Genomic DNA, 209,361 nt, shown 5'->3' on the forward strand with positions numbered 1-209,361 from the left:
TTGGATAGGCTTAATGACCAAGCAGGTGAGGCGTAGTTTAGGGTGGAGCGGATGATTTGTTTAGACGGCATTCTTTTTCATCTTGTCCAAAGTTGATACTCATCAATATCCTACAGGCGTTTGGTTTGAGTGTAGATGTTTGTGATGTTGGAATTGAATGTCATGTGTGTGTTGTATGTGATGTGCAGAATAGCTTGAGTTTTATCTAGTGATAGAGAGAGAGAGAGAGAGAGAGAGAGAGAGAGAGAGAGAGAGAGAGAGAGAGAGAGAGAGAGAGAGAGTGGCCATTTAAGGTGACTGGAGGATGCAGGCTGGATTTGTGCGTGTTTTTGGTCAGAATGGGTGACTGAAGACATCTGTGGAGTTCCAGGTGAGTCATTGTTTTCATTGTGTCATGTTGTGATGCATGTCTTATAGCTTCCGTGGTGTCAAAAGTGCTATGATATGAGTGTAAAGTTGTGTGCATACGAGACGGAGTATGGGAGATCATGTAGAAAACGATGAACAAAGAACTGTATCCTGGGGAACTCCACTGCAGAGCTGGAGTGTTATGAGGTGAAGCCTTTGTGAGTGACCCTGGCTTGGCAGCCAGCTATGAAGCAGGCCCTCAAGTTCTTGTCATTGTGGAGAGTGGCGTCAGGTATATCCATTGTGTAAAGATGTGTCAAATGGTCAATCGAAGTTTATTGTCACTAATACTGTGCGGGAAGGGGGCCGTGGCTGGTCGACACCAGACAGGATCTGAAAGGCCTGTGTGTGTGTGTGTGTGTAGTGTGGCAGTGGAGTGATTGAGTCTGAAGACACGTAGTGAGGGAGAGAGAGTGGGGTGATTTATCCAATTCTGTTGATGATCAGTTTTTCGATGAGTTTGGGTACTGATAACAGAAGAGATAGGAGGAGATAGAAGGAGAGGGAGTTGGGTATCTTAGAGGGTTTTAGAATACATGTGATATATCTTTTTTGATCTGTCGACTACAGAACAAAATATACTGATAAGAGTAAATGCGAATAAACATGATTAACCTAACAGAGAATATAAATAAATTTGATTATCTGAACGAAAATGTTTTTGTATGTATATAAAATAGATTGGAATGCATAAAAAATATTTGTTTCCTTGACATTTGATATTGAGACAGACAGAGACGGTAAAAGAGAGCTGGGGGTCGAGGATCACCACTCACTGTGATGACTTGTAGACGGGGGAGGAATGACAGGGTTGGGGAGGAGGTTGGGGAGTGAGGGGAGGCAGGGCACACGGGAGGAGGAAGAGGAGGAGGAGGAGAAGGAGGAAGGGGAGGAGGAGGAATGAGGAGGAAGTGGGAGGAGGCAGGGCAATGGGGTGGCGTGGGGGGGGGGGGTTGAAAGAGGGAGCAAGACATGACTCAGGCCAGGAAGGTATATATACACACACACACACACACACACACACACACACACACACACACACTTGGCGTATGCCTGCCATTTCAATGCAAAGGTGCATCTTATGTCATAATGTATCGCATTTAGTATCGTTTATGTCATAAAGTATCGCATTTAGTATCGTCTTTATCATAATGTATCGTATTTAGCATCAGGGAAAAACATCCTAGTTTTGGCAACACGTACGGAGTCGTTGGGTGCATTTTAAGTCCATAAACATTTATCGTTATCATTATTATCATAATTATCATTATTATCATTATTATTATTATTATTATTATTATTATTATTATTATTATCATTACTATTATCATCATTATCATTATTATTACTACTATTATCATTATTATTATTATTATTATTATCATTATTATTATTATTATCATTATTATTATTATTATTATTATTGTCATTATTGTCATGATCATCATTATTTATCATTATCATTATTACTGTCATTATTATCATTATCATTAATTCACATATAAAGAAATGTACAGTTCGCACCCGTGCAAATTATATATATATATATATATATATATATATATATATATATATATATATATATATATATATATATATATATATATATACATATATATATATATATATATATATATATATATATATATATATATATATATATATATATATATATATATATACTCCCTGTGTGTCGTAGAAGGCGACTAAAAGGGAAGGGGGCGGGGGGCTGGAAATCCTCCCCTCTCGGTTTTTTTTTTTTAATTCTCCAAAAGAAGGAACAGAGAGGGGAGCCAAGTGAGGATATTTCCTCAAAGGTCCAGTCCTCTGTTCTTAACGCTACCTCGCTAACGTGGGAAATGGCGAATAGTATGTAAGAAAGAAAAGAAAGATATATATATATATATCTTTTCTTTCTTTTAAACTATTCGCCATTTCCCGCGTTAGCGAGGTAGCGTTAAGAACAGAGGACTGGGCCTTTTTTGGAATATCCTCACCTGGCCCCCTCTGTTCCTTCTTTTGGAAAATTAAAAAAAAAGACGAGAGGGGAGGATTTCCAGCCCCCCGCTCCCTCCCCTTTTAGTCGCCTTCTACGACCCGCAGGGAATACGTGGGAAGTATTCTTAATCCCCTATCCCCAGGGATATATATATATATATATATATATATATATATATATATATATATATATATATATATATGTGTGTGTGTGTGTGTGTGTGTGTGTGTGTGTGTGTGTGTGTGTGTTTATACACAATCGTGTGAGCGGATGGGGTCAGCCCCTCCAGCGAAGACACACTTGGTAGGGAAACTCAGAACTCATCACTTAGAACTCAGAACTCAGAACACAAAACTCAAATCTCAAAACTTATAACTCATAACTCAGAACTCATAACTCATAAATCAAAACTCATAATTCAAAACTCAAAACCCATAACTCATAACTCATAGCTCATAGCTCAAAACTCAAAACTCATATAACTCATAACCCAAAACTCATGATTCAAAACTCAGAACTCATTACTCAAAACTCATAACTCAAAACTCAAAACTCATATAACTTAGAACTCATAACTCATAACTCAAAACTCATAACTCAAAACTCAAAACTCATATAACTTAGAACTCATAACTCATAACTCAAAACTCATAACTCAAAACTCAAAACTCATATAACTTAGAACTCATAACTCATAACTCAAAACTCATGATTCAAAACTCAGAACTCATCACTCAAAACTCATAACTCAAAACTCAAAACTCATAACTTAGAACTCATAACTCATAATTCGAAACTCAACTTAAAACTCAAAACTCATAACTTAGAACTCATAACTCATAACTCAAAACTCATAACTCATCATTCAAAACTCAGAACTCATAACTCAAAACACTGTCTTTCTTCCTCATCCTGAGGTTGACCTGCAGGAGGGAGTGGAGTGAGTGGGCGGGCGGGGCACCAGCGACTCGTAGTGCCTGGTCGTCACCAGCCTCCTCCTCCCCCGGTCATCACCTCACGAAACCCTCTCGAGTGGTCTGAACCCAGTTAAAATTACCCAGGAGTAGCAGCACCAGCAGCATTGTTGGCTCAATCCGGCTGGGCTAATCTTGAGTTCCCGCTCCAGCAGCAGGCAGCCCCAAACCCTCTCACCCAACGACAACCTCCTCTTCCTCTTCTTGTTCTTCTTCTTCTTCTTCTTCGTCAGACAGTCGTGGCCACACGGCCCTTCCTCCCTCACTCCATTTCCCTCTCGAGGCATTTTGATGCCTCTGTTGAGACAGAGATGAGGCGGGAGGGGAGCTCCCTGCTTTGACAACAGCCCAAATTGTCGTATGTGAGTGTAGATGTGTGGGTGTGTGGGCATGAGAGGGTGGGTGTGTGTGTCTGTGAGAGAGGAGGTGGCGGAGGGTGAGGGAGAGGGAGAGAGATGGGCAGACACACACACACACACACACACATACACACACGCAACCATGTCCCCGGGGCATGTCGGTGGCCGGGCTACAGGTGCCACGGGCTGGTGCCACGCTGGCCCGCAGCAGGAGGAGCAGTCTCAGTTGGTGTGTGGTGTGTGGTGGTGTCTGGACCTCGCTCTGCCCTCCAACCACACTAGGTGAGACCCGGAAATTGACCCCCTCCTCATGATTCCCTCCACTTCGCCACGAACCTCACCGAGGAAAATCCCGGATATTATCACTCATTCGCCTCGGGTTTTGGTGGCGTCGAGTGTACGGATGACGGATTTGAGTGCCAAAGTGGGAAGAGAAAGAGACAGAGAGAGAGGAGGAAGAGAAAATAATTTGCATGAGCAAGAAGTGTGAAGTTTATATAAGACGTGAGTTGTGATGCGGTGGTGTAGGGTGATAATGTGAAGACATTGTGGTCACAGTTGGGTGTAAGTCTCCCAAGGACACCGAAGTCATGAAGGCATCTGGATGGCGAGGCGCAGGTGTGTGTGTGTGTGTGTGTGTGTGTGTGTGTGTGTGTAGGTGTCGTGGCTATCAGCTTACGTGTGAAAGAGAAGGGCAGAGGTTGGCAGTAGCTAGGGAGGGAGAGAGAGAGAGAGAGTGGGGGGAGGGAGAGAGGTAGTGAGAGCCAGTGGCGCCTGCCTTGTTTAGCACGGCATCTTGGACCTGGCTACGACCTTCAGCGGCCAGCGACAACCCCCTGGATAAGCCACGGAAAGACCATGCACGAGGCAGTGATGAGGGTGGTAGTGACCCAGTGTCGTCTGTCCAGCCTCTCTCCTCCCTCACACACACACACACACCCACACGTGTGTGTGTGTGTATAGGGGCGCTGCCTCCGCCAGTGCCTCAGCTGTCACTGTCATGCGCTGCAGTGCAGTGGCAGTGACCATCCATCACCTCGCCCTCGGATAACTGCCGATCCCTCCCTCAACCCACAGACATCCTGGTACTCAAATCACGCCATCCTAATACCCTCTTCCTTCTGCCCGACGCCAGTTGATCATAACCCAGGTGGAGGTGGATGGTATGACCCTCGTCCCCACAGCCCACCTCCCTCCCTCACCATTCTCCTCCACGTTGGTCCCGCCTCGACCACCAGACATCTTAATGTAGTCACCCCACCACCCGACTGAGCGCCACGGTGAGGCTGGAGGCCTGTCGTCCGACACACTTTTAGATCTCACTGAACCACGCGTCTGTGACGACCACCAGTGCCCTGCATTGTAGTGCACCTGCTGTGTGTAGTGGCCATTGCCACCGGTACTATACCTCCCGCTTAGGGGCGACCGCCTCGCTTAATATAGCCACTGCTTCTGTGGACCAACACACGTTGCCTGGTGTCATTGCTGCTTGCACAAGATGCAAACACGAAATACTCCTGTCGTGCATATGGATTTGCACCTCCTTCACCTATCGCCTTCGCTGCTCAAGGGTGTAGTGATCCTACAGACACTGAAAAGGGTAGATGTAGGACGATCAAGCCTCATATTTCTCCGTAGCTTCTGGCCTATATATTCCTATGAGTCTACGGGGATATGAAACACCATAAGTTCCCAAGTGCACTTTCGTGTGATAATCACATCATCATCATCAGGAGAGATACAAGAAAAAGATATAGCTGTCAATTGATATACAACGAAGAGAAGTAGCTAGGACGCCATTTGGTAAACAAGTATCTTACCTGATGATGATGTGATTGTTACACGAAAGTGCATTTGGGAACTTATGGTGTTTCATATCCCCATGGACTCATAGGAATATACTTTGTCACGTGCTCAATTGTGATCCTTTCCTATATATATATATATATATATATATATATATATATATATATATATATATATATATATATATATATATATACCAATGTCTAACGAGACAAATACAGCTGTAACTTGGCCGGTAATGTTTACCACATCTTCCATCGTATCATTGGTCGATGGCTTCCCCAGGCCACCACTAACAGCTGTATTGGTCATTGACTCCTGGCCAAGGGACCCCCCCCCCCCACATGGCCCTATGACAGCCACAACGATCTGACTGGCAGTTTAGGTGGTGATGGATCAAGGTCTAAAGGCACTTCTTGGGGCCGGACCCACCCACCCCCTGGATCACTATAGTTTCGATTATCTTTTCCTTTTGGCTTTATTCTGGGAGTGGTAACACACCCATCAGGAGCTGGGAGATGTGGGAGCCTTGTGTGAGTGTGAGGCTGGGATTGATCAAGTGTGCTTAGATGTGCCTACGTATCCAACTTTATTTGTTTCACATGCAAATGCGTTGCTTTGCCTTTGTTTACATTGCTTCTAGTTATAATGACAAGGTGTGTGTATTGATGATAGAGTCATGTGTTTGGCTGTATCTCTGTGTATCTATTTGTCAGAAGAGGTCAAAGACATTCTTGACCTGACGGCTGACCGAAGTAAATGATAATGATACAGTTAGATTAATTAATAACAATAGTAATGATGATAATGTTCATGATTATGATAATGATACTAATGATTATGACAATATGATAAATATTATGATGATGTTGATGATTATGATAATAATAACAGTGATGAATATCATGATAATGATAATAATGATATTGATAATGATAAGAATAAATTGCTTATTGAATGTATTTGCAGCCAGAGGCTAAAAACGTAAAAAGCAAAATAGGACACATTATGTATAACAAGGTTATAAGACAGGAGGAGGGTGACTGAACAGATTTCGTACAACTGCTTATCCTTACGTATACCATTAAGATGGTATACCTTCCCCCTCACACACATCACCTCTCCTGTTCCTTACGTATACCATCAAGATGGTATACTTCCACACACACACACACACACCACCTCTCCTCCTCCCTACCCACACCATCAAGATGGAATACCCCCCCCCACACACACACACACACACACACACACACACACACCACTTCTCCTCCTCCCTACGTATACCATCAACATGGTCTACCCTCCTCCCAACACACACACACACACACACACACACACACCACCACCTCTCCTCCTCCCGACGGAGCTGCCGGCGACCTCCTCACCTCATTCCTCCTACCAAACCTGACTACACACAGTCCCTTCGACTCAGACGAGGTAGAACTCCTGCCAGACGACATCCTCAGTCACTTAGCTTCGAGGTGTCAAAACTGCAGAGCGAGGGTCGCTTTCCTGTGCTTGCTCGACGTATTGTCTATCATCGTCGACATAATTCCGCTGGTAAAGTTTAGAAAGAACATGGAAGATTTGGCGTACATCTTTCCCGATAGTGCTGGATGCCTCTGTAGGGCTAGGCTAAGTTAGTAAGTGTCAGATGACGTGGATAGGCATAATAAGGCTAGAGAGAGAGAGGCTCTAGGATTCACTATTGGATAGGGTTAGACTGGGAGATGGTGTGGGCGCTGAAATCAACGTGGATCTTGCTATATGTCTTTGGCCACGGCAATAGAATCCGTCTCTACAACAGAATAGTACAATCAAGGCGCACAATATAAGCGATTGCTTTGATGGAGATGCTCTGCTGTTTGAATTCCTATGCCTTCAGGGTATTGGAATCCCTTAAGAATACGTGGATGACACATAGACCATATCCAGGGCTTTATGTCATCAGCTAAAAGCATTCAGAGCTAAAGTGACGATCGTTTATGTTGATTCCTTAATCCTGGGTGACAAGGAGATCATAAATACGGTATTGGTCGCTATGTGACTAATGTATTCTCCTCACAGACACCAAAGGAACCCCACTTCCCTCACCACGGATATGACACTCACAGAGACTATGTTAACACACCAGTGTTCACATGTATAGCAGCTCCTCACCAGCTACAATGCTAGTGATGTCAGAGAGAGAGAGAGAGAGAGAGAGAGAGAGAGAGAGAGAGAGAGAGAGAGAGAGAGAGAGAGAGAGAGAGAGTCGCTGGCGTGGTCAAAGGAGAGACTCATCCACTTTGGGATCTGGGGAAAAGCCTAACCTCCCATTTTCCTCCAGATGGCGGGAATCAAGTGAATTTGATATCAAGGTGTGATAAGCGTGTCGCTCAGTATTCAAAATGTCGACAGAAGATTCACAGACATTTCAAAGAATATGCTCTTAAGACTCGTTTAAATGCTGGATATAACCATCCAGGCTTGTGGCATGTAGAAAGGTGATTGTAAATCCTGAATAAAAGACACTGGTCTTTCATTTACATTGCTTGCAGGGGTGATCGTAGCAAAGTCCTCTTGGTGCATGAAGTCACAGACTAGGTTTATAGACTCGCATGATTGAGAGATGCGAAGAATATGATATTCCTAAAGGCTGTAGCCAAGGCGCCTTGGGCTCTGTATTCCCCCGTATGCTACAGAACATAGAGGCCAAATAGGGAAACTTAACGGATGTGAATTACGTCCAAGAACTGACCCCTCAAAAGAGTAGAAAGGATTAAGGAGAAATGGCTGTGAGTCTTGTCCCTACAAAGGCGTAGAATATATCGGTCTTCGACTTGTATATTGTCCTTAGGTCGTGGCCCAGTGGTCGGTCGGGAGGATAAGAAGTTCCTTCTTATAATCCAGTGTTGCAGTAATGTGATAAGATCGCCCTCATGCATACACCAACCCTCATTTTCTCCTCCTCATTTCTCATCCTCTCCCCCACGCCCTCACACCACCTCTTCTGCTCTCCTTATTTCTCAAGCCTTATTCCTCCTCCTCCTCCTCCTCCTCCTCCTCCTCCCACATTTATTCATCTGCATTCCGACACATCTGAGCGTGTAGGGATTTATTTTGGCAGCTGATTCAATAGCAGAACATCGTCCACTCATCCATCGCTCGCTTGGGGTAAGGGGGCGGCGTTCTCCTACATACACGCTCACACACGCTGGCTTGCTTAGAAGTCTGGTTATGTACCCCTTCCAGCCAGAACCTTTCTCAGAACACCCACCTCTCCCCTCCACGCATCCACTCTCTCTCTCTCTCTCTCTCTCTCTCTCTCTCTCTCTCTCTCTCTCTCTCTCTCTCTCTCTCCTCTCTCTGTTTCCACTCCGTCTTCCCCTCAGGAACCAGCCCATAACTTTGCTCCCTCTCCTTCCCCTTCCCTCCTTTATCCAAGTCTTCAGTTATTCCTTTACCCCATTTATCTTTAACCTGTACGATCCTCTCAGAGTCCTGTGACCGAATTCCTACAAAACAGGTTCGATTCCTCTTCGTGCTCAATGCTGCATCGCTTGACCACACCGCCAGCGCGCACTGCCCCTTATTGATTTCCCCCTCCGTCTCTTGATCTATCTATATTCTATGTCGCTGTCTATTACTGTGGGTGTGATGTGTGAGGACCTTTGGTGTGTACTGCACCTCGCGCGCTACACACATCACGACATCCCTGCGCCCTACGTCAGTCACAGGGTGGCGTAGGCACTTCGCAAGAGACACTGAACTGGTCCTCGGCTACAGACGACCCTTCCCTCACTGTCAACCTTACCTTCCTCCCTTCCTCATTTACAGTGTAAATATGAACCCATTCCCCTTCCCGCTACTGCTTACGTAAGCCACTCCTCATCTATAGATACCTCGTGCAGTAGCTATGACTAAAAGATACTATTTTTCCCCCTTTTATCCTGGCTGATGTCCAATCATGCAAGCAACACCATCTAGTATGCGTCCGTCCATCGAACTCTCCTTCCGCGTCGCAAACAAATGTTTAAGACACAATTTACTATTAATTTCCAATGAAACTAACACCATTACAGCTTCTGTCTTCAATCTCAAGCCTCATCTTAAGCCTCATCTCAAGCCTCATCTTAAGCCTCATCTCAAGCCTCATCTTAAGCCTCCTCTTTAGGGATATTTTAGCGAGAATTTTATACGTTGCAATTACAAAAGATTTTTTTTTCCTATCTTTTGGGATATTTTAGCTGGATTTTATATGTTGCATTTACAAAAGATCCTTTTTTATTCTAGCTTTTGAGATATTTTAGCGGGAATTTTTGTTGCATTTACAAAAGATCCATTTTTCATCTTTTGAGATATCTCTTATTTTTCTTTTTTCATCGGTCGAGTTCATAAAGTTATCTCTATTTTTTCAGGACATGTTAGCAGCGTGAACGCAACATCTGGGAGGCAGTCAGAGAGTAATACGAAGGTATGTGTCCTCATGTATATACAAATTTATATATATATATATATATATATATATATATATATATATATATATATATATATATATATATATTGTGTGTGTGTGTGTGTGTGTGTTATGTATGTACGAACATGGTGCATATGAACGCGCACTTCCGTATAACATACAAACCTCCAACAGCCATATTTCGTCTGTTTCCTTGTGCTCTGGCGATTAAGTATAACAATAATAATAATGATAAAAAAAAAATTTATATATGCGTGTTGATATGTATATGTATGTATTGTGCATATATGTGTTATATATATATATATATATATATATATATATATATATGGCTTCTCGTAACCCTTCTACCTGCACCTAGGGAGCCGTAACAGGTGTTACAGTACAATAACAGTTACCAGTCTCCAGTGTTTTACCTAAGACTACCTCGTAGTATTCTGGACTTGGAACCCCACCACAAGGCCTGAGGGTCTGTTAATCCAGAGGGTCTTGGGGGGTCATCTACTGGTGCCCCAGAGTAGGGTCAGTCCCTGAATAACCCTTAAGAACCTATTCGTCTAATTATATTCAGGGACCCCGTGTGTGTTCGGTGAGGGCGTCACACAAGAGCTCCCAGAGTTCCCGATCCAAACTGACAAGCGACTCGTAACTCAAGTCTTCTTAAATCAGACTAAAGTGTTTATCTTGATCAATAACAAGGATTCCTCGAATCGCCTCGTTAATTAGGTAATTATCCTAATTGCACCAGTTAATTAAGATGATGTATCTCTCTCTTCTCTCTCTCTCTCTCTCTCTCTCTCTCTCTCTCTCTCTCTCTCTCTCTCTCTCTGATAACCTTGGAAGGTTAACAAGGATAACAACATGTTCTCAAGGGTTGTTATCGTGTTCCGACCTGCTTCTGTCTCGGGTTCGTATCTTTTTCGTAAATTTATTGTAAATTGATATCAAAAGAGGGTTTACAACTGTCTCTGTGGCTTGATCTTATTCGTAAATCTGTTGTAAATTGATGGTAAAAGAGGGATTACAACTGTGTCTGTGGTTCGTATCTTTTTCGTAAATGTGTTGTAAATTGATGTTAAGAGAGGGATTAGAACTGTGCTGAAGCCAGCATCATTAACCTTATCATCGAGTTAAGCGTAGATAAAGCGCATCGAGTTAAGCGTAGGTAAGCGTAGATCTAGTGAGATGGATGAAGATAAAAGGCCCATAAGTGGAGTTTTGTGGTGTTAGCTGATAGCGTTCTCGACCATCGCGATGCAATCATGGCAATCCGCCTCCCCACCGCCTAGGGTCGAGCGAGGCATAGGATCGAATCCTGATTACGGCAGTCGGTCCACAGTCAATCCAGCTGTTCATCCTTCCCGCAGGGTTGATCGATGAAATATGGCTTAAGATTGGAATATCGTGTGGCACTCGTTCGACTCTTATATGTTATCTGTCCTTAATAACACGATCACAGGCGTGAAATCTAGAATCAAGTTCTGGCGAATTAGAATTAGAATTAGAATTTTAGGGGGGAAAAAATGACGGACATTTGCATACGATCATTGTGCTTTTAAGTCTTACTTCAGCAGTCTGGTAACTGATGTAAACACAGGGAAGGAAAGGAGAACCCCACATAGTTATCATAACATCGGGAGAAAGATAACTTATCAATTTATTGCGTATATATAACAACTTGAATATATCAAAAGCATACTGAATACTATAATTTATCTAGATACTGAATGATTTTAACGTTATTTAACGAAGTTACATCCTCGCTCAATGACCATACACGGTGTTATATTTTCGTTAAACATAAGCCATTAAACCACAGTGGCTTTTTTAACGTCTCGTTAATCAAACCATATCTTAAGTGAAGCTGAACGAGGGTGATTAAGACTCGCTCAAGAGAGGGGGAAAAAATGGGAAAACCAAATTACTAATAGCACGACGGAATGAACCATATGAGGAAAAAGCTAAAGGAACGGTCATCCAACCTTTCCAAATAGTATGGCTCCCATGTAAACTCGATATAAGGTTTCTAAAACGCTCATTCAATTTGACGATTTTGCTATAGATACACTGTGCGACACCCACAATGATCTGGTGACAATCAAGACTGACTATGTAACACTGATATTGGGAAACAGTGTTGTGTTTGTCGTTACTGACCATGAATCACCTGTGGGCCCTCTGGGTTCGAGTCTCGGACAGGGATTAGTCGGCGAAGTCGGCCCAGCTGTTCATCTTCAACTTCCAGTTTGAGAGGAGCGGAGTAAGGGAGTTGTGCTGGAAATCTTTCCCTCCTATATTACTTTCCAAAAGCAGGATCAGAGGAAATAGCCAAAGGAGGATCGTATATCCTCTAAGGCTCAGTCATGTGTTCTGTACGCTACCTCGCTCACGCGGGAAATAGCGTCTAAGCTACGTCTCTTCCTTGTATATCAACTGTTATGTTTCTCTCTTGTGTCTCCCCTGATGATGTGATTATTACACGAAAGTGCACTTGGGAACTTATCGTGTTTCCTTTTCCCCGTGGACTTATATATATATATATATATATATATATATATATATATATATATATATATATATATATATATATATATATATATATATATATATATAGTGAATCTGGGATATCCGTGCTTGGAGAACAAAGCTGCCATCCTCACATCAGTCACCATAAGACAAGAGAAACAATAAGATCAACGAAGCTGGCTGGTAATGTAATCAATGCGAAGACAATAGACTCATTCTGGGTGAGGTGAAGCGATCATATCCAGTCAGACGTTTACACTGAACAAGACTGGAATCGATAGAGGGTTTCGGATCCTCCAGGAACCAAGAGGTCCGTCCTGGTCCAAGTATTCGTTCTGTCTTGTATGATAATTCTTTTAGGGGAGCAGTTATGCCCCAATGATAGCTATTTCCGAATCGTTGTTTCCTGTGGGACGGGGTAGCGCCGGGAATGGATGAAGGTAAACTAGTATAAATTTGGACATGTGTATATATGTGTATGTCTTTGTATGTATATGTTGATATATATCTTTCAAACTATTCGCCATTTCCCGCATTAGCAAGGTAGCGTTAAGAACAGAGGACTGGGCCTCTGAGGGAATATATGAGGGAATATGAGGGAATATATATATATATATATATATATATATATATATATATATATATATATATATATATATATATATATATATATATATGTATATATATGTATGTATATGTGCGTGTATGGGCGTTCAAGTATATATATATGTGTGTATATGAGTGGATGGGCCATTCTTCGTCTGTTTCCTGGCGCTACCTCGCTGACGCGGGGGACGGCGATCAAGCATAACAATAAAGAAATACATACATACTCCATTATCAACCGGAGTCCAAGGCAGGTGGGTTGGCTGTGTGCCGCCTGTCACGTCTAGGGTTCGAACCCTGGTGCCTACTTCGTGACTCACCGTCGTTCCGCTGGTAAATGAGACTATTATAAACACACACACACACACACACACACACACACACACACACGAAGCTGAAGTGAGGACAAAAGTCGTCTCTCACTGCACGACTGGACAGCAAGTGACTCCACCAGACACCTCGGGTGCAGAACGTATTGTTTACATGTGAAAGATTGACAACAGGAGGCCTAGCTTTGCCTCCTCCCACGGCTGGGGTCTGTCTGGTGATTACGAGAGAGAGAGAGAGAGAGAGAGAGAGAGAGAGAGAGAGAGAGAGAGAGAGAGAGAGAGAGAGAGAGAGAGTTTGTACATGAGAAAGACAGACAACAGAGAGACCTAAGTTTGGCCGCCACACAACTGGGAGTCTGTACGGTTAAAAAAAAACAAAAAAACAAGAAAAAAAACAAGTATTTAAACTTGACAAGAAAATGTATTTGCTAACGAGGAATTGTTTTTGTGTGTGTTTATACGAGTTATTTAGACAAGCAAAGGTCGCTTGGTCATCTGTGATTTCCTACCTTAGTCTCCAATAAATTGGTTATCAACCCAGAGGTCTGATAAGTCATTTAGGAAACCCATTGGCCAGAGGGGATTGTTTGAAAAGGTTTAATTGCTTGTGTAGATGGTTGTGGTTGTTAGGCGGAAAGGTTTCAAATACCAATGTAGTTTAGATCATGTGTTTAAATATTTGCATGACTTTATCATTAACTTTGCATGCCAGCGTGGCTAATATTCAACCATGACTTTCTCTATCTTCAATTTTAACATTAATCCAACTGAAAATGTTTTAACTAAACATCTCTGTTTAAAATGGATCTTCTCAGCTTTTCATGAATATCGAACAATACCCGTTGAATATCTGGGTGAATATTTGGGTGGGGTCTTAAGGGATCTGCTGTCGCAAGAGTTTGGGCTGGCCCAAGGCTGCTGGGGCTGGGGGCTGGGGGCTGGGGTGGGGACTAGGGGCTGGGGGCTGGGGGCTGGGGTGGGGGCTGGGGGCTGGGGTGGGGGCTGGGGGCTGGGGGCTGGGGTGGGGGCTGGGGCTGGGGTGGGGGCTAGGGGCTGGGGGCTGGGGTGGAGGGTGGGGGCTGGGGTGGGGGCTGGGGGCTGGGGTGGGGGCTAGGGGCTGGGGGCTGGGGGCTGGGGTGGGGGCTGGGGCTGGGGTGGGGGCTAGGGGCTGGGGGCTGGGGGCTGGGGTGGGGGCTGGGGGCTGGGGTGGGGGCTGGGGCTGGGGTGGGGGCTAGGGGCTGGGGGCTGGGGGCTGGGGTGGGGGCTGGGGGCTGGGGTGGGGGCTGGGGGCTGGGGTGGGGGCTGGGGCTGGGGTGGGGGCTGGGGGCTGGGGTGAGGGGTGGGGGCTGGGGTGAGGGGGAGGGTGGGGTGGGGACTGGGGGCTGGGGTGGGGGCTGGGGCTGGGGTGGGGGCTGGGGGCTGGGGTGGGGGCTGGGGGCTGGGGTGAGGGCTGGGGGCTGGGGTGAGGGGGAGGGTGGGGTGGGGGGGTGAGTGTGGGGGGGGAAGGGGGGGGTCACTGGTCGAACCAGGTATTGGAAGCGGAGGGTCGACCAAGGCCCCCCCCCCCCCCAACCTTTCAAACTTACCCACTGTACATCCCATGGTGTTCCTCATGACTTGCAGGTAAGGTGATGAACACCCTTTTATCCCTAGGATGTTCAGTGTTCACTCTCGTGTTCACCTTTTATCCCTAGGATGTTCAGTGTTCACTCTCGTGTTCACCTTTTATCCCTAGGATGTTCAGTGTTCACTCTCGTGTTCACCTTTTATCCCTAGGATGTTCAGTGTTCACTCTCGTGTTCACCTTTTATCCCTAGGATGTTCAGTGTTCACTCTCGTGTTCACCTTTTATCCCTAGGATGTTCAGTGTTCACTCTCGTGTTCACCTTTTATCCCTAGGATGTTCAGTGTTCACTCTCGTGTTCATATCGCGTCTTTTAGATTTCAAAGGCGGTGTTCCACAGTCTTCCATTTCTATCGAGGATGTACGAGGCTATTCCCAAATATATATATATATATATATATATATATATATATATATATATATATATATATATATATATATATATCTTTCTTTTCTTTCAAACTATCCGCCATTCCCCGCGTTAGCGAGGTAGCGTTAAGAACAGAGAACTGGGCCTTTGAGGGAATATCCTCACCTGGCCCCCTTCTCTGTTCCTTCTTTTGGAAAATTAAAAAAAAAAAAAAGAAAAAAAAATAACGAGAGGGGAGGATTTCCAGCCCCCCGCTCCCATATATATATATATATATATATATATATATATATATATATATGACAGCTAGAGACTCAGTCTGAACGAATGTGGCCTCTGCTGTCTTTTCCCAGCGCTACCTCGCTAACGCGGGAGACAGCGACAGAATATAATAAGATTATAATAATATATATATATATATATATATATATATATATATATATATATATATATATATATATATATAGAGAGAGAGAGAGAGAGAGAGAGAGAGAGAGAGAGAGAGAGAGGAATCTATTTTGCTTTTGGAGATCATGAAAGTTAAGAAATGATGAAGGTACACGTACCACTCATGGTACGAGAGAGAACTGTCCAGATGGTACACGGTACGTGGTACGTCGTACGTGGTAGGTGGTACGTGGTGCACGGTATGTGGTACGTGGTAGGTGGTAGGTGGTACACGTTACGTGGTACGTGGTAGGTGGAACGTGGTGCACGGTATGTGGTAGGTGGTAGGTGGTACGTGGTACACGTTACGTGGTACGTGGTAGGTGGTACGTGGTACGTGGTAGGTGGTACGTGGTGCACGGTACGTGGTACACGGTACATGGTACGTGGTACATGGTACATGGTACGTGGTACACGGTACGTGGTACATGGCACATGGTACGTGATACGTGGTACACGGTACATGCTACGTGGTGCACGGTACAAGGTACGTGGTACATGGTACATGGTACGTGGTTCATGGTACGTGGGACGTGGTACACGGTACGTGGTATATGGTACATGGTACGTGATACGTGGTACACGGTACATGGTACGTGGTACACGTGGTACGTGCTGGCAGTGTTAACAGTTTACAAAATAAAGATGAATGTTACAGTGTTAAGGAATGTTGAAAAGTACACAGGACCAAAACAGTAAGATTTGAAAGCGCTGGCATCTCATTTCTGTGGCACACTGGCCAGCGAGAGAGAGAGAGAGAGAGAGAGAGAGAGAGAGAGAGAGAGAGAGAGAGAGAGAGAGAGAGGGAATGTTTGGCGGCCCATTTCTGGATGACACAGTCAAGCTGAACGAAGATGAGCAACAGACAAGGTCTCTCTCTCTCTCTCTCTCTCTCTCTCTCTCTCTCTCTCTCTCTCTCTCTCTCTCTCTCTCTCTCTCTATGTATCTATTCATCTATATATCTGTCTATCTATCTATCTATCTATCTATCAATCTAACTGTTAATCTCTTCACCTATCTCATCTATCTATCTATCTATCTATCTATTCATTTATCTATCTATCTATCTATTCATCAATCTATCTATCAATCTGTCTATTCATCTATGTATCTCATCTTTCTCTCTATCCATCTGTCCATCCGTCTATCTATCTATCTAACTACCTATTCATTCATCTATCTATCTACCTATCTATCTATCTACCTATATTCATCAACCTTGATATATAGAATTGATTCTGTAGACCTGATGGTTTCCCCAAGCTGCTTGGCTGGAGGCCAGAGGTGTTGAGATTTCCCCTTCGTGCCTAGCCCAGCCCAGCCCGCCTTACTCTGCAACTTTACCTAGCGCCCCTAGAGAGCAGATGAGGCTGGCAAGGACCATCCCAGACAATGCGGCCGCTGGTGAGCGGCACGCGCAGGGTGGGGGGTTACACTTACCCTCCTCCTGCACTGAGCACCCTCTCAGTTACGTAAATGGGATATAGTGGTCACTTTAGCGTTCATACAGTGAGCACACATCACTAGTCCGACCATGAGTTTATGTAGAGGCTTCAGGATACATAATACGGTGCTAATGCATATGTGTGTGTGTGTGTGTGTGTGTGTGTGTGTGTGTGTGTATGTGTGTGTGTGTGGCTGTTCCCCTGGAATGTGTGGTATGCGAAGGAGGAGGCGCGAACGTGGAGCCAAACCTCACATAATGTGGAAGGTTGCCAATACCTGTGAATAACCCAGACAGGTGGTTCATTCGTCTGTCTTACAGTTCGAAGCAGTCGTTCGCTTGGGGTTGTCTGTTTCGAACCGGTCGTCCGCTGGGAGTTCGTTTACTCGAACCAATCGTTCACTGGGGGTCGTCTTTTTCGAACCAGTCTTCCGCTGGGGTCGTCTATTCGATCCAGTCGTTCACTGGAGTCGTCTGTTCGAACCAGTCGTCCGTTGGGGTCGTGCGATAGAACCAATTGTCCTCTGGGTCGTTTCTTCGAACCAGTTGTTAGCTGGGGTCGTCTGTTTCGAATCCATCTTCCGCTGGGGTCGTTTCTTCGTGTACCAGTCGTCCACTGGGGGTCGTCTGTTTCGAACAAGTCGTCCACTGGGGGTCGGTTCTTCGAACCAGTCGTCCACAGGGGGTCGGTTCTTCGAACCAGTCGTCCACTGGGGGTCGTCTGTTTCGAACCAATGTGGCCCCTGTATGGTTCACGGTTACTGGCCAGAGCCACCATCATCAAGGCCATGTAACACTTTCTTGGCCCTGTTTCAGTGAAGCGTTTCTCGTACGTGTTAGTGTTGCATCCACGTCTTGTTTCCCACCTCTAAAAACACATCCAAATCCTATAGAAAACGGGGGAGGGGGTCACTGTTTCTCAAAAGATATATCTTAAAACTTGCTCATTATCATAAACAGTAGAGTGTCTTAAACTTGGATGATCAAATTACATTAACTTCTTCCATCATGCAAACTATAAATGCAATCTCACTTCTGCCTCACTGCTTTTCATGCACATTGTCTCGGAGTGTCATGCAAGTCTGAGATCCCTCCATCACCACGTCTCCCTTTGCCACGCCTCGCGAACCGTCTCATTCCTCAGCCTTCGAGATGCTGTGGTAGGGAGCTGGGATGGGTGACATGTGCCGCCGGGAATCGATGAATTCGAGGTGTGTGACATTAACCCCATTACTATCCTCAGTGCCTGTGTTGGAGGACTTGGTACTAGAGGACGTGATGGGTCCATGACGAAGGCATCTCCTGGAGGAGAAAATTGGTATCCTAGGTTCCTACTCTTTGAGAGAAGGAGTTGAAGGATGGTGAGGAAGAAGGCTCCTCCCCCATACACCGCTATAGATAGAGACAGGACAATACAGCAGAAGGCTCCCCCCCCCCCACCCACCATTATGGATAGAGACAGGACAGTACAGCAGAAGGCTCCTCCCCCACCCACCACTGTAAATGGAGACAGGACAGTACAGCAGAAGGCTCTTCCCCCACCCACCACTATAGATGGAGACAGGACAGTACAGCAGAAGGCTCCTCCCCCACCCACCACTATAGATGGAGGCAGGACAGTACAGCAGAAGGCTCCTCCCCCACCCTCCACTATAGATGGAGACAGGACAGTGTACAGAAGAAAGACCATACTCACCTGGAAATCTAATTATAGAGGATGAAAGGAAACCTTAATCACTTCCAGCTGGCAGCCACTCTAAGGATAAAGAACTTAAACCCTTTCTCTTTGAGCGCAAACTAAGTTGGAATCCATATACACCAAACTGTTTAGCGTATTTATGGAAAAATGTCAGTTTTAGATATGTTGATAGCCTTTGTTTCCACAGAATCTGATGGTAGTTTACTCCCTAATTGTTACAAGTCTATGACTTCAATATACGTTCGACCTTTGATTACATACCATTATTTCTGGGCACTGAGTCCCCATCTAACGTATAAGAATCATCGTGTGTTATATAACCAAAACCAATTTAGCATTTTTCAAAATATCTGTTTGGTCTACTACGAATCTATAATTTTCTAATGAAAATGTAATTCGATCCCAAAATCTTTTTTTTCTCATCTGGTATAATTGTGAATGATGGGTAGTATTGCTGCTCTGTTTTGCATTTCTTCTAATTCTCTCTGTCTGATGTAGTGTGGTGGGAAGAATGTAAGAGCTTTTCTGTAGTATGGACTGGCAAAGGTGTTATATAGAGTATGCATTATGCCTTCTTTACAATGCATATCTATAGTAATGAAAGCTAACAGAGCGTCTAGCTTATCATATACAGATTAACAAAGCTTTACTCATTTATGTGCTTTAACTTATACAGCTAAAGATAGCTTTGCATATTCTAACTCATTAGTATTTCTTTCTCCAACTTATCTATAATCATCACTCCAAGGTCTTTTTTCTTTATTTTTCTGTTAATTGTGGCTCATCAATTGATTATATTTGCATGCGATATCATTAGAATGTATTACTTTGGGTGCTAATCAAAATTGAGGGTCATGTGCCATATCTGCGAACGCTGCATGAATATGTCCAAATGTCTTTGAATCATGAGAAGTTGTCCTTTGTTATTCTACCTTTCGTGATGTTGGCACACACCAAATCTCCGTACGAAGTTCCTGTCTCCAAATCATTAACATGATAAAAGGTATGGTGGGAGTCCAAGAATTGATCCCTGTGGCACCTCACTTATCACGCGCGGTGTGTTTAACCCCGATGCTTCCAAGCTCAATGATAATCGTCGTGTTCTATCTGGGAGCCAGTGCGCAATCCACGTACATAAGCCATTTTCAATGCCGTGGCATTTGATATTCCCCTTATATTTGATGCTTCAGTCGAAAGGTCTTTGGACGACGAAGTAAACGGCATTCGAGGGTGTTTTTTGAATCATAAACAACTCATATAAGACTATACAATCAATACAGAGGCCTGAACTATCTCCTTCAATGGTGGAGTAAACAATTATCATGATCCAAAAAGGTTAAAACGAACCATCAACTCAATAAATGGTTAGGAAGAACTGGAAAGCCTTTTCAGGTGTATGTGGGTAGACGACCGGATACCCTTCGGTCAATAGAGCAATGGTGCGACTGCGATCGGATACCCTTCGGTCAATAGAGCAATGGTGCGACTGCGATTGGAATCGGTTTAAGAGGAGAAGAAATATCAGCAATAAGGGAAATGGTAACAGTGTTAAAACCCATGTTATTTACGCAATGGCCGGGTTCCAAGCTGACACAGTGACCTGTTTAAGTCTCTTGTGATCATATCTGACTTTCGTTCAGTATGCTTCCTGAGGACTTATACATTACCGAAGGCACTGCTACAACGTAGAAATGGCTGAAGAATACATTACAGAAGGGTATTTACTGCAACAAAGAAACGACTGAAGATTTATACACCTATACGGAAGAGGATTTTGGTGTGGTCACACGGCATTGCAGAACCGATTCTGATTCTATAAAGAATCACCTCTTGCTTCTCTTATCTTATCTAGCTATTCAATGAAGGATTTTGATATGATGTGTTGATGATAAGTGTGTGTGCGTGTGTGGCTCATTGGATCACACTTTTCATTAATGTTAAACCTTATCTAGCCAGAACACATAAATTTGATATGATATTCTGAACACTTGAATAGGAAGGCGGTTCTATATATCACTATACAACAGGATGTAAATCATAAAGCTACTTCCACTTCTATATCAGTTTCTATGTCTACTATATTGAGAGTAAGGTTTGTTGAGGATGGCTGTATAGTGGGGGAGTGGATGTGGAGTTCGATTACTGGATGTAATTTGACGTTTGACGGCCATAATGACCCTGGCGGTTGATAGGCCCTTAAGCCCAAAGAACCAAACAGCCCAATTAAGGACTTCCATAAGAGTTCTAACTGCCTTGGGTTGACGAAGATGATCATCCATGTTGCCGTGGTATATGGTCGACGTGCGGGGGGACTGGCTTTCAAAGTGATGCACGGAGGAGCTTTGGGTATACGTCTCCTGAGGGAGATGTCATTGCTAGTGTCTCCGTCCGGCAGCAGAAGGGGGACCGTCTGGGGCCTCTGCATAGCGCCTTGGTGGCTGCTACAGGGAGGCGCTACCACAAGAACGGATTTAGGGAGTCTTAGGGGCCCGATGGTCAATATGTCAGTGTATGTGCTGTTCAGGATAGATGTTTATGACCTTAAAGCTACCAGATCTACGTTTTTTTTCTCCCCTTAAAACAAACCTTTAAGTCTTTTCACTCATACCACAGTAATCTATAAGTTCCTGACCTCCTCCAATATTTGACAAAGGTTGTCTTGTCAGAACCCACTGGTCTGTTGCTGTTTGAATTCCGTTGTATATTTTCGGTTATCATCTCTACCTGTCGCTCTTGGATAGATGTAATAGGATCTGCCTTCGGAATTCTCTTTGCAGGCAATTACGTGTGTTACTTTGAAAACTGGATTACTTTAACGTAATCGCCTACGTCCACATATCTACTGCCGCTATGTGGGCGATGTAAAAAGGATCTAGAACACCTTCCGTCCCTTCATAAGGCCATGGACGAGAATTCGATCCTAAAGTTCCTATACGAGCTTGGCATTGAGGATAGAATCCCTCTTCTCTGATGCTCATCTTAAGAGCGAAGACGACGATCCCATCTCCACGTCATCTATAGAAAGCCTACCTGGTCGTATGCTGGTGCCTGAATGCGATTAGGGCATGTTTAAATGCTATTAGATAATGTATAAGATCCTGAATTATATGTATTTGATGGGCAAGTATGAGGACCACGTAGCACAACTGGGGGAAGGCTGTGGAGAGGCGTCCTCAAGCCTGTGGGCTTAGCAACAACAACCCTCATCCCCTTTATAGCCATTGCTGTTGATGTCAACACCGCGCCATACACTACGACAACACTACGAAGAAAACCCAGTGGTGGGCGTTGCCTCAGTGTAGCCAGGGAGAGACTTCGCAAAGGTAAAACTCCCCCCTTTTTTTTTTTTTGCTTTATGAACCCGTAAGTATAACTTATGTTGCCAGGCGTCCAAATGCAGTTTTTCCTTTTCGACTGGTGGTAGGGGAGTGTTGCTCATTACCGTATCTTTGGACCCCTCTGCATGTGTGAGCCAGACGGGTTTTTGTAGCGGTGGGGACCGAAGGGAACTCGTGAGCAAAGACTGTATTCGCCAGGCTCGCTCTCCCTTGCCCTAATGGACAGACCATCAGCATCTTATCGACTGTTGTGGACGCCCCAGAGCTCCTCTCTCATGCGAAGTGTCTGACATCCTCCCAGCGATGAAGGAAGAAGGGGTGAGGTGCAGATTACAGACTCGTCTAGGGTAAGAAAGTCCCACAGGTGCACTTCCAATGTGGCGAAGGTTTTCCCCTCAATGCTGTCGATTTGCGAGGGTCTGGAGAGCCACGCCCTCGAATTACAGTCGCTTGTTTCGTGTCGCGTCGCGTCGTGTTGTGTTGTGTCGTGTTGTGTTGTGTTGCGTTGTGTTTTTGTGTTGTGTTCAGTCGTGCCATAGTAGTCGAGCGCCATGTATGGAGTGAGAGAGCGTGTGTATCGCCTTGGGTTCATCTTGAGCTCCTGACGAAGGTGCTCAAGGTTTTTCAGGCTGTTCCTCCTGGGCTCCTGACGAAGGTGTTTCAGGTTCTTCAGGCTGTTCCTTATCACTTGTCGTTGAGCCTGGCAGTCGACAGGGGTCCAGACAACCAATCATTTCTCTGCCTCAAATGGACGAACGATCACTCTGGGTAAAAATGGTGAAGCGAGAGCCCTGAGGTGGTTCAGAGTGCCTGGGGGTCGAACTGGGCGTCGAGAGAGGAGCTTCGAACTGCTGCTTCGAAACTCGTAGTGTGAGAGGTGCCAGCTATTAAGAAATAGGTATTCTCTGTAGGGGATGAGGGTTGCCAAGCATGATAGAGTGGGACTTGCCTCTCGTACGGTCACCCAGATTCGTCTCTGGTCCCATGGGATTCGTTGGTCTGGGATATACTCATCCCAGGAGATATAATCAGGATCTGGTCAGCCATTGGTGTCACAATGGGGTCCTGGAGGTCTTTTGTGATCCCCCAAATGAAGATCGCAACCTTCAAGTTGGGGTTGGGTTGTGGGCGACTGGTGTTGCTTAGAAATGGTGGGGTGGAGAACCACAGCCCCTCTGTCTTCGACGCTAAGAATACCTCGCTGGGGTTAGAAGGTCTTAATGGGTGGCGTGTATATGAGGTTTTGTATATTCCTTTTTACTTCATGATATGTCCTCAGGAAAGAACAAATATGTCTGCCATTTACATAAGAGAATATTATGGCTGAGGGATTTATATTTGGGAGTGTTTTTCGCCGTGAGATAAGAAGACCCGTTTCAAGAGGCGTTTTGTAAGCTCGATGAAGAAACCCTTTGATGTGGTGGTTTTTCTGGCTAGGCTGTCGTAGTCCACTGCTCGACACTGTCGCCAGCAGTAGCTAATAAGGAAGGTGGTGTGTATGTTGCTAGGTTCTCAAGGGGATCTTAATATCTTAATGCCCTCGACGGATGCGATAGACTCATTGAAGACGCATCGACTCGTCCCTCTCGCTGATCACTCCGTGAATGACACGTCTGAATATTGGTTTATCTTGTTCCTTGTGATGTGGCTGAAGTGTGAATCAGATGGTAAATATTCACGGAAAAGATTCAATATGATTCCCGTACTAAATAACGCCAATATACAGGGAGGGATTTGGGGTATGTCTCCTTCTTCGCCATCACTCGACTTCATGTTCGCTACGGAGAATACGACAATACTAACCTCCCCCCTCACCGACACACACACACACACACACACACACACACACACACACCACACACAGCATCAGCTTCCCTTACATCCTCTTCTACACCACCTCCTTCCTCCAACGCCCTTACGATGACCTGGTCCACAGCGAGATCAACACCCCGTCACTTCGATAGCGACTGCCTCGCCCTCACTTCGACGACCCACACTTCGACGCCACTGGCCTGTGTCGCTAACACGTATCTTCACTACACTCGAGGTTGTGGTGCCGACCGTAGGGAAGATAAGAAGTAAACAGACTTTAGAAAAGAAATGGAAAACGGATGTAAACACTATGACTCTCTCGCCTTGCGGAGGGAGGGAAAGGGGGACAATATGTCTCTCTCGCCTTGTGGAGGGGGCCAATATGTCTCTCTCTCTCTCTCTCTCTCTCTCTCTCTCTCTCTCTCTCTCTCTCTCTCTCTCTCTCTCTCTCTCTCTCTCGCCTTGCGGAGGGCGACAATATATCTCTCTCTCTCTCTTGCCTTGCGGAGGGGGACAAAATGTCTCTCCCCCTACGGAGGGGGACATCTATTTGTACATATAAATATAAGCAAGAACCCTGCCTTACCCACCACCTTAATGCAGTGGGGCAGTGCTGCCACATCTCACGCTTTACCTTCTGCCGCTTTCTAACATCTCCTCCTGTATTACTACACTGAGGAAAGAGGGGGGTGGGGGTGTGGTCTGTTCATCAATCAAAGACTGAATTTCGTTTCAAACAACCTCAGAAAAAGGAGAAAGAAATACTTTAGCGCTACCGGACTCTGCCCGCTTGCTTGTGGTTGGGCCTCGAACATGATTGAAGTATTCAATGGGTGGAAAGCATTGATAAAGGTAACATGAATAAAATTCTTAGAATGGCGCCACCGGATAGGTCAAGAAATGATGGATTTAGATTAGAAAAAAGAAATAGATTCAGGTCGTCTGTGTCACTGTAGGTGAGGCTGTGGCACTGCAGTGCACTTACAGTGAAGTAACTGACCTTGTTTACGTCTGCCACACACTTATTAGGATCCACCACAGTGCACCACATGGCTTCAGGATCCACCACAGTGCACCACATGGCTTCAGGATCCACCACAGTGCACCACATGGCTTCAGGATCGACCACAGTGCACCACATGGCTTCAGGATCCACCACAGTGCACCACATGCCCTCTGGATCCACCACAGTGCACCACATGGCTTCAGGATCCACCACAGTGCACTACATGCCTTCTGGATCCACCACAGTGCACCACATGGCTTCTGGATCCACCACAGTGCACCACATGGCTTCAGGATGCACCACAGTGCACCACATGGCTTCAGGATCCACCACAGTGCACCACATGGCTTAAGGATCCACCACAGTGCACCACATGGCTTCAGGATCCACCACAGTGCACCACATGGCTTCAGGATGCACCACAGTGCACCACATGGCTTCAGGATGCACCACAGTGCACCACATGGCTTCAGGATCCACCGCACTGCACTACATGCCTTCAGGCGCCATCAGAGTGCACCACAAGACTTCGGGATCCACCACAGTGCACCACAAGGCTTCATGATCAGCCACGGTGCACCACATGGCTTCAGGATCCACCACAGCGCACCACATGCCTTCAGGATCCACCGCACTGCACTACATGCCTTCAGGATCCACCACAGTGCACCACATGACTTCAGGATCCACCACTGTGCACCACATGGCTTCATGATCCACCACAGTGCACCACATGCCTTCAGGATCCACCACAGTGCACCACAAGACTTCAGGATCCGCCACAGTGCACCACATGGCTTCAGGCTCCACTGCAGTGCACCACATGCCTTCAGGATCCACCATAGTGCACCACAAGGCTTCAGGATCCACCACATTGAACCATATGCCTTCTGGATCCACCACAGTGCAACACATGGCTTCAGGATCCATCACAGTGCACCACATGGCTTCAGGATCCACCACAGTGCACCACATGGCTTCAGGATCCACTACAGTGCACCACATGGCTTCAGGATCCACCACAGTGCACCACAAGGCTTCGGGATCCACCACAGTGCACCACATGGCTTCAGGATCCACCACAGTGCACCACATGCCTTCAGGATCCACCACAGTGCACCACATGGCTTCAGGATCCACCATAGTGCACCAAATGGCTTCAGGATCCACCACAGTGCACCACATGCCTTCAGGATCCACCACGGTGCACCACATGGCGTCATGATCCACCACAGTGCACCACATGCCTTCAGGATCCACCACAGTGCACCACAAGACTTCAGGATCCGCCACAGTGCACCACATGGCTTCAGGCTCCACTGCAGTGCACCACATGCCTTCAGGATCCACCATAGTGCACCACATGGCTTCAGGATCCACCACATTGAACCATATGCCTTCTGGATCCACCACAGTGCACCACATGGCTTCATGATCCACCACAGTGCACCACATGGCTTCAGGATCCACTACAGTGCGCCACATGGCTTCAGGATCCACCACAGTGCACCACATGGCTTCTGGATCCACCACAGTGCACCACATGGCTTCAGGATCCACCACAGTGCACCACATGGCTTCAGGATCCACTACAGTGCACCACATGGCTTCAGGATCCGCCACAGTGCACCACAAGGCTTCGGGATCCACCACAGTGCACCACATGGCTTCAGGATCCACCACAGTGCACCACATGGCTTCAGGATCCACCACAGTGCACCACATGCCTTCAGGATCCACCACAGTGCACCACATGGCTTCATGATCCACCACAGTGCACCACATGCCTTCAGGATCCACCACAGTGCACCACAAGACTTCAGGATCCGCCACAGTGCACCACATGGCTTCAGGCTCCACTGCAGTGCACCACATGCCTTCAGGATCCACCATAGTGCACCACAAGGCTTCAGGATCCACCACATTGAACCATATGCCTTCTGGATCCACCACAGTGCACCACATGGCTTCAGGATCCACCACAGTGCACCACATGGCTTCAGGATCCACTACAGTGCACCACATGGCTTCAGGATCCACCACAGTGCACCACAAGGCTTCGGGATCCACCACAGTGCACCACATGGCTTCAGGATGCACCACAGTGCACCACATGGCTTCAGGATCCACCACGGTGCACCACATGGCTTCAGGATCCGCCACAGTGCACCACATGGCTTCAGGATCCACCACAGTGCACCACATGCCTTCAGGATCCACCACGGTGCACCACATGGCTTCAGGATCCACCACAGTGCACCACATGGCTTCAGGATCCACTACAGTGCACCACATGGCTTCAGGATCCACCACAGTGCACCACAAGGCTTCAGGATCCACCACGGTGCACCACATGGCTTCAGGATCCACCACAGTGCACCACATGCCTTCAGGATCCACCACAGTGCACCACATGGCTTCAGGATCCACCACAGTGCACCACAAGGCTTGAGGATCCACCACAGTGCACCACAAGACTTCAGGATCCACCACAGCGCACCACATGCCTTCAGGATCCACCACGGTGCACCACATGGCTTCAGGATCCACCACCAGTCCACTGCAGACCTTACCACAGAGCAGCGCGAGACCGTCTCGCTCCGAGATAAACGAGACGTTGCAGAGTCGGGAGGTTGTCCCACCTCGTCTGGACACAAACGTCTCTCTCACTGCCAGCTCGACAGAGGCGATGCTTCAGTCATACCAAAGCTAGGGAGAAAAGGAGAAGAGGGGTCACCACTCTCCAGCCCCGTGTGTGTGTGTGTGTGTGTGTGTGTGTGAGAGAGAGAGAGAGAGCTGTTGCTCCCTTGCTGAAGTTTGAGACTATTTCAGGAGAGATGTCATACAAGCCGTGGCCTTCAGGCAAGGTCGCTTCACACTACCCGACCAGCATCAACCAGGCCACTGAGCTGGTCGGAGGGAGGGAGGGGGACGCGCGCGCGCATCATGCAAGATGGTCGTTGTACCATGAGAGATATATATATATATATATATATATATATATATATATATATATATATATATATATATATATATATAGAGAGAGAGAGAGAGAGAGAGAGAGAGAGAGAGAGAGAGAGAGAGAGAGAGAGATTGTCATACTACGAGAGATAGAGAGAGATAGAGAGAGAGAGACATGGTTATTATACCATGAGAGATAGAGAGAGAGAGAGAGATGGAGATAGAGAGACATGGTTATTATATCACGAGAGATAGATAGATAGATAGATCGATAGATAGATAGAGAGAGAGAGAGAGAGAGAGAGAGAGAGAGAGAGAGAGAGAGAGAGAGAGAGAGAGAGAGAGAGAGAGAGATGGTCATTATACCACGAGAGGTAGAGAGATAAATAGAGAGACATGGTACAGCTGCTCCTGGCAGTGTATGGATGGGCTGTGCAGCTGTACAGCGGTTCCTAGTGGTGTACGGAGGGTCCGTGCAGCTGTACATCGGTTCCTAGTGGTGTATGGAGGGGCCGTGCAGCTGTACAGCTGCTCCTGGGGGTGTATGGAAGGGTCATGCAGCTGCTCCTGGCAGTGTATGGATGACCTGTGCAGCTGTACAGCGGTTCCTAGTAGTGTGCGGAGGGTCCGTGCATCTGTACAGCTGCTCCTGGGGTGTATGGAAGGGTCATGCAGCTGCTTCTGGCAGTGTATGGAGGTTCCGTGCAGCTGTACAGCGGCTCCTAGTGGTGTATGGAGGGGCCGTGCAGGTGTACAGCGGTTCCTAGTGGTGTACGGAGGGGCCGTGCAGCTGTACAGCTGCTCCTGGGGGTGTATGGAAGGGTCATGCAGCTGCTCCTGGCAGTGTATGGAGGTTCCGTGCAGCTGTACAGCTGCTCCTGGGGGTGTATGGAAGGGTCATGCAGCTGCTCCTGGCAGTGTATGGAGGTTCCGTGCAGCGGTGGTGCAGCAGACTGCTGTCCTGACCTGGGAACAAAGGCAGATCGATCAAACAGATGTGCCAAGGATTTGGCAGCCCGAGGGTAGCGTTGGTAACACTGTCTCACCGGTATACACATCGCCAAAGAAATTAACACATATGCAAATCACCTTCGTCAAATGTCAGTAACAATATATACATATGACCAGCTTGGCCATCATGTGTCATTATACATATGTCACCAACCATGTGTCCTTCATCGCCCACATATGTATATAAAGTCATATATCTATATATGTGTGTATTTATATGATAGTATATACACACATGTCATTTTCTATAATATGGTGTTTTAAGTATAAAATACTGTCTCTGTCGGGTATATATATATATATATATATATATATATATATATATATATATATATATATATATATATATATATATATATATATAGTGGGTCAAAACATCTTTCTTATTTAAGTCAACAATCGTCTATGTCACAGTGCCTCTCTCCTGCACTGTGCCATAGCAAAGACACAGACACAGACTGGCCCACTAAACCCCTCCCCCCCCCACACAACCCAACACCCCCCCCTTACCTCTCTCTTTCTCTCACACCCTCCCTCCCTTCCCACCCCCAGAGAATCCGGGGTTAAAGATGATATTCCAATGGAGGCCATGGCTGGTGTCTCCTCCCCCTGGCCAGAGCGCATGCGCCGGCCCGTCCCTGTATGAATGAAGCCGTGTGTGTGTGTGTGTGTGTGTGTGTGTGTGTGTGTGTGTGTGTGTATTGGCATTGTGTAACGTGTGTGTGTGTGTGTGTGTGTGTGTGTGTGTATTGGCCTTGTGTTTCGTGTGTGTGTGTGTGTGTGTGTATTGGCATTGTGTAACGTGTGTGTGTGTGTGTGTGTGTGTATGCATGTTGGCCTTGTATTTCGTGTGTGTGTGTGTGTGTGTGTGTGTATGCATGTTGGCCTTGTATTTCGTGTGTGTGTGTGTGTGTGTGTGTGTGTGTGTGTGTGTGTGTGTGTGTGTGTATGCATGTTGGCCTTGTATTTCGTGTGTGTGTGTGTGTGTGTGTGTGTGTGTGTGTGTGTGTGTGTGTGTGTATGCATGTTGGCCTTGTGTTTCGTGTGTGTTCGTTTGTGTGTCTCTGTCTTCTATGTTTTATGTATCCTTGTGTGTTTGTGTTTGTTTGTGTGTGTGTGTGTGTTTCCGTTATCTCTGTGCGTACGTAGAGACAGTATGCAGCATTGTCAGTAGTAGTAATAGTAGTAATGTAATAATAATGATAATGATAATGATAAGTAATATCAAAAACAACAACAACAACAATAATGATGATAATAATAATAATGATAATAATAATAATAATAATAATAATAATAATAACAATAATAATAATAATAATAATAATAATAATAATAGTAATGATGATAATGATAATAACAATAATAATAGTAATGTTAATAATGATAATAATAATAATGATAATAATTATAATAGCAGTGATAGCATTATATATCTTTTATATATATATATATATATCCGTTTATCGTACTGAGAGGTAGCGTCAGGAACATTTGAAAAATGGCCTCATTTGTACACATCTACTGACTGGCTATCAAGTGTACTGCACCATGATTAGAGGCCCCTGAACCTCCCCCCACCTCACACACTCCCTCATCCACAGTCGAGCCATACACATCTTTATATGGCTTCCTTCGACCGTCGGAAATACTATACCTTTAAACGTACACATCTTTGTCTTAACAAAGGCATTTATGCTCACATCCAAACCACCTTGTCTCGTCTCTCCTCATTACCTTACATTTTTTTTTTCAGCATTAACTCTTAGAGCCTCCTATTCACACACACATACTCTCTCCCAAATTCGCACACCAGCTTCTGGAAATGTTCTTCTTGGGTTTTGCCACCAGAGCCGCGTCATCTGCAAACAGAAGCAGACTTAACAACTTGGTTCAGCGAACCCTAGTACACTGTAGACCCACCTCTCTCCTTAAGATTCCCACAGTCATTTCCCTTTACCACCTGTCCATGAACATATCAAACAGCCATGGCGACATTGCACTGTATATGTGTATTGACTAGGAAAATGAAATTTAAAGATCCAGACGGGTTAGTGTTGATTACTTCTAATAGGTATGCAAACATGAACGGATTTGGTGCTCAAGGAGGACATATACATGATGTGTGACCTGACCTGACCCATGGAAGGTCACCTCCCTCTCCGAACAGATCGTCAGAGAAAGGAAACACGTCAGGTCATGAGTTGAAAACTATTGACAAATCTCACTGGGGATAAATGAATTCAGTTTTTAACAAAAGCAAAATTTCTATGTAAATTCAAACCACTGACAATGTATCTCATAACACTCGACTCTGATATGTTTATTCAAACGATGTATTCGCATGCCAATATTGCAAAACTAAGATCCCAGAGTCAGTGTGGGTGTAGTCTCGTACATTTAACAACTGAAGCATTGATTTAGATTAACTCTGTCCATCACTAATATTATATTCATGCAGTTCTATTTTAATCTCAAGGTCCTTGTCTCCTCGTCCAGTTCGTATATTCTTACAATCATTACATGTTCTTTGATATACACACAACACCGTAAAGTCGACTTCTTGATAAGTAGGTTTAGAATCGTACTTATCTCTGTTTAGATCCCTGAAAGTAACTTTGTTTTGAAATGTCATAAGATGGTGGAGGTGAATATTTACACTCCGGCAACGCCAGGAGTTTCTTAATGTCACAAGAATCACTTAAACTTTATCTTTTCGAATGTCTTATTCTGCTTAGCTGAAGGATCTGGTCGTGAGAGTTTTGGAAGGTTTAAACTTGAACTCCTTTTCCTGAGTTCTTTATTTTCATGTTCGTCAATATTGCAGGGATAACTTGACTGCTCTGCTCAAGGGTATCTATCTCATTTTCGCTTCATCGTCGTTTCCAGCGTTTGCAAGGTAGCGCCAGTAATAGGTGAAATGAGGTGGTATTCGCTCACATCCATTCACTAACTGTCATGTGTAATGCTCTGAAAACCACAGCTTTCTATTCACATCCAGGCCCCACAGACCTATCCATGGTTTACCCCGGACGTTTCACATGCCCTGGTTCCGTCTCTCTCTCTCTCTCTCTCTCTCTCTCTCTCTCTCTCTCTCTCTCTCTCTCTCTCTCTCTCTCTCTCTCTCTCTCTCTATCTATCTATCTATCTATCTTTTTGTATATATATATATATATATATATATATATATATATATATATATATATATATATATATTTTTTTTTTTTATACTTTGTCGCTGTCTCCCGCGTTTGCGAGGTAAGCGCAAGGAAACAGACGAAAGAAATGGCCCAACCCCCCCCCCCCCATACACATGTATATACACACGTCCACACACGCAAATATACATACCTACACAGCTTTCCATGGTTTACCCCAGACGCTTCACATGCCTTGATTCAATCCACTGACAGCACGTCAACCCCGGTATACCACATCGCTCCAATTCACTCTATTCCTTGCCCTCCTTTCACCCTCCTGCATGTTCAGGCCCCGATCACACAAAATCTTTTTCACTCCATCTTTCCACCTCCAATTTGGTCTCCCTCTTCTTCTTGCTCCCTCCACCTCCGACACATATATCCTCTTGGTCAATCTTTCCTCACTCATCCTCTCCATGTGCCCAAACCACTTCAAAACACCCTCTTCTGCTCTCTCAACCACGCTCTTTTTATTTCCACACATCTCTCTTACCCTTACGTTACTCACTCGATCAAACCACCTCACACCACACATTGTCCTCAAACATCTCATTTCCAGCACATCCATCCTCCTGCGCACAACTCTATCCATAGCCCACGCCTCGCAACCATATAACATTGTTGGAACTACTATTCCTTCAAACATACCCATTTTTGCTTTCCGAGATAATGTTCTCGACTTCCACACATTCTTCAAGGCCCCCAGGATTTTCGCCCCCTCCCCCACCCTATGATCCACTTCCGCTTCCATGGTTCCATCCGCTGCCAGATCCACTCCCAGATATCTAAAACACTTCACTTCCTCCAGTTTTTCTCCATTCAAACTCACCTCCCAATTGACTTGACCCTCAACCCTACTGTACCTAATAACCTTGCTCTTATTCACATTTACTCTTAACTTTCTTCTTCCACACACTTTACCAAACTCAGTCACCAGCTTCTGCAGTTTCTCACATGAATCAGCCACTAGCGCTGTATCATCAGCGAACAACAACTGACTCACTTCCCAAGCTCTCTCATCCCCAACAGACTTCATACTTGCCCCTCTTTCCAAAACTCTTGCATTTACCTCCCTAACAACCCCATCCATAAACAAATTAAACAACCATGGAGACATCACACACCCCTGCCGCAAACCTACATTCACTGAGAACCAATCACTTTCCTCTCTTCCTACACGTACACATGCCTTACAACCTCGATAAAAGCTTTTCACTGCTTCTAACAACTTTCCTCCCACACCATATATTCTTAATACCTTCCACAGAGCATCTCTATCAACTCTATCATATGCCTTCTCCAGATCCATAAATGCTACATACAAATCCATTTGCTTTTCTAAGTATTTCTCACATACATTCTTCAAAGCAAACACCTGATCCACACATCCTCTACCACTTCTGAAACCACACTGCTCTTCCCCAATCTGATGCTCTGTACATGCCTTCACCCTCTCAATCAATACTCTCCCATATAATTTACCAGGAATACTCAACAAACTTATACCTCTGTAATTTGAGCACTCACTCTTATCCCCTTTGCCTTTGTACAGTGGCACTATGCACGCATTCCGCCAATCCTCAGGCACCTCACCATGAGTCATACATACATTAAATAACCTTACCAACCAGTCAATAATACAGTCACCCCCTTTTTTAATAAATTCCACTGCAATACCATCCAAACCTGCTGCCTTGCCGGCTTTCATCTTCCGCAAAGCTTTCACTACCTCTTCTCTGTTTACCAAATCATTTTCCCTAACCCTCTCACTTTGCACACCACCTCGACCAAAACACCCTATATCTGCCACTCTATCATCAAACACATTCAACAAACCTTCAAAATACTCACTCCATCTCCTTCTCACATCACCACTACTTGTTATCACCTCCCCATTTGCGCCCTTCACTGAAGTTCCCATTTGCTCCCTTGTCTTACGCACTTTATTTACCTCCTTCCAGAACATCTTTTTATTCTCCCTAAAATTTAATGATACTCTCTCACCCCAACTCTCATTTGCCCTTTTTTTCACCTCTTGCACCTTTCTCTTGACCTCCTGTCTCTTTCTTTTATACTTCTCCTACTCAATTGCATTTTTTCCCTGCAAAAATCGTCCAAATGCCTCTCTCTTCTCTTTCAATAATACTCTTACTTCTTCATCCCACCACTCACTACCCTTTCTAATCAACCCACCTCCCACTCTTCTCATGCCACAAGCATCTTTTGCGCAATCCATCACTGATTCCCTAAATACATCCCATTCCTCCCCCACTCCCCTTGCTTCCATTGTTCTCACCTTTTTCCATTCTGTACTCAGTCTCTCCTGGTACTTCCTCACACAGGTCTCCTTCTCAAGCTCACTTACTCTCACCACCCTCTTCACCCCAACATTCACTCTTCTTTTCTGAAAACCCATACAAATCTTCACCTTAGCCTCCACAAGATAATGATCAGACATCCCTCCAGTTGCACCTCTCAGCACATTAACATCCAAAAGTCTCTCTTTCGCACGCCTGTCAATTAACACGTAATCCAATAACGCTCTCTGGCCATCTCTCCTACTTACATAAGTATACTTATGTATATCTCGCTTTTTAAACCAGGTATTCCCAATCATCAGTCCTTTTTCAGCACATAAATCTACAAGCTCTTCACCATTTCCATTTACAACACTGAACACCCCATGTATACCAATTATTCCCTCAACTGCCACATTACTCACCTTTGCATTCAAATCACCCATCACTATAACCCGGTCTCGTGCATCAAAACCACTAACACACTCATTCAGCTGCTCCCAAAACACTTGCCTCTCTTGATCTTTCTTCTCATGCCCAGGTGCATATGCACCAATAATCACCCACCTCTCTCCATCAACTTTCAGTTTTACCCATATTAATCGAGAATTTACTTTCTTACACTCTATCACATACTCCCACAACTCCTGTTTCAGGAGTATTGCTACTCCTTCCCTTGCTCTTGTCCTCTCACTAACCCCTGACTTTACTCCCCAGACATTCCCAAACCACTCTTCCCCTTTACCCTTGAGCTTCGTTTCACTCAGAGCCAAAACATCCAGGTTCCTTTCCTCAAACATACTACCTATCTCTCCTTTTTTCGCATCTTGGTTACATCCACACACATTTAGGCACCCCACTCTGAGCCTTCGAGGAGGATGAGCACTCCCCGCGTGACTCCTTCTGTTTCCCATTTATATATATATATATATATATATATATATATATATATATATATATATATATATATATATATATATATATATATATATGTATATATATATATATATATATATATATATATATATATATATATATATATATATATATATATATATATATATATATATATGTATATATATAGGCATTTGGACGATTTTTGCAGGGAAAAAATGCAATTGAGTGGGAGAAGTATAAAAGAAAGAGACAGGAGGTCAAGAGAAAGGTGCAAGAGGTGAAAAAAAGGGCAAATGAGAGTTGGGGTGAGAGACTATCAGTAAATTTTAGGGAGAATAAAAAGATGTTCTGGAAGGAGGTAAATAGGGTGCGTAAGACAAGGGAGCAAATGGGAACTTCAGTGAAGGGCGTAAATGGGGAGGTGATAACAAGTAGTGGTGATGTGAGAAGGAGATGGAATGAGTATTTTGAAGGTTTGTTGAATGTGTCTGATGACAGAGTGGCAGATATAGGGTGTTTGGGTCGAGGTGGTGTGCAAAGTGAGAGGGTTAGGGAAAATGATTTGGTAAACAGAGAAGAGGTAGTAAAAGCTTTGCGGAAGATGAAAGCCGGCAAGGCAGCAGGTTTGGATGGTATTGCAGTGGAATTTATTAAAAAAGGGGGTGACTGTATTGTTGACTGGTTGGTAAGGTTATTTAATGTATGTATGACTCATGGTGAGGTGCCTGAGGATTGGCGGAATGCTTGCATAGTGCCATTGTACAAAGGCAAAGGGGATAAGAGTGAGTGCTCAAATTACAGAGGTATAAGTTTGTTGAGTATTCCTGGTAAATTATATGGGAGGGTATTGATTGAGAGGGTGAAGGCATGTACAGAGCATCAGATTGGGGAAGAGCAGTGTGGTTTCAGAAGTGGGAGAGGATGTGTGGATCAGGTGTTTGCTTTGAAGAATGTATGTGAGAAATACTTAGAAAAGCAAATGGATTTGTATGTAGCATTTATGGATCTGGAGAAGGCATATGATAGAGTTGATAGAGATGCTCTGTGGAAGGTATTAAGAATATATGGTGTGGGAGGCAAGTTGTTAGAAGCAGTGAAAAGTTTTTATCGAGGATGTAAGGCATGTGTACGTGTAGGAAGAGAGGAAAGTGATTGGTTCTCAGTGAATGTAGGTTTGCGGCAGGGGTGTGTGATGTCTCCATGGTTGTTTAATTTGTTTATGGATGGGGTTGTTAGGGAGGTAAATGCAAGAGTTTTGGAAAGAGGGGCAAGTATGAAGTCTGTTGGGGATGAGAGAGCTTGGGAAGTGAGTCAGTTGTTGTTCGCTGATGATACAGCGCTGGTGGCGGATTCATGTGAGAAACTGCAGAAGCTGGTGACGGAGTTTGGTAAAGTGTGTGGAAGAAGAAAGTTAAGAGTAAATGTCAATAAGAGCAAGGTTATTAGGTACAGTAGGGTTGAGGGTCAAGTCAATTGGGAGGTGAGTTTGAATGGTGAGAGGCTGGAGGAAGTGAAGTGTTTTAGATATCTGGGAGTGGATCTGTCAGCGGATGGAACCATGGAAGCGGAAGTGGTTCATAGGGTGGGGGAGGGGGCGAAAATTTTGGGAGCCTTGAAAAATGTGTGGAAGTCGAGAACATTATCCCGGAAAGCAAAAATGGGTATGTTTGAAGGAATAGTAGTTCCAACAATGTTGTATGGTTGCGAGGCGTGGGCTATGGATAGAGTTGTGCGTAGGAGGATGGATGTGCTGGAAATGAGATGTTTGAGGACAATGTGTGGTGTGAGGTGGTTTGATCGAGTAAGTAACGTAAGGGTAAGAGAGATGTGTGGAAATAAAAAGAGCGTGGTTGAGAGAGCAGAAGAGGGTGTTTTGAAATGGTTTGGGCACATGGAGAGAATGAGTGAGGAAAGATTGACCAAGAGGATATATGTGTCGGAGGTGGAGGGAACGAGGAGAAGAGGGAGACCAAATTGGAGGTGGAAAGATGGAGTGAAAAGGATTTTGTGTGATCGGGGCCTGAACATGCAGGAGGGTGAAAGGAGGGCAAGGAATAGAGTGAATTGGAGCGATGTGGTATACAGGGGTTGACGTGCTGTCAGTGGATTGAATCAAGGCATGTGAAGCGTCTGGGGTAAACCATGGAAAGCTGTGTAGGTATGTATATTTGCGTGTGTGGACGTGTGTATGTACATGTGTATGGGGGGGGTTGGGCCATTTCTTTCGTCTGTTTCCTTGCGCTACCTCGCAAACGCGGGAGACAGCGACAAAGTATAAAAAAAAAAAAAAAAAAAAAAAAAAAAAAAAAAAAAAATATATATATATATATATATATATATATTTCCCATTTTAGAAAGTTAATACAAGGAGGGGAGGATTTCTGGCCCCCCGCTCCCGTCCCCTCTAGTCGCTTTCTACGACACGCGAGGAATACGTGGGAATTATTCTTTCACCCCTATCCCCAGGGATAATATACATATATATATACATATACACATACACACACATACACATACATACGCACATATACACACACACACACACACACACACATATATATACATATGAGAAATGTAAGAAACAATTTAGAAAACTGAAACTTCTAGCTTGAAATGAATGAAAAAAATGAATGTCACATAATGGTTCAACCTCTGGCTATGGAAAAAGGGAAATGTATAATTTATTTACACAAACGTCAATAGCAGTTCTCATCAATTTAACCACTGTATCAATAAGCTTCAATGTCTAAGCTACATTTTTCTCCAATTTCACTATTTTCCTTCACATTTTCAATTGTGTCTGAAGGTTCTACTTCAAGAGTGATTGTTTTTCCAGTAAGGGTCTTCACATCTTGGTTACATCCACATCGGAGGTGGAGGGAACAAGGAGAAGAGGGAGACCAAATTGGAGGTGGAAAGATGGAGTGAAAAAGATTTTGTGTGATCGGGGCCTGAACATGCAGGAGGGTGAAAGGAGGGCAAGGAATAGAGTGAATTGGAGCGATGTGGTATACCGGGGTTGACGTGCTGTCAGTGGATTGAATCAAGGCATGTGAAGCGTCTGGGGTAAACCATGGAAAGCTGTGTAGGTATGTATATTTGCGTGTGTGGACGTATGTATATACATGTGTATGGAGGGGGGGGGGGGTTGGGCCATTTCTTTCGTCTGTTTCCTTGCGCTACCTCGCAAACGCGGGAGACAGCGACAAAGTATAATAAAATATAAATAATATATATATATATATATATATATATATATATATATATATATATATATATATATATGTATATATATATGTATATATATATATATATATATATATATATATATATATATATATATATATATATATATATATATGTATATATATATGTATATATATATATATATATATATATATATATATATATATATATATATATATATATATATATATATATATATTTATATATATTTTTTTTATACAATTTGCCATTTCCCGCGTTAGCAAGGTAGCGTTAAGAAGAGAGGACTGGGCCTCTGAGGGAATATCCTCACCTGGCCCCCTTGTCTGTTCCTTCTTTTGGAAAATTAAAAAAAAAAAGAGAGGGGAGGATTTCCAGCCCCCCGCTCCTTCCCCTTTTAGTCGCCTTCTACGACACGAAGGGAATACGTGGGAAGTATTCTTTCTCCCCTATCCCCAGGGATATATATATATATATATATATATATATATATATATATATATATATATATATATATATATATATATATATATATATATATGGTTGTTTAATTTGTTTATGGATGGGGTTGTTAGGGAGGTAAATGCAAGAGTCTTGGAAAAGGGGCAAGTATGAAGTCTGTAGGGGATGAGAGAGCTTGGGAAGTGAGTCAGTTGTTGTTCGCTGATGATACAGCGCTGGTGGCGGATTCATGTGAGAAACTGCAGAAGCTGGTGACGGAGTTTGGTAAAGTGTGTGGAAGAAGAAAGTTAAGAGTAAATGTGAATAAGAGCAAGGTTATTAGGTACAGTAGGGTTGAGGGTCAAGTCAATTGGGAGGTGAGTTTGAATGGAGAAAAACTGGAGGAAGTGAAGTGTTTTAGATATCTGGGAGTGGATCTATCAGCGGATGGAACCATGGAAGCGGAAGTGGATCATAGGGTGGGGGAGGGGGCGAAAATTTTGGGAGCCTTGAAAAATGTGTGGAAGTCGAGAACATTATCCCGGAAAGCAAAAATGGGTATGTTTGAAGGAATAGTGGTTCCAACAATGTTGTATGGTTGCGAGGCGTGGGCTATGGATAGAGTTGTGCGCAGGAGGATGGATGTGCTGGAAATGAGATGTTTGAGGACAATGTGTGGTGTGAGGTGGTTTGATCGAGTAAGTAACGTAAGGGTAAGAGAGATGTGTGGAAATAAAAAGAGCGTGGTTGAGAGAGCAGAAGAGGGTGTTTTGAAATGGGTTGGGCACATGGAGAGAATGAGTGAGGAAAGATTGACCAAGAGGATATATGTGTCGGAGGTGGAGGGAACGAGGAGAAGAGGGAGACCAAATTGGAGGTGGAAAGATGGAGTGAAAAGGATTTTGTGTGATCGGGGCCTGAACATGCAGGAGGGTGAAAGAAGGGCAAGGAATAGAGTGAATTGGAGGGATGTGGTATACAGGGGTTGACGTGCTGTCAGTGGATTGAATCAAGGCATGTGAAGCGTCCGGGGTAAACCATGGAAAGCTGTGTAGGTATGTATATTTGCGTGTGTGGACGTGTGTATGTACATGTGTATGGGGGGGGGGTTGGGCCATTTCTTTCGTCTGTTTCCTTGCGCTACCTCGCAAACGCGGGAGACAGCGACAAAGTATAAAAAAAAAAAAAAAAAAATATATATATATATATATATATATATATATATATATATATATATATATATATATATATATACATATATACACACACACACACACACAATAGATTGACCAGCTCCAAGGGAGGATGAACAGCTGGGTTGACTGAGGACCGACTGCCACCGCGACCAGGATTCGAACCTATGTGGATTCGACCCTTGGTGGCCCATGAATATGTCAAGGTCAGAGCCACGCAAACTAGACAACTTACCATCAACATTAAATGATCACATTTCATAATATGAATTGGACTGACGTCATCGAAATAATTCAATCTGGGCAAGAAAGTGTTCCGATTTTGACCACAAGGTCGCATATGTAGGGTGTTATCATCATCATATGAGCCAATTAGCTGTAATTGGTCAGGAATTTTTATCTTATTTTTTTTTTTCTTGGCTAATTCTGTCTTGATGGGTCAAAATCCACGTTCGTCGCCCAGACCTATGACGCTTGACACTATCTTCTACACTAGTCCTCCACCCCCAGTACGCCCGACGTCCCCCAGCCACCATCCCAGTACGCCCGACGTCCCCCAGCCACCACCCCAGTACGCCCGACGCCCCCAGCCACCACCCCAGTACGCCCGACGCCCCCCAGCCACCACCCCAGTACGCCCGACGCCCCTCAGCCTCCACCCCAGTACGCCCGACGCCCCCCAGCCACCACCCCAGTACACCCGACGCCCCTCAACCATCACCCCAGTACGCCCGACGCCCCTCAACCGCCACCCCAGTACGCCCGACACCCCTCAGCCATCACCCCAGTACGCCCGACGCCCCTCAGCCATCACCCCAGTACGCCCGACGCCCCTCAGCCATCACCCCAGTACGCCCGACGCCCCTCAACCACCACCCCAGTACACCCGACGCCCCCCAGCCACCACCCCAGTACGCCCGACGCCCTTCAGCCACCACCCCAGTACGCCCGACGCCCCTCAGCCACCACCCCAGTACACCCGACGCCCCTCAGCCTCCACCCCAGTACACCCGACGCCCCTCAGCCATCACCCCAGTACGCCCGACGCCCCTCAGCCACCACCCCAATACGCCCGACGCCCTTCAGCCACCACCCCAGTACGCCCGACGCCCCTCAGCCACCACCCCAGTACACCCGACGCCCCTCAGCCACCACCCCAGTACGCCCGACACCCCTCAGCCACCACCCCAGTACGCCCGACGCCCCTCAGCCACCACCCCAGTACACCCGACGCCCCTCAGCCACCACCCCAGTACGCCCGACGCCCCTCAGCCACCACCCCAGTACACCCGACGCCCTTCAGCCACCACCCCAGTACGCCCGACGCCCCTCAGCCACCACCCCAGTACGCCCGACGCCCCTCAGCCACCACCCCAGTACACCCGACGCCCCTCAGCCATCACCCCAGTACGCCTGACGCCCCTCAGCATCTACCCCAGTACACGCGACGCCCCTCAACCACCACCCCAGTACACCCGACGCCCTTCAGGCACACCTGTGTGAGCCGTGTGAGCCATGAATAAAGGAGGCGACGACCTTGGAGAGGGACACAGAAAGAGACTGGCACAAAAACGCGAACGCAAGAGGTCAAGGTCAACCTCCACCTCAGTCATGTACCTGATGCCGTTTTCTATGCTCGATGACTTGTGAATAGCCAAAAGGGGTGTGTTTTTACCTGTTTGATGATGGAGTGGATGGGTCTCTCTCTCTCTCTCTCTCTCTCTCTCTCTCTCTGTGACCTGCTCCCAGCCTCCACCCACCTCCGTCCTGTGCGTTGTTTGACACTTGAGCCGTTAGCTGGCCAAAACGACCTCTCCCGCCTCCCTGCTCAGTCATCCACTAACTTAGCGGAATTTCAGACGCGCTTTCGGGTATTCTGATTCGCAGAAGTGATACGTACTTGAGTTCGTTCCCGGTCGACCCCAGTCTCGGTGCATCCTGGGGTCTCGTGTGTTGTTGGGTGCTCGGCAGAGAGGGAAAGGACTAGAGATGGTGAACGTCTCGAGTCAAGATGTCCATCATTGACTTGAGTCAAGATGTCCATCAATGACTTGAGTCAAGACGTCCATCAATGACTTGAGTCAAGACGTCCATCATTGACTTGAGTCAAGATGTCCATCATTGACTTGAGTCAAGATGTCCACCAGTGACTTGAGTCAAGACGTCCATCAGTGACTTGAGTCAAGATGTCCATCTGTGACTTGAGTCAAGATGTCCATCAGTGACTTGAGTCAAGATGTCCATCAGTGACTTGAGTCAAGACGGTCATCAGTGACTTAAGTCAAGATGTCCATCATTGACTTGAGTCAAGACGTCGACCAGTGACTAAGTCAATGAGATAAGGTCCTCTGGTAGGGTCAGGGATGTCACTTGGACGATTGTCAGCTTGGACGACATAGTGACGAGCCTAGTATCGACCTGTGAGAGGTGAGAGGTGAGAGGTGAGAGGTGAGAGTGTCAAGTGTCCAGCCAAGACGAGCGATGGCTGCCGCCAGGTGTAACGTGTAGGGTCGGGTGTGGTAACCATGCGAAGTGTTACACGGGAGAAGGGCCAGCCAAGCTAATTCAGGGTCAGGAGCCAAGAGCAGTGGATGTTGTCTGTGACACAGACCCAGTATAGGGAGGCTGTGGCTGCATTTTGCCACAGTATGACCCAGCAGTCCCAGTATGGGGAGGGTGTGGCTGTCTGTACCACAGTATGACCCAGCAGACCCAGTATGGTGAGGATGTGGCTGTCTGTGCCACAGTATGACCCAGGAGACCCAGTATGGGGAGGGTGTGGCTGTCTGTGCCACAGCATGGGGAGGGTGTGGCTGTCTGTGCCACAGTATGAGGAGGGTGTGGCTGTCTGTGGAAGAGTATGACCCAGCAGACCCAGTATGGTGAGGGTGTGGCTGTCTGTGCCACAGTATGACCCAGCAGACCCAGTATGGTGAGGATGTGGCTGTCTGTGCCACAGTATGACCCAGGAGACCCAGTATGGTGAGGGTGTGGCTGTCTGTGCCACAGCCAGGGGCGTGACCCAGCGGGACGGGGGGCGTGTGACGGGGCGAGTGGTATCATGATAACGCGGGGCGGGGCGGGGCGGGGGCGGGGGGGGCAGACAATGGCTGTCGCGGGGCTGTACGGCTAACAACTGACTTCCTGGACGTCCCCCCACACATCCTCGCCCCACACGATCGTGGGGCGAAGAGAGAGAGAGAGAGAGAGTGAGGCTCCTCCATCCCTCTCTCTAACCTCCTCCCTCCCTCTCTCTCTCTCTCTCTCTCTCTCTCTCTCTCTCTCTCTCTCTCTCTCTCTCTCTCTCTCTCGTCCCCACCTCCGCCTCTCACAACCTTGCCCCGAGTCTTCCCCCTTGACGCGTCCTGTGGGTAGTAGAACTGTGATGAGAGACGACACTCGCTTTGTTATAGAGCCAGTGGTGTTGATCGTGGCGCGTCGTGGACCGGGGCGCCCTACAGGGGATTGGAAGCTATTAAGAGAGTATGGCGCTGCTCGGCGAGGGTTGGCTTGGTGGGGGATCTTGGGGCTTGACGGAGTGTAATTTCTTCTCTCCTTTCCTCTGAGAGAGTGACTGAACCTGTACACGTTTCTTAGGTTCACTTTCCCTTATCGACTTTCTTTTGTTTATCTTATATACATTTCTTAGGTCTATTTAACTTATTGTAGGGTTATTTCCCTTATCGACATTCTTTTGTTTATCCTATATACAATTCTAAGACTTATTTCACTTATCATCTTTCATTTGTTTATTCTGTACACATTTCTTACGACTGTTTCACTTATCGTATTATTATTTCTCTATTCGACTTTCATCTGTTTATTTTATGCACATTTCTTAGGCCTATTTCACTTATCGTAAGGTTATTTCCCTTATCGTCTTTTTGTTTATCCTGTACACGCTTTTCAGATCTGCTTTCCCTTAACGATCTCTTTTGTTTACGGTTATTTCCCTTATCGTCTTTCTTTTGTTAATCCTGTACACGCTTTTCAGATCTGGTTTCTCTTAACGACTCTCTTTTGTTTAAATGGAATATCATTTACCTTATGATGGCAGTGTGTGGTATGGTATTTCACAGTTCGTTTGGTGTTGAATCCGTTCTTGCTCCACGATCGTGTGATCAGGTCCCATTCTCTACCAGAGACGAGCTTCTGTCAAATCCCATTTGGTCCACACTTGCCACCCTCTCTTCCATAGCTGTCGAAGCCTAACACCTGTTATGTCTTTTGTATTCGTCTTCTACGTAATATATACGTCACTGCTTATGATCCTTACTGGAGGAGGATCCTTCGTCTGTTGTGAAGGATCTAAAACTCCATTGGTGACAGTGCATTCCTACCTTAAGGTGATGTTCTTGGATTGGAATGGCTCCTGTGATATAGTACGATGGGTTCAAGATGCTACATGAATCTCCTATCTGTGAACTCCTGCGCACCTGGCTGTAGCAGGTCATACCGGATGACTTTCCTCATGTCCCCTTGTACTAAGTGTGCAGTTTATTCCTGAAGGTGTTACGTTTAACCTGACGGAGGCCATTTGGGAGTGGCTGTCAAGGACGTCTTCTTTTAAATGTCTCTCTTTTTTTTTTTTTTTAAATCTGAGATTAACGCAGTTTTAGAATATTTCTCCTGACACTTCAAAGGATGGATTCAGATGGGCTGTTCTGTCATTAGGTATCTGGACGTATTAGTTTGGGCTCTACTATGTGACCCCCTGGCTTCGTCAGATGTCAGGGAACACACTGAGAAGGTAGCGAAGGGCCTCTCTTTCTTACTCATTCGACTTGTATCAGAGAACTGTTGAGAGATGAGAGATAATTGATCTCATCTTCTTCTCTCATTCAAAGGACAACAGTGGGAGATAACGAGTGTATATGGAAGTGTTCTGTTGTGTGTTTATCAGCCAGTCAGTCTAGGGTTTCCTCTGTGTCTTTGCATCGACGGGTCGTTCCCGTTTTCTTCAGGTGTGAACTGAAGAACGGGTGTTCTTGTGTTCCTGTACTCAGACGATGTTCCTCATCCATCCAGCTGCTACTGAATTAACAAGATATTCGAAGTTACTTCAGTGTTCCTTCGTAATTATCAAGTTCCTTAGCAGAAAGAATATAGTATGTTACTTCCAAACTTCCCTCTGTTTTGGCCAGACTTTTCTTTCTCCCCTTCTAACAACTCAATCCAAATATTGGCAATTGTTAGAGAGTTGTATTCATCTAAATCACAAGGTCTTATGAGTGAGTTGTTAGTTTCTTAGTGGTGTGAGCCACTGGTTGTGAACACAGTGTTGTAGTTGTTAGTTTCTTAGTGGTGTGAGCCACTGGTTGTGAAGACAGTGTTGTTAGATATCAGTGGTAAGATTGTAGACAAACAACTTGTTCCAGCGAGATGGATTGTGGGACGATGAGGAAGGAGAGGGAGTGTCCCACATTAGTGGGACGATGAGTGAGGAGAGGGAGTGTCCCACATTAGTGGGACGATGAGTGAGGAGAGGGAGTGTCCCACATTAGTGGGACGATGAGGGAGGAGAGGGAGTGTCCCACATTAGTGGGACGATGAGGGAGGAGAGGGAGTGTCCCACATTAGTGGGACGATGAGGAAGGAGAAGGAGTGTCCCACATTAGTGGGACGATGAGGGAGGAGAGGGAGTGTCCCACATTAGTGGGACGATGAGGGAGGAGAGGGAGTGTCCCACATTAGTGGGACGATGAGGGAGGAGAGGGAGTGTCCCACATTAGTGGGACGATGAGGAAGGAGAAGGAGTGTCCCACATTAGTGGGACGATGAGGGAGGAGAGGGAGTGTCCCACATTAGTGGGACGATGAGGGAGGAGAGGGAGTGTCCCACATTAGTGGGACGATGAGGGAGGAGAGGGAGTGTCCCACATTAGTGGGATGAGGGAGGAGAGGGAGTGTCCCACATTAGTGGGATGAGGGAGGAGAGGGAGTGTCCCACATTAGTGGGATGAGGGAGGAGAGGGAGTGTCCCAGATTAGTGGGATGAGGGAGGAGAAGGAGTGTCCCACATTAGTGGGATGAGGGAGGAGAGGGAGTGTCCCACATTAGTGGGATGAGGGAGGAGAGGGAGTGTCCCACATTAGTGGGATGAGGGAGGAGAAGGAGTGTCCCACATTAGTGGGATGAGGGAGGAGGAGTGTCCCACATTAGTGGGATGAGGGAGGAGAGGGAGTGTCCCACATTAGTGGGATGAGGGAGGAGAAGGAGTGTCCCACATTAGTGGGATGAGGGAGGAGAGGGAGTGTCCCACATTAGTGGGATGAGGGAGGAGAGGGAGTGTCCCACATTAGTGGGATGAGGGAGGAGAGGGAGTGTCCCACATTAGTGGGATGAGGGAGGAGAGGGAGTGTCCCACATTAGTGGGATGAGGGAGGAGAAGGAGTGTCCCACATTAGTGGGATGAGGGAGGAGAGGGAGTGTCCCACATTAGTGGGATGAGGAAGGAGAGGGAGTGTCCCACATTAGTGGGATGAGGGAGGAGAGGGAGTGTCCCACATTAGTGGGATGAGGGAGGAGAGGGAGTGTCCCACATTAGTGGGACGATGAGGAAGGAGAAGGAGTGTCCCACATTAGTGGGACGATGAGGGAGGAGAGGGAGTGTCCCACATTAGTGGGACGATGAGGGAGGAGAGGGAGTGTCCCACATTAGTGGGACGATGAGGGAGGAGAGGGAGTGTCCCACATTAGTGGGATGAGGGAGGAGAGGGAGTGTCCCACATTAGTGGGATGAGGGAGGAGAGGGAGTGTCCCACATTAGTGGGATGAGGGAGGAGAGGGAGTGTCCCAGATTAGTGGGATGAGGGAGGAGAGGAGTGTCCCACATTAGTGGACGATGAGGGAGGAGAGGGAGTGTCCCACATTAGTGGGATGAGGAAGGAGAGGGAGTGTCCCACATTAGTGGGATGAGGGAGGAGAGGGAGTGTCCCACATTAGTGGGATGAGGAAGGAGAGGGAGTGTCCCACATTAGTGGGATGAGGGAGGAGAGGGAGTGTCCCACATTAGTGGGATGAGGAGGAGAGGGAGTGTCCCACATTAGTGGGATGAGGGAGGAGAGGGAGTGTCCCACATTAGTGGGATGAGGGAAGGAGAGGGAGTGTCCCACATTAGTGGGATGAGGAAGGAGAGGGAGTGTCCCACATTAGTGGGATGAGGAAGGAGAGGGAGTGTCCCACATTAGTGGGATGAGGGAGGAGAGGGAGTGTCCCACATTAGTGGGATGAGGGAGGAGAGGGAGTGTCCCACATTAGTGGGATGAGGGAGGAGAGGGAGTGTCCCACATTAGTGGGATGAGGGAGGAGAGGGAGTGTCCCACATTAGTGGGATGAGGGAGGAGAAGGAGTGTCCCACATTAGTGGGATGAGGGAGGAGAAATTTGTGTACGACCGGATGCTGGAGACTGGATCCCCCTTCGGAAGTGCATGTCCGAGCTAACCACGCTCACTGAGGAAGTCTGCAAGCCATCCCCTGAAGCCCAAGGGTTAAATATTAGCTTGGCTAACGATTGTGGATTGGGTTCTTCGAGGTTTAAAAGCCTTGTTGAGGTCCACGGAAGCTGAGTGGCACTTAAGAATTCGCTGTGATTTTCGAGGCTATGGTACTTACAGCCAGGGATGGGTCGTTCGGATGACGTCATTCGAACAATGGGGTCGGGGTTCGAACGACATCACTGTTCCGGAACAATGGAACGGGTTCGAACGACACCAGTGAAACACTGGGAAGGTTCAGACGACACCAGTGGAACACTGGGAAGGTTCAGACGACGCTAGTGGAGCAACGGAACCGGTTCGAACGACGCCACTGAAACACTGAATCAGGGTTCGGACGGATCCAGTGGAACACTTGGACGGGTTCATCAGATACCAGTGGAACAACGGAACAGGTTCGAGCCACACCACTAACCCACTATATCAGGGTTCGAATGAATCCAGTGGAACACTGGGATGGATTCATCCGACACCAGTGGAACACTGGGATGGGTTCATCCGACACCAGTGGAACGCTGGAACGGATTTGGACGACACCAGTGGAACAGTGAATGTGTCAGCGTTGCACCCAAATAATTTCTATAGACTTTCTGGCCCAGTTGGTGACGCTGTCATGTGTTTGGCATCAACACCCACAGCTTCATCACGGTCTGTGCTTCACTTCGACCCGTGTGGGCGTCATTTCGACCCGTGTGGGCGTCATTTCGACCCGTGTGGGCGTCATTTCGACCCGTGTGGGCGTCACTTCGACCCGTGTGGGCGTGACCTCGACCCGTGTGGGCGTCACTTCGACCCGTGTGGGCGTCATTTCGACCCGTGTGGGCGTGACCTCGACCCGTGTGGGCGTCACTTCGACCCGTGTGGGCGTCACTTCGACCCGTGTGGGCGTCACTTCGACCCGTGTAGGCGTGACCTCGACCCGTGTGGGCGTCACTTCGACCCGTGTGGGCGTCACTTCGACCCGCGTGGGCGTCACTTCGACCCGTGTGGGCGTCACTTCGACCCGTGTGGGCGTCACTTCGACTCGTGTGGGCGTGGGCGTCACTTCGACCCGTGTGGGCGTCACTTCGACTCGTGTGGGCGTGGGCGTCACTTCGACCCGTGTGGGCGTCACTTCGACCCGTGTGGGCGTCACTTCGACCCGTGTGGGCGTCACTTCGACCCATGTGGGCGTGGCAGAAGTTAAATAAACATTACCCTGAGACTTCCTTTATACTTTACGAATGATAGGTTGGTTCCAAGACGCCATGTTGTCTCTATATATACACCCAAGGGAGAATCAAGGTGTCGTGTGTCTTTTGGTGTAGTTATTAGGGACTAACTTCAGCTTAGAGGCATTGGAAGGTCTTCTGTGTTCCTCGCCTCTCTATATCTCTGCCACATTATCTCTGCCACATCTTTATGTCACACACTTTGACCCTGCATGAGTCGTCTATCATCAGTTCTATGACCCACGTCTGTGTTCTCAAAGCCAGATGCTAAACTTATGATAGATATAGTTGAAGGAAAGAAAACATGTCAGGAATGGATAGAATATAGATCTATAATCCCGAAGGTTTCTGTAACGAGGTCTCTTGAACTGAGGAGAGGTAATCCAGAACCCATAAAAGCCACTAGGGTTGTGCGAGGGAGGAGGCGTGGAGAATACACCTGCTTCAGGTACGTCTTTGGTGGAAGCCGAACAGCCAAAGAGGATTGAGGTGGAGGTGGAGGTGGAGTATGGGTTGGTCTGGGGGTCCGTGGCGAACAGGAATGGTACGGGATCGTAGCAAGGCTAAGGAAGACGCCAATGGGTAGTTAGGTTGTTAACGGAAGGTTCCAGACACACGATAGATAGGTGTGTGTGTGTGTGTGTGTGTGTGTGTGTGTAGCGCCTCTAGCGGCCTCTCAGTCAACTCTTTCATGACTGGAACTTGCAATGGAAATACAGGCTTCCCTGGCGGACCACCCTCGTCCCGCCCACGCGGACCATCATAGTTCCATCCACGCGGACCATCATAGTCCAAGGCACACGGACCATCATAGTTCCATCCACGCGGATCATCATAGTCTCAGTCACGCGGACCATCATAGTCCCAGCCACACGGACCATCATAGTCCCAGTCACACGGACCATCATAGTTCCATCCACGCGGACCATCATAGTCCCAGTCACACGGACCATCATAGTCTCAGTCACGTGGACCATCATAGTCCCAGCCACACGGACCATCATAATCCCAGTCACACGGACCATCATAGTTCCATCCACGCGGACCATCATAGTCCCAGTCACACGGACCATCATAGTCCCAGCCACACGGACCATCATAGTTCCATCCACGCGGACCATCCTAGTTCCAGCCACGCGGACCATCATAGTCCCAGCCACACGGACCATCATAGTCCAAGGCACACGGACCATCCTAGTTCCAGCCATGTGGACCATCATAGTTCCATCCACGCGGACCATCCAAGTCCCAACCACAGAGACCATCCTAGTCCCCATCCCCATGGAAGGACCATCCAAATCCCAACCACACGGATCATCGAAGTCCCAGCAACGCGGACCATCATAGACCCATCCACACTAAAATCATAGCCTCCCCTTCCATTAGCGCCCCCCCTCACCCCCCCCCCCCAGGCTACTACTATTCTTGTGTGTCCACAAAGCCATTTCTTTCATGTTCGAATCTTCAAGCTTGGGTTTTAAGTTCTTCGCGTCCTGTATCATCCTCTGCTTTCCCTTATAGAGCGAGAATTAAGCGAATATAATGGACCATATAGGACTCTTATATAATAGGTTTTTAATTTCATGGTTTTTATAGAACCGACCACTTTTTTCTATATTCAAATGTGGGGCCATTTTTCATGTTTAGATGTGGATGTGTGGCCATTTTCTATGTTTAGATGTGGATGTGTGGCCATTTTCTATGTTTAGATGTGGATGTGTGGCCATTTCTTATGTATTTAGATGTGGATGAGTGGCCATTTTCTATATTTAGATGTGGATGTGCGGCCATTTTCTATATTTAGATGTGGATGTGCGACCATTTTCTATATTAGATGTGGATGTGTGACCATTTTCTATGTTTAGATGTGGATGTGCGGCCATTTTCTATAGTTAGATGTGGATGTGTGGCCATTTCTTATGTATTTAGATGTGGATGAGTGGCCATTTTCTATATTTAGATGTGGATGTGCGGCCATTTTCTATATTTAGATGTGAATGTGCGACCATTTTCTATATTTAGATGTGGATGTGTGACCATTTTCTATATTTAGATGTGGATGTGCGGTCATTTTCTATATTTAGATGTGGATGTGTGGCCATTTTTTATATATTTAGATGTGGATGTGTGGCCATTTTTTATATCTATATGTGGATGTGTAACCATTTTCTATATTTAGATGTGGATGTGTGACCATTTTCTATATTTAGATGTGAATGTGTGACAAGTTACGTTTTTGTCTATAAGGTCACTACAGTATAGCTGGATATATATATATATATATATATATATATATATACATATATATATATATATATATATATATATATATATATATATATATATATATATATATATATATATATACATATATATATATATATATATATATATATATATATATATATATATATATATATATACATATATATATATATATATATATATATATATATATATATATTTTGACAAGAAAATATTAAAATTGGAAAAAATGTAGCTTAGACATTGAAGCTTATTGATACAGTGGTTAAATTGATGAGAACTACTATTGACGTTTGTGTAAATAAATTATACATTTCCTTTTTCCATAGCCAGAGGTTGAACCATTATGTGACAGTCATTTTTTCATTTCATTTCAAGCTAGAAGTTTCAGTTTTCTAAATTGTTTCTTACATTTCTCATATGTATGTATATGTATGTGTGTGTGTGTGTGTATATGTGCGTATGTATGTGTATGTGTGTGTATGTGTATATATATATATATATATATGTATATTATCCCTGGGGATAGAGGTGAAAGAATACTTCCCACGCATTCCTCGCGTGTCGTAGAAAGCGACTAGAGGGGACGGGAGCGGGGGGCCAGAAATCCTCCCCTCCTTGTATTTTTTCTAACTTTCTAAAATGGGAAACAGAAGAAGGAGTCACGCGGGGAGTGCTCATCCTCCTCGAAGGCTCAGATTGGGGTGCCTAAATGTGTGTGGATGTAACCAAGATGTGAAAAAAGGAGAGAGAGGTAGTATGTATGAGGAAAGGAACCTGGATGTTTTGGCTCTGAGTGAAACGAAGCTCAAGGGTAAAGGGGAAGAGTGGTTTGGGAATGTCTTGGGAGTAAAGTCAGGGGTTAGTGAGAGGACAAGAGCAAGGGAAGGAGTAGCAGTACTCCTGAAACAGGAGTTGTGGGAGTATGTGATAGAATGTAAGAAAGTAAATTCTCGATTAATATGGGTAAAACTGAAAGTTGATGGAGAGAGATGGGTGATTATTGGTGCATATGCACCTGGGCATGAGAAGAAAGATCATGAGAGGCAAGTGTTTTGGGAGCAGCTGAATGAGTGTGTTAGTGGTTTTGATGCACGAGACCGGGTTATAGTGATGGATGATTTGAATGCAAAGGTGAGTAATGTGGCAGTTGAGGGAATAATTGGTATACATGGGGTGTTCAGTGTTATAAATGGAAATGGTGAAGAGCTTGTAGATTTATGTGCTGAAAAAGGACTGATGATTGGGAATACCTGGTTGAAAAAGCGAGATATACATAAGTATACTTATGTAAGTTGGAGAGATGGCCAGAGAGCGTTATTGGATTACGTGTTAATTGACAGGCGCGCGAAAGAGAGACTTTTGGATGTTAAAGTGCTGAGAGGTGCAACTGGAGGGATGTCTGATCATTATCTTGTGGAGGCTAAGGTGAAGATTTGTATGGGTTTTCAGAAAAGAAGAGTGAATGTTGGGGTGAAGAGGGTGGTGAGAGTAAGTGAGCTTGGGAAGGAGACTTGTGTGAGGAAGTACCAGGAGAGACTGAGTACAGAATGGAAAAAGGTGAGAACAATGGAAGTAAGGGGAGTGGGGGAGGAATGGGATGTATTTAGGGAATCAGTGATGGATTGCGCAAAAGATGCTTGTGGCATGAGAAGAGTGGGAGGTGGGTTGATTAGAAAGGGTAGTGAGTGGTGGGATGAAGAAGTAAGAGTATTAGTGAAAGAGAAGAGAGAGGCATTTGGACGATTTTTCCAGGGAAAAAATGCAATTGAGTGGGAGATGTATAAAAGAAAGAGACAGGAGGTCAAGAGAAAGGTGCAAGAAGTGAAAAAAAGGGCAAATGAGAGTTGGGGTGAGAGAGTATCATTAAATTTTAGGGAGAATAAAAAGATGTTCTGGAAGGAGGTAAATAAAGTGCGTAAGACAAGGGAGCAAATGGGAACTTCAGTGAAGGGCGCAAATGGGGAGGTGATAACAAGTAGTGGCGATGTGAGAAGGAGATGGAGTGAGTATTTTGAAGGTTTGTTGAATGTGTTTGATGATAGAGTGGCAGATATAGGGTGTTTTGGTCGAGGTGGTGTGCAAAGTGAGAGGGTTAGGGAAAATGATTTGGTAAACAGAGAAGAGGTAGTAAAAGCTTTGCGGAAGATGAAAGCCGGCAAGGCAGCAGGTTTGGATGGTATTGCAGTGGAATTTATTAAAAAAGGGGGTGACTGTATTATTGACTGGTTGGTAAGGTTATTTAATGTATGTATGACTCATGGCGAGGTGCCTGAGGATTGGCGGAATGCGTGCATAGTGCCATTGTACAAAGGCAAAGGGGATAAGAGTGAGTGCTCAAATTACAGAGGTATAAGTTTGTTGAGTATTCCTGGTAAATTATATGGGAGGGTATTGATTGAGAGGGTGAAGGCATGTACAGAGCTTCAGATTGGGGAAGAGCAGTGTGGTTTCAGAAGTGGTAGAGGATGTGTGGATCAGGTGTTTGCTTTGATGAATGTATGTGAGAAATACTTAGAAAAGCAAATGGATTTGTATGTAGCATTTATGGATCTGGAGAAGGCATATGATAGAGTTGATAGAGATGCTCTGTGGAAGGTATTAAGAATATATGGTGTGGGAGGCAAGTTGTTAGAAGCAGTGAAAAGTTTTTATCGAGGATGTAAGGCATGTGTACGTGTAGGAAGAGAGGAAAGTGATTGGTTCTCAGTGAATGTAGGTTTGCGGCAGGGGTGTGTGATGTCTCCATGGTTGTTTAATTTGTTTATGGATGGGGTTGTTAGGGAGGTGAATGCAAGAGTTTTGGAAAAAGGGGCAAGTATGAAGTCTGTTGGTGGATGAGAGAGCTTGGGAAGTGAGTCAGTTGTTGTTCGCTGATGATACAGCGCTGGTGGCTGATTCATGTGAGAAACTGCAGAAGCTGGTGACTGAGTTTGGTAAAGTGTGTGAAAGAAGAAAGTTAAGAGTAAATGTGAATAAGAACAAGGTTATTAGGTACAGTAGGGTTGAGGGTCAAGTCAATTGGGAGGTGAGTTTGAATGGAGAAAAACTGGAGGAAGTGAAGTGTTTTAGATATCTGGGAGTGGATCTGGCAGCGGATGGAACCATGGAAGCGGAAGTGGATCATAGGGTGGGGGAGGGGGCGAAAATTATGGGAGCCTTGAAGAATGTGTGGAAGTCGAGAACATTATCTCGGAAAACAAAAATGGGTATGTTTGAAGGAATAGTGGTTCCAACAATGTTGTATGGTTGCGAGGCGTGGGCTATGGATAGAGTTGTGCGCAGGAGGATGGATGTGCTGGAAATGAGATGTTTGAGGACAATGTGTGGTGTGAGGTGGTTTGATCGAGTAAGTAACGTAAGGGTAAGAGAGATGTGTGGAAATAAAAAGAGCGTGGTTGAGAGAGCAGAAGAGGGTGTTTTGAAATGGTTTGGGCACATGGAGAGAATGAGTGAGGAAAGATTGACCAAGAGGATATATGTGTCGGAGGTGGAGGGAACGAGGAGAAGAGGGAGACCAAATTGGAGGTGGAAAGATGGGGTGAAAAAGATTTTGTGTGATCGGGGCCTGAACATGCAGGAGGGTGAAAGGAGGGCAAGGAATAGAGTGAATTGGAGCGATGTGGTATACAGGGGTTGACGTGCTGTCAGTGGATTGAATCAAGGCATGTGAAGCGTCCGGGGTAAACCATGGAAAGCTGTGTAGGTATGTATATTTGCGTGTGTGGACGTATGTATATACATGTGTATGGGGGTGGGTTGGGCCATTTCTTTCGTCTGTTTCCTTGCGCTACCTCGCAAACGCGGGAGACAGCGACAAAGCAAAAAAAAAAAAAAAATATATAATGTGTGTGTGTGTGTGTGAGTGTGTGTGTGTGTGTGTGTGTTTGTGTGTGTGTGTGTGTGTGTGTGTGTTGTGTGTGTGTGTGTGTGTGTGTGTGTGTGTGTCTGCCTCCCACAGTTTCTGTGTTAAACACGGCCACTCGAGGATGAACCGATATGATCCCTCCTACTTCTCCTCGTCTGTCTTCCTGACATCTGAAATAGCCATCATCAGAGCGTAACTTGTCTGGGTCATATCATCTATCTTAGGGAAATAGATAAGAAACATGAGGGATGACAGATATAAGACACAAGGGATGAGATAGATATGTATAAGACACAGCATTTATATATAAGGTAATGTTATCACGCTGGGTTGTGTGTGGTGTTCATTCCAGTGTTCGTCTCCAACAGGTAATGTTATCACGCTGGGTTGTGTGTGGTATTCATTCCAGTGTTCGTCTCCAACAGGTAGTGTTATCACGCTGGGTTGTGTGTGGTATTCATTCCAGTGTTCCTCTCCAACAGGTAGTGTTATCACGCTGGGTTGTGTGTGGTATTCATTCCAGTGTTCGTCTCCAACAGGTAGTGTTATCACGCTGGGTTGTGTGTGGTATTCATTCCAGTGTTCCTCTCCAACAGGTAGTGTTATCACCCTGGGTTGTGTGTGGTATTCATTCCAGTGTTCCTCTCCAACAGGTAGTGTTATCACCCTGGGTTGTGTGTGGTATTCATTCCAGTATTCGTCTCCAACAGGTAATGTTATCACGCTGGGTTGTGTGTGGTGTTCATTCCAGTGTTCCTCTCCAACAGGTCGTCCACTTTGCGAGTATGGGCGCTCCTGGACGAGGAATGAGTCCAACGTTCGTGTCCCTCCTGCTGCTGCTGTTCGTGGCGTGGTGTTCGGCGCCGCTGGCCACAGCTGCAGGTGGGGGAAGACTCTGGAGAGTTTGGCTGCATCCACGTGCACGGGATGTGTTTACAAAGTCCCCTGTCACACATGCAGGGTATAACAGTAGCATAAGGCATCAGGCATTAGTTATAGAGCAGGAGTGTTAGGCTAGAGCTAAACTAAGCAGCTGATGTGATATTTGATCAAATGTAGAGAGAGAAAAATTAACTTTTTTTTTTACCGCAAGACTCAAAAAAAATATATATAACATTTAGACCTTTTTTTTCAACTTCTTTACAGATATTTTGATTACGTGTATGAAATAACCTCAAGACCAAGTCATATGTATATATATTATTTTTTTAGCTTATGTAATTTTCGTTCAATAAGTAACACACATTCCCAAAAAAATCACAATCTTAAAAACTAATTTCAAAGATATTATTTTTTTCATTAATACTAAAAAAAAGTATAGCTGCAAAAAGAATGTCTTAACCCCCCATATATCACATTTTTCTCTTTCTCCTTTCTCGTTCCCAGCGGCTCCTTTGGATTTAGAAGGTAATAATGGACAGAAAGAGAGAGAGACAGGGAGAGGAAGAGGTAACGGTAATGTGAGAGATGAAGGTTTGTTCTGGCACAGCTGCTACCCAGCTACTCTACTCCACACACACACACACACACACACACACACACACACACACACACACACACACACACACACACACAGAGGGCTCCGTGGACCTACCACAGTCCACTCCCACTGGAAGCCCATCTAAGCTGATATGCGCTAGTATCTCTTACATACTTCACGATAAGAACCAATAGCAATTACTTTTGGACAAGTACAGACTAACAGACGATAAGGTCAGAGATTTCACAGGTATACATATACTGTGGATGGCCTCTCATAGATGATGGTCTGTAGGAATGGTCTTAGAAAAAGGGGGAAGGGGGGGTCTGCGTGTGTGGTGTAGAAGGCCTGTAGGTACTGTTATATAAGAGGCGAGTGGCTGGGGGGTCTCTTGTTACTGGAACACGACCTTCTCTCTCTCACACCTGGTATGTACAGTCTTGTAAAAAAAAAGAATGCATAAAACCGAGTGTATGACACTCTCTGCATGCATGCTTGACTTTGCTATGTGGTCAGCTCAAATGGTGTCCATCACTGTATTGCATTATCTTGTGCACTGTCTTGCCTTACGGGACGGGCAAAGCGTAGAAGATGGCTTGTGGCTGCGGCATTTCTGGAGAAGTACTTCAGTGACTAAGCGGATGATATGAGTCTTGCTTTGCTCTGGCTTAATCCTTAGCAGTAGGAGGAGGAGGAGGAGGAGGAGGCAGGCGGGAGGAGAGGAGTTGAGAGTGGACTCCACCCCTGCTGTAGCACCACCACAAGATGCCTCTCTTCCCTCCATGTGGTAGAAAGCAGCTGTTTGCTTTTCTTGCAAGCTTCGCCTTTATCAATGTCTTTCCGTGTATATATATATATATATATATATATATATATATATATATATATATATATATATATATATATTATCATCATCATTCTTTTATTATATTTTGTCGCTGTCTCCTGCGTTAGCGAGGTAGCGCAAGGAAACAGACGAAAGATTGGCCCAACCCACCCACATGCACATGTATATACATACACGTCCACATACGCACGTATACATACCTATACATTTCACCGTATACATATATATATACATGCACAGACATATACATATATACACGTGCACATAATTCACACTTGCTGCCTTTATTCATTCCCGTCGCCACCCCGCCACACATGAAATGACTACCACCTCCCTCCGCACACGCGAGAGGTAAGCTAGTAAAAGACAACAAAGGCCACATTCGTTCACACTCAGTCTCTAGCTGTCACGTATAATACACTGAAACCACAACTTCCTTTCCACATTCAGGCCCCACAAAACTTTCAATGGTTTACCCCAGACGCTTCACATGCCCTGGTTCAATCCGTTGACAGCACGTCGACCCCGGTATACCACATCGCTCCAATTCACTCTATTCCTTATATGCCTTTCACCTTCCTGCATGTTCAGGCCCAGATCGCTCAAAATCTTTTTCACTCCATCTTTCCGTCTCCGATGTGGTCTCCCACATTTCCTCGTTCCCTCCACCTTCGACACATACATCCTCTTGGTCAATCTTTCCTCACTCATTCTCTCCATGTGCCCAAACCATTTCAATACACCCTCTTCTGCTCTCTCAACCACACTCTTATTATTACCACACATCTTTCTTACCCTTTCATAACTTACTCGATCAAACCACCTCACACCACATATTGTCCTCAAACATCTCATTTCCAGCACATCCATCCTCCTCCGCACAACTCTATCCATAGCCCACGCCTCACAACCATATAACATTGTTCGAACCACTATTCCTTCAAGCATACCCATTTTTCCTTTCCGAGATAATGTTCTCGCCTTCCACACATTCTTCAACGTTCCCAGAATTTTCGCCCCCTCCCCCACCCTGTAACTCACTTCTCTTCCATGGTTCCATCCGCTGCCAAATCCACTCCCAGATATCTATAACACTTCAATTCCTCCAGTTTTTCTTCATTCAAACTTAAAGTCCAATTGACTTATCCCTCAACCCTACTGTACCTGATATCCTTGCTCTTATTCACATTTACTCTCACCTTTCTTCTTTCACACACTTTACCAAACTCAGTCACCAGCTTCTGCAGTTTCTCACCCGAATCACCCGCCAGCGCTGTATCATCATTGAACAACAACTGACTCACTTCCCAAGTCCTCTCATTCACAACAGACTGCATGCTTGCCCCTCTCTCCAAAACTCTTGCATTCACCTCCCTAACAGCCCCATCCATAAACAAATTAAACAACCACGGAGACATCACGCACCCCTGCCGCAAACCGACATTCAATGAGAACCAATCACTTTCCTCACTTCCTACTCGTACACATGCCTTACATCCTGTATAAAAACTTTTCACTGCTTCTAACAACTTGCCTCCCACACCATATATTCTTAATACCTTCCACAGAGCATCTCTATCTACCCTATTATATGCATTCTCCAGATCCATAATTGCTACACACAAATCCATTTGTTTTTCTAAGTATTTCTCACACATTCTTCAAAGCAAACACCTGATCCACACATCCTCTACCACTTCTGAAACCACACTGTTCTTCCCCAATCTGATATATATATATATATATATATATATATATATATATATATATATATATATATATATATATATATATATATATATATATATGTGTGTGTGTTATACTTGATGGCCGTCTCCCGCGTCAGGTTAACAGACAAAGAATGACCCATCCAATCATACACGCATATATATACATAGACGCCCACACACTCACATATACATACATGTTGGAAAGGATCACAATTTTGCGCGTGATCGAGATATTCCTATGAGTCCACAGGGAAAATGAAACATGATAAGTTCCCAAGTGCACTTTCGTGTAATAATCACATCATCAGGGGAGACACAAGAGAGAAATATAAGTCAGTTGATATACATCGAAGAGACGAAGCTAGGACGCCATTTGGCAAACAGTCGCATGGGAACTTATCATGTTTCATTTTCCCCGTGGACTCATAGGAATATACATACATATACATATACTTGCTTGCCTTCATCCATTCTCGGCGCTACCTCGCCCCACAGAAAACAGCATCGCCACTCTATATATAATCCAATAGGACAGTTACTTAACAAGGGAGCGAAAGAGTTAATAAATTGGAGGTGGATTTTGTGTGTGTGTGTATGTGTGTGTGTGTTGTCGTAGCGACGTCAGGGATTGTGGTAGCAATGTCAGGGATTGTGGTAGCGACGTCAGGGATTGTGGCAGCAATGTCAGGGATTGTGGTTGAGACATCAGGGATTGTGGTGGCGATGTCAGGGATTGTGGTAGCGACGTCAGGGATTGTGGTAGCGACGTCAGGGATTGTGGCAGCAATGTCAGGGATTGTGGTTGAGACATCAGGGATTGTGGTGGCGATGTCAGGGATTGTGGTAGCGACGTCAGGGATTGTGGTAGCAATGTCACGGATTGTGGTAGCGACGTCAGGGATTGTGGTAGTGACGTCAGGGATTGTGGTAGTGATGTCAGGGATTGTGGTAGCGACGTCAGGGATTGTGGTAGCAATGTCAGGGATTGTGGTAGCGACGTCAGGGATTGTGGTAGTGACGTCAGGGATTGTGGTAGTGATGTCAGTGATTGTGGTAGCGACATCAGGGCTTGTGGCAGCAATGTCAGGGATTGTGGTAGCGACATCAGGGATTGTGGTGGCGACGTCAGAGATTGTGATAGCGACGTCAGGGATTGTGGTAGCAATGTCAGGGATTGTGGTAGCAATGTCAGGGATTGTGGTAGCGACGTCAGGGATTGTGGTAGCAATGTCAGGGATTGTGGTAGTGACGTCAGGGATTGTGGTAGCGACATCAGGGATTGTGGTTGCGGCGTCAGGGATTGTGGTAGCGACGTCATGGATTGTGGTAGCAATGTGAGGGATTGATGTAAGGGATTGTGGTAGCAACGTCAGGGATTGTGGTAGTGACGTCAGGGATTGTGGTAGCAATGTCAGGGATTGTGGTAGTGACGTCAGGGATTGTGGTAGCGACGTCAGGGATTGTGGTAGCGACATCAGGGATTGTGGTAGCGACATCAGGGATTGTGGTAGCGACATCAGGGATTGTGGTAGCGGCGTCAGGGATTGTGGTAGCAGTATCAGGGATTGTGGTAGCGGCGTCAGGGATTGTGGTAGCAGTATCAGGGATTGTGGTAGCGGATGTCAGGGATTGTGGTAGCGATGTCCGGAATTGTGGTAGTGATATATACATTACTGTTTGAATATCGTATATACCCTCGATGTATATACCCTATGTATATACATCCAGTCGTCTGCAGCCACCACTAGTTTCGTGTAGAGAGATGTTGGGAGATGGGAGGTATGTGGCCAGCTGAGCCGTGGTGACGAGACGGGAGAGATTGCACAGGTGGGGGAGACGGTAGAGATTGCACAGGTGGGGGAGACGGTAGAGATTGCACAGGTGGGAGAGACGGTAGAGATTGCACAGGTGGGGGAGACGGTAGAGATTGCACAGGTGGGGGAGACGGTAGAGATTGCACAGGTGGGGAGACGGTAGAGATTGCACAGGTGGGAGAGACGGTAGAGATTGCACAGGTGGGGAGACGGTAGAGATTGCACAGGTGGGGAGACGGTAGAGATTGCACAGGTGGGGGAGACGGTAGAGATTGCACAGGTGGGGGAGACGGTAGAGATTGCACAGGTGGGAGAGACGGTAGAGATTGCACAGGTGGGGGAGACGGTAGAGATTGCACAGGTGGGGGAGAGACTGGAGAGAGAAAAGAAATATCAGAGTTTCTCTTCAAAGAAAATGGACTATGGGGCTGGCGGGAGAGACTAACTTAAACTAAAAGTTATTGTCCCCATGTTCTCTGACGGCAGAACAGATCAGCAGAACAGATATAACTTTGTTCATCATTTTTCCAGTGCTTGACTTGCAGTGGGATTCGAACCCGGCCTGGCACCTCCTCATCAACCAGGATCATTTGCATACGTAATCATCTACCCAATTAGAGTGGCTGAAAGCAGGATTATTATAGATACGTCTCAAAATAGACTTGATAGATAGATAGTTCAAGTCGATAATCAACATTTATCGCCTTTTGGTTTGGAATTCTATGTCTGTTATGAACTACGGGTCTCCTGTTATCTGTCCCTCACATGTACTCCTATGTACTCATTTGAGGTGTAATGTACGAGATTAATTAGTAAAGTATCCAAGGAAAAAGTTGTAGAAATCGGCGGAGATGTATTTGAAGCGATAACCATAAAAATACAAGTTTGGTGTAGATTTATTTTGTGGTGGTCGTGGGTCGTCTGCTAGAGCTAGGCCACCACGGTCAGCCTTGGCGGTGCCCGAGCACTGTCAACAACCAAGGCCACCACACATCACAACCTCGGCCACCACACATCACAACCAGGGCCACCACACATCACAACCTCGGCCACCTCGAAACATCACAACCTCGGCCACCACACATCACAACCAAGGCCACCACACATCACAACCTCGGCCACCACACATCACAACCTCGGCCACCACACATCACAACCAGGGCCACCACACATCACAACCAGGGCCACCACACATCACAACCTCAGCCACCACACATCACAACCAGGGCCACCACACATCACAACCTCGGCCACCACACATCACAACCTCGGCCACCACACATCACAACCCCGGCCACCACACATCACAACCTCGGCCACCACACATCACAACCTCGGCCACCACACATCACAACCTCGGCCACCACACATCACAACCAGGGCCACCACACATCACAACCAGGGCCACCACACATCACAACCAGGGCCACCACACATCACAACCTCGGCCACCACACATCACAACCAGGGCGACCACATATCACAACCTCGGCCACCACACATCACAACCAGGGCCACCACACATCACAACCAGGGCCACCACACATCACAACCTCGGCCACCACACATCACAACCTCGGCCACCACACATCACAACCAGGGCCACCACACATCACAACCTCGGCCACCACACATCACAACCTCGGTCACCACACATCACAACCCCGGCCACCACACATCACAACCTCGGCCACCACACATCACAACCTCGGCCACCACACATCACAACCTCGGCCACCACACATCACAACCAGGGCCACCACACATCACAACCAGGGCCACCACACATCACAACCAGGGCCACCACACATCACAACCTCGGCCACCACACATCACAACCAGGGCCACCACACATCACAACCAGGGCCACCACACATCACAACCTCGGCCACCACAGATCACAACCTCGGCCACCACACATCACAACCCCGGCCACCACACATCACAACCTCGGCCACCACACATCACAACCAGGGCGACCACACATCACAACCTCGGCCACCACACATCACAACCTCGGCCACCACACATCACAACCTCGGCCACCACACATCACAACCTCGGCCACCACACATCACAACCAGGGCCACCACACATCACAACCTCGGCCACCACACATCACAACCTCGGCCACCACACATCACAACCTCGGCCACCACACATCACAACCTCGGCCACCACACATCACAACCTCGACCACCTCGAAACATCACAACCTCGGCCACCACACATCACAACCTCGGCCACCACACATCACAACCTCGACCACCTCGAAACATCACAACCCATGTGACAATTCACAACACCAGCAAGGTTGTTCGTTAGCTCCTACACTTTTTATATATATATTTTTATATATATTTTTATATATATTTTTCGTATTATTGGTTATCGTTGCTGGGCTAAAAAAGATATATACATTGCGACTTGATATCCTTATTTTCAAACGAGAGAGAGAGAGAGAGAGAGAGAGAGAGAGAGAGAGAGAGAGAGAGAGAGAGAGAGAGAGAGAGAGAGAGAGAGAGGAACAGACATTACGAGACGGGAACAGACGTTCTGTATGCATGCGCACAGACAGGGTAACAGACAGGTTAACAGACAGACAAACAGACAGACAAACAGACAGGTTAACAGACTGGCTAACAGACAGGTTAACAGGCAGGCTAACAGACAGGCTAACAGACAGACAGACAGTTTAAAAGACAGGTTAATAAAAGGATAAGACAGGTTAACAGACAGTTAAACAGACAGGCAAACAGACAAGTTGACAGTTAAACAGACAGACAAACAGACAAGTTGACAGACAGTTAAACAGACAGGCAAACAGACAAGTTGACAGACAGTTTAACAGACAAGTTAACAGACAGGCTAACAGACAGGTCAACAGACAGACAAACAGACAGACAAACAGACAGGATAACAAAGATAAGACAGGATAACAGACAGGTTAACAGACAGGCTTCACAATATTTGTGGTGTTGTTTCTAGTCAAGGGGGGGGGGGGGGCGTGTTGTACTTGGCCCTACAACATTAGCCCTTATTGAGCAGCCGGGTTGTAGACCAGGGGCACCGGGGCTGGGAGGTTAGAGAGGTGCCCCCTGCAAATCATTGTCGTGGGAAATGATGTCAAATGAGCGGGAGGAGGGTAGTTTACGGTCGTTAACATGCACTTGTGAACGTGGTACGGACAGACAGACAGACGATAGATATGTCTGTGTCCATTTCCAATATGGACTCATATGATATCTATTTCCAATATGGACTCATATGACATCTATTTCCAATATGAACTCATATGATATCTATTTCCAATATGGACTCGTATGATATCTATTTCCAATATGGACTCGTATGATATCTATTTCCAATATGGACTCGTATGATATCTATTTCCAATATGGACTCATATGATATCTATTTCCAATATGGACTCAGATGATATCTATTTCCAATATGGACTCATATGATATCTATTTCCAATATGGACTCATATGATATTTATTCATCATATTACCTTTAAGCTCAGTCTATTTTGACATGATATTCATCCATCATGTGACCTTAAGCTTAAGCTTATCTTTTGTAGTGAGTACGCTAAGCTGCATGCTAATAGATAGTAGTTTTATTTAAAAAAAGATAAATGTGTTTTCTTTTTCTTATGATGTGAGCAAGATGTCTTGATCAGTTGTTGTATTGACTTTGTGAAGCATTGTGTCCCCTGATGTTATGAGTAATTGATGATGATGAGTAATATGAGTAATTGATGGTGATGAATGGTGAGTAATTGATGGTGATGAATGGTGTGAGTAATTGATGGTGATGAATGGTATGAGTAATTGATGGTGATGAATGGTGAGTAATTGATGGTGATGAATGGTGTGAGTAATTGATGATGATGAGTAATATGAGTAATTGATGGTGATGAATGGTGAGTAATTGATGGTGATGAATGGTGTGAGTAATTGATGGTGATGAATGGTGAGTAATTGATGGTGATAAATGGTGTGAGTAATTGATGGTGATGAGTAATATGAGTAATTGATGGTGATGAATGGTGAGTAATTGATGGTGATGAATGGTATGAGTACTTGATGGTGATGAGTGGTATGAGTAATTGATGTTGATGAGTGGTATAAGTAATTGATCGTGATGAATAATATGAGTAATTGATGGTGATGCATGACATGAGTAATTGATGGTGATGAATGGTATGAGTAATTGATGGTGATGAATGGCATGAGAAATTGATGATGATATTTTTTGCAAGGTGTGTATTTGTTGTGTGTGTGTGTGTGTGTGTGTGTGTGTGTGTGTGTGTGTGTGTGTGTGTGTGTGTGTGTGTGTGTGTGTGAATGACTGTTCTTGCATGCTTGCTTGCATTCGTTTCTGCATGTCTGATTGCATCACATTTCTTTATCTTTAAGTGTATTTGTCTGTCTGTGTCTGTCTGTCTGTCCGTGTGTGTATGTGTGTGTGTGTGTGTGTGTGTGTGTGTGTGTACTTGGTCATGTTATATATACACACACAGAGAGAGTCCATTCCACAAGGGGGGGTAAGATCCCTGAGAGGCAATACCTCATAATCTGGTCTCAATTGCATTGGCTTCCCACTTTAATCACTTGACGTCTTTTTCTTCTGTGTCGAATCTTATCAGTTGTATCTCTTCCAAGTCCTGGGGCCCGTCATGGTCGCCTTGGAGGTTGTTACAACCCTGAACCACTTATTAGTATAATTATATTGTTAACAACATCTCCAAATATATCTGTGTTACAACCCTGAACCACTTATTAGTATAATTATATTGTTAACAACATCTCCAAATATATCTGTGTTACAACCCTGAACCACTTATTAGTATAATCATATTGTTAACAACATTTCCAAATATATCTGTGTTACAACCCTGAACCACTTATTAGTGATATTATATCGATAACATTTCCAAACATATATCTAATTACGATTCGAACCCTTCTACTAAATTATTTACACTGATCAGAGGAACTGACTTATTTAAACTGACCAGATTGCAGTGATCCTAGCTTGGTAGTATAGCTTTTTCATCATCAGTCAAAGGATGATGTCAAAGGCTTTCTGGTAGTCCATCTGTAGAGGACAGTGTCAAAGGCTTTCTTGTTATCCATCTACGGAGGACGGTGTCACAGGCTTTCTGTCAAGTCCATATGTAATGGATAGTGTCAAAGTCTTACTGGTCATCCATCTGTGGAGGAAGGTGTCAAAGGCTTTCTGGCAGTCCATCTGTAGAGGACAGTGTCAAAGGCTTTCTGGTTATCCATCTACGGAGGACGGTGTCACAGGCTTTCTGGCAAGTCCATATGTAATGGATAGTGTCAAAGTCTTACTGGTCATCCATCTGTGGAGGAAGGTGTCAAAGGCTTCCTGGCAGTCCATCTGTAGAGGCCAGTGTCAAAGGCTTTCTGGTTATCCATCTACGAAGAACGGTGTCACAGGCTTTCTGGCAAGTCCATATGTAATGGATAGTGTCAAAGTCTTACCGGTCATCCATCTGTGGAGGAAGGTGTCAAAGGCTTCCTGGCAGTCCATCTGTAGAGGACAGTGTCAAAGGCTTTCTGGTTATCCATCTACGAAGAACGGTGTCACAGGCTTTCTGGCAAGTCCATATGTAATGGATAGTGTCAAAGTCTTTCTTCCTGGCAGACCAAGAAGTACACAGAGTCCACCCACTCGTACCTATTCTTCTTAAGGTGTTGCTCCTTATCCTACGTCAGTAACTTAATCAGTTAATCAACATGACCTTGATAAGGTCTCTCCACTCACTCGATGACTATAGATAGTAAGGTTCCGCCACATTCATGAGATCTGTGTGCTGTCCTAGTTCCATCATGAGGCATCCTCATGACCTCTAGATGTACTTCAGTCAGTTTCATGGCATCCTCACACCTCTCTCCCTCATGAGCTGGTAATAATGGTGCCCTCGAGACTTCGAGGGTTATCAAGGGTTACTACGATTCTTTTCAGCCATTTGTCATCTGCTATACTCCTGAATCCTCTGTTGTGGAACTGAATCCTCTGTTGTGGAACTGAATCCTCTGTTGTGGAATTGAATCCTCTATTGTGGAACTGAATCCTCTGTTGTGGAACTGAATCCTCAGTTGTGGAACTGAATCCACTGTTGTAGAATTGAATCCTCTGTTGTGGAACTGAATCCTCTGTTGTGGAACTGAATCCTCTGTTGTAGAACTGAATCCTCTGTTGCGGAACTGAATCCTCTGTCGTAGAATTGAATCCTCTGTTGTGGAACTGAATCCTCTGTTGTGGAAATGAATCCTCTATTATACTCCTGAATCCTCTGTTGTAGAATTGAATCCTTTGTTGTAGAATTGAATCCTCTGTTATACTCCTGAATCCTCTGTAGTGGAACTGAATCCTCCGTTTATGAGTTGAATCCTCTATTGTGGTATTGAATCCTCTGTTGTAGAACTGAATCCTCTATTATGGAATTGAATCCCCTGTTGTGGAATTGAATCCTATGTTGTGGTACTTAACCTCTTGTTGTAGCACTGAATCCTCTGTTGTGGAATTGAATCCCCTGTTGTGGTGCTGAATCTTCCGTTGTGGAGTTAAATCCTCTGTTGTGGTACTGAATCCCATGTTATGTTGCTGAATCCTCTGTTGTGGAATCAAATTCTCTGTTGTGAAATCAAATGCCCTGTTGTGGAATTAAATCCTCTGTTGTGGAATGAAATCCTCTGTTGTGGAATTAAATCCTCTGTTGTGGAATCAAATCCTCTGTTGTGGAATTAAATCCTCTTGTGGAATCAAATCCTCTGTTGTGGAATCAAATCCTCTGTTGTGGAATCAAATCCTCTGTTGTGGAATCAAATCCTCTGTTGTGGGATCAAATCCTCTGTTGTGGATCAAATCCTCTGCTGTGGAATCAAATCCTCTGTTGTGGAATCAAATCCTCTTGTGGAATCAAATCCTCTGTTGTGGAATCAAATCCTCTGTTGTGGGATCAAATCCTCTGTTGTGGGATCAAATCCTCTGTTGTGGATCAAATCCTCTGCTGTGGAATCAAATCCTCTTGTGGAATCAAATCCTCTGTTGTGGAATCAAATCCTCTGTTGTGGAATCAAATCCTCTGTTGTGGGATCAAATCCTCTGTTGTGGATCAAATCCTCTGTTGTGGGATCAAATCCTCTGTTGTGGAATCAAATCCTCTGCTGTGGAATCAAATCCTCTTGTGGAATCAAATCCTCTGTTGTGGAATCAAATCCTCTGTTGTGGGATCAAATCCTCTGTTGTGGGATCAAATCCTCTGTTGTGGATCAAATCCTCTGCTGTGGAATCAAATCCTCTTGTGGAATCAAATCCTCTGTTGTGGAATCAAATCCTCTGTTGTGGAATCAAATCCTCTGTTGTGGGATCAAATCCTCTGTTGTGGAATCAAATCCTCTGTTGTGGAATCAAATCCTCTGTTGTGGAATCAAATCCTCTGTTGTGGGATCAAATCCTCTGTTGTGGATCAAATCCTCTGCTGTGGAATCAAATCCTCTGTTGTGGAATCAAATCCTCTTGTGGAATCAAATCCTCTGTTGTGGAATCAAATCCTCTGTTGTGGAATCAAATCCTCTGTTGTGGATCAAATCCTCTGTTGTGGATCAAATCCTCTGCTGTGGAATCAAATCCTCTGTTGTGGAATCAAATCCTCTGTTGTGGGATCAAATCCTCTGTTGCGGTGACCAAACCGAGTTATGTGTGTGGCAGCAAGAGTGTTGTGGTAGACGTGTGGTCAATGTGTGGTGGAGTGAGGGGGGGCGTCGGGGGGGGGGGGGGGGTATATCTAAGGGCGTTGATGACTACTGACGCAGCAGCTCCTGACGAAGGTCTTCTTCTTCCTCCTCCTCTTCCTCCTCCTTCCTCTTCCTCCTTCCTCCTTCCGACAGTGACCATACCGCCCCTGCTGGAGACGCAGCCGCCCAAGGGAGAGGTCTTGTACACGGTGACCCATGACCCCGACCAGCTGCCGGAGCCCTTCACGCTGCCCTGCCGCGCTGAGGCCCTTCCTCTACCAAGGTCAGTTACTCTCCCCCTAAGGTCAGTTACTCTCCCCATTACTGTATACTATGGTCAGTTACTCTCCCCATTACTGTATACTATGGTCAGTTACTCTCCCCATTACTGTATACTATGGTTAGTTACTCTCCCCATTACTGTATACTATGGTCAGTTACTCTCCCCATTACTGTATACTATGGTCAGTTACTCCCCTCACCCATCACCGTCTACCAAGGCCAGTCACTCTCCCCATCACCGTCTACCAAGGTAAGTTACCCTCCCCATCACCGTTTTCTATACTCATGATAACTAAAAGGTCATTAGTCAGTCACAATTACAAAAGTGATTTTTTGGAATAAATTAAAATTTAAGTTTATTTTGGGTTGACAAGTTACTCATATATGAGTAATATTCTGGTTGCGAGTGTCTTCTACAGAATATCATCCTGGTTGAAAATCTTGCGTATATGAATATCTTTTGGTTGAACGCATCGCGTAGAGAATATTTTTGGGTCGAGCGTTTCGCGTATAGGAATTTTTGGGGGTTGAACGTTTCGCGTATAGACATTTTTTTGGGCTGAACGCATCGCGTATAGGAATATTTTTGGGCTGAACGTCTCGCGTACATGAATATTTTTGGGTTAAACTTTTTTGCGTATATGAATATTTTTGGGTTGAACGTTCTGCATATAGTAATATTCTAAGGTTGACTTTTCGCGTATAGGAATATTTTGGTTGAACATGATATTCTTGATCCTGAGTAAGATTTAGTAGAATATCAAAATTGGTAATTAAAAAAGGTCAGGTTGAGGGTGGGTCAAGTTGGGGTGGGTCAGGTTGTTCGGGTGGGTCAGGTTGGGGTGGGTCAGGTTGAGGGTGGGTCAAGTTGGGGTGGGTCAGGTTGAGGGTGGGTCAAGTTGGGGTGGGTCAGGTTGGGGTGGGTCAGGTTGGGGTGGGTCAGATTGGGGTGGGTCAGGTTGAGGGTGGGTCAAGTTGGGGTGGGTCAAGTTGGGGTGGATCAGGTTGGGATGGGTCAGGTTGGGGTGGGTCAGGTTGGGGTGGGTCATGTTGGGTGGGTCAAGTTGGGGTGGATCAAGTTGGGGTGGGTCAGGTTGGGAGTGGTCAGGTTGGGGTGGGTCAGGTTGTTCGGGTGGGTCAGGTTGAGGGTGGGTGAAGTTGGGGTGGGTCAGGTTGTGGTGGGTCAGGTTGGGGTGGGTCAGGTTGGGGTGGGTCAGGTTGGGATGGGTCTAGTTGGGGTGGGTCAGGTTGAGGGTGGGTCAAGTTGGGGTGGGTCAGGTTGGGGTGGGTCAGGTTGTTCGGGTTGGTCAGGTTGGGGTGGGTCAGGTTGGGAGCTGGTAATAGAAACACAGGTGGCGTTGGGGGGGGGGGGTGGCTTGGCTATGTAGAAACACAGGTGGTGTGGGGGGCTTTTCTATAGCTGGGATATATACACATCTGTGGTGGGACCTGGAGACATGCTATAGTTGGGATATATACACACCTGTGGTGGGACCTGGAGACATGCTATAGCTGGGATATATACACACCTGTGGTGGACCTGGAGACATGCTATAGCTGGGATATATACACACCTGTGGTGGGACCTGGAGACATGTTATAGCTGGGATATATACACACCTGTGGTGGACCTGGAGACATGCTATAGCTGGGATATATACACACCTGTGGTGGACCTGGAGACATGCTATAGTTGGGATATATACACACCTGTGGTGGGACCTGGAGACATGTTATAGCTGGGATATATACACACCTGTGGTGGACCTGGAGACATGCTATAGCTGGGATATATACACACCTGTGGTGGGACCTGGAGACATGTTATAGCTGGGATATATACACACCTGTGGTGGACCTGGAGACATGCTATAGCTGGGATATATACACACCTGTGGTGGGACCTGGAGACATGTTATAGCTGGGATATATACACACCCTTGTTGGACCTGGAGACATGCTATAGCTAGGATATATACACACCTGTGGTGGGACCTGGAGACACGCTACAGTTGGAGCTGTGGGGTCGAGAAAGGATTGGACATCCGATTGAAGAAATGCTTATAAGAGGCGGGAAGGGGAAGAGGAATGGAAATAGAAAGATATGGTAGAAAGGGAGTTTGGATGTCTTGGTGAAGTATGATCTATCAACTTGATCCCAAAGTTATGATTTCGTATATCAATTTCTTATCTTAGTTCGATATCTTGTTCCGATGCCTCGGTTTGATACCTTGATCCGATACTATGTTCCGAGACTTTAATCCAATACCAACAAATGAACTTTTTCGCATATCGGTGTTTACAATATTCACATCTCAAACTCAAGCCACAAATTGTTTGGTTTACGAAAATATCTTCGTGTTTAAATTCTGCGGCAAATTCCATGAATATTTCACTTTAATTCTTAATGTTTAAAAAAAAAAAAACGCTACAAAACAAGGAATTTATCATGTCCTGGTTCAGAAGTATCTGATATCAGTTAACACTGCTCAAACCACTTGATCTTATAACGTGATATAAACTTTAAGTCTATTCGTCTGTATCAGCCAATATCACATGTTTACCAAATGGCGTCCTAGCTTCGTCTCTTCGTTGTATATCAACTGACTGTCATATTTCTCTCTTGTGTCTCCCCTGATGATGTGATTATTACACGAAAGTGCACTTGGGAACTTATCGTGTTTCATTTTCCCCGTGGACTCATAGGAATATATATATATATATATATATATATATATATATATATATATATATATATATATATATATATATATATATATATATATATATATATATATATATATATATTATCCCTGGGGATAGGGGAGAAAGAATACTTCCCACGTATTCCCTGCGTGTCGTAGAAGGCGACTAAAAGGGAAGGGAGCGGGGGGCTGGAAATCCTCCCCTCTCGTTTTTTTTTTTTTTTTTTTTTTTTTCCAAAAGAAGGAACAGAGAAGGGGGCCAGGTGAGGATATTCCCTCAAAGGCCCAGTCCTCTGTTCTTAACGCTACCTCGCTATCGCGGGAAATGGCGAATAGTATGAAAAAAAAAAAAAAATATATATATATATATATATATATATATATATATATATATATATATATATATATATATATATATACATATATATATATATATATTGAAGAGGATCACAATTTTGCGCGTGATCAAGTATATTCCTACGAGTCCACAGGAGAATGAAACACGATAAATTCCCAAGTGCATTTTCGTGTAACAAAGACTTGCCTTCCTCCTCATCTAAATCCTTTTCTTCGTTTTTAACTTGAAATACCACAAAAACATTTTATTTGTTTTTTTTTATTTGCTTGTTTGACTTCCATACAAATGAATGTAACCTTTGGACATATATTTCTCGTAATTACTTACTTAACTTTTAAGATATATCCATTAAGTAATTACTTAACTTTTAAGATGTATCCATTAAATGATAATCACCTTTAGCATTCAAGACATTACCATAATCATAAATTACCTTAATCCACACTTAATAATTAATCTATAAATGTCCATTACCATGATCATAACTTACCTTAATCCACTCTTAATCATTTATCTGTAAATGTCGCCTGATAGAATAAGCACTGATTAATCATATTAATCCCTCTCATTTCACTAGGACCCTCCTGATATATTCCACCTAATAGAATAAACCCTGATTAATCTTATTAATCCCTCGCTAAGTTTACGTAATGGATCACGAATTACTTTTCTTTCTTCTTACCTTAATCCACTCTTAATCATTAATCTGTAAATGTCGCTTGATAGAATAAGCTTTGATTAATCATATTAATCCCTCTCACTTCATCAGGACCTTCCTGATAGATTTCACCTGATAGAATAAGCCCTGATTAATCATATTAATCCCTCTCACTTCACTAGGACCTTTCTGATAGATTTCACTTGATAGAATAGGCTCTGATTAATCATATTAATCCCTCTCACTTCACTAGGTCCTTTCTGATAGATTTCACCTGATAGAATAAGCTCTGATTAATCATATTAATCCCTCTCACTTCACTAAGACCTTTCTGATAGATTTCACCTGCTATAATAAACCCTGATTAATCTTATTTATCCCTCGTTCAATTGACGTAATGGATCACGAATGACTTTTCTCTCTTCTTCTTTCAGTTATTCCTGGTTGAAGGATGGAGAGGTCTTTGACCTCGAAGAGGAGGAGGAGGGAACAGGACGCGTGGAGATGATAGATGGCGAAGGAACTCTCGTCTTCCATGACCCAAGACCAGAGGATCAAGGTCAGGCATATTAAAATCTAAACATTTTTCACGTCACCTGGGATGGCTAATAGGGGTGACCAAACTATTATACTTCTCCCCTTCTCCCTCATTTTCTTTTATCGAAACCAACTTCATTATCAACAACCCTATTTATAATAATGATAAACTCGCTTATAATCACCTGTAGATTAATGCCACACCTAGTTGATCGATCGATCTGTATTGTTCCATTCCAATTTGGGACGGTCGATGACCCATTCTCAACAGTCCCTTGTCCATATTTCGTTCCTCATCCCTAGCATTGTTCATCTCGGCTGAGAAGGGCTTGCAAGTGACCCAGAACTATTGTGGGACAATAGAAATCAATTCTCTTATAATGAGTGGCTTAATCTCAGTATATATATATATATATATATATATATATATATATATATATATATATATATATATATATATATATATATATATGTTGGAAAGGATCACAATTTTGCGCGTGACCAAGATATTCCTATGAGTCCACGGGGAAAATGAAACACGAAAAGTTCCCAAGTGCACTTTCGTGTAATAATCACATCATCAGGGGAGACACAAGAGAGAAATATAACAGTCAGTTGATGTACATCGTCTCTTCGTCTCTTCGATGTACATCAACTGACTGTTATATTTCTCTCTTGTGTCTCCCCTGATGATGTGATTATTACACGAAAATGCACATGGGAAATTTTCGTGTTTCATTTTCCCCGTGGACTCATAGGAATATATATATATATATATATATATATATATATATATATATATATATATATATATATATATATATATATATATATATGTTTTGGGAGCAGCTGAATGAGTGTGTTGGTGGTTTTGATGCACGAGACCGGGTTATAGTGATGGGTGATTTGAATGCAAAGGTGAGTAATGTGGCAGTTGAGGGAATAATTGGTATACATGGGGTGTTCAGTGTTGTAAATGGAAATGGTGAAGAGCTTGCAGATTTATGTGTTGAAAAAGGACTGATGATTGGGAATACCTGGTTTAAAAAGCGAGATATACATAAGTATACTTATGTAAGTAGGAGAGATGGCCAGAGAGCGTTATTGGATTACGTGTTAATTGACAGGCGTGCAAAAGAGAGACTTTTGGATGTTAATGTGCTGAGAGGTGCAACTGGAGGGATGTCTGATCATTATCTTGTGGAGGCTAAGGTGAAGATTTGTATGGGTTTTCAGAAAAGAAGAGTGAATGTTGGGGTGAAGAGGGTGGTGAGAGTAAGTGAGCTTGGGAAGGAGACCTGTGTGAGGAAGTACCAGGAGAGACTGAGTACAGAATGGAAAAAGGTGAGAACAATGGAAGTAAGGGGAGTTTGGGAGGAATGGAATGTATTTAGGGAATCAGTGATGGATTGCGCAAAAGATGGTTGTGGCATGAGAAGAGTGGGAGGTGGGTTGATTAGAAAGGGTAGTGAGTGGTGGGATGAAGAAGTAAGAGTATTAGTGAAAGAGAAGAGAGAGGCATTTGGACGATTTTTGCAGGGAAAAAATGCAATTGAGTGGGAGATGTATAAAAGAAAGAGACAGGAGGTCAAGAGAAAGGTGCAAGAAGTGAAAAAAAGGGCAAATGAGAGTTGGGGTGAGAGAGTATCATTAAATTTTAGAGAGAATAAAAAGATGTTCTGGAAGGAGGTAAATAAAGTGCGTAAGACAAGGGAGCAAATGGGAACTTCAGTGAAGGGCGCAAATGGGGAGGTGATAACAAGTAGTGGTGATGTGAGAAGGAGATGGAGTGAGTATTTTGAAGGTTTGTTGAATGTGTTTGATGATAGAGTGGCAGATGTTTTGGTCGAGGTGGTGTGCAAAGTGAGAGGGTTAGGGAAAATTATTTGGTAAGCAGAGAAGAGGTAGTGAAAGCTTTGCGGAAGATGAAAGCCGGCAAGGCAGCAGGTTTGGATGGTATTGCAGTGGAATTTATTAAAAAAGGGGGTGACTGTATTGTTGACTGGTTGGTAAGGTTATTTAATGTATGTATGACTCATGGTGAGGTGCCTGAGGATTGGCGGAATGCGTGCATAGTGCCATTGTACAAAGGCAAAGGGGATAAGAGTGAGTGCTCAAATTACAGAGGTATAAGTTTGTTGAGTATTCCTGGTAAATTATATGGGAGGGTATTGATTGAGAGGGTGAAGGCATGTACAGAGCATCAGATCGGGGAAGAGCAGTGTGGTTTCAGAAGTGGTAGAGGATGTGTGGATCAGGTGGTTGCTTTGAAGAATGTATGTGAGAAATACTTAGAGAAGCAAATGGATTTGTATGTAGCATTTATGGATCTGGAGAAGGCATATGATAGAGTTGATAGAGATGCTCTGTGGAAGGTATTAAGAATATATGGTGTGGGAGGAAAGTTGTTAGAAGCAGTGAAAAGTTTTTATCGAGGATGTAAGGCATGTGTACGTGTAGGAAAAGAGGAAAGTGATTGGTTCTCAGTGAATGTAGGTTTGCGGCAGGGGTGTGTGATGTCTCCATGGTTGTTTAATTTGTTTATGGATGGGGTTGTTAGGGAGGTAAATGCAAGAGTTTTGGAAAGAGGGGCAAGTATGAAGTCTGTTGGGGATGAGAGAGCTTGGGAAGTGAGTCAGTTGTTGTTCGCTGATGATACAGCGCTGGTGGCTGATTCATGTGAGAAACTGCAGAAGCTGGTGACTGAGTTTGGTAAAGTGTGTGGAAGAAGAAAGTTAAGAGTAAATGTGAATAAGAGCAAGGTTATTAGGTACAGTAGGGTTGAGGGTCAAGTCAATTGGGAGGTGAGTCTGAATGGAGAAAAACTGGAGGAAGTGAAGTGTTTTAGATATCTGGGAGTGGATCTGGCAGCGGATGGAACCATGGAAGCGGAAGTGGATCATAGGGTGGGGGAGGGGGCGAAAATTCTGGGAGCCTTGAAGAATGTGTGGAAGTCGAGAACATTATCTCGGAAAGCAAAAATGGGTATGTTTGAAGGAATAGTGGTTCCAACAATGTTGTATGGTTGCGAGGCGTGGACTATGGATAGAGTTGTGCGCAGGAGGATGGATGTGCTGGAAATGAGATGTTTGAGGACAATGTGTGGTGTGAGGTGGTTTGATCGAGTGAGTAACGTAAGGGTAAGAGAGATGTGTGGAAATAAAAAGAGCGTGGTTGAGAGAGCAGAAGAGGGTGTTTTGAAGTGGTTTGGGCACATGGAGAGAATGAGTGAGGAAAGATTGACCAAGAGGATATATGTGTCGGAGGTGGAGGGAACGAGGAGAAGAGGGAGACCAAATTGGAGGTGGAAAGATGGAGTGAAAAAGATTTTGTGTGATCGGGGCCTGAACATGCAGGAGGGTGAAAGGAGGGCAAGGAATAGAGTGAATTGGAGCGATGTGGTATACCGGGGTTGACGTGCTGTCAGTGGATTGAATCAAGGCATGTGAAGCGACTGGGGTAAACCATGGAAAGCTGTGTAGGTATGTATATTTGCGTGTGTGGACGTATGTATATACATGTGTATGGGGGGTGGGTTGGGCCATTTCTTTCGTCTGTTTCCTTGCGCTACCTCGCAAACGCGGGAGACAGCGACAAAGTAAAATAAAAAAAAAAAATAATATATATATATATATATATATATATATATATATATATATATATATATATATATATATATATATATATATATACCCTGGGGATAGGGGATTAAGAATACTTCCCACGTATTCCCTGCGTGTCGTAGAAGGCGACTAAAAGGGGAGGGAGCGGGTGGCTGGAAATCCTCCCCTCTCATTTTTTTTTAATTTTCCAAAAGAAGGAACAGAGAAGGGGGCCAGGCGAGGATTTTCCCTCTAAGGCCCAGTCCTCTGTTCTTAACGCTACCTCGCAAACGCTGGAAATGGCGAATAGTATGAAAAAAAAATATATATATATATATATATGTATATATATATTCATTTATCTTTGTAGACAAATGGGTGTGTTCATCTTACTATAACTTAATGAACACATGAACATGATCAACGTTTATAATCACATGGAACGATTATAATTGCTCATACACATTAATTACATCGTTCACAAGCAAACTGCTCCACGGTAATTGCCATGGGCGATCGTAAACGGTAATTGCCATGGGCTATCGTGGACGGTAATTGCCATGGGCTATCGTGGACGGTAATTGCCATGGGCTATCGTGGACGGTAATTGCCATGGGCTATCGTGGATGGTAATTGCCATGGGCTATCGTGGACGGCAATTGCCATGGGCTATTGTGGATGGTAATTGCCATAGGCTATCGTGGATGGTAATTGCCATGGGCTATCGTGGACGGATATTGCCATGGGCTATCGTAGACGGTAATTGCCATAGGCTATCGTGTATGGTAATTGCCATAGGCTATCGTGGATGGTAATTGCTATGAGCCACATACAGACAAGGAGAAAAGGAATGGAATCTACGCTGATAATTATCATTTAGCCTCTAATGACCATTGAACATCATCATTATCATCATCATTACCTTCAATTTGGCTCGTGAGTGTAACAGCCAAATGAGAAAGTGTGGTGCAATCCCTCCGAATCATTCCTGAAAAAAAAGGAAAACGTTCATAAGGGTCAAATTTCATTTTCATGTGTTTCAGTGGACATTATTGATCCACTATTGGTGACCTCTAAGTCCTTTTTTTTCCCCCCTTCCAACAGGGAGCTACCAGTGCGTGGCCGAAAACCCCGTGGGGATTGCCTACAGCGAAATTACATGGGTACGTCGCGCTGTCATGGGTAACTTTCCCAAAACCGAGCCAAGGGTTGTCACTGCCACGCTGGGCCAGTCCCTGAGCTTACCCTGTACGCCGCCAGAGGGATACCCAGACCCCTCCCTGCACTGGGTCCTTCAGGTGAGGCCCTGAAGGAGACGTTCTTCATGCCTCCTTCAGGAGAGTGTGAACAAATGCCTGAAATTATGACCATTGGATCGAGAGATTCAACCAATCAAGGGACACATCTGAAGTGATTCATGACAGCTTGTTAACGGGTTTACAATTTTATTGCTTTGTTTGCATAAAACACCATCATTCTTTTCCTAAAGAATATCATAGGTAATTAGGATTGGCTTAATCACCCCTTCTCTTTGTGGTCAAGGAAGCCACCTCCCTTCCATTTTCAGATCGATTTGTGATCCATCCTTCCAACCACTTAGTATCTATCAATAACTAACTGACTACCCATCCACCCTTCACTCCCACTCGTGCAAGCAATGGAAGCAAAAACTTTAAAGAAATTCTCTCATAAGCTCTGACAGTATATCTGACTCTCACATAATACACTTTAGATCGGTAAATATCCAAGCATTCACAAATATCTTCAACCGATGCTCTTGGTTACATAACTAAATCCTTAACATCTGAAAACTTGCCAGCGTAACACTAGTCCCAAAAATAATTCCAAACCATCCGCCCTTCTATCTTCTTCCTACCGCTCTATATCACTAATGTCTTCCATATTCATCCTCTATGGAGAACTGATTCACCAAAGACCCAAGAAAACATACCCTAACCTCCACAACTTTGGCTTTAGACTCAACCACTCCAACACCACACACAACACACACACCCCACACAACATGTCCTTGATGGCTTCACTCAGACGCTGCCCCCATCCCGCACAATACGAGTGGCCATGGACAACAGCAAAGCATTTGACACTGTCCCACGTCACATCCTCACACAAACGATACTTGACGACACCTTCCACACCAAAGACAGAGAGCGATTGGCAAGCTTCATAGCCGACCTTTGTGCCAGAGCCAATCACAATGGCTCCACCTCGAAAAGCCTTAAACTCTATAATGAAGATCCTCAGAGAACGATCCTTTCTCCAATCGTCTTCAGTCTCTTCTTACATCTGTGATCTCCCGTTACCTCCAGCAAACCACAGGGAGAACTTATCATACGCAGACGTCCTCACAACCACATCACAACACCTTGACACCACAGTACCGACAACAATAATGCAGCACTACATTAAACACTTGGACTCGCCCAGACTGGATCATCTGTATCTCCATAGAAGTCTTCTGTCACTCTCTCAGCCCCAGATAGACACGACTACACAACAATGTCCAGTCACCTTGTATGGACAATCACTCTCACTGAACAAAACATCAACAAGATATACATACATGACATTCCTTCCCCAAGCAAGACTCAATATAAGAGCAACAGACAAACAAAATGCCCTTAGATTTCTCAATGATAATTGATATGGACAAAACAAACAATTCATCCGCTCCAGACTAAACTACGCCTCACCTACCTGGTCATTCACTCTCTCAACAGCAAATGTTTCAAAACTGCAAACCACACAAAATAGAACACTCAGACCACTCACTGGTTACATGACAACCATAAACACTCATCATCTACACACTAACACAAAGATTCTCCCAATTTAATCCCATCTCAACGTGTTTGGCATCCAGTTCGTTATAGCAGCATTAGAACCCTCTCACCAGCACCATGCCATGACGAACCACCAAACCCTCAAGACGAAATAGAAAGCTTACCCCCTGACTCACACTTCAATAACCTCTGCTCACAGATCCCCCAACATCTACAACGAATATAAAACTGACAAAACACGCACACACTGAAATAACACAACAAGCAATAAGCCACCGACCTCCCGACCCACTCTTAAACTCCACCCCAACCAGAGAAGCAGCACACACTTCAGAAACCACACTTCCCAGACAAACACGAGTCACACTTTCCCATCTATTCTCTAGATATTACCCATCACTGCAACACTATAGACACCGATTTAGCAAGTTCCAGGAGGTATATATACAAACTAATCATTGATTTAGATGTCTCTTTACCACCCATCTCTTGTGTGACTTTCCTCATCCATTCATCTTTCGTGATACGATATAGATTAACGTGCACTTGCGTGTATTTCCTCGAGAATGTGTATTTAGTATATTGTACACAGACGTCTGATGGCGGACTGCGAAGCTTGGACTCTCCTCGCCTGACGGTGGATGAAGAAGGGACCCTCTGGTTCAGCTACGTCATCCCCGAGGACGCTTCCGAAGACGCCCTCTACGCCTGCGCAGCGTCATCGGCCACCAGGTGAGTGCGCAATGCTCCCTCCCTCCTCTTCCTCTCTGCGCAGCCTCCGTCTCTGTGTCTCTGAGCTGCGTATCACATATTTCTTCATCATTAAGGCATTGTCGGGATGTTGATCAATGTCTTTATCCTTATCTGATTTAGCTAATAAGTTAATCTAGCCTGATTCATTATCAACTCAGTAGCTTTACGTATGTAATTAATACATTATATTTAGCTAATTACAGCATTCTATGTCTATTGCATAATATGTTGTACTGTATTACGAAGTTGGAGTCTCAAAGATAAGAAGATTACAGCTTAAGTGATCAATTGACTAATCAATTTAGTAGAAGTGATTAATGTTCGTGTCAGAAACACTGATACCTTTAAGGAAAGGCAACGAGTGTGCGAACTGGATGCATTTAAAAAGATATTTCTATAAAATACGGGATAGAAAAGTGGAATTGGTACGCAGGCTTGGTTGTACGGGAGCAATTAGTGAATATAAATGACACATAAATTAACCACAGTGAGATAATAATGATGTTTGAGGCGTGGTAAGGACTGAACACCTACATGCCATATGGGGGGTGACGTATAGTATTTGCAATATGGTGGGATATGAGAAAAAGTGCTCGATTTCGGGTCAAACGTATTACATGTGGTTAAGAGTCCAAGATGTGAGTCTAGGGCGTGGAAACACTGGGAAAAAAGGAGTATATGAGATGAGAGGCCACAGCTCTGGAGACGAGAGGTGTTGTGTATGTGATGCAGGAGTAGAGTGTGGACACTTGTGTACAATATGGGAAAGAAAATGGTATAATAAAAGGATAGGATGGTATATATATATATATATATATATATATATATATATATATATATATATATATATATATATATATATATATATATATATCATCCCTGGGGATTGGGGAGAAAGAATACTTCCCACGTATTCCTTGCGTGTCGTAGAAGGCGACTAAAAGAGGAGGGAGCGGGGGGCTGGATATCCTCCCCTCTCGTTTTTTACTATTCCAAAAAAAGGAAGAGAGAAGGGCGCCAAGTGAGGATATTCTCTCAAAGACTCAGTCTTCTGTTCTTAACGCTACCTCGCAAATGCGGGAGATGGCGACTGTGCGTGAATATATATATATATATATATATATATATATATATATATATATATATATATATATATATATTATCCTGGGGATAGGGGAGAAAGAATACTTCCCACGTATTCCCTGCGTGTCGTAGAAGGCGACTAAAAGGGGAGGGAGCGGGGGGCTGGAAATCCTCCCCTCTCATTATTTTTTTTTTAATTTTCCAAAAGAAGGAACAGAGAAGGGGGCCAGGTGAGGATATTCCTCCTAAGGCCCAGTCCTCTGTTCTTAACGCTACCTCGCTAACGCGGGAAATGGCGAATAGAATAGAATAGAAATAGAATAGAAAAGAATAGAATGCATATATATATATATATATATATATATATATATATATATATATATCCCTGGGGATAGGGGATTAAGAATACTTCCCACGTATTCCCTGCGTGTCGTAGAAGGCGACTAAAAGGGGAGGGAGCGGGGGGCTGGAAATCCTCCCCTCTCGTTTTTTTTTTTTTTTTTTTTTTTCCAAAAGAAGGAACAGAGGGGGCCAGTTGAGGATATTCCAAAAAAGGCCCAGTCCTCTGTTCTTAGCGCTACCTCGCTAACGCGGGAAATGGCGAATAGTTTAAAAGAAAGAAAGAAGATATATATATATATATATATATATATATATATATATATATATATATATATATATATATATATATATATATATATATATATATAGATTTGGAAGACATTAGTACACAGGATAGCGTGAATTTGGCCTTAATTTAAAGACAAATTCAGAGACATGAATGGAAAACCTGGTGTTGCTATAAGGCTCCGGTACATCAGGGGTGAGCAGGGAGCACCTGTGTATCATTAGACTCCGGCAGGGAGGCGAGCGGGAGACGGGCGAAGCTATAAGACTTGAAGACCACTTGGGGAGGAGTTGTGGGGAGACATCGGGGATGAGTGGGGCATTATAGAGGTTGTGGGGGAGACATCGGGGATGAGTGGGGCATTATAGAGGTTGTGGGGGAGACATCGCAGACGAACGGGGCATTATAGTTGTGGGGGAGACATCACAGATGAGTGGGGCATTATAGAGGTTGTGGGGGAGACATCGCAGACGAACGGGGCATTATAGTTGTGGGGGAGACATCACAGATGAGTGGGGCATTATAGAGGTTGTGGGGGAGACATCGCAGACGAACGGGGCATTATAGTTGTGGGGGAGACATCACAGACGAGTGGAGCATTATAGAGGTTGTGGGGGAGACATCACAGACGAACGGGGCATTATAGAGGTTGTGGGGGAGACATCGGATGAGTGGGGCATTATAGGGGTTGTGGGGGAGACATCACAGACGAACGGGGCATTATAGAGGTTGTGGGGGAGACATCACAAACGAGCGGAGCATTATACCATAGCGAACTGGACGAGTGATGGTTGTTGACGATGGTTTCCGACAGTGATCGCCAGATGTTCCTGGTGGAGGACGAAGAAGGTCAGCTGACGATGGTGGAGGAGGAGCCAGCCAGTAGCCCAGTCACCAGCATCAGCTTGCCGTAGGCATTGTCTTCCTGCTGGCATGTGTGTGTGTGTGTGTTGGTCTGTCTTACTCTCGTCTCTATCCTCCGTGTGTGTGTGTGTGTGTGTGTGTGTGTGTGTGTTGGTCTGTCTTACTCTCGTCTCTATCCTCCGTGTGTGTGTGTGTTGGTCTGTCTTACTCTCGTCTCTATCATCCGTGTGTGTGTGTGTGTGTGTGTGTGTGTGTGTGTGTGTGTGTGTGTGTGTATGTGTGTGTGTGTGTATGTGTGTGTGTATGTGTGTGTATGTGTGTGTGTGTGTGTGTGTGTGTGTGTGTGTGTGTGTGTGTGTGTGTGTGACGTCATCACTACGTGTTCTTGCATATAATTAATGTATAGAAATGTATGTGATGTCATTATATTTCATAAATGAACCTTCGAGTCGAACGAACGTTGCTCCTTACGATTGTGTCCTTATGATTCTGTCCTTATGATTGTGTCCTTATGATTGTGTCCTTATGATTGTGTCCTTATGATTGTGTCCTTATGATTGTGTCCTTATGACTGTGTCCTTATGATTGTGTCCTTATGATTGTGTCCTTATGATTGTGTCCTTATGATTGTGTCCTTATGATTGTGTCCTTATGATTGTGTCCTTATGATTGTGTCCTTATGATTGCGTCCTTATGATTGTGTCCTTATGATTGTGATCTTATGATTGTGTCCTTATGATTATGTCCTTATGATTATGTCCTTATGATTGTGTTCCTTATGATGGTGTCCTTATGATTGTGTCCTTATGATTGTGTCCTTATGATTGTGTCCCTCTGACTGTGTCCTTATGATTGTGTCCTTATGATTGTGTCCTTATGATTGTGTCCTTATGATTGTGTCCTTATGATTGTGTCCTTATGATTGTGTCCTTATGATTGTGTTCTTATGATTGTGTCCTTATGATTGTGTCCTTATGATTGTGTCCTTATGATTGCGTCCTTATGATTCTGTCCTTATGATTGTGATCTTATGATTGTGTCCTTATGATTATGTCCTTATGATTATGTCCTTATGATTGTGTCCTTATGATTGTGTCCTTATGATTGTGTCCTTATGATTGTGTCCTTATGATTGTGTCCCTCTGACTGTGTCCTTATGATTGTGTCCTTATGATTGTGTCCTTATGATTGTGTCCTTATGATTGTGTCCTTATGATTGTGTCCTTATGATTGTGTCCTTATGACTGTGGTCCTTATGATTGTGTCCTTATGATTGTGTCCTTATGATTGTGTCCTTATGATTGTGTCCTTATGATTGTGTCCTTATGATTGTGTCCTTATGATTGTGTCCTTATGACTGTGTCCTATGATTGTGTCCTTATGATTGTGTCCTTTATGATTGTGTCCTTATGATTGTGTCCCTTATGATTGTGTCCTTATGATTGTGTCCTTATGATTGTGTCCTTATGATTGTGTCCTTATGATTGTGTCCTTATGATTGTGTCCTTATGATTGTGTCCTTATGATTGTGTCCTTATGATTGTGTCCTTATGATTGTGTCCTTATGATTGTGTCCTTATGATTGTGTCCTTATGATTGTGTCCTTATGATTGTGTCCTTATGATTGTGTCCTTATGATTGTGTCCTTATGATTGTGTCCTTATGATTGTGTCCCTTATGATTGTGTCCTTATGATTGTGTCCTTATGATTGTGTCCTTATGATTGTGTCCTTATGATTGTGTCCTTATGATTGTGTCCTTATGACTGTGTCCTTATGATTGTGTCCTTATGATTGTGTCCTTATGATTGTGTCCTTATGATTGTGTCCTTATGATTGTGTCCTTATGATTGTGTCCTTATGATTGTGTCCTTATGATTGTGTCCTTATGATTGTGTCCTTATGATTGTGTCCTTATGATTGTGTCCTTATGATTGTGTCCTTATGACTGTGTCCTTATGACTGTGTCCTTATGATTGTGTCCTTATGATTGTGTCCTTATGATTGTGTCCTTATGACTGTGTCCTTATGATTGTGTCCTTATGATTGTGTCCTTATGATTGTGTCCTTATGATTGTGTCCTTATGATTGTGTCCTTATGATTGTGTCCTTATGATTGTGTCCTTATGATTGTGTCCTTATGATTGTGTCCTTATGATTGTGTCCTTATGATTGTGTCCTTATGATTGTGTCCTTATGATTGTGTCCTTATGATTGTGTCCTTATGATTGTGTCCTTATGATTGTGTCCTTATGATTGTGTCCTTATGATTGTGTCCTTATGATTGTGTCCTTATGATTGTGTCCTTATGATTGTGTCTTATGATTGTGTCCTTATGATTGTGTCCTTATGATTGTGTCCTTATGATTGTGTCCTTATGATTGTGTCCTTATGATTGTGTCCTTATGATTGTGTCCTTATGATTGTGTCCTTATGATTGTGTCCTTATGATTGTGTCCTTATGATTGTGTCCTTATGATTGTGTCCTTATGATTGTGTCCTTATGATTGTGTCCTTATGATTGTGTCCTTATGATTGTGTCCTTATGATTGTGTCCTTATGATTGTGTCCTTATGATTGTGTCCTTATGATTGTGTCCTTATGATTGTGTCCTTATGATTGTGTCCTTATGATTGTGTCCTTATGATTGTGTCCTTATGATTGTGTCCTTATGATTGTGTCCTTATGATTGTGTCCTTATGATTGTGTCCTTATGATTGTGTCCTTATGATTGTGTCCTTATGATTGTGTCCTTATGATTGTGTCCTTATGATTGTGTCCTTATGACTGTGTCCTTATGATTGTGTCCTTATGATTGTGTCCTTATGATTGTGTCCTTATGATTGTGTCCTTATGATTGTGTCCTTATGATTGTGTCCTTATGATTGTGTCCTTATGATTGTGTCCTTATGATTGTGTCCTTATGATTGTGTCCTTATGATTGTGTCCTTATGATTGTGTCCTTATGATTGTGTCCTTATGATTGTGTCCTTATGATTGTGTCCTTATGATTGTGTCCTTATGATTGTGTCCTTATGATTGTGTCCTTATGATTGTGTCCTTATGATTGTGTCCTTATGATTGTGTCCTTATGATTGTGTCCTTATGATTGTGTCCTTATGATTGTGTCCTTATGATTGTGTCCTTATGATTGTGTCCTTATGATTGTGTCCTTATGATTGTGTCCTTATGATTGTGTCCTTCTGACTGTGTCCTTATGATTGTGTCCTTATGATTGTGTCCTTATGATTGTGTCCTTATGATTGTGTCCTTATGATTGTGACATTTTGATTGTGTCCTTCTGACTGTGTCCTCTGTCTGTCCATATGTGCTCCTTCTGAATGTGGTCTTATGACTGTGTCCTATGACTGCTGTCCTTATGATTGGTGTCATTATGACTGTAGTCCTTATGATTGTGTCCTTATGACTGGTGTCCATATGCACTGTAGTCCTTATGATGTGTCCTTATGATTGTGTCCTTATGATTTGTGTCCTTATGACTGTGTCCTTATGACTAGTGTTCTTATGATTGTGCTCCCTTATGACTGTGTCCTTCGTACTGTGTCCCTTATGACTGTGTCCTATATGATTGTGTCCTTATGATTGTGTCCTTATGATTGTGTCCTTATGACAGTGTCCTCTAATGAGCCCTGATGTGTCCTTATGACTTGTGTCCTTATGATTTGTGTCCTTATGATTGTGTCCTTCTATGAATTGTGTCCTTATGATTGCTGTCCTATGACTGTGTCCTTATGATTGTGTCCTTCACGATTGTCCTGTCCTCTATGATTGAGTCCTTACGATTGTGTCCTATATTGACTGTCCTTATGATTGTGTCCTATGATTGTGTCCTACTGAATGTGTCTTATGATTGTGTCCTTATGACTGTGTCCTTATGATTGTGTCCTTATGATTGTGTCCTTATGATTGTGTCCTTATGATTGTGTCCTTCTGACTGTGTCCTTATGATTGTGTCCTTATGATTGTGTCCTTATGATTGTGTCCTTATGATTGTGTCCTTCTGACTGTGTCCTTATGATTGTGTCCTTATGATTGTGTCCTTATGATTGTGTCCTTATGATTGTGTCCTTATGATTGTGTCCTTATGACTGTGTCCTTATGATTGTGTCCTTATGATTGTGTCCTTATGATTGTGTCCTTATGATTGTGTCCTTCTGACTGTGTCCTTATGATTGTGTCCTATGATTGTGTCCTTATGATTGTGTCCTATGATTCCTTATGATTGTGTCCTTCTGACTGTGTCCTTATGATTGTGTCCTTATGATTGTGTCCTATGATTGTGTCCTTATGATTGTGTCCTTATATTGTGTCCCTTATGATTGTGTCCTTATGATTGTGTCCTTATGATTGTGTCCTTATATTGTTCCGTCTGACTGTGTCCTTATGATTGTGTCCTTATGATTGTGTCCTTATGATTGTGTCCTTATGATTGTGTCCTTCTGACTGTGTCCTTATGATTGTGTCCTTATGATTGTGTCCTTATGATTGTGTCCTTATGATTGTGTCCTTATGGTTGTTTCCTTATGATTGTGTCCTTATGATTGTGTCCTTACGATTGTGTCCTTATGATTGTGTCCTTATGATTGTGTTCTTATGATTGTGTCCTTATGATTGTGTCCTTACGATTGTGGCCTTATGTTTGTGTCCTTATGATTGTGTCCTTATGATTGTGTCCTTATGATTGTGTCCTTACGATTGTGTCCTTATGATTGTGTCCTTATGATTGTGTCCTTATGACTGTGTCCTTATGATTGTGTCCTTATGATTGTGTCCTTATGATTGTGTCCTTATGACTGTGTCCTTATGATTGTGTCCTTATGATTGTGTCCTTATGATTGTGTCCTTATGACTGTGTCCTTATGATTGTGTCCTTATGACTCTGTCCTTATGATTGTGTCCTTATGATTGTGTCCTTATGATTGTGTCCCTATGACTGTGTCCTTATGATTGTGTCCTTATGATTTTGTCCTTATGATTGTGTCCTTATGATTGTGTCCTTATGACTGTGTCCTTGTTCCTCTTTTGGCTGTGTCGCATATGTGCATACCTTCCATGTGTCTAACCAGGCGTTGCTTTCCAGGCCCTGTGTCTGGCGTGTGTGAGTACCTAACCTAACCTAACCTAACCTAACCTAACCTAACCTAACCTGGTGGTGAAGACTTACCACCTCCTGCTGAACAGGTTGTACAGTACATCCCCTTAGTTCAGTACATGTACTCAGTTGTACTTGGGTGGAACTAACATGCGTCGAGTGTGGCCCAGCTCATGACAAGGCGCCCCCCCTTTTCGACCTCTCTTCTGAGAAGGACTAACCAGCGCACTGACCTAACAACCCCCTCGTAGTGGTAGTTTCTGTACTAGACACATAAGAGGATTGTTAAACGAGACATTCGTCTAACGTATTCATCGTTAGACGATGAACGAGACTGTGTTCTCGCTTGCAAGTGAAGATCTGTTGAAGGACGAGGTTGTTCGACATTCACAAGGTAAACGAACTCATGCAAAAGGAGGCACTGAAGTGAGTGAGTGAGTGAAGAGGAGGAGGGTTGACACTCCCTCTGTGTTTGCAGAGGGAATGAGCAACCACTTGGCAATGGATGTGTGTGTTAAGTTCAAACCTTAGTATGTTAATTATAATGAACACCAGGACAGGTAATTTATCTGGACAGTTGAGAGGAGAGCAGGTATATCAAAGTGATGTTAGTCCATTTCTCCTAATCACAGGTAAGGCAATATACTTTGCAGTAGGAGACATCATCTACTTAAAGTAAGATGCAAATTTTGTGCATATACAGAGTGAGTCTCTTGTTAAACCATAGAATTGAACATTATTTTGATTTATATGCTAATACAGGAGGGGGGAGAGAAGAGGAAGATGTACTACGAAATAGAAATGAGGCGAGTGGGTCACCTGTGAGTACATTTCATGACAGTTGTATTCCACTTCAGTCAGATATGTACAGGAAGTGTGAGAGGCTGGATAAGTGACTCCTTTCTCCATCCACATGTGGAGGCAGGTGTGAGAGTAGCTGAATGAGGGGGGGGGGATATGAGTTGTACACCACATTCAGTGGAGTGGAGTGGAGTGGAGTGGAGCGGAGTGGGGTGGAGAATCTGTCTTGGCAAGTCATTAGGTGAGTGTAAGTGTACTACAGAGAAGACACACTTGGCCAGGTGTATATGTCGTCGAGTGTATGAAAGGACAACAGACAAGGCCCTTTTGACCAGAGGTATATATATGTGTGTTGGGTGTAGACAAACTACACATATACTGGGCCAGGTGTCCATATCCAACTGATGTGTCATGTGTATTTACCTATACACACACACACACACACACATATATATATATATATATATATATATATATATATATATATATATATATATATATATATATATATATATATATATATATATAAAACCCACCACAGATACTCGCTCGCCTCTTAGGTCATACTATTTTAAGAATTCCTTTTATTCATCATATCCATCTATTCGTCTAAGGTGGTCTAGGAAGGGGATTGGGACTAATGGAGAACATTGTACATTTCAGTTTATATATATATACATTTTTGGTTCTGCTATAATGTTTGGCGTTGTGGTTCCAGGGACCAAAATATATACATCATCGACTTGCTTGGGAGGTAGGACATGTATATGTTTGTGCTTGGTAGTCGATAGGAGAGCGAGTTGGGGCTTGCTGAGGGAAGGCGTGTGTCTGTAGCCAAGGCGCTTTTTCGTGAAGGTCTAAGAGAAATGTATATATATATATATATATATATATATATATATATATATATATATATATATATATATATATATATATATAGAAGAAAGAATACTTCCCACGTATTCCCTGCGTGTCGTAGAAGGCGACTAAAAGGGAAGGGAGCGGGTGGCTGGAAATCCTCCCCTCTCATTTTTTTTCTTAATTTTCCAAAAGAAGGAACAGAGAAGGGGGCCAGGTGAGGATATTCCCTCAAAGGCCCAGTCCTCTGTTCTTAACGCTACCTCGCTAACGCGGGAAATGGCGGATAGTTTGAAAAAAAGAAAAAAAGAATATATGAATATATATATGAATATATATATGAATAATATATATATATATATATATATATATATATATATATATATATATATATATATATATATATATATATATATATATATAAACTAACTCTGTCCACTTCTCAATAACTCAGCCTAATTAGCTGTTAGATATGTATACACACTAGAGACTAAGTATATGCATGATTAAACCAACACACACACACACACACACACACACACACACACACACACACACACACACACACACACACACATACACATCTTTAACATTCTTTTGTCTCTGATATATATATATACCAATGTACATATATATACACTTGTTTATGGGGAATTTAGATGAGTTAGAAGTGGTTAGAGCACTTGGCGTGTGTACTGCAGTATTAGTCGTAAACTGAACTTGAGTTTGGCGTTCTTATAAGTGAGTGAGTTCTATTTGGCTTTTGTAAGTGAGTTCTTGTAGCTCCTTATTGATCTGTCTGCTGCCGTTAAACACACACACACACACACACACACACACACACACACACACACACAAAGTTCCTTCAAAAAAAAGAGGAAAATGGAGTGTGAAGAAACACAATTTTGCGCTAGTGATTCTTTCACGGCTGACGCACGAAACTCTCTCCATCTCGCTAAATTTAACAGCCGTCAACCCCCCCCCCCACCCTCCTTTATTTTCCCCCATTTTTTTAATACTTTCATTGACTGTGATCATCCCCATTTTCTCTATAGTCTTTATCTCTGATCAGAGAGTCCAGCTCATCCCAATAGCGCTCTTCACACATACATTTAAGAAATGAGAATTTCACTTTTCTTTCCATAGAATTCACACGCGTGTCTTCGAGTCTTATGGAATTGAGAAAGCAAAATAAAAGGGTCTCCCTTCCCCCCCCCCAAAAAAAAGAAAACGCCATCGGGTTCTTTTTTGGGATAGCTCTGTCCCTTATCTGGGTCTATCTATGTTCCTAGGACGATAAGTATAGAAATCTCTGGTCTTCTGTCTCTTACGTGGCATAGTGATTAGCCTGGCAGACAATCAGTCACTGGATAGGGGTGAGGGTGGAGGCTAATGGACCCACAGTCAACCCAGCTCTTCATCCTCCTCCCCTCACGGCTGGTCGATAAATGGGCTGCTTGGTTGAAGATGGTGTTAACCAGTTTATTGACTTTTGAATCGTAGGATGTCGGGGTAAATTGGCCCACAGTCAACCCAGCTCTTCATCCTCCTCCCCTCACGGCTGGTCGATAAATGGGCTGCTTGGTTGAAAATGGTGTTAACCAGTTTATTGACTTTTAGGTCGTAGGATAATCATTCATATATTATCCTCACGCGAGGTGACTATGTTCCATAGAATTCTTTCTGTGTATCAGCAGTCATAGCGCAATGTCCTTTCACCCTGGCGGAGCTGCAGTCAAAACCCTCAGAGAAGTTAATGAAGTTGATTATACCTAATTATATGTGATTAACTAGAGGATCTAATTGCATTTATTTGAGAGCCGATAGATGGAGGTCGATCAATAGATAGCCACAATATCAACAAAGCGAACGGAATCCATTGCATTGATTTAAAGATATTACCTAAAAAAAAAGGTTGTTTAGGGCATAGCCTTAAATCTTAAAGTCTTTTTTCAGTGGACCACTGGTGTTGGTGCATTCCCTTAAAGTCTTCTTCAGTGGATCACTGGCGTTGGAGCATTACATTTAAGTCTTCTTCAGTGGTCCACTGGTGTTGGTGCATTGCCTTGAAGTCTTCAGTGGACCACTGGTGTTGGTGCATTGCCTTGAAGTCTTCTTCAGTGGACCACTGGTGTTGGTGCATTGCCTTGAAGTCTTCTTCAGTGAACCACTGGTGTTGGTGCATTGCCTTGAAGTCTTCAGTGGTCCACTGGTGTCGGGGCATTACATTAAAGTCTTCTTCAGTGGTCCACTGGTGTTGGTGCATTGCCTTAAAGTCTTCTTCAGTGGTCCACTGGTGTTGGTGCATTGCCTTGAAGTCTTCTTCAGTGGACCACTGGTGTTGGTGCATTGCCTTAAAGTCTTCTTCAGTGGATCACTGGCGTTGGAGCATTACATTTAAGTCTTCTTCAGTGGTCCACTGGTGTTGGTGCATTGCCTTGAAGTCTTCAGTGGACCACTGGTGTTGGTGCATTGCCTTGAAGTCTTCTTCAGTGGACCACTGGTGTTGGTGCATTGCCTTGAAGTCTTCTTCAGTGAACCACTGGTGTTGGTGCATTGCCTTGAAGTCTTCAGTGGTCCACTGGTGTCGGGGCATTACATTAAAGTCTTCTTCAGTGGTCCACTGGTGTTGGTGCATTGCCTTAAAGTCTTCTTCAGTGGTCCACTGGTGTTGGTGCATTGCCTTGAAGTCTTCTTCAGTGGACCACTGGTGTTGGTGCATTGCCTTAAAGTCTTCTTCAGTGGTCCACTGGTGTTGGAGCATTACATTTAAGTCTTCTTCAGTGGTCCACTGGTGTCGGGGCATTGCCTTAAAGTCTTCTTCAGTGGACCACTGGTGTTGGCGCATTGTCTTAAAGTCTTCTTCAGTGGTCCACTGGCGTTGGAGCATTACATTTAAGTCTTCTTCAGTGGTCCACTGGTGTCGGGGCATTGCCTTAAAGTCTTCTTCAGTGGACCACACTGGTGTTGGAGTATTGCCTTAAAGTCTTCTTCAGTGGTCCACTGGTGTTGGTCTACTGCCTTAAAGTTTTCTTTAGTGGTCCACTGGTGTTGGGGCATTGCCTTAGTCTTCTTCAGTGGACCACTGGTGTTGGGGCATTACATCAAGGTCTTCTCCAGTGGTCCACTGGTGTTGGAGCATTACATTTAAGTCTTCGTTAGTGGACCACTGGTGTTGGTGCATTGCCTTAGTCTTCTTCAGTGGACCACTGGTGTTGGTGCATTGCCTTAAAGTCTTCTTCAGTGGATCACTGGTTTGGGCATTACATTAAAGTCTCCTTCAGTGGTCCACTGTAGTTGGGGGCATTGCCTTAAAGTCTTCTTCAGTGGACCATTGGTGTTGGGGCATTACATTAAAGTCTTCTTCAGTGGTCCACTGGTGTTGGTGCATCGCCTTAAAGTCTTCTTCAGTGGTCCACTGGAGTTGGGACATTACATTTAAGTCTTCTTCAGTGGACCACTGATGTTGGGGCATTGCCTCAAAGTCTTCTTCAGTGGACCACTGGCCTTTGGGCATTCCGTTAAAGTCTTCTTCAGTGGTCCACTGGTGTTGGTGCGTTGCCTCAAAGTCTTCTTCAGTGGACCACTGGTGTTGGAGCATTCCGTTAAAGTCTTCTTCAGTGGTCCACTGGTGTTGGGGCATTGCCTTGAAGTCTTCTTCAGTGGTCCACTGGTGTTGGGGCATTGCCTTGAAGTCTTCTTCAGTGGACCACTGGTGTTGGGGCATTCCGTTAAAGTCTTCTTCAGTGGACCACTGGTGTTGGTGTATTGCCTTAGATCTTAAAATCTTCTTCAGTGGTCCACTGATGCACTAGAAGCCTGTAAACACAGAGCCTTATTACATAACGTTACAGAAACCTTGGTATACCTATATCTATATAATATCATATAGCACCATTGTTTCTATAAAAGCTTTACCCTCATATACGTATATCAGTAACCACTTATATACCCATAAATATAACATTTTTGGAGGGTATTCTGGTGTCCAAAATGGACTCATATCATCTCTATAGCCAGACCCCGACCTACCTAAAGTGTGCACACAGTGTTATATAAATAGATCTAGTCTTCCAATATGTTATCTATAACTCTCAAAAGAGTCCTTGTGAGCTTTTTGAGCAGTTCCAGCATTGTTTCCTTCTCAAAAAAAGAGTGAGCATCCTTCGCTTTTGGTAAATATTCTATAAGTTATATCAAAGTCCCAATGTTTTGGACAATATACTAAATACAGTGTACGACAACATCCCATTTTCTGTGGATCTCTTTAAATTCTTCATCGTTTTCCAATAATCGCTTCGTTTTCTATTGTTCTCTTAAATCCCTGATGGCAACAATATGTTCCTCAGACTTGATGTCTCTTTTTAGCTGCATTTTCGAATCTTTGTGAAATTTCGTGGTGTATTTTCTAAATAAACTAGTGCCCCCTTTTATCTAATCCTCTTGATTCAATATATATGAATTAATTGCAACATAGGGCCTATAGTCTTCCTTATATCATATAACACAAGGCTTAAAAGACAAATGGGATGAAGACAGCGTCTCACTCGATTGCATATGATTCGTCTGTCACCACACACACTTTCTCTTCCTCCTCTCCTAAACACATGTATATATCCACTGTACATATTCATACTCACGTGACTAATTGGTACATATGACATATGTGTGTGTGTTCTTTCCCTACTCACATGCAATAGTTAATACCACCAAACGACCCTCTTACTCACCATCTCTTCGCGGAACTAGCCAGGTGGTGATTTGAGCATGAACCGTCTGCTTCAGCTGAAGTAATAGATAGACCCACACTCCAAATCAAAATTACATATCCTTGAATTCCAAACAGTTCTCATGGCATATTGTTATATAAATCTCATGGCGTAAATGAACTACCCTCATCCACTCCCCTTTCTAGTGCGCTAAGTAACCGAGAACCTGCCCCCTCTATTACCAGGACCGAGTATCGCATGGGTAACTGGGTATACCTGAACGTAAGTTACCCTGGAGATGTGGTGACATCCATGCCTGAAACTGCGACGGAACCTACCCTGCAGCACGCCAGCGCCCGGGAGATCATAGCCCTGGAGGGAGATGATGTTAAACTCTTCTGCATCTTTGGTGGCTAGTAAGTTCCTCCTGGTTTGGATCTGGCTAGGGCGCCATGGCTGGTATCTTGATCAACCAAAAGTGGTATGAGGTGATAATATGTGCTAAATGCGCTGTACTCATTGGCTCGAGTGGATGGCTATGATTCACGCAAGGGCCCCATCCTGGTTCGATCACAGGGTGCAGTGGTTTGCCCACAGCCATCCCCCAGCTGTTCATCTTCCCCTGGAGGAGTCCGCGGGTAGATAGAAAACAGATAGATAGGTAAATAGATACATATATCGGTAGACAGGCATAATTAGACATATATAGCCATATATGTAGTTTTATTCTAATGTTTCTTAATTAATTAAGGATGATTTTATATGAAGTTAGTAATGTTGTGGAAGACGTTAGTTGGATAATACAGTTCTGGCGAATAATAAAGTACTTAACCATAGACTGACGAACAAGGTGTTAGCGAACACAGTCCTGGAGAACGCCGCTGTCCTTGACCATATATGTTTCCCTTCTTCCCTTACCCTGCCGTCGCTCTGCACAGCCCAGTGCCGGAGGTTCGCTGGTGGCGGGAGAGTCGCGCCGACGTGGAGAGCGACCAGCTGGACCACCACGGGAAGGTGTTGGTGCTCGAAGACCTCACGGAAGCAGACATGGGCTCATATTACTGCCAGGCCTCCAACGAGGCTGGCGAGAGCGAGACGCAGCAGTTCACCATCTACGTCGAAGGTTTCTGGCCATCTGTCTTGGTAGAGAGAGAGAGAGAGAGAGAGAGAGAGAGAGAGAGAGAGAGAGAGAGAGAGAGAGAGAGAGGGAAGTGTAGGAATTTTAGGAAAAATGTTGCTTATAAACGTGTGGCTGACGTGTGGTAAGCGTAGGGAGAAGGGGGTAGTGGATAGTGGTTTAAGGAAGGCGAATCGCTAGTGAGGGGAGGAATAGGAGGTGTATGAATGGTACTTGCAGGGAAGTAGTGCGAACGATTGGGAGGAGTACACGAGAAACACGTAAGAGATTAGGAGAAGAAAGGCACAGGAGCTGAACGAGAGGATATTTCAAAAGTGAGGTGAAATATTATGGATGATAGGGTGAATTATAAACAGTATGATGTGGGTATTCCGACCATAGTGTCATTTCTTATCGCTTTTAACTGAGTACACCGCTTGTACCCTTCTCGTATCACACACCCTGACATACTAGCAGGACACAATGTCCTTCCTTGCGCAGCTTTCATCATGCCTTATCTTGAAATCACCCGCTGACATCCGCTGCAAGGTCAGCTGTGCTGACCTTGCAGCGGATGTCATCTGGCCTAGGATAGTGTGAACGCCCATGCTTCGATTTCTTTTGCTGTTGGTCGCTTACGTCCCTCCTCCTCCTCCCTCCTCCTCCTTGTCCTCCTCAGCTGCGCCGGAGTTCGTGGTGGAGCCGGAGGTGGTCAACTTACCAGCTGGAGAGGTGGCTGTCTTCAACTGCGAGGCCAGCGGTGACCCGGAGCCAACCATAACTTGGCTACAAAATGGAGAAGCATTGGACACTCACGAAACCACGGTGAGCCAGTCCCCCCATTAAGGCGTTTCCAAAGTCCCCACACTAACGCCACAGTGACTCAGTCCCCATTAGGAGAGTCCAATGTCCCCACATTAACGCCACAGTGACTCAGTCCCCATTAGGAGAGTCCAATGTCCCCACATTAACGCCACAGTGACTCAGTCCCCATTAGGAGAGTCCAATGTCCCCACACTAACGCCACAGTGACCCAGTCCCCATTAGGAGAGTCCAATGTCCCCACACGAAGGCCACAGTGACCCCAGTCCCCAAATTTTATGACAGACACACTTGATTCAAACCTAACCTACCATTACAGGGAATTACCTTACGTACAATGTAATATTACATGCCTTATGATTACATTATATGCTGGACATGGTAACGTTATTACAACTGTCATGTCACATATGTAGTTATAACCACACGTATCATAACCCTGTATTAGGCTTTGAACTTAGGCATTATAACCCTAAGGATCAAGTGCTAGTGCATCGCTATATTCATCATAGCAATCTATATAACATTATGGACCTGTTAGCACTCACTATAGCTGTCTACCTTGTGCTATCACAACTGTTGTATAGCCCCTTCAACACACTCACCACAACACTGTGACGAACACAAACATGATTCAACACACCGGTTGTAACACAATAAACAACAGAACACACAACAGAACACGCCAATTGTACCAATATAAACAACAAAACACACCAGGTGTAATATGATGAGCAACAGAACACACAACAGAACACTCCAGATGTAACACTATGAACAGCGGAACACACTAGCTGTAACAAAATGAACAACAGAACATACCAGCTGTAACAAGATGAACAACAGAACATACAACAGAACACACCAGTGGGAACATTTTAAACAACAGAACACACCAGTTGTAACAAGATGAACAACAGAACACACAACAGAACACACCAGTGGGAACATTTTAAACAACAGAACACACCAGTTGTAACAAGATGAGCAACAGAACACACCAGCTGTAACAAAATGAACAACAGAACACACAACAGAACACACCAGTGGGAACAATTTAAACAACAGAACACACCAGTTGTAAACACGATGAACAATAGAACAAACCAGCTGTAACACGATGCACAACAGAACACACCAGCTGTAACGCGATGAACAACAGATCACACCAGCTGTAACGCGATGAACAACAGAACACACCAGCTGTGACACGATGAACAACAGAACACATCAGCTGTAACACGATGAACAACAGAACAAACCAGCTGTAACACGATGAACAACAGAACACACCAGCTGTAACACGATGAACAACAGAACACACCAGCTGTAACACGATGAACAACAGAACACACCAGCTGTAACACGATGAACAATAGAACACACTAATTGCAACACGATGAACACCAGAACACACCAGCTGTAACACGATGAACAACAGAACACACCAGCTGTAACAAGATGAGCGACAGAACACACCAGCTGTAACACGATGAACAACAGGACAGACCAGCTGTAACACGATGAACAACAGAACACACCAGCTGTAACGCGATGAACTACAGAACACACCCGCTGTAACACGATGAACAACAGAACACACCAGCTGTAACACGATGAACAACAGAACACACCAGTCGTGTTCGTATGAACAACAGACAAACTACCCTTTTAATTAATGTATGTTCGCCTAACAAACAAACACTTTTGACAACTGAGTGTCAATACATCCATGTTTTCAGCCACTGTATACACCTCCATGTATACCTCATACAGTATACCAATGTATACCTCATACAGGGAAAGATATTCAATTAAAAATAGAAATGTAAAAATCTTATATAAAGAAAATGATTTTTACAGGAATAGAGAAATGATTATAATCCTTTTGATCATTATTAATCATATGATAATACTCTATTACTCTCTCAACACGTCTTAAAAAACCATATGATTTTACAAGAACAGAGAAATGATTACAATCCTTAATTTTAATCATTATTAATCTTATGATAACACTCTATTACTCTCTAACCACATCTTAAAAACCATATGATTTTTACAAGAACAGTGAAATGAATCTAATCCTTGATTTTAATCATTATTAATCATATGATAACACTATATTACTCTCTGATCACATCTAAAAAAAACTATGCGATTCTTACAAGAACAGAGAAATGATTACAATCCTTAATTTTAATCATTATTAATCTTATGATACTCTATTACTCTCTAACCACATCTTAAAAACCATATGATTTTTACAAGAACAGAGAAATGAATCTAATCCTTGATTTTAATCATTATTAATCATATGATAACACTATATTACTCTCTAATCACATCTAAAAAAACTATGCGATTTTTACAAGAACAGAGAAATTATTATAATCCTTTTGATCATCATTAATCATATGATAACACTATACTACTCTCTAATCACATCTCAAAAAACCATATGATTTTTACAAGATCAGAGAAATGATTATAATCCTTGTGATCATTATTGATCATATGATAACATTCTATTATTCTCTAATCACATCTTAAAAACCATATGATTTTTGCAAGAGAAATGATTATAATCCTTTTGATCATTATTAATCATATGATAACACTATATTACACTTTAATCACATCTTAGAAAAAAAATATGATTTCTACGAGAGCAGAGAAATGATTATAATCCTTTTGATCATCATTAATCATATGATAACGCTATATTACTCACTAATCACTTTATTTTTATCAAAGATACATTATCTTATTTATTTATATTTATATATTATCTATATTTACTTATACGTAGTAACCCAAGTAACAGTTTCTATGATAGGGTAACCTTATGTTACCCTTGCTGCGCTACATTAAGTAGGAGGGAGATGCAGACTCCTTTGTTCTCTGTTATCCATCATAACTCTCAGACCTTCATCTTAGAGGGCTTGTGTTATCTCTCTCTCTCTCTCTCTCTCTCTCTCTCTCTCTCTCTCTCTCTCTCTCTCTCTCTCTCTCTCTCTCTCTCTCTATCTATCTATCTCTATCTATCTATCTATCTATCTCTATCTCTATCTCTCTCTCCCTCTCATAGATGAACTTTAGGTAATGCAAACATATTATTAATCGCATTTTAATCACACACTTAGAGATGACTGATTAATACGTGTGTGTTGTGTGTGTGTATGTGTGTGTGCGTGTGTTGTGTGTATGTGTGTGTGTGTGTGTGTGTGTTGTGTGTATGTGTATGTGTGTGTGTGTGTGTGTGTGTGTGTGTGTGTGTGGTGTATGTGTGTGTGTTGTGCGTGTGTGTCTGTATGTTTACCCTGGGCAGGTGGTGTTCGACGCGCTGAACTTCAACATGAAAGCGGTCATCGCCTGCAACGCCTCCAACCAGCACGGCTACGTCTACAAGAGCGTCTACCTCAACGTTCTCTGTAAGCTTACCCCACCTCAAGCTTTAGTGTTCTGTGTAAGCTTAGCCCACCTCAAGCTTTATTTAGTGTTCTGTGTAAGCTTAGCCCACCTCAAGCTTTATTTGTTCTCTCTAAGCTTAGCCCACCTCAAGCTTTAGTGTTCTGTGTAAGCTTAGCCCACCTCAAGCTTATTATTGTTCTCTCTAAGCTTAGCCCACCTCAAGCTTTAGTGTTCTGTGTAAGCTTAGCCCACCTCAAGCTTTAGTGTTCTGTGTAAGCTTAGCCCACCTCAAGCTTTATTTGTTCTCTCTAAGCTTAGCCCACCTCAAGCTTTAGTGTTCTGTGTAAGCTTAGCCCACCTCAAGCTTTAGTGTTCAGTGTAAGCTTAGCCCACCTCAAGCTTTATTTGTTCTCTCTAAGCTTAGCCCACCTCAAGCTTTAGTGTTCTGTGTAAGCTTAGCCCACCTCAAGCTTTATTTAGTGTTCTGTGTAAGCTTAGCCCACCTCAAGCTTTATTTGTTCTCTCTAAGCTTAGCCCACCTCAAGCTTTAGTGGTCTGTGTAAGCTTAGCCCACCTCAAGCTTTATTTAGTGTTCTATGTAAGCTTAGCCCACCTCAAGCTTTATTTAATGTTCCATGTAATCTTAGCCCACCTCAAGCTTTATTTAGTGTTCTCTCTAAGCTTAGCCCACCTCAAGCTTTATTATTCTATGTAAGCTTAGCCCACCTCAAGCTTTAGTATTCTATGTAAGCTTAGCCCACCTCAAGCTTTGTTTAATGCTCTATGCAATCTTAGCCCACCTCAAGCTTTATTTAGTGTTCTCTCTAAGCTTAGCCCACCTCAAGCTTTATCTAATGTTCTGTGAAAGCTTAGTCCACGTCAAGCTTTATTTAGTGTTCTATGTAAGCTTAACCTACCTCAAGCTTTAGTGTTCTGTGTAAGCGTAGCCCACCTCAAACTTCATTTAGTGTTCTATGTAAGCTTAGCCCACCTCAAGCTTTATTCAGTGTTCTCTCTAAGCCCACCTCAAGCTTTAGTGTTCTATGTAAGTGTAGCCCACCTCAACTTCATTTAGTGTTCTCTCTAAGCTTAGCCCACCTGAAGCTTTAGTGTTCTATGTAAGCTTAGCCCACCTCAAACTTTAGTGTTCTGTGTAAGCTTAGCCCACCTCAAGCTTTAGTGTTCTTTATAAGCTTAGCCCACCTCAAATTTTAGTATTCTGTGTAAGCTTAGCCCACCTCAAGCTTTAGTGTTCTTTATAAGCTTAGCCCACCTTAAGCTTTAGTGTTCTGTGTAAGCTTAGCCCACCTCAAGCTTTAGTGTTCTTTATAAGCTTAGCCCACCTTAAGCTTTAGTGTTCTGTGTAAGCTCAGCCCACCTCAAGCTTTAGTGTTCTATGTAAGCTTATCCCACGTTAAGCTTTGATTTTCAAGCTTATTCTTCCTCAGTTGCTAATACATCATACATTATTCAACACGTTCACTGTAAGTGTTCACTGAGATGGTAAGCTTAGATGGTAAGCTTAGCCCACCTCAAATTTTAGTATTCTGTGTAAGCTTAGCCCACCTCAAGCTTTAGTGTTCTTTATAAGCTTAGCCCACCTTAAGCTTTAGTGTTCTGTGTAAGCTTAGCCCACCTCAAGCTTTAGTGTTCTTTATAAGCTTAGCCCACCTTAAGCTTTAGTGTTCTGTGTAAGCTCAGCCCACCTCAAGCTTTAGTGTTCTATGTAAGCTTATCCCACGTTAAGCTTTGATTTTCAAGCTTATTCTTCCTCAGTTGCTAATACATCATACATTATTCAACATGTTCACTGTAAGTGTTCACTGAGATGGTAAGATCTTTACATGTTCTTCTGGACAAATATTTTTCCGTTGAATATCTGGGAGGAATATTGTATAAATCTTCTTCGAATATTTTGGGAGGAATATTGTACAAATCTTCTCCGAATATTTTTGAGAAGTATTGTACAAATATTCTCCGAATATTTTGGGATGAATATTGTACAAATCTTTGAATATTTTTGAAAAGTATTGTACAAATCTTTTTCGAATATTTTGGGAATATCGTACAAATCTTCTCCGAATATTTGTGAGGAATATTGTACAAAATTCCGAATATATGTGAGGAATATTGTACAAATCTTCTCTGAACATTTGGGAGGATTATTGCCCTAATCTTCGAATGTTTTTGGAAGAATATTGTCTTAGTCTTCTCTGAATATCTTTGAAGAATATTGCCCTAATCTTCTCCGAATATTTTGCAGGAATGTTGTACAAATCTAACATTTTTGGAGGAACATTGTACAAATCTTCTCCGAATATTTTTGAGGAATGTACTAATCTCTGAATATTTTGGAGGAATATTGCCCTAACCGTCTTCGAATATTTTGGAGAAATATTGTACAAGTCTCAGAATATTTGTTGGCAATATTGTCCTAATCTCCGAATGTTTTTGGAGGAGTATTGTACAAATCTTCTCGAAGATTTTGGAGGAATATTGTCCTAATCTTCTCCATTTTCTATTTAAAAGATCATTGCATTTTGTGTAGCCTGTCCCCCCCCCCCTGAATGTGACGTCATTGTTTACTGTTCTAGGTCTGCCCTCCAATGATATCCATCCTCACCTGGATGTGACGTCATCCCCCTGGATATGACGTCATTGTTCACTCTTCTAGCTCTGCCCTCCAATGATATCCTCCCTGCCCTGGATGTGACGTCATCCCCTGGATATGACGTCATTGTTCACTCTTCTAGCTCTGCCCTCCAATGATATCCTCCCTGCCCTGGATGTGACGTCATCCCTCTGGATGTGACGTCATTGTTCACTCTTCTAGCTCTGCCCTCCAATGATATCCATCCCCCCAAAAAACCTGGATGTGACGTCATCCCTCCCTGGATATGACGTCATTGCTAACTCTTCTAGCTCTGCCCTCCAATGATATCCTCCCTGCCCTGGATGTGACGTCATCCCCCACCTGGACGTGACGTCACTGTTCACTCTTGCAGCTCTGCCTCCTGATTGGGTGACGAAGCCGGAGGACATGGACGTGCTGGAGGGCGAGGCTGCCACCTTGACCTGCGAGGCGTATGGCTCCCCTGACCCCAACATGACCTGGGCCAAGATGGAGGGGGAGGAGAAGCTCCTCCTCCACGACCAGGACGACAGATATGACCTCGACGACAACAAACTCATCATCAAGTTCGTGGGCAGAAATTGTTTGTTTGTGGGCGGAAATGGTTTGTTTGTTTGTTTGTGGGCGGAAATGGTTTGTTTGTTTGTTCGTGGGCGGAAATTGTTTGTATGTTCGTGACGGGAATCGTTTGTTTGTAGTGAATGTCTTTTGTTTGTTTTTGGTAGAATTTTTTTTTTTGTTCGTGGCGGAAATTGTTTGTTCGTGACGGAAATTGTTCATGGGGAAATTGTTTGTTCCTGATGGGAATTGTTTGTTCATAGCGGAAATTGTTTGTTTGCTCGTGACGGGAATTGTTTGTTCGTACCGGAGATTATTTATTTGTTCGTGGCGGAAATTGTTTGTCTGTTCATGCGGAAGCCGTTTGTTTGTTCTTGGCGGAAGTTGTTTGTTCTTGGCGGAAGTTGTTTGTTCTTGGCGGAAGTTGTTTGTTTGTTCGTGGCGGAAGTTGTTTGTTCGTGGCGGAAATTGTATGTTCATGCGGAAACCGTTTGTTTGTTCTTGGCGGAAGTTGTTTGTTCGTGACGTAAATAGTTTGTTTGTTCTTGACGGAAGTTGTTTGTTCGTGGCGGAACTTGTTTACCTCGTCCCTGATAAATCATTTTCATAAAGTGTCGAGGTGTTAAGTGTTAAGTGTAGCCATAAAGTAAAGTGTCGATGTGTTAAGTGTTAAGTATAGCCATTAAGTAATTAGTAAATACCTGGTTTTCTAACATAAGGGACTTTGATTTAGACAATTCTTAGATCCCTGAGGGTATTTGAGCATTAGCGACAGTTCTAATTCTAATTACTAAATCCAGATAGCATGGCTAGTGTCCCTCATCTCCTACAGTCAAGTTCCTTCCTTCCTACAGTCAAGTTCCTTCCTTCCTACAGTCATGTTCCTTCCTTCCCACAGTCAAGTTCCTTCCTTCCTACAGTCAAGTTCCTTCCTTCCTACAGTCATGTTCCTTCCTTCCTACAGTCATGTTCCTTCCTTCCTACAGTCAAGTTCCTTCCTTCCTACAGTCAAGTTCCTTCCTTCCTACAGTCATGTTCCTTCCTTCCCACAGTCAAGTTCCTTCCTTCCTACAGTCAAGTTCCTTCCTTCCTACAGTCAAGTTCCTTCCTTCCTACAGTCATGTTCCTTCCTTCCTACAGTCAAGTTCCTTCCTTCCTACAGTCATGTTCCTTCCTTCCCACAGTCAAGTTCCCTCCTTCCTACAGTCAAGTTCTTTCCTTCCTACAGTCAAGTTCCTTCCTTCCCACAGTCAAGTTCCTTCCTTCCTACAGTCATGTTCCTTCCTTCCTACAGTCAAGTTCCTTCCTTCCTACAGTCAAGTTCCTTCCTTCCCACAGTCAAGTTCCTTCCTTCCTACAGTCAAGTTCCTTCCTTCCTACAGTCAAGTTCCTTCCTTCCGACAGTCAAGTTCCTTCCTTCCCACAGTCAAGTTCCTTCCTTCCGACAGTCAAGTTCCTTCCTTCCTACAGTCATGTTCCTTCCTTCCTACAGTCATGTTCCTTCCTTCCTACAGTCAAGTTCCTTCCTTCCTACAGTCATGTTCCTTCCTTCCTTCCTACAGTCAAGTTCCTTCCTTCCTACAGTCAAGTTCCTTCCTTCCTATACTCAAGTTCCTTCCTTCCTACAGTCAAGTTCCTTCCTTCCTACAGTCAAGTTCCTTCCTTCCTACAGTCAAGTTCCTTCTTTCCTACAGTCGAGTTCCTTCCTTCCTACAGTCAAGTTCCTTCCTTCCTATACTCAAGTTCCTTCCTTCCTACAGTCAAGTTCCTTCCTTCCCACAGTCAAGTTCCCTCCTTCCCACAGTCAAGTTCCTTCCTTCCTACAGTCAAGTTCCTTCCTTCATACAGTCAAGTTCCTTCCTTCCCACAGTCAAGTTCCTTCCTTCCTACAGTCAAGTTCCTTCCTTCCCACAGTCAAGTTCCTTCCTTCCTACAGTCATGTTCCTTCCTTCCCACAGTCAAGTTCCTTCCTTCCTACAGTCGAGTTCCTTCCTTCCTACAGTCAAGTTCCTTCCTTCCTACAGTCAAGTGCCTTCCTTCCTATAGTCAAGTTCCTTCCTTCCTACAGTCAAGTTCCTTCCTTCCTTCCTACAGTCAAGTTCCTTCCTTCCCTCCTACAGTCAAGTTCCTTCCTTCCTACAGTCAAGTTCCTTCCTTCCTACAGTCAAGTTCCTTCCTTCCTTCCTACAGTCAAGTTCCTTCCTTCCTTCCTACAGTCAAGTTCCTTCCTTCTTACAGTCGAGCTGAAGTGGGTAGGATATTCAGCTTGCCAGAAGATCATGATATTGAAGTTGGTAAAATATTCAGCTTGCCAGAAGATCATGATATTGTTGTGGGTAGAATATTCAGCTTGCCAGAAGATCATGATATTGTAGTGGGTAGGATATTCACACTGAAGTGGGGCAGAATATTCAAGATATTCTGATGGTAATGATATTCGCCCGACAGGTCGGTGGACGCCACGACAGATGGTCAATATTTGTGCATCGCGACGAACAAGTTCGCTACGGTAGAGTCCGCGGCGTACATTGCCATGCGAGGTTAGTGCATGACGTGTGCATGACGTGGGCTACACACACACATACACACACACACACACACACACACACACACACACTCCACACACACGGGCCTCCGTGGTGTAGTGGCCAGCGTTACTGACCGTCATGCATGCATGACCGACCTGAGGATCAAAACCCATATAGGTTCGAATCCTGGTAGCGGCAGGAGGCCCACAGTACATCCAGCTGTTCATCATCCTTACACTCACACACACACACACACACACACACACATACAAACACAAACTTGACATCATTTGGCCCTTACAATCTCTCCACATCCAAATTTCATCATCTCCTGAGATGCGTCTAAATTATCTTTAAGTGATTATAAAATCATAATAAGAATCGTTTTAAAACATTTGCATAACATATAGTTATTTTTCTATGTTTCACAGACATAGATTTTTTGATCGATATAAGAAAGAGAAGGTAGGTATGTATATTTGCGTGTGTGGACGTGTGTATGTACATGTGTATGGGGGGGGGGGGGGTTGGGCCATTTCTTTCGTCTGTTTCCTTGCGCTACCTCGCAAACGCGGGAGACAGCGACAAAGTATAAAAAAAAAAAAAAAAAGAAAGAAAATGTAATTTCTAAATCTGTGTTCATGTATGTATGTCTGTGTTACAATATGGATTTAGTTACATTGTTTATGGTGTTAGGTTTTCTAGATTTGCATGTGAACAAATAGAATTAGGATTCCATAGTTTCTCTGCAATCAAGGATTGATTGCCACTAGTGGTAGAGGGGGGAGGACGTAATTCCCATCTGTTTAACTACCCTCCACTCCACCTTCTCTCCCCTTGTTGACCTCATTCATCTTACTCGTATTAATTAAAACTTCAATATCCTCCTTTTGATATATACTGTTACCCCAGAACTCTGTGATGGCTTTTGGATTTTCCCTTTTTGAAAATCTGCCACCAGAGCCGCGTCATCTGCAAATAGCAGCTGTGTCACCTCAAAAGCCTATCTCGAACTTCTAATACCATCATATCTACATCAATATCTACAAGTCTATTACCTTCAGAACGAACAGATTTCGACTTCTGTATAATCTATGAGATGAAATCTATATATATTTTGTATAATTCATATGTCAGTTGTGTATAAATCTATTCACAAATTACGCTAAATACTAAGAATCGTATCTTATTTTCCTCTTCTCTTCACAGCTAACGAATGCAGTACTTCTTGACAGGTGTTTATAGTCACACAAACACAAAATGTAATAAACGTAAAGACAGATTAAAATGGGAAGGTTAGAGATATGGGTAATTTGGTTTAATGATTCGTTCGCCCCACAATGATAGGAATATAGATAAAAACGAAACTGAAGGGGATATTTTCTATCATTTTTTCTCAGCTTAGAAAAGGATTATTATTATTATTATTATTACTGATACTATTATTATTATCATTACTATTATCATTATTATCATTATTATTATTATTATCATTATTATCATTATTATTGTAATATCTATGTCCGGTTCTAATGTTGTCATTACTACTACTTCTACTACTACTACTACCACTACTACTACTACTACTACTACTGTTGGTGGTATGTAGACTTGTGTGACTCATTCCACTGTTCCTTCAGGCAAGACGCAAGCAGAGGCGAGCGTGTCCAGTGACAGGGTCGAGGCTGGTGACCACGTCTCCCTCGACTGCCATATTAAGTTCGACCCTCACCTCACACCCACCGTCACCTGGTTCAAGGACGACGTGCAAATCGACCTCAAGGACGACAACTATCACCTTGGACGAAGAGGTGAGTAATGACTTCAACACACACACACACACACACACACACACACACACACACACACACACACACACACACACACACAGGAAAGTACTTTAGCGCCACTGTCTTCGGTACCTAAAAGGTTAGCGAAAGGTGCATACAGTTTGGGTTATTGATACGTATAGAATGAAAGAAAAATATAGCAAAGTAGTTAATGATTTTGTAGGGCTTCCATAACCCTTTTCCTACGAGAGACCAAGAAATATGCCAATATTATTCCAAGGTTGATTGAGGGCAATCAACATACCTCAGTAATGTTCCTGTGGTGTCTGCTATCGTGCAAAACTAATGAAAAGTGAGCTCTTTTTCCTCGCGTCTGCAGATCCTTTGAGTATCGTGATCTATGAACTTGATACCCAACATGATGTCACCACCTGATCCTGGTACAGCGCCAGTGATTCTGTGTGCAAAGTGGAGAGTGATAAATGAGCATTCTTCCTCCCTCCCCTTGAGCTTAATTTTGCACAAACCTAGACCACTGTCGTGCCTCTTCCCTGATATACTAACTATTTTTCCCTTCTCTGTTTTTGTCTGTATTCCTGGCGCTACCTCGCAGAAGGAGGGGGCAGCGATGCTGTCTCCTGTGGAGCGGGGTAGCGCCATGAAGGGATGAACCGTCTTAAGACATAAGGCCCGTGCCAGGCTAAGACTGAGGGAGGGACGAGCCGTCTTAAGACATAGGGCCCGTGCCAGGCTAAGGCTGAGGAAGGGACGAGCCGTCTTAAGACATGGGACCCGTGCCAGACTAAGGCTGAGGAAGGGACGAGCCGTCTTAAGACATGGGACCCGTGCCAGACTAAGGCTGAGGGAGGGACGAGCCGTCTTAAGACACAGGGCCCGTGCCAGGGTGAGGGAGGGATAAGTCTTCTTAAGACGAGGGAGGGACGAGCTGTCTCAAGACATGGGACCCGTGCCAGACTAAGGCCGAGGGAAGGACGAGCCGTCTTCAGACACAGGGCCCGTGCCAGGGTGAGGGAGGGATGAGTCGTCTTAAGACGAGGGAGGAACGAGCTGTCTTAAGACATAGGACCCGTGCCAGACTAAGGCCGAGGGAGGGACGAGTCGTCTTAAGACAGAGGGCCAGTGCCAGGGTGAGGGAGGGATAAGTCTTCTTAAGACGAGGGAGGGACGAGCTGTCTCAAGACTTGGGACCCGTGCCAGACTAAGGCCGAGGGAAGGACGAGCCGTCTTCAGACACAGGGCCCGTGCCAGGGTGAGGGAGGGATGAGTCGTCTTAAGACGAGGGAGGAACGAGCTGTCTTAAGACACAAGGCCAGTGCCAGACTAAAGTGAAGGGGAAGGGGGGTCCTTCTCAACACAAGAGCTAGTGCTAAGGTTTTCTTCGATAGAAATCATCTTCCATCACCTCAGACAGACTCACCCTCGCGCCCTGTTGCTTCCTCTACCGATCTTCCTTGACCAACACGATATAGTCTCATACACAGTTTATCTCTGCTCTGTTCTATCCTCTTATCTTTAATCTATATTGCCTGATAAAGCTTCCGTTTCCCGCAGCCAATAGAGTTCAATCGTCTGTTTCATCTTCTAAAGATTTATCAGCATTTATATCAGTGATTCTTCCTATTCACACTTATTTATTCCTTACGTGGAACGCTGCATAAAGACAAAATCAAAAGAAAAATCAACAAGAATATGCACAAAAATTTCCAGTGTAAAATTATGTGTTTGTTAATGTTACTTTGTTCATTCTGTTGGATGCTGTTTAAACAGGAGGTAGAGCACTGAGTCTGTCTTACCGTTTAACACCGTTTAAACAAGAAGCAGAGCCCTGAAGTCTATCTTACCGTTTAAGATCGTTTAAACAGGAGGCAGAGCCCTGAGTCTATTTTACCGTTTAACACCGTTTAAACAGGAAGCAGAGCCCTGAGTCTATCTTACCGTTTAAACAGGAAGTACAGCCCTGAGTCTATCTTACCGTTTAACACCGTTTAAACAGGAGGCAGTGAGGCTAGTCTATCTCAACGTGCCTTTCTTCCTCACAGAATTCGACGAGAGAGGCAACAGCGACGAGGACGAAGACCAGGACCTCGAGGAAGCTGGCCAGCGTCGGGAGGAGACGTGGGTGTTGGAGGCGCTGACGGTGCACGGGCAGGACTCCGGTGTGTACACCTGCAGGGTCCACACCGAACTCGACGATGCAACAGACGACCTAATCCTCACCGTTGAAGGTAAGGTGTCTCCTGGTGTAGGGATGTTAGTAGACTTGGTCTCGTGTCCTGGTGTAGGGATGTTAGTAGACTTGGTCTCGTGTCCTGGTGTAGGGATGTTAGTAGACTTGGTCTCGTGTCCTGGTGTAGGGATGTTAGTAGACTTGGTCTAGTGTCCTGGTGTTGGAAGACTTATCTCGTCTCCTGGTGTAGAGATTTTAGTAGATTTGGTCTCGTGTCCTGATGTAGGGATGCTTGTAGACTTGGTCTCGTGTCCTGGTGTAGGGATGCTTGTAGACTTGGTCTCGTGTCCTGGTGTAGGGATGTTAGCAGACCTCTATCTCGGCTCCTGGTGTAGGGATGTTAGTAGACTTGGTCTCGTGTACTGGGGTCAGAAGACTTGTCTCATGTCCTGGTGTAGGGATGTTAGTAGACTTGGTCTCGTGTCCTGGTGTAGGGATGCTTGTAGACTTGGTCTCGTGTCCTGGTGTAGGGATGCTTGTAGACTTTGTCTCGTGTCCTGGTGTAGGGATGTTAGTAGACTTGGTCTAGTGTCCTGGTGTTGGAAGGCTTATCTCGTGTCCTGGTGTAGAGATTTTAGTAGACTTGGTCTCGTGTCCCGGTGTAGGGATGTTAGTAGGCCTTCTCTCGTGTCCTGGTGTAGGGATGTTAGTAGACCTTGTCTCGTGTCCTGGGGCAGCTGTGTTAGCAAGTGTGTCTTCAACCTAAGTTTCGTCTTTTCATTTCTGCAAAACATATTATCTTCTTATCCAAATGATAATGACAGGAAAAAAATATCATCAATACAGAAATTACTTGAGTCGGTATAGTTTCCATCAGGTAACACTAGTTTACTTACCAGTTTAATATATAAATATATATATATATATACAAAGTATAATAAAAAATAAAATATAATATATATATATATATATATATATATATATATATATATATATATATATATATATATATATATATATATATATATGTTTGGGCAATGATCACACAGTGTTACCTAATTGGAATCACTGTGGCCCAGGGAGTGGTTGGTGTAGATGGGGTCGCTGTGGCCCAGGGAGTGGCTGGTGTAGATGGGGCCACTGTGGCCCAGGGAGTGGGTGGTGTAGATGGGGGTCACTGTGGCCCACGGAGTGGTTGCTGTAGATGGGGTCATTGTGGCCCAGGGAGTGGCTGGTGTAGATGGGGTCACTGTGGCCCAGGGAGTGGCTGGTGTAGGTGGGATCACTGTGGCCCAGGGAGTGGCTCGTGTAGATGGGGGTCACTGTGGCTCAGGGAGTGGCTGGTGTAGGTGGGGTCATTGTGGCCCAGGGAGTGGCTGGTGTAGATGGGGTCACTGTGGCCCAGGGAGTGGTTGGTGTGGATGGGGTCACTGTGGCCCAGGGAGTGGCTCGTGTAGATGGGGGTCACTGTGGCTCAGGGAGTGGCTGGTGTAGATGGGGCCACTGTGGCCCAGGGAGTGGGTGGTGTAGATGGGGGTCACTGTGGCCCACGGAGTGGTTGCTGTAGATGGGGTCATTGTGGCCCAGGGAGTGGCTGGTGTAGATGGGGTCACTGTGGCCCAGGGAGTGGCTGGTGTAGGTGGGATCACTGTGGCCCAGGGAGTGGCTCGTGTAGATGGGGGTCACTGTGGCTCAGGGAGTGGCTGGTGTAGGTGGGGTCATTGTGGCCCAGGGAGTGGCTGGTGTAGATGGGGTCACTGTGGCCCAGGGAGTGGCTGGTGTAGATGGGGTCACTGTGGCCTAGGGAGTGGCTGGTGTAGATGGGGTCACTGTGGCCCAGGGAGTGGTTGGTGTAGATGGGGCCACTGTGGCCCAGGGAGTGGTTGGTGTAGATGGGGTCACTGTGGCCCAGGGAGTGGCTGGTGTAGATGGGGTCACTGTGGCCCAGGGAGTGGCTGGTGTAGGTGGGGTCATTGTGGCCCAGGGAGTGGCTGGTGTAGATGGGGTCACTGTGGCCCAGGGAGTGGCTCGTGTAGATGGGAGTCACTGTGGCCTAGGGAGTGGCTGGTGTAGGTGGGGTCACTGTGGCCCAGGGAGTGGCTGGTGTAGATGGGTTCACTGTGGCAAAGCAAGACCTTCCTCCCTAACATTACCTGGTGGCCTTTTGTGTGTCTCTCGAAGACGTGCCCAACCCGCCCCGCTTGTCGGACGTGCAGTGTGGGGAGCGCCAGGCCTTCCTCCAGTGGGCTCCTGCTGGGGATAACAACGCGCCCATCGTCGGCTTCGTCATCCAGTACGTCACGCCCTTTCATCCCGAAGACTGGAAGGACGCCGAGAATAAGATCCCGGCAACAGAAACATCCATCTCCGTGAGTCTTGATGTCGCCCAACCCCCCCCCTTTCATTTTCCACCTCCTTCTCTTCCTCCTCCTCCTTCTCCTTCTCCTCCTTACCCAACTCTGATCTGTTTTGGCTTTCGAAAAGACCTCCACTTAAAGGTATTGTTGGATCCCCCACTCCGCCGTGAGGGACTGACCGGTTTAAGTGGGGGCTTTTCACCCCGCTCCTTACCAGCTACACTCAGCATGTCCATAGATCGACACACAAGAGAGACATCCCCTCCTCCTCCTCCTCTTCCTCCTCTGCTTACTCAATGATATTCCTCAGCTTCACCCAGGTCGCCTAAGGGACAAGGAGTGCATCCCTCCCTCACATGCAACCCACACACACACACACACACACACACACACACACACACACACACACACACACACCCTTGGCTACCTACGTCTCTATCCATATTCATGTCCAAGACCCTCAGTTGGCTGCAGCTGTTCCTCCTCTCACCACAGTGCCTCTCTCTCTCTCTCTCTCTCTCTCTCTCTCTCTCTCTCTCTCTCTCTCTCTCTCTCTCTCTCTCTCTCTCTCTCTCTCTCTCTCTCTCTCCCCCCCCCAGAGGCCTGATTCACTGCCCATCCACAGTCTTTTAGTCCTTCCTTTCATCGCGAAGTCATCCTCTTCCCTTCTAGCTGAAGGAATCTAACCCCACCCTCTGGTCGTAGACGGCCGATCCTCCCTCCCACCACGATGCTCTATATATCCCTTTGCTCGTAGTATTCTGATCCTCCTCAACATCATCTCCGGACCCTCCTCCTCACCGTAGTGGCCTGGCCATTCATCTCGTTACAAAGTTTGTCTCTTGTCTTTGACCTAGTCTTCCTCTTACGGCAGCCTAGCCATTCATCTCGTTACAAAATTCGTCTCTTTTCTCTGCCCTGGTCTTTCTCTTACAGCAGTCTGGCCATTCATCTCGTTACAAAGTTCGTCTCTTGTATTTTACCTAGGCTTCCTCTTACGGCATCCTGGCCATTCATCTCGTTACAAAGTTCGTCTCTTGTATTTTACCTAGGCTTCCTCTTACAGCAGTCTGGCCATTCATCTCGTTACAAAGTTCGTCTCTTGTCTTTGCACTGGTCTTCTTCTTACGGCAGCCTGGCCATTCATCTCGTTACAAAGTTCGTCTCCTCAGTCTACTCTTCTTCTACTTACAACAGAGTTCTAGTTCCCACAACAGTGGTGTCCAAATCCTTTGTTTCTCCAGTGTGGTGTCTGATCCTCCCTCCAGCTAGTGTACCTTGCTCCCTCCTCCTCACCACAGTATCTTGTTCCCTCCCGCTCACCAGTGTCTTTGTCATCTCATCAGTGACTTTGTCTTCTCCCTGCTGTCCTTGTTCTCTCAAAGTGTCCTTGTTCTCACGCACAACACAGAGTCCTGATCCTCTGTCTCATGAAAGTGGTGTGGTCTCCACTGCTGTTCTCGCAACATTCTCCCTGCCCTTCCTCCTAGCCCTCCTCACATTGTTCTGGTCTCTTTGAAAAGACAGGTCTCGAGTCTTCGATCTCACAGTGTTCAGGCCCTTCGTCTTCCCACAGTCTTCTCTTTCTCATCTGAGTCTTTCGATCACCCTCGCTACTAGACTTCAGGGTCTGATGTTTCCCTACACTGTCCTCTCCCTCTCTGAGCACAGACCTCTGGTCCTTTACCTGCCATTAGAATATCATGAATCTCTCTCTACAGTCCTTAACCATCACCTATATTTACCCTCCTCAAGAGCATCGCAATGTTCCATCTCACTCTCTCTTTCCATAGTGTTCTTGCCTTTAACACAGTATCTTGGTCTCATTCACCACATTCTCCTGATTCCTATATCCATCACGTCCTCCCTCTTGCCACAGTTATGTGGCTCCAACAAAGACAGTGTCCTGTTATTCCAGTGCCACAGTGCCTTGGTCATGTGGTCGTCCTTCTTACGACAGTGTCGTATTCTTTCCTCTCAGAAAGGTGACCTGGTAGTCCTTCTTAAAATAGATTCCAGTTCGTCTCTCTCATCATAGAGTCTTGGGTGTTCCTCTTAACACAATGTCCTTGTCATCCCTCTCACCACAGTGATCTGCTCTTCCCTCTCATAACAGTGTCCTGGTCGTCCCTCTCACCTCACTGTCCTAGTCGTCCCTCTCACTACAGCGTCTTGGTCGTCCCTCCCAACACAGTATCGTGGTCGTCCCTCTTTACACGACTGTTTATGTGAATGAACCCCTATCACTAATGTTGTGTGGCTGCAGCTGTCACCACCAGTGGTGTGTGGTTAATCCTCTCATCACAAGTGTTGTGTGGTTGAACCTCTCACCACGAAGGTGTATAGCTTTCCCTTCCCCTCACCACACTGCTGTACAGTCCTCCTCTCACCACTATCCATGTACATTATTCCTTTCCACTGTTTTCCAAGTTTGGATTATTATCATTATTACATTATCTTCACTTACCTTTCTGAGTTTCTTGCAACCCTAAAGGCACTTGTCTGATTTCATCGTCATTTCTTTCAGCATTCGTTACGTATAGTATACCAAACTTATCACCTTATCATTTTCAGTTGTGATAGCCTTGCCTGCCGTTATCATACCAATCCCCTTCTGTTCATGTTTGCCTTCATTGTCTCCTGTATGTTCCTTGATGCATGACACTATGCTTTTGTCAACTTCTCTTCCTCAGTCTGCACATGAGATCAGATCTCGTTAATCGTAGTAGCCGAATCTAAAACTCTTACCAGCTCTTCTTATCATAAAGCATCTTGGCCTTTAGACAGTAGTGTGAGCTTATGAAGTGCCAGTGTTAAGGCAGAGTGGATGTTATGTCTCCTTCCTGTACCTTGTGTTATCTGAGACGAAGATTTTTGAAGTAACTAGAAAATTCATGACATATTTTTGCCTTGAAATGTACCTAATGCCTTTTTTAAACTTTACAATAGACATTTTTCTTAAAGACAATTTTTGCCAGTTTATTGAACATAATGTTGCTTGCCATTTTCCATTTTCTAAGCATTGAAAGATAATATCTGCTTAACACCTTATCTAACAAAGTATTAGTGTAATGTTTGTTTGTCTTTGTGTGTATCTAGTGATAAACAGACTGTAGGCTTGACATTGATAATATCACTTACTTCAGGACCATATATGAGTTAACCTGTACCTACTTCAGTTAGTTCAGATTTTCAGTCATAGTTAATTAACTTTGTAATTTTCTTCTAAGAATCATAATTTTCATTATCTTCTCTTCATTAAGTTTTTTGCACACTTGATGTATACGTTACCAAATTATGTAGTTATTTTAAACATGATTTTATAGCTCTGTATTGCTTTCTCCTCACCTCCCTCCTACAACACTACTCCCTCTGGGTCCTCAGCACTGGAGCCCAGCCTCCAATCACACACAAGCTCAACCTTAAGTGCATTTCCACCTTCCAATGAAGCCACTAACGGCCCACATCACCACAGGAGCCCACCTCACTGTCTGCTCTTCCACTTATTGGAGACGCAGCTTTTAAGTGAATCCTTCTCCCCTCTGGATCGTGCTCTTCTTCAGGAAATCTAATTCCCTTATAAAGTCCTACTGGAGCCTCGATCCCTCCCTTAATGAAACTTGACTCTAATCTAAAGCCCCAGCTAAACGTACTGGAACCCACCACACCTTCACTGAAGCCTTGCATCCATTAAAGGCCTCTGTTCACAGGGTTCCCCTAATGCATTCTCATCCCCAGATAAACTCTCTAACTCTACAGGAGCCCACGCCTTTTCTGGAGCTCCACCGTTCTCTGGAAACCCGTCCAGTACAGAAGGCTCATTTATTTCACTGAACAAACTGTTATTAGACCCCTTGGTTCCTGTCCTCAACTTTGTAATGGCTCATCATCATGGCTCGATTTCTATTTCTAGATGGAGTAACACATCTGTATGAGTACCAGTCCTAATTAAATCCCAGCTCCATCACGTCCCCCATTCTCAATGTTCAGTGGACCTCCAACACAACTGGAACCCTCATTTAGTTCATCCCTATTTCCCTGAAGCCCCACTTCATCTTAAACTCCCCCTAACCCTTGACTCAAGCCCCATTTCCACTTCACCCTACTCACTAAAGCACCACCACTCCAGTTAGACCCCCCTCACGAGCACATGACACAGGACCTATTTGTAACTAACCAATATTTTCACTTAACTCTCCTGTGTCCTGTCCTCTCCGGCCACCGATAGTCTCGTCCCCAGACCTTCGCTCGAGTGAGTATCTTAACCTTGTATATATATATATATATATATACTTCTGTCTGTATAAATGCACCTCCATCCTGAAGGTATAGTATTACTTCCATTACTACGACATTTTCTTCAGGTATAACCTGTCGTGTATTAGTACATTATCTTACAGGTCCATCTCTCTTCATATTACCATTACTCTGCTTGCCTGACTTTTATTACAATAATACATAAGATGCAGGCACAACTGTATATATATTAATGCATCTCACTCTAGTGATACAACTAAAAATTGTACCATCATCCTGCAGGTACAAATTTTGACATTTATCTACCAAGATCCTGCAACTCTAACTTCTCATTTCCACACAGCATCACCTGTAACTCTAAGCCTTTTCGTATTCATACATTATGATCATGTATGTGTACGTAACTCCCCTTCTATAATACATTATCTTCCTGCATATGACACATTCACTCACCACAATGTCTTAGTCGTCCTTCTCACCACAGTGTCTTGGTCGTCCCTCTCACCACAGTGTCCTGGTCGTCTCTCTTGCAACACACACTTAGTCGTTCTTCTCACAACAGTTTCCTGGTCGTCTCTCACCCCAGTGTCTTAGTCGTCCCTCTCACTACAGTGTCTTACGCGTCCCTCTCACCCCAGCGTCTTAGACGTCCCTCTCACCACAGTGTCCTGGTCGTCCCTCTCACCACAGTGTCCTGGTCGTCCCTTATGCGACACACACTTGGTCGTTCTTCTCACCACAGTTTCCTGGTCGTCCCTCTCACCCCAGCGTCTTAGTCGTCCCTCTCACCACAGTGTCCTGGTCGTCCCTCTCACCCCAGTGTCTTAGTCGTCCCTCTCACCACAGTGTCCTGGTCGTCCCTCTCACCACAGTGTCCTGGTCGTCCCTCTCACCACAGTGTCCTGGTCGTCCCTCTCACCACAGTGTCCTGGTCGTCCCTCTCACCACAGTGTCCTGGTCGTCCCTCTCACCACAGTGTCCTGGTCGTCCCTCTCACCACAGTGTCCTGGTCGTCCCTCTCACCACAGTGTCCTGGTCGTCCCTCTCACCACAGTGTCCTGGTCGTCCCTCTCACCACAGTGTCCTGGTCGTCCCTCTCACCACAGTGTCCTGGTCGTCCCTCTCACCACAGTGTCTTGGTCGTCCCTCTCACCACAGTGTCTTGGTCGTCCCTCTCACCACAGTGTCCTGGTCGTCCCTCTCACCACAGTGTCTTGGTCGTCCCTCTCACCACAGTGTCCTGGTCGTCCCTCTCACCACAGTGTCTTGGTCGTCCCTCTCACCACAGTGTCCTGGTCGTCCCTCTCACCACAGTGTCCTGGTCGTCCCTCTCACCACAGTGTCCTGGTCGTCCCTCTCACCACAGTGTCCTGGTCGTCCCTCTCACCACAGTGTCCTGGTCGTCCCTCTCACCACAGTGTCCTGGTCGTCCCTCTCACCACAGTGTCCTGGTCGTCCCTCTCACCACAGTGTCCTGGTCGTCCCTCTCACCACAGTGTCTTGGTCGTCCCTCTCACCACAGTGTCCTGGTCGTCCCTCTCACCACAGTGTCCTGGTCGTCCCTCTCACCACAGTGTCCTGGTCGTCCCTCTCACCACAGTGTCCTGGTCGTCCCTCTCACCACAGTGTCCTGGTCGTCCCTCTCACCACAGTGTCCTGGTCGTCCCTCTCACCACAGTGTCCTGGTCGTCCCTCTCACCACAGTGTCCTGGTCGTCCCTCTCACCACAGTGTCCTGGTCGTCCCTCTCACCACAGTGTCCTGGTCGTCCCTCTCACCACAGTGTCCTGGTCGTCCCTCTCACCACAGTGTCTTGGTCGTCCCTCTCACCACAGTGTCCTGGTCGTCCCTCTCACCACAGTGTCTTGGTCGTCCCTCTCACCACAGTGTCCTGGTCGTCCCTCTCACCACAGTGTCCTGGTCGTCCCTCTCACCACAGTGTCCTGGTCGTCCCTCTCACCACAGTGTCCTGGTCGTCCCTCTCACCACAGTGTCTTGGTCGTCCCTCTCACCACAGTGTCCTGGTCGTCCCTCTCACCACAGTGTCTTGGTCGTCCCTCTCACCACAGTGTCTTGGTCGTCCCTCTCACCACAGTGTCCTGGTCGTCCCTCTCACCACAGTGTCCTGGTCGTCCCTCTCACCACAGTGTCTTGGTCGTCCCTCTCACCACAGTGTCTTGGTCGTCCCTCTCACCACAGTGTCCTGGTCGTCCCTCTCACCACAGTGTCCTGGTCGTCCCTCTCACCACAGTGTCCTGGTCGTCCCTCTCACCACAGTGTCCTGGTCGTCCCTCTCACCACAGTGTCCTGGTCGTCCCTCTCACCACAGTGTCCTGGTCGTCCCTCTCACCACAGTGTCCTGGTCGTCCCTCTCACCACAGTGTCCTGGTCGTCCCTCTCACCACAGTGTCCTGGTCGTCCCTCTCACCACAGTGTCCTGGTCGTCCCTCTCACCACAGTGTCCTGGTCGTCCCTCTCACCACAGTGTCCTGGTCGTCCCTCTCACCACAGTGTCCTGGTCGTCCCTCTCACCACAGTGTCCTGGTCGTCCCTCTCACCACAGTGTCTTGGTCGTCCCTCTCACCACAGTGTCCTGGTCGTCCCTCTCACCACAGTGTCTTGGTCGTCCCTCTCACCACAGTGTCTTGGTCGTCCCTCTCACCACAGTGTCCTGGTCGTCCCTCTCACCACAGTGTCTTGGTCGTCCCTCTCACCACAGTGTCCTGGTCGTCCCTCTCACCACAGTGTCTTGGTCGTCCCTCTCACCACAGTGTCCTGGTCGTCCCTCTCACCACAGTGTCCTGGTCGTCCCTCTCACCACAGTGTCTTGGTCGTCCCTCTCACCACAGTGTCTTGGTCGTCCCTCTCACCACAGTGTCCTGGTCGTCCCTCTCACCACAGTGTCTTGGTCGTCCCTCTCACCACAGTGTCCTGGTCGTCCCTCTCACCACAGTGTCCTGGTCGTCCCTCTCACCACAGTGTCCTGGTCGTCCCTCTCACCACAGTGTCTTGGTCGTCCCTCTCACCACAGTGTCTTGGTCGTCCCTCTCACCACAGTGTCCTGGTCGTCCCTCTCACCACAGTGTCCTGGTCGTCCCTCTCACCACAGTGTCTTGGTCGTCCCTCTCACCACAGTGTCCTGGTCGTCCCTCTCACCACAGTGTCTTGGTCGTCCCTCTCACCACAGTGTCCTGGTCGTCCCTCTCACCACAGTGTCTTGGTCGTCCCTCTCACCACAGTGTCCTGGTCGTCCCTCTCACCACAGTGTCTTGGTCGTCCCTCTCACCACAGTGTCCTGGTCGTCCCTCTCACCACAGTGTCCTGGTCGTCCCTCTCACCACAGTGTCCTGGTCGTCCCTCTCACCACAGTGTCTTGGTCGTCCCTCTCACCACAGTGTCCTGGTCGTCCCTCTCACCACAGTGTCTTGGTCGTCCCTCTCACCACAGTGTCCTGGTCGTCCCTCTCACCACAGTGTCCTGGTCGTCCCTCTCACCACAGTGTCCTGGTCGTCCCTCTCACCACAGTGTCTTGGTCGTCCCTCTCACCACAGTGTCTTGGTCGTCCCTCTCACCACAGTGTCCTGGTCGTCCCTCTCACCACAGTGTCCTGGTCGTCCCTCTCACCACAGTGTCCTGGTCGTCCCTCTCACCACAGTGTCCTGGTCGTCCCTCTCACCACAGTGTCCTGGTCGTCCCTCTCACCACAGTGTCCTGGTCGTCCCTCTCACCACAGTGTCCTGGTCGTCCCTCTCACCACAGTGTCCTGGTCGTCCCTCTCACCACAGTGTCCTGGTCGTCCCTCTCACCACAGTGTCTTGGTCGTCCCTCTCACCACAGTGTCCTGGTCGTCCCTCTCACCACAGTGTCCTGGTCGTCCCTCTCACCACAGTGTCCTGGTCGTCCCTCTCACCACAGTGTCCTGGTCGTCCCTCTCACCACAGTGTCCTGGTCGTCCCTCTCACCACAGTGTCCTGGTCGTCCCTCTCACCACAGTGTCTTGGTCGTCCCTCTCACCACAGTGTCCTGGTCGTCCCTCTCACCACAGTGTCCTGGTCGTCCCTCTCACCACAGTGTCCTGGTCGTCCCTCTCACCACAGTGTCCTGGTCGTCCCTCTCACCACAGTGTCCTGGTCGTCCCTCTCACCACAGTGTCCTGGTCGTCCCTCTCACCACAGTGTCCTGGTCGTCCCTCTCACCACAGTGTCTTGGTCGTCCCTCTCACCACAGTGTCCTGGTCGTCCCTCTCACCACAGTGTCCTGGTCGTCCCTCTCACCACAGTGTCCTGGTCGTCCCTCTCACCACAGTGTCCTGGTCGTCCCTCTCACCACAGTGTCTTGGTCGTCCCTCTCACCACAGTGTCTTGGTCGTCCCTCTCACCACAGTGTCCTGGTCGTCCCTCTCACCACAGTGTCCTGGTCGTCCCTCTCACCACAGTGTCCTGGTCGTCCCTCTCACCACAGTGTCCTGGTCGTCCCTCTCACCACAGTGTCTTGGTCGTCCCTCTCACCACAGTGTCCTGGTCGTCCCTCTCACCACAGTGTCCTGGTCGTCCCTCTCACCACAGTGTCCTGGTCGTCCCTCTCACCACAGTGTCCTGGTCGTCCCTCTCACCACAGTGTCCTGGTCGTCCCTCTCACCACAGTGTCCTGGTCGTCCCTCTCACCACAGTGTCCTGGTCGTCCCTCTCACCACAGTGTCCTGGTCGTCCCTCTCACCACAGTGTCCTGGTCGTCCCTCTCACCACAGTGTCTTGGTCGTCCCTCTCACCACAGTGTCCTGGTCGTCCCTCTCACCACAGTGTCCTGGTCGTCCCTCTCACCACAGTGTCCTGGTCGTCCCTCTCACCACAGTGTCCTGGTCGTCCCTCTCACCACAGTGTCCTGGTCGTCCCTCTCACCACAGTGTCCTGGTCGTCCCTCTCACCACAGTGTCTTGGTCGTCCCTCTCACCACAGTGTCCTGGTCGTCCCTCTCACCACAGTGTCCTGGTCGTCCCTCTCACCACAGTGTCCTGGTCGTCCCTCTCACCACAGTGTCTTGGTCGTCCCTCTCACCACAGTGTCCTGGTCGTCCCTCTCACCACAGTGTCTTGGTCGTCCCTCTCACCACAGTGTCTTGGTCGTCCCTCTCACCACAGTGTCTTGGTCGTCCCTCTCACCACAGTGTCTTGGTCGTCCCTCTCACCACAGTGTCCTGGTCGTCCCTCTCACCACAGTGTCCTGGTCGTCCCTCTCACCACAGTGTCCTGGTCGTCCCTCTCACCACAGTGTCCTGGTCGTCCCTCTCACCACAGTGTCTTGGTCGTCCCTCTCACCACAGTGTCCTGGTCGTCCCTCTCACCACAGTGTCCTGGTCGTCCCTCTCACCACAGTGTCCTGGTCGTCCCTCTCACCACAGTGTCCTGGTCGTCCCTCTCACCACAGTGTCCTGGTCGTCCCTCTCACCACAGTGTCCTGGTCGTCCCTCTCACCACAGTGTCCTGGTCGTCCCTCTCACCACAGTGTCCTGGTCGTCCCTCTCACCACAGTGTCCTGGTCGTCCCTCTCACCACAGTGTCCTGGTCGTCCCTCTCACCACAGTGTCCTGGTCGTCCCTCTCACCACAGTGTCCTGGTCGTCCCTCTCACCACAGTGTCCTGGTCGTCCCTCTCACCACAGTGTCCTGGTCGTCCCTCTCACCACAGTGTCCTGGTCGTCCCTCTCACCACAGTGTCCTGGTCGTCCCTCTCACCACAGTGTCTTGGTCGTCCCTCTCACCACAGTGTCCTGGTCGTCCCTCTCACCACAGTGTCCTGGTCGTCCCTCTCACCACAGTGTCTTGGTCGTCCCTCTCACCACAGTGTCCTGGTCGTCCCTCTCACCACAGTGTCCTGGTCGTCCCTCTCACCACAGTGTCCTGGTCGTCCCTCTCACCACAGTGTCTTGGTCGTCCCTCTCACCACAGTGTCTTGGTCGTCCCTCTCAACAGAGTGTCCTGGTCGTCCCTCTCACCCCAGCGTCTTAGACGTCCCTCTCACCACAGTGTCCTGGTCGTCCCTTTTGCGACACACACTTGGTCGTTCTTCTCACCACAGTTTCCTGGTCGTCCCTCTCACCCCAGCGTCTTAGTCGTCCCTCTCACCACAGTGTCCTGGTCGTCCCTCTCACCCCAGTGTCTTAGTCGTCCCTCTCACCACAGTGGCCTGGTCGTCCCTCTCACTGCAGTGTTCTGGGCTTCCATTTCCTTGTAGTGTCTTAGTCGTCCCTCCCACCACAGTGTGAAGGCCGTCCCTCCCGCCATACCATCCTGGTCTTTTCTCTTAACACGACTGTTTGTGTGGCTGAACCCCTCATCACCAGTGTTGTGTGGTTAATCCCCTCACCACAAGTGTTGTGTGGTTAAACCTCTCACCACTAAGGTGTATAGCTTTCCCTTCCCCTCACCACACTGCTGTATAGTCCTCCTCTCACCACTATACATGGACCTTATTCCTTTCCACTGTTTTCCAAGTTTTCTTTGGATTATTATTATTATTACATTTTCTTTACTTACCTTTCTGAGCTTCTTGCAAACTTGGAGACACTTGTCTGATTAATTTCATTATCATTCTTTCAGTATTAGTTATATGTAGTACACCAACCTTATCACCTTATCATTTTCAGTTGTGATAGCCTTGCCTGCCGTTATCATACCAATCCCCTTCTGTTCATATTTGCCTTCATTGTCTCCTGTATGTTCCTTGATGCATGACACTATGCTTTTGTCAACTTCTCTTCCTCAGTCTGCACATGAGATCAGATCTCGTTAATCGTAGTAGCCGAATCTAAAACTCTTACCAGCTCTTCTTATCATAAAGCATCTTGGCCTTTAGACAGTAGTGTGAGCTTATGAAGTGCCAGTGTTAAGGCAGAGTGGATGTTATGTCTCCTTCCTGTACCTTGTGTTATCTGAGACGAAGATTTTTGAAGTAACTAGAAAATTCATGACAGATTTTTGCCTTAAAATGTACCTAATGCCTTTTTTAAACTTTACAATAGATATTTTTCTGAAAGACAATTTTTACCAGTTTATTGAACATAATGTTGCTTGCCATTTTCCATTTTCTAAGCATTGAAAGATAATATCTGCTTAACACCTTATCTAACAAAGTATTAGTGTAATGTTTGTTTGTCTTTGTGTGTATCTAGTGATAAACAGACTGTAGGCTTGACATTGATAATATCACTTACTTCAGGACCATATATGAGTTAACCTGTACCTACTTCAGTTAGTTCAGATTTTCAGTCATAGTTAATTAACTTTGTAATTTTCTTCTAAGAATCATAATTTTCATTATCTTCTCTTCATTAAGTTTTTTGCACACTTGATGTATACGTTACCAGGTTATGTAGTTATTTTAAACATGATTTCATAGCTCTGTATTGCTTTCACCTCACCTCCCTCCTACAACACTACTCCCTCTGGGTCCTCAGCACTGGAGCCCAGCCTCCAATCACACACAAGCTCAACCTTAAGTGCATTTCCACCTTCCAATGAAGCCACTAACGGCCCACATCACCACAGGAGCCCACCTCACTGTCTGCTCTTCCACTTATTGGAGACGCAGCTTTTAAGTGAATCCCTCTCCCCTCTGGATCGTGCTCTTCTTCAGGAAATCTAATTCCCTTATAAAGTCCTACCTCCACTGGAGCCTCGATCCCTCCCTTAATGAAACTTGACTCTAATCTAAAGCCCCAGCTAAACGTACTGGAACCCACCACACCTTCACTGAAGCCTTGCATCCATTAAAGGCCTCTGTTCACAGGGTTCCCTTAATGCATTCTCATCCCCAGATAAACTCCCTAACTCTACAGGAGCCCAAGCCTTTTCTGGAGCTCCACCGTTCTCTGGAAACCCGTCCAGTACAGAAGGCTCATTTATTTCACTGAACAAACTGTTATTAGACCCCTTGGTTCCTGTCCTCAACTTTGTAATGGCTCATCATCCTGGCTCGATTTCTATTTCTAGATGGAAAAACACATCTGTATGAGTACCAGTCCTAATTAAATCCCAGCTCCATCACGTCCCCCATTCTCAATGTTCAGTAGACCTCCAACACAACTGGAACCCTCATTTAGTTCATCCCTATTTCCCTGAAGCCCCACTTCATCTTAAACTCCCCCTAACCCATGACTCAAGCCCCATTTCCATTTTACCCTACTCACTAAAGCACCACCACTCCAGTTAGACCCCCCTCACGAGCACATGACACAGGACCTATTTGTAACTAACCAATATTTTCACTCAACTCTCCTGTGTCCTGTCCTCTCCGGCCACCGATAGTCTCGTCCCCAGACCTTCGCTCGAGTGAGTATCTTAACCCTGTATATATATATATATATATATATATATATATATATATATATATATATATATATATATATATATACATACTTCTGTCTGTATAAATGCACCTCCATCCTGAAGGTATAGTATTACTTCCATTACTACGACATTTTCTTCAGGTATAACCTGTCGTGTATTAGTACATTATCTTACAGGTCCATCTCTCTTCATAATACCATTACTCTGCTTGCCTGACTTTTATTATAATAATACATAGGATGCAGGCACAACTCTATATATATTAATGCATCTCACTCTAGTGATACAACTAAAAATTGTACCATCATCCTGCAGGTACAAATTTTGACATTTATCTACCAAGATCCTGCAACTCTAACATCGCATTTCCACACAGCATCACCTGTAACTCTAAGCCTTTTCGTATTCATACATTATGATCATGTATGTGTACGTAACTCCCCTTCTATAATACATTATCTACCTGCATATGACACATTCACTCACCACAATGTCTTAGTCGTCCTTCTCACCACAGTGTCTTGGTCGTCCCTCTCACCACAGTGTCTTACGCGTCCCTCTCACCACAGTGTCCTGGTCGTCCCTCTTGCAACACACACTTGGTCGTCTTCTCACCACAGTTTCCTGGTCGTCCCTCTCACCCCAGCGTTTTAGTCGTCCCTCTCACCACAGTGGCCTGGTCGTCCCTCTCACTGCAGTGTTCTGGTCTTCCATTTCCTTGTAGTGTCTTAGTCGTCCCTCCCACCACAGTGTGTAGGCCGTCCCTCTCCCCATACCATCCTGGTATTTTCTCTTAACACGACTGTTTGTGTGGCTGAACCCCTCATCACCAGTGTTGTGTGGTTAATCCTCTCACCACAAGTGTTGTGTGGTTAAAGCACTCGCCACTAAGGTGTATAGCTTTCCCTTCCCCTCACCACACTGCTGTACAGTCCTCCTCTCACCACTATACATGGACCTTATTCCTTTCCACTGTTTTCCAAGTTTTCTTTGGATTATTATCATTATTACATTTTCTTCACTTACCTTTCTGAGCTTCTTGCAAACTTGGAGACACTTGTCTGATTAATTTCATTATCATTCTTTCAGTATTAGTTATATGTAGTACACCAACCTTATCACCTTATCATTTTCAGTTGTGATAGCCTTGCCTGCCGTTATCATACCAATCCCCTTCTGTTCATGTTTGCCTTCATTGTCTCCTGTATGTTGCTTGATGCATGACACTATGCTTTTGTCAACTTCTCTTCCTCAGTCTGCACATCAGATCAGATCTCGTTAATCGTTGTAGCCGAATCTAAAACTCTTACCAGCTCTTCTTATCATAAAGCATCTTGGCCTTTAGACAGTAGTGTGAGCTTATGAAGTGCCAGTGTTAAGGCAGAGTGGATGTTATGTCTCCTTCCTGTACCTTGTGTTATCTGAGACGAAGATTTTTGAAGTAACTAGAAAATTCATGACAGATTTTTGCCTTAAAATGTACCTAATGCCTTTTTTAAACTTTACAATAGACATTTTTCTTAAAGACAATTTTTGCCAGTTTATTGAACATAATGTTGCTTGCCATATTCCATTTTCTAAGCATTGAAAGATAATATCTGCTTAACACCTTATCTAACAAAGTATTAGTGTAATGGTTGTTTGTCTTTGTGTGTATCTAGTGATAAACAGACTGTAGGCTTGACAATGATAATATCACTTACTTCAGAACCATGTATGAGTTAATCTGTACCCACTTCAGTTAGTTCAGATTTTCAGTCATAGTTAATTAACTTTGTAATTTTCTTCTAAGAATCATAATTTTCATTATCTTCTCTTCATTAAGTTTTTTGCACACTTGATGTATACGTTACCAGGTTATGTAGTTATTTTAAACATGATTTTATAGCTCTGTATTGCTTTCACCTCACCTCCCTCCTACAACACTACTCCCTCTGGGTCCTCAGCACTGGAGCCCAGCCTCCAATCACACACAAGCTCAACCTTAAGTGCATTTCCACCTTCCAATGAAGCCACTAACGGCCCACATCACAACAGGAGCCCAGCTCACTGTCTGCTCTTCCACTTATTGGAGACGCAGCTTTTAAGTGAATCCTTCTCCCCTCTGGATCGTGCTCTTCTTCAGGAAATCTAATTCCCTTATAAAGTCCTACCTCCACTGGAGCCTCGATCCCTCCCTTAATGAAACTTGACTCTAATCTAAAGCCCCAGCTAAACGTACTGGAACCCACCACACCTTCACTGAAGCCTTGCATCCATTAAAGGCCTCTGTTCACAGGGTTCCCTTAATGCATTCTCATCCCCAGATAAACTCCCTAACTCTACAGGAGCCCACGCCTTTTCTGGAGCTCCACCGTTCTCTGGAAACCCGTCCAGTACAGAAGGCTCATTTATTTCACTGAACAAACTGTTATTAGACCCCTTGGTTCCTGTCCTCAACTTTGTAATGGCTCGTCATCCTGGCTCGATTTCTATTTCCAAATGGAGCAACACATCTGTATGAGTACCAGTCCTGATTAAATCCCAGCTCCATCACGTCCCCCATTCCTAGTGCAGTTTCATGTTCAGTGGACCCCCAACACAACTGGAACCCTCATTTAGTTCATCCCTATTTCCCTGAAGCCCCACTTCATCTTAACCTCCCCCTAACCCTTGACTCAAGCCCCATTTCCACTTCACCCTACTCACTAAAGCACCTCTGCAGTTAGACCCCCCTCACGAGCACATAACACAGGACCTATTTGTAACTAACCAATATTTTCACTCAACTCTCCTGTGTCCTGTCCTCTTCGGCTACCGATAGTCTCGCTCCCAGACCTTCGCCAGAGTGAGTATCTTAACCTTGTATATATATATATATATATATATATATATATATATATATATATATACTTCTGTCTGTATAAATGCACCTCCATCCTCATACTATAATATCTTGAACATTACTATGATACTCTCTTCATGTATAACCTTGTATGAGTACATGACCTTCCAGGTATATCATCTCTCGTCGTATTACTATTATCCTGCTTGTTGGACTTTTATATTAATTGCACATATACAGATATTACTCTTTATGTATTAATATATCATATCATTCTGCATATATCCATTTGTGATATCATTCTGAAGTGATGTGTTTCCTTCTGTTTCTTTTTCTCCACTATCAATCTGCAATTTTGAGTCTTCTTGTATTCATACATCATTATTGTGTTCATATATTGTTGCCATCACCATATAGGCATAACTCCTCATTGTGGTCATTATAATCCAGAATGAGGAACTCCTCTTATACTTGAATACAACCGAAGTAAAGTTCATCCTTAATGAGTGCATTTTTACTTGAGTCTACCTTATTCCTTATACCATTTTCCTACATAGAGACATCCTCTGTCAATCCTAAGTCTTCCTATGATATTTTTACTTTATAATCACACTTCCTCTTATAATATTATAACAAAATCCTGTGATTTTGATGTCAGCTATCATTCTATTTCTATTGTTTTGTGGTGTTGACACTTTTTCCTCACTTTTTATCTGTATCTCTGGTTATATCCACATATATCATCCAATAGTTTTGCATCAGCTTATCTTCGGTACATACTAATGCCTCCTATTATACAATGAGGTGTCAGCTGTAGGCATACATGATACTGAATAAATACACCATCATCCTGAACTCATACCATACATACACACACACACCTCATTCTTCTGAACCTGCTCTGTTTACATTCCACTGAGAATCTTGACAGAGCTGTTCTTCGTCAAGTCAAACACACACCTGCGTCCAAACGAACATATTCTGATTTGACTTCCTCCACGAATGAGCCTCGCTTGACTCTTGAACCAAAATATCTCCAAAAGCTTCAGTAATTCAGCCTCTCTCTCTCTCTCTCTCTCTCTCTCTCTCTCTCTCTCTCTCTCTCTCTCTCTCTCTCTCTCTCTCTCTCTCTCTCTCTCTCTCTCTCTCTCTCTCTCTCTTTGAGTAGGACAATTTCATCCATCAACTATGTTTTCCTTTACCGATAAACAAACTTTCTTGTAGTTATCAATTCTCTTATAGACACATTATCATTATTGTCATTATCGCTATTATTATCATTATCATTATCATTGTCATTATCATTATCATTATTACTATTATTGATATCATTATTATCATTATTATTATTATTATTATTATTATTATTATTATTATTACTATCATCATCAATATTATCATCATTATAATACTTAATCGCTGTTTCCCGCGTCAGCAAGGTAGCGCTAGGAAACATACGAAGACTGTAATTTTAATAGGTGAAAAAAACTTAGAAATTCAGTGATTTGTTTTCTAATGTTGCATTCAATTTTGGCAGAAAGAACAGAGACTTTATGAAAGCCTTTGAGACATGCTTTACACGATAAGCTATTAAAAAAATTATCAGTAATATAGTATAGGAGTCACATTATATTGGAACTGTATCAAATTATCATTAATTGTAATTTTAGAAATCTTATGTATGAAGTAAAAAGGAAAACACACGATTCGGGAATATGCTGGTAGCCGTGGAACACGAAGACATCCATATTATCACTACATACGTCTAATTCTAATTCAGTCTCTATGAAATCTAATTCTAACTCATATTTCTCTTCATTTACTGTAGCTTTGAGACAGGTGACTTGCATTTTGGAGTACTAGCGAGCAATAATGCCTCAAAGACGTATACCTTAGCACACGTATTCTGTAAAATCAACTTCTAATTTAAAAAAGAGACAGAAATCAGTCACTTTGAGCCTTAGATCTGACTGTAAGGTAGCAAAACCGAGTCGTGTAGGGTGGGAGGAGTACGGTAGTGAAGGAGAGACATATAGGAGTCAAGGATAATCTATTTTTGACTCTCTCTTCGATCTCCTTACAGTCTATCTCTGAGAAATCACCCTGAGGGGAAGTGTGAGGTAGAGGGGGTCGAACCGGAAACATACCTTACAATTCGTGCTTGTGTTTTTACTTTGATATGAATACATGCATCACTTCCTCAGCGTCCTAGCTTTTACTAGGAGCCTCCCTTTGCTAGGAATATTCATATATCCTCGTGGAGGTTAAACCCTGTACTGAACCTACGAATCTAAGTTGATTAAGTCATGTAGCGATCTCTCGTAAGTCGGTCTCCTAACCATATCTCCTTGTCTCCCAGTGGACTGCATGCGAGAGAGGAGAAATGGCTATGACCAAAACCCTCGATAAAGATAACTTTACACCATTTTATCCTCTCTTCTCCCCTCGCACCCTCCCCAAACAGGTGGATATGAGCCCAGGTTTGAACTACACCTTCCGCGTCCTAGCCTTCAACAGGGTGGGGATGTCGGGACCCAGTGTGGATACGTGGGAATGCGCGCCACCAGGCCTCTCCCCCGACCATGACCCGTATAATGTTACAGTCGTTGGGACAGCCCCAGGCACTATGCTCATCTCATGGCAGGTAAGGGAAAAGAGAGGCTTGGCTGTTCCACTTGTAACCCAGATGTCATGGTAGGTAATAGAACAGGGGGCTATCCTGTTCCACCTGTAGACCTTCATCTTATGGTAAGCAATAGAACAGAAGGTATTATGGTAGGTAATAAAACAGAGGGGACTTCTGTTCCACTTGTAACCCTCATCTCATGGCAGGTAATGGAAAGGAGAGGCCTGGCTGTTCCACTTGTAACCCAGATCTCATGGTAGGTAATAGAACAGAGGGTATTTCTGTTCCACTTCTAATCCTCATCTCATGGTAGGTACTAGAACAGAGGGGACTTCTGTTCCACTTGTAACCCTCAATTCATGGGAGGTAAAGGAAAGGAGAGGCTTGGCTGTTCCATTTGTAACCCAGATGTCATGGTAGGTAATAGAACAGAGGGGACTTCTGTTCCACTTGTAACCCTCATCTCATGGCAGGTAAAGGAAAGGAGAGGCTTGTCTGTTCCACTTGTAATCCAAATCTCATGGTAGGTAATAGAACAGAGGGTATTTCTGTTCCACCTGTAGACCCTCGTCTTATGGTAAGCAATAGAACAGAGGGTATTATGGTAGGTAATAGAACAGAGGGTATTTCTGTTCCACTTGTTACCCTATCTCATGGGAGGTAATAGAATAGAGGGCTTTTCTGTTCCACTTGTAACCCTCATCTCATGAGAGGTAATAGTACAGAGGGTAATAGAAGAGGAGTGTTTCTGTTCCACTTGTTACCCCATCTCATGGGAGGTAATAGAACAGAGGGCTTTTGTGTTCCACTTGTAACCCTCATCTTATGGGAGGTAATAGAACAGAGGGTATTTCTGTTCCACTTGTTACCCCATTTCATGGGAGGTTATAGAACAGAGGGTATTTCTTTTCCACTTGTTACCCTACCTCATGGGAGGTAATAGAATAGAGGGCTTTTCTGTTCCACTTGTAATCCTCATCTCATGGTAGGTAATAGAAGAGGGGTGTTTCTGTTCCACTTGTTACCCCATCTCATGGGAGGAATAGAACAGAGGGATTTTCTGTTCCACTTGTAATCCTCATCTCATGGGAGGCAATAGAACAGAAGGTATCATGGTAGGTAATAGAACAGTAGGCATTTCTGTTCCACTTATAACCCTCATCTCATGAGAGGTAACAGAACTGGAGGTTTTGATTCGTTTGTTCTGTAACCCTGACCGACCAAAGGTAAGTTCTATTTCCCACTTCTGAGTTGATAGTTCGACCACACCTCCTCCTCCTCCAAAACCAATATCTTTATGAAGTTAAGACAGGAATATGAGGGATCGAACCCCCACCCAAATCCCTGGACCTTAACGTTTTATGAGGGAGATGTTCTTCAGATAGTGGCACAGACATGTTCCTCAGATAGTGATACAAACATGTTCTTCAGATAGTGGCACAGACATGTTCTTCAGATAGTGATACAAACATGTTCTTCAGATAGTGGCACAGACATGTTCTTCAGATGATGGCACAGACATGATTTTCATATAGTGATACAGACATGTTCTTCAGATGGTGGCACAGACATGTTCTTCAGATAGTGGCAGGCATAGACATGTTCTTCAGATAGTGATACAGACATGAACATGTCCACGTTCACTTCAAGTATACAGTAACAAGAGATTATCAAGGTCCTCATTTTTATTTGATGGCACTCATAGATTGTACTCATGACCCTCACAAGTTGAAAGATTGATTTGTTTATTACACATGAGTCAGTAGGATTAAGACTCTCCAGCTTTCTTTTCAGAAATAGCTGTAGTTAAGTCAACATAGATAGATGATATATCAATAACGCTGTTTCCTGTGTGGCGAGGTAGCGACGGTAATGGATGAAGGTAGCAAGTATGAGTATGTACATGTGTTAGTATGTATGCGTCTGTGTATGCATATGTATGTATACGTTGATACGTAAATGTATGTTTATGTGCGTGTATGGGCGTTTATATATATATATATATATATATATATATATATATATATATATATATATATATATATATATATATATATATATATATATTTTTTTATTTTATTATACTTTGTCGCTGTCTCCCGCGTTTGCGAGGTAGCGCAAGGAAACAGACGAAAGAAATGGCCCAAACCCCCCCCCCCCCCCCGCCATACACATGTATATACACACGTCCACACACGCAAATATACATACCTACACAGCTTTCCATGGTTTACCCCAGACGCTTCACATGCCTTGATTCAATCCACTGACAGCACGTCAACCCCGGTATACCACATCGCTCCAATTCACTCTATTCCTTGCCCTCCTTTCACCCTCCTGCATGTTCAGGCCCCGATCACACAAAATCTTTTTCACTCCATCTTTCCACCTCCAATTTGGTCTCCCTCTTCTCCTCGTTCCCTCCACCTCTGACACATATATCCTCTTGGTCAATCTTTCCTCACTCATTCTCTCCATGTGCCCAAACCACTTCAAAACACCCTCTTCTGCTCTCTCAACCACGCTCTTTTTGTTTCCACACATCTCTCTTACCCTTACGTTACTCACTCGATCAAACCACCTCACACCACACATTGTCCTCAAACATCTCATTTCCAGCACATCCATCCTCCTGCGCACAACTCTATCCATAGCCCACGCCTCGCAACCATACAACATTGTTGGAACCACTATTCCTTCAAACATACCCATTTTTGCTTTCCGAGATAATGTTCTCGACTTCCACACATTCTTCAAGGCCCCCAGAATTTTCGCCCCCTCCCCCACCCTATGATCCACTTCCGCTTCCATGGTTCCATCCGCTGCCAGATCCACTCCCAGATATCTAAAACACTTCACTTCCTCCAGTTTTTCTCCATTCAAACTCACCTCCCAATTGACTTGACCCTCAACCCTACTGTACCTAATAACCTTGCTCTTATTCACATTTACTCTTAACTTTCTTCTTCCACACACTTTACCAAACTCAGTCACCAGCTTCTGCAGTTTCTCACATGAATCAGCCACCAGCGCTGTATCATCAGCGAACAACAACTGACTCACTTCCCAAGCTCTTTCATCCCCAACAGACTTCATACTTGCCCCTCTTTCCAAAACTCTTGCATTTACCTCCATAACAACCCCATCCATAAACAAATTAAACAACCACGGAGACATCACACACCCCTGCCGCAAACCTACATTCACTGAGAACCAATCACTTTCCTCTCTTCCTACCCGTGCACATGCCTTACATCCTCGATAAAAACTTTTCACTGCTTCTAACAACTTTCCTCCCACACCATATATTCTTAATACCTTCCACAGAGCATCTCTATCAACTCTATCATATGCCTTCTCCAGATCCATAAATGCTACATACAAATCCATTTGCTTTTCTAAGTATTTCTCACATACATTCTTCAAAGCAAACACCTGATCCACACATCCTCTACCACTTCTGAAACCACACTGCTCTTCCCCAATCTGATGCTCTGTACATGCCTTCACCCTCTCAATCAATACCCTCCCATATAATTTACCAGGAATACTCAACAAACTTATACCTCTGTAATTTGAGCACTCACTCTTATCCCCTTTGCCTTTGTACAATGGCACTATGCACGCATTCCGCCAATCCTCAGGCACCTCACCATGAGTCATACATACATTAAATAACCTTACCAACCAGTCAACAATACAGTCACCCCCTTTTTTAATAAATTCCACTGCAATACCATCCAAACCTGCTGCCTTGCCGGCTTTCATCTTCCGCAAAGCTTTCACTACCTCTTCTCTGTTTACCAAATCATTTTCCCTAACCCTCTCACTTTGCACACCACCTCGACCAAAACACCCTATATCTGCCACTCTATCATCAAACACATTCAACAAACCTTCAAAATACTCACTCCATCTCCTTCTCACATCACCACTACTTGTTATCACCTCCCCATTTGCGCCCTTCACTGAAGTTCCCATTTGCTCCCTTGTCTTACGCACTTTATTTACCTCCTTCCAGAACATCTTTTTATTCTCCCTAAAATTTAATGATACTCTCTCACCCCAACTCTCATTTGCCCTTTTTTTCACCTCTTGCACCTTTCTCTTGACCTCCTGTCTCTTTCTTTTATACATCTCCCACTCAATTGCATTTTTTCCCTGCAAAAATCGTCCAAATGCCTCTCTCTTCTCTTTCACTAATACTCTTACTTCTTCATCCCACCACTCACTACCCTTTCTAATCAACCCACCTCCCACTCTTCTCATGCCACAAGCATCTTTTGCGCAATCCATCACTGATTCCCTAAATACATCCCATTCCTCCCCCACTCCCCTTACTTCCATTGTTCTCACCTTTTTCCATTCTGTACTCAGTCTCTCCTGGTACTTCCTCACACAAGTCTCCTTCCCAAGCTCACTTACTCTCACCACCCTCTTCACCCCAACATTCACTCTTCTTTTCTGAAAACCCATACAAATCTTCACCTTAGCCTCCACAAGATAATGATCAGACATCCCTCCAGTTGCACCTCTCAGCACATTAACATCCAAAAGTCTCTCTTTCGCACGCCTGTCAATTAACACGTAATCCAATAACGCTCTCTGGCCATCTCTCCTACTTACATAAGTATACTTATGTATATCTCGCTTTTTAAACCAGGTATTCCCAATCATCAGTCCTTTTTCAGTACATAAATCTACAAGCTCCTCACCATTTCCATTTACAACACTGAACACCCCATGTATACCAATTATTCCCTCAACTGCCACATTACTCACCTTTGCATTCAAATCACCCATCACTATAACCCGGTCTCGTACATCAAAACCACTAACACACTCATTCAGCTGCTCCCAAAACACTTGCCTCTCATGATCTTTCTTCTCATGCCCAGGTGCATATGCACCAATAATCACCCACCTCTCTCCATAAACTTTCAGTTTTACCCATATTAATCGAGAATTTACTTTCTTACACTCTATCACATACTCCCACAACTCCTGTTTCAGGAGTATTGCTACTCCTTCCCTTGCTCTTGTCCTCTCACTAACCCCTGACTTTACTCCCCAGACATTCCCAAACCACTCTTCCGCTTTACCCTTGAGCTTCGTTTCACTCAGAGCCAAAACATCCAGGTTCCTTTCCTCAAACATACTACCTATCTCTCCTTTTTTCACATCTTGGTTACATCCACGCACATTTAGGCACCCCACTCTGAGCCTTCGAGGAGGATGAGCACTCCCCGCGTGACTCCTTCTTCTGTTTCCCATTTTAGAAAGTTAATACAAGGAGGGGAGGATTTCTGGCCCCCCGCTCCCGTCCCCTCTAGTCGCTTTCTACGACACGCGAGGAATACGTGGGAAGTATTCTTTCACCCCTATCCCCAGGGATAATATACATATATATATACATATACACATACACACACATACACATACATACGCACATATACACACACACACATACATATATATACATATGAAAAATGTAAGAAACAATTTAGAAAACTGAAACTTCTAGCTTGAAATGAGTGAAAAAATGAATGTCACATAATAGTTCAACCTCTGGCTATGGAAAAAGGAAATGTATAATTTATTTACACAAACGTCAATAGCAGTTCTCATCAATTTAACCACTGTATCAATAAGCTTCAATGTCTAAGCTACATTTTTCTCCAATTTCACTATTTTCTTGTCAAAACACCATGTATGAAAACTATCACTCCAGTAACACAACTACAAACATTTATAGTTTATATATATATATATATATATATATATATATATATGTGTGTGTGTGTGTGTGTGTGTGTGTGTGTGTGTGTGTGTGTGTGTGTGTGTGTATATATATATATATATATATATATATATATATATATATATATATATATATATATATATATATTTTTTTTTTTTTTTTTTTCATACTATTCGCTATTTCCCGCGATAGCGAGGTAGCGTTAAGAACAGAGGACTGGGCCTTTGAGGGAATATCCTCACCTGGCCCTATTCTCTGTTCCTTCTTTTGGAAAATTAAAAAAAAAAAAAAAATCGAGAGGGGAGGATTTCCAGCCCCCCCGCTCCCTTCCCTTTTAGTCGCCTTCTACGACACGCAGGGAATACGTGGGAAGTATTCTTTCTCCCCTATCCCCAGGGAAAATATATATATATATATATATATATATATATATATATATATATATATATATATATATATATATATATATATATATATATGTATATAGGACGCCATATGGTAAACATGCATGTTTACCAAATGGCGTCCTAGCTTCGTTTCTTCGATGTATATCAACTGACTGTTATATATATATATACACATAGGACGCCATATGGTAAACATGCATGTTTACCAAATGGCGTCCTAGCTTCGTTTCTTCGATGTATATCAACTGACTGTTATATTTCTCTTTTGTGTTTCTCCTGATGATGTGATTATTACACGAAAGTGCACTTGGGAACTTATCGTGTTTCATTTTCCTCGTGGACTCATAGGAATATCTTGATCACTCGCAAAATTGTGAGCCTTTCCAATTCATATGTATGTATATATATATATATATATATATATATATATATATATATATATATATATATATATATATATATATATATATATATCGAACATGTAAGCTAAATAGGACACCTTATTTATAGCAGCATGGCTGACTTACCTCGTCATGTCCCATCTCATATTCCTTTCGATCCTCCTGCATCTAGCCAATGGAACCGGAGGAGCACAATGGCCCAGACTTTCACTATAAGGTCCTCTGGCGACCTGTGGGAGAGGAGAAGGAGGAGGAGGAGGAGGAGAAGGAAGAAGAGGTAGAAGAGGAGGAGGTTCCTGCTGGTGAGGCTGAAGACGACGCTGGGAGCACCGTAGCTGAAGAACCTACCTCTGAGGAAGGAGAAGACAGAGACGAGGATGGCTGGCACGTACGAGAAATACAAGACTGGGAGAAGGTGAGGAGGGTCGTAATTGCTCCCTAAGGGTAGCAGATCACTAGCCACGTACATGTGTTATGAACTGATGAAAGAATATAATTCACCCTTCTTAGATAATTACTTTACAAGGTAATTCATGCTAATGCCTTTTTATATAAGTGTTTTCTGAGGTCTTACTAGATCCTCTAACTATGCGTCCCCGTTTTCTGTTGCCGAAGAGCGAGGTGGAGATCGTGGACTTGCTTCCTTACCAACAATTCGAGGTCCAGGTGGAGGCTCACAATGCTTACGGCACCTCGCCCGAGGGTCAGCTCACCTACACTGGCTACTCTGGCCAGGATGGTCAGTACCTGAGTCTCCTGACCTTGATTTCCAGTGACCCGCTGGTGACACAGACCTTCTGTATGTGCTGAGTGGGTTAACACAGACCCACTGCTGACACAGACCTTCTGTATGTGTTGAGTGGGTTAACACAGACCCGCTGGTGACATAGACCTTCTGTATGTGCTGAGTGGGTTAACACAGACCCACTGCTGACATAGACATGTATGTGTGTTGACACAGACCCACTGCTGACATAGACCTTCTGTATATGGGTTAACACAGACACACTGCTGATACAGACTTTCTGTATGTGGGTTAACACAGACCCACTGCTGATACAGACCTTCTGTATGTGCTGAGTGGGTTAACACAGACCCATTGCTGACACAGACCTTCTGTATGTGGGTTGACACAGACCCACTGCTGACATAGACCTTCTGTATGCAGATTAACACAGACCCATAGCTGACATAGACTTTCTGTATGTGGGTTGACACAGACCCACTGCTGACATAGACCTTCTGTATGTGCTGAGTGGGCTAATCAGACCCACTGCTGATACAGACCTTCTGTATGTGCTAGTGGGTTGACAGATATACTGTATCTACTGTATTGAGATGATCAAATTCATGTTCTTTAGTTTAGCCAAGAACATGGAAGAATCCCTCAATTGCTAATATGTTCCTCTTACTTTATACATCACTGATGATATAGATGTAACGATCGTATAGATCGTTACATCTGTATGAGTATCGACTGGTTGATAACTCAACTATACATCTTAATGACTATATCAAGAGAGTATGGACCGGTTAATAACTTAACTATTCATCTTAAGGACTAAATCAAGAGAGTATCTACTGGTTAATAACTTAACTATACATGTTAATGAGTATATTAAGAGAGTATTGACTGGTTAATAACTTAACTATACATCTTAATAGCTATATCAAGAGACTCAGGGTAATTAACATGGGGTCAACTTTTCAACAGTGCCTGAAAGCGAGCCGGAGAACTTAGCCCTGTCCGTAGCTGAAGCCACGGACGCTGTCCTTACGTGGGACCCCGTGGATGACCATTCCGTCCACGGTCTTCTCCTTGGGTACAAGGTAAGTACGTACGAGGCTAGGTTGTGGTGGGGGAACAAGGCGGAGAGAAAAACGAGTCGTGAGTTTTGCTATACTAATGCTAACGTTTGTTTTGAAAACTGGTATATCTTAAGTCACTATTCATACCTCATATGCTGGTTAGTTTGAACGTTATTTAACTCACAGGTTGAGTACTGGGAAGACAGGGACGAAGACGAGGACGAGGACACGGGTCGTGACGAAGTACTGACGACTGGGCCAGTGGGACGTGTGCAGTTGACGGGTCTCAAACCGTTCACGACGTACAGTGCACGGGTCAGCGCCGTCAACTCTGCCTTCACTGGTCCAGCCAGCGACACCCTCACCTTCGCCACGGCTGAGGGAGGTGAGGAACGTCCTACCTCAGTCACTCCACCACGCCAACCGTCGTAACTCCTTCGTCGTACCTCCATCTATCTTCTTCCGTCGTAACTCCTTCGTCGTATTTCCATCTATCTTCTTCCGTCGTAACTCCTCGTCGTATTTCCATCTATCTTCTTCCGTCGCAACTCCATCTAACTTCTTCCGTCGTAACTCCATCGTAGTAACTCCATCGTCGTAATTCCATCGTCGTATCTCCATCTACCTTCTTCCGTCGTGACTCCTTCGTCGTATTTCCATCTATCTTCTTCCGTCGTATCTCCATCTAACTTCTTCCGTCGTAACTGCATCGTCGTAACTCCGTCGTAATTCCATCATCGTAACTCCATCTATCTTCTTCCGTCGTAACTCCATCGTCGTATGTCCATCCTCTTTCCGTCGTAGGGCCATCGTCGTAATTCCATCGTCGTAACTCCATCTAACTTCTTTCGTCGTAACTCCATCGTCATTACTCCATCTTCTTTCTGTCGTAACTTCATCGTCGTAACTCCATCACTGTAATTCTATCGTCGTAACTCCTTCTTTCTTCCGTTGTAACTCCATCTTTCGGTCGTAACTCCATCATCGTAACTCAATCTTTCGGTTGTAACTCCAGCGTAACTCCATCTTTCTGTCGTCACTCCATCTTCTTTCATCTGTAACTCCATCATCGTAACTCCATTGTAACTCCATCTTCTTTCGGTCGTAACTCCATCTTCTCTCGTCATAACTCCATCGTAACTCCATCTTTCGTCGCAACTCCATCGTAACTCCTTCTTCTTTCGTCGTAACTCTATCGTAACTCCATCTTCTTTTGTCCTAACTCCATCATAACTCCGTCTTACGTCGTAACTCCATCGTAACTTCATCTTTTTTCGTCGTAACTCCATCCTATTCCGTCGTAACTCCATCTTCTTTCGGTCGTAACTCCATCATCTTAACTCCATCTTCTTTCAGTCGTCACTCCATCATCGTAACTCCATCTTCTTTCGGTCGCATCTCCATCGTAACTCCATCTTCTCCGTCGTCACTCCATCATCGTAACTCCACCTTCTTTCAGTCGCATCTCCATCGTAACTCCTTCTTCTTCCGTCGTAACTCCATCATCGTAACTCCATCTTCTTTCGGTCGTAACTCCATCGTAACTCCATCTTCTTCCGTCGTAACTCCATCGTCGAAACTCCATCTTCTTTCAGTCGTAACTCCATCATCGTAACTCCGTCTTCCTCTGTCGTCACTCCATCTTCTTAACTCCATCTTCTTTGCGAGCGTCTTTCTTCCCTGCCTTTCCATCAGCTTTCTCCGTCCTCCTCCTCCTTCTACAGCGTACGAGATCCTTGTAGAAAGGGTCATCGTACACGTCTTGGACCTGTATACTGTCATCTACACTAAGTTGACCTCTGCACACGGGGCACTTCGCCATCATGACCCTGGGTCACCGCGGTTGCGTCACAAAAGAAGTTCATCAAACACCTCGGACGCAATAGAAAATTGAGGGTGGTTGACCTCTGTTAGGACTGGAAATTGAAGGGGGAGGGGGGATGAGATGGAAATTGAAGGGGGGGGGGGGGATGAGATGGAAATTGAAGGGGGAGGGGGGATGAGATGGAAATTGAAGGGGGAGGGGGGATGAGATGGAAATTGAAGGGGGAGGGGGGATGAGATGGAAATTGAAGGGGGAGGGGGGATGAGATGGAAATTGAAGGGGGAGGGGGGATGAGATGGAAATTGAAGGGGGAGGGGGGATGAGATGGAAATTGAAGGGGGAGGGGGGATGAGATGGAAATTGAAGGGGGAGGGGGGATGAGATGGAAATTGAAGGGGGAGGGGGGATGAGATGGAAATTGAAGGGGGAGGGGGGATGAGATGGAAATTGAAGGGGGAGGGGGGATGAGATGGAAATTGAAGGGGGAGGGGGGATGAGATGGAAATTGAAGGGGGAGGGGGGATGAGATGGAAATTGAAGGGGGAGGGGGGATGAGATGGAAATTGAAGGGGGAGGGGGGATGAGATGGAAATTGAAGGGGGAGGGGGGATGAGATGGAAATTGAAGGGGGAGGGGGGATGAGATGGAAATTGAAGGGGGAGGGGGGATGAGATGGAAATTGAAGGGGGAGGGGGGATGAGATGGAAATTGAAGGGGGAGGGGGGATGAGATGGAAATTGAAGGGGGAGGGGGGATGAGATGGAAATTGAAGAGAGGGAAGGATGAGATGGAAATTGAAGGGGGAGGGGGGATGAGATGGAAATTGAAGGGGGAGGGGGGATGAGATGGAAATTGAAGGGGGAGGGGGGATGAGATGGAAATTGAAGGGGGAGGGGGGATGAGATGGAAATTGAAGGGGGAGGGGGGATGAGATGGAAATTGAAGGGGGAGGGGGGATGAGATGGAAATTGAAGGGGGAGGGGGGATGAGATGGAAATTGAAGGGGGAGGGGGGATGAGATGGAAATTGAAGGGGGAGGGGGGATGAGATGGAAATTGAAGGGGGAGGGGGGATGAGATGGAAATTGAAGGGGGAGGGGGGATGAGATGGAAATTGAAGGGGGAGGGGGGATGAGATGGAAATTGAAGGGGGAGGGGGGATGAGATGGAAATTGAAGGGGGAGGGGGGATGAGATGGAAATTGAAGGGGGAGGGGGGATGAGATGGAAATTGAAGGGGGAGGGGGGATGAGATGGAAATTGAAGGGGGAGGGGGGATGAGATGGAAATTGAAGGGGGAGGGGGGATGAGATGGAAATTGAAGGGGGAGGGGGGATGAGATGGAAATTGAAGGGGGAGGGGGGATGAGATGGAAATTGAAGGGGGAGGGGGGATGAGATGGAAATTGAAGGGGGAGGGGGGATGAGATGGAAATTGAAGGGGGAGGGGGGATGAGATGGAAATTGAAGGGGGAGGGGGGATGAGATGGAAATTGAAGGGGGAGGGGGGATGAGATGGAAATTGAAGGGGGAGGGGGGATGAGATGGAAATTGAAGGGGGAGGGGGGATGAGATGGAAATTGAAGGGGGAGGGGGGATGAGATGGAAATTGAAGGGGGAGGGGGGATGAGATGGAAATTGAAGGGGGAGGGGGGATGAGATGGAAATTGAAGGGGGAGGGGGGATGAGATGGAAATTGAAGGGGGAGGGGGGATGAGATGGAAATTGAAGGGGGAGGGGGGATGAGATGGAAATTGAAGGGGGAGGGGGGATGAGATGGAAATTGAAGGGGGAGGGGGGATGAGATGGAAATTGAAGGGGGAGGGGGGATGAGATGGAAATTGAAGGGGGAGGGGGGATGAGATGGAAATTGAAGGGGGAGGGGGGATGAGATGGAAATTGAAGGGGGAGGGGGGATGAGATGGAAATTGAAGGGGGAGGGGGGATGAGATGGAAATTGAAGGGGGAGGGGGGATGAGATGGAAATTGAAGGGGGAGGGGGGATGAGATGGAAATTGAAGGGGGAGGGGGGATGAGATGGAAATTGAAGGGGGAGGGGGGATGAGATGGAAATTGAAGGGGGAGGGGGGATGAGATGGAAATTGAAGGGGGAGGGGGGATGAGATGGAAATTGAAGGGGGAGGGGGGATGAGATGGAAATTGAAGGGGGAGGGGGGATGAGATGGAAATTGAAGGGGGAGGGGGGATGAGATGGAAATTGAAGGGGGAGGGGGGATGAGATGGAAATTGAAGGGGGAGGGGGGATGAGATGGAAATTGAAGGGGGAGGGGGGATGAGATGGAAATTGAAGGGGGAGGGGGGATGAGATGGAAATTGAAGGGGGAGGGGGGATGAGATGGAAATTGAAGGGGGAGGGGGGATGAGATGGAAATTGAAGGGGGAGGGGGGATGAGATGGAAATTGAAGGGGGAGGGGGGATGAGATGGAAATTGAAGGGGGAGGGGGGATGAGATGGAAATTGAAGAGAGGGAAGGATGAGATGGAAATTGAAGGGGGAGGGGGGATGAGATGGAAATTGAAGGGGGAGGGGGGATGAGATGGAAATTGAAGGGGGAGGGGGGATGAGATGGAAATTGAAGGGGGAGGGGGGATGAGATGGAAATTGAAGGGGGAGGGGGGATGAGATGGAAATTGAAGGGGGAGGGGGGATGAGATGGAAATTGAAGGGGGAGGGGGGATGAGATGGAAATTGAAGGGGGAGGGGGGATGAGATGGAAATTGAAGGGGGAGGGGGGATGAGATGGAAATTGAAGGGGGAGGGGGGATGAGATGGAAATTGAAGGGGGGGGGGGGAAACGAAGGGTTTAGAGTTGCTGGGTGTTGAGGTAGATGCGTTGGCGAGGGAATCATGCAAAGCTAAATTAAAATCACGTATGAAACAGTGAAACTTTCGCTCTGAAAATACCTTGAAAGTTGCTGAATGAGGCTGTAATTGTTGAGAACTGAACTAGAAACGGACAAGGAAAGAAGCTACACCTACCTTCATATATGTATATATATATATATATATATATATATATATATATATATATATATATATATATATATATATATATATGTATGTGTCTGTGTGTGTGTGTGTGTGTGTATGTGTGAAATGACTATTTGATTAGAAGTCATCGATTAGCCTTTGTCTCACAGCCATGAGCAACGGGGTCTAGACCGGTCAAATCCAATCAGGCTCACACTAGTGACCAGCAGCTAGCATTTCAGGCCAAAACAACTTGAACACCTCCTTCAGTTGCTCAAGGTGATCTTAACACCACAGATAGATAGAGACATGTGTAGAAAGATAGATTATATATTTACCGACCATAAAATCACATTTGGGATGACATATTTTGAATATTGTAACATGTCTTCGAGTGGAATGTATATTGCGGAGGTACAGGAATCTATTTTCAGTTGATAGCTGAGCATCTGTGGGTTACGTTAGAGAGAGAGAGAGAGAGAGAGAGAGAGAGAGAGAGAGAGAGAGAGAGAGAGAGAGAGAGAGAGAGAGAGTTGCAATGGTATACACAGTAATGGTACACAGGCCAGGAAAGTATCATCTGCACACAGAGCTTAACGGGTCTTGATAATGGACGAGAAAGGAGGCTACGAGATGTTTATGAAAGAATGTAGATATTAAGACTAGTACTGTAAAGGAAATTGTGCACAGAATGGAGAATAAAAGAAATTGGATCCAAATTCGGGAAGAGTTGAGAAAATGTAGAGGTAGGTGGTGTGAAGAGTGTATGGCCACGGTTAAGGGGAGACTAGATGAACCACTTCAGGTGGGTAGATGTTTTAGAAACGTAGAGGTAGGTGGAATGAAGAGTGTGGGGCTACAGTTGAGGGGAGACTAGATGAACCACTTCAGGTGGGAAAATGTTTTAGAAATGTAGAGGTAGGTGGCATGAAGAATGCGGGCAAGTTAAGGGGAGACTAGATGAACCACTTTAGGTGGGTAAATGTTTTAGAAATGTAGAGGTAAGTGGAATGAAGAGTGTGGATGAGTCTACAGTTAAGGAAAACTAGATAAATCAGTTCAGGTGGGTAGATGTTATATAATGTAGAGGTGTGTAGAAGTAAGTGGAATGAAGAGTGTGGGTGAGTCTACAGTTAAGAGGAACTAGATGAATTACTTCAGGTGGGCAAATGTTATGAAAATGTAGAGGAAAGTGAAATGAAGAATGTGGATACGTCTACAGTTAAGAGGAGACTAGATGAACTACTCCAAGTGGGTAAATGTTGTAAAAATGTAGAGGTAAGAGAAATGAAGAGTGTGGGTGAGGCTACAGTTAGGGAAGACTAGGTATACCACTTCTGGTGGGTAAATGTTATAAAAATGTAGAGGTAGGCGGAATGAAGAGTGTGGGTGAGGCTACAGACTAGGTACACCACTTGAGGTGGGTAAATGTTATAAAAATGTAGAGGAAGATGGAATGAAGAATGTGGATGCGTCTGAAGAGGAAAGAGTAGATGTTATTGGCATGTCTTACTTCAACAGATCTTCCATGGATGTCGAGATGAAGGCAACTGAGCCACGCATCCCAGATATGCCTAACTTCACCTGGTCTGTGATGAGGGAAAATGAGGAGAGTGACCAGGATGATGAGGGAGACGGACTGGATGACAACATCATCATCGGCGACACTGATGGCGATGGTGATGTCGATGAGGATGACGTATCCGACGCGGATAACGACGGCGATGTTGATGCGGACGATATCAAGATCGCTGACATCAATAAGGATGGGAGAGTGGACGAGAAAGATGTGAAGGCTGCAGATAGGGATGGCGATGGTGACGTCGATATGTTTGACATCGGCGACGAAGATGGCGACGGTGATTTTGATGGCGCGGACGTCCTCGCCGCGGACGAAGATGGTGACGGCGACATAGACGCCGCGGACGACGACGAGGAAGACACCCTCCTCGAGGACCGGGACGGCGACGGAGACGTGGATCGCCACGACGTGGTGGACATCAACCACGACGGCGTCGTTGACGAGAAGGACTTCAGCGCAGCGGATGTCGACAACGACGGAGACGTCGATTTCGACGACGTCAAGGCCGCCGACAAAGACGGAGATGGGGACATCGACGCAGCGGATGTGGTGGATCTCGACGGAGATGGACGGGTGGACGGGGATGACCTCGAAGTGACGGATAAGGACGGGGATGGCGAAGTGGACTCGCGAGACTTCAAGCTGACCAAAGCTTTCCTCCTGGACGTTGATAACGACGGCGACATCGACGCCGACGACGTCCTCGACATCAACAACGACGGCCGGATTGATGAGGACGACCATGCGATTGCCGACATCGACAACGACGGCGATGTCGACGCCGATGACGTCAAGGCCGCCGACGCAGATGGAGACGGAGACGTCGACGCCGCAGACGTCGGAGACGAAGACGGAGACGGAGATGTTGACGGACTCGATATTGTCAGCGCCGATAAAGATGGTGACGGGGACATCGACGCGAGAGATAGGGATGGCGAGAATATCCTCCTGAGTGACCGCGATGGTGATGGTGACATCGATCAAGCTGATGTCACTGACCTGGATGGTGATGGTGATGTTGACGATCAGGACTTGGCAGCTGCGGATCTTGACGGCGATGGCGATTTTGACGCAGAAGATGTACAGATCGCTGACGCAGACGGCGACGGAGACGTCGATGCAGCTGACGTGGTCGACGTAGATGGTGATGGCCAGATCGATGGCAGTGACTTGAAAGTGAGCGATCGTGATGGCGATGGTGACATTGATGCCAAAGACTTTACCTTCAGGAACACTTTATTGGCTGATAGTGACAATGATGGTGATATTGATCGAGATGACGTCCTCGACATTGATGGTGATGGGGTGGTCGATGAAGAGGACATCAAGGCTTCCGACATCGATGGTGATGGGGATATTGATGGTGATGACGTGAAGGAAGGTGATAAAGATGGAGACAATGATATTGACTCGTCCGACGTCAAGGACCTTGATGGAGACGGACTTGTTGATGCGGACGATCTGGGCGTCAAGGATAAAGATGGCGATGGGGACGTAGATGCGACGGACTTCGTCCTTCGCAAGATGATTCTCGGGGACACCGATGGCGATGGGGACGTCGACGTCGACGACGTCCTGGACACCGACGGAGACGGCGACGTCGATGAGACGGACATCGAAGTCGCCGACATCGACAACGACGGCGACGTAGACAGAAACGACGTCATTGCCGGCGACAGGAACCGCGACGGAGACGTCGACGAAGCTGATATTGGCGACGAAGATGGTGACGGCGATATAGATGGAGCCGATGTCATTGCCGCTGACGAAGATGGCGATGGGGACATCGACGCAGCAGACGATGATGGGGAGAGTATCCTACTATCAGACGCCGACAGCGACGGACGCATTGATAAAGACGACATTCAGGACCTTAATGGAGATGGGGTCGTCGACGAGAGTGACCTGAACATCGCCGACGTGGATAATGATGGTGACTTCGATGGTGACGACATTGCGGCAGCCGACAGGGACGGAGATGGTGACGTCGACGCGGCAGATGTGGTCGACGTCGATGGCGACGGAGATGTCGACGGTAAGGACCTTCTGGCCTCGGATAAAGATGGCGATGGCGACGTCGACTCGTCCGATATCGAGAACTTGGACGTCTTCCTCAAGGACACCGACCACGACGGCGACGTCGACGTCCATGACGTCCTCGACTCAGACCACGATGGCGATGTCGACGAGGTGGACATCGCAGTGGCAGACGTCGACAACGACGGTGACGTCGACTTAGACGACCTCATCGCCGGCGACCGCGATCTCGACGGCGACGTCGACTTCAAGGACATCGGAGACCAAGATGGAGACGGCGACATCGACGGGAAGGACGTCGAAGCCGCCGACGAGGACGGAGACGGCGACATCGACGCCGCGGACGAAGGGCGTGGTGTCGACGTCCGCGTCAACTGGAAGCCGAACTTCGAGGAACACCCAGGCGTCGACTTCTACGTACAGAGCAGGTGAGTGACAACCCCAGGGGCGCACCCAGCTCCCCCAGGATCTACCCAGGCTGCAATGGGGATGACTTCGTCGGGATATACTGGAGGTCGATACCATTATGATTACATCAATACCACTATGATTACATTGATACCATTATGATTACATTAATACCATTATGATTACATGAATACCATTATGATTACATTAATACCATTATGATTACATTAATACCATTATGAGTACATTAATACCATTATGATTACATTGATACCATTATGATTACATGAATACCATTGTGATTACATTAATACCATTATGATTACATTAATACCATTATGATTACATGAATACCATTATGATAAATTAATACCATTATAATTACATTGATACATTATGATTCCACTAATACCATTATGATTACATCAATGCCATTCTGATTACATTAATATCATTGCAATTACATCAATACCATTATGATTACATTAATACGATTATGATTACATGAATACCATTGTGATTACATTAACGCCATTATGATTACCTCAATACCATTGTAATTACATTATGATTACATTAATACCATTCTATTTACATTAATATCATTGTGATTACATTAATACCATTATGATTACATGAATACCATTATGATTACATAAATACCAGTATTATTACATTAACACCATTGTGGTTACATTAATACCATTATGATTACATTAATACCATTATGATCTCATTAATAACATTATAATTATATTAATACCATTGTGATTACATCAATACCATTATAATTACATTAATACAATTATGATTACATCAATACCATTACGATTACATTAATACCATTATCATTACATGAATACCATTATGATAAAATTAGTACCATTATAATTACATTGATACATTATGATTCCACTAATACCATTATGATTACATCAATGCCATTCTGATTACATTAATATCATTACAATTACATCAATACCATTATGATTACATTAATACGATTATGATTACATGAAAACCATTGTGATTACATTAACGCCATTATGATTACCTCGATACCATTGTAATTACATTATGATTACATTAATACCATTATATTTACATTAATATCATTGTGATTACATTAATACCGTTATGATTTCATTGATACGATTATGATTACATTAATACCATTGTGATAACATTAATACCATTATAGTTATATTGATATCATTATGATTACACTAATACCACTATAGTTACATTAATGCCATCATGATTACATCAATACCATTATAATCACATTAATGCCATCATGAATACCATTGTAATTACATTAATGCATCATGATTACATCAGTACTATTATGATAACATTACTAACATTATGATTACATTAATACCATTACATTAACATTGATACCATTATGATTGAATGAATACCATTGTAATTACATTGATACCATTATTATCACATTAACACCATTGTGATCACATTAATATCATTACAATTACGTTAATACCGTTATGATTTCATTGATACGATTATGATTACATTAATACCATTGTGATAGCATTAATACCATTATAGTTATATTGATATCATTATGATTACACTAATACCACTATAGTTACATTAATGCCATCATGATTACATCAATACCATTATAATAACATTAATGCCATCATGATTACATCAATACCAGTATAATTATATTACTACCATTATAATTACATAAATACCATTATATTTACATTAATACCATTGTAATTGCATTAATACATTATGCTTACATGAATATCATTGATTACATTAATAACATTATAATTACATTAACACCATTGTGATTACATTAATACCATCATGATTACATTACTACCATTATGCTTACACTAATACCATTATGATTACATTAATGCCATCATGATTACATCAATACCATTATAATTACACTACTACCATTATGATTACATTGATACCATTATATTTGCATTAATACCATGGTGATTACGTTAATACATTAATGCCATTATGATACATTAATACATTATAATTACATTACTAGTGTGATTACACTGATACCATTATAATTATATCAATACCATTATGATTACACTAATATCATTAAGATTACATTAATGCCATCATCATTACATCAGTAACATGATAATGACATTACTACCATTATGATTACATTGATACCATTATATTTACATTAATGCCATTGGCATTACATTAATGCCATTATGATTACATGAATGCCATTATGATTACATTAATACCACTATAATTACATTAATACCATTGTTATTACATTAATATCATTACAGTTACCTTAATTCCATTATGATTACATTGATGCCACCATGATTACATCAATACCATTATAATTACATTACTACAATTATGATTACCTAAATACCATTATATTTACATTAATACTATTGTGATTACATTAATACCATTATAATTACATTGACAACATAATTACATTAATGGCATTTTAATTACATTAATGCCATTATAATTACATATATAACATTACAATTACATTAATACCATTATGATTACATTAATACCATTATAACTACATTAATAACATTATAATTACATTGATAACATTATGATTACATTAATACCATTATAACTACATCAATAACATTATAATTTCATTGATAACATTATGATTACATTAATACCATCATGATTACTATACACGATTACTGTGTACGGTTCATGGCCTTTCAGGGTGCAGGGAACAGACACTTGGAAGTCGTCTCCGGTGGAGAGTCGACACCTGTACCAGACCATCACAGGTCTGGACCCGCGCCGCAACTACGAGATCAGGATGGTGGCTCGAGACGGGCCTTACGAGACCCCCTCGGAGGTCATCGTCATCCCAGCCTCCGAAGGTGAGTGCGTGCACGTGCATCGTCACACCCTCTCTCACCCTCTCTCTCTCTCTCTCTCTCTCTCTCTCTCTCTCTCTCTCTCTCTCTCTCTCTCTCTCTCTCTCTCTCTAATCCATGCCAATTCATTGCAAGAAAATGTTAGAAACTGAAATTTGAAATGTCATGATTTACACTCGTTTTTTTTTTGTCTCTTTAACCAAATTCATCTCTCTCTCTCTCTCTCTCTCTCTCTCTCTCTCTCTCTCTCTCTCTCTCTCTCTCTCTCTCTCTCTCTCTCTCTTGAGGTTATATTCTGTTTACATTTCATTCCGTTTGCTTTAGGAGTTTATTATGTCTTCTGTCATGTCTTCACCTGTATACAGGTGTCCCACTGTACCTATAGATACATATGTGAATTATCTCTGTAACACAAACAAGAATGCTTAGTGGCGTGGTATGTTCCATTTGTAATTTGACCCATGGATTGTGACTTCCCTTAAGTACTAATGCTATTCTTCAATGAACATTTTCTTGTCATAATAGGTAGGAAAATTTTAGGAAATTTTGATAAATAGGGGAAAGTGTAGTGTTCTATATTTCAGGATCTTGTGGGCCACATGAGCCCAGACAGCCTTGACCCTAAGCAAGCAAAAGGCAAGTCTGCCAACATTAACTTCAGACTCCCCCTAAAAACATCACTAATTTCTGAACTTAGAAAGAAAACTGTGTTCTTTTTTAGGGTTAAGAGGAGCTTGAGTTTCAACTCCCTCCTCCAGGATCCTTTCCCATGATCCTCCATCCCCACAGTACTCTTGTAAGCCTATGACTTTGATGTCGTTTATAATACCTATCTCCCCATAGCCTCCATTGTGCACCCAGGTCCCTGGAAACGTTTGTTTAAACGCGCATCCCAGAAATGTTTCTAACCATCCTAGACGCTGAAATAATCGTAAAATAGAGCCTTCGTATCTTCTGTAATCGCTGGATGATGGGAATATAGTGCGACTCTACGTCTATGGGAATATATAGCTTATACGTCTGCGAATTTTGCGTCAGTTCCAGGCACTTCGATGCAACTGGATAGGTCTCTGGAAACGCGGTGTGCATCTGTTATCGCCTGAAGCCTTTGCAGAAACCTCCGAGACTGGAACCTTTATGTATACAAAAAAGCCCGACCATTTTCTTTTGAAATGGAGCCTTGGACCTGAAGCCCTTGGACCCGAAGCCCTTGGACCCTAAGCCCTTGGACCTGAAGCCCTTGGACCTGAAGCCCTTGGACCCTAAGCCCTTGGACCTGAAGCCCTTGGACCCGAAGCCCTTGGACCCGAAGCCTTATTCTGGAACGAGTAATTCAACCGTCGACCCAGGCCACTGGAAAAGTCAGGTGCCAACCAACCAAATCCACTGGAACATAGGTTTTCTCTTATGTCTGAGCCGCTGGAAACCTCAAGGCTCATCTGGAACTCTTTGAGCTCCGCTTGGCTGAGCGAGAGCGAGCTGAGCTTACGAATGTTCTCGAACCCCTGAAGATGGCCTTCCGGTTTCTTCATACGTTGGTTAGACCCTGACGGTGAGGGAGTCTTAACGACCCTGGCAGTCGTTGGGTCTATAGACCAAATGACCAATTAGTATCAGACATCCTAAAACCTTAATGTTTGAGTGCACTTTTCAGTGTTTGAGTGCTTTTCTCAGTTTTGAGTGCACTTCTCAATGTTTGAGAGTACTTTCCAGTGTTTGAGTGCACTTCCCAGTGTTTGAGTACACTTACCAGTTTTGAGTGCACTTCCCAGTGTTTGAGTACACTTACCAGTTTTGAGTGCACTTCCCAGTGTTTGAGATCACTTCTCAGGTTTTGAGTGCACCTCCCAGTGTTTGAGATCACTTATCAGGTTTTGAGTGCACCTCCCAGTGTTTGAGTGCACTTCTCAATGCTTAAGTGCATTTCTCAGTGTTTGAGTGCACTTTCCAATGTCTGAGTGCATTTCTCATTGAGTGCACTTTCCAATATCTGAGTACACTTCTCAGTGTTCGAGTGCACTTTACAGTGTTTGAGTGTACTTCTCAGTGTACGGGTGTACTTCTCAGTGTCTGAGTCCACCTCTTAGTGTTTGAGTGTACTTCTCAACGTTTGAGTGCATTTCTCAGTGTTTGAGTGCACCTCACAGTGCTTGAGTGCACTTCTCACTGTTTGAGTGCACTGTACACTGTTTAAGTGTACTTCTCAGCGTACGAGTGTACTTTCAGTTTTTGAGTACACTACTCAATGTTTGAGTGCACTTCTACTTTTTCAATGCAATGCCCAGTGTTTGAGTGCACTTTCCAGTGTTTGAGAGCACTTTCCAATTTCTAAGTGCATCTCTCAGTTTGAGTGCACTTCCCAGTGTTTGAATGCACTTTTCAGTGTTTGAGTGCACTTCCCAGTGTTTGAGTGCACTTTCAGTGTTTGAGTGCACTTAGCGTTTGAGTGCACTTCTCAGTGTTTGAGAGTACTTCTCAGTGTTTTAGTGCACTTCCCTGTTTTGGAGTGTAATTCTCAATGTTTGAGTGCACTACTCAGTGTCTAGTGCACTTCTCAGTGTTTGAGTGCATTTCTCAGTTCTAGAGTGCACTTCTCAATGTTTGAGTGCATTTCTCAGTTCTAGAGTGCACTTCTCAGTTCTAGAGTGCATTTCTCAGTGTTTGAGTGCACTTCTCAGTTCCAGAGTGCATTTCTCAGTGTTTGAGTGCATTTCTCAGTTCTAGAGTGCACTTCTCAGTGTTTGAGTGAACTTCTCAGTTCTAGAGTGCACTTCTCAGTGTTTGAGTGAACTTCTCAGTTCTAGAATGCACTTCTCAGTTCTTGAGTGCACTCCTCAGTGTTTGAGTGAACTTCTCAGGTCTAGAGTGCACTTCTCAGTGTTTGAGTGCACTTCTCAGTTCTAGAATGCACTTCTCAGTTCTAGAGTGCACTTCTCAGTGTTTGAGTGAACTTCTCAGTTCTAGAGTGCACTTCTCAGTGTTTGAGTGAACTTCTCAGTTCTAGAATGCACTTCTCAGTTCTAGAGTGCACTTCTCAGTGTTTGAGTGAACTTCTCAGTTCTAGAGTGCACTTCTCAGTGTTTGAGTGAACTTCTCAGTTCTAGAATGCACTTCTCAGTTCTAGAGTGCACTTCTCAGTGTTTGAGTGAACTTCTCAGTTCTAGAATGCACTTCTCAGTTCTTGAGTGCACTCCTCAGTGTTTGAGTGAACTTCTCAGTTCTAGAGTGCACTTCTCAGTGTTTGAGTGCACTTCTCAGTTCTAGAATGCACTTCTCAGTTCTTGAGTGCACTCCTCAGTGTTTGAGTGAACTTCTCAGTTCTAGAATGCACTTCTCAGTTCTAGAGTGCACTTCTCAGTGTTTGAGTGCACTTCTCAGTTCTAGAATGCACTTCTCAGTTCTTGAGTGCACTCCTCAGTGTTTGAGTGAACTTCTCAGTTCTAGAGTGCACTTCTCAGTGTTTGAGTGAACTTCTCAGTTCTAGAATGCACTTCTCAGTTCTTGAGTGCACTCCTCAGTGTTTGAGTGAACTTCTCAGTTCTAGAGTGCACTTCTCAGTGTTTGAGTGCACTTCTCAGTTCTAGAATGCACTTCTCAGTTCTTGAGTGCACTCCTCAGTGTTTGAGTGTACTTCTCAGCTCTATAGTGCACTTCTCAGTGTTTGAATACACTTCTCAGTGTTTGAGTGCACTTCTCAGTTCTAGAGTGCACTTTTCAGTGTTTGAGTGTGCTACTCAGTGTTTGAGTGCACTTCTCAGTGTTTGAGTACACTTCTCAGTTCTAGAGTGCACTTCTCAGTGTCTGAGTGCACTTTCCAGTTTTTCAGTGCAATACTCAGTGTTTGAGTGCACTTCCTAGTGTTTGAGCGCACTTCTCAGTGTTTGAGTGCACTTCTCAGTGAGTGCATCTCAGTGTCTGAGTGCTATTCCCACGTCTTGAGTGCATTTCTGTACCAAGACAGCCCGGGCAATTGAATGCCCTGAACAAGGCCACGTATTTCACGTCATATGTACTTATATATATATATATATATATATATATATATATATATATATATATATATATATATATATATATATATATATATATATATATATTCCTATGATTCCACGGGGACCTTACTCTGCGCCACTGTCAGTGGCAGGGTAAGGATGGATTCATTTAGAATGAGAAATTCTTCGATGGGATTGAACTCCTGTGCTACAACCTCACCGGGAGTGAGGGATTCATTCGTGGCATCACCACAAGCGGGCTGAGTCCGGTAACTCCACCTCGGCATGGAGATGACATGGACAAGCTTAAAACAGTGGCTTAGAGACACATAGATGGTACTGGTGACTATAGGCAATCAAAGGATCTCGTGAGACTTCTGTAGGATCAACAGACGGCTGAGGAGTGTACTTGAAGGAACACGTCTCTCTCCGCTAACCCCTGGAGGTGATGAGAGTACCATAGAGAGATGAAGAGACAGTACAGAACGTAGAGGATTATGAACGTGCGTTAACGCGGGAGATAAGCGTATGTGTGTGTGTCTGTGTGTGTGTGTGTGTGTGTGTGGCGGGAGGAGGCCCCGCGCGAACGGTAACCTTAGCCGAAAGATTGGTCGGTTGCCAGAGGCGTCTGAAAATAGTGTTCGAGCGTGGTGCCTCTATATGCAGTGAAGTGCTCTTACCGGCGAGGGGTCGGGTCCGGCAGTCGCGCTTTGGGCTGTGTCCTGTGAGTGTGGTCGGCAGCCTTGTGGTGGGTCGTCTTCACTCAGCCTCAAAGGTGACGGTTTAACGACCTCCCTCCCTCCCTCCCTCCCTCCCTCTCCCTCCTTCCTCAGGTGTGTGACACGCCCACACACACACACACATGACACGCCCACACACACACACACACAGCCTGCGTGGTCGACCTGGATCACGAGAACTCGCAGAAGACGACGACTGGTCAGATCTGAGGGCGGGGGAGGGATAGATCCGCCTTCCTTAACCCTCAGATGACTGACCCTCCCTCACACACCACTCAGTCCACAGTGCTGCCCCGGCTTCTCCCGACACACACACACACACACACACACACACACACACACACACACACACACATTGGAATAACTGTTGAATCTTCTACGAAAACATTGTCTTAATGTGTTCTAGTATAATGACACTCATCTGAAATAACGTGTGTGTGTGTGTGTGTGTGTGTGTGTGTGTGTGTGTGTGGTGTGTGTGGTGTGTGTGTGTGTGTGTGTGTACACGGCTACATCGCAAGATGTGGTGGGTATTCACCCATGTGGTCAGAAACCATGGCAATGTTTTCCTCACACTTTAACTTGTTCCCGTAACCCAACAGATACCAAACCATCCAAGTAACCTTCCGGGTCCACATTTTCCTGAACTCAGTCAAGATGGCCTTAATCTCCAGCTTTGCTATCGCTGTTATTTCCATCCCAAGACTTATAGTAGTGATATCATGGGGAAATAATGCTTGGATATTATGCTAAACGGGTTTGTTAATTTGTTTGTCTTCCCTTGCCAGTGTGTAGTGATTAAGCGACTTTGCATAAGACCAGCTGTGTTTAAATTTCGTACAGATGCGTATCTGTGTCATGATCAATGATTCCTGGGATTATGTGATACTTTTAAACTTCTTTTGGTAAAATAAGCAACCTGACATTGTAGGGGTAGGGGTGTTGATGTACGTGGGGCCCTGTCCACCTCTCCTTTAACCCCCCCAACAGAAAAGACATATATATATATAAATTCACATACACAGTCACACTCGTACACATATATTTACCAATTATGATAATGATAATAATAATAATAATAACGATAGTAATAATAATAATAATAATAATAATAATAATAATAATGATAATGATAATAATAATAATGATAATAATGATAATAATAATAATAATAATGATAATAATGATAATAATGATAATAATAATAATAATAATAATAATAATGATAATAATGATAATAATAATAATAATAATAATAATAATAATAATAATGATAATAATGATAATAATAATAATAATAATAATAATAATAATAATAATAATAATAATGATAATAATAATAATGATAATAACTAATAATAATAATAATAACAAAGATTGATGATATCTATTTAAAGTTCTAATATTTTTGTTGTATTATGTTTATCCTCCGAGACATCTCATGTGTTGAAGGAAACCTTAGTAAAACCTCTGTAGAATTATGTCATTCCAAAGTTATAATTTCATGGTCATTTAGCAGCTGTTATGTCAGACAAGTTAGGTTAGTTAGTGAGACGCGTCTGGCTGGATTGGAATGAAGGTGTGATAGCAGCAGGCCACGACATTGTTGAAGAGGGATGATTGGTAAAAGTTCATCTGTGAAAAGGATGAGTGTGAGGTGGGGTTACATATACACATCGTAATGTTAGGGAAGAAGAGGTTAGAAACGCCTTTTGGAGACGATTTAGGGAGCTATAGAGGGTTCGGATCCAGAGCCAAGCTCTGTGTGTGACAGGTGATCTGAACTGATGGGTTTATAAGTGCTTGATGTGTATGGGGTTGTAAGTGCAATTGACAATGGTGAGTGAGTACGTAGGCCATGTGCATTGGTAAAGCATAAGTGTTGAAAACACATCATTCGGACGTAGATTATATACATAGATTAAAAATGGTACGGCAGAAAAAAGGCAAAGGAGTTGAAGAAACATGAGAATGATTAATATGATTGTGGTATCGGGGTACAAGTTGCATGGACTATGCATTGTCTGTGGTCTGGGAAAAAGCTGGTAGGATGGTCTTTATGAGGTATACATAGTCGTAATATGTAGCGTAGTACTTTGATATGGGTGGTATGGGAATGCATACAAGTCATAGTGCTTAGAAATCGAATTGAGAAAACTACTTTCATGAGATGAACAGCTCCGAGGATTCAAGATAGAATAAGATGAAGATGAGGCGAATTGAAAACAGTTAAAGAATACTCAGAGGGGCTGTCATTGAGGTGTGTCCGTCTAGCACTCATTGTATAGGTTGTGGAAGGAAAGGTACAACACGGTGGAATGAGGATTTCAGGAAGAAGGTGGAAGAGAATAAGAGTTTGGAAAGAGAAGCTGAATCTGGCAGAAAGTAATAGAAAATATAGAGCAAAGAATAAAGAACACAGAGTCTTGAATATGAAAGTTAAAGGTCATATGTGTGTGTGGACAATTGGGAAGTAGATGGTGAATTCGAAAGAAAGATAAATTGGAATTTAAAGAAGAATGAATTAACTGATCTGTGAAAAGGCGAGTATATGGTAATGACAGAGGAAGAAATAACTGAGAGATGAGGGAGAGTAATGTAAACTTCTGGGTTGGAGAGAGAGAGAGAGAGAGAGAGAGAGAGAGAGAGAGAGAGAGAGAGAGAGAGAGAGAGAGAGAGAGAGAGAGAGGAAAAAACTGGTATTAGACAAAAGCAGTAATTCTTCCAATGTATAAGGCATTAGGGAGCAAGAGTCAGTGTAAACAGTTAAAGCATTGCTAACATGGTGGTATTTTTAAGACAGATGGTGTGAGTAAAAAGTGTGAGTAAAAACGATTATTCGTGAGGAAGAATGAGGATGTGAAGGGGGAAGATGGTATGTGGAACAGCTTAGCTCTTTTACACAAGTATTAGAGACTGTTTTATGGAACATGAAGAGAGTGTATACAGTGTATTCATGGATATGAATAAACCTATATATGATGCGATAGAAGTAAAGCTCTCTGGGAAGTGAATAATGAGTGAATGATTTGAAATGAATATTGGCACTGCAACAGGGTTATGCATCGCTGTTCTTACATAATGTCTAAAGAGAGAGAGGAACATGCTTGATTGATGATAGATGAGGAAATGTATGACGTCGTGGATCAGGTCAGGTGAAAATAGAAGTGAAAATAGATAGATTGCTGAGTACAGTTGGGTCAGATGTGAATAGATAGTGTTGGGAAGGGGGGGGGGGGGACTGTATGTAGCTTAAAGAAATGACTACAGAAACTGAGGGTTGTACTCCTTTAAGTTATGATTGGGTTATGAATAATACATACCAGATGACAGGTTGCTCAAGATCATATATTATAACTGTATGATATAAGGTATAAGGAGGAGTAGAGATGGTAGTGACATGAGATGTTGGTGTAGTGAGATGGTGTGGGTAGGAGACGTTGCTGGCCACATGTTGGTGTGGTGAGATGGTGTGGGTAGGAGACGTTGCTGGCCAACACATGTTGGTGTGGTGAGATGGTGTGGGTAGGAGACGTTGCTGGCCACATGTTGATGTAGTGAGATGGTGTGGGTAGACGTTGCTGGTCGCATGTTGGTGTAGTGAGATGGTGTGGGTAGGAGACGTTGCTGGCCACATGTCGAAGCTGCATAGTAGAACAGGTCAGGAAGGTCGTGTTGAACACACTAACACACTGGGCGTTTGAACACACGAACACACTGGGCGTTTGAACACATCAACACACTGGGCGTTTGAACACATGAACACACTGGGCGTTTGAACACATCAACACACTGGGCGTTTGAACACATGAACACACTGGGCGTTTGAACACATCAACACACTGGGCGTTTGAACACATGAACACACTGGGCGTTTGACTGAAAGTGTGTATGAGCGATTTTTGAGAGGTTGCGTGTGTCAGACCAGTCCCTATGGAAATGCAAACTGACATAGATAGATAGATAGATAGATAGACAGAATGACAAGTAAATAGAGTGATAAATAGATAAACAGACTGATAGATGAATAGACAGACAGATACACAGATAGATAGATAGATAAATAGATAGATAGATAGATAGATAGATAGATAGATAGATAGATAGATAGATAGATAGATAGGTAGATGGAAAGATAGATAGATAGATAGATAAATAGATAGATAGATAGATAGATAGATAGATAGGGATGAATAGATAGATAGGTGAATAGGTAGATAGGTAAAAGGATAGATAGATAGATAGACAGATAGATAGGTAAATAGATAGATGAATAGATAGACAGACTGATGAATAGAGAGCCAGATAGATAGCCAGGTAAACTGATAGGTTTTCTCTCTCTCTGATGGGAAACTATTCCATTTCATTCCATGGTGCCTGATTACATGTCATGATGATTATAAACGGGTATGATATGTTTTTGCAGCTATGCTTCAGGGGACGGTGTCAACTGTTCCAGCTGGTAAGTTTTATATAAGTAGTGTCCCTCATACACATGTAGCCAGCAGAGGTATATATATACATCTATCTAGCTATCTCTCTCCCGGGGCCTTATCTATCTATGTACCTCCCTACCTCTCTCTCCCTCCCGGGTCCATAAATTACATGTGCGACTCCAACTTTAGCCAGAATAAACTGTAGTTTTGTATCTTATCATCAAACGTAATTTCTAGTCGTAATTTCTTACTTAGATTCACTTAGAATATGATGTTCATTACTTACGCCACTACATGATTTCTTTAGTGGTTTTTTACCCCTGGCGTTCTTTATGATAAAGAACTTGACCCCGGAGACACAATGACACTCTGAAAGGCCATTTATCATACAATATTTTCAATATTTTCAAAGTTATTACAATATTTTCAAAGTTCTTCGGTTGAACCCACTAAATTCGAGATAGTAGGGACTTTTTTGATATGCCAAGGGGCCCCCTCTAACGATAACTGACTTACGTAGTATCATAAATTTAATTAACGTAATATCATAAATACTTTCGTTAAGTTAAATCATTTATTCTCTTCTTTTTTTATACCGAAAATAACTCAGATCCATGGCCACCACTTTTCGTATTTGAGTAGATTTTCAATGGTTTCCAAAAAGATATGTTAGATTCTTGATACTTGCAAGTGTTTAAATCACCTTCCATTCAGTAACTTTTTACTCGCTAGTTATAGTGTCCCTTTAAGAGAAAAATACAATCTCTTAATATTCATTTAGGGATCAATATTTTTCTTGAGTTACCCATACGTCACCAAACAAAAGATATTGTGACGAACGCATCAGTAATAAAAGATATATAGGGATTCAAAATCGTTTCACAATGAAGTAAAACAATATATATACATATATATATATATATATACATAAAGCATACAAACCTCCAACAGCAAGGATCGAACCCGGGACCCCGACGTAGGAGGCGGGAGCGCTAACCATTAGGCTATGATCATCCCCTGAAATGGAAAACTACTATTTAAGTACTTCGTTAATCGAATACCCTACGAGAGACGACGAGTGGAGATTCTCCGTTGCTCGCCAACGTAAGACGAAGGGTATTCGATCATCTAAGTCATTGAATGGTCGTTTTCCTTTTAAGGGTTGAGTATAACCTAATGGTTAGCGCTCCCGTCTCCTACGCAGGGGTCCCGGGTTCGATCCTGGCTGTTGGAGGTTTGTATGATGTATGGAAGTGCGCGTTCATAGGCACTAATGTATATATATGTATATGTATGTATGTATATATATATATATATATATATATATATATATATATATATATATATATATATATATATATATATTAATAAGTCAATAAAGTCTTCGACTTATGCATGTAGCTGGACAAAAGAGGTCTTAACGACCCTTACCTCTAAATGGCCTTCAAGCCCAAACTACAGGGAGTCTTTTAAGGTCAGTGGTGGTCATGTGTGTGTCTGGACCTGTAGTTACCTCGTACTACCATCTTCAAACTGGTGGTTAACATTTGAAGGACTCGTTCTCTTAACGACTTTGGCATCCTAACGGCCATTAGCGCACTAAACCACCCAATCTGAAGCAATTTTGATCCTTATGTGTATATACAGGAAAGCTTATTATGGCAGTCGACCCTCAGGGTTGGCAAATGTAATCCAGCACGCGAAGTGAGCGGGAATTATCTTAGAATTACATTGAGTCCTCGGCCGACACACACACATACACACACACGAAAAAAAAAAAAAAGGAATTGATAATAATAACGGTTTATTTTTCTTGATGTACTCAAACAACCGCACCCCATTTTCTTTCATGTATAACCCATGGCTTGAGAGATCATCAATCAAAATGAGTATTACCTAATTACATTCTCAGGCCAGATTACATTTCAGAGTATAAAGTGACTTTTAGGAGAGAGTCAATTAAGAAAATTGAGATCTACTGGTCTGTCATCAGTCATACTACCAATTATGCATCAATACAGTGACCTCGTCTGCTTAAACACGTCCTCATTATGAGGTGGAACTGCGTAGCTCAACCTCATTCTGTCACACGTGCATTTTCAATGAGTAGTAGGAGGAGGGGTTGGGTCGACCTCACAGGCAACGCTTTATGAGTGGTCAGTTTTGATGAGTTCTAATGAGCCATAGTTACCTGTTCTGCTCTGTTTCCTCATAACTCTTTGTACAACGAAAGCAGACTCTGTGTACATACAGTAAAGAAAACTAGTTGTGTGTGTGTATATATATATATATATATATATATATATATATATATATATATATATATATATATATATATATATGCAGGTAAAAAACCTTGTGGTTTTTACCTGCATTTGATTTACACTCAATACTTGTGTACTATATGAATATATATATACATACATATATATATATATATATATATATATATATATATATATATATATATATATATATATATATATATATATACATTAGTTACATACTGACGTAGGGAACTATAGCATTAGAACAACACGTAGCTCATCCAAACCATACCTTAATTACCATCTCTTTCAAACCTGCTTTTCACTTTATCCCCATAGAAATCTTCAAGTAAATTGGAATACATTAGAACCATAGCATTGAGTTCTTGATTTGTATGTAAGATGGAATTTAATATCCTTATCATTTACTGATAATAATAATTGAGTACAGTTGCATGTCATACAAATTCAGGTTCACAGCATTTTTCCCCATATTTTCTTCCCCTTATGTCATAATTATATGCATTGACATTTTTGGGTTTTTTTCCCCCCCTTTTTTTCCCCCCGGCCTTCTCAAAAAAGGAATAGAGGAATGCATATCCCCTGGTAAGGATAGGCACATTGTACCTATGCCTGTGTGGCATTTGCTTCGTCCACACTCTCTCTGGTCCACTGGTGTGGAGGGGACGTGTTGTCCCCACACTCTGGTCCACTGGTGTGGAGGGGACCTGTTGTCCCCACACTCTCTCTGGTCCACTGGTGTGGAGGGGACGCGTTGTCCCCACACTCTGGTCCACTGGTGTGGAGGGGACGTGTTGTCCCCACACTCTGGTCCACTGGTGTGGAGGGGACGTGTTGTCCTCACACTCTCTCTGGTCCACTGGTGTGGAGGGGACGTGTTGTCCCCACACTCTGGTCCACTGGTGTGGAGGGGACGTGTTGTCCCCACACTCTGGTCCACTGGTGTGGAGGGGACTTGTTGTCCCCACACCCTCTCTGGTCCACTGGTGTGGAGGGGACCTGTTGTCCCCACACCCTCTCTGGTCCACTGGTGTGGAGGGGACCTGTTGTCCCCACACTCTCTCTGGTCCACTGGTGTGGAGGGGACGTGTTGTCCCCACACTCTGGTCCACTGGTGTGGAGGGGACCTGTTCTCTACGTCTACCAGTGTTCCGTGACTCTGTTCTTATCTCCAGTGTTATCAACTCGAAGTGTTGTGTTTCTGTGTTATCTTCAGTGTTATCAACTCGAAGTATGTGTGTGTGTCTCTTTTCTCTTCCCAAACATCTTGTGTCGTGTTAACCCACACCACACCCCCACAACCCCCCTACCCAGCGTCCAAGAGTACTGACACGCATCTCTCGCATCCCAATAAATGCATTATCAACTTTAATTCCTCATTAAACTCAGAACTTATTATCGTATGCCCCGGTCACCACCCTCGCTATCTTTTTTTTCTTTCATATTTAAGATCTCGTGGATGCCTTTACCCGCCCCCCCCCCATCACACACACTCTCTCTCTCTCTCTCTCTCTCTCTCTCTCTCTCTCTCTCTCTCTCTCTCTCTCTCTCTCTCTCTCTCTCTCTATCTCTATCTCTCTCTCTCTCGCACCTCATTATCCTAATTCCAACACCAACATATCTGCATAAGAATATCTTTTTTTTTGGATACGATCATATCTAAGGCACCATTTTCAGAACCCATCCCTTAACTCTCACTGTATTTCTCCTGTGCACTGCATCTTTATATATATATATATATATATATATATATATATATATATATATATATATATATATATATATATATATATATATATGTATATATACATATATATATATATATATATATATATATATATATATATATATATATATATATATATATATATATATATATGTATATATATAAATTCGATTGTTATTTTATAAAGTGTTCTAGATGGAAGCTTAATTCATTCTATAGATTATGTTAAATGTTCCTTCAACTATAAGAATGTGAATGAAAAGACAGCTGTGAATCGATCCCTTGTCGATAAGGCACTGAATGTCCTCATAAAGAATTCCATTCCTTATACAAATCTAAAGCCACTCTCTTCCCTATGTTACCTACCAATACCAATACGAAAACATAATGTTACTATTTGCACGGTTTTAAGGCATGTTTATATATATATTTGTATATAAATTATCCCTGGGGATAGGGGAGAAAGAATACTTCCCACGTATTCTCTGCGTGTCGTAGAAGGCGACTAAAAGGGAAGGGAGGGGGGGGGGGGGCCTGGAAATCCTCCCCTCTCGTTTTTAATTTTCCAAAAAAAGGAACAGAGAAGGGGGCCAAGTGAGGATATTCCCTCAAAGGCTCAGTCCTTTGTTCTGAACGCTACCTCGCTAACGCGGGAAATGGCGAATAGTGTGTGTGTGTGTATATATATATATCTATATATCTATATCTATATATATATATATATATATATATATATATATATATATATATATATATATATATATATATATACTTTTCGTTTGATATAATTGTTCGCCGTTGCCTGCGTTAATGAGGTAGGGCCAGGAACAGACAAAACAAAAAGAGCTTCATTTTCTCTTACATTCATCCTCTATTATGTGTAATGCACCAATGCCACAGCTCCTTATCCACAACCAGACCCCTACAGTTTTTCCCATTGACAGAACGTCGACCCTCGCATAGCATATCGCTCCATTTCGCTCTATCTCTGGCTCGCCTCCCACCCTCCTGTATTTTCAGGCCCCGATACTTCAAAGCATCTTTCACTCCATTCTACCACCTCCTATTTCGACTCCTCATCTTCGACCCCTTCCTATTGACACATATACCCTCCTAGTCAACCTCTCCTCACTCATCCTCTCTATATGTCCAAACCACAACAGCACACGATCTCCAGCTTTCTTACGCATACTCTTCTTGCTACCACACCCTCTCTCTCTCTCTCTCTCTCTCTCTCTCTCTCTCTCTCTCTCCTCTCTCTCTCTCTCTCTCTCTCTCTCTCTCTCTCTCTCTCTCTCTCTCACCCTATTAATATTTACTCGATCAATCCTCCTCGACCATTTTATTTCCAACACATCCCACCCTCTGCCTTACGTCTCCATCTATAACCCACGCCTCGCATCCACTCAACACCGTCGGGACTACCATACCATCCAACACACCCATCTTTTCCATTACAGAGAGTGACCTCTCTTTCCACACACTCCTCAATGAGCGTAGGCAGACCTTATCCGCCCCTCATTCACCCCATGGTTCTGTGCAGCTCCCATGGTTCGATTCTCTGCTATGCCCAACACCAGGTACCTAAACCACTCCCCTTCCTCCATACTTTCCCTGTTCAGACTCACTCCAGCTAAACTCTCTCTCTTTCTTTTTTCACTGTTGAATGTTAATAACTTTGCTTTTATTCACATTTAACACTCAAACATCCTCTCTCTCTCTCTCTCTCTCTCTCTCTCTCTCTCTCTCTCTCTCTCTCTCTCTCTCTCTCTCTCTCTCTCTCTCTCTCGCAAACTCAGAAACTACCTCCTGCAGATTCTGAATCGACACTGCTGCCAGAGACGCGTCATCAACACCCGGTATCTGACTCAACTCTCCGGTCCTCCCTCACTCCCACACCCAACAAACTGTATGGAGACGTGCTCCTCCCTCCCTCCCTCACCACGCCAACCATGAACAGATCAAACAGTCATGGTGACATCAACATCATCTGCAGACGACCTCCCTTCACTTGGAGCAATTCGCCATACTTTTGTCCTTACTCTCTTCGTAAAATCCTCACATTGTCCCTAATAACGTAGCTTGTAAGCACTGCTTCCTTCAGTACCTCCCATTCCTCACCCACTCCCCTCCTTCAATACCTCCCATTCCCCTGGTTTCGCATTCTCTCACTTTTTGCCATTCTACACTGAATATCTTGTGTCATCTCTTCACACAAGTCCCTTTTCCAAGTTCACTCACACTCACTTTCCTCTTCCCACCACTTTTCCTAAAGCCTCTACAAACTTTCACCCTCGCCTCCACTTTGTGCTGAACAGCTTGTGGAACTATGTGCTGTAAGTGATCTGGGGATACCATCTATCCCTCTCAGCACCTTCACATCCAAGAGTCTCTCCTTTGCACGCCTATCACCTCATACAAAATCCAGCGATGCCTGTATCATCCACTCACCCACGCATAGTTACGCATGCCCCTCTCTTCAAACGAGGTATTCCCAATGCCCAGTCCAATTCCAGCACATATATCCACACGCTGTTCACTACAGACTCACGCTGGGTACCCCATGTTCTCCAAATATGCTCCTCAACTGCTATATTACCCGCTCTCATATTCAGCTCACCCTTCACTAATCATTCATACAAATTTGCTAATGCACTCACTCAGCTGCTGCAATTCACTCGCCTCTCCTCCTTACTCCTCTTGTTACCAGGTGCTTTATCATACCAGTCTCATATATATATATATATATATATATATATATATATATATATATATATATATATATATATATATATATATATATATACATTCCTATGAGTCTACGGGGAAAATGAAACACGAAAAGTTCCCAGGTGCACTTTCGTGCAATAATCACATCATCAGGGGAGACACAAGAGAGAAATATAACAGTCAGTTGATATACATCGAAGAGACGAAGCTAGGACGCCATTTGGTAAACATGCTTTACCAAATGGCGTCCTAGCTTCGTCTCTTCGATGTATATCAACTGACTGTTATATTTCTCTCTTGTGTCTCCCCTGAGTGATGTGATTATTACACGAAAGTGCACCTGGGAACTTTTCGTGTTTCATTTTCCCCGTGGACTCATAGGAATATCTTGATCACGCGCAAAATTGTGATCCTTTCCAATATATATATATATATATATATATATATATATATATATATATATATATATATATATATATATATATATATATATATTTACCCCAAATATATTTTGATAATTATATATCAACTTTGCAATAAGGGCATGGTGAACAAGGAGGTTTGGTAAGAGACCATTGCACTGTCAATGAAATTTATATAATTATTGTTTGTTCATGTATTTTCTCTTGTGTTTTATTTGCACATTTGCAGCACTCCAACCAAATGGAATTTTTTTTCTTAATCCTATTTGATATATTTCTAATCTTTCGTGAAAATCTAGTTACGTTTGTATCTCTATATATATCAATTCGTATCTAAAAGTATCTATCTAGCTATCTTTTTATTTTCATGCACTTACAAAGCAGGAAGGAAGAATTCCCCATCATCTGGTAAGGTCGATCAAATTTGCATATATCATCTTTTTGATTTAGAAATTTGATGATCCTCTTAATCCTCACTTATCCACACTTTTTAATTCTAATTTTCTATGTCTTCTAAGTCCTTTAGATTACTGGCATTCTATTTAGATTATCTTTAGATACCCAATATATATATATATATATATATATATATATATATATATATATATATATATATATATATATATATATATATATATATATATCCTGCTTGCCCCCCCCCCCATCTGCACTCCCCAGTCAGCCATCTGCATTCCGTTTTCTTTATCATCTAGTAATTTATTACGCAATTTCTTATCTATCTCTGATTATGGATTTATTTTAGTCGTATTTTGGGATAGAACATGACATAGGTTGTTTACTTTCAGCGTAGTATAGGTGTGTGTGTGTGTGTGTGTGTGTGTGTGTGTGTGTGTGTGTGGATATGTGTGTCTGTATCGGTAATGAATAAGAATGATTCATATTTTCTTATGTTTACAAGAGTCAGAAAGAAAGAGTTCCTATTGAATATTTTCTTTTCTTACCATATATATATATATATATATATATATATATATATATATATATATATATATATATATATATATATATATATATATATATACCATATATATATATATATATATATATATATATATATATATATATATATATATATATATATATATATATATATATATATCCAAATGATTTTCTAGTATAGTCTATAAACATGATATACGATGCCGCATTTCTTGTGAATTTCTGACATCAAGTAATATACTGTTACGTACACCTAACATAAAAATTATCGTTACGTTTTTGTGTTAGACAATATGACACAACGGACGAAAGATTTTGACAAATGCTCCGCAATGTCTCCTTACAACGGTAGCTCTGTTTTCCTTATTAATGTATATTTCTCAATGTACGCAAACAAAGTATATAACGCAGAACATACTATTTTTCAATCATATTTAATATATGTTATATATTTTTCATTTCGAGAGTAATTACCATAAAGAACAACGAACATAATTATTAAGAAATGCGTCTCGTATTCCCGCTTTAACATCCTTACCAAGAGACGGGAGTGATAGTGTTCATTTTGAAAGCCATCGGACCCAACCTGACAAGATAACTTTTTTTGTCAGCTGTACATACGTCAGATCCACCTGACAAGATAATTTTTTGGTCAGCTGTTCATACATCTCGAGAATTTGGGAAATACTCGTGCTATTTCTTCCTGGGGAAGGAGGGTGTTAAAAGTATCTCGTAGACAACGTCACAGACGCATGAATCATACGCATATATATATATATATATATATATATATATATATATATATATATATATATATATATATATATATATATGTATATTCCTATGAGTCCACGGGGAAATGAAACACGATAAATTCCCAAGTGCACTTTCGTGTAATAATCACATCATCAGGGGATATACAAAAAGAAAATATAAATCAGTTGATATACAACGAAGAGACGTAGCTAGGACGCCATTTGGTAAACAAGTGACCTCATAGGTATATACTTGATCACGCGCAAAATTGTAATCCTTTCCAATATATATATATATTGAAGGGCGCAAATGGGGAGGTGATAACAAGTAGTGGTGATGTGAGAAGGAGATGGAGTGAGTATTTTGAAGGTTTGTTAAATGTGTTTGATGATAGAGTGGCAGATATAGGGTGTTTTGGTCGAGGTGGTGTGCAAAGTGGGGTTAGGATAAATGATTTGGTAAACAGAGAAGAGGTAGTAAAAGCTTTGCGGAAGATGAAAGCCGGCAAGGCAGCAGGTTTGGATGGTATTGCAGTGGAATTTATTAAAAAAGGGGGTGACTGTATTATTGACTGGTTGGTAAGGATATTTAATGTATGTATGACTCATGGTGAGGTGCCTGAGGATTTGCCATTGTACAAAGGCAAAGGGGATAAGAGTGAGTGCTCAAATTACAGAGGTATAAGTTTGTTGAGTATTCATGGTAAATCATATGGGAGGGTATTGACTGAGAGGGTGAAGGCATGTACAGAGCATCAGATTGGGGAAGAGCAGTGTGGTTTCAGAAGTGGTAGAGGATGTGTGGATCAGGTGTTTGCTTTGAAAAATGTATGTGAGAAATACTTAGAAAAGCAAATGGATTTGTATGTAGCATTTATGGATCTGGAGAAGGCATATGATAGAGTTGATAGAGATGCTCTGTGGAAGGTATTAAGAATATATGGTGTGGGAGGCAAGTTGTTAGAAGCAGTGAAAAGTTTTTATCGAGGATGTAAGGCATGTGTACGTGTAGGAAGAGAGGAAAGTGATTGGTTCTCAGTGAATGTAGGTTTGCGGCAGGGGTGTGTGATGTCTCCATGGTTGTTTAATTTGTTTATGGATGGGGTTGTTAGGGAGGTGAATGCAAGAGTTTTGGAAAGAGGGGCAAGTATGAAGTCTGTTGGGGATGAGAGAGCTTGGGAAGTGAGTCAGTTGTTGTTCGCTGATGATACAGCGCTGGTGGCTGATTCATGTGAGAATCTGCAGAAGCTGGTGACTGAGTTTGGTAAAGTGTGTGAAAGAAGAAAGTTAAGAGTAAATGTGAATAAGAGCAAGGTAATTAGGTACAGTAGGGTTAAGGGTCAAGTCAATTGGGAGGTAAGTCTGAATGGAGAAAAACTGGAGGAAGTGAAGTGTTTTAGATATCTGGGAGTGGATCTGGCAGCGGATGGAACCATGGAAGCGGAAGTGGATCATAGGGTGGGTGAGGGGGGCGAAAATCCTGGGAACCTTGAAGAATGTGTGGAAGTCGAGAACATTATCTCGGAAAGCAAAAATGGGTATGTTTGAAGGAATAGTGGTTCCAACAATGTTGTATGGTTGCGAGGCGTGGGCTGTGGATAGAGTTGTGCGCAGGAGGATGGATGTGCTGGAAATGAGATGTTTGAGGACAATGTGTGGTGTGAGGTGGTTTGATCGAGTAAGTAACGTAAGGGTAAGAGAGATGTGTGGAAATAAAAAGAGCGTGGTTGAGAGAGCAGAAGAGGGTGTTTTGAAATGGTTTGGGTACATGGAGAGAATGAGTGAGGAAAGATTGTCCAAGAGGATATATGTGTCGGAGGTGGAGGGAACGAGGAGAAGAGGGAGACCAAATTGGAGGTGGAAAGATGGAGTGAAAAAGATTTTGTGTGATCAGGGCCTGAACATGCAGGAGGGTGAAAGGAGGGCAAGGAATAGAGTGAATTGGATCGATGTGGTATACCGGGGTTGACGTGCTGTCAGTGGATTGAATCAGGGCATGTGAAGCGTCTGGGGTAACCATGGAAAGCTGTGTAGGTATGTATATTTGCGTGTGTGGACGTATGTATATACATGTGAATGGGGGTGGCTTGGGCCATTTCTTTCCTCTGTTTCCTTGCGCTACCTCGCAAACGCGGGAGACAGCGACAAAGCAAGAAAAAAGAAAAAAAAAAAAAAAAATATATATATATATATATATATATATATATATATATATATATATATATATATCTTTGTATAGACTAGATTACAATCAGTAGGATTATCATATACATTATCGTACAGAGTTAGAGAACGAATTTATATGGATACCCATCACATGAGTGACGATATAACAGCAATATTGACCTGCAAATAAGACGAAGAACGTTAAACTAGATTAATAACACTAGATAATGGTGTCATTATATGTACATAGCTATGTCACTGGGTGATGGAAATGATCACATCTTCTTCCAGGCCGACATCATGTGAGAATATTCACTAGTGAATATGTGATTTAGCAACATCATCACAACGTGTGTTTTTAAAGTAGATTTGGAATGGTCGTCTACCACCTAGTTTGGGCGTAGATGTCTGTAGCAGCTACCTGGGCAACAGTTTACTATCCTATGTTACGAAGTTTTTCTTTTAATACAGCTTAAGCTGTTTGAAACCAGCCTAGCATGATATATGTCCACGTTCTCGTACGCTCACAAAAGCTGCCCAGATCTATTCTGTTTGGTGTATGTGGTTTATGTACTCAACTCCTTCACCCTTGCACCAGTGCTATTTCACAGCACCACACAACACCACACCACACCGCACCACACCACACCACAACACACACACACCACACCGCACACCACATCACACCACACCACACCACACCGCACACCACATCACACCACACCACACCACACCACACCACACCACACCACACCACACCGCACACCACATCACACCACACCGCACACACACCACACCACACCACACCACACCACACCACACCACACCACACCACACACACCACACCACACCACACCACACCGCACCACACACACCACACCACACCACACCACACACACCACACCACACTACACCACACCGCACCACACACACCACACCACACCACACCACACCGCACCACACACACCACACCACACCACACCACACCACACCACACCGCACCACACCACACCACACCACACCACACCACACCACACCACACCACACCGCACCACACACACCACACCACACCACACCACACCGCACCACACACACCACACCACACCACACCACACCACACACACACCACACCACACCACACCACACCACACCGCAACGCACCATACACACATACACCACACCACACACCACACACACACCACACCACACCGCACCACACACCACACCACACCACACCACACCACACCACATCACACCACACCACATCACACCACACCGCACCACGTCACACCACATCACACCACACCGCACCACGTCACACCACACCAGACACACCGCACCATACCATACCACAGCGCACTGCACCACACCACATCACACCGCACTGCAACCACACCACACCACACCACACACTGGTATACCACCTCCGCTCTCAACCCCCACATTGGCACATAGTGTGATAACACTGTCTTTGTTATCTTGATCCTACGTATATCTTAGGTCACTATACGAACTGGCTATATCTTAGGTCACTATACGAGCTGGCTATATCTTAGGTCACTATACGAGCTGGCTATATCATACCCATCTATCGCTATATTGAGTCTATCCTGCCGACCCAATAGATACATTGGTAGTTGACCCCCTTCACCGTGTGGTCACGCCTGTATTGACCTTACATAACAACCTGTTGCTCATTTTTATACGTTTCTGTTGTATTTAGTGAAAATACAGTAAGAATAGATTAGAACCCATTTTTCTGTATTTTGTTTTGTACTGTCTATCAAGCAGTCCATCCCATATATTCACATAGTCTCGTATTTGATCTATCTATCATCTATCGAAATAAGGGGTTCTATACACAGCTTCCATAGTCTCGTATTTGATCTATCTATCATCTATCGAAATAGGGGGTTCTATACACGGCTACCATAGTCTCGTATTTGATCTATCTATCATCTATCGAAATAGGGGGTTCTATACACGGCTTCCATCACTTGATCTATCCATGATCTATCGAGACATCGTCCACTGGTCACTTCATCTCTTATAACCACACACTTCACCAGCTCTTAATCCTACACAGCATCTCCCTCAGAAACTCTTTATCGATCCTTCTTGTCTGTCTCCCCACCGTTAATCCCTCTTAGAAGGATCGAATTCTCCTTCTATATTCTTTTGGTATTAAGTATTGTACCATTTATCGGTTTTGACCCTCCACCCAACAAGTTACTTTTCCTATATAGACAGAGATTATCCCTAACGCAGACGCTCTCACAGTCAGCGAGTGACTGAACCCATCTGCTCAGAACTAGGGCCAATGATGTGTTGATATCAGCAAAAAAAAAAAAGGAATATCTCCCTTTTCCTCTTCCCATTTAAGACAGCTTATCTACGATTACAGAGACACTCTACTTGTGGTAGAGTTAGCTGAGGTTACCATGGGTGATGTAGCACATATATATATAGAATCCATATATTCATGTTCATGACAGTTACGAGAGTAGATCAATGAGAATGTGCTTATCTGTTGCGTCGCGATGGTAATATAGTGTGAGTAGGAGCATGTCAATGTAGGGTTGTGCTGTGGCTGCTTCGTCTTCTGTATAATGTGTGTGGATGCCTATATACATGGTAACCTGCTTTGTTACTGTATGTGGAAATGTATTGCTGGTAGTTTTGATGCGTTGTTGTAAGTGGAAGTGTATACTGTGGTAACGCCGTGAGTAGAAGAATGCTTGCTAGTAATTGTACAGGTAAATGGACGCCAGTCTGGATTTCCCAAAGATCGAGCGATGCCCAAATTTCTGTCATTTGTTCTCCATCATGTAGACAGCGATGTGATGTCATAAGAATGTCATGCATTTGCATAAATACTTTGTAAAATGATCTTTACATACGTTCCTTGCGGTAACCCAATGTCTTCCATAATCACTGCTTCTAAGGACGTTAAATGATAACTAATAGTTTGTAGATTATCTGGTAAATGGAGCTGGCTGGGGGTTGGGTGTAGTTATGAGGTCAAAACACAGACTAGAACCAACAGAAATAGGTATGATAAGGAAAGGGAGCTGTCGCCATGGATTCATATCACTGAAAATTCATATCCAACAAAACATTCAGACTCTTGAACGTGTGAGTATTCGAACTGTGGATATCCTGACTGTAGCTATCTATCTACCTGTGCGGAGCTTGAAGTACTGTCTATTTTGCTGAAGATGCACTTAGGAGAGGATGGTAGCATGGCAGGGTTTTGTGGTGATAACTGAGTCTTATTGTAATTAGCTTCCATAACTGTGATATAGAATGATTGGCTCACGTGTTCTCTATTGTAATATATGATTTTTTTTCCCTCTCTATCTTGTTCCACACCGAACAGAGGAACTCTCCCGTTTTGGTAACGTATCATATCCTTACCTCACTTACCCTTGAATAGTAGACCATTCCAGTAATATATGTTCAGCCAGTTTGTATCCCACATACTTGATTTAACTTTGCTGCTTGAATTATCATCATCTTTTAGAGATAAGAGCTATCGTAGAGAACCATTTGCATCTTCTTAACTGTTAAGTGTTTGAGTAATCCTTGCTTACTTTGTGTATGTGTGTGTGTGTGTGTGTGTGTGTGTGTGTGTGTGTGCAGAGCAGGAGAGAGGGAGTTTATCAACAGTAACACAGTGTTCTGACGAGGGAAGTCCCGCTGGTCGGTCGATCTACTGTCTGGTGCATTTAACAAAAGCCGAGGATGAGGGAGCGCGTATGACCCCGCTCCCTCCTGCCGAAGGCGAGGCCTTAGAAGGGGCTGACGCCGAGGACCATCCCGTCGAAACTCTGGACGCTGAAGGACACGTTGCTACTGACGAAGATCGTGGAGTAGATACACATGGAAATGTATTCTCAAAGGAGGGCCTTGGATCTTCGGGCCACAATGACGACTACGGTTATGAATATACCTACGAAGATCACTACTACTACCCTACGGATATTCACGGCACGAATATTCTTCTGGAGTACTTGGAACCCGAGGCCCAGCCTTCGTATCCAGCTCCACAGGACAATGGTGACGCTGGTCTGGGTGAGACTGGTGTGTTATGGGAGCATAATGCTACCACCATACCTGGCTACCATACGAGTGATGTTGATGAGGAAGATGATGCGACGAAGAGGGATGGGAGTGATGATGGGATGGGAGATGATGTTGAAGAGGAACGTACGTCTACACGTGATGGTAGATATGATGAAGATGTCAATACTACTATAGTAGATGATGGGGATGAGGTCTACCTCACCATAGAAGATGGTGGTGATGATGATGATGATGATGATGAATACTACTACGTTCCCATGGAAAATGATAGTGAAGATGACTGCAACTCTACGTTGGAGAGAAGTGATGATGATGATGATGAACATGAAGGCTATACGTCTGGGGGAAGCGATGACCATGAACAAGACACCGTCGCAACCTCATGGAGTCATGGTAGCCATGAACACGACATGAACACCGAAGACATGAATGCTGAGAGGGACGAGATGGTGGCCGGGGTCCTCAGCGGGCATGAGAATGGCAACTTCCAACGTGTGGATTGTGTTCGTGAACTGGTGCAGCATCCGACTGCAACGGGCCAGCGTAGTGAGAACGAAGGGGAGAACGAAGGAAATACAACTGCAGAAGGCACAGGAGGAGGAGGAGAGACAGTCGACTGTGACGTTCTCACAGTTGATGGAGGAGGAGGAGGAGCAGAGTCCTCTGGTGTGCCAACGGGAGGCCCCATCTCAGCACCAGGTACTGACGACGAAGGAACGCAGAGTGGAGAGGAAGCTAGTGGCCCAGACGTCTTCCGAGGGACGTCTGATACGAACGGCGTCGGCCAGGAAGACAAGGGGAAGAAGCTGGTAGGATCCTCGATAGATGACCACTCCGAGGATCAGCGCACAGGAGGAGGATTAGACAAGTCTAGTATTTCAGGGACTAGACCCGACCATCCTGTCGTTGTGGGAGATAACCTCGAACCAGAGCTTCCACGACCATCTGTCAACACAGACTTACCGAAGGAGGACGTGGATCTGGTGGTCGGTGGCCCAGCCTCTGCGGTAGAGTTCCCAGGGCAGTTGCCTGATGCCAAACCTGCTGATGTAAAGCTTTTCCTACCAGGTAACTCAGCCACTCTTAGCATATGCAAGATCCACTTCTCTGCTCAGAGAGTTACCACTGCATCATGGCATTCGTATCTTAATTCTAAGGCCATCTGATCCTTTTTTTAGTGACCTCTGAGGCTGATACAATTATACTCAGAGATGTGCCACTGCATTTTGCCGTACGATCCTTAATTCTAAGGGCATCTGATCCCTTTGTAGTCACATATAAGGCTGATACAATTATACTCAAAGAGATGCCACTGCATTTTGGCATACGATCCTTAATTCTAAGGACATCTGATCCCTTTTGTAGTGATCTATAATGATACAATTGTACTCAAAGAGATGCCACTGCATTTTGGCATACGATCCTTATTTCTAAGGACATTTGATCCCTTTTGTAGTGATCTATAATGATACAATTACACTCAAAGAGATGCCACTGCATTTTGCCATACGATCCTTAATTCTAAGGGCATCTGATCCTTTTGTAGTGATTGATAAGGCTGATACACTTATACTCAAAGAGATACCACTGCATTTTGGCATACGATCCTTCATTCTAAGGACATCTGATCCCTTTGTAGTCATATATATAAGGCTGATACAATTATACTCAAAGAGATGCCACTGCATTTTGGCATACGTAGCTTATTCCTAAGAGCACATAACCCTTTCTTAGCGTTATCTAAGGCTGATAAATGACCAAAAGACGTCTAAGAGGAGTGGAGGTGAATCTACCAAGAGGCTAATGATGTGTTTTTGCAAGTTAGTTTATTGATAAGTTTACAATGTATGTAGGACAAGCAGAGCTTAGAAAGCATTTAAGTTTGCCCTTATCTATTGCTGTTCTTGTACGTTCGTGAGGGGCCAGAACCTGGGAACATGACACTTATGAGGTACCAGCGCGTGGGGACCTTTCTTGGCACTTATGAGGGGCCAGAACCTGGGACGATGGCACTCGTGAGGGACCAGCACCTGGGACCATGGCACTCATGAGTTACCAACCTCTGGGACTCTTGTCACTCATGAATTACCAGCCTCTGGGACTCTTGTCACTCATGAGTTACCAAAACCTGGGGCCCTTGTCACTCACGAGGTAGCATCACCTGGGACCCTGGCACTCATGAGGTGCCAGCACCTAGGACCATGGCACTCATGAGTTACCAACACCTGGGACCATGACACTCATGAGTTACCAGCCTCTGGGACCCGTCACTCATGAGTTACCAACCTCTGAGACCCTTGTCACTCATGAGTTACCAACCTCTGGGACCCTTTTCACTCATGAGTTACCAATACCTGGGACCCTTGTCACTCATGAGTTACCAACCTCTGGGACCCTTGTCTTGCCTGTAACAGTCCAACCTGCCTGTACCATTACCATGTGAGGTTATGTTACAACCCCTCATGTTACACGCCACCGTAACTCTGAAATCATCGAAGCCCTCGTAACGCTGTCACTGAAGATTACTTTATTACTTTTGATTGCACTTTAGATACCTTTGATTGCACTTTAATTACCTTTGAATACACTTTGATTACCTTTGATTATATCTTTATTATCTTCAATTGCGCTTTGATTATCTTTTCATTACACGTTAATTACCTTTAATTGGAATCTAATTACCTTTGATTACACTTAAATTACCTTTGACTACACTTATATTACCTTTGATTACACTTTAATTACCTTTGATTACACTTTAAATACCCTTGATTACACTTAAATTACCTTTGACTAATTACCTTTGATTACTCTTAAATTACCTTTGATTAATTACCTTTATTACACTTTAATTACCTTTGATTGATCCCTGTTTAAGTCATAGGTACAGGCCAGACAGTGCAGGCGGTATGGAGTGAAGAACACTACGATCCAGTGAAGTAGGAAGTCCCTGTAGATTATATATATATCCCACAGTAGACATCCCCCGACATTTTATCCCAGTGGGACGTAAAGTCACTGTAGATTATGCATCCCATGGTAGACATCCCCCACATAGACTTAGTGTCCCAGGTCTTGCTAGAAATGTCATTTTATCCCAGTGAGGCTCAAAGGTAACTTAAAAGTAATTATCACTTTTCACTGACGTAATTTTTTTGATAGTGAGCTGGGATTCAGTGAAATTACCTTTCCAAAATCCCAGCGAAAGTAATTATATGGTAAGAATAAGCTTTCTAGAAACGCCATAGGCCATGCCACTGGTTTAGAAAACATTAGATAACACCATGCCCTTTAGATACCTACTACAATACGAAGCTCGGTTTCATAGGCACCATTTATCCCAGTTCTTAATGAGATGGATTAGTTAATGAGTCGAATCGTCATACTTTGGTATAAGAGCCTTGTGATGGCTATCTATCGAAGAAGACTTCATGTCGACTGACATCAGGTCAAACTACTTCAAATCTAAGCACTGCTGATCACCATAGCATGCCCTAGTTGTTCATCCCTGCGTTCAATACTTGCTGTGTGCATCCTTAACCCCCTACCCGAAGACAACCCCCTCAACCCCCAAAGAGACAGACCATAGTCAACCCCATTCCCTCACACTTGGAGTTCCAGGTTTACTCACTACACACACTAGTCCCAGGTCCCCCTCGTACCTTAGTAGCTGTTACGTTTACGTTTACACTAACCCAGATCCCTCTCGTAACTCAGTAGCTGTTACAGCTCACACTAACCCAGGTCCCCTCACGTCACTCAGTAGCTGTTACAACTCACACTAACCCAGGTCCCCCTCGTCACTCAGTAGCTGTTACAACTCACACCAACCCAGGTCCCCTCACGTCACTCAGTAGCTGTTACACTCACACTAACCCAGGTCCCCTCACGTCACTCAGTAGCTGTTACAACTCACACTAACCCAGGTCCCTCACGTAACTCAGTAGCTGTTACACTCACACTAACCCAGGTCCCTCACGTAACTCAGCAGCTAATCTAATGTGTGTTGTACCACAAATTATTGTTCGTACATCCAGTGTCCTTCAGTAGAAGCCATACACCTTCATACACGCCTAGGAATCTGAACCATAGCACACACACACACACACACACACACACACACACACACACACACATACCTATATTGTGTTTTAGCACTGTACTGGCTCATGTTTCCATCCCCTTCCCCTTATTGCATATCTACGCCATCCATCAACCTTGAACTCGTATGAGCATGACCTTCCCAAGAGCTGTGTTGAGGATGACCTCAACTGAGAACTTCATATATCTACGAGCATGTACGAGATTCTGTTGAAATGCATTTCCTCTTTTTTTTCTATATATCATACATAGTGCATAGTTAAGTACATACTCCTATGATGGCTACAGTTTTCAGCTATGCTGGAATATATAGAAAGCGATCTATCATCTCTCCCTGTAGTAATTGAGCCATTTAGAGATGGCTTTGTTGAGTAGAAGTTAAGTAACCTATACATTGGCTTTCGCATCTACCATGATGTTCATTTCCACTCGATGCATCTTCTGTTGACGTGGCCAACTGCCAACACAGATCACACATACCAATATCATCATCACCAATTCCTCTGAAGCGTAATAGAAATTAGATGTTATATGGTCTTTATGTGAGGAAGGAGATCTATGTAACCATTTTCACATCACCTGGATCAAAACTGAATCGCATATCACGTAAATGAATCCTAGGTCTCATATGTGAAGTGGTGGTAGCTAGGAACACCTAGAACTGATAGTGAATGCTGTACTAGGACACCTAGAATGTATAAGTAGTGTTGGTAGCTAGGAACACCTAGGGACTGTATATGTGAAGTGCTAGTAGCTAGGGACACCTAGGAACTGTATATGTGAAGTGCTGGTAGCTAGGAACACCTAGGAACTGTATATGTGAAGTGCTGGTAGCTAGGGACGCCTAGGGACTGTATATGTGAAGTGCTGGTAGCTAGGAACACCTAGGGACTGCATAGTCCCTTATCTCAGGGCATTTCTAAATCCTCCATTTAGATACATCAAACAGGGACGCCTGAAGGCTTTTCCTAAACACTCCAATCAGGAATGTTTATATAGACGATGGATGTCATCATCTGGGACTCCATATGTAGGGTTATAGCCTATTTGGGAGAGATTCCAATCTGATGTAAGCAGCTTAGACTCTACTTGGAGGATACTCATTTTGATATCATCCGCTGGGATCCTAATATGGAGGGTGATTCCACTGTTGTTGTTGTCAACTGAGAATCGTACTTGGACAGGGTTCAATCTCATGTCATCAGATGAGATTCTCTGTTCGAGATGGAGTGATAGTATTGAAGACAGTAGAGGTTTATATGCGACTTCCTGGGCATTATAGGAAGCTATCCATTCTCGGGGTCTATACAGAAGTTCTCACTAACATCACAATCAAGTTTTCGTGTTCAACTTTCTTTTTTCTATCCTTATTTCCTTCACTTGAACACAATCTGTTGCTTATTTTCGTCTTTTATTGTCGTCATCATCACTATGGTGTGGAGCATGTCAACTGTAATTTCTAAATGACCATTCATCTTAAACTACCTTCCTCGCCTCGTTCGTCCTCTCCTTTGTCAGCTTCCTTCATCACCTCATCTCCCTCTCTCGTAAAGCTTTTCGTCACGGGTCGTTACCTCGTCCATAGTTCGCCAGTTAAGTCGAACTGGGTTGTTCCTCGACGCCAGAGACATGGCTAATTTCTCTCATGTTCATCCGCTGTAGTATTTAGCATATATGATCCTTTTTTAAAAAAGTTATACTCTCACTTTGTCTGGGGTTCGAATGTCTACAACCCCAGCTGACACCATGGAGAACCCCAGCTAACACCATGAGGTACCCCAGCTAACACCATGGCACATAACCACAACATACACCCACCACCTTCCAAACCTTTTTTCCACCTTTGCGATCTTGGTTGTTGGAGGAGAGGCTGCTAACACTCCCTTCCCTCGACCGACAGAGATGGAAGAGCCGACGGTCGGTGCCGTGATGGAGGAGACGAACCCTATCCTATGGACGTGGTTCATCATAGCTGTCATGGTGGCAGTCACCATGATCTGTATCGTCTTCTTCTCTATGTGGGTCTACAGCCAAAGGTGAGTTGAGCTCCCCCTCTTCTTTGTCCTCGCCTCCTCCCTACCTGGGGCTACAGAGAGGGGTATGTTTACCCCTCTTGTCTTTATCCTTTTCTTCCTCTGAGTCTACAGGAAGAGGTGAGTTTGCCCCTTCTTGTCTTCATCTTTTTCTTCCTGTGAGTCTACAGGAAGAGGTGAGTTTGCCCCTTCTTGTCTTCATCTTTTTCTTCCTGTGAGTCTACAGGAAGATACTTTTACCCTTTCTTGTCTTTTTCTTTTTCTTCATGTGAGTCTACAGGTTGAGGTAAGTTTACCCCTTTTGTCTTCATTCTTTTCTTTCTCTGAGTCTACAGGAAGAGATAAGTTTACCCCTATTGTCTTCATTCTTTTCTTTCTCTGAGTCTACAGGAAGAGATGAGTTTACCCCTTCTTGTCTTAGCAAGAGCTAAGTTTACATGGCTTCACATTCATCATCAAATGCTAATGATAAACCATAGACCATTTTCTTTACTCAAGCCTCTTTCCATTTTCTTTACATATTCAATTCTACTCACGTCCCATTCTGTAGGAACTGATGTAACGTTTCTCTCAAGGAGTGGAATCATTTTTGAGTTTATATTTCAGTCTCTCTGTATGTCTTGTGTATCTGACTTGTAATCTTTATCTTGATTGTATCGTTTTGAAATTTGTTTGACATAACTATGTAAACAGCCGCATGTAGTGGCATATATATATATATATATATATATATATATATATATATATATATATATATATATATATATACTGGAAATGATCACAATTGAGCGCGTGATCGAGTACATTCCTGAGTCCGCGGGGAAATGGAACACGATAAGTTCCCAAGTGCACTTTCGTGTAATGATCACATCATTAGGGGGACACAAGAGATAAATATACCAAATGGCGTCCTAGCTACGTCTCTTCGTTATGTATCAACTGACAGTTATATTTCTTTCTTGTGTCTCCCCCGATGATGCGATTATTACACGAAAGTGCACTTGGGAACTTGTGTTTTATTTCCTCGTGGACTCATAGGAATATATATATATATATATATATAATATATATATATATATATATATATATATATAAGATTCTTAAAATATATATATATTTTTTTTTTTTTTTTTATTTTTTATACTTGTTCTGCGTCCACGCGTTGGCGAGGTAGCGCAAGGGATACAACCGACGACAGAAAGTGGGCCCAACCCCCCCCATCACAGATGTACATACACACGCGCACACAGCTCAAGAGATACATCAACAGCGTATCCATGGGTTACCCAGGGACGCTTCAAGGAGCTGATTCAATCCATAGACAGGACGTCAACCGGTAGTACTCACAATACGGTCAATAGTACTCAATATCCTTGGCGATACTCAATGGTCACTCATCCTGCAGGTTCAGGCCCGATCACACAAATACGATTGTATCAAGGAGTCTCAATACTCCAATGTAGGTCTCCTGCTTCTCCAGAAGTTTCCTCCACCGGAACATCATATATCCAGCTTTGGATCAATGTTCCTTCACTCATTACACATCCATGCCCAAACCATTCAAACACACCCTCTCTCCCTCAACCACCTCTTTATTTCCACACATCTTCTTACCTACGTTACTTACTCGACAACCACCACACACCACACATTGTCTCAAACATCTCATTCCACACACCACCCCCGCACCAACTCTATCCAACCACACGTCTCGCAACCATACAACATGTGTGTTGGAACACTATGTCCTCTGCAAAAATTATAACCATTGTTTGCTTTCCGAGATAATGTTCTCGACTTCCTACCAGGTTTTCAAGGCTCCCAAAATATTTTGCCCCTTCTCTGGCCTATGTGTTATCGTGTCGTTTCATTGTGTGTTCTGTCGCTGACAAGCATTACAGTTTATCTAGAAACACTATCACTCATGGCAGTTGTTCAGCTCCATTCAAACTTCAACCTCCCAATGTACTTCCCAACATTACTGTACCAAACGCTCTATTCCACCGAGAGTTTACGTCTTAATGCCTTTTGCCCCATCTGGACTTACCAATCTCAGTACAGCTGTATCTCCAGTAATTCTTCATGTCTGAAACAGCCATCCACCACACAACGAAACACACACACAACTGACTCACTTCCAACAACCTCTCATCCCCAACAGACGTCATACTTGCCCCCATTATCGATGCTATTAGCATTACTCCTAACAGACCATGCCATAAACAAATTAAACAATCAATGTAAGACATTCAGTTATCACCCCTGCGCAACTCAAATAGGAGGTACTCAAGGAGGAGGTACTCAAGGAGGAGGTACTCAAGGAGGAGGTACTTGAGGGTCAAGTAGTTCACAGGACCTGTTATGAGATCAGGATGTATCTGTCAGCTTGTACACACACACACACACACACACACACACCACACACACACACACATCACACACACACACACCACACACACACACACACACACACACACACACACACACCACACACACACACACACACACATCACACACATCACACACACCCACCCACCCACACACACCACACACCACACACACACACACACACACACACGTGTATGTGTGTGTGTGTGTGTGTGTGTGTCGATGAACAGACAAATGTATATAGACCACGGGTCGGTTTCGAACCCTGGGTAGGAGTAGGTAGCCAGACGCCTTACCCAGGGTTCGAAGCCGACCCTTTAGTGTATATATACATGTGTGTGCTTGTGTGCGTATATGTGTGTGTGTGTGTGTGTGTGTGTGTGTGTGTGTGTGTGTGTGTGTGTGTGTGTGTGTGTGTGTGTGTGTGTGTGTAACAACGTATGTACGAAGGGTTTACCATAGAACACGATCATTACTGTGGTAGATTGTACCAGCACCATTCTAATTACCTTCAACCATCTCTGAAGTGTAGTTCCAACATTCACTAGACAAAGCTTAATTCCAGACCAGGAGAAGATGTGAGGACGAGTCGTAATGCCTATGTGGAGCCCCGGATGGCCTGGAATATCCATCGTAAGAAAGAGTGTATTCCAGTAAACCTGTGATGGTCTGGAAACACCCATCTCACACACACACACACACACACACACACACACACACACACACACACACAGACACACACACACACACACATACACACACACACACACACACACACAGACGAATCATTACCCACAGATAATTGAATGCTAATGATAAGAAATATCATAGAAGGGAAGAATGGGAGTCATAAGACATAAGGACACATCAACTGATAAAGTAATTTCAGGAGTTTATCTCTCCAGCATCTCGGCCCTGTCATTGGATCTCATGAATTTGTAGGATCTCATGACTGATACTCAGTATAGGAAGCCACACAATGGCTACGTTTAAGAAGGCAAACACGCCAATTGTCTGTCCCAGTGTGTATACAGTGTACCAAGACCTTTATCCAGTGTATGTACAGTGTACCAAGACCTTTATCCAGTGCATGTTCAGTGTACTAAGACCTTTATCCAGTGTATGTACAGTGTACCAAAGCCTTTAACCTCACAAGGGCTACGTTTAAGAAGGCAAACACGCCAATTGTCTGTCCCAGTGTGTATACAGTGTACCAAGACCTTTATCCAGTGTATGTACAGTGTACCAAGACCTTTATCCAGTGCATGTTCAGTGTACTAAGACCTTTATCCAGTGTATGTACAGTGTACCAAAGCCTTTAACCTCACAAGGGCTACTTTTAAGAAGGCAAACACGCCAATTGTCTGTCCCAGTGTGTATACAGTGTACCAAGACCTTTATCCAGTGTATGTACAGTGTACCAAGACCTTTATCCAGTGTATGTACACTGTACCAAGACCTTTATCCAGTGTATGTAAACTGTACCAAGCCCTTTATCCAGTGTATGTACAGTGTACCAAGCCCTTTAACCAGTGTATGTACAGTGTACCAAGCCCTTTATCCAGTGTATGTACAGTGTACCAAGCCCTTTATCCAGTGTATGTACAGTGTACAGAGACCTTTATATACAAGTGGACAAGACATATACCACTGTATAGAGACTCATAAGAGACGGCTCAAAACACACGAATAGAAAACAATTGATGCTGAATACAGCAAAATACATATGAAAACAAGATGACACAATTATCAAGATGCAATACTGATATAAAGAAAATGAATCATAATTTCTAAGAAAATTATTTGAAAGACTCACAAGATCTATGTGAGTCACAGGTTGTTGAGGTAACACAGTAATGATGTGAGTCACTTTGACCACTTTTGAGTCACTGAGTGTAGCGTTGACCTAACCTAACCTGGATCTAACCTAACCTACCTAAAACCTGACCTGGATCTAACCTAACCTACCTAAAACCTGACCTGGATCTAACCTAACCTAACCTAACCTAACCTAACATGGACCTAACCTAACCTAACCTAACCTAACCTAACCTGGATCTAACCTAACCTAAGGACCTAACCTAACGTACCTACAACCTGACCTGGATCTAACCTAACCTAACCTAACCTAACATGGATCTAACCTAACCTAACCTAAGGACTTAAGCTAACCTACCTAAAACCTGACCTGGATCTAACCTAACCTAACCTAACCTAACCTGGATCTAATCTAACCTGGATCTAACCTAACCTAACCTGGATCTAGACTCAGTCAGAAATGAGATGTCAGCAGTTTCACGAATTCATGTCTTCCTGTACGAAGGAACGAATTGAGTCCTCAACAAACGAATGAATTGATGTCCTCAACGAACGAATGAATTGATGTCCTCGAGATTGATTGCACGAATATCGTCTTTCTCAGATCTGTGTAGCTTTTCGTGGTCACCACAATGTCTTTGGCACTTTCTACTGAAGCAGTTGTAGCTGTTACGAAAGCTATGTTTACCCCCCACCCCTTCCCCAAAGCTAAAACGTCAGCAATAGTCATGTACAGGCAATTTGGACTGTCACACGAAGATAAGAGATAAGAAGACGAGATGAAGAAGAAGAAGAAGAAGAAGAAGAAGAAGAAGAAGAAGAAGAAGAAGAAGAAGAAAAGAAGAAGTAGAAGAAGAAGAAGAAAAAGAAGAAGAAGAAGAAGCAGTATGAAAAGCCTTTAGAAGAAAAATTATCGCGATATAATATGATTATATTCATCACTGCCTCATGCACATATTTGACCTGAGACTTAGATAGACCAAAGGTCACTTGTGGTTCTGGGGGGGACTTGTATATCTATTCAAAGACATGCGATAAGCCATCTCCGATAAGAATGTTTATCTGATGGAGATTCACTAGTGTTGTGTGGCCTTATACACCTATCTATTCAAAGACATGCGATAAGCCATCTCCGATAAGGATGATTATGTGATGAAAATGCACTAAGCTATCGCAACAAAAAGCCTCGAACAGGGCGGCTCAGAATCTTAACTACTCACATCTATGGCTGAGAATCTTAGTCTTGTGCTTGTATCAGTACACGGAACATCTTGAATCATGAAGGTCTGTCTTCAGTGATGCAAATGAATGAATCATGACCTCTGGGTCAACCCTAGATGAATCAGGGACGTGAATGGATGAATCAGCGAGGTGAAGGGTTGAATCAGTAAGGTGAAAGGACGAATGAGCGAGGTAAAGGGATGAATAGCGAGATGAAGGGATGAATCAACGATGCAAAGGGATGAATCAGCGAGGCGAAGGGATGAATCAGTGAGGTGAAGGGATGAATCAGCGAGATGAAGGGATGAATCAGCGAGGTAAAGGGATGAATAGCGAGGTGAAGGGATGAATCTGTGAGATGAAGGGATGAATCAGCGAGGTGAAGGGATGAATCAGCGAGATGAAGGGATGAATCAGCGAGGTAAAGGGATGAATAGCGAGGTGAAGGGATGAATCTGTGAGATGAAGGGATGAATCAGCGAGGTAAAGGGATGAATAGAGAGATGAAGGGATGAATCAGCGATGCAAAGGGATGAATCAGCGACGCCAAGGGATGAATCACATGTAGTTTCCTGTAATCATGAGAAGTGTGGCACAGCCGAGCTGGCAGCGACATAGAAGGAGGAGGAGGAGGAGCCACAGCCACTGTCTCTGTGAATTATTTTTAGCAGATGAGATGGAGCTGGGGGGGGGGGGGGGGGGGGGGGGGTTGAGGAGACGGTAGGGCTGCTGAAGGTGAGGTGGTACGGTGGAGGCGGGGGTGGGTGGAGGAAGCGCTCCCCAGGGTGAGATGTAGCGCTGCTGGGGTGATATTCCCTACACACACACACACACACACACACACACACACACACACACACACACACACACACACACAACACACACACACACAGACGAGGATTGCATCAGCTTACAAGGGGACCAAGACAAGCTCTGGTCTGGTCCATAGATGATAGGATTCAACCCCAGGATATACAAAGTACATAGGCCTCCCACATCTCTCCCAGGATACATAAGCTACAGGAATGTAGGTGTCACACTTGGCATTTTACAACCTGCATTAGATAGGATGGGCAAAGTGTGTAGGGGTCATTTCCAATCCTTAATAGAGTCGAAATTCGCAACAATGGATTATTTTTTGCTTTGTCTTTGACACGATGTGGAAAAGTGACAATGTTTCGATCACTTAGATCCAGAAGCTGTTGATTCTTTCCCATGATCGTAACTTGCCATTTGCGTTGTGGTCACTGATAACTACCCACCCATTGAGGACAGCAATAATAGAAGGACTGGATAGGGAAATGGAAAGGGGGCTAGGGTTAGGGAAATACCTATCCAGATTGTATGGTATAGAATGTCCTTTGTGTTGAGAAAGTGCTTTATTTTCTCTCTCTCACGGCAGAACCCTGTGTTAGGAGGGTCTTAAACAAGACAACCTGTGTGTAGGCAGTACTAGACTCGCCATCCTATGTATGGGTTACGAAATATTCAACCACTCACGTCGTATGTCTGACCAAAAACAGAATATGTTCCTCAGTATTGGTCAGCACACTTACAGAAGCAGAAGAGAACTAATATAGAGAAGGTCCAGAGAAGGGCAACGAAGGTGGTGTTAGGATTAGAAGGAGATTGGTTACGGGGGAGAGGTTAGAAGCATTGTATTGGTCCATTGTCTAAGTCAGAGGAGCAAGGGGTGATTTGATCACAACTTTCGATATTTCAAACTCGGCTCACGACCTTAATGGGGGAAAGGTTAGAGGCATTGTATTTGTCCATTGTCTAAGTTAGAGGAGCAAGGGGTGACTTGATCACACCTTTCGATATTTCAAACTCGGCTCACGACCCCAAATTGGAACAGTCTTTGGAAACAAGAGAAAGAGAGAACACCGCGCTGACCATAATATAAGAATTAAGGAAAACTTGTTGAAAAAAAAATGCTACTCAGTTCTAAGATTTGTGAGTAAATGGAGCACAAACTGATTGATGGAATCCGGAATATGGACTGAATATAGAAGCATTAAAAGTTATGAGATAGGAGGAAAAGTTTTAAGAGATGGGACCTCACAAGTGTGGATCGGCACAAATAGGTGAATACGAATATTCTGGGCCTCTATGAGTGTCGAGTTCCCTCCCTCCTACCATATAAATAGGTGAATGTACAAAGCTTGGGGCACTACGAGGGTAGACCTCCCTCCATCCTGTCGTATACACAGATGAATACACAAAGCCATTGCCTCTACAGAGGTAGGGCTCCCTGCCCCACTGTCATATAAATAAGTGAATACAGATATTCTGAGCCTCTACGAGAGTAGAACTGCCTCTCTCCTGTCGTATAAATAGATGAATACGCAATGCCTGGGGCTCTCTCAGTTGTAGAACTCCCCAAGTACAATACAAATACATAAAACCTAGGGTATATGCTAGGTGTAGAACCACCCACGTACAATACAAATACACAAACCTGGGCTATATACTACGTGTAGAACTACCCACGTACAATACAAATACACAAAAAAGTTGGGCTATATACTAAGTGTAGAACCACCCACGTACAATACAAATACACAAAACCTGGGCTATATACTAAGTGTAGAACTACCCACGTACAATACAAATACACAAAAACCTGGGCTATGTACTAGGTGTAGAACTACCCACGTACAATACAAATACACAAAAACCTGGGCTACATACTAGGTGTAGAACTACCCACGTACAATACAAATATACAAAACCTTGGCTTCTGGTCGTCGAACGACCCATGTACAATGTAAATGGCAAAAATGATGAACCATGTGTTGATGCTGATGGTCCATGACAACACCATGTGTTAGATGTGAGCGAAGATCTCTTTTCTTATCAATAGGTTAATGAGTGAATGAATAATCTGCTATCATTTATGCTTGTGAAGGAAGTTATCTTGCTGCAAATGATGACCGTTTTCTTCTTTCATTTCATGCAAATTCCCCAGAGAAAACAGGAAATCCTGGTATCATGTGTAAGTAACAAGACACTTTGCTATAGTTATGTAGAGTCTCTCTCTCTCTCTCTCTCTCTCTCTCTCTCTCTCTCTCTCTCTCTCTCTCTCTCTCTCTCTCTCTCTCTCTCTCTCTCTCCGATGTGTTATCCTCCTGTAGCTAATTCTCGGACCTAAACCTGATCTCTTTTTCTTTTCATGTATTTTGGATACAAGAAAGAAATACAACAATCAGTTGATATACAACGAAGAGACGTAGCTAGGACGACGCCATTTGGTAAACAAGTGACTATCCGAATGGAGGTCGGGTGCGTTCAAGTCTGGCAACAAGCGTATCATAAAATCTATTCTGTGGACAAGAAAGGGAACTGTTTAAGAATTCTATCAACAATAAAGCACCCAATTTGTGTAGACCTTTACTAATAGTAAAGCTACAATTTTTTGTGTATTTGATACAAGAAGATTCATTGATATTTCTCATGGTACAGGAGTTAAGAGTTGATAACTTAGATGGCATTACTCCGGTCAATGCAATGATCTTGATTTTTAACATGATCAAACTAGGCATTTGATTCTTGTCCTGTTCTTATACTATATATATGTTGCTTAACTCTAACAGAAAGATCCTTACCAGTCTTCCCAATAAACGATTTATCACAATCCTTACATGGTATTCTATAAACACAGCCTGCAGAACTTCATTAGGAACTCCATTCAGGTAGTCACTTGTTTACCAAATGGCGTCCTAGCTACGTCTCTTCCTTGTATATCAACTGACTCCCGATGGTGCAGTCTCGCTAATAAAGGTGACTTTTCAAGTGGGAGGAGTCCGGTAGATTCTTCAATATAAGGGAATATCTGTTTCACTGAAGTCACTTTCCACCGTTACAGACAACTGGCGGCCATGATGAAGCGTCAGGAGACAGTCCAAAGCGTCGACTCCTTCGCATCACATGACGATGACTTCGCTGAGTACGGAGATGAAAGTATGGGTGAGTATCAGCCTTCCCTGCATGATTATTCTCCCATCTCCCTCCAACCACAGGGGCAAGGGATGGTGTTCAGGTCCCCCACTAACCTCCCTTTCTTCAACGATACTATATATATATATATATATATATATATATATATATATATATATATATATATATATATATATATCAATTTTTTATAGTATAATAGGACGCAAATACATATATATATTCTGTTATATTGAATGAATTAGAAACTAACTTGTATTCTGTTGTATAATATATCGATGATATGCATTCCTCTCTCTCTCTCTCTCTCTCTCTCTCTCTCTCTCTCTCTCTCTCTCTCTCTCTCTCTCTCTCTCTCTCTCTCATTCGTATTGTTTCCACCGTTTTCTTTGTCTCTTACTCTCCATCTCTGTAAATCTCTTTTCCATATGATGATCAAAAATAATATTATTTACAAATGTTTCTGCAGACTCGATCATGCACATGTAAACATACACACTCGAAAAAACAAACACAAAGAAACATTCACACAAATACACAGGTACACATACGCACATACATTTAAACAAACGCACAAACAAATATGCATACATGCAGGCACAAACAAAACATAAGCTTCACAAGTACACACACACACACACACACACATACACACACATACACACACACACATACACACACACACACACACACACACACACACATACACACACACATACACACACACACATACACACACACACACACACACACACACACACGAGAGGGTGTACAACTCCCTCCCCTTAACACACTAACGAGGCAATTACAAATTGGTCATTACAGTAACATCTTTGTACATTGACTCACAACCACTCACTCATAACACTGAGCACACAACATATCCATGAAATAATCTGACTGTATTTCTCTTAGTATATAACACTAGAATGAAATATATTTATATCTGTGGTATACTAATTCTCTAATACCTTCCTCTAGTTGGCCAGACGGAAACTTTAGTATAATCGGTACGCACATATAACCAGGAGTTATATCTATCCTTTCTAGTTCTAGATATACTCTATAGTCCAATCTTAGACTCTCTCTCTCTAGAACCCCCCCTATAGCATTGGGTTATTTATGTGTTTTGCCTTGCGAGACGTGATTTTCTCAGGGCGATCTTGATGACTTCAAAGTTGTATGACTTTTACAACCACATCAACTTTATCAAGTGGGAGATTAAGTAATTCGAGAGAGATATGTAAAACGTGCTTGTAAAGTGGTACTATAAAAGGTCAATGGCCCTGACCTCATAAGTGTAAAGTTACTTAACTATGGGCAAGATAATACTATAGTTCATATCAGGGTCTAATGTCATCCACGATAAGTTCCCAAGTGCACTTTCGTGTAATAATCACATCATCAGGGGAGGCACAAGAGAAAAATGTAAGTTAGTTGATATACAACGAAGAGACGTAGCTAAGACGCCATTTGGTAAACAAGTGACCTGATGATGTGATTACACGAAAGTGCACTTGGGAACTTATCGTGTTTCATTTCCCCGTGGACTCTCTCTCTCTCTCTCTCTCTCTCTCTCTCTCTCTCTCTCTCTCTCTCTCTCTCTCTCTCTCTCTCTCTCTCTCGAACTTATTATTATACGATGCTCAAAAAAATCTTGAAACAAACACGCTGTCCAAAATGTTGCCACCCACAATGGCTCAAAATAGAATAGAAAAAAAGATAATTCGAAAACGGGATTATGATAACAGGTACACACCCGGCGACCGTTTTCTATCACGGAATCCCACTGCGCTCACAACCAAGGGATTCGGGGGGGGGGGGGGGGGGGGGGGGGGTTGGAGACATCAAGATGGCCGAAATCACAAGTAGTGACCCGTTTTCTATTTTTTTTTGGGGGGGGGGGAAAGTTTCATAATTCACTCTCTGCTTCCTTGCATCGTACTGTAGTGTAGCGCTGGTCAATACCATATTTTTTTCTTATGCTTTTATTGTAGTGTTGTGTAGTTAAGCTTGTGGACAATTCTTTTCTTTTTTTATTTGGTCTAGTTTAATAGTGCATGTTAGACTCTCTCTCTCTCTCTCTCTCTCTCTCTCTCTCTCTCTCTCTCTCTCTCTCTCTCTCTCTCTCTCTCTCTCTCTATGTTCTACCATGTGTTGCATGTTCTCCTTGATAATATGAATGTGTAGAAACTCTTTTTATATATTGACAATTTTGGAACATATAACCTTTTTTCTTTGCCTGTGTTAATGCAAATTATATATATATATATATATATATATATATATATATATATATATATATATATATATATATATATATATATATATATATATATATATATATATTCTCGTCTGTGTTTACTCTTAAATGTCTTTTACTTCATATATATATATATATATATATGGATAGAGTTGTGCGCAGGAGGATGGATGTGCTGGAAATGAGATGTTTGAGGACAATGTGTGGTGTGAGGTGGTTTGATCGAGTAAGTAACGTAAGGGTAAGAGAGATGTGTGGAAATAAAAAGAGCGTGGTTGAGAGAGCAGAAGAGGGTGTTTTGAAATGGTTTGGGCACATGGAGAGAATGAGTGAGGAAAGATTGACCAAGAGGATATATGTGTCGGAGGTGAAGGGAACGAGGAGAAGAGGGAGACCAAATTGGAGGTGGAAAGATGGAGTGAAAAAGATTTTGTGTGATCGGGGCCTGAACATGCAGGAGGGTGAAAGGAGGGCAAGGAATAGAGTGAATTGGAGCGATGTGGTATACAGGGGTTGACGTGCTGTCAGTGGATTGAATCAAGGCATGTGAAGCGTCTGGGGTAAACCATGGAAAGCTGTGTAGGTATGTATATTTGCGTGTGTGGACGTGTGTATGTGCATGTGTATGGGGGGGGGGGGGGGGGTTGGGCCATTTCTTTCGTCTGTTTCCTTGCGCTACCTCGCAAACGCGGGAGACAGCGACAAAGTATTAAAAAAAAAAAAAAAAAAAAAAAAAAAAAAAATTATATATATATATATATATATATATATATATATATATATATATATATATATATATATATATATAAATATATATATATATATATATATATATATATATATATTGGAAAGGATCACAACTTTGCGCGAGATCAAGATATTCCTCTGAGTCCACGGTGAAAATGAAACACTATAAGTTCCCAAGTGCGCTTTCGTGTAATAATCACATCATCAGGGGAGACACAAGAGAGATATATAAGTCAGTTGATATACATGGAAGAGACGAAGCTAGGACGCCATTTGGTAAACATGTGATTTACCAAATGGCGTTCTAGCTTCGTCTCTTTGATGTATATCAACTGACTTACATTTCTCTCTTGTGTATCCCCTGATGATGTGATTATTACACGAAAGTGCACTTGGAAACTTATCGTGTTTAATTTCCCCCGTGGACTCATAGGAATATATATATATATATATATATATATATATATATATATATATATATATATATATATATATATATATATATATATATATATATATATATGTATATATATATATATATATATATATATATATATATATATATATATATATATATATACAATATATATATATATATTTTAAAAAATCCTTGTATTTCAGAAATCCGTTGTAACTTGTTTGGATACAGTGATTATAGACATAAGAATATATATATATATATATATATATATATATATATATATATATATATATATATATATATATATATATATATATATATATATATATATATATTACCGGATACGTACATAAATGGAGTAGAGGCAATACGTTTGTGTTTTAGTTAGTTTTTGGAGGCAAGTATGGTGAATGGTCTATTCTCTAGACCTACCACAAGACCTTAGAGGGGTCTGTTATAGGTCATCCGTGGGTCTGTTCTCCTCCAGGTTCATGATATTTTGTTCTTCAAGACCACTATAAAGGGTCTGTAGCTACACCACAGAGGCCATGGCTGTTCAAATTAAAAGATTGTGGCAGCACCCGGGAGTGTATGTGGTCGGTCGTAGCCTAGAAGGATCATGCAAACTGGCTACACCCAGGAGTGTATGTGGTCGTAGCCTAGGAGTGTATGTGGTCTTAGCCTAGGAGTGTATGTGGTCTTAGCCTAGAAGGATCATGCAAACTGGCTGCACCCAGGATGGTCTGTGTGGCCGGAGCCTAACATGCATATTGTGGGTGCATAACAACCCTGGTGGATAAGAAATGTCCTCATACATCACCTAGGTTTTTGATTTCAATCTTGATAATATAACATCAAAGGTTAATGAATGATTTAACTGTCTTTGGGGACATTCTAGCTATAAAATTACTTCTTAGTGACCCATAATCATCTATCCTCTAGAATCTAGGTGTATTATGGCATTGATCTAGGTATGCCATTCACTAGAATGTAAGATGATATTCCTGTGACTTTGAGAAAGACAAATTTTTCCTTTGTCATATGAACAGCTGAATCTCAAGGGTGTATAAACAACACTTGTCTGCAACTTAATTCTAAGAATTATTAAGTATTTTTGTTGTATTCTTTTTTTTCTTCATAGCGCTCCAAGCTATCCTGGGACGATATGGGATGTGAATGGTCTGTATTGTCCTTTTTTAAGTGTAAATTTCTATTAGCAGCCTGGGGTTATAACGAGGCTATTGGGTAGTTCTCTAAGTCTATTATGCTTCTTATAGACAGGGTAGTAGTTGCTACAGACGTAATGAACTAGATTGTAAGTTACGTGTCGATGGTAGAGAAATGCATGTGTGAAATCCCTGCGTATGTCGACCGGTAAATGGGTATATATAGTAAGTTGCTCTGAACTCTGGCCTTCAGTGTATGGGTAGATGGAAGCAAGTAGAAAAGAGGTTTAATGATAAGTGTAATATTCCTCATCTTTCTTGGTTAATCTATGGCATGTTTACCATCAAGGAGATAACAAATATTCTCTTTACTATGCCTTTATAACCATCTCTATCGCTGCCCACAGCAGATGGAGCCAAAAGTTGGCCTTCCAGAGAACAAAAATTTCAACAGATGAAATTGCTTTCTTAACTTAATCACGAGATGATCCACTTAAATCAAATAAGTTATTTAAACTTTAGCATGATAAATAAGCATGTACTTTATCAATCTTTTGTGGTTTTAGATAATATCTATTCTACACATTTATTCCAACAACTTTAATTACAATACGATTTAATAATGTCTCATTAATTATGACTTAAACCAACCAAGTTTCACCTTAGCCAAACTTCAAGCATGTCATAAATTAATACAAAATTTCTTTATTCTTAACCTCTGGAGAATGGAACAATTTATCTTAATATCTATTGATCGATGGCTTTACATTATAATCCAGATTGCCTTCTATCTGCTCAGTAAGATATGAGATATCCAAATTATCTTCTTAATTCATAAAGCCATATGTAGAAACTATCATTACAGTCCATTCATCTTAAAGTGTGCATATTCAGTTGTCACATCACACTGTATTTGTTACTTCCTTTGTAAGTGTGAATGAATAAGTCACTTATGATGATGATGCGTGTGTGTGTGTGTGTGTGTGTGTTTATCAGTATAGCATCTCTCTCTCTCTCTCTCTCTCTCTCTCTCTCTCTCTCTCTCTCTCTCTCTCTCTCTCTCTCTCTCTCTCTCTCTCTCTCTAAAACTCTCACTCGTCCAAAGAACCTTCTTGTGTAATGGCAACGACCAGCGTCGTGTCTCTGCTTCAGTGGATGGAGCAGACCATATAAACTAGATGACATCCATCTCTTTGTCGAAGAGAGTGTACCTCTGAGCCTGTGTCTATGCTTGCCTCGTCTATTTCGCCTTTTAAACTTCTTCTTCTTGGCGATATGCACTGCCCCCAGCTCATACAGACGAAGGGAAACCAGTTCTGATCCCTCAAACACTTGTCTTTTAGCTTTGATTTGTTGTATTTTATAAAGCATTGAATTTCTTCTCAGTCTTCAATTTCTGTACCTCACTGGACCTCATAGTCTTCTGTCTATCACTAGTATGGCTTCGTGTGGCGAGCGTACTGCACTGTCGACCTTATTATATTCCAATCTGATTTGCATTTTGACTTCTCCTGACAGTGGACTTTCCAATTGTCCCATTGATGTAGTGAACAACAAATCGACCCCTTCCTCTTTCCTTTTCTCATCTGGTGTGGCGTTCCTCAAGGTGCTGTTTGATGTCACGTCCTGTTTCATCTCTTCCTTGATCGTTCTCACACTAACTTCATTAGCTTTTCTCTCTGTTCATAAGTGCGTGTGTGTGTGTGTGTGTGTGTGTGTGTGTGTGTGTGTGTGTGTGACTCTCACAGTCCAAGAAGTCGTGACCGAACGAACCACAAAGCAACTAGTGATAATTCGAACCCATTGCTTCCTTACTGTTATGTCGAATCGACACTGAAACCCTAGTTTTCTGTGAATCGACACTAAAACCCCAGTTTTCTATGAATCGACACTGAAATCCCAGTTTTCTATGAATCGACACTGAAACCCTAGTTTTCTGTGAATCGACACTGAAATCCCAGTTTTCTATGAATCGACACTGGAACCCCGGTTTTCTATGTCGCACAGTGATTGCATCGTCTTGGTAGTGGCGAAGTAACACTGGAATAATCCGCTACTGGAAATACACTCTCTTGGTATCAAACCTCTCAGCGAATACAGTTGGCTGCAGTAGCATTGCATTACAAGATACGCAATACAGCGTATTTTGATGAAGTACATAGATTATAAGCTATACCTAATTGAGCAGTATTAAACCATTACCATTTTCTATTGTCGTGTGTAATGTAGTGGTAGAAGTATATGTATATCTCCAGAGTGGCTTTTTGAATCTTACAGCTATCGACCTGCTCAGTTCGGTGTCTCTGGTAACGAACCCCAGACACCAAAGGCCTCCTCCGGCTCCGCGCACCTGAACTCTATAGACAGGTAAAACAATTTGCCTCCCTCCAAGGGCGCTGCCAGTACACACTCACACCCACGCCAGCCCGATGTACCAAAGGCTCTGTGGAACGGCCTTTTTCCATAACCTTCCAGACTGCTTAGATGCACAGAGTCGTCTTGGGGGAGGGCAGTCGCCTTCCAGACCGTCTAGATATCTTTATCTTTTTTTTTTTTTTTAAGGCCGTCTTAGGAGGACCTTCCATGACCTTCCAGACGACCTAGATATATACGGTAGTCTTGGAGGACCTTCCATGACCTTCCAGATGACCTAGATATACTACGGTTGTCTTGGAGGACCTTCCATGACCTTCCAGACGACTTAGATATACAACGGTAGTCTTGGAGGACCTTCCATGACCTTCCAGACTACTTAGATATACTACAGTAGTCTTGGAGGACCTTCCTTGACCTTCCAGACGATCTAGATATACACCGGTTGTCTTGGAGGACCTTCCATGACCTTCCAGACGACCTAGATATACAACGGTAGTCTTGGAGGACCTTCCTTGACCTTCCAGACGATCTAGATATACACCGGTTGTCTTGGAGGACCTTCCATGACCTTCCAGACGACCTAGATATACTACGGTTGTCTTGGAGGACCTTCCATGACCTTCCAGACGACCTAGATATACTACGGTTGTCTTGGAGGACCTTCCATGACCTTCCAGACTACTTAGATATACAACGGTAGTCTTGGAGGACCTTCCATGACCTTCCAGACGACCTAGATATACAACGGTAGTCTTGGAGGACCTTCCATGACCTTCCAGACTACTTAGATATACTACGGTAGTCTTGGAGGACCTTCCATGACCTTCCAGACGATCTAGATATACACTGGTTGTCTTGGAGGACCTTCCATGACCTTCCAGATGACCTAGATATACTACAGTAGTCTTGGAGGACCTTCCATGACCTTCCAGACTACTTAGATATACTACAGTAGTCTTGGAGGACCTTCCATGACCTTCCAGACTACTTAGATATACTACAGTAGTCTTGGAGGATCTTCCATGACCTTCCAGACGACCTAGATATACACCGGTTATCTTGGAGGACCTTCCATGACCTTCCAGGCGACCTAGATATACACGGTAGTCTTGGAGGGCCTTCCATGACCTTCCAGACGACCTAGATATACTACGGTAGTCTTGGAGGACCTTCCATGACCTTCCAGACAACTTAGATATACACCGGTTGTCTTGGAGGACCTTCCATGACCTTCCAGACTACCTAGCTGTGCAACGGTAGTCTTGGAGGACCTTCCATGACCTTCCAGACGACCTAGATATACTACGGTAGTCTTGGAGGATCTTCCATGACCTTCCAGACGACCTAGATATACTGCGGTAGTCTTGGAGGATCTTCCTTGACCTTCCAGACGACCTAGGCACATCATGGCGGACTCGATGGTGTAGAATCTGTCCAGGCAACGTTTTTGGTTGGGGGGAGGATCTGTGTCTATATATAAAAAGCCTTGGAGGAGGACCTCAGACGAACTCCCATGTCATATATATATCGCTTGGCCATTCACTCCACCAAGCAGTCTGTTCCGTTATGACCTGTACTGGTAGCGTCCTTAAATATAACCATCTGGTGTGAGTAATTAATCCAGCCATTTGTAAACTAGGAGTGTATTGATCATTTCCCTGACAACCTGCTGTTGTGTGTATACTGTATATGCAAGTAAGGAGACAGGTCATTCATCCTACAACTGAAGTATGAATGCATGTTGGTATCGTAATGGTTGTTGTATAGTTGTATGGCCAACAACACTTAATCTTCAAAGGAAACTAACAACTGTTTTTCTTAGACCTTAAGGTTTTAAACCGATTCATAAGAGTGTGGAGGTTATAGCATTAACCAGTCGACGTACAGCGGGCATTAACCAGTCAACATACAGCGGGCATTAACCAGAAACATACAGTGGGCATTAACCAGAAACATACAATGGGCATTAACCAGAAACATACAGTGGGCATTTTAAAAGACAACACTCAGCAGGCAACACAAAGCTGCCGTGAACCACACAACATACAGCGGAGATTAGCCAGACAGCATAAAGCTGCTATCATCCAGACACCACACAGCTGTCATTAACCAGACAACATACATTGGGCATTAACCAGACAACATACAGCGGGCATTAACCAGACAACATACGGAGGGCATTAACCAGACAACATATAGCGGGCATTAACCAGACAACATACATCGGGCACTAACCAAACACACATGGGTCATTAACCAGACAACAAAACAGTGGGCATTCACCAGACAACATACATCGGGCATTAACCAGACAACACAGCGGACATTAACCAGACAACATACATCGGGCATAGACCAAACAATATACATCAGGCATTAACCGGACAATATACAGCGGGTACTAACCAGACAACATACAGTGGTCGTTAACCAGACATCATACATCGGGCATTAGCTAGACAACACACATCGAGCATAAACCAGACAACATACACTGGATATTAACCAGACATCATACAATGGGCATTAACCAGACAACATACAGGGGGCATTAACCAGACAACACGCAGTGGGCATTAGCCTGACTACATACAGCTGGCATTAACCAGACAACATGCAGTAGGCATTAACCAGACCACATAAAGCGGGCATCAACCAGACATCATAAAGCGGCCATTGACCGGACAGCATAAAGCGGCCATTAACCAGACATCATACAGCGGGGGAGAGGGGGAGGCATTAACCAGACATACTGCCAGTGGGGGGCGGCATTAACCAGACATACTGCCGGGGCGGCGGCATTAACCACACAGCATACTGCCGGGGTCGGCATTAACCAGACAACACAACGAGTAGCATGATCCACCAGGCTGTTTGGACTCGTTTAAGCCTCCCAAGAAAATTGGGCAAGACCCCGTCCACTTCACCAGCATGATAACAGATCCTTCACCATCTGTTAAAGGACGTAAATGAACAGTTGGCTGAAGAATGTCAATTTCCAGCTGATGTTTGCAGCTGGTTCTTTATAAATGTTAAGGGAAATATCATCACAGAGAACGTATGAGAGAGATCCCTTGACCCTTTACCCCGTGTGTGTGTGTGTGTGTGTGTGTGTGTGTGTGTGTGTGTGCAATTACCTATTTATTCACCTACTTGGATGGTATGGGGAGGGAGTTACACGAATTCATGGGGTCCCATCTCTTAAACTGTCACTTCTAATATAAAACACTTTTGTAAAAGCTTTAGTCTACTGTTAGCATCTATAATGTCATCATATATACAGTCTTTCATTCATCCACTGTTCTACTACAAAAGTACTTTTTTTAAGTCTTTTTCTGAGACGTGTTTTGCTTAAATTCATATTATGGTTTGTGGTTGTTCTGACTTTCCATCTCTCGAAGAACTTTTTTTCTCTCTGTAGACACCATCACAATGATCTAGGGTACTTGAAGGTTATGATCAAGTCATCCCCTAACTCTTCTCTGTTCCATGACCTGATGTTTTTACCAGCAGACAGTTTTTACATTTGCTATTCTCCTTGTGTGGGACTCTGGTTCCAGGCGTCGCACAAACTGATTCCAGCAACTTATTTCTTATAAGAGAATATTCATATATAGACCTTCTTCAGCTGTGTCCTATTTATCATTCGACATACCAGATCAACTGTGATGTTTGACCGAGTTTCCTTTATAGATTCACGCAATCCTCATCGCTCCTCGCTTCCCCCCTCAATACTTTGACTTTATCCATAAACATGTTCAGGTAGAAGTCCAATTCCTGGCGGCAAGTCTATCAATAGGGCGATAGATGGAAAAAGTTTGAAACGGTCTCATTTCTTAGGGATGGGCTGCACCAAGGCAGGCTTCTGGGTTTTAACCAGATGCAATAAAGACGAGCAAGGTCCGGAGCTAACTTGGAGGTACACTCCCTAGGGACTTGGAGGAGGCTATGCTATCTGGGCCATCTATTCCTACATCGGTCAAATGATTTCTGTATGGCTGTTAGCGATCTCTATTTCTTTCTTTCCATCGCTAAGCTTTAGAGCTCTCTACCCCCCCCCCCCCCATGTCTTTCCTATTGACTAGGACCTGCTCATTTTTGCTCATTTCCACTTCCTCCAAAACGTGGTACATATTTCCTCTTTTTATTTCTTCCTTTCTGAAGTATGTCTCATTTAAGGTTTAGCCTCGATGTGGACTTCAGTTTGTCAAACTTATGTAGCCTCCAACATACGTAAGTATTAGGAAACATTTACACATATCTATGACGCTCATCCTTCATGCATTAGTATGTGAGTGACAAGACTCGATGAATTGGAAAATAATGATTAAGAACTTAACATTGAATGCAATTCTATTTTCATGTTAACCGCATCCCTTTCTGAGCTTTATATCAAGTATATTCCTACGAGTCCACGGGGGATGAAACACGATAGGTTCCCAAGTGCGCTTTCGTGTAATAATCACATCAACAAGGGAGACTCAGAGGAATATACATATATATATATATATATATATATATATATATATATATTAGGCATTTCATTCTTATACCCACCTGCATTTTGGCCTGTTAAACCTTTTAGTTTCCTGTAATCAGTCGACACTACATCTGTAATGATGTTCTTGAGCACAGTCACTGTCCTCATTGTGAATGACTGCAAAAAAAAATAGACATTATACAGCTTACTTAAACTGACAGGAAGGAGCAGAGAACATATCCATAACACGCTTTAGTTATTCAACCCGTTCTGAAGATTAGGTTAGGCCAGTGAAGAACATATCTTCATTTCATCATTCCCTGTGGTTAGAAGATCTTAATGGTAGGTGTTCGTCTGGCTGTGGTGGGAATGTAAGTCATCCCGGTTAGCCAGTGTGGTTCTACCACACATCTGGTCGTAGTGGCAGGGTCTACCACACTGTAGCATGCAAGTGTAGTTCTCCCACACATTTTGAGAGTGGCAGAAACAACGTATTTAGACACATTTGTGGTGACTGTGGTAAGAATGGCAGAGTCTCTACATACCTTTTAAATGGTAGTGATGACAGGAGCTTCAGCTAGAGCAAGCACGGTATAACTTCATGAGAGCAAAGTCGTTCCCATGAGCACTAATACAGCATTCTCTTCCTCCCTCCTCATTGCCACAGGTCGCTTTACAGACGACGGGTCTCTCATCTACCAGAAGGTGTGAGATGGAGGCTACCCAACCTCCATCTTCTCGCCCAGCACCTGTTCAGGAGAAGGTCATCGCCGTCATGTTCACCTGGAGACCAAAAGCCCTTCATAACTGCCTCGTCACCCACAGAATTCCACCCTCGTCACAACTACAACCTTACAACTCCCACCTCGTCACCAAGAACTACAGATTCCACCTCGTCATCCCTACAACCTTATAACTTCCACCTCGTCACCACTACAACCTTATAACTTCCACCTCGTCACCACTACAACCTTATAACTTCCACCTCGTCACCACTACAACCTTTAAACTTCCACCTCGTCACCACTACAACCTTACAACTTCCACTTACAACCACAACCATCCCCTACAACATCCACTTTATCACCACTTCACCACAAAATGTGCTACGTGGTTGGCTATATGCAGTTCATACTTTATGGGCTTCCTCTTGCTTTTGAACATTCGCCTTTTGCCATTTTATGACGTGTGTACATTGTTACTCAGTCATAATACAATAAGAAGAAAAAAGATAATAGATGTGGTAGTATGAAAATTTATGAATGTATGAAACGACACTAGATGAATATTTTGTAGCATGTATTGATATTTTTTTTAATGTACTGTGCAGTGGCATTCACAAGTGCATAGCATTCGTGCTTTTTTGTATGGTCATATTTGCCAAGAGCCCGGAACTGATTCATACTCGACTTGGCCAGAAATGATGATAGTATGAGATGGCCAAAACGGATTGTAATAGATGGCCAAAAGGATTGTAATAGTTGGCCAAAACGGATTGTAATATGGCCAAAACTGACAGTTTCAGATGGCCAGAACTGATCATTTCAGTTGGCCAAAACTCCTACAAATTCAGATGGCCAGAACCGACAGTTTCAGTTGGCCAGAACCGACAGTTTCAGATAGCCATAACTGATAATTTCAGCTGGCCAAAACTGACAGTTTCAGTTGTCCGAAACTGAGTTTCACTTCGCCAGAAGTGAACAGTTTCAGACGACCAGAAGTGACAGTCTTGAGTATTGCAGGATACACTGAAGTTAAAAACAAATATCTACATCGTAAGTTAGTTATATTCTATAAACGAACTACTGGTATGCAGATGCAGGATCGCACCTTTCTTTTTTTTTTTTCAATTCATCTGGAGACTTTGTTAAGAGAAAGACTGTGTTTGTCACGCTCGTAGGTCTTATATAAACTCAGTTAATGTTCTCTGTTTATCACTTTATTTATTCTCTATCATCCGGGACAGATTACCTAAGTCGGCATACTTCTCAGCCACTCTAGTAGGCGTTGGCTGGTCGTTCTTTAGGGTTCACGCCATCATGCACGGCTTTCTGAGACTCGTAGTGAGTCTTGCGAGACAGCTCACCATCCTCTCTCTCATGGCGCCCGAACGCTGGGAGAAAACATTCTCATGTGAGTCGATCGGAAACGGGCAAGCCGACGTCAGAGAGCCTCCAGGAGCAGCTCAGCAAAAGTGGTTCCTGGTTCAGTCCAGCTCCCGTAGCACCCGACCTCCTCTCCACTCCGAACTTCCAAGTCCATCGGGTCTTCGCTGAGTTGCGCATTTCAGAGTATGAGCTGCGCACTCCCCGCTGGTGCGCCGGACCACACTCACCCTCACCCGAATCACATTCACTGGCAAATATAGCGATCGTACCCATGCCGAGCTCTCGATGTATAGACCCCTCGCTAAACTGCAGGGAGGGATGATGGCGTTCAAACACAGCCCGTGCTGACTGTGGCACAGCCAGGCAGCGTTACTGTGCCGCTGCGGGTGCCATTAAGCATGGCCCTTGCTGGCCATGATATAGCCAGGCAGTGGTACTGTGCTACTATAGGTGCCATTAAGCTGGGCATTGATATAGCCAGGCAGTGGTACTGTGCCTCTCACTTTAACTGTAAGATGCCACCTCCAGGGATCTCTTAATCCCTCGCATGATTACCCATGACTTTTTCGTCTTCATATATATATATATTTACATTTGTAAGTTTTTCTAATGGAATACCTCAGTAGTGTTTTGTGCCTTCGTTATGATTTGGTAGTCAGATGTATGTGAACCCGTTTATTTATTACGAGAACAATGATTTGATACTTTTTAAAGTTACGTGTTGCAATGGTTATGATCCTCTCTTCACAATCAGTTCTTTAAATGGCACCAGTAGAAGATACTGGTTAACTTATACTTAAAATGAACATGTCTATTTGTAAGTACAAGAGCATTTCCTCCAAACCTCACTCTTTGACCATGAACATTTACCGTAGCCTAGCACTCAACCCTGACTACTCTTTAGCCACACCTGCAGGACTTTGCGACTTTGTGCATATATAGATTTTTGTAACATCATATTCAATATACTAAGGCCTCATCCATTCATGGCCAATTGCGAAAGACTTAATATAAGTAACATGCAGGAAATGGTCAGGCAATCCTTGTCTGACATGTAGAGTTTATCCATTATTCGTGTAAGTCAAGCAAGGTATTGGTAAGTATTCGTTAACTGCTCTCGTAGAAAAAAAAAAAGATACATTGATAACTTTTGGTATTTATATATATTTTTTTCATATAGTCAATACAGCTATTATATTTTCTTTCGCATGTTGCCCATTCCTTCGAAGTCGAAATTTAATCACACTAGAAGATACGGAAATAGATATTCTTTTGCATCAGTGCGGTTTCTTGAAACGAATAAGTACAGATAAAAAGAGAAAAATAAAGAAAATAAGGCAGTACGATGTAGGATTGCAGCATGAGTGGCATATATTTAACTTGATATTCTACTGGTTGCTGGATCCAAGCGAACTCCTGTAGCCATCCATATCCTCGCAAAGATAGCAGTTGACTGCTTTCTTAGACCTGCTATCGCTGCCACACAAGATAACCACTTCCATTCACAAGATAAGAAGATTGTGATATGGCCAGTGGCAAATCTTGGTAAATAAATATATAAAAAAAAGGTTTTGTGGAATTTTTGGCTTGTATGTGTTGTAGTGACACGAGAAGTCATTCTAACTGTACTTATTGAAATTGAATTTGGTGTCATTTGTAAAAAAAAAAAAAAGAAAAAGAAAAATGCTTCAGAAATTGCCCTGCATGACGTATTGTACATGACTCGTAACAATGATCAAAAAAAAAAAGATTAATATCTTTCAAAGCTGACCAAGACTTGGTCTCGAAGTGGTGCCCCATGGTTGAGAAGTACTCAACCTATGTGCTGTGTTGTCTGCCCTTCCTAACCATCTTGGGGAACAGCTATATCATTCTATCCTAATCTTGAGACTTGTGCTGACAGTTAGGCGTTTTTAAAATGCATCTATAACTTATGCAGCCAAATGATCTATGGTGTTCGTAGAACTATATCGCGAGGCACACACGGTCCCTAGACTTGTGGTGGTGGTGGCACTGCCTTCCAACATACATACATACGGAAACGGATAACACTCTCATACTAATTGTGGTGGTCAGATTTTTTTTTTTTACATACACATATATATAAATATAGCCATCACACTTATCGGCTCGTACATTACTGTGAAATGGTTTTGAGTCTTCCTAAAGAATATATATATATATATATATATATATATATATATATATATATATATATATATATATATATATATATATATATATATTTAAACATCGCCTCATCATCAATCCTTTGGAGACTTTGTCCTGTGTCTGATGCGTTTCAACTAGTATTATTATTATTAATATCAGGTCACTGGTGATTATGTATGCCTTCTCAAGGCCATCGTTAACTCAAACTGCATGTAATCACATTCGTATTGAGAATATATATATATATATATATATATATATATATATATATATATATATATATATATATATATATATATATATATATCAATTACCTCCTCCTCGTCAGTGTTTTGAAGTGGCATGTCCACTCCTTTTGATTATGGTACCATTACTGTTTTTTGAAAGTTGTCGTGATGCGAAATTTTTCCTCCGAAAAAAAAAGTTTTTAGTGTTTGTTCCAAAATATTATATTTGTGTAGAAATTAATTCGATACAAGGGTACTCTTAACTGTTTATGTAATCTTTGTTCTACTATTTAAAGGCATGATACGCCTTCAGTAAGTGATAAGTGTATTTAGTTCAAGTAAATCTGTCGTGGATAGGAGTTTTATCAAGTTCAATTATGGAAAAAAAAAGAAATGTAATATATATATTTTTTCTTGACACTGCAAATGTTATGAAGGGTTTGTAGGATGTATTACTGAGGCAAACATGAGAAGCGTCTTAGGGTTAGGGATGCTCAGTAGAGTTAGCCTGTGTTTGGAACCATAATCTGGAGACGAGTGTATGTGTTTGTATGCATAGGAGGGAAAAATACACCTATGAGAATGTATTTTGCAGGTAGCACGGGAAATGTGTACTGGAATGTGTTACAAGATGGATAGCTTGTACGATAAACAGGTGTTAGTCCAAGAAAAGGATACTGCGCACAGTGTGTGCTGCAGAGGAGCCTAGTCCCCATGAGATGTCATTGATATCATCATAGTTATAATGTAGTATATATATATACAGGGTGTGGAGAGTGTGTCTGTACGAGCCATTGTAGACTGTTGATGTAGGTGTAAATCATGGGGGTGGGGTTTGAAACCCCCCATGCATCACTCCTGCCCTCTACCTCTCCAATTTCTCTTCTTACGTTACCTTCTATGTTAATTTTCAATAAAGTGTTATGTTATAATCTGTTGTCTCATTATTCCACAGTTTACGTCATGCGAGGTTAGGTTAGCTGGCTAGATTAGGTTAAGTTATGCTATCATTGCTTGGGTTAAGTTAGCTTTGTTTAGGTTAGGTTAGGTTAGGTTAGCTTTGCTTTGGTTAGGTTTGGTTAGATTTTTCAGAACTCTTAAAACAAAAACAAAAAAATGCTAAATTGGTAATAAAAAGATTTTCGGGGTCTGCATATTTTTCTTTAAACTCAATAAATTTTGACTTCCCCAAACACGAAATCTACATTCTGTTGACGAATATGATTCATCTATGACATCATAACACTACCTTAACACTATTATGACAGGTAAAGATGTGAAATTATTAGACCACTCTAACATCAAGCCAGGTAAAGCTGTGGCATCATTAGACTCCACTTTGCCACAATTAACCTAGGTGAAGATGTGAGATCCTCAATCTAAATCTCACACTAACAATGGTTAGGTACACTTGTGACATTAGACTTCACCTAGAACGATAGTTAAAGCTATGACATAACCTGAAAATCAAACGGTGTTTGACGAAATAATTAGATAACAGTACATATATGGGTTCCATTTTGCCTTGTTCTCTTCAATATCATTATTATCTTCCCCTGCTAATGATAATTGGACCAAACCTAAACATGTTTAAAGGACCAAAACTCACATAATAGCATTTCTATTCCTATCATTCATGTTCTCTAAACCTTTAAGAAATAAGGAAGTTTATGTGGAGATGAGGTGAAGTATAAGGAAAACAAATGCATTTCAATAAGGATCACTCAATGTATACAAGACCCCAGCTGACCCAATCATATAGTGTGTTGGTCCATCACTTTCCGTGTTTTCAGGTTGGGTTTTATTGATTGATCTGTAAATTTTGTACGTTATATCTTACAGATATGTTAAGGATTAAAGTGATTATTTTCTGGTATATGATAATATGCCAGATATTTAGCAAATGGCTGCTAAATCATCTGTATTATATCAGGGTTCACAGTTTTTGCCCTAGTTCTTCGATTCAGAATCCACCCGCAAGAGAAATGAGAATGTATTGTTATTGTAGTCAAGTTATAGATGTTGTGCTACCCTGTGATATTCGTGAAGATTGTTTTACAACCTCTTATAAACATAAATGAGGCAGAACTTATGGAGAGCGTAAGCAGGTCAGTGCATGTTTGTTTACAATCCATCAGCTGAGAACGCAGTAGGTGAGAAGCCATTTTAACACTCGACTTTTAACACGTGTTTAAATCATGGTGTAACTGATTTCGTAGTCATTTATCTATTAATTACAGCGTAATTATCGTGCCAAACTCTTCTCTGCTGATATAGGCCGGAGGAAGTAATATTCATAAGTATGTTTTATGTTCTTTTTGTAAACATCCCTAAGACAAAAGCTATGAAGGGGGATAAGAGCGTAGAGCATGTGAATTTACATTTATTTAACTGATTACGCAGTAGGTGAGTAGCCATTTAACACTCTTAGGTCATTCAACTCCTGTTTTGATCGTGATGTAATTGATTTTTAGTCTATTATTGGTTAACTACAATGTAACTATCATGCTTTTTACTTTGCCCTTTAAGCTGGTATAGGCCAGACGTTAAAAGGTAAGCTGCCAAACATGTGGTCATAAGATACAAAGGAAAATAATCTTTTATCAGAAATAGATTATATTTAGCAAACTGCAGTTCAGGGGACTACCTCTATCCTGGGGAGCTGGAACTGTTATTTGAGAAGGAAGAATTCCCGTTCAGCGCAGGCCACCATAATGCGTTGATTATACATTCCTGTCCTTCGTGGTGAACTTATAAGAGAATTCGAATGTTGTAAGACTGATGTGGAGAATGATCATGTGGTAACTCATCATACTATTATCATGTATGCTAGTCGACAGTAAACAAACAGAAGCAGGCATGAAGGATGGGTTGAGCTCTTCAGTTGTTTGCAGACCTGACTCTAAAAGGGTGGAAATGTTATAGGAAGAAGAGAAAGACGTAAAATAATGCCATTGCTTTCACTGTACTGGGACAGGTGTTATGTTGGTCAATCCTAGAATGATTTGCCTTCGCACTGAGTTAGTATGAAGCAGCAGCTAGTACTTTATTAAGGCTGGGACACACGCAGACAGATAACGAGACGAGCGGCCAAAATAGTACCCTCAAAAGAGTGGGGAAATAAAATGCATCTTCGCGTTGAATGAAAAAGTGAATGTTGAAGATAGGTCAATGAAGAATAGCCACCCCATACACGGCCTTTTATAGATCGGATGAAACTGTTCCAAAGAAATAGAATCGCGGAAAATTATACATTTCGCCTGGCAACATCTTTATCAAAATTTATCAATTTATGTTAGATAAGTTGGTTAAGATCTATACATTTCTTCCCACGTTTATCCAGATC

The 209,361-nt window shown here is 43.6% G+C and overlaps 1 protein-coding gene across 1 annotated transcript; it reads left to right on the forward strand.

The window, feature by feature from the left end:
- Positions 1–3,880: 3,880 nt before the first annotated feature.
- Positions 3,881–206,947, forward strand: LOC139764428 (uncharacterized). The gene is made up of 34 exons (XM_071690980.1): positions 3,881–4,022; positions 9,950–10,005; positions 56,042–56,156; positions 56,661–56,681; positions 69,074–69,203; positions 73,358–73,482; positions 78,167–78,360; positions 80,456–80,595; positions 83,142–83,237; positions 94,917–95,087; positions 95,610–95,794; positions 96,468–96,613; positions 99,942–100,044; positions 103,030–103,222; positions 105,663–105,754; positions 107,383–107,553; positions 109,593–109,778; positions 111,902–112,089; positions 129,965–130,144; positions 136,868–137,110; positions 137,311–137,434; positions 138,410–138,525; positions 138,691–138,932; positions 144,840–147,365; positions 150,076–150,239; positions 159,395–159,430; positions 162,254–162,277; positions 166,952–166,978; positions 173,831–173,848; positions 180,539–180,674; positions 189,070–189,096; positions 189,967–190,067; positions 196,930–197,019; positions 202,176–206,947. Exons 1-33 carry the CDS (start codon positions 3,896–3,898, stop codon positions 197,004–197,006), a joined length of 6,480 nt encoding a protein of 2,159 aa, XP_071547081.1. The 5' UTR covers positions 3,881–3,895; the 3' UTR covers positions 197,007–197,019; positions 202,176–206,947.
- Positions 206,948–209,361: the final 2,414 nt, after the last annotated feature.

Source organism: Panulirus ornatus, chromosome 50, assembly GCF_036320965.1.
Source record: "Panulirus ornatus isolate Po-2019 chromosome 50, ASM3632096v1, whole genome shotgun sequence".
NCBI lineage: Eukaryota > Metazoa > Arthropoda > Malacostraca > Decapoda > Palinuridae > Panulirus > Panulirus ornatus.

Excerpts from the sequence above, each read along its gene's own strand:
- LOC139764428 (XM_071690980.1), top strand. The coding sequence starts at position 3,896 with ATGTCGGTGGCCGGGCTACAGGTGCCACGGGCTGGTGCCACGCTGGCC. Across the intron at positions 69,204-73,357 it reads GAGGCCCTTCCTCTACCAAG|TTATTCCTGGTTGAAGGATG; the intron begins GTCAGTTACTCT and ends TTCTTCTTTCAG. Across the intron at positions 138,526-138,690 it reads GTCTTCTCCTTGGGTACAAG|GTTGAGTACTGGGAAGACAG; the intron begins GTAAGTACGTAC and ends TTTAACTCACAG.